The sequence below is a fragment of the Larus michahellis genome, chromosome Z (assembly GCF_964199755.1).
Source record: "Larus michahellis chromosome Z, bLarMic1.1, whole genome shotgun sequence".
Lineage (NCBI taxonomy): Eukaryota > Metazoa > Chordata > Aves > Charadriiformes > Laridae > Larus > Larus michahellis.
The window spans coordinates 49,394,169-49,682,526 of record NC_133930.1 but is presented as its reverse complement, the minus strand read 5'-3'; positions in this window follow the sequence as shown (position 1 = coordinate 49,682,526).

The following is a 288,358-nucleotide window of genomic DNA, read 5'->3' as shown; positions in this document are numbered from 1 at the left end:
TTCTCTTCAGAGCTGCAGTGAAACCAGGAACCATGTGGAGAAGGCACCCACACTGAAAATGACTGGAAGGAACGTTGGGGCTTCTTCTCAGTGTCTCTGACATAGGGTTTCACTGTCCCGGGAAAGTCTCTGCTAACACCCTGCAGAGCGCTGTGCCCAATATACAGAAACGTCTTGCGGTATCTCCTACAGGGAAAGTGCCAGGAGGAATTGTGGAGCTTGGTCTCAGTGTCTCTGAGAATTGCTCTGATTATCCGTGTGACCTCTTTGCTAAGACTCTCCAGAGAGCCGTCCTCAAAACCAACACACATCTTGACATATCTCCCACATTGATCGCAGTGTCTCCTTGGAACGGCATTCAAGGAGCCAGGACCTTTTCTCCCTACACTGTCCATTGAGTTGTCCTCAAAACCAATATACATCCTGCTATATCTCCCACATGGAAAGTGCTTGGCGGGAGAAGTGGGGATTATGTTTAGACTTTCTCGGAACTGCTTCAAATCAACTAGATATCTTTGTGCTGTAAATCTCCCAACAGCCAAACGCAAAAGCAGCAAACCTCTCGCTGTATGTCCCACATCCAAAGTGCCAAGAGAGAGCTTGCTCTCCCTGTCTTTGAGTACTGTTTTCACTGTCCCGGTTACCTCTTTGCTAACATTCTCTTCAGAGCTGCAGTGAAACCAGGAACCATGTGGAGAAGGCACCCACACTGAAAATGACTGGAAGGAACATTGGGGCTTCTTCTCAGTGTCTCTGATATAGGGTTTCACTGTCCCGGGAAAGTCTCTGCTAACACTCTGCAGAGCGCTGTGCCCAATATACAGAAACGTCTTGCTGTATCTCCTACAGGGAAAGTGCCAGGAGGAATTGTGGAGCTTGTTCTCAGTGTCTCTGAGAATTGCTCTGATTATCCCTGTGACCTCTTTGCTAAGACTCTCCAGAGAGACGTCCTCAAAACCAACACACATCTTGACATATCTCCCACATTGATCGCAGTGTCTCCAGAAACGGCATTCAATGAGCCAGGACCTTTTCTCCCTACACTGTCCATTGAGTTGTTCTCAAAACCAATATACATCCTGCTGTATCTCCCACATGGAAAGTGCTTGGCGGGAGAAGTGGGGATTATGCTTAGACGTTCTCAGAACTGCTTCAAATCAACTAGATATCTTTGTGCTGTAAATCTCCCAACAGCCAAACGCAAAAGCAGCAAACATCTCGCTGTATGTCCCACATCCAAAGTGCCAAGAGAGTAATGTAGAGCTTGCTCTCCCTGTCTTTGAGTACTGTTTTCACTGTCCCGGTTACCTCTTTGCTAACATTCTCTTCAGAGCTGCAGTGAAACCAGGAACCACGTGGAGAAGGCACCCACACTGAAAATGACTGGAAGGAACGTTGGGGCTTCTTCTCAGTGTCTCTGACATTGGGTTTCACTGTCCCGGGAAAGTCTCTGCTAACACCCTGCAAAGCGCTTTGCCCAATATACAGAAACATCTTGCGGTATCTCCTACAGGGAAAGTGCCAGGAGGAATTGTGGAGCTTGGTCTCAGTGTCTCTGAGAATTGCTCTGATTATCCGTGTGACCTCTTTGCTAAGACTCTCCAGAGAGCCGTCCTCAAAACCAACACACATCTTGACATATCTCCCACATTGATCGCAGTGTCTCCAGGAACGGCATTCAAGGAGCCAGGACCTTTTCTCCCTACACTGTCCATTGAGTTGTCCTCAAAACCAATATACATCCTGCTATATCTCCCACATGGAAAGTGCTTGGCGGGAGAAGTGGGGATTATGTTTAGACTTTCTCGGAACTGCTTCAAATCAACTAGATATCTTTGTGCTGTAAATCTCCCAACAACCAAACGCAAAAGCAGCAAACATCTCGCTGTATGTCCCACATCCAAAGTGCCAAGAGAGAGCTTGCTCTCCCTGTCTTTGAGTACTGTTTTCACTGTCCCGGTTACCTCTTTGCTAACATTCTCTTCAGAGCTGCAGTGAAACCAGGAACCACGTGGAGAAGGCACCCACACTGAAAATGACTGGAAGGAACGTTGGGGCTTCTTCTCAGTGTCTCTGACATAGGGTTTCACTGTCCCGGGAAAGTCTCTGCTAACACTCTGCAGAGCGCTGTGCCCAATATACAGAAACGTCTTGCTGTATCTCCTACAGGGAAAGTGCCAGGAGGAATTGTGGAGCTTGTTCTCAGTGTCTCTGAGAATTGTTCTGATTATCCCTGTGACCTCTTTGCTAAGACTCTCCAGAGAGACGTCCTCAAAACCAACACACATCTTGACATATCTCCCACATTGATCGCAGTGTCTCCAGAAACGGCATTCAATGAGCCAGGACCTTTTCTCCCTACACTGTCCATTGAGTTGTTCTCAAAACCAATATACATCCTGCTATATCTCCCACATGGAAAGTGCTTGGCGGGAGAAGAGGGGATTATGCTTAGACGTTCTCAGAACTGCTTCAAATCAACTAGATAGCTTTGTGCTGTAAATCTCCCAACAGCCAAACGCAAAAGCAGCAAACATCTCGCTGTATGTCCCACATCCAAAGTGCCAAGAGAGTAATGTAGAGCTTGCTCTCCCTGTCTTTGAGTACTGTTTTCACTGTCCCGGTTACCTCTTTGCTAACATTCTCTTCAGAGCTGCAGTGAAACCAGGAACCACGTGGAGAAGGCACCCACACTGAAAATGACTGGAAGGAACACTGGGGCTTCTTCTCAGTGTCTCTGACATAGGGTTTCACTGTCCCGGGAAAGTCTCTGCTAACACCCTGCAGAGCGCTTTGCCCAATATACAGAAACGTCTTGCGGTATCTCCTACAGGGAAAGTGCCAGGAGGAATTGTGGAGCTTGGTCTCAGTGTCTCTGAGAATTGCTCTGATTATCCGTGTGACCTCTTTGCTAAGACTCTCCAGAGAGCCGTCCTCAAAACCAACACACATCTTGACATATCTCCCACATTGATCGCAGTGTCTCCAGGAACGGCATTCAAGGAGCCAGGACCTTTTCTCCCTACACTGTCCATTGAGTTGTCCTCAAAACCAATATACATCCTGCTATATCTCCCACATGGAAAGTGCCAGGAGGGAGAAGTGGGGATTATGTTTAGACTTTCTCGGAACTGCTTCAAATCAACTAGATATCTTTGTGCTGTAAATCTCCCAACAGCCAAACGCAAAAGCAGCAAACATCTCGCTGTATGTCCCACATCCAAAGTGCCAAGAGAGAGCTTGCTCTCCCTGTCTTTGAGTACTGTTTTCACTGTCCCGGTTACCTCTTTGCTAACATTCTCTTCAGAGCTGCAGTGAAACCAGGAACCACGTGGAGAAGGCACCCACACTGAAAATGACTGGAAGGAACGTTGGGGCTTCTTCTCAGTGTCTCTGACATAGGGTTTCACTGTCCCGGGAAAGTCTCTGCTAACACCCTGCAGAGCACTGTGCCCAATATACAGAAACGTCTTGCGGTATCTCCTACAGGGAAAGTGCCAGGAGGAATTGTGGAGCTTGGTCTCAGTGTCTCTGAGAATTGCTCTGATTATCCGTGTGACCTCTTTGCTAAGACTCTCCAGAGAGACGTCCTCAACACCAACACACATCTTGACATATCTCCCTCATTGATCGCAGTGTCTCCAGGAACGGCATTCAAGGAGCCAGGAACTTTTCTCCCTACACTGTCCATTGAGTTGTCCTCAAAACCAATATACATCCTGCTATATCTCCCACATGGAAAGTGCCAGGAGGGAGAAGTGGGGATTATGTTTAGACTTTCTCGGAACTGCTTCAAATCAACTAGATATCTTTGTGCTGTAAATCTCCCAACAGCCAAACGCAAAAGCAGCAAACATCTCGCTGTATGTCCCACATCCAAAGTGCCAAGAGAGTAATGTAGAGCTTGCTCTCCCTGTCTTTGAGTACTGTTTTCACTGTCCCGGTTACCTCTTTGCTAACATTCTCTTCAGAGCTGCAGTGAAACCAGGAACCACGTGGAGAAGGCACCCACACTGAAAATGACTGGAAGGAACGTTGGGGCTTCTTCTCAGTGTCTCTGACATAGGGTTTCACTGTCCCGGGAAAGTCTCTGCTAACACTCTGCAGAGCGCTGTGCCCAATATACAGAAACGTCTTGCTGTATCTCCTACAGGGAAAGTGCCAGGAGGAATTGTGGAGCTTGTTCTCAGTGTCTCTGAGAATTGTTCTGATTATCCCTGTGACCTCTTTGCTAAGACTCTCCAGAGAGACGTCCTCAAAACCAACACACATCTTGACATATCTCCCACATTGATCGCAGTGTCTCCAGAAACGGCATTCAATGAGCCAGGACCTTTTCTCCCTACACTGTCCATTGAGTTGTTCTCAAAACCAATATACATCCTGCTATATCTCCCACATGGAAAGTGCTTGGCGGGAGAAGTGGGGATTATGCTTAGACGTTCTCAGAACTGCTTCAAATCAACTAGATATCTTTGTGCTGTAAATCTCCCAACAGCCAAACGCAAAAGCAGCAAACATCTCGCTGTATGTCCCACATCCAAAGTGCCAAGAGAGTAATGTAGAGCTTGCTCTCCCTGTCTTTGAGTACTGTTTTCACTGTCCCGGTTACCTCTTTGCTAACATTCTCTTCAGAGCTGCAGTGAAACCAGGAACCACGTGGAGAAGGCACCCACACTGAAAATGACTGGAAGGAACGTTGGGGCTTCTTCTCAGTGTCTCTGATGTCGGGTTTCACTGTCCCGGGAAAGTCTCTGCTAACACCCTGCAGAGCGCTTTGCCCAATATACAGAAACGTCTTGCGGTATCTCCTACAGGGAAAGTGCCAGGAGGAATTGTGGAGCTTGGTCTCAGTGTCTCTGAGAATTGCTCTGATTATCCGTGTGACCTCTTTGCTAAGACTCTCCAGAGAGACGTCCTCAAAACCAACACACATCTTGACATATCTCCCACATTGATCGCAGTGTCTCCAGGAACGGCATTCAAGGAGCCAGGAACTTTTCTCCCTACACTGTCCATTGAGTTGTCCTCAAAACCAATATACATCCTGCTATATCTCCCACATGGAAAGTGCCAGGAGGGAGAAGTGGGGATTATGTTTAGACTTTCTCGGAACTGCTTCAAATCAACTAGATATCTTTGTGCTGTAAATCTCCCAACAGCCAAACGCAAAAGCAGCAAACATCTCGCTGTATGTCCCACATCCAAAGTGCCAAGAGAGAGCTTGCTCTCCCTGTCTTTGAGTACTGTTTTCACTGTCCCGGTTACCTCTTTGCTAACATTCTCTTCAGAGCTGCAGTGAAACCAGGAACCACGTGGAGAAGGCACCCACACTGAAAATGACTGGAAGGAACGTTGGGGCTTCTTCTCAGTGTCTCTGACATAGGGTTTCACTGTCCCGGGAAAGTCTCTGCTAACACCCTGCAGAGCACTGTGCCCAATATACAGAAACGTCTTGCGGTATCTCCTACAGGGAAAGTGCCAGGAGGAATTGTGGAGCTTGGTCTCAGTGTCTCTGAGAATTGCTCTGATTATCCGTGTGACCTCTTTGCTAAGACTCTCCAGAGAGACGTCCTCAACACCAACACACATCTTGACATATCTCCCTCATTGATCGCAGTGTCTCCAGGAACGGCATTCAAGGAGCCAGGAACTTTTCTCCCTACACTGTCCATTGAGTTGTCCTCAAAACCAATATACATCCTGCTATATCTCCCACATGGAAAGTGCCAGGAGGGAGAAGTGGGGATTATGTTTAGACTTTCTCGGAACTGCTTCAAATCAACTAGATATCTTTGTGCTGTAAATCTCCCAACAGCCAAACGCAAAAGCAGCAAACCTCTCGCTGTATGTCCCACATCCAAAGTGCCAAGAGAGCTTGCTCTCCCTCTCTTTGAGTACTGTTTTCACTGTCCCGGTTACCTCTTTGCTAACATTCTCTTCAGAGCTGCAGTGAAACCAGGAACCACGTGGAGAAGGCACCCACACTGAAAATGACTGGAAGGAACGTTGGGGCTTCTTCTCAGTGTCTCTGACATAGGGTTTCACTGTCCCGGGAAAGTCTCTGCTAACACTCTGCAGAGCGCTGTGCCCAATATACAGAAACGTCTTGCGGTATCTCCTACAGGGAAAGTGCCAGGAGGAATTGTGGAGCTTGGTCTCAGTGTCTCTGAGAATTGCTCTGATTATCCCTGTGACCTCTTTGCTAAGACTCTCCAGAGAGACGTCCTCAAAACCAACACACATCTTGACATATCTCCCACATTGATCGCACTGTCTCCAGAAACGGCATTCAATGAGCCAGGACCTTTTCTCCCTACACTGTCCATTGAGTTGTTCTCAAAACCAATATACATCCTGCTATATCTCCCACACGGAAAGTGCTTGGCGGGAGAAGTGGGGGTTATGCTTAGACGTTCTCAGAACTGCTTCAAATCAACTAGATATCTTTGTGCTGTAAATCTCCCAACAGCCAAACGCAAAAGCAGCAAACATCTCGCTGTATGTCCCACATCCAAAGTGCCAAGAGAGCTTGCTCTCCCTCTATTTGAGTACTGTTTTCACTGTCCCGGTTACCTCTTTGCTAACATTCTCTTCAGAGCTGCAGTGAAACCAGGAACCACGTGGAGAAGGCACCCACACTGAAAATGACTGGAAGGAACGTTGGGGCTTCTTCTCAGTGTCTCTGACATAGGGTTTCACTGTCCCGGGAAAGTCTCTGCTAACACCCTGCAGAGCGCTTTGCCCAATATACAGAAACGTCTTGCGGTATCTCCTACAGGGAAAGTGCCAGGAGGAATTGTGGAGCTTGGTCTCAGTGTCTCTGAGAATTGCTCTGATTATCCGTGTGACCTCTTTGCTAAGACTCTCCAGAGAGACGTCCTCAAAACCAACACACATCTTGACATATCTCCCACATTGATCGCAGTGTCTCCAGGAACGGCATTCAAGGAGCCAGGACCTTTTCTCCCTACACTGTCCATTCAGTTGTCCTCAAAACCAATATACATCCTGCTATATCTCCCACATGGAAAGTGCTTGGCGGGAGAAGTGGGGATTATGTTTAGACTTTCTCGGAACTGCTTCAAATCAACTAGATATCTTTGTGCTGTAAATCTCCCAACAGCCAAACGCAAAAGCAGCAAACATCTCGCTGTATGTCCCACATCCAAAGTGCCAAGAGAGAGCTTGCTCTCCCTGTCTTTGAGTACTGTTTTCACTGTCCCGGTTACCTCTTTGCTAACATTCTCTTCAGAGCTGCAGTGAAACCAGGAACCACGTGGAGAAGGCACCCACACTGAAAATGACTGGAAGGAATGTTGGGGCTTCTTCTCAGTGTCTCTGACATAGGGTTTCACTGTCCCGGGAAAGTCTCTGCTAAAACCCTGCAGAGCACTGTGTCCAATATACAGAAACGTCTTGCGGTATCTCCTACAGGGAAAGTGCCAGGAGGAATTGTGGAGCTTGGTCTCAGTGTCTCTGAGAATTGCTCTGATTATCCGTGTGACCTCTTTGCTAAGACTCTCCAGAGAGACGTCCTCAACACCAACACACATCTTGACATATCTCCCTCATTGATCGCAGTGTCTCCAGGAACGGCATTCAAGGAGCCAGGAACTTTTCTCCCTACACTGTCCATTGAGTTGTCCTCAAAACCAATATACATCCTGCTATATCTCCCACATGGAAAGTGCTTGGCGGGAGAAGTGGGGATTATGTTTAGACTTTCTCGGAACTGCTTCAAATCAACTAGATATCTTTGTGCTGTAAATCTCCCAACAGCCAAACGCAAAAGCAGCAAACCTCTCGCTGTATGTCCCACATCCAAAGTGCCAAGAGAGCTTGCTCTCCCTGTCTTTGAGTACTGTTTTCACTGTCCCGGTTACCTCTTTGCTAACATTCTCTTCAGAGCTGCAGTGAAACCAGGAACCACGTGGAGAAGGCACCCACACTGAAAATGACTGGAAGGAACATTGGGGCTTCTTCTCAGTGTCTCTGATGTCGGGTTTCACTGTCCCGGGAAAGTCTCTGCTAACACTCTGCAGAGCGCTGTGCCCAATATACAGAAACGTCTTGCTGTATCTCCTACAGGGAAAGTGCCAGGAGGAATTGTGGAGCTTGTTCTCAGTGTCTCTGAGAATTGCTCTGATTATCCCTGTGACCTCTTTGCTAAGACTCTCCAGAGAGACGTCCTCAAAACCAACACACATCTTGACATATCTCCCTCATTGATCGCAGTGTCTCCAGAAACGGCATTCAATGAGCCAGGACCTTTTCTCCCTACACTGTCCATTGAGTTGTTCTCAAAACCAATATACATCCTGCTATATCTCCCACATGGAAAGTGCTTGGCGGGAGAAGTGGGGATTATGTTTAGACTTTCTCGGAACTGCTTCAAATCAACTAGATATCTTTGTGCTGTAAATCTCCCAACAGCCAAACGCAAAAGCAGCAAACATCTCGCTGTATGTCCCACATCCAAAGTGCCAAGAGAGAGCTTGCTCTCCCTGTCTTTGAGTACTGTTTTCACTGTCCCGGTTACCTCTTTGCTAACATTCTCTTCAGATCCGTAGTGAAACCAGGAACCACGTGGAGAAGGCACCCACACTGAAAATGCCTGGAAGGAACGTTGGGGCTTCTTCTCAGTGTCTCTGACATAGGGTTTCACTGTCCCGGGAAAGTCTCTGCTAACACCCTGCAGAGCACTGTGCCCAATATACAGAAACGTCTTGCGGTATCTCCTACAGGGAAAGTGCCAGGAGGAATTGTGGAGCTTGGTCTCAGTGTCTCTGAGAATTGCTCTGATTATCCCTGTGACCTCTTTGCTAAGACTCTCCAGAGAGACGTCCTCAAAACCAACACACATCTTGACATATCTCCCTCATTGATCGCACTGTCTCCAGGAACGGCATTCAAGGAGCCAGGAACTTTTCTCCCTACACTGTCCATTGAGTTGTCCTCAAAACCAATATACATCCTGCTATATCTCCCACATGGAAAGTGCTTGGCGGGAGAAGTGGGGGTTATGCTTAGACGTTCTCAGAACTGCTTCAAATCAACTAGATATCTTTGTGCTGTAAATCTCCCAACAGCCAAACGCAAAAGCAGCAAACATCTCGCTGTATGTCCCACATCCAAAGTGCCAAGAGAGAGCTTGCTCTCCCTGTCTTTGAGTACTGTTTTCACTGTCCCGGTTACCTCTTTGCTAACATTCTCTTCAGAGCTGCAGTGAAACCAGGAACCACGTGGAGAAGGCACCCACACTGAAAATGACTGGAAGGAACGTTGGGGCTTCTTCTCAGTGTCTCTGACATAGGGTTTCACTGTCCCGGGAAAGTCTCTGCTAACACCCTGCAGAGCGCTTTGCCCAATATACAGAAACGTCTTGCGGTATCTCCTACAGGGAAAGTGCCAGGAGGAATTGTGGAGCTTGGTCTCAGTGTCTCTGAGAATTGCTCTGATTATCCGTGTGACCTCTTTGCTAAGACTCTCCAGAGAGCCGTCCTCAAAACCAACACACATCTTGACATATCTCCCACATTGATCGCAGTGTCTCCAGGAACGGCATTCAAGGAGCCAGGACCTTTTCTCCCTACACTGTCCATTGAGTTGTCCTCAAAACCAATATACATCCTGCTATATCTCCCACATGGAAAGTGCCAGGAGGGAGAAGTGGGGATTATGTTTAGACTTTCTCGGAACTGCTTCAAATCAACTAGATATCTTTGTGCTGTAAATCTCCCAACAGCCAAACGCAAAAGCAGCAAACATCTCGCTGTATGTCCCACATCCAAAGTGCCAAGAGAGAGCTTGCTCTCCCTGTCTTTGAGTACTGTTTTCACTGTCCCGGTTACCTCTTTGCTAACATTCTCTTCAGATCCGTAGTGAAACCAGGAACCACGTGGAGAAGGCACCCACACTGAAAATGCCTGGAAGGAACGTTGGGGCTTCTTCTCAGTGTCTCTGACATAGGGTTTCACTGTCCCGGGAAAGTCTCTGCTAACACCCTGCAGAGCACTGTGCCCAATATACAGAAACGTCTTGCGGTATCTCCTACAGGGAAAGTGCCAGGAGGAATTGTGGAGCTTGGTCTCAGTGTCTCTGAGAATTGCTCTGATTATCCGTGTGACCTCTTTGCTAAGACTCTCCAGAGAGACGTCCTCAAAACCAACACACATCTTGACATATCTCCCTCATTGATCGCACTGTCTCCAGGAACGGCATTCAAGGAGCCAGGAACTTTTCTCCCTACACTGTCCATTGAGTTGTCCTCAAAACCAATATACATCCTGCTATATCTCCCACATGGAAAGTGCTTGGCGGGAGAAGTGGGGATTATGTTTAGACTTTCTCGGAACTGCTTCAAATCAACTAGATATCTTTGTGCTGTAAATCTCCCAACAGCCAAACGCAAAAGCAGCAAACCTCTCGCTGTATGTCCCACATCCAAAGTGCCAAGAGAGCTTGCTCTCCCTGTCTTTGAGTACTGTTTTCACTGTCCCGGTTACCTCTTTGCTAACATTCTCTTCAGAGCTGCAGTGAAACCAGGAACCACGTGGAGAAGGCACCCACACTGAAAATGACTGGAAGGAACGTTGGGGCTTCTTCTCAGTGTCTCTGACATAGGGTTTCACTGTCCCGGGAAAGTCTCTGCTAACACCCTGCAGAGCGCTTTGCCCAATATACGGAAACGTCTTGCGGTATCTCCTACAGGGAAAGTGCCAGGAGGAATTGTGGAGCTTGGTCTCAGTGTCTCTGAGAATTGCTCTGATTATCCGTGTGACCTCTTTGCTAAGAGTCTCCAGAGAGCCGTCCTCAAAACCAACACACATCTTGACATATCTCCCACATTGATCGCAGTGTCTCCAGGAACGGCATTCAAGGAGCCAGGACCTTTTCTCCCTACACTGTCCATTGAGTTGTCCTCAAAACCAATATACATCCTGCTATATCTCCCACATGGAAAGTGCCAGGAGGGAGAAGTGGGGATTATGTTTAGACTTTCTCGGAACTGCTTCAAATCAACTAGATATCTTTGTGCTGTAAATCTCCCAACAGCCAAACGCAAAAGCAGCAAACATCTCGCTGTATGTCCCACATCCAAAGTGCCAAGAGAGAGCTTGCTCTCCCTGTCTTTGAGTACTGTTTTCACTGTCCCGGTTACCTCTTTGCTAACATTCTCTTCAGAGCTGCAGTGAAACCAGGAACCACGTGGAGAAGGCACCCACACTGAAAATGACTGGAAGGAACGTTGGGGCTTCTTCTCAGTGTCTCTGACATAGGGTTTCACTGTCCCGGGAAAGTCTCTGCTAAAACCCTGCAGAGCACTGTGCCCAATATACAGAAACGTCTTGCGGTATCTCCTACAGGGAAAGTGCCAGGAGGAATTGTGGAGCTTGGTCTCAGTGTCTCTGAGAATTGCTCTGATTATCCGTGTGACCTCTTTGCTAAGACTCTCCAGAGAGACGTCCTCAACACCAACACACATCTTGACATATCTCCCTCATTGATCGCAGTGTCTCCAGGAACGGCATTCAAGGAGCCAGGAACTTTTCTCCCTACACTGTCCATTGAGTTGTTCTCAAAACCAATATACATCCTGCTATATCTCCCACATGGAAAGTGCTTGGCGGGAGAAGTGGGGATTATGTTTAGACTTTCTCGGAACTGCTTCAAATCAACTAGATATCTTTGTGCTGTAAATCTCCCAACAGCCAAACGCAAAAGCAGCAAACATCTCGCTGTATGTCCCACATCCAAAGTGCCAAGAGAGCTTGCTCTCCCTGTCTTTGAGTACTGTTTTCACTGTCCCGGTTACCTCTTTGCTAACATTCTCTTCAGAGCTGCAGTGAAACCAGGAACCACGTGGAGAAGGCACCCACACTGAAAATGACTGGAAGGAACATTGGGGCTTCTTCTCAGTGTCTCTGACATAGGGTTTCACTGTCCCGGGAAAGTCTCTGCTAACACCCTGCAGAGCGCTGTGCCCAATATACAGAAACGTCTTGCGGTATCTCCTACAGGGAAAGTGCCAGGAGGAGTTGTGGAGCTTGGTCTCAGTGTCTCTGAGAATTGCTCTGATTATCCGTGTGACCTCTTTGCTAAGACTCTCCAGAGAGCCGTCCTCAAAACCAACACACATCTTGACATATCTCCCACATTGATCGCAGTGTCTCCAGAAACGGCATTCAAGGAGCCAGGACCTTTTCTCCCTACACTGTCCATTGAGTTGTCCTCAAAACCAATATACATCCTGCTATATCTCCCACATGGAAAGTGCCAGGAGGGAGAAGTGGGGATTATGTTTAGACTTTCTCGGAACTGCTTCAAATCAACTAGATATCTTTGTGCTGTAAATCTCCCAACAGCCAAACGCAAAAGCAGCAAACATCTCGCTGTATGTCCCACATCCAAAGTGCCAAGAGAGAGCTTGCTCTCCCTGTCTTTGAGTACTGTTTTCACTGTCCCGGTTACCTCTTTGCTAACATTCTCTTCAGAGCTGCAGTGAAACCAGGAACCACGTGGAGAAGGCACCCACACTGAAAATGACTGGAAGGAACGTTGGGGCTTCTTCTCAGTGTCTCTGACATAGGGTTTCACTGTCCCGGGAAAGTCTCTGCTAAAACCCTGCAGAGCACTGTGCCCAATATACAGAAACGTCTTGCGGTATCTCCTACAGGGAAAGTGCCAGGAGGAATTGTGGAGCTTGGTCTCAGTGTCTCTGAGAATTGCTCTGATTATCCGTGTGACCTCTTTGCTAAGACTCTCCAGAGAGACGTCCTCAACACCAACACACATCTTGACATATCTCCCTCATTGATCGCAGTGTCTCCAGGAACGGCATTCAAGGAGCCAGGAACTTTTCTCCCTACACTGTCCATTGAGTTGTTCTCAAAACCAATATACATCCTGCTATATCTCCCACATGGAAAGTGCTTGGCGGGAGAAGTGGGGATTATGTTTAGACTTTCTCGGAACTGCTTCAAATCAACTAGATATCTTTGTGCTGTAAATCTCCCAACAGCCAAACGCAAAAGCAGCAAACATCTCGCTGTATGTCCCACATCCAAAGTGCCAAGAGAGCTTGCTCTCCCTGTCTTTGAGTACTGTTTTCACTGTCCCGGTTACCTCTTTGCTAACATTCTCTTCAGAGCTGCAGTGAAACCAGGAACCACGTGGAGAAGGCACCCACACTGAAAATGACTGGAAGGAACATTGGGGCTTCTTCTCAGTGTCTCTGACATAGGGTTTCACTGTCCCGGGAAAGTCTCTGCTAACACCCTGCAGAGCGCTGTGCCCAATATACAGAAACGTCTTGCGGTATCTCCTACAGGGAAAGTGCCAGGAGGAGTTGTGGAGCTTGGTCTCAGTGTCTCTGAGAATTGCTCTGATTATCCGTGTGACCTCTTTGCTAAGACTCTCCAGAGAGCCGTCCTCAAAACCAACACACATCTTGACATATCTCCCACATTGATCGCAGTGTCTCCAGAAACGGCATTCAAGGAGCCAGGACCTTTTCTCCCTACACTGTCCATTGAGTTGTCCTCAAAACCAATATACATCCTGCTATATCTCCCACATGGAAAGTGCCAGGAGGGAGAAGTGGGGATTATGTTTAGACTTTCTCGGAACTGCTTCAAATCAACTAGATATCTTTGTGCTGTAAATCTCCCAACAGCCAAACGCAAAAGCAGCAAACATCTCGCTGTATGTCCCACATCCAAAGTGCCAAGAGAGAGCTTGCTCTCCCTGTCTTTGAGTACTGTTTTCACTGTCCCGGTTACCTCTTTGCTAACATTCTCTTCAGAGCTGCAGTGAAACCAGGAACCACGTGGAGAAGGCACCCACACTGAAAATGACTGGAAGGAACATTGGGGCTTCTTCTCAGTGTCTCTGACATAGGGTTTCACTGTCCCGGGAAAGTCTCTGCTAAAACCCTGCAGAGCACTGTGCCCAATATACAGAAACGTCTTGCGGTATCTCCTACAGGGAAAGTGCCAGGAGGAATTGTGGAGCTTGGTCTCAGTGTCTCTGAGAATTGCTCTGATTATCCGTGTGACCTCTTTGCTAAGACTCTCCAGAGAGCCGTCCTCAACACCAACACACATCTTGACATATCTCCCTCATTGATCGCAGTGTCTCCAGGAACGGCATTCAAGGAGCCAGGAACTTTTCTCCCTACACTGTCCATTGAGTTGTTCTCAAAACCAATATACATCCTGCTATATCTCCCACATGGAAAGTGCTTGGCGGGAGAAGTGGGGATTATGTTTAGACTTTCTCGGAACTGCTTCAAATCAACTAGATATCTTTGTGCTGTAAATCTCCCAACAGCCAAACGCAAAAGCAGCAAACATCTCGCTGTATGTCCCACATCCAAAGTGCCAAGAGAGCTTGCTCTCCCTGTCTTTGAGTACTGTTTTCACTGTCCCGGTTACCTCTTTGCTAACATTCTCTTCAGAGCTGCAGTGAAACCAGGAACCACGTGGAGAAGGCACCCACACTGAAAATGACTGGAAGGAACATTGGGGCTTCTTCTCAGTGTCTCTGACATAGGGTTTCACTGTCCCGGGAAAGTCTCTGCTAACACCCTGCAGAGCGCTGTGCCCAATATACAGAAACGTCTTGCGGTATCTCCTACAGGGAAAGTGCCAGGAGGAGTTGTGGAGCTTGGTCTCAGTGTCTCTGAGAATTGCTCTGATTATCCGTGTGACCTCTTTGCTAAGACTCTCCAGAGAGTCGTCCTCAAAACCAACACACATCTTGACATATCTCCCACATTGATCGCAGTGTCTCCAGAAACGGCATTCAATGAGCCAGGACCTTTTCTCCCTACACTGTCCATTGAGTTGTTCTCAAAACCAATATACATCCTGCTATATCTCCCACATGGAAAGTGCTTGGCGGGAGAAGTGGGGATTATGTTTAGACTTTCTCGGAACTGCTTCAAATCAACTAGATATCTTTGTGCTGTAAATCTCCCAACAGCCAAACGCAAAAGCAGCAAACATCTCGCTGTATGTCCCACATCCAAAGTGCCAAGAGAGAGCTTGCTCTCCCTGTCTTTGAGTACTGTTTTCACTGTCCCGGTTACCTCTTTGCTAACATTCTCTTCAGAGCTGCAGTGAAACCAGGAACCACGTGGAGAAGGCACCCACACTGAAAATGACTGGAAGGAACGTTGGGGCTTCTTCTCAGTGTCTCTGACATAGGGTTTCACTGTCCCGGGAAAGTCTCTGCTAACACCCTGCAGAGCGCTTTGCCCAATATACAGAAACGTCTTGCGGTATCTCCTACAGGGAAAGTGCCAGGAGGAATTGTGGAGCTTGGTCTCAGTGTCTCTGAGAATTGCTCTGATTATCCCTGTGACCTCTTTGCTAAGACTCTCCAGAGAGCCGTCCTCAAAACCAACCCACATCTTGACATATCTCCCACATTGATCGCAGTGTCTCCAGGAACGGCATTCAAGGAGCCAGGACCTTTTCTCCCTACACTGTCCATTGAGTTGTCCTCAAAACCAATATACATCCTGCTATATCTCCCACATGGAAAGTGCCAGGAGGGAGAAGTGGGGATTATGTTTAGACGTTCTCGGAACTGCTTCAAATCAACTAGATAGCTTTGTGCTGTAAATCTCCCAACAGCCAAACGCAAAAGCAGCAAACATCTCGCTGTATGTCCCACATCCAAAGTGCCAAGAGAGTAATGTAGAGCTTGCTCTCCCTCTCTTTGAGTACTGTTTTCACTGTCCCAGTTACCTCTTTGCTAACATTCTCTTCAGAGCTGCAGTGAAACCAGGAACCACGTGGAGAAGGCACCCACACTGAAAATGACTGGAAGGAACGTTGGGGCTTCTTCTCAGTGTCTCTGACATAGGGTTTCACTGTCCCGGGAAAGTCTCTGCTAACACCCTGCAGAGCACTGTGCCCAATATACAGAAACGTCTTGCGGTATCTCCTACAGGGAAAGTGCCAGGAGGAATTGTGGAGCTTGGTCTCAGTGTCTCTGAGAATTGCTCTGATTATCCGTGTGACCTCTTTGCTAAGACTCTCCAGAGAGCCGTCCTCAACACCAACACACATCTTGACATATCTCCCTCATTGATCGCAGTGTCTCCAGGAACGGCATTCAAGGAGCCAGGAACTTTTCTCCCTACACTGTCCATTGAGTTGTTCTCAAAACCAATATACATCCTGCTATATCTCCCACATGAAAAGTGCTTGGCGGGAGAAGTGGGGATTATGTTTAGACTTTCTCGGAACTGCTTCAAATCAACTAGATATCTTTGTGCTGTAAATCTCCCAACAGCCAAACGCAAAAGCAGCAAACATCTCGCTGTATGTCCCACATCCAAAGTGCCAAGAGAGCTTGCTCTCCCTGTCTTTGAGTACTGTTTTCACTGTCCCGGTTACCTCTTTGCTAACATTCTCTTCAGAGCTGCAGTGAAACCAGGAACCACGTGGAGAAGGCACCCACACTGAAAATGACTGGAAGGAACATTGGGGCTTCTTCTCAGTGTCTCTGACATAGGGTTTCACTGTCCCGGGAAAGTCTCTGCTAACACCCTGCAGAGCGCTGTGCCCAATATACAGAAACGTCTTGCGGTATCTCCTACAGGGAAAGTGCCAGGAGGAGTTGTGGAGCTTGGTCTCAGTGTCTCTGAGAATTGCTCTGATTATCCGTGTGACCTCTTTGCTAAGACTCTCCAGAGAGCCGTCCTCAAAACCAACACACATCTTGACATATCTCCCACATTGATCGCAGTGTCTCCAGAAACGGCATTCAATGAGCCAGGACCTTTTCTCCCTACACTGTCCATTGAGTTGTTCTCAAAACCAATATACATCCTGCTATATCTCCCACATGGAAAGTGCTTGGCGGGAGAAGTGGGGATTATGTTTAGACTTTCTCGGAACTGCTTCAAATCAACTAGATATCTTTGTGCTGTAAATCTCCCAACAGCCAAACGCAAAAGCAGCAAACATCTCGCTGTATGTCCCACATCCAAAGTGCCAAGAGAGAGCTTGCTCTCCCTCTCTTTGAGTACTGTTTTCACTGTCCCGGTTACCTCTTTGCTAACATTCTCTTCAGAGCTGCAGTGAAACCAGGAACCACGTGGAGAAGGCACCCACACTGAAAATGACTGGAAGGAACGTTGGGGCTTCTTCTCAGTGTCTCTGACATAGGGTTTCACTGTCCCGGGAAAGTCTCTGCTAACACCCTGCAGAGCGCTTTGCCCAATATACAGAAACGTCTTGCGGTATCTCCTACAGGGAAAGTGCCAGGAGGAATTGTGGAGCTTGGTCTCAGTGTCTCTGAGAATTGCTCTGATTATCCGTGTGACCTCTTTGCTAAGACTCTCCAGAGAGCCGTCCTCAACACCAACACACATCTTGACATATCTCCCTCATTGATCGCAGTGTCTCCAGGAACGGCATTCAAGGAGCCAGGAACTTTTCTGCCCACACTCTCCGGGGACAGTTCCTTAAAACCAATATACATCCTGCTATATCTCCCACATGGAAAATGCCAGGAGGGAGAAGTGGGGATTATGCTTAGACTTTCTCAGAACTGCTTCAACTCAACTAGATATCTTTGTGCTGTAAATCTCCCTACAGCCAAATGGAAAAGCAGCAAACATCTCGCTGTATGTCCCACATCCAAAGTGCCAAGAGAGAGCTTGCTCTCCCTGTCTTTCAGTACTGTTTTCACTGTCCCGGTTACCTCTTTGCTAACATTCTCTTCAGAGCTGCAGTGAAACCAGGAACCACGTGGAGAAGGCACCCACACTGAAAATGACTGGAAGGAACGTTGGGGCTTCTTCTCAGTGTCTCTGACATAGGGTTTCACTGTCCCGGGAAAGTCTCTGCTAACACCCTGCAGAGCGCTGTGCCCAATATACAGAAACGTCTTGCGGTATCTCCTACAGGGAAAGTGCCAGGAGGAATTGTGGAGCTTGGTCTCAGTGTCTCTGAGAATTGCTCTGATTATCCGTGTGACCTCTTTGCTAAGACTCTCCAGAGAGCCGTCCTCAAAACCAACCCACATCTTGACATATCTCCCTCATTGATCGCAGTGTCTCCAGAAACGGCATTGAAGGAGCCAGGAACTTTTCTTCTACACTGTCCATTGAGTTGTCCTCAAAACCAATATACATCCTGCTTTATCTCCCACATGGAAAGTGCTTGGCGGGAGAAGTGGGGATTATGTTTAGACTTTCTCGGAACTGCTTCAAATCAACTAGATATCTTTGTGCTGTAAATCTCCCAACAGCCAAACGCAAAAGCAGCAAACCTCTCGCTGTATGTCCCACATCCAAAGTGCCAAAAGAGCTTGCTCTCCCTCTCTTTGAGTACTGTTTTCACTGTCCCGGTTACCTCTTTGCTAACATTCTCTTCAGAGCTGCAGTGAAACCAGGAACCACATGGAGAAGGCACCCACACTGAAAATGACTGGAAGGAACGTTGGGGCTTCTTCTCAGTGTCTCTGACATAGGGTTTCACTGTCCCGGGAAAGTCTCTGCTAAAACCCTGCAGAGCGCTTTGCCCAATATACAGAAACGTCTTGCGGTATCTCCTACAGGGAAAGTGCCAGGAGGAATTGTGGAGCTTGGTCTCAGTGTCTCTGAGAATTGCTCTGATTATCCGTGTGACCTCTTTGCTAAGACTCTCCAGAGAGACGTCCTCAAAACCAACACACATCTTGACATATCTCCCACATTGATCGCAGTGTCTCCAGGAACGGCATTCAAGGAGCCAGGACCTTTTCTCCCTACACTGTCCATTGAGTTGTCCTCAAAACCAATATACATCCTGCTATATCTCCCACATGGAAAGTGCCAGGAGGGAGAAGTGGGGATTATGTTTAGACTTTCTCGGAACTGCTTCAAATCAACTAGATATCTTTGTGCTGTAAATCTCCCAACAGCCAAACGCAAAAGCAGCAAACATCTCGCTGTATGTCCCACATCCAAAGTGCCAAGAGAGTAATGTAGAGCTTGCTCTCCCTGTCTTTGAGTACTGTTTTCAGTGTCCCGGTTACCTCTTTGCTAACATTCTCTTCAGAGCTGCAGTGAAACCAGGAACCACGTGGAGAAGGCACCCACACTGAAAATGACTGGAAGGAACATTGGGGCTTCTTCTCAGTGTCTCTGACATAGGGTTTCACTGTCCCGGGAAAGTCTCTGCTAACACCCTGCAGAGCGCAGTGCCCAATATACAGAAACGTCTTGCTGTATCTCCTACAGGGAAAGTGCCAGGAGGAATTGTGGAGCTTGGTCTCAGTGTCTCTGAGAATTGCTCTGATTATCCGTGTGTCCTCTTTGCTAAGACTCTCCAGAGAGACGTCCTCAAAACCAACACACATCTTGACATATCTCCCACATTGATCGCAGTGTCTCCAGGAACGGCATTCAATGAGCCAGGACCTTTTCTCCCTACACTGTCCATTGAGTTGTTCTCAAAACCAATATACATCCTGCTATATCTCCCACATGGAAAGTGCCAGGAGGGAGAAGTGGGGATTATGTTTAGACTTTCTCGGAACTGCTTCAAATCAACTAGATATCTTTGTGCTGTAAATCTCCCAACAGCCAAACGCAAAAGCAGCAAACATCTCGCTGTATGTCCCACATCCAAAGTGCCAAGAGAGAGCTTGCTCTCCCTGTCTTTGAGTACTGTTTTCACTGTCCCGGTTACCTCTTTGCTAACATTCTCTTCAGAGCTGCAGTGAAACCAGGAACCACGTGGAGAAGGCACCCACACTGAAAATGACTGGAAGGAACGTTGGGGCTTCTTCTCAGTGTCTCTGACATAGGGTTTCACTGTCCCGGGAAAGTCTCTGCTAACACCCTGCAGAGCGCTTTGCCCAATATACAGAAACGTCTTGCGGTATCTCCTACAGGGAAAGTGCCAGGAGGAATTATGGAGCTTGGTCTCAGTGTCTCTGAGAATTGCTCTGATTATCCGTGTGACCTCTTTGCTAAGACTCTCCAGAGAGCCGTCCTCAAAACCAACACACATCTTGACATATCTCCCACAATGATCGCAGTGTCTCCAGGAACGGCATTCAAGGAGCCAGGACCTTTTCTCCCTACACTGTCCATTGAGTTGTCCTCAAAACCAATATACATCCTGCTATATCTCCCACATGGAAAGTGCCAGGAGGGAGAAGTGGGGATTATGTTTAGACTTTCTCGGAACTGCTTCAAATCAACTAGATATCTTTGTGCTGTAAATCTCCCAACAGCCAAACGCAAAAGCAGCAAACATCTCGCTGTATGTCCCACATCCAAAGTGCCAAGAGAGAGCTTACTCTCCCTGTCTTTCAGTACTGTTTTCACTGTCCCGGTTACCTCTTTGCTAACATTCTCTTCAGATCCGTAGTGAAACCAGGAACCACGTGGAGAAGGCACCCACACTGAAAATGCCTGGAAGGAACGTTGGGGCTTCTTCTCAGTGTCTCTGACATAGGGTTTCACTGTCCCGGGAAAGTCTCTGCTAACACCCTGCAGAGCACTGAGCCCAATATACAGAAACGTCTTGCGGTATCTCCTACAGGGAAAGTGCCAGGAGGAATTGTGGAGCTTGGTCTCAGTGTCTCTGAGAATTGCTCTGATTATCCCTGTGACCTCTTTGCTAAGACTCTCCAGAGAGACGTCCTCAAAACCAACACACATCTTGACATATCTCCCACATTGATCGCAGTGTCTCCAGGAACGGCATTCAATGAGCCAGGACCTTTTCTCCCTACACTGTCCATTGAGTTGTCCTCAAAACCAATATACATCCTGCTATATCTCCCACATGGAAAGTGCTTGGCGGGAGAAGTGGGGATTATGTTTAGACTTTCTCGGAACTGCTTCAAATCAACTAGATATCTTTGTGCTGTAAATCTCCCAACAGCCAAACGCAAAAGCAGCAAACATCTCGCTGTATGTCCCACATCCAAAGTGCCAAGAGAGAGCTTACTCTCCCTGTCTTTCAGTACTGTTTTCACTGTCCCGGTTACCTCTTTGCTAACATTCTCTTCAGATCCGTAGTGAAACCAGGAACCACGTGGAGAAGGCACCCACACTGAAAATGCCTGGAAGGAACGTTGGGGCTTCTTCTCAGTGTCTCTGACATAGGGTTTCACTGTCCCGGGAAAGTCTCTGCTAACACCCTGCAGAGCACTGTGCCCAATATACAGAAACGTCTTGCGGTATCTCCTACAGGGAAAGTGCCAGGAGGAATTGTGGAGCTTGGTCTCAGTGTCTCTGAGAATTGCTCTGATTATCCCTGTGACCTCTTTGCTAAGACTCTCCAGAGAGCCGTGCTCAAAACCAACACACATCTTGACATATCTCCCTCATTGATCGCACTGTCTCCAGGAACGGCATTCAAGGAGCCAGGAACTTTTCTCCCTACACTGTCCATTGAGTTGTCCTCAAAACCAATATACATCCTGCTATATCTCCCACATGGAAAGTGCCAGGAGGGAGAAGTGGGGATTATGTTTAGACTTTCTCGGAACTGCTTCAAATCAACTAGATATCTTTGTGCTGTAAATCTCCCAACAGCCAAACGCAAAAGCAGCAAACCTCTCGCTGTATGTCCCACATCCAAAGTGCCAAGAGAGCTTGCTCTCCCTCTCTTTGAGTACTGTTTTCACTGTCCCGGTTACCTCTTTGCTAACATTCTCTTCAGAGCTGCAGTGAAACCAGGAACCACGTGGAGAAGGCACCCACACTGAAAATGACTGGAAGGAACGTTGGGGCTTCTTCTCAGTGTCTCTGACATAGGGTTTCACTGTCCCGGGAAAGTCTCTGCTAACACCCTGCAGAGCGCTTTGCCCAATATACGGAAACGTCTTGCGGTATCTCCTACAGGGAAAGTGCCAGGAGGAATTGTGGAGCTTGGTCTCAGTGTCTCTGAGAATTGCTCTGATTATCCGTGTGACCTCTTTGCTAAGACTCTCCAGAGAGCCGTCCTCAAAACCAACACACATCTTGACATATCTCCCACATTGATCGCAGTGTCTCCAGGAACGGCATTCAAGGAGCCAGGAACTTTTCTCCCTACACTGTCCATTGAGTTGTCCTCAAAACCAATATACATCCTGCTATATCTCCCACATGGAAAGTGCCAGGAGGGAGAAGTGGGTATTATGTTTAGACTTTCTCGGAACTGCTTCAAATCAACTAGATATCTTTGTGCTGTAAATCTCCCAACAGCCAAACGCAAAAGCAGCAAACATCTCGCTGTATGTCCCACATCCAAAGTGCCAAGAGAGAGCTTGCTCTCCCTGTCTTTGAGTACTGTTTTCACTGTCCCGGTTACCTCTTTGCTAACATTCTCTTCAGAGCTGCAGTGAAACCAGGAACCACGTGGAGAAGGCACCCACACTGAAAATGACTGGAAGGAACGTTGGGGCTTCTTCTCAGTGTCTCTGACATAGGGTTTCACTGTCCCGGGAAAGTCTCTGCTAAAACCCTGCAGAGCACTGTGCCCAATATACAGAAACGTCTTGCGGTATCTCCTACAGGGAAAGTGCCAGGAGGAATTGTGGAGCTTGTTCTCAGTGTCTCTGAGAATTGCTCTGATTATCCCTGTGACCTCTTTGCTAAGACTCTCCAGAGAGACGTCCTCAAAACCAACACACATCTTGACATATCTCCCACATTGATCGCAGTGTCTCCAGAAACGGCATTCAATGAGCCAGGACCTTTTCTCCCTACACTGTCCATTGAGTTGTTCTCAAAACCAATATACATCCTGCTATATCTCCCACATGGAAAGTGCTTGGCGGGAGAAGTGGGGATTATGCTTAGACGTTCTCAGAACTGCTTCAAATCAACTAGATATCTTTGTGCTGTAAATCTCCCAGCAGCCAAACGCAAAAGCAGCAAACATCTCGCTGTATGTCCCACATCCAAAGTGCCAAGAGAGTAATGTAGAGCTTGCTCTCCCTGTCTTTGAGTACTGTTTTCACTGTCCCGGTTACCTCTTTGCTAACATTCTCTTCAGAGCTGCAGTGAAACCAGGAAGCACGTGGAGAAGGCACCCACACTGAAAATGACTGGAAGGAACGTTGGGGCTTCTTCTCAGTGTCTCTGACATTGGGTTTCACTGTCCCGGGAAAGTCTCTGCTAACACCCTGCAGAGCGCTTTGCCCAATATACAGAAACGTCTTGCGGTATCTCCTACAGGGAAAGTGCCAGGAGGAATTGTGGAGCTTGGTCTCAGTGTCTCTGAGAATTGCTCTGATTATCCGTGTGACCTCTTTGCTAAGACTCTCCAGAGAGCCGTCCTCAAAACCAACACACATCTTGACATATCTCCCACATTGATCGCAGTGTCTCCAGGAACGGCATTCAAGGAGCCAGGACCTTTTCTCCCTACACTGTCCATTGAGTTGTCCTCAAAACCAATATACATCCTGCTATATCTCCCACATGGAAAGTGCCAGGAGGGAGAAGTGGGGATTATGTTTAGACTTTCTCGGAACTGCTTCAAATCAACTAGATATCTTTGTGCTGTAAATCTCCCAACAGCCAAACGCAAAAGCAGCAAACATCTCGCTGTATGTCCCACATCCAAAGTGCCAAGAGAGAGCTTGCTCTCCCTGTCTTTGAGTACTGTTTTCACTGTCCCGGTTACCTCTTTGCTAACATTCTCTTCAGAGCTGCAGTGAAACCAGGAACCACGTGGAGAAGGCACCCACACTGAAAATGACTGGAAGGAACGTTGGGGCTTCTTCTCAGTGTCTCTGACATAGGGTTTCACTGTCCCGGGAAAGTCTCTGCTAAAACCCTGCAGAGCACTGTGCCCAATATACAGAAACGTCTTGCGGTATCTCCTACAGGGAAAGTGCCAGGAGGAATTGTGGAGCTTGGTCTCAGTGTCTCTGAGAATTGCTCTGATTATCCGTGTGACCTCTTTGCTAAGACTCTCCAGAGAGACGTCCTCAACACCAACACACATCTTGACATATCTCCCTCATTGATCGCACTGTCTCCAGGAACGGCATTCAAGGAGCCAGGAACTTTTCTCCCTACGCTGTCCATTGAGTTGTCCTCAAAACCAATATACATCCTGCTATATCTCCCACATGGAAAGTGCCAGGAGGGAGAAGTGGGGATTATGTTTAGACTTTCTCGGAACTGCTTCAAATCAACTAGATATCTTTGTGCTGTAAATCTCCCAACAGCCAAACGCAAAAGCAGCAAACCTCTCGCTGTATGTCCCACATCCAAAGTGCCAAGAGAGAGCTTGCTCTCCCTGTCTTTGAGTACTGTTTTCACTGTCCCGGTTACCTCTTTGCTAACATTCTCTTCAGAGCTGCAGTGAAACCAGGAACCACGTGGAGAAGGCACCCACACTGAAAATGACTGGAAGGAACGTTGGGGCTTCTTCTCAGTGTCTCTGACATAGGGTTTCACTGTCCCGGGAAAGTCTCTGCTAAAACCCTGCAGAGCACTGTGCCCAATATACAGAAACGTCTTGCGGTATCTCCTACAGGGAAAGTGCCAGGAGGAATTGTGGAGCTTGTTCTCAGTGTCTCTGAGAATTGCTCTGATTATCCCTGTGACCTCTTTGCTAAGACTCTCCAGAGAGACGTCCTCAAAACCAACACACATCTTGACATATCTCCCACATTGATCGCAGTGTCTCCAGAAACGGCATTCAAGGAGCCAGGAACTTTTCTCCCTACACTGTCCATTGAGTTGTTCTCAAAACCAATATACATCCTGCTATATCTCCCACATGGAAAGTGCTTGGCGGGAGAAGTGGGGATTATGCTTAGACGTTCTCAGAACTGCTTCAAATCAACTAGATATCTTTGTGCTGTAAATCTCCCAGCAGCCAAACGCAAAAGCAGCAAACATCTCGCTGTATGTCCCACATCCAAAGTGCCAAGAGAGTAATGTAGAGCTTGCTCTCCCTGTCTTTGAGTACTGTTTTCAGTGTCCCGGTTACCTCTTTGCTAACATTCTCTTCAGAGCTGCAGTGAAACCAGGAACCACGTGGAGAAGGCACCCACACTGAAAATGACTGGAAGGAACGTTGGGGCTTCTTCTCAGTGTCTCTGACATTGGGTTTCACTGTCCCGGGAAAGTCTCTGCTAACACCCTGCAGAGCGCTTTGCCCAATATACAGAAACGTCTTGCGGTATCTCCTACAGGGAAAGTGCCAGGAGGAATTGTGGAGCTTGGTCTCAGTGTCTCTGAGAATTGCTCTGATTATCCGTGTGACCTCTTTGCTAAGACTCTCCAGAGAGCCGTCCTCAAAACCAACACACATCTTGACATATCTCCCACATTGATCGCACTGTCTCCAGGAACGGCATTCAAGGAGCCAGGACCTTTTCTCCCTACACTGTCCATTGAGTTGTCCTCAAAACCAATATACATCCTGCTATATCTCCCACATGGAAAGTGCCAGGAGGGAGAAGTGGGGATTATGTTTAGACTTTCTCGGAACTGCTTCAAATCAACTAGATATCTTTGTGCTGTAAATCTCCCAACAGCCAAACGCAAAAGCAGCAAACATCTCGCTGTATGTCCCACATCCAAAGTGCCAAGAGAGAGCTTGCTCTCCCTGTCTTTGAGTACTGTTTTCACTGTCCCGGTTACCTCTTTGCTAACATTCTCTTCAGAGCTGCAGTGAAACCAGGAACCACGTGGAGAAGGCACCCACACTGAAAATGACTGGAAGGAACGTTGGGGCTTCTTCTCAGTGTCTCTGACATAGGGTTTCACTGTCCCGGGAAAGTCTCTGCTAAAACCCTGCAGAGCACTGTGCCCAATATACAGAAACGTCTTGCGGTATCTCCTACAGGGAAAGTGCCAGGAGGAATTGTGGAGCTTGGTCTCAGTGTCTCTGAGAATTGCTCTGATTATCCGTGTGACCTCTTTGCTAAGACTCTCCAGAGAGACGTCCTCAACACCAACACACATCTTGACATATCTCCCTCATTGATCGCACTGTCTCCAGGAACGGCATTCAAGGAGCCAGGAACTTTTCTCCCTACGCTGTCCATTGAGTTGTCCTCAAAACCAATATACATCCTGCTATATCTCCCACATGGAAAGTGCCAGGAGGGAGAAGTGGGGATTATGTTTAGACTTTCTCGGAACTGCTTCAAATCAACTAGATATCTTTGTGCTGTAAATCTCCCAACAGCCAAACGCAAAAGCAGCAAACCTCTCGCTGTATGTCCCACATCCAAAGTGCCAAGAGAGAGCTTGCTCTCCCTGTCTTTGAGTACTGTTTTCACTGTCCCGGTTACCTCTTTGCTAACATTCTCTTCAGAGCTGCAGTGAAACCAGGAACCACGTGGAGAAGGCACCCACACTGAAAATGACTGGAAGGAACGTTGGGGCTTCTTCTCAGTGTCTCTGACATAGGGTTTCACTGTCCCGGGAAAGTCTCTGCTAAAACCCTGCAGAGCACTGTGCCCAATATACAGAAACGTCTTGCGGTATCTCCTACAGGGAAAGTGCCAGGAGGAATTGTGGAGCTTGTTCTCAGTGTCTCTGAGAATTGCTCTGATTATCCCTGTGACCTCTTTGCTAAGACTCTCCAGAGAGACGTCCTCAAAACCAACACACATCTTGACATATCTCCCACATTGATCGCAGTGTCTCCAGAAACGGCATTCAAGGAGCCAGGAACTTTTCTCCCTACACTGTCCATTGAGTTGTTCTCAAAACCAATATACATCCTGCTATATCTCCCACATGGAAAGTGCTTGGCGGGAGAAGTGGGGATTATGCTTAGACGTTCTCAGAACTGCTTCAAATCAACTAGATATCTTTGTGCTGTAAATCTCCCAGCAGCCAAACGCAAAAGCAGCAAACATCTCGCTGTATGTCCCACATCCAAAGTGCCAAGAGAGTAATGTAGAGCTTGCTCTCCCTGTCTTTGAGTACTGTTTTCACTGTCCCGGTTACCTCTTTGCTAACATTCTCTTCAGAGCTGCAGTGAAACCAGGAACCACGTGGAGAAGGCACCCACACTGAAAATGACTGGAAGGAACGTTGGGGCTTCTTCTCAGTGTCTCTGACATTGGGTTTCACTGTCCCGGGAAAGTCTCTGCTAACACCCTGCAGAGCGCTTTGCCCAATATACAGAAACGTCTTGCGGTATCTCCTACAGGGAAAGTGCCAGGAGGAATTGTGGAGCTTGGTCTCAGTGTCTCTGAGAATTGCTCTGATTATCCGTGTGACCTCTTTGCTAAGAGTCTCCAGAGAGCCGTCCTCAAAACCAACACACATCTTGACATATCTCCCACATTGATCGCAGTGTCTCCAGGAACGGCATTCAAGGAGCCAGGACCTTTTCTCCCTACACTGTCCATTGAGTTGTCCTCAAAACCAATATACATCCTGCTATATCTCCCACATGGAAAGTGCCAGGAGGGAGAAGTGGGGATTATGTTTAGACTTTCTCGGAACTGCTTCAAATCAACTAGATATCTTTGTGCTGTAAATCTCCCAACAGCCAAACGCAAAAGCAGCAAACATCTCGCTGTATGTCCCACATCCAAAGTGCCAAGAGAGAGCTTGCTCTCCCTGTCTTTGAGTACTGTTTTCACTGTCCCGGTTACCTCTTTGCTAACATTCTCTTCAGAGCTGCAGTGAAACCAGGAACCACGTGGAGAAGGCACCCACACTGAAAATGACTGGAAGGAACGTTGGGGCTTCTTCTCAGTGTCTCTGACATAGGGTTTCACTGTCCCGGGAAAGTCTCTGCTAAAACCCTGCAGAGCACTGTGCCCAATATACAGAAACGTCTTGCGGTATCTCCTACAGGGAAAGTGCCAGGAGGAATTGTGGAGCTTGGTCTCAGTGTCTCTGAGAATTGCTCTGATTATCCGTGTGACCTCTTTGCTAAGACTCTCCAGAGAGACGTCCTCAACACCAACACACATCTTGACATATCTCCCTCATTGATCGCACTGTCTCCAGGAACGGCATTCAAGGAGCCAGGAACTTTTCTCCCTACGCTGTCCATTGAGTTGTCCTCAAAACCAATATACATCCTGCTATATCTCCCACATGGAAAGTGCCAGGAGGGAGAAGTGGGGATTATGTTTAGACTTTCTCGGAACTGCTTCAAATCAACTAGATATCTTTGTGCTGTAAATCTCCCAACAGCCAAACGCAAAAGCAGCAAACATCTCGCTGTATGTCCCACATCCAAAGTGCCAAGAGAGAGCTTGCTCTCCCTGTCTTTGAGTACTGTTTTCACTGTCCCGGTTACCTCTTTGCTAACATTCTCTTCAGAGCTGCAGTGAAACCAGGAACCACGTGGAGAAGGCACCCACACTGAAAATGACTGGAAGGAACGTTGGGGCTTCTTCTCAGTGTCTCTGATGTCGGGTTTCACTGTCCCGGGAAAGTCTCTGCTAACACTCTGCAGAGCGCTGTGCCCAATATACAGAAACGTCTTGCTGTATCTCCTACAGGGAAAGTGCCAGGAGGAATTGTGGAGCTTGTTCTCAGTGTCTCTGAGAATTGCTCTGATTATCCCTGTGACCTCTTTGCTAAGACTCTCCAGAGAGACGTCCTCAAAACCAACACACATCTTGACATATCTCCCACATTGATCGCAGTGTCTCCAGAAACGGCATTCAATGAGCCAGGACCTTTTCTCCCTACACTGTCCATTGAGTTGTTCTCAAAACCAATATACATCCTGCTATATCTCCCACATGGAAAGTGCTTGGCGGGAGAAGTGGGGATTATGCTTAGACGTTCTCAGAACTGCTTCAAATCAACTAGATATCTTTGTGCTGTAAATCTCCCAACAGCCAAACGCAAAAGCAGCAAACATCTCGCTGTATGTCCCACATCCAAAGTGCCAAGAGAGTAATGTAGAGCTTGCTCTCCCTGTCTTTGAGTACTGTTTTCACTGTCCCGGTTACCTCTTTGCTAACATTCTCTTCAGAGCTGCAGTGAAACCAGGAACCATGTGGAGAAGGCACCCACACTGAAAATGACTGGAAGGAACGTTGGGGCTTCTTCTCAGTGTCTCTGACATTGGGTTTCACTGTCCCGGGAAAGTCTCTGCTAACACCCTGCAGAGCGATTTGCCCAATATACAGAAACGTCTTGCGGTATCTCCTACAGGGAAAGTGCCAGGAGGAATTGTGGAGCTTGGTCTCAGTGTCTCTGAGAATTGCTCTGATTATCCGTGTGACCTCTTTGCTAAGACTCTCCAGAGAGACGTCCTCAAAACCAACACACATCTTGACATATCTCCCACATTGATCGCAGTGTCTCCAGGAACGGCATTCAAGGAGCCAGGACCTTTTCTCCCTACACTGTCCATTGAGTTGTCCTCAAAACCAATATACATCCTGCTATATCTCCCACATGGAAAGTGCCAGGAGGGAGAAGTGGGGATTATGTTTAGACTTTCTCGGAACTGCTTCAAATCAACTAGATATCTTTGTGCTGTAAATCTCCCAACAGCCAAACGCAAAAGCAGCAAACCTCTCGCTGTATGTCCCACATCCAAAGTGCCAAGAGAGCTTGCTCTCCCTGTCTTTGAGTACTGTTTTCACTGTCCCGGTTACCTCTTTGCTAACATTCTCTTCAGAGCTGCAGTGAAACCAGGAACCACGTGGAGAAGGCACCCACACTGAAAATGACTGGAAGGAACGTTGGGGCTTCTTCTCAGTGTCTCTGATGTCGGGTTTCACTGTCCCGGGAAAGTCTCTGCTAACACTCTGCAGAGCGCTGTGCCCAATATACAGAAACGTCTTGCTGTATCTCCTACAGGGAAAGTGCCAGGAGGAATTGTGGAGCTTGTTCTCAGTGTCTCTGAGAATTGCTCTGATTATCCCTGTGACCTCTTTGCTAAGACTCTCCAGAGAGACGTCCTCAAAACCAACACACATCTTGACATATCTCCCACATTGATCGCAGTGTCTCCAGAAACGGCATTCAATGAGCCAGGACCTTTTCTCCCTACACTGTCCATTGAGTTGTTCTCAAAACCAATATACATCCTGCTATATCTCCCACATGGAAAGTGCTTGGCGGGAGAAGTGGGGATTATGCTTAGACGTTCTCAGAACTGCTTCAAATCAACTAGATATCTTTGTGCTGTAAATCTCCCAACAGCCAAACGCAAAAGCAGCAAACATCTCGCTGTATGTCCCACATCCAAAGTGCCAAGAGAGTAATGTAGAGCTTGCTCTCCCTGTCTTTGAGTACTGTTTTCACTGTCCCGGTTACCTCTTTGCTAACATTCTCTTCAGAGCTGCAGTGAAACCAGGAACCATGTGGAGAAGGCACCCACACTGAAAATGACTGGAAGGAACGTTGGGGCTTCTTCTCAGTGTCTCTGACATTGGGTTTCACTGTCCCGGGAAAGTCTCTGCTAACACCCTGCAGAGCGATTTGCCCAATATACAGAAACGTCTTGCGGTATCTCCTACAGGGAAAGTGCCAGGAGGAATTGTGGAGCTTGTTCTCAGTGTCTCTGAGAATTGCTCTGATTATCCGTGTGACCTCTTTGCTAAGACTCTCCAGAGAGACGTCCTCAAAACCAACACACATCTTGACATATCTCCCACATTGATCGCAGTGTCTCCAGGAACGGCATTCAAGGAGCCAGGACCTTTTCTCCCTACACTGTCCATTGAGTTGTCCTCAAAACCAATATACATCCTGCTATATCTCCCACATGGAAAGTGCCAGGAGGGAGAAGTGGGGATTATGTTTAGACTTTCTCGGAACTGCTTCAAATCAACTAGATATCTTTGTGCTGTAAATCTCCCAACAGCCAAACGCAAAAGCAGCAAACCTCTCGCTGTATGTCCCACATCCAAAGTGCCAAGAGAGCTTGCTCTCCCTGTCTTTGAGTACTGTTTTCACTGTCCCGGTTACCTCTTTGCTAACATTCTCTTCAGAGCTGCAGTGAAACCAGGAACCACGTGGAGAAGGCACCCACACTGAAAATGACTGGAAGGAACGTTGGGGCTTCTTCTCAGTGTCTCTGATGTCGGGTTTCACTGTCCCGGGAAAGTCTCTGCTAACACTCTGCAGAGCGCTGTGCCCAATATACAGAAACGTCTTGCTGTATCTCCTACAGGGAAAGTGCCAGGAGGAATTGTGGAGCTTGTTCTCAGTGTCTCTGAGAATTGCTCTGATTATCCCTGTGACCTCTTTGCTAAGACTCTCCAGAGAGACGTCCTCAAAACCAACACACATCTTGACATATCTCCCACATTGATCGCAGTGTCTCCAGAAACGGCATTCAATGAGCCAGGACCTTTTCTCCCTACACTGTCCATTGAGTTGTTCTCAAAACCAATATACATCCTGCTATATCTCCCACACGGAAAGTGCTTGGCGGGAGAAGTGGGGGTTATGCTTAGACGTTCTCAGAACTGCTTCAAATCAACTAGATATCTTTGTGCTGTAAATCTCCCAACAGCCAAACGCAAAAGCAGCAAACATCTCGCTGTATGTCCCACATCCAAAGTGCCAAGACAGCTTGCTCTCCCTCTATTTGAGTACTGTTTTCACTGTCCCGGTTACCTCTTTGCTAACATTCTCTTCAGAGCTGCAGTGAAACCAGGAACCACGTGGAGAAGGCACCCACACTGAAAATGACTGGAAGGAACGTTGGGGCTTCTTCTCAGTGTCTCTGACATTGGGTTTCACTGTCCCGGGAAAGTCTCTGCTAACACCCTGCAGAGCGCTTTGCCCAATATACGGAAACGTCTTGCGGTATCTCCTACAGGGAAAGTGCCAGGAGGAATTGTGGAGCTTGGTCTCAGTGTCTCTGAGAATTGCTCTGATTATCCGTGTGACCTCTTTGCTAAGAGTCTCCAGAGAGCCGTCCTCAAAACCAACACACATCTTGACATATCTCCCACATTGATCGCAGTGTCTCCAGGAACGGCATTCAAGGAGCCAGGACCTTTTCTCCCTACACTGTCCATTGAGTTGTCCTCAAAACCAATATACATCCTGCTATATCTCCCACATGGAAAGTGCCAGGAGGGAGAAGTGGGGATTATGTTTAGACTTTCTCGGAACTGCTTCAAATCAACTAGATATCTTTGTGCTGTAAATCTCCCAACAGCCAAACGCAAAAGCAGCAAACATCTCGCTGTATGTCCCACATCCAAAGTGCCAAGAGAGAGCTTGCTCTCCCTGTCTTTGAGTACTGTTTTCACTGTCCCGGTTACCTCTTTGCTAACATTCTCTTCAGAGCTGCAGTGAAACCAGGAACCACGTGGAGAAGGCACCCACACTGAAAATGACTGGAAGGAACGTTGGGGCTTCTTCTCAGTGTCTCTGACATAGGGTTTCACTGTCCCGGGAAAGTCTCTGCTAAAACCCTGCAGAGCACTGTGCCCAATATACAGAAACGTCTTGCGGTATCTCCTACAGGGAAAGTGCCAGGAGGAATTGTGGAGCTTGGTCTCAGTGTCTCTGAGAATTGCTCTGATTATCCGTGTGACCTCTTTGCTAAGACTCTCCAGAGAGACGTCCTCAACACCAACACACATCTTGACATATCTCCCTCATTGATCGCACTGTCTCCAGGAACGGCATTCAAGGAGCCAGGAACTTTTCTCCCTACGCTGTCCATTGAGTTGTCCTCAAAACCAATATACATCCTGCTATATCTCCCACATGGAAAGTGCTTGGCGGGAGAAGTGGGGATTATGTTTAGACTTTCTCGGAACTGCTTCAAATCAACTAGATATCTTTGTGCTGTAAATCTCCCAACAGCCAAACGCAAAAGCAGCAAACATCTCGCTGTATGTCCCACATCCAAAGTGCCAAGAGAGAGCTTGCTCTCCCTGTCTTTGAGTACTGTTTTCACTGTCCCGGTTACCTCTTTGCTAACATTCTCTTCAGAGCTGCAGTGAAACCAGGAACCACGTGGAGAAGGCACCCACACTGAAAATGACTGGAAGGAACATTGGGGCTTCTTCTCAGTGTCTCTGATGTCGGGTTTCACTGTCCCGGGAAAGTCTCTGCTAACACTCTGCAGAGCGCTGTGCCCAATATACAGAAACGTCTTGCTGTATCTCCTACAGGGAAAGTGCCAGGAGGAATTGTGGAGCTTGTTCTCAGTGTCTCTGAGAATTGCTCTGATTATCCCTGTGACCTCTTTGCTAAGACTCTCCAGAGAGACGTCCTCAAAACCAACACACATCTTGACATATCTCCCACATTGATCGCAGTGTCTCCAGAAACGGCATTCAATGAGCCAGGACCTTTTCTCCCTACACTGTCCATTGAGTTGTTCTCAAAACCAATATACATCCTGCTATATCTCCCACATGGAAAGTGCTTGGCGGGAGAAGTGGGGATTATGCTTAGACGTTCTCAGAACTGCTTCAAATCAACTAGATATCTTTGTGCTGTAAATCTCCCAACAGCCAAACGCAAAAGCAGCAAACATCTCGCTGTATGTCCCACATCCAAAGTGCCAAGAGAGTAATGTAGAGCTTGCTCTCCCTGTCTTTGAGTACTGTTTTCACTGTCCCGGTTACCTCTTTGCTAACATTCTCTTCAGAGCTGCAGTGAAACCAGGAACCATGTGGAGAAGGCACCCACACTGAAAATGACTGGAAGGAACGTTGGGGCTTCTTCTCAGTGTCTCTGACATTGGGTTTCACTGTCCCGGGAAAGTCTCTGCTAACACTCTGCAGAGCGCTTTGCCCAATATACAGAAACGTCTTGCGGTATCTCCTACAGGGAAAGTGCCAGGAGGAATTGTGGAGCTTGGTCTCAGTGTCTCTGAGAATTGCTCTGATTATCCGTGTGACCTCTTTGCTAAGACTCTCCAGAGAGCCGTCCTCAAAACCAACACACATCTTGACATATCTCCCACATTGATCGCAGTGTCTCCAGGAACGGCATTCAAGGAGCCAGGACCTTTTCTCCCTACACTGTCCATTGAGTTGTCCTCAAAACCAATATACATCCTGCTATATCTCCCACATGGAAAGTGCCAGGAGGGAGAAGTGGGGATTATGTTTAGACTTTCTCGGAACTGCTTCAAATCAACTAGATATCTTTGTGCTGTAAATCTCCCAACAGCCAAACGCAAAAGCAGCAAACCTCTCGCTGTATGTCCCACATCCAAAGTGCCAAGAGAGCTTGCTCTCCCTGTCTTTGAGTACTGTTTTCACTGTCCCGGTTACCTCTTTGCTAACATTCTCTTCAGAGCTGCAGTGAAACCAGGAACCACGTGGAGAAGGCACCCACACTGAAAATGACTGGAAGGAACGTTGGGGCTTCTTCTCAGTGTCTCTGATGTCGGGTTTCACTGTCCCGGGAAAGTCTCTGCTAACACTCTGCAGAGCGCTGTGCCCAATATACAGAAACGTCTTGCTGTATCTCCTACAGGGAAAGTGCCAGGAGGAATTGTGGAGCTTGGTCTCAGTGTCTCTGAGAATTGCTCTGATTATCCGTGTGACCTCTTTGCTAAGACTCTCCAGAGAGCCGTCCTCAACACCAACACACATCTTGACATATCTCCCTCATTGATCGCAGTGTCTCCAGGAACGGCATTCAAGGAGCCAGGAACTTTTCTGCCCACACTCTCCGGGGACAGTTCCTTAAAACCAATATACATCCTGCTATATCTCCCACATGGAAAATGCCAGGAGGGAGAAGTGGGGATTATGCTTAGACTTTCTCAGAACTGCTTCAACTCAACTAGATATCTTTGTGCTGTAAATCTCCCTACAGCCAAATGGAAAAGCAGCAAACATCTCGCTGTATGTCCCACATCGTAAGTGCCAAGAGAGAGCTTGCTCTCCCTGTCTTTCAGTACTGTTTTCACTGTCCCGGTTACCTCTTTGCTAACATTCTCTTCAGAGCTGCAGTGAAACCAGGAACCACGTGGAGAAGGCACCCACACTGAAAATGACTGGAAGGAACGTTGGGGCTTCTTCTCAGTGTCTCTGACATAGGGTTTCACTGTCCCGGGAAAGTCTCTGCTAACACCCTGCAGAGCGCTGTGCCCAATATACAGAAACGTCTTGCGGTATCTCCTACAGGGAAAGTGCCAGGAGGAATTGTGGAGCTTGGTCTCAGTGTCTCTGAGAATTGCTCTGATTATCCGTGTGACCTCTTTGCTAAGACTCTCCAGAGAGCCGTCCTCAAAACCAACCCACATCTTGACATATCTCCCTCATTGATCGCAGTGTCTCCAGAAACGGCATTGAAGGAGCCAGGAACTTTTCTTCTACACTGTCCATTGAGTTGTCCTCAAAACCAATATACATCCTGCTTTATCTCCCACATGGAAAGTGCTTGGCGGGAGAAGTGGGGATTATGTTTAGACTTTCTCGGAACTGCTTCAAATCAACTAGATATCTTTGTGCTGTAAATCTCCCAACAGCCAAACGCAAAAGCAGCAAACCTCTCGCTGTATGTCCCACATCCAAAGTGCCAAAAGAGCTTGCTCTCCCTCTCTTTGAGTACTGTTTTCACTGTCCCGGTTACCTCTTTGCTAACATTCTCTTCAGAGCTGCAGTGAAACCAGGAACCACGTGGAGAAGGCACCCACACTGAAAATGACTGGAAGGAACGTTGGGGCTTCTTCTCAGTGTCTCTGACATAGGGTTTCACTGTCCCGGGAAAGTCTCTGCTAACACCCTGCAGAGCGCTTTGCCCAATATACGGAAACGTCTTGCGGTATCTCCTACAGGGAAAGTGCCAGGAGGAATTGTGGAGCTTGGTCTCAGTGTCTCTGAGAATTGCTCTGATTATCCGTGTGACCTCTTTGCTAAGACTCTCCAGAGAGACGTCCTCAAAACCAACACACATCTTGACATATCTCCCACATTGATCGCAGTGTCTCCAGGAACGGCATTCAAGGAGCCAGGACCTTTTCTCCCTACACTGTCCATTGAGTTGTCCTCAAAACCAATATACATCCTGCTATATCTCCCACATGGAAAGTGCCAGGAGGGAGAAGTGGGGATTATGTTTAGACTTTCTCGGAACTGCTTCAAATCAACTAGATATCTTTGTGCTGTAAATCTCCCAACAGCCAAACGCAAAAGCAGCAAACATCTCGCTGTATGTCCCACATCCAAAGTGCCAAGAGAGTAATGTAGAGCTTGCTCTCCCTGTCTTTGAGTACTGTTTTCAGTGTCCCGGTTACCTCTTTGCTAACATTCTCTTCAGAGCTGCAGTGAAACCAGGAACCACGTGGAGAAGGCACCCACACTGAAAATGACTGGAAGGAACATTGGGGCTTCTTCTCAGTGTCTCTGACATAGGGTTTCACTGTCCCGGGAAAGTCTCTGCTAACACCCTGCAGAGCGCAGTGCCCAATATACAGAAACGTCTTGCTGTATCTCCTACAGGGAAAGTGCCAGGAGGAATTGTGGAGCTTGGTCTCAGTGTCTCTGAGAATTGCTCTGATTATCCGTGTGTCCTCTTTGCTAAGACTCTCCAGAGAGACGTCCTCAAAACCAACACACATCTTGACATATCTCCCACATTGATCGCAGTGTCTCCAGGAACGGCATTCAATGAGCCAGGACCTTTTCTCCCTACACTGTCCATTGAGTTGTTCTCAAAACCAATATACATCCTGCTATATCTCCCACATGGAAAGTGCCAGGAGGGAGAAGTGGGGATTATGTTTAGACTTTCTCGGAACTGCTTCAAATCAACTAGATATCTTTGTGCTGTAAATCTCCCAACAGCCAAACGCAAAAGCAGCAAACATCTCGCTGTATGTCCCACATCCAAAGTGCCAAGAGAGAGCTTGCTCTCCCTGTCTTTGAGTACTGTTTTCACTGTCCCGGTTACCTCTTTGCTAACATTCTCTTCAGAGCTGCAGTGAAACCAGGAACCACGTGGAGAAGGCACCCACACTGAAAATGACTGGAAGGAACGTTGGGGCTTCTTCTCAGTGTCTCTGACATAGGGTTTCACTGTCCCGGGAAAGTCTCTGCTAACACCCTGCAGAGCGCTTTGCCCAATATACAGAAACGTCTTGCGGTATCTCCTACAGGGAAAGTGCCAGGAGGAATTGTGGAGCTTGGTCTCAGTGTCTCTGAGAATTGCTCTGATTATCCGTGTGACCTCTTTGCTAAGACTCTCCAGAGAGCCGTCCTCAAAACCAACACACATCTTGACATATCTCCCACAATGATCGCAGTGTCTCCAGGAACGGCATTCAAGGAGCCAGGACCTTTTCTCCCTACACTGTCCATTGAGTTGTCCTCAAAACCAATATACATCCTGCTATATCTCCCACATGGAAAGTGCCAGGAGGGAGAAGTGGGGATTATGTTTAGACTTTCTCGGAACTGCTTCAAATCAACTAGATATCTTTGTGCTGTAAATCTCCCAACAGCCAAACGCAAAAGCAGCAAACATCTCGCTGTATGTCCCACATCCAAAGTGCCAAGAGAGAGCTTACTCTCCCTGTCTTTCAGTACTGTTTTCACTGTCCCGGTTACCTCTTTGCTAACATTCTCTTCAGATCCGTAGTGAAACCAGGAACCACGTGGAGAAGGCACCCACACTGAAAATGCCTGGAAGGAACGTTGGGGCTTCTTCTCAGTGTCTCTGACATAGGGTTTCACTGTCCCGGGAAAGTCTCTGCTAACACCCTGCAGAGCACTGAGCCCAATATACAGAAACGTCTTGCGGTATCTCCTACAGGGAAAGTGCCAGGAGGAATTGTGGAGCTTGGTCTCAGTGTCTCTGAGAATTGCTCTGATTATCCCTGTGACCTCTTTGCTAAGACTCTCCAGAGAGACGTCCTCAAAACCAACACACATCTTGACATATCTCCCACATTGATCGCAGTGTCTCCAGGAACGGCATTCAATGAGCCAGGACCTTTTCTCCCTACACTGTCCATTGAGTTGTCCTCAAAACCAATATACATCCTGCTATATCTCCCACATGGAAAGTGCTTGGCGGGAGAAGTGGGGATTATGTTTAGACTTTCTCGGAACTGCTTCAAATCAACTAGATATCTTTGTGCTGTAAATCTCCCAACAGCCAAACGCAAAAGCAGCAAACATCTCGCTGTATGTCCCACATCCAAAGTGCCAAGAGAGAGCTTACTCTCCCTGTCTTTCAGTACTGTTTTCACTGTCCCGGTTACCTCTTTGCTAACATTCTCTTCAGATCCGTAGTGAAACCAGGAACCACGTGGAGAAGGCACCCACACTGAAAATGCCTGGAAGGAACGTTGGGGCTTCTTCTCAGTGTCTCTGACATAGGGTTTCACTGTCCCGGGAAAGTCTCTGCTAACACCCTGCAGAGCACTGTGCCCAATATACAGAAACGTCTTGCGGTATCTCCTACAGGGAAAGTGCCAGGAGGAATTGTGGAGCTTGGTCTCAGTGTCTCTGAGAATTGCTCTGATTATCCCTGTGACCTCTTTGCTAAGACTCTCCAGAGAGCCGTGCTCAAAACCAACACACATCTTGACATATCTCCCTCATTGATCGCACTGTCTCCAGGAACGGCATTCAAGGAGCCAGGAACTTTTCTCCCTACACTGTCCATTGAGTTGTCCTCAAAACCAATATACATCCTGCTATATCTCCCACATGGAAAGTGCCAGGAGGGAGAAGTGGGGATTATGTTTAGACTTTCTCGGAACTGCTTCAAATCAACTAGATATCTTTGTGCTGTAAATCTCCCAACAGCCAAACGCAAAAGCAGCAAACCTCTCGCTGTATGTCCCACATCCAAAGTGCCAAGAGAGCTTGCTCTCCCTCTCTTTGAGTACTGTTTTCACTGTCCCGGTTACCTCTTTGCTAACATTCTCTTCAGAGCTGCAGTGAAACCAGGAACCACGTGGAGAAGGCACCCACACTGAAAATGACTGGAAGGAACGTTGGGGCTTCTTCTCAGTGTCTCTGACATAGGGTTTCACTGTCCCGGGAAAGTCTCTGCTAACACCCTGCAGAGCGCTTTGCCCAATATACGGAAACGTCTTGCGGTATCTCCTACAGGGAAAGTGCCAGGAGGAATTGTGGAGCTTGGTCTCAGTGTCTCTGAGAATTGCTCTGATTATCCGTGTGACCTCTTTGCTAAGACTCTCCAGAGAGCCGTCCTCAAAACCAACACACATCTTGACATATCTCCCACATTGATCGCAGTGTCTCCAGGAACGGCATTCAAGGAGCCAGGACCTTTTCTCCCTACACTGTCCATTGAGTTGTCCTCAAAACCAATATACATCCTGCTATATCTCCCACATGGAAAGTGCCAGGAGGGAGAAGTGGGGATTATGTTTAGACTTTCTCGGAACTGCTTCAAATCAACTAGATATCTTTGTGCTGTAAATCTCCCAACAGCCAAACGCAAAAGCAGCAAACATCTCGCTGTATGTCCCACATCCAAAGTGCCAAGAGAGAGCTTGCTCTCCCTGTCTTTGAGTACTGTTTTCACTGTCCCGGTTACCTCTTTGCTAACATTCTCTTCAGAGCTGCAGTGAAACCAGGAACCACGTGGAGAAGGCACCCACACTGAAAATGACTGGAAGGAACGTTGGGGCTTCTTCTCAGTGTCTCTGACATAGGGTTTCACTGTCCCGGGAAAGTCTCTGCTAAAACCCTGCAGAGCACTGTGCCCAATATACAGAAACGTCTTGCGGTATCTCCTACAGGGAAAGTGCCAGGAGGAATTGTGGAGCTTGTTCTCAGTGTCTCTGAGAATTGCTCTGATTATCCCTGTGACCTCTTTGCTAAGACTCTCCAGAGAGACGTCCTCAAAACCAACACACATCTTGACATATCTCCCACATTGATCGCAGTGTCTCCAGAAACGGCATTCAATGAGCCAGGACCTTTTCTCCCTACACTGTCCATTGAGTTGTTCTCAAAACCAATATACATCCTGCTATATCTCCCACATGGAAAGTGCTTGGCGGGAGAAGTGGGGATTATGCTTAGACGTTCTCAGAACTGCTTCAAATCAACTAGATATCTTTGTGCTGTAAATCTCCCAGCAGCCAAACGCAAAAGCAGCAAACATCTCGCTGTATGTCCCACATCCAAAGTGCCAAGAGAGTAATGTAGAGCTTGCTCTCCCTGTCTTTGAGTACTGTTTTCACTGTCCCGGTTACCTCTTTGCTAACATTCTCTTCAGAGCTGCAGTGAAACCAGGAAGCACGTGGAGAAGGCACCCACACTGAAAATGACTGGAAGGAACGTTGGGGCTTCTTCTCAGTGTCTCTGACATTGGGTTTCACTGTCCCGGGAAAGTCTCTGCTAACACCCTGCAGAGCGCTTTGCCCAATATACAGAAACGTCTTGCGGTATCTCCTACAGGGAAAGTGCCAGGAGGAATTGTGGAGCTTGGTCTCAGTGTCTCTGAGAATTGCTCTGATTATCCGTGTGACCTCTTTGCTAAGACTCTCCAGAGAGCCGTCCTCAAAACCAACACACATCTTGACATATCTCCCACATTGATCGCACTGTCTCCAGGAACGGCATTCAAGGAGCCAGGACCTTTTCTCCCTACACTGTCCATTGAGTTGTCCTCAAAACCAATATACATCCTGCTATATCTCCCACATGGAAAGTGCCAGGAGGGAGAAGTGGGGATTATGTTTAGACTTTCTCGGAACTGCTTCAAATCAACTAGATATCTTTGTGCTGTAAATCTCCCAACAGCCAAACGCAAAAGCAGCAAACATCTCGCTGTATGTCCCACATCCAAAGTGCCAAGAGAGAGCTTGCTCTCCCTGTCTTTGAGTACTGTTTTCACTGTCCCGGTTACCTCTTTGCTAACATTCTCTTCAGAGCTGCAGTGAAACCAGGAACCACGTGGAGAAGGCACCCACACTGAAAATGACTGGAAGGAACGTTGGGGCTTCTTCTCAGTGTCTCTGACATAGGGTTTCACTGTCCCGGGAAAGTCTCTGCTAACACCCTGCAGAGCGCTTTGCCCAATATACAGAAACGTCTTGCGGTATCTCCTACAGGGAAAGTGCCAGGAGGAATTGTGGAGCTTGGTCTCAGTGTCTCTGAGAATTGCTCTGATTATCCGTGTGACCTCTTTGCTAAGACTCTCCAGAGAGCCGTCCTCAAAACCAACACACATCTTGACATATCTCCCACAATGATCGCAGTGTCTCCAGGAACGGCATTCAAGGAGCCAGGACCTTTTCTCCCTACACTGTCCATTGAGTTGTCCTCAAAACCAATATACATCCTGCTATATCTCCCACATGGAAAGTGCCAGGAGGGAGAAGTGGGGATTATGTTTAGACTTTCTCGGAACTGCTTCAAATCAACTAGATATCTTTGTGCTGTAAATCTCCCAACAGCCAAACGCAAAAGCAGCAAACATCTCGCTGTATGTCCCACATCCAAAGTGCCAAGAGAGAGCTTACTCTCCCTGTCTTTCAGTACTGTTTTCACTGTCCCGGTTACCTCTTTGCTAACATTCTCTTCAGATCCGTAGTGAAACCAGGAACCACGTGGAGAAGGCACCCACACTGAAAATGCCTGGAAGGAACGTTGGGGCTTCTTCTCAGTGTCTCTGACATAGGGTTTCACTGTCCCGGGAAAGTCTCTGCTAACACCCTGCAGAGCACTGAGCCCAATATACAGAAACGTCTTGCGGTATCTCCTACAGGGAAAGTGCCAGGAGGAATTGTGGAGCTTGGTCTCAGTGTCTCTGAGAATTGCTCTGATTATCCCTGTGACCTCTTTGCTAAGACTCTCCAGAGAGACGTCCTCAAAACCAACACACATCTTGACATATCTCCCACATTGATCGCAGTGTCTCCAGGAACGGCATTCAATGAGCCAGGACCTTTTCTCCCTACACTGTCCATTGAGTTGTCCTCAAAACCAATATACATCCTGCTATATCTCCCACATGGAAAGTGCTTGGCGGGAGAAGTGGGGATTATGTTTAGACTTTCTCGGAACTGCTTCAAATCAACTAGATATCTTTGTGCTGTAAATCTCCCAACAGCCAAACGCAAAAGCAGCAAACATCTCGCTGTATGTCCCACATCCAAAGTGCCAAGAGAGAGCTTACTCTCCCTGTCTTTCAGTACTGTTTTCACTGTCCCGGTTACCTCTTTGCTAACATTCTCTTCAGATCCGTAGTGAAACCAGGAACCACGTGGAGAAGGCACCCACACTGAAAATGCCTGGAAGGAACGTTGGGGCTTCTTCTCAGTGTCTCTGACATAGGGTTTCACTGTCCCGGGAAAGTCTCTGCTAACACCCTGCAGAGCACTGTGCCCAATATACAGAAACGTCTTGCGGTATCTCCTACAGGGAAAGTGCCAGGAGGAATTGTGGAGCTTGGTCTCAGTGTCTCTGAGAATTGCTCTGATTATCCGTGTGACCTCTTTGCTAAGACTCTCCAGAGAGCCGTGCTCAAAACCAACACACATCTTGACATATCTCCCTAATTGATCGCACTGTCTCCAGGAACGGCATTCAAGGAGCCAGGAACTTTTCTCCCTACACTGTCCATTGAGTTGTCCTCAAAACCAATATACATCCTGCTATATCTCCCACATGGAAAGTGCCAGGAGGGAGAAGTGGGGATTATGTTTAGACTTTCTCGGAACTGCTTCAAATCAACTAGATATCTTTGTGCTGTAAATCTCCCAACAGCCAAACGCAAAAGCAGCAAACCTCTCGCTGTATGTCCCACATCCAAAGTGCCAAGAGAGCTTGCTCTCCCTCTCTTTGAGTACTGTTTTCACTGTCCCGGTTACCTCTTTGCTAACATTCTCTTCAGAGCTGCAGTGAAACCAGGAACCACGTGGAGAAGGCACCCACACTGAAAATGACTGGAAGGAACGTTGGGGCTTCTTCTCAGTGTCTCTGACATAGGGTTTCACTGTCCCGGGAAAGTCTCTGCTAACACCCTGCAGAGCGCTTTGCCCAATATACGGAAACGTCTTGCGGTATCTCCTACAGGGAAAGTGCCAGGAGGAATTGTGGAGCTTGGTCTCAGTGTCTCTGAGAATTGCTCTGATTATCCGTGTGACCTCTTTGCTAAGACTCTCCAGAGAGCCGTCCTCAAAACCAACACACATCTTGACATATCTCCCACATTGATCGCAGTGTCTCCAGGAACGGCATTCAAGGAGCCAGGACCTTTTCTCCCTACACTGTCCATTGAGTTGTCCTCAAAACCAATATACATCCTGCTATATCTCCCACATGGAAAGTGCCAGGAGGGAGAAGTGGGGATTATGTTTAGACTTTCTCGGAACTGCTTCAAATCAACTAGATATCTTTGTGCTGTAAATCTCCCAACAGCCAAACGCAAAAGCAGCAAACATCTCGCTGTATGTCCCACATCCAAAGTGCCAAGAGAGAGCTTGCTCTCCCTGTCTTTGAGTACTGTTTTCACTGTCCCGGTTACCTCTTTGCTAACATTCTCTTCAGAGCTGCAGTGAAACCAGGAACCACGTGGAGAAGGCACCCACACTGAAAATGACTGGAAGGAACGTTGGGGCTTCTTCTCAGTGTCTCTGACATAGGGTTTCACTGTCCCGGGAAAGTCTCTGCTAAAACCCTGCAGAGCACTGTGCCCAATATACAGAAACGTCTTGCGGTATCTCCTACAGGGAAAGTGCCAGGAGGAATTGTGGAGCTTGGTCTCAGTGTCTCTGAGAATTGCTCTGATTATCCGTGTGACCTCTTTGCTAAGACTCTCCAGAGAGACGTCCTCAAAACCAACACACATCTTGACATATCTCCCACATTGATCGCAGTGTCTCCAGAAACGGCATTCAATGAGCCAGGACCTTTTCTCCCTACACTGTCCATTGAGTTGTTCTCAAAACCAATATACATCCTGCTATATCTCCCACATGGAAAGTGCTTGGCGGGAGAAGTGGGGATTATGCTTAGACGTTCTCAGAACTGCTTCAAATCAACTAGATATCTTTGTGCTGTAAATCTCCCAGCAGCCAAACGCAAAAGCAGCAAACATCTCGCTGTATGTCCCACATCCAAAGTGCCAAGAGAGTAATGTAGAGCTTGCTCTCCCTGTCTTTGAGTACTGTTTTCACTGTCCCGGTTACCTCTTTGCTAACATTCTCTTCAGAGCTGCAGTGAAACCAGGAAGCACGTGGAGAAGGCACCCACACTGAAAATGACTGGAAGGAACGTTGGGGCTTCTTCTCAGTGTCTCTGACATTGGGTTTCACTGTCCCGGGAAAGTCTCTGCTAACACCCTGCAGAGCGCTTTGCCCAATATACAGAAACGTCTTGCGGTATCTCCTACAGGGAAAGTGCCAGGAGGAATTGTGGAGCTTGGTCTCAGTGTCTCTGAGAATTGCTCTGATTATCCGTGTGACCTCTTTGCTAAGACTCTCCAGAGAGCCGTCCTCAAAACCAACACACATCTTGACATATCTCCCACATTGATCGCACTGTCTCCAGGAACGGCATTCAAGGAGCCAGGACCTTTTCTCCCTACACTGTCCATTGAGTTGTCCTCAAAACCAATATACATCCTGCTATATCTCCCACATGGAAAGTGCCAGGAGGGAGAAGTGGGGATTATGTTTAGACTTTCTCGGAACTGCTTCAAATCAACTAGATATCTTTGTGCTGTAAATGTCCCAACAGCCAAACGCAAAAGCAGCAAACATCTCGCTGTATGTCCCACATCCAAAGTGCCAAGAGAGAGCTTGCTCTCCCTGTCTTTGAGTACTGTTTTCACTGTCCCGGTTACCTCTTTGCTAACATTCTCTTCAGAGCTGCAGTGAAACCAGGAACCACGTGGAGAAGGCACCCACACTGAAAATGACTGGAAGGAACGTTGGGGCTTCTTCTCAGTGTCTCTGACATAGGGTTTCACTGTCCCGGGAAAGTCTCTGCTAAAACCCTGCAGAGCACTGTGCCCAATATACAGAAACGTCTTGCGGTATCTCCTACAGGGAAAGTGCCAGGAGGAATTGTGGAGCTTGGTCTCAGTGTCTCTGAGAATTGCTCTGATTATCCGTGTGACCTCTTTGCTAAGACTCTCCAGAGAGACGTCCTCAACACCAACACACATCTTGACATATCTCCCACATTGATCGCAGTGTCTCCAGAAACGGCATTCAAGGAGCCAGGAACTTTTCTCCCTACACTGTCCATTGAGTTGTTCTCAAAACCAATATACATCCTGCTATATCTCCCACATGGAAAGTGCTTGGCGGGAGAAGTGGGGATTATGCTTAGACGTTCTCAGAACTGCTTCAAATCAACTAGATATCTTTGTGCTGTAAATCTCCCAGCAGCCAAACGCAAAAGCAGCAAACATCTCGCTGTATGTCCCACATCCAAAGTGCCAAGAGAGTAATGTAGAGCTTGCTCTCCCTGTCTTTGAGTACTGTTTTCACTGTCCCGGTTACCTCTTTGCTAACATTCTCTTCAGAGCTGCAGTGAAACCAGGAAGCACGTGGAGAAGGCACCCACACTGAAAATGACTGGAAGGAACGTTGGGGCTTCTTCTCAGTGTCTCTGACATTGGGTTTCACTGTCCCGGGAAAGTCTCTGCTAACACCCTGCAGAGCGCTTTGCCCAATATACAGAAACGTCTTGCGGTATCTCCTACAGGGAAAGTGCCAGGAGGAATTGTGGAGCTTGGTCTCAGTGTCTCTGAGAATTGCTCTGATTATCCGTGTGACCTCTTTGCTAAGACTCTCCAGAGAGCCGTCCTCAAAACCAACACACATCTTGACATATCTCCCACATTGATCGCAGTGTCTCCAGGAACGGCATTCAAGGAGCCAGGACCTTTTCTCCCTACACTGTCCATTGAGTTGTCCTCAAAACCAATATACATCCTGCTATATCTCCCACATGGAAAGTGCCAGGAGGGAGAAGTGGGGATTATGTTTAGACTTTCTCGGAACTGCTTCAAATCAACTAGATATCTTTGTGCTGTAAATCTCCCAACAGCCAAACGCAAAAGCAGCAAACCTCTCGCTGTATGTCCCACATCCAAAGTGCCAAGAGAGCTTGCTCTCCCTCTCTTTGAGTACTGTTTTCACTGTCCCGGTTACCTCTTTGCTAACATTCTCTTCAGAGCTGCAGTGAAACCAGGAACCACGTGGAGAAGGCACCCACACTGAAAATGACTGGAAGGAACGTTGGGGCTTCTTCTCAGTGTCTCTGACATAGGGTTTCACTGTCCCGGGAAAGTCTCTGCTAACACCCTGCAGAGCGCTTTGCCCAATATACGGAAACGTCTTGCGGTATCTCCTACAGGGAAAGTGCCAGGAGGAATTGTGGAGCTTGGTCTCAGTGTCTCTGAGAATTGCTCTGATTATCCGTGTGACCTCTTTGCTAAGACTCTCCAGAGAGCCGTCCTCAAAACCAACACACATCTTGACATATCTCCCACATTGATCGCAGTGTCTCCAGGAACGGCATTCAATGAGCCAGGACCTTTTCTCCCTACACTGTCCATTGAGTTGTCCTCAAAACCAATATACATCCTGCTATATCTCCCACATGGAAAGTGCCAGGAGGGAGAAGTGGGGATTATGTTTAGACTTTCTCGGAACTGCTTCAAATCAACTAGATATCTTTGTGCTGTAAATCTCCCAACAGCCAAACGCAAAAGCAGCAAACATCTCGCTGTATGTCCCACATCCAAAGTGCCAAGAGAGAGCTTGCTCTCCCTGTCTTTGAGTACTGTTTTCACTGTCCCGGTTACCTCTTTGCTAACATTCTCTTCAGAGCTGCAGTGAAACCAGGAAGCACGTGGAGAAGGCACCCACACTGAAAATGACTGGAAGGAACGTTGGGGCTTCTTCTCAGTGTCTCTGACATAGGGTTTCACTGTCCCGGGAAAGTCTCTGCTAAAACCCTGCAGAGCACTGTGCCCAATATACAGAAACGTCTTGCGGTATCTCCTACAGGGAAAGTGCCAGGAGGAATTGTGGAGCTTGTTCTCAGTGTCTCTGAGAATTGCTCTGATTATCCCTGTGACCTCTTTGCTAAGACTCTCCAGAGAGCCGTCCTCAAAACCAACACACATCTTGACATATCTCCCACATTGATCGCAGTGTCTCCAGAAACGGCATTCAATGAGCCAGGACCTTTTCTCCCTACACTGTCCATTGAGTTGTTCTCAAAACCAATATACATCCTGCTATATCTCCCACATGGAAAGTGCTTGGCGGGAGAAGTGGGGATTATGCTTAGACGTTCTCAGAACTGCTTCAAATCAACTAGATATCTTTGTGCTGTAAATCTCCCAGCAGCCAAACGCAAAAGCAGCAAACATCTCGCTGTATGTCCCACATCCAAAGTGCCAAGAGAGTAATGTAGAGCTTGCTCTCCCTGTCTTTGAGTACTGTTTTCACTGTCCCGGTTACCTCTTTGCTAACATTCTCTTCAGAGCTGCAGTGAAACCAGGAAGCACGTGGAGAAGGCACCCACACTGAAAATGACTGGAAGGAACGTTGGGGCTTCTTCTCAGTGTCTCTGACATTGGGTTTCACTGTCCCGGGAAAGTCTCTGCTAACACCCTGCAGAGCGCTTTGCCCAATATACAGAAACGTCTTGCGGTATCTCCTACAGGGAAAGTGCCAGGAGGAATTGTGGAGCTTGGTCTCAGTGTCTCTGAGAATTGCTCTGATTATCCGTGTGACCTCTTTGCTAAGAGTCTCCAGAGAGCCGTCCTCAAAACCAACACACATCTTGACATATCTCCCACATTGATCGCACTGTCTCCAGGAACGGCATTCAAGGAGCCAGGACCTTTTCTCCCTACACTGTCCATTGAGTTGTCCTCAAAACCAATATACATCCTGCTATATCTCCCACATGGAAAGTGCCAGGAGGGAGAAGTGGGGATTATGTTTAGACTTTCTCGGAACTGCTTCAAATCAACTAGATATCTTTGTGCTGTAAATCTCCCAACAGCCAAACGCAAAAGCAGCAAACATCTCGCTGTATGTCCCACATCCAAAGTGCCAAGAGAGAGCTTGCTCTCCCTGTCTTTGAGTACTGTTTTCACTGTCCCGGTTACCTCTTTGCTAACATTCTCTTCAGAGCTGCAGTGAAACCAGGAACCACGTGGAGAAGGCACCCACACTGAAAATGACTGGAAGGAACGTTGGGGCTTCTTCTCAGTGTCTCTGACATAGGGTTTCACTGTCCCGGGAAAGTCTCTGCTAAAACCCTGCAGAGCACTGTGCCCAATATACAGAAACGTCTTGCGGTATCTCCTACAGGGAAAGTGCCAGGAGGAATTGTGGAGCTTGGTCTCAGTGTCTCTGAGAATTGCTCTGATTATCCGTGTGACCTCTTTGCTAAGACTCTCCAGAGAGACGTCCTCAACACCAACACACATCTTGACATATCTCCCTCATTGATCGCACTGTCTCCAGGAACGGCATTCAAGGAGCCAGGAACTTTTCTCCCTACGCTGTCCATTGAGTTGTCCTCAAAACCAATATACATCCTGCTATATCTCCCACATGGAAAGTGCCAGGAGGGAGAAGTGGGGATTATGTTTAGACTTTCTCGGAACTGCTTCAAATCAACTAGATATCTTTGTGCTGTAAATCTCCCAACAGCCAAACGCAAAAGCAGCAAACCTCTCGCTGTATGTCCCACATCCAAAGTGCCAAGAGAGAGCTTGCTCTCCCTGTCTTTGAGTACTGTTTTCACTGTCCCGGTTACCTCTTTGCTAACATTCTCTTCAGAGCTGCAGTGAAACCAGGAACCACGTGGAGAAGGCACCCACACTGAAAATGACTGGAAGGAACGTTGGGGCTTCTTCTCAGTGTCTCTGACATAGGGTTTCACTGTCCCGGGAAAGTCTCTGCTAAAACCCTGCAGAGCACTGTGCCCAATATACAGAAACGTTTTGCGGTATCTCCTACAGGGAAAGTGCCAGGAGGAATTGTGGAGCTTGTTCTCAGTGTCTCTGAGAATTGCTCTGATTATCCCTGTGACCTCTTTGCTAAGACTCTCCAGAGAGACGTCCTCAAAACCAACACACATCTTGACATATCTCCCACATTGATCGCAGTGTCTCCAGAAACGGCATTCAAGGAGCCAGGAACTTTTCTCCCTACACTGTCCATTGAGTTGTTCTCAAAACCAATATACATCCTGCTATATCTCCCACATGGAAAGTGCTTGGCGGGAGAAGTGGGGATTATGCTTAGACGTTCTCAGAACTGCTTCAAATCAACTAGATATCTTTGTGCTGTAAATCTCCCAGCAGCCAAACGCAAAAGCAGCAAACATCTCGCTGTATGTCCCACATCCAAAGTGCCAAGAGAGTAATGTAGAGCTTGCTCTCCCTGTCTTTGAGTACTGTTTTCACTGTCCCGGTTACCTCTTTGCTAACATTCTCTTCAGAGCTGCAGTGAAACCAGGAAGCACGTGGAGAAGGCACCCACACTGAAAATGACTGGAAGGAACGTTGGGGCTTCTTCTCAGTGTCTCTGACATTGGGTTTCACTGTCCCGGGAAAGTCTCTGCTAACACCCTGCAGAGCGCTTTGCCCAATATACAGAAACGTCTTGCGGTATCTCCTACAGGGAAAGTGCCAGGAGGAATTGTGGAGCTTGGTCTCAGTGTCTCTGAGAATTGCTCTGATTATCCGTGTGACCTCTTTGCTAAGAGTCTCCAGAGAGCCGTCCTCAAAACCAACACACATCTTGACATATCTCCCACATTGATCGCAGTGTCTCCAGGAACGGCATTCAAGGAGCCAGGACCTTTTCTCCCTACACTGTCCATTGAGTTGTCCTCAAAACCAATATACATCCTGCTATATCTCCCACATGGAAAGTGCCAGGAGGGAGAAGTGGGGATTATGTTTAGACTTTCTCGGAACTGCTTCAAATCAACTAGATATCTTTGTGCTGTAAATCTCCCAACAGCCAAACGCAAAAGCAGCAAACATCTCGCTGTATGTCCCACATCCAAAGTGCCAAGGGAGAGCTTGCTCTCCCTGTCTTTGAGTACTGTTTTCACTGTCCCGGTTACCTCTTTGCTAACATTCTCTTCAGAGCTGCAGTGAAACCAGGAACCACGTGGAGAAGGCACCCACACTGAAAATGACTGGAAGGAACGTTGGGGCTTCTTCTCAGTGTCTCTGACATAGGGTTTCACTGTCCCGGGAAAGTCTCTGCTAAAACCCTGCAGAGCACTGTGCCCAATATACAGAAACGTCTTGCGGTATCTCCTACAGGGAAAGTGCCAGGAGGAATTGTGGAGCTTGGTCTCAGTGTCTCTGAGAATTGCTCTGATTATCCGTGTGACCTCTTTGCTAAGACTCTCCAGAGAGACGTCCTCAACACCAACACACATCTTGACATATCTCCCTCATTGATCGCACTGTCTCCAGGAACGGCATTCAAGGAGCCAGGAACTTTTCTCCCTACGCTGTCCATTGAGTTGTCCTCAAAACCAATATACATCCTGCTATATCTCCCACATGGAAAGTGCTTGGCGGGAGAAGTGGGGATTATGTTTAGACTTTCTCGGAACTGCTTCAAATCAACTAGATATCTTTGTGCTGTAAATCTCCCAACAGCCAAACGCAAAAGCAGCAAACATCTCGCTGTATGTCCCACATCCAAAGTGCCAAGAGAGAGCTTGCTCTCCCTGTCTTTGAGTACTGTTTTCACTGTCCCGGTTACCTCTTTGCTAACATTCTCTTCAGAGCTGCAGTGAAACCAGGAACCACGTGGAGAAGGCACCCACACTGAAAATGACTGGAAGGAACGTTGGGGCTTCTTCTCAGTGTCTCTGATGTCGGGTTTCACTGTCCCGGGAAAGTCTCTGCTAACACTCTGCAGAGCGCTGTGCCCAATATACAGAAACGTCTTGCTGTATCTCCTACAGGGAAAGTGCCAGGAGGAATTGTGGAGCTTGTTCTCAGTGTCTCTGAGAATTGCTCTGATTATCCCTGTGACCTCTTTGCTAAGACTCTCCAGAGAGACGTCCTCAAAACCAACACACATCTTGACATATCTCCCACATTGATCGCAGTGTCTCCAGAAACGGCATTCAATGAGCCAGGACCTTTTCTCCCTACACTGTCCATTGAGTTGTTCTCAAAACCAATATACATCCTGCTATATCTCCCACATGGAAAGTGCTTGGCGGGAGAAGTGGGGATTATGCTTAGACGTTCTCAGAACTGCTTCAAATCAACTAGATATCTTTGTGCTGTAAATCTCCCAACAGCCAAACGCAAAAGCAGCAAACATCTCGCTGTATGTCCCACATCCAAAGTGCCAAGAGAGTAATGTAGAGCTTGCTCTCCCTGTCTTTGAGTACTGTTTTCACTGTCCCGGTTACCTCTTTGCTAACATTCTCTTCAGAGCTGCAGTGAAACCAGGAACCATGTGGAGAAGGCACCCACACTGAAAATGACTGGAAGGAACGTTGGGGCTTCTTCTCAGTGTCTCTGACATTGGGTTTCACTGTCCCGGGAAAGTCTCTGCTAACACCCTGCAGAGCGATTTGCCCAATATACAGAAACGTCTTGCGGTATCTCCTACAGGGAAAGTGCCAGGAGGAATTGTGGAGCTTGGTCTCAGTGTCTCTGAGAATTGCTCTGATTATCCGTGTGACCTCTTTGCTAAGACTCTCCAGAGAGACGTCCTCAAAACCAACACACATCTTGACATATCTCCCACATTGATCGCAGTGTCTCCAGGAACGGCATTCAAGGAGCCAGGACCTTTTCTCCCTACACTGTCCATTGAGTTGTCCTCAAAACCAATATACATCCTGCTATATCTCCCACATGGAAAGTGCCAGGAGGGAGAAGTGGGGATTATGTTTAGACTTTCTCGGAACTGCTTCAAATCAACTAGATATCTTTGTGCTGTAAATCTCCCAACAGCCAAACGCAAAAGCAGCAAACCTCTCGCTGTATGTCCCACATCCAAAGTGCCAAGAGAGCTTGCTCTCCCTCTCTTTGAGTACTGTTTTCACTGTCCCGGTTACCTCTTTGCTAACATTCTCTTCAGAGCTGCAGTGAAACCAGGAACCACGTGGAGAAGGCACCCACACTGAAAATGACTGGAAGGAACGTTGGGGCTTCTTCTCAGTGTCTCTGACATAGGGTTTCACTGTCCCGGGAAAGTCTCTGCTAACACTCTGCAGAGCGCTGTGCCCAATATACAGAAACGTCTTGCTGTATCTCCTACAGGGAAAGTGCCAGGAGGAATTGTGGAGCTTGTTCTCAGTGTCTCTGAGAATTGCTCTGATTATCCCTGTGACCTCTTTGCTAAGACTCTCCAGAGAGACGTCCTCAAAACCAACACACATCTTGACATATCTCCCACATTGATCGCAGTGTCTCCAGAAACGGCATTCAATGAGCCAGGACCTTTTCTCCCTACACTGTCCATTGAGTTGTTCTCAAAACCAATATACATCCTGCTATATCTCCCACATGGAAAGTGCTTGGCGGGAGAAGTGGGGATTATGCTTAGACGTTCTCAGAACTGCTTCAAATCAACTAGATATCTTTGTGCTGTAAATCTCCCAACAGCCAAACGCAAAAGCAGCAAACATCTCGCTGTATGTCCCACATCCAAAGTGCCAAGAGAGTAATGTAGAGCTTGCTCTCCCTGTCTTTGAGTACTGTTTTCACTGTCCCGGTTACCTCTTTGCTAACATTCTCTTCAGAGCTGCAGTGAAACCAGGAACCATGTGGAGAAGGCACCCACACTGAAAATGACTGGAAGGAACGTTGGGGCTTCTTCTCAGTGTCTCTGACATTGGGTTTCACTGTCCCGGGAAAGTCTCTGCTAACACCCTGCAGAGCGATTTGCCCAATATACAGAAACGTCTTGCGGTATCTCCTACAGGGAAAGTGCCAGGAGGAATTGTGGAGCTTGGTCTCAGTGTCTCTGAGAATTGCTCTGATTATCCGTGTGACCTCTTTGCTAAGACTCTCCAGAGAGACGTCCTCAAAACCAACACACATCTTGACATATCTCCCACATTGATCGCAGTGTCTCCAGGAACGGCATTCAAGGAGCCAGGACCTTTTCTCCCTACACTGTCCATTGAGTTGTCCTCAAAACCAATATACATCCTGCTATATCTCCCACATGGAAAGTGCCAGGAGGGAGAAGTGGGGATTATGTTTAGACTTTCTCGGAACTGCTTCAAATCAACTAGATATCTTTGTGCTGTAAATCTCCCAACAGCCAAACGCAAAAGCAGCAAACCTCTCGCTGTATGTCCCACATCCAAAGTGCCAAGAGAGCTTGCTCTCCCTCTATTTGAGTACTGTTTTCACTGTCCCGGTTACCTCTTTGCTAACATTCTCTTCAGAGCTGCAGTGAAACCAGGAACCACGTGGAGAAGGCACCCACACTGAAAATGACTGGAAGGAACGTTGGGGCTTCTTCTCAGTGTCTCTGACATTGGGTTTCACTGTCCCGGGAAAGTCTCTGCTAACACCCTGCAGAGCGCTTTGCCCAATATACGGAAACGTCTTGCGGTATCTCCTACAGGGAAAGTGCCAGGAGGAATTGTGGAGCTTGGTCTCAGTGTCTCTGAGAATTGCTCTGATTATCCGTGTGACCTCTTTGCTAAGAGTCTCCAGAGAGCCGTCCTCAAAACCAACACACATCTTGACATATCTCCCACATTGATCGCAGTGTCTCCAGGAACGGCATTCAAGGAGCCAGGACCTTTTCTCCCTACACTGTCCATTGAGTTGTCCTCAAAACCAATATACATCCTGCTATATCTCCCACATGGAAAGTGCCAGGAGGGAGAAGTGGGGATTATGTTTAGACTTTCTCGGAACTGCTTCAAATCAACTAGATATCTTTGTGCTGTAAATCTCCCAACAGCCAAACGCAAAAGCAGCAAACATCTCGCTGTATGTCCCACATCCAAAGTGCCAAGAGAGAGCTTGCTCTCCCTGTCTTTGAGTACTGTTTTCACTGTCCCGGTTACCTCTTTGCTAACATTCTCTTCAGAGCTGCAGTGAAACCAGGAACCACGTGGAGAAGGCACCCACACTGAAAATGACTGGAAGGAACGTTGGGGCTTCTTCTCAGTGTCTCTGACATAGGGTTTCACTGTCCCGGGAAAGTCTCTGCTAAAACCCTGCAGAGCACTGTGCCCAATATACAGAAACGTCTTGCGGTATCTCCTACAGGGAAAGTGCCAGGAGGAATTGTGGAGCTTGGTCTCAGTGTCTCTGAGAATTGCTCTGATTATCCGTGTGACCTCTTTGCTAAGACTCTCCAGAGAGACGTCCTCAACACCAACACACATCTTGACATATCTCCCTCATTGATCGCACTGTCTCCAGGAACGGCATTCAAGGAGCCAGGAACTTTTCTCCCTACGCTGTCCATTGAGTTGTCCTCAAAACCAATATACATCCTGCTATATCTCCCACATGGAAAGTGCTTGGCGGGAGAAGTGGGGATTATGTTTAGACTTTCTCGGAACTGCTTCAAATCAACTAGATATCTTTGTGCTGTAAATCTCCCAACAGCCAAACGCAAAAGCAGCAAACATCTCGCTGTATGTCCCACATCCAAAGTGCCAAGAGAGAGCTTGCTCTCCCTGTCTTTGAGTACTGTTTTCACTGTCCCGGTTACCTCTTTGCTAACATTCTCTTCAGAGCTGCAGTGAAACCAGGAACCACGTGGAGAAGGCACCCACACTGAAAATGACTGGAAGGAACATTGGGGCTTCTTCTCAGTGTCTCTGATGTCGGGTTTCACTGTCCCGGGAAAGTCTCTGCTAACACTCTGCAGAGCGCTGTGCCCAATATACAGAAACGTCTTGCTGTATCTCCTACAGGGAAAGTGCCAGGAGGAATTGTGGAGCTTGTTCTCAGTGTCTCTGAGAATTGCTCTGATTATCCGTGTGACCTCTTTGCTAAGACTCTCCAGAGAGACGTCCTCAAAACCAACACACATCTTGACATATCTCCCACATTGATCGCAGTGTCTCCAGAAACGGCATTCAATGAGCCAGGACCTTTTCTCCCTACACTGTCCATTGAGTTGTTCTCAAAACCAATATACATCCTGCTATATCTCCCACATGGAAAGTGCTTGGCGGGAGAAGTGGGGATTATGCTTAGACGTTCTCAGAACTGCTTCAAATCAACTAGATATCTTTGTGCTGTAAATCTCCCAACAGCCAAACGCAAAAGCAGCAAACATCTCGCTGTATGTCCCACATCCAAAGTGCCAAGAGAGTAATGTAGAGCTTGCTCTCCCTGTCTTTGAGTACTGTTTTCACTGTCCCGGTTACCTCTTTGCTAACATTCTCTTCAGAGCTGCAGTGAAACCAGGAACCATGTGGAGAAGGCACCCACACTGAAAATGACTGGAAGGAACGTTGGGGCTTCTTCTCAGTGTCTCTGACATTGGGTTTCACTGTCCCGGGAAAGTCTCTGCTAACACTCTGCAGAGCGATTTGCCCAATATACAGAAACGTCTTGCGGTATCTCCTACAGGGAAAGTGCCAGGAGGAATTGTGGAGCTTGGTCTCAGTGTCTCTGAGAATTGCTCTGATTATCCGTGTGACCTCTTTGCTAAGACTCTCCAGAGAGCCGTCCTCAAAACCAACACACATCTTGACATATCTCCCACATTGATCGCAGTGTCTCCAGGAACGGCATTCAATGAGCCAGGACCTTTTCTCCCTACACTGTCCATTGAGTTGTCCTCAAAACCAATATACATCCTGCTATATCTCCCACATGGAAAGTGCCAGGAGGGAGAAGTGGGGATTATGTTTAGACTTTCTCGGAACTGCTTCAAATCAACTAGATATCTTTGTGCTGTAAATCTCCCAACAGCCAAACGCAAAAGCAGCAAACCTCTCGCTGTATGTCCCACATCCAAAGTGCCAAGAGAGCTTGCTCTCCCTGTCTTTGAGTACTGTTTTCACTGTCCCGGTTACCTCTTTGCTAACATTCTCTTCAGAGCTGCAGTGAAACCAGGAACCACGTGGAGAAGGCACCCACACTGAAAATGACTGGAAGGAACGTTGGGGCTTCTTCTCAGTGTCTCTGATGTCGGGTTTCACTGTCCCGGGAAAGTCTCTGCTAACACTCTGCAGAGCGCTGTGCCCAATATACAGAAACGTCTTGCTGTATCTCCTACAGGGAAAGTGCCAGGAGGAATTGTGGAGCTTGGTCTCAGTGTCTCTGAGAATTGCTCTGATTATCCGTGTGACCTCTTTGCTAAGACTCTCCAGAGAGACGTCCTCAACACCAACACACATCTTGACATATCTCCCACATTGATCGCACTGTCTCCAGGAACGGCATTCAAGGAGCCAGGAACTTTTCTCCCTACGCTGTCCATTGAGTTGTCCTCAAAACCAATATACATCCTGCTATATCTCCCACATGGAAAGTGCTTGGCGGGAGAAGTGGGGATTATGTTTAGACGTTCTCGGAACTGCTTCAAATCAACTAGATATCTTTGTGCTGTAAATCTCCCAACAGCCAAACGCAAAAGCAGCAAACATCTCGCTGTATGTCCCACATCCAAAGTGCCAAGAGAGAGCTTGCTCTCCCTGTCTTTGAGTACTGTTTTCACTGTCCCGGTTACCTCTTTGCTAACATTCTCTTCAGAGCTGCAGTGAAACCAGGAACCACGTGGAGAAGGCACCCACACTGAAAATGACTGGAAGGAACGTTGGGGCTTCTTCTCAGTGTCTCTGACATAGGGTTTCACTGTCCCGGGAAAGTCTCTGCTAACACCCTGCAGAGCACTGTGTCCAATATACAGAAACGTCTTGCGGTATCTCCTACAGGGAAAGTGCCAGGAGGAATTGTGGAGCTTGGTCTCAGTGTCTCTGAGAATTGCTCTGATTATCCGTGTGACCTCTTTGCTAAGACTCTCCAGAGAGACGTCCTCAACACCAACACACATCTTGACATATCTCCCTCATTGATCGCACTGTCTCCAGGAACGGCATTCAAGGAGCCAGGAACTTTTCTCCCTACACTGTCCATTGAGTTGTCCTCAAAACCAATATACATCCTGCTATATCTCCCACATGGAAAGTGCCAGGAGGGAGAAGTGGGGATTATGTTTAGACTTTCTCGGAACTGCTTCAAATCAACTAGATATCTTTGTGCTGTAAATCTCCCAACAGCCAAACGCAAAAGCAGCAAACCTCTCGCTGTATGTCCCACATCCAAAGTGCCAAGAGAGCTTGCTCTCCCTCTCTTTGAGTACTGTTTTCACTGTCCCGGTTACCTCTTTGCTAACATTCTCTTCAGAGCTGCAGTGAAACCAGGAACCACGTGGAGAAGGCACCCACACTGAAAATGACTGGAAGGAACGTTGGGGCTTCTTCTCAGTGTCTCTGACATAGGGTTTCACTGTCCCGGGAAAGTCTCTGCTAACACCCTGCAGAGCGCTTTGCCCAATATACGGAAACGTCTTGCGGTATCTCCTACAGGGAAAGTGCCAGGAGGAATTGTGGAGCTTGGTCTCAGTGTCTCTGAGAATTGCTCTGATTATCCGTGTGACCTCTTTGCTAAGACTCTCCAGAGAGCCGTCCTCAAAACCAACACACATCTTGACATATCTCCCACATTGATCGCAGTGTCTCCTTGGAACGGCATTCAAGGAGCCAGGATCTTTTCTCCCTACACTGTCCATTGAGTTGTCCTCAAAACCAATATACATCCTGCTATATCTCCCACATGGAAAGTGCCAGGAGGGAGAAGTGGGGATTATGTTTAGACTTTCTCGGAACTGCTTCAAATCAACTAGATATCTTTGTGCTGTAAATCTCCCAACAGCCAAACGCAAAAGCAGCAAACCTCTCGCTGTATGTCCCACATCCAAAGTGCCAAGAGAGAGCTTGCTCTCCCTGTCTTTGAGTACTGTTTTCACTGTCCCGGTTACCTCTTTGCTAACATTCTCTTCAGAGCTGCAGTGAAACCAGGAACCACGTGGAGAAGGCACCCACACTGAAAATGACTGGAAGGAACATTGGGGCTTCTTCTCAGTGTCTCTGACATAGGGTTTCACTGTCCCGGGAAAGTCTCTGCTAACACTCTGCAGAGCGCTGTGCCCAATATACAGAAACGTCTTGCTGTATCTCCTACAGGGAAAGTGCCAGGAGGAATTGTGGAGCTTGTTCTCAGTGTCTCTGAGAATTGCTCTGATTATCCCTGTGACCTCTTTGCTAAGACTCTCCAGAGAGACGTCCTCAAAACCAACACACATCTTGACATATCTCCCACATTGATCGCAGTGTCTCCAGAAACGGCATTCAATGAGCCAGGACCTTTTCTCCCTACACTGTCCATTGAGTTGTTCTCAAAACCAATATACATCCTGCTATATCTCCCACATGGAAAGTGCTTGGCGGGAGAAGTGGGGATTATGTTTAGACGTTCTCAGAACTGCTTCAAATCAACTAGATATCTTTGTGCTGTAAATCTCCCAACAGCCAAACGCAAAAGCAGCAAACATCTCGCTGTATGTCCCACATCCAAAGTGCCAAGAGAGTAATGTAGAGCTTGCTCTCCCTGTCTTTGAGTACTGTTTTCACTGTCCCGGTTACCTCTTTGCTAACATTCTCTTCAGAGCTGCAGTGAAACCAGGAACCATGTGGAGAAGGCACCCACACTGAAAATGACTGGAAGGAACGTTGGGGCTTCTTCTCAGTGTCTCTGACATTGGGTTTCACTGTCCCGGGAAAGTCTCTGCTAACACCCTGCAGAGCGATTTGCCCAATATACAGAAACGTCTTGCGGTATCTCCTACAGGGAAAGTGCCAGGAGGAATTGTGGAGCTTGGTCTCAGTGTCTCTGAGAATTGCTCTGATTATCCGTGTGACCTCTTTGCTAAGACTCTCCAGAGAGACGTCCTCAAAACCAACACACATCTTGACATATCTCCCACATTGATCGCAGTGTCTCCAGGAACGGCATTCAAGGAGCCAGGACCTTTTCTCCCTACACTGTCCATTCAGTTGTCCTCAAAACCAATATACATCCTGCTATATCTCCCACATGGAAAGTGCCAGGAGGGAGAAGTGGGGATTATGTTTAGACTTTCTCGGAACTGCTTCAAATCAACTAGATATCTTTGTGCTGTAAATCTCCCAACAGCCAAACGCAAAAGCAGCAAACCTCTCGCTGTATGTCCCACATCCAAAGTGCCAAGAGAGCTTGCTCTCCCTGTCTTTGAGTACTGTTTTCACTGTCCCGGTTACCTCTTTGCTAACATTCTCTTCAGAGCTGCAGTGAAACCAGGAACCACGTGGAGAAGGCACCCACACTGAAAATGACTGGAAGGAACGTTGGGGCTTCTTCTCAGTGTCTCTGATGTCGGGTTTCACTGTCCCGGGAAAGTCTCTGCTAACACTCTGCAGAGCGCTGTGCCCAATATACAGAAACGTCTTGCTGTATCTCCTACAGGGAAAGTGCCAGGAGGAATTGTGGAGCTTGTTCTCAGTGTCTCTGAGAATTGCTCTGATTATCCCTGTGACCTCTTTGCTAAGACTCTCCAGAGAGACGTCCTCAAAACCAACACACATCTTGACATATCTCCCACATTGATCGCAGTGTCTCCAGAAACGGCATTCAATGAGCCAGGACCTTTTCTCCCTACACTGTCCATTGAGTTGTTCTCAAAACCAATATACATCCTGCTATATCTCCCACACGGAAAGTGCTTGGCGGGAGAAGTGGGGGTTATGCTTAGACGTTCTCAGAACTGCTTCAAATCAACTAGATATCTTTGTGCTGTAAATCTCCCAACAGCCAAACGCAAAAGCAGCAAACATCTCGCTGTATGTCCCACATCCAAAGTGCCAAGACAGCTTGCTCTCCCTCTATTTGAGTACTGTTTTCACTGTCCCGGTTACCTCTTTGCTAACATTCTCTTCAGAGCTGCAGTGAAACCAGGAACCACGTGGAGAAGGCACCCACACTGAAAATGACTGGAAGGAACGTTGGGGCTTCTTCTCAGTGTCTCTGACATTGGGTTTCACTGTCCCGGGAAAGTCTCTGCTAACACCCTGCAGAGCGCTTTGCCCAATATACAGAAACGTCTTGCGGTATCTCCTACAGGGAAAGTGCCAGGAGGAATTGTGGAGCTTGGTCTCAGTGTCTCTGAGAATTGCTCTGATTATCCCTGTGACCTCTTTGCTAAGAGTCTCCAGAGAGCCGTCCTCAAAACCAACACACATCTTGACATATCTCCCACATTGATCGCAGTGTCTCCAGGAACGGCATTCAAGGAGCCAGGACCTTTTCTCCCTACACTGTCCATTGAGTTGTCCTCAAAACCAATATACATCCTGCTATATCTCCCACATGGAAAGTGCCAGGAGGGAGAAGTGGGGATTATGTTTAGACTTTCTCGGAACTGCTTCAAATCAACTAGATATCTTTGTGCTGTAAATCTCCCAACAGCCAAACGCAAAAGCAGCAAACATCTCGCTGTATGTCCCACATCCAAAGTGCCAAGAGAGAGCTTGCTCTCCCTGTCTTTGAGTACTGTTTTCACTGTCCCGGTTACCTCTTTGCTAACATTCTCTTCAGAGCTGCAGTGAAACCAGGAACCACGTGGAGAAGGCACCCACACTGAAAATGACTGGAAGGAACGTTGGGGCTTCTTCTCAGTGTCTCTGACATAGGGTTTCACTGTCCCGGGAAAGTCTCTGCTAAAACCCTGCAGAGCACTGTGCCCAATATACAGAAACGTCTTGCGGTATCTCCTACAGGGAAAGTGCCAGGAGGAATTGTGGAGCTTGGTCTCAGTGTCTCTGAGAATTGCTCTGATTATCCGTGTGACCTCTTTGCTAAGACTCTCCAGAGAGACGTCCTCAACACCAACACACATCTTGACATATCTCCCTCATTGATCGCACTGTCTCCAGGAACGGCATTCAAGGAGCCAGGAACTTTTCTCCCTACGCTGTCCATTGAGTTGTCCTCAAAACCAATATACATCCTGCTATATCTCCCACATGGAAAGTGCCAGGAGGGAGAAGTGGGGATTATGTTTAGACTTTCTCGGAACTGCTTCAAATCAACTAGATATCTTTGTGCTGTAAATCTCCCAACAGCCAAACGCAAAAGCAGCAAACATCTCGCTGTATGTCCCACATCCAAAGTGCCAAGAGAGAGCTTGCTCTCCCTGTCTTTGAGTACTGTTTTCACTGTCCCGGTTACCTCTTTGCTAACATTCTCTTCAGAGCTGCAGTGAAACCAGGAACCACGTGGAGAAGGCACCCACACTGAAAATGACTGGAAGGAACATTGGGGCTTCTTCTCAGTGTCTCTGACATAGGGTTTCACTGTCCCGGGAAAGTCTCTGCTAAAACCCTGCAGAGCACTGTGTCCAATATACAGAAACGTCTTGCGGTATCTCCTACAGGGAAAGTGCCAGGAGGAATTGTGGAGCTTGGTCTCAGTGTCTCTGAGAATTGCTCTGATTATCCCTGTGACCTCTTTGCTAAGACTCTCCAGAGAGACGTCCTCAAAACCAACACACATCTTGACATATCTCCCTCATTGATCGCACTGTCTCCAGGAACGGCATTCAAGGAGCCAGGAACTTTTCTCCCTACACTGTCCATTGAGTTGTCCTCAAAACCAATATACATCCTGCTATATCTCCCACATGGAAAGTGCTTGGCGGGAGAAGTGGGGATTATGTTTAGACTTTCTCGGAACTGCTTCAAATCAACTAGATATCTTTGTGCTGTAAATCTCCCAACAGCCAAACGCAAAAGCAGCCAACCTCTCGCTGTATGTCCCACATCCAAAGTGCCAAGAGAGCTTGCTCTCCCTCTCTTTGAGTACTGTTTTCACTGTCCCGGTTACCTCTTTGCTAACATTCTCTTCAGAGCTGCAGTGAAACCAGGAACCACGTGGAGAAGGCACCCACACTGAAAATGACTGGAAGGAACGTTGGGGCTTCTTCTCAGTGTCTCTGACATAGGGTTTCACTGTCCCGGGAAAGTCTCTGCTAACACCCTGCAGAGCGCTTTGCCCAATATACGGAAACGTCTTGCGGTATCTCCTACAGGGAAAGTGCCAGGAGGAATTGTGGAGCTTGGTCTCAGTGTCTCTGAGAATTGCTCTGATTATCCGTGTGACCTCTTTGCTAAGACTCTCCAGAGAGCCGTCCTCAAAACCAACACACATCTTGACATATCTCCCACATTGATCGCAGTGTCTCCTTGGAACGGCATTCAAGGAGCCAGGACCTTTTCTCCCTACACTGTCCATTGAGTTGTCCTCAAAACCAATATACATCCTGCTATATCTCCCACATGGAAAGTGCCAGGAGGGAGAAGTGGGGATTATGTTTAGACTTTCTCGGAACTGCTTCAAATCAACTAGATATCTTTGTGCTGTAAATCTCCCAACAGCCAAACGCAAAAGCAGCAAACCTCTCGCTGTATGTCCCACATCCAAAGTGCCAAGAGAGAGCTTGCTCTCCCTGTCTTTGAGTACTGTTTTCACTGTCCCGGTTACCTCTTTGCTAACATTCTCTTCAGAGCTGCAGTGAAACCAGGAACCACGTGGAGAAGGCACCCACACTGAAAATGACTGGAAGGAACGTTGGGGCTTCTTCTCAGTGTCTCTGACATAGGGTTTCACTGTCCCGGGAAAGTCTCTGCTAACACTCTGCAGAGCGCTGTGCCCAATATACAGAAACGTCTTGCTGTATCTCCTACAGGGAAAGTGCCAGGAGGAATTGTGGAGCTTGTTCTCAGTGTCTCTGAGAATTGCTCTGATTATCCCTGTGACCTCTTTGCTAAGACTCTCCAGAGAGACGTCCTCAAAACCAACACACATCTTGACATATCTCCCACATTGATCGCAGTGTCTCCAGAAACGGCATTCAATGAGCCAGGACCTTTTCTCCCTACACTGTCCATTGAGTTGTTCTCAAAACCAATATACATCCTGCTATATCTCCCACATGGAAAGTGCTTGGCGGGAGAAGTGGGGATTATGCTTAGACGTTCTCAGAACTGCTTCAAATCAACTAGATATCTTTGTGCTGTAAATCTCCCAACAGCCAAACGCAAAAGCAGCAAACATCTCGCTGTATGTCCCACATCCAAAGTGCCAAGAGAGAGCTTGCTCTCCCTGTCTTTGAGTACTGTTTTCACTGTCCCGGTTACCTCTTTGCTAACATTCTCTTCAGAGCTGCAGTGAAACCAGGAACCACGTGGAGAAGGCACCCACACTGAAAATGACTGGAAGGAACACTGGGGCTTCTTCTCAGTGTCTCTGACATTGGGTTTCACTGTCCCGGGAAAGTCTCTGCTAACACCCTGCAGAGCGCTTTGCCCAATATACAGAAACGTCTTGCGGTATCTCCTACAGGGAAAGTGCCAGGAGGAATTGTGGAGCTTGGTCTCAGTGTCTCTGAGAATTGCTCTGATTATCCGTGTGACCTCTTTGCTAAGACTCTCCAGAGAGACGTCCTCAAAACCAACACACATCTTGACATATCTCCCACATTGATCGCAGTGTCTCCAGGAACGGCATTCAAGGAGCCAGGACCTTTTCTCCCTACACTGTCCATTGAGTTGTCCTCAAAACCAATATACATCCTGCTATATCTCCCACATGGAAAGTGCCAGGAGGGAGAAGTGGGGATTATGTTTAGACTTTCTCGGAACTGCTTCAAATCAACTAGATATCTTTGTGCTGTAAATCTCCCAACAGCCAAACGCAAAAGCAGCAAACATCTCGCTGTATGTCCCACATCCAAAGTGCCAAGAGAGAGCTTGCTCTCCCTGTCTTTGAGTACTGTTTTCACTGTCCCGGTTACCTCTTTGCTAACATTCTCTTCAGAGCTGCAGTGAAACCAGGAACCACGTGGAGAAGGCACCCACACTGAAAATGACTGGAAGGAACACTGGGGCTTCTTCTCAGTGTCTCTGACATTGGGTTTCACTGTCCCGGGAAAGTCTCTGCTAAAACCCTGCAGAGCACTGAGCCCAATATACAGAAACGTCTTGCGGTATCTCCTACAGGGAAAGTGCCAGGAGGAATTGTGGAGCTTGTTCTCAGTGTCTCTGAGAATTGCTCTGATTATCCGTGTGACCTCTTTGCTAAGACTCTCCAGAGAGACGTCCTCAAAACCAACACACATCTTGACATATCTCCCACATTGATCGCAGTGTCTCCAGGAACGGCATTCAAGGAGCCAGGACCTTTTCTCCCTACACTGTCCATTGAGTTGTCCTCAAAACCAATATACATCCTGCTATATCTCCCACATGGAAAGTGCCAGGAGGGAGAAGTGGGGATTATGTTTAGACTTTCTCGGAACTGCTTCAAATCAACTAGATATCTTTGTGCTGTAAATCTCCCAACAGCCAAACGCAAAAGCAGCAAACATCTCGCTGTATGTCCCACATCCAAAGTGCCAAGAGAGAGCTTGCTCTCCCTGTCTTTGAGTACTGTTTTCACTGTCCCGGTTACCTCTTTGCTAACATTCTCTTCAGAGCTGCAGTGAAACCAGGAACCACGTGGAGAAGGCACCCACACTGAAAATGACTGGAAGGAACGTTGGGGCTTCTTCTCAGTGTCTCTGACATAGGGTTTCACTGTCCCGGGAAAGTCTCTGCTAACACCCTGCAGAGCACTGAGCCCAATATACAGAAACGTCTTGCGGTATCTCCTACAGGGAAAGTGCCAGGAGGAATTGTGGAGCTTGGTCTCAGTGTCTCTGAGAATTGCTCTGATTATCCGTGTGACCTCTTTGCTAAGACTCTCCAGAGAGACGTCCTCAACACCAACACACATCTTGACATATCTCCCTCATTGATCGCAGTGTCTCCAGGAACGGCATTCAAGGAGCCAGGAACTTTTCTCCCTACACTGTCCATTGAGTTGTCCTCAAAACCAATATACATCCTGCTATATCTCCCACATGGAAAGTGCCAGGAGGGAGAAGTGGGGATTATGTTTAGACTTTCTCGGAACTGCTTCAAATCAACTAGATATCTTTGTGCTGTAAATCTCCCAACAGCCAAACGCAAAAGCAGCAAACATCTCGCTGTATGTCCCACATCCAAAGTGCCAAGAGAGAGCTTGCTCTCCCTGTCTTTGAGTACTGTTTTCACTGTCCCGGTTACCTCTTTGCTAACATTCTCTTCAGAGCTGCAGTGAAACCAGGAACCACGTGGAGAAGGCACCCACACTGAAAATGACTGGAAGGAACGTTGGGGCTTCTTCTCAGTGTCTCTGACATAGGGTTTCACTGTCCCGGGAAAGTCTCTGCTAAAACCCTGCAGAGCACTGAGCCCAATATACAGAAACGTCTTGCGGTATCTCCTACAGGGAAAGTGCCAGGAGGAATTGTGGAGCTTGGTCTCAGTGTCTCTGAGAATTGCTCTGATTATCCGTGTGACCTCTTTGCTAAGACTCTCCAGAGAGACGTCCTCAACACCAACACACATCTTGACATATCTCCCTCATTGATCGCACTGTCTCCAGGAACGGCATTCAAGGAGCCAGGAACTTTTCTCCCTACACTGTCCATTGAGTTGTCCTCAAAACCAATATACATCCTGCTATATCTCCCACATGGAAAGTGCTTGGCGGGAGAAGTGGGGATTATGTTTAGACTTTCTCGGAACTGCTTCAAATCAACTAGATATCTTTGTGCTGTAAATCTCCCAACAGCCAAACGCAAAAGCAGCAAACATCTCGCTGTATGTCCCACATCCAAAGTGCCAAGAGAGAGCTTGCTCTCCCTGTCTTTGAGTACTGTTTTCACTGTCCCGGTTACCTCTTTGCTAACATTCTCTTCAGAGCTGCAGTGAAACCAGGAACCACGTGGAGAAGGCACCCACACTGAAAATGACTGGAAGGAACGTTGGGGCTTCTTCTCAGTGTCTCTGACATAGGGTTTCACTGTCCCGGGAAAGTCTCTGCTAAAACCCTGCAGAGCACTGAGCCCAATATACAGAAACGTCTTGCGGTATCTCCTACAGGGAAAGTGCCAGGAGGAATTGTGGAGCTTGGTCTCAGTGTCTCTGAGAATTGCTCTGATTATCCGTGTGACCTCTTTGCTAAGACTCTCCAGAGAGACGTCCTCAACACCAACACACATCTTGACATATCTCCCTCATTGATCGCAGTGTCTCCAGGAACGGCATTCAAGGAGCCAGGAACTTTTCTCCCTACACTGTCCATTGAGTTGTCCTCAAAACCAATATACATCCTGCTATATCTCCCACATGGAAAGTGCCAGGAGGGAGAAGTGGGGATTATGTTTAGACTTTCTCGGAACTGCTTCAAATCAACTAGATATCTTTGTGCTGTAAATCTCCCAACAGCCAAACGCAAAAGCAGCAAACATCTCGCTGTATGTCCCACATCCAAAGTGCCAAGAGAGAGCTTGCTCTCCCTGTCTTTGAGTACTGTTTTCACTGTCCCGGTTACCTCTTTGCTAACATTCTCTTCAGAGCTGCAGTGAAACCAGGAACCACGTGGAGAAGGCACCCACACTGAAAATGACTGGAAGGAACGTTGGGGCTTCTTCTCAGTGTCTCTGACATAGGGTTTCACTGTCCCGGGAAAGTCTCTGCTAAAACCCTGCAGAGCACTGAGCCCAATATACAGAAACGTCTTGCGGTATCTCCTACAGGGAAAGTGCCAGGAGGAATTGTGGAGCTTGGTCTCAGTGTCTCTGAGAATTGCTCTGATTATCCGTGTGACCTCTTTGCTAAGACTCTCCAGAGAGACGTCCTCAACACCAACACACATCTTGACATATCTCCCTCATTGATCGCACTGTCTCCAGGAACGGCATTCAAGGAGCCAGGAACTTTTCTCCCTACACTGTCCATTGAGTTGTCCTCAAAACCAATATACATCCTGCTATATCTCCCACATGGAAAGTGCTTGGCGGGAGAAGTGGGGATTATGTTTAGACTTTCTCGGAACTGCTTCAAATCAACTAGATATCTTTGTGCTGTAAATCTCCCAACAGCCAAACGCAAAAGCAGCAAACCTCTCGCTGTATGTCCCACATCCAAAGTGCCAAGAGAGAGCTTGCTCTCCCTGTCTTTGAGTACTGTTTTCACTGTCCCGGTTACCTCTTTGCTAACATTCTCTTCAGAGCTGCAGTGAAACCAGGAACCACGTGGAGAAGGCACCCACACTGAAAATGACTGGAAGGAACATTGGGGCTTCTTCTCAGTGTCTCTGATGTCGGGTTTCACTGTCCCGGGAAAGTCTCTGCTAACACTCTGCAGAGCGCTGTGCCCAATATACAGAAACGTCTTGCTGTATCTCCTACAGGGAAAGTGCCAGGAGGAATTGTGGAGCTTGTTCTCAGTGTCTCTGAGAATTGCTCTGATTATCCCTGTGACGTCTTTGCTAAGACTCTCCAGAGAGACGTCCTCAAAACCAACACACATCTTGACATATCTCCCACATTGATCGCAGTGTCTCCAGAAACGGCATTCAATGAGCCAGGACCTTTTCTCCCTACACTGTCCATTGAGTTGTTCTCAAAACCAATATACATCCTGCTATATCTCCCACATGGAAAGTGCTTGGCGGGAGAAGTGGGGATTATGCTTAGACGTTCTCAGAACTGCTTCAAATCAACTAGATATCTTTGTGCTGTAAATCTCCCAACAGCCAAACGCAAAAGCAGCAAACATCTCGCTGTATGTCCCACATCCAAAGTGCCAAGAGAGTAATGTAGAGCTTGCTCTCCCTGTCTTTGAGTACTGTTTTCACTGTCCCGGTTACCTCTTTGCTAACATTCTCTTCAGAGCTGCAGTGAAACCAGGAACCACGTGGAGAAGGCACCCACACTGAAAATGACTGGAAGGAACGTTGGGGCTTCTTCTCAGTGTCTCTGACATTGGGTTTCACTGTCCCGGGAAAGTCTCTGCTAACACCCTGCAGAGCGCTTTGCCCAATATACAGAAACGTCTTGCGGTATCTCCTACAGGGAAAGTGCCAGGAGGAATTGTGGAGCTTGGTCTCAGTGTCTCTGAGAATTGCTCTGATTATCCGTGTGACCTCTTTGCTAAGACTCTCCAGAGAGACGTCCTCAAAACCAACACACATCTTGACATATCTCCCACATTGATCGCAGTGTCTCCAGGAACGGCATTCAAGGAGCCAGGACCTTTTCTCCCTACACTGTCCATTGAGTTGTCCTCAAAACCAATATACATCCTGCTATATCTCCCACATGGAAAGTGCCAGGAGGGAGAAGTGGGGATTATGTTTAGACTTTCTCGGAACTGCTTCAAATCAACTAGATATCTTTGTGCTGTAAATCTCCCAACAGCCAAACGCAAAAGCAGCAAACATCTCGCTGTATGTCCCACATCCAAAGTGCCAAGAGAGAGCTTGCTCTCCCTGTCTTTGAGTACTGTTTTCACTGTCCCGGTTACCTCTTTGCTAACATTCTCTTCAGAGCTGCAGTGAAACCAGGAACCACGTGGAGAAGGCACCCACACTGAAAATGACTGGAAGGAACGTTGGGGCTTCTTCTCAGTGTCTCTGACATAGGGTTTCACTGTCCCGGGAAAGTCTCTGCTAACACCCTGCAGAGCACTGTGCCCAATATACAGAAACGTCTTGCGGTATCTCCTACAGGGAAAGTGCCAGGAGGAATTGTGGAGCTTGGTCTCAGTGTCTCTGAGAATTGCTCTGATTATCCGTGTGACCTCTTTGCTAAGACTCTCCAGAGAGACGTCCTCAACACCAACACACATCTTGACATATCTCCCTCATTGATCGCAGTGTCTCCAGGAACGGCATTCAAGGAGCCAGGAACTTTTCTCCCTACACTGTCCATTGAGTTGTCCTCAAAACCAATATACATCCTGCTATATCTCCCACATGGAAAGTGCTTGGCGGGAGAAGTGGGGATTATGTTTAGACTTTCTCGGAACTGCTTCAAATCAACTAGATATCTTTGTGCTGTAAATCTCCCAACAGCCAAACGCAAAAGCAGCAAACCTCTCGCTGTATGTCCCACATCCAAAGTGCCAAGAGAGCTTGCTCTCCCTGTCTTTGAGTACTGTTTTCACTGTCCCGGTTACCTCTTTGCTAACATTCTCTTCAGAGCTGCAGTGAAACCAGGAACCACGTGGAGAAGGCACCCACACTGAAAATGACTGGAAGGAACGTTGGGGCTTCTTCTCAGTGTCTCTGACATAGGGTTTCACTGTCCCGGGAAAGTCTCTGCTAACACTCTGCAGAGCGCTGTGCCCAATATACAGAAACGTCTTGCGGTATCTCCTACAGGGAAAGTGCCAGGAGGAATTGTGGAGCTTGTTCTCAGTGTCTCTGAGAATTTTTCTGATTATCCCTGTGACCTCTTTGCTAAGACTCTCCAGAGAGACGTCCTCAAAACCAACACACATCTTGACATATCTCCCACATTGATCGCAGTGTCTCCAGAAACGGCATTCAATGAGCCAGGACCTTTTCTCCCTACACTGTCCATTGAGTTGTTCTCAAAACCAATATACATCCTGCTATATCTCCCACACGGAAAGTGCTTGGCGGGAGAAGTGGGGGTTATGCTTAGACGTTCTCGGAACTGCTTCAAATCAACTAGATATCTTTGTGCTGTAAATCTCCCAACAGCCAAACGCAAAAGCAGCAAACATCTCGCTGTATGTCCCACATCCAAAGTGCCAAGAGAGCTTGCTCTCCCTGTCTTTGAGTACTGTTTTCACTGTCCCGGTTACCTCTTTGCTAACATTCTCTTCAGAGCTGCAGTGAAACCAGGAACCACGTGGAGAAGGCACCCACACTGAAAATGACTGGAAGGAACGTTGGGGCTTCTTCTCAGTGTCTCTGACATAGGGTTTCACTGTCCCGGGAAAGTCTCTGCTAACACCCTGCAGAGCACTGAGCCCAATATACAGAAACGTCTTGCGGTATCTCCTACAGGGAAAGTGCCAGGAGGAATTGTGGAGCTTGGTCTCAGTGTCTCTGAGAATTGCTCTGATTATCCGTGTGACCTCTTTGCTAAGACTCTCCAGAGAGACGTCCTCAACACCAACACACATCTTGACATATCTCCCTCATTGATCGCAGTGTCTCCAGGAACGGCATTCAAGGAGCCAGGACCTTTTCTCCCTACACTGTCCATTGAGTTGTCCTCAAAACCAATATACATCCTGCTATATCTCCCACATGGAAAGTGCCAGGAGGGAGAAGTGGGGATTATGTTTAGACTTTCTCGGAACTGCTTCAAATCAACTAGATATCTTTGTGCTGTAAATCTCCCAACAGCCAAACGCAAAAGCAGCAAACATCTCGCTGTATGTCCCACATCCAAAGTGCCAAGAGAGAGCTTGCTCTCCCTGTCTTTGAGTACTGTTTTCACTGTCCCGGTTACCTCTTTGCTAACATTCTCTTCAGAGCTGCAGTGAAACCAGGAACCACGTGGAGAAGGCACCCACACTGAAAATGACTGGAAGGAACGTTGGGGCTTCTTCTCAGTGTCTCTGACATAGGGTTTCACTGTCCCGGGAAAGTCTCTGCTAACACCCTGCAGAGCGCAGTGCCCAATATACAGAAACGTCTTGCGGTATCTCCTACAGGGAAAGTGCCAGGAGGAATTGTGGAGCTTGGTCTCAGTGTCTCTGAGAATTGCTCTGATTATCCGTGTGACCTCTTTGCTAAGACTCTCCAGAGAGACGTCCTCAACACCAACACACATCTTGACATATCTCCCTCATTGATCGCAGTGTCTCCAGGAACGGCATTCAAGGAGCCAGGAACTTTTCTCCCTACACTGTCCATTGAGTTGTCCTCAAAACCAATATACATCCTGCTATATCTCCCACATGGAAAGTGCTTGGCGGGAGAAGTGGGGATTATGTTTAGACTTTCTCGGAACTGCTTCAAATCAACTAGATATCTTTGTGCTGTAAATCTCCCAACAGCCAAACGCAAAAGCAGCAAACCTCTCGCTGTATGTCCCACATCCAAAGTGCCAAGAGAGAGCTTGCTCTCCCTGTCTTTGAGTACTGTTTTCACTGTCCCGGTTACCTCTTTGCTAACATTCTCTTCAGAGCTGCAGTGAAACCAGGAACCACGTGGAGAAGGCACCCACACTGAAAATGACTGGAAGGAACATTGGGGCTTCTTCTCAGTGTCTCTGATGTCGGGTTTCACTGTCCCGGGAAAGTCTCTGCTAACACTCTGCAGAGCGCTGTGCCCAATATACAGAAACGTCTTGCTGTATCTCCTACAGGGAAAGTGCCAGGAGGAATTGTGGAGCTTGTTCTCAGTGTCTCTGAGAATTGCTCTGATTATCCCTGTGACGTCTTTGCTAAGACTCTCCAGAGAGACGTCCTCAAAACCAACACACATCTTGACATATCTCCCACATTGATCGCAGTGTCTCCAGAAACGGCATTCAATGAGCCAGGACCTTTTCTCCCTACACTGTCCATTGAGTTGTTCTCAAAACCAATATACATCCTGCTATATCTCCCACATGGAAAGTGCTTGGCGGGAGAAGTGGGGATTATGCTTAGACGTTCTCAGAACTGCTTCAAATCAACTAGATATCTTTGTGCTGTAAATCTCCCACCAGCCAAACGCAAAAGCAGCAAACATCTCGCTGTATGTCCCACATCCAAAGTGCCAAGAGAGTAATGTAGAGCTTGCTCTCCCTGTCTTTGAGTACTGTTTTCACTGTCCCGGTTACCTCTTTGCTAACATTCTCTTCAGAGCTGCAGTGAAACCAGGAACCACGTGGAGAAGGCACCCACACTGAAAATGACTGGAAGGAACGTTGGGGCTTCTTCTCAGTGTCTCTGACATTGGGTTTCACTGTCCCGGGAAAGTCTCTGCTAACACCCTGCAGAGCGCTTTGCCCAATATACAGAAACGTCTTGCGGTATCTCCTACAGGGAAAGTGCCAGGAGGAATTGTGGAGCTTGGTCTCAGTGTCTCTGAGAATTGCTCTGATTATCCGTGTGACCTCTTTGCTAAGACTCTCCAGAGAGACGTCCTCAAAACCAACACACATCTTGACATATCTCCCACATTGATCGCAGTGTCTCCAGGAACGGCATTCAAGGAGCCAGGACCTTTTCTCCCTACACTGTCCATTGAGTTGTCCTCAAAACCAATATACATCCTGCTATATCTCCCACATGGAAAGTGCCAGGAGGGAGAAGTGGGGATTATGTTTAGACTTTCTCGGAACTGCTTCAAATCAACTAGATATCTTTGTGCTGTAAATCTCCCAACAGCCAAACGCAAAAGCAGCAAACATCTCGCTGTATGTCCCACATCCAAAGTGCCAAGAGAGAGCTTGCTCTCCCTGTCTTTGAGTACTGTTTTCACTGTCCCGGTTACCTCTTTGCTAACATTCTCTTCAGAGCTGCAGTGAAACCAGGAACCACGTGGAGAAGGCACCCACACTGAAAATGACTGGAAGGAACGTTGGGGCTTCTTCTCAGTGTCTCTGACATAGGGTTTCACTGTCCCGGGAAAGTCTCTGCTAACACCCTGCAGAGCACTGTGCCCAATATACAGAAACGTCTTGCGGTATCTCCTACAGGGAAAGTGCCAGGAGGAATTGTGGAGCTTGGTCTCAGTGTCTCTGAGAATTGCTCTGATTATCCATGTGACCTCTTTGCTAAGACTCTCCAGAGAGACGTCCTCAACACCAACACACATCTTGACATATCTCCCTCATTGATCGCAGTGTCTCCAGGAACGGCATTCAAGGAGCCAGGAACTTTTCTCCCTACACTGTCCATTGAGTTGTCCTCAAAACCAATATACATCCTGCTATATCTCCCACATGGAAAGTGCTTGGCGGGAGAAGTGGGGATTATGTTTAGACTTTCTCGGAACTGCTTCAAATCAACTAGATATCTTTGTGCTGTAAATCTCCCAACAGCCAAACGCAAAAGCAGCAAACCTCTCGCTGTATGTCCCACATCCAAAGTGCCAAGAGAGCTTGCTCTCCCTGTCTTTGAGTACTGTTTTCACTGTCCCGGTTACCTCTTTGCTAACATTCTCTTCAGAGCTGCAGTGAAACCAGGAACCACGTGGAGAAGGCACCCACACTGAAAATGACTGGAAGGAACGTTGGGGCTTCTTCTCAGTGTCTCTGACATAGGGTTTCACTGTCCCGGGAAAGTCTCTGCTAACACTCTGCAGAGCGCTGTGCCCAATATACAGAAACGTCTTGCGGTATCTCCTACAGGGAAAGTGCCAGGAGGAATTGTGGAGCTTGTTCTCAGTGTCTCTGAGAATTTTTCTGATTATCCCTGTGACCTCTTTGCTAAGACTCTCCAGAGAGACGTCCTCAAAACCAACACACATCTTGACATATCTCCCACATTGATCGCAGTGTCTCCAGAAACGGCATTCAATGAGCCAGGACCTTTTCTCCCTACACTGTCCATTGAGTTGTTCTCAAAACCAATATACATCCTGCTATATCTCCCACACGGAAAGTGCTTGGCGGGAGAAGTGGGGGTTATGCTTAGACGTTCTCGGAACTGCTTCAAATCAACTAGATATCTTTGTGCTGTAAATCTCCCAACAGCCAAACGCAAAAGCAGCAAACATCTCGCTGTATGTCCCACATCCAAAGTGCCAAGAGAGCTTGCTCTCCCTGTCTTTGAGTACTGTTTTCACTGTCCCGGTTACCTCTTTGCTAACATTCTCTTCAGAGCTGCAGTGAAACCAGGAACCACGTGGAGAAGGCACCCACACTGAAAATGACTGGAAGGAACGTTGGGGCTTCTTCTCAGTGTCTCTGACATAGGGTTTCACTGTCCCGGGAAACTCTCTGCTAACACCCTGCAGAGCGCTTTGCCCAATATACAGAAACGTCTTGCGGTATCTCCTACAGGGAAAGTGCCAGGAGGAATTGTGGAGCTTGGTCTCAGTGTCTCTGAGAATTGCTCTGATTATCCGTGTGACCTCTTTGCTAAGACTCTCCAGAGAGCCGTCCTCAAAACCAACACACATCTTGACATATCTCCCACATTGATCGCAGTGTCTCCAGGAACGGCATTCAAGGAGCCAGGACCTTTTCTCCCTACACTGTCCATTCAGTTGTCCTCAAAACCAATATACATCCTGCTATATCTCCCACATGGAAAGTGCTTGGCGGGAGAAGTGGGGATTATGTTTAGACTTTCTCGGAACTGCTTCAAATCAACTAGATATCTTTGTGCTGTAAATCTCCCAACAGCCAAACGCAAAAGCAGCAAACATCTCGCTGTATGTCCCACATCCAAAGTGCCAAGAGAGAGCTTGCTCTCCCTGTCTTTGAGTACTGTTTTCACTGTCCCGGTTACCTCTTTGCTAACATTCTCTTCAGAGCTGCAGTGAAACCAGGAACCACGTGGAGAAGGCACCCACACTGAAAATGACTGGAAGGAACGTTGGGGCTTCTTCTCAGTGTCTCTGACATAGGGTTTCACTGTCCCGGGAAAGTCTCTGCTAAAACCCTGCAGAGCACTGTGTCCAATATACAGAAACGTCTTGCGGTATCTCCTACAGGGAAAGTGCCAGGAGGAATTGTGGAGCTTGGTCTCAGTGTCTCTGAGAATTGCTCTGATTATCCGTGTGACCTCTTTGCTAAGACTCTCCAGAGAGACGTCCTCAACACCAACACACATCTTGACATATCTCCCTCATTGATCGCAGTGTCTCCAGGAACGGCATTCAAGGAGCCAGGAACTTTTCTCCCTACACTGTCCATTGAGTTGTCCTCAAAACCAATATACATCCTGCTATATCTCCCACATGGAAAGTGCTTGGCGGGAGAAGTGGGGATTATGTTTAGACTTTCTCGGAACTGCTTCAAATCAACTAGATATCTTTGTGCTGTAAATCTCCCAACAGCCAAACGCAAAAGCAGCAAACCTCTCGCTGTATGTCCCACATCCAAAGTGCCAAGAGAGCTTGCTCTCCCTGTCTTTGAGTACTGTTTTCACTGTCCCGGTTACCTCTTTGCTAACATTCTCTTCAGAGCTGCAGTGAAACCAGGAACCACGTGGAGAAGGCACCCACACTGAAAATGACTGGAAGGAACATTGGGGCTTCTTCTCAGTGTCTCTGATGTCGGGTTTCACTGTCCCGGGAAAGTCTCTGCTAACACTCTGCAGAGCGCTGTGCCCAATATACAGAAACGATTTGCTGTATCTCCTACAGGGAAAGTGCCAGGAGGAATTGTGGAGCTTGTTCTCAGTGTCTCTGAGAATTGCTCTGATTATCCGTGTGACCTCTTTGCTAAGACTCTCCAGAGAGACGGCCTCAAAACCAACACACATCTTGACATATCTCCCACATTGATCGCAGTGTCTCCAGAAACGGCATTCAATGAGCCAGGACCTTTTCTCCCTACACTGTCCATTGAGTTGTTCTCAAAACCAATATACATCCTGCTATATCTCCCACATGGAAAGTGCTTGGCGGGAGAAGTGGGGATTATGCTTAGACGTTCTCAGAACTGCTTCAAATCAACTAGATATCTTTGTGCTGTAAATCTCCCAACAGCCAAACGCAAAAGCAGCAAACATCTCGCTGTATGTCCCACATCCAAAGTGCCAAGAGAGAGCTTGCTCTCCCTGTCTTTGAGTACTGTTTTCACTGTCCCGGTTACCTCTTTGCTAACATTCTCTTCAGAGCTGCAGTGAAACCAGGAACCACGTGGAGAAGGCACCCACACTGAAAATGACTGGAAGGAACGTTGGGGCTTCTTCTCAGTGTCTCTGACATAGGGTTTCACTGTCCCGGGAAAGTCTCTGCTAACACCCTGCAGAGCGCTTTGCCCAATATACAGAAACGTCTTGCGGTATCTCCTACAGGGAAAGTGCCAGGAGGAATTGTGGAGCTTGGTCTCAGTGTCTCTGAGAATTGCTCTGATTATCCGTGTGACCTCTTTGCTAAGACTCTCCAGAGAGCCGTCCTCAAAACCAACACACATCTTGACATATCTCCCACATTGATCGCAGTGTCTCCAGGAACGGCATTCAAGGAGCCAGGACCTTTTCTCCCTACACTGTCCATTGAGTTGTCCTCAAAACCAATATACATCCTGCTATATCTCCCACATGGAAAGTGCCAGGAGGGAGAAGTGGGGATTATGTTTAGACTTTCTCGGAACTGCTTCAAATCAACTAGATATCTTTGTGCTGTAAATCTCCCAACAGCCAAACGCAAAAGCAGCAAACATCTCGCTGTATGTCCCACATCCAAAGTGCCAAGAGAGAGCTTGCTCTCCCTGTCTTTCAGTACTGTTTTCACTGTCCCGGTTACCTCTTTGCTAACATTCTCTTCAGATCCGTAGTGAAACCAGGAACCACGTGGAGAAGGCACACACACTGAAAATGCCTGGAAGGAACGTTGGGGCTTCTTCTCAGTGTCTCTGACATAGGGTTTCACTGTCCCGGGAAAGTCTCTGCTAAAACCCTGCAGAGCACTGTGCCCAATATACAGAAACGTCTTGCGGTATCTCCTACAGGGAAAGTGCCAGGAGGAATTGTGGAGCTTGGTCTCAGTGTCTCTGAGAATTGCTCTGATTATCCGTGTGACCTCTTTGCTAAGACTCTCCAGAGAGACGTCCTCAACACCAACACACATCTTGACATATCTCCCTCATTGATCGCAGTGTCTCCAGGAACGGCATTCAAGGAGCCAGGAACTTTTCTCCCTACACTGTCCATTGAGTTGTTCTCAAAACCAATATACATCCTGCTATATCTCCCACATGGAAAGTGCTTGGCGGGAGAAGTGGGGATTATGTTTAGACTTTCTCGGAACTGCTTCAAATCAACTAGATATCTTTGTGCTGTAAATCTCCCAACAGCCAAACGCAAAAGCAGCAAACCTCTCGCTGTATGTCCCACATCCAAAGTGCCAAGAGAGCTTGCTCTCCCTGTCTTTGAGTACTGTTTTCACTGTCCCGGTTACCTCTTTGCTAACATTCTCTTCAGAGCTGCAGTGAAACCAGGAACCACGTGGAGAAGGCACCCACACTGAAAATGACTGGAAGGAACATTGGGGCTTCTTCTCAGTGTCTCTGACATAGGGTTTCACTGTCCCGGGAAAGTCTCTGCTAACACCCTGCAGAGCGCTGTGCCCAATATACAGAAACGTCTTGCGGTATCTCCTACAGGGAAAGTGCCAGGAGGAGTTGTGGAGCTTGGTCTCAGTGTCTCTGAGAATTGCTCTGATTATCCCTGTGACCTCTTTGCTAAGACTCTCCAGAGAGCCGTCCTCAAAACCAACACACATCTTGACATATCTCCCACATTGATCGCAGTGTCTCCAGGAACGGCATTCAAGGAGCCAGGACCTTTTCTCCCTACACTGTCCATTGAGTTGTCCTCAGAACCAATATACATCCTGCTATATCTCCCACATGGAAAGTGCCAGGAGGGAGAAGTGGGGATTATGTTTAGACGTTCTCGGAACTGCTTCAAATCAACTAGATAGCTTTGTGCTGTAAATCTCCCAACAGCCAAACGCAAAAGCAGCAAACATCTCGCTGTATGTCCCACATCCAAAGTGCCAAGAGAGTAATGTAGAGCTTGCTCTCCCTGTCTTTGAGTACTGTTTTCACTGTCCCGGTTACCTCTTTGCTAACATTCTCTTCAGAGCTGCAGTGAAACCAGGAACCACGTGGAGAAGGCACCCACACTGAAAATGACTGGAAGGAACGTTGGGGCTTCTTCTCAGTGTCTCTGACATAGGGTTTCACTGTCCCGGGAAAGTCTCTGCTAACACCCTGCAGAGCGCTTTGCCCAATATACAGAAACGTCTTGCGGTATCTCCTACAGGGAAAGTGTCAGGAGGAATTGTGGAGCTTGGTCTCAGTGTCTCTGAGAATTGCTCTGATTATCCGTGTGACCTCTTTGCTAAGACTCTCCAGAGAGACGTCCTCAAAACCAACACACATCTTGACATATCTCCCACATTGATCGCAGTGTCTCCAGGAACGGCATTCAAGGAGCCAGGACCTTTTCTCCCTACACTGTCCATTGAGTTGTCCTCAAAACCAATATACATCCTGCTATATCTCCCACATGGAAAGTGCTTGGCGGGAGAAGTGGGGATTATGTTTAGACTTTCTTGGAACTGCTTCAAATCAACTAGATATCTTTGTGCTGTAAATGTCCCAACAGCCAAACGCAAAAGCAGCAAACATCTCGCTGTATGTCCCACATCCAAAGTGCCAAGAGAGTAATGTAGAGCTTGCTCTCCCTCTCTTTGAGTACTGTTTTCACTGTCCCAGTTACCTCTTTGCTAACATTCTCTTCAGAGCTGCAGTGAAACCAGGAACCACGTGGAGAAGGCACCCACACTGAAAATGACTGGAAGGAACGTTGGGGCTTCTTCTCAGTGTCTCTGACATAGGGTTTCACTGTCCCGGGAAAGTCTCTGCTAACACCCTGCAGAGCACTGTGCCCAATATACAGAAACGTCTTGCGGTATCTCCTACTGGGAAAGTGCCAGGAGGAATTGTGGAGCTTGGTCTCAGTGTCTCTGAGAATTGCTCTGATTATCCGTGTGACCTCTTTGCTAAGACTCTCCAGAGAGCCGTCCTCAACACCAACACACATCTTGACATATCTCCCTCATTGATCGCAGTGTCTCCAGGAACGGCATTCAAGGAGCCAGGAACTTTTCTGCCCACACTCTCCGGGGACAGTTCCTTAAAACCAATATACATCCTGCTATATCTCCCACATGGAAAATGCCAGGAGGGAGAAGTGGTGATTATGCTTAGACTTTCTCAGAACTGCTTCAAATCAACTAGATATCTTTGTGCTGTAAATCTCCCTACAGCCAAATGGAAAAGCAGCAAACATCTCGCTGTATGTCCCACATCGTAAGTGCCTAGAGAGAGCTTGCTCTCCCTGTCTTTCAGTACTGTTTTCACTGTCCCGGTTACCTCTTTGCTAACATTCTCTTCAGAGCGGCAGTGAAACCAGGAACCACGTGGAGAAGGCACCCACACTGAAAATGACTGGAAGGAACGTTGGGGCTTCTTCTCAGTGTCTCTGACATAGGGTTTCACTGTCCCGGGAAAGTCTCTGCTAACACCCTGCAGAGCGCTGTGCCCAATATACAGAAACGTCTTGCGGTATCTCCTACAGGGAAAGTGCCAGGAGGAATTGTGGAGCTTGGTCTCAGTGTCTCTGAGAATTGCTCTGATTATCCGTGTGACCTCTTTGCTAAGACTCTCCAGAGAGCCGTCCTCAAAACCAACCCACATCTTGACATATCTCCCTCATTGATCGCAGTGTCTCCAGAAACGGCATTGAAGGAGCCAGGAACTTTTCTTCTACACTGTCCATTGAGTTGTCCTCAAAACCAATATACATCCTGCTATATCTCCCACATGGAAAGTGCTTGGCGGGAGAAGTGGGGATTATGTTTAGACTTTCTCGGAACTGCTTCAAATCAACTAGATATCTTTGTGCTGTAAATCTCCCAACAGCCAAACGCAAAAGCAGCAAACCTCTCGCTGTATGTCCCACATCCAAAGTGCCAAGAGAGCTTCCTCTCCCTGTCTTTGAGTACTGTTTTCACTGTCCCGGTTACATCTTTGCTAACATTCTCTTCAGAGCTGCAGTGAAACCAGGAACCATGCGGAGAAGGCACCCACACTGAAAATGACTGGAAGGAACATTGGGGCTTCTTCTCAGTGTCTCTGACATAGGGTTTCACTGTCCCGGGAAAGTCTCTGCTAACACCCTGCAGAGCGCTGTGCCCAATATACAGAAACGTCTTGCAGTATCTCCTACAGGGAAAGTGCCAGGAGGAATTGTGGAGCTTGGTCTCAGTGTCTCTGAGAATTGCTCTGATTATCCCTGTGACCTCTTTGCTAAGACTCTCCAGAGAGCCGTCCTCAAAACCAACCCACATCTTGACATATCTCCCTCATTGATAGCAGTGTCTCCAGAAACGGCATTCAAGGAGCCAGGAACTTTTCTCCCTACACTGTCCATTGAGTTGTCCTCAAAACCAATATACATCCTGCTATATCTCCCACATGGAAAGTGCCAGGAGGGAGAAGTGGGGATTATGTTTAGACTTTCTCGGAACTGCTTCAAATCAACTAGATATCTTTGTGCTGTAAATCTCCCAACAGCCAAACGCAAAAGCAGCAAACATCTCGCTGTATGTCCCACATCCAAAGTGCCAAGACAGCTTGCTCTCCCTCTCTTTGAGTACTGTTTTCACTGTCCCGGTTACCTCTTTGCTAACATTCTCTTCAGAGCTGCAGTGAAACCAGGAACCACGTGGAGAAGGCACCCACACTGAAAATGACTGGAAGGAACGTTGGGGCTTCTTCTCAGTGTCTCTGACATAGGGTTTCACTGTCCCGGGAAAGTCTCTGCTAACACCCTGCAGAGCGCAGTGCCCAATATACAGAAACGTCTTGCTGTATCTCCTACTGGGAAAGTGCCAGGAGGAATTGTGGAGCTTGGTCTCAGTGTCTCTGAGAATTGCTCTGATTATCCGTGTGACCTCTTTGCTAAGACTCTCCAGAGAGACGTCCTCAACACCAACCCACATCTTGACATATCTCCCTCATTGATCGCAGTGTCTCCAGGAACGGCATTCAAGGAGCCAGGAACTTTTCTGCCCACACTCTCCGGGGACAGTTCCTTAAAACCAATATACATCCTGCTATATTTCCCACATGGAAAATGCCAGGAGGGAGAAGTGGTGATTATGCTTAGACTTTCTCAGAACTGCTTCAAATCAACTAGATATCTTTGTGCTGTAAATCTCCCTACAGCCAAATGGAAAAGCAGCAAACATCTCGCTGTATGTCCCACATCGTAAGTGCCAAGAGAGAGCTTGCTCTCCCTGTCTTTCAGTACTGTTTTCACTGTCCCGGTTACCTCTTTGCTAACATTCTCTTCAGAGCTGCAGTGAAACCAGGAACCACGTGGAGAAGGCACCCACACTGAAAATGACTGGAAGGAACGTTGTGGCTTCTTCTCAGTGTCTCTGACATAGGGTTTCACTGTCCCGGGAAAGTCTCTGCTAACACCCTGCAGAGCGCAGTGCCCAATATACAGAAACGTCTTGCGGTATCTCCTACAGGGAAAGTGCCAGGAGGAATTGTGGAGCTTGGTCTCAGTGTCTCTGAGAATTGCTCTGATTATCCGTGTGACCTCTTTGCTAAGACTCTCCAGAGAGCCGTCCTCAAAACCAACCCACATCTTGACATATCTCCCTCATTGATCGCAGTGTCTCCAGAAACGGCATTGAAGGAGCCAGGAACTTTTCTTCTACACTGTCCATTGAGTTGTCCTCAAAACCAATATACATCCTGCTATATCTCCCACATGGAAAGTGCTTGGCGGGAGAAGTGGGGATTATGTTTAGACTTTCTCGGAACTGCTTCAAATCAACTAGATATCTTTGTGCTGTAAATCTCCCAACAGCCAAACGCAAAAGCAGCAAACCTCTCGCTGTATGTCCCACATCCAAAGTGCCAAGAGAGCTTCCTCTCCCTGTCTTTGAGTACTGTTTTCACTGTCCCGGTTACATCTTTGCTAACATTCTCTTCAGAGCTGCAGTGAAACCAGGAACCATGCGGAGAAGGCACCCACACTGAAAATGACTGGAAGGAACGTTGGGGCTTCTTCTCAGTGTCTCTGACATAGGGTTTCACTGTCCCGGGAAAGTCTCTGCTAACACCCTGCAGAGCGCTGTGCCCAATATACAGAAACGTCTTGCAGTATCTCCTACAGGGAAAGTGCCAGGAGGAATTGTGGAGCTTGGTCTCAGTGTCTCTGAGAATTGCTCTGATTATCCGTGTGACCTCTTTGCTAAGACTCTCCAGAGAGCCGTCCTCAAAACCAACCCACATCTTGACATATCTCCCTCATTGATAGCAGTGTCTCCAGAAACGGCATTGAAGGAGCCAGGAACTTTTCTTCTACACTGTCCATTGAGTTGTCCTCAAAACCAATATACATCCTGCTATATCTCCCACATGGAAAGTGCTTGGCGGGAGAAGTGGGGATTATGTTTAGACTTTCTCGGAACTGCTTCAAATCAACTAGATATCTTTGTGCTGTAAATCTCCCAACAGCCAAACGCAAAAGCAGCAAACCTCTCGCTGTATGTCCCACATCCAAAGTGCCAAGAGAGCTTCCTCTCCCTGTCTTTGAGTACTGTTTTCACTGTCCCGGTTACATCTTTGCTAACATTCTCTTCAGAGCTGCAGTGAAACCAGGAACCATGCGGAGAAGGCACCCACACTGAAAATGACTGGAAGGAACATTGGGGCTTCTTCTCAGTGTCTCTGACATAGGGTTTCACTGTCCCGGGAAAGTCTCTGCTAACACCCTGCAGAGCACTGTGCCCAATATACAGAAACGTCTTGCAGTATCTCCTACAGGGAAAGTGCCAGGAGGAATTGTGGAGCTTGGTCTCAGTGTCTCTGAGAATTGCTCTGATTATCCCTGTGACCTCTTTGCTAAGACTCTCCAGAGAGCCGTCCTCAAAACCAACCCACATCTTGACATATCTCCCTCATTGATAGAAGTGTCTCCAGAAACGGCATTCAAGGAGCCAGGAACTTTTCTCCCTACACTGTCCATTGAGTTGTCCTCAAAACCAATATACATCCTGCTATATCTCCCACATGGAAAGTGCTTGGCGGGAGAAGTGGGGATTATGTTTAGACTTTCTCGGAACTGCTTCAAATCAACTAGATATCTTTGTGCTGTAAATCTCCCAACAGCCAAACGCAAAAGCAGCAAACCTCTCGCTGTATGTCCCACATCCAAAGTGCCAAGAGAGAGCTTGCTCTCCCTGTCTTTGAGTACTGTTTTCACTGTCCCGGTTACCTCTTTGCTAACATTCTCTTCAGAGCTGCAGTGAAACCAGGAACCACGTGGAGAAGGCACCCACACTGAAAATGACTGGAAGGAACGTTGGGGCTTCTTCTCAGTGTCTCTGACATAGGGTTTCACTGTCCCGGGAAAGTCTCTGCTAACACCCTGCAGAGCGCTTTGCCCAATATACAGAAACGTCTTGCGGTATCTCCTACAGGGAAAGTGCCAGGAGGAATTGTGGAGCTTGGTCTCAGTGTCTCTGAGAATTGCTCTGATTATCCGTGTGACCTCTTTGCTAAGACTCTCCAGAGAGCCGTCCTCAAAACCAACCCACATCTTGACATATCTCCCACATTGATCGCAGTGTCTCCAGGAACGGCATTCAAGGAGCCAGGACCTTTTCTCCCTACACTGTCCATTCAGTTGTCCTCAAAACCAATATACATCCTGCTATATCTCCCACATGGAAAGTGCCAGGAGGGAGAAGTGGGGATTATGTTTAGACTTTCTTGGAACTGCTTCAAATCAACTAGATATCTTTGTGCTGTAAATCTCCCAACAGCCAAACGCAAAAGCAGCAAACATCTCGCTGTATGTCCCACATCCAAAGTGCCAAGAGAGTAATGTAGAGCTTGCTCTCCCTCTCTTTGAGTACTGTTTTCACTGTCCCAGTTACCTCTTTGCTAACATTCTCTTCAGAGCTGCAGTGAAACCAGGAACCACGTGGAGAAGGCACCCACACTGAAAATGACTGGAAGGAACGTTGGGGCTTCTTCTCAGTGTCTCTGACATAGGGTTTCACTGTCCCGGGAAAGTCTCTGCTAACACCCTGCAGAGCACTGTGCCCAATATACAGAAACGTCTTGCGGTATCTCCTACTGGGAAAGTGCCAGGAGGAATTGTGGACCTTGGTCTCAGTGTCTCTGAGAATTGCTCTGATTATCCGTGTGACCTCTTTGCTAAGACTCTCCAGAGAGCCGTCCTCAACACCAACACACATCTTGACATATCTCCCTCATTGATCGCAGTGTCTCCAGAAACGGCATTCAAGGAGCCAGGAACTTTTCTGCCCACACTCTCCGGGGACAGTTCCTTAAAACCAATATACATCCTGCTATATCTCCCACATGGAAAATGCCAGGAGGGAGAAGTGGGGATTATGCTTAGACTTTCTCAGAACTGCTTCAACTCAACTAGATATCTTTGTGCTGTAAATCTCCCTACAGCCAAATGGAAAAGCAGCAAACATCTCGCTGTATGTCCCACATCGTAAGTGCCAAGAGAGAGCTTGCTCTCCCTGTCTTTCAGTACTGTTTTCACTGTCCCGGTTACCTCTTTGCTAACATTCTCTTCAGAGCTGCAGTGAAACCAGGAACCACGTGGAGAAGGCACCCACACTGAAAATGACTGGAAGGAACGTTGGGGCTTCTTCTCAGTGTCTCTGACATAGGGTTTCACTGTCCCGGGAAAGTCTCTGCTAACACCCTGCAGAGCGCTGTGCCCAATATACAGAAACGTCTTGCGGTATCTCCTACAGGGAAAGTGCCAGGAGGAATTGTGGAGCTTGGTCTCAGTGTCTCTGAGAATTGCTCTGATTATCCGTGTGACCTCTTTGCTAAGACTCTCCAGAGAGCCGTCCTCAAAACCAACCCACATCTTGACATATCTCCCTCATTGATCGCAGTGTCTCCAGAAACGGCATTGAAGGAGCCAGGAACTTTTCTTCTACACTGTCCATTGAGTTGTCCTCAAAACCAATATACATCCTGCTATATCTCCCACATGGAAAGTGCTTGGCGGGAGAAGTGGGGATTATGTTTAGACTTTCTCGGAACTGCTTCAAATCAACTAGATATCTTTGTGCTGTAAATCTCCCAACAGCCAAACGCAAAAGCAGCAAACCTCTCGCTGTATGTCCCACATCCAAAGTGCCAAGAGAGCTTCCTCTCCCTGTCTTTGAGTACTGTTTTCACTGTCCCGGTTACATCTTTGCTAACATTCTCTTCAGAGCTGCAGTGAAACCAGGAACCATGCGGAGAAGGCACCCACACTGAAAATGACTGGAAGGAACATTGGGGCTTCTTCTCAGTGTCTCTGACATAGGGTTTCACTGTCCCGGGAAAGTCTCTGCTAACACCCTGCAGAGCGCTGTGCCCAATATACAGAAACGTCTTGCAGTATCTCCTACAGGGAAAGTGCCAGGAGGAATTGTGGAGCTTGGTCTCAGTGTCTCTGAGAATTGCTCTGATTATCCGTGTGACCTTTTTTTTAAGACTCTCCAGAGAGCCGTCCTCAAAACCAACCCACATCTTGACATATCTCCCTCATTGATAGCAGTGTCTCCAGAAACGGCATTCAAGGAGCCAGGAACTTTTCTCCCTACACTGTCCATTGAGTTGTCCTCAAAACCAATATACATCCTGCTATATCTCCCACATGGAAAGTGCCAGGAGGGAGAAGTGGGGATTATGTTTAGACTTTCTCGGAACTGCTTCAAATCAACTAGATATCTTTGTGCTGTAAATCTCCCAACAGCCAAACGCAAAAGCAGCAAACATCTCGCTGTATGTCCCACATCCAAAGTGCCAAGACAGCTTGCTCTCCCTGTCTTTGAGTACTGTTTTCACTGTCCCGGTTACCTCTTTGCTAACATTCTCTTCAGAGCTGCAGTGAAACCAGGAACCACGTGGAGAAGGCACCCACACTGAAAATGACTGGAAGGAACGTTGGGGCTTCTTCTCAGTGTCTCTGACATAGGGTTTCACTGTCCCGGGAAAGTCTCTGCTAACACCCTGCAGAGTGCAGTGCCCAATATACAGAAACGTCTTGCTGTATCTCCTACAGGGAAAGTGCCAGGAGGAATTGTGGAGCTTGGTCTCAGTGTCTCTGAGAATTGCTCTGATTATCCGTGTGACCTCTTTGCTAAGACTCTCCAGAGAGACGTCCTCAAAACCAACACACATCTTGACATATCTCCCTCATTGATCGCAGTGTCTCCAGGAACGGCATTCAAGGAGCCAGGACCTTTTCTCCCTACACTGTCCATTGAGTTGTTCTCAAAACCAATATACATCCTGCTATATCTCCCACATGGAAAATGCCAGGAGGGAGAAGTGGGGATTATGCTTAGACTTTCTCAGAACTGCTTCAACTCAACTAGATATCTTTGTGCTGTAAATCTCCCAACAGCCAAATGGAAAAGCAGCAAACCTCTCGCTGTATGTCCCACATCGTAAGTGCCAAGAGAGAGCTTGCTCTCCCTGTCTTTCAGTACTGTTTTCACTGTCCCGGTTACCTCTTTGCTAACATTCTCTTCAGAGCGGCAGTGAAACCAGGAACCACGTGGAGAAGGCACCCACACTGAAAATGACTGGAAGGAACGTTGGGGCTTCTTCTCAGTGTCTCTGACATAGGGTTTCACTGTCCCGGGAAAGTCTCTGCTAACACCCTGCACAGCGCTGTGCCCAATATACAGAAACGTCTTGCGGTATCTCCTACAGGGAAAGTGCCAGGAGGAATTGTGGAGCTTGTTCTCAGTGTCTCTGAGAATTGCTCTGATTATCCGTGTGACCTCTTTGCTAAGACTCTCCAGAGAGCCGTCCTCAAAACCAACCCACATCTTGACATATCTCCCTCATTGATAGCAGTGTCTCCAGAAACGGCATTCAAGGAGCCAGGACCTTTTCTCCCTACACTGTCCATTGAGTTGTCCTCAAAACCAATATACATCCTGCTATATCTCCCACATGGAAAGTGGGGATTATGTTTAGACTTTCTCGGAACTGCTTCAAATCAACTAGATAGCTTTGTGCTGTAAATCTCCCAACAGCCAAACGCAAAAGCAGCAAACATCTCGCTGTATGTCCCACATCCAAAGTGCCAAGAGAGTAATGTAGAGCTTGCTCTCCCTCTCTTTGAGTACTGTTTTCACTGTCCCAGTTACCTCTTTGCTAACATTCTCTTCAGAGCTGCAGTGAAACCAGGAACCACGTGGAGAAGGCACCCACACTGAAAATGACTGGAAGGAACGTTGGGGCTTCTTCTCAGTGTCTCTGACATAGGGTTTCACTGTCCCGGGAAAGTCTCTGCTAACACCCTGCAGAGCACTGTGCCCAATATACAGAAACGTCTTGCGGTATCTCCTACTGGGAAAGTGCCAGGAGGAATTGTGGAGCTTGGTCTCAGTGTCTCTGAGAATTGCTCTGATTATCCGTGTGACCTCTTTGCTAAGACTCTCCAGAGAGCCGTCCTCAACACCAACACACATCTTGACATATCTCCCTCATTGATCGCAGTGTCTCCAGGAACGGCATTCAAGGAGCCAGGAACTTTTCTCCCTACACTGTCCATTGAGTTGTCCTCAAAACCAATATACATCCTGCTATATCTCCCACATGGAAAGTGCTTGGCGGGAGAAGTGGGGATTATGTTTAGACTTTCTCGGAACTGCTTCAAATCAACTAGATATCTTTGTGCTGTAAATCTCCCAACAGCCAAACGCAAAAGCAGCAAACCTCTCGCTGTATGTCCCACATCCAAAGTGCCAAGAGAGCTTGCTCTCCCTCTCTTTGAGTACTGTTTTCACTGTCCCTGTTACCTCTTTGCTAACATTCTCTTCAGAGCTGCAGTGAAACCAGGAACCACGTGGAGAAGGCACCCACACTGAAAATGACTGGAAGGAACATTGGGGCTTCTTCTCAGTGTCTCTGACATAGGGTTTCACTGTCCCGGGAAAGTCTCTGCTAACATCCTGCAGAGTGCTGTGCACAATATACAGAAACGTCTTGCTGTATCTCCTACAGGGAAAGGGCCAGGAGGAATTGTGGAGCTTGGTCTCAGTGTCTCTGCGAATTGCTCTGATTATCCGTGTGACCTCTTTGCTAAGACTCTCCAGAGAGACGTCCTCAAAACCAACACACATCTTGACATATCTCCCTCATTGATCACAGTGTCTCCAGGAACGGCATTCAAGGAGCCAGGAACTTTTCTGCCCACACTCTCCGGGGACAGTTCCTTAAAACCAATATACATCCTGCTATATCTCCCACATGGAAAGTGCTTTGCGGGAGAAGTGGGGATTATGCTTAGACTTTCTCAGAACTGCTTCAACTCAACTAGATATCTTTGTGCTGTAAATCTCCCAACAGCCAAACGCAAAAGCAGCAAACCTCTCGCTGTATGTCCCACATCGTAAGTGCCAAGAGAGAGCTTGCTCTCCCTGTCTTTCAGTACTGTTTTCACTGTCCCGGTTACCTCTTTGCTAACATTCTCTTCAGAGCTGCAGTGAAACCAGGAACCACGTGGAGAAGGCACCCACACTGAAAATGACTGGAAGGAACGTTGGGGCTTCTTCTCAGTGTCTCTGACATAGGGTTTCACTGTCCCGGGAAAGTCTCTGCTAACACCCTGCAGAGCGCTGTGCCCAATATACAGAAACGTCTTGCGGTATCTCCTACAGGGAAAGTGCCAGGAGGAATTGTGGAGCTTGGTCTCAGTGTCTCTGAGAATTGCTCTGATTATCCGTGTGACCTCTTTGCTAAGACTCTCCAGAGAGCCGTCCTCAAAACCAACCCACATCTTGACATATCTCCCACATTGATCGCAGTGTCTCCAGAAACGGCATTGAAGGAGCCAGGACCTTTTCTCCCTACACTGTCCATTGAGTTGTCCTCAAAACCAATATACATCCTGCTATATCTCCCACATGGAAAGTGCTTGGCGGGAGAAGTGGGGATTATGTTTAGACTTTCTCGGAACTGCTTCAAATCAACTAGATATCTTTGTGCTGTAAATCTCCCAAGAGCCAAACGCAAAAGCTGCAAACCTCTCGCTGTATGTCCCACATCCAAAGTGCCAAGAGAGCTTCCTCTCCCTGTCTTTGAGTACTGTTTTCACTGTCCCGGTTACATCTTTGCTAACATTCTCTTCAGAGCTGCAGTGAAACCAGGAACCATGCGGAGAAGGCACCCACACTGAAAATGACTGGAAGGAACATTGGGGCTTCTTCTCAGTGTCTCTGACATTGGGTTTCACTGTCCCGGGAAAGTCTCTGCTAACACCCTGCAGAGCGCTTTGCCCAATATACAGAAACGTCTTGCGGTATCTCCTACAGGGAAAGTGCCAGGAGGAATTGTGGAGCTTGGTCTCAGTGTCTCTGAGAATTGCTCTGATTATCCGTGTGACCTCTTTGCTAAGACTCTCCAGAGAGACGTCCTCAAAACCAACCCACATCTTGACATATCTCCCTCATTGATAGCAGTGTCTCCAGAAACGGCATTCACGGAGCCAGGAACTTTTCTCCCTACACTGTCCATTGAGTTGTCCTCAAAACCAATATACATCCTGCTATATCTCCCACATGGAAAGTGCTTGGCGGGAGAAGTGGGGATTATGTTTAGACTTTCTCGGAACTGCTTCAAATCAACTAGATATCTTTGTGCTGTAAATCTCCCAACAGCCAAACGCAAAAGCAGCAAACATCTCGCTGTATGTCCCACATCCAAAGTGCCAAGACAGCTTGCTCTCCCTCTCTTTGAGTACTGTTTTCACTGTCCCGGTTACCTCTTTGCTAACATTCTCTTCAGAGCTGCAGTGAAACCAGGAACCACGTGGAGAAGGCACCCACACTGAAAATGACTGGAAGGAACGTTGGGGCTTCTTCTCAGTGTCTCTGACATAGGGTTTCACTGTCCCGGGAAAGTCTCTGCTAACACCCTGCAGAGCGCTGTGCCCAATATACAGAAACGTCTTGCGGTATCTCCTACAGGGAAAGTGCCAGGAGGAATTGTGGAGCTTGGTCTCAGTGTCTCTGAGAATTGCTCTGATTATCCGTGTGACCTCTTTGCTAAGACTCTCCAGAGAGCCGTCCTCAAAACCAACCCACATCTTGACATATCTCCCACATTGATCGCAGTGTCTCCAGAAACGGCATTCAAGGAGCCAGGAACTTTTCTCCCTACACTGTCCATTGAGTTGTCCTCAAAACCAATATACATCCTGCTATATCTCCCACATGGAAAGTGCTTGGCAGGAGAAGTGGGGATTATGCTTAGACTTTCTCGGAACTGCTTCAAATCAACTAGATATCTTTGTGCTGTAAATCTCCCAAGAGCCAAACGCAAAAGCTGCAAACCTCTCGCTGTATGTCCCACATCCAAAGTGCCAAGAGAGCTTCCTCTCCCTGTCTTTGAGTACTGTTTTCACTGTCCCGGTTACATCTTTGCTAACATTCTCTTCAGAGCTGCAGTGAAACCAGGAACCATGCGGAGAAGGCACCCACACTGAAAATGACTGGAAGGAACGTTGGGGCTTCTTCTCAGTGTCTCTGACATAGGGTTTCACTGTCCCGGGAAAGTCTCTGCTAACACCCTGCAGAGCGCAGTGCCCAATATACAGAAACGTCTTGCTGTATCTCCTACAGGGAAAGTGACAGGAGGAATTGTGGAGCTTGGTCTCAGTGTCTCTGCGAATTGCTCTGATTATCCGTGTGACCTCTTTGCTAAGACTCTCCAGAGAGACGTCCTCAAAACCAACACACATCTTGACATATCTCCCTCATTGATCGCAGTGTCTCCAGGAACGGCATTCAAGGAGCCAGGACCTTTTCTCCCTACAGTGTCCATTGAGTTGTTCTCAAAACCAATATACATCCTGCTATATCTCCCACATGGAAAATGCCAGGAGGGAGAAGTGGGGATTATGCTTAGACTTTCTCAGAACTGCTTCAACTCAACTAGATATCTTTGTGCTGTAAATCTCCCAACAGCCAAATGGAAAAGCAGCAAACCTCTCGCTGTATGTCCCACATCGTAAGTGCCAAGAGAGAGCTTGCTCTCCCTGTCTTTCAGTACTGTTTTCACTGTCCCAGTTACCTCTTTGCTAACATTCTCTTCAGAGCTGCAGTGAAACCAGGAACCACGTGGAGAAGGCACCCACACTGAAAATGACTGGAAGGAACGTTGGGGCTTCTTCTCAGTGTCTCTGACATAGGGTTTCACTGTCCCGGGAAAGTCTCTGCTAACACCCTGCACAGCGCTGTGCCCAATATACAGAAACGTCTTGCGGTATCTCCTACAGGGAAAGTGCCAGGAGGAATTGTGGAGCTTGTTCTCAGTGTCTCTGAGAATTGCTCTGATTATCCGTGTGACCTCTTTGCTAAGACTCTCCAGAGAGCCGTCCTCAACACCAACCCACATCTTGACATATCTCCCTCATTGATAGCAGTGTCTCCAGAAACGGCATTCAAGGAGCCAGGACCTTTTCTCCCTACACTGTCCATTGAGTTGTCCTCAAAACCAATATACATCCTGCTATATCTCCCACATGGAAAGTGCTTGGCGGGAGAAGTGGGGATTATGTTTAGACTTTCTCGGAACTGCTTCAAATCAACTTGATAGCTTTGTGCTGTAAATCTCCCAACAGCCAAACGCAAAAGCAGCAAACATCTCGCTGTATGTCCCACATCCAAAGTGCCAAGAGAGTAATGTAGAGCTTGCTCTCCCTCTCTTTGAGTACTGTTTTCACTGTCCCAGTTACCTCTTTGCTAACATTCTCTTCAGAGCTGCAGTGAAACCAGGAACCACGTGGAGAAGGCACCCACACTGAAAATGACTGGAAGGAACGTTGGGGCTTCTTCTCAGTGTCTCTGACATAGGGTTTCACTGTCCCGGGAAAGTCTCTGCTAACACCCTGCAGAGCACTGTGCCCAATATACAGAAACGTCTTGCGGTATCTCCTACTGGGAAAGTGCCAGGAGGAATTGTGGAGCTTGGTCTCAGTGTCTCTGAGAATTGCTCTGATTATCCGTGTGACCTCTTTGCTAAGACTCTCCAGAGAGCCGTCCTCAACACCAACACACATCTTGACATATCTCCCTCATTGATCGCAGTGTCTCCAGGAACGGCATTCAAGGAGCCAGGAACTTTTCTCCCTACACTGTCCATTGAGTTGTCCTCAAAACCAATATACATCCTGCTATATCTCCCACATGGAAAGTGCTTGGCGGGAGAAGTGGGGATTATGTTTAGACTTTCTCGGAACTGCTTCAAATCAACTTGATAGCTTTGTGCTGTAAATCTCCCAACAGCCAAACGCAAAAGCAGCAAACCTCTCGCTGTATGTCCCACATCCAAAGTGCCAAGACAGCTTGCTCTCCCTGTCTTTGAGTACTGTTTTCAGTGTCCCGGTTACCTCTTTGCTAACATTCTCTTCAGAGCTGCAGTGAAACCAGGAACCACGTGGAGAAGGCACCCACACTGAAAATGACTGGAAGGAACATTGGGGCTTCTTCTCAGTGTCTCTGACATAGGGTTTCACTGTCCCGGGAAAGTCTCTGCTAACACCCTGCAGAGTGCTGTGCCCAATATACAGAAACGTCTTGCGGTATCTCCTACAGAGAAAGGGCCAGGAGGAATTGTGGAGCTTGGTCTCAGTGTCTCTGAGAATTGCTCTGATTATCCGTGTGACCTCTTTGCTAAGACTCTCCAGAGAGACGTCCTCAAAACCAACACACATCTTGACATATCTCCCTCATTGATCGCAGTGTCTCCAGGAACGGCATTCAAGGAGCCAGGAACTTTTCTGCCCACACTCTCCGGGGACAGTTCCTTAAAACCAATATACATCCTGCTATATCTCCCACATGGAAAATGCCAGGAGGGAGAAGTGGGGATTATGCTTAGACTTGCTCAGAACTGCTTCAACTCAACTAGATATCTTTGTGCTGTAAATCTCCCAACAGCCAAATGGAAAAGCAGCAAACCTCTCGCTGTATGTCCCACATCCAAAGTGCCAAGAGAGAGCTTGCTCTCCCTGTCTTTCAGTACTGTTTTCACTGTCCCGGTTACCTCTTTGCTAACATTCTCTTCAGAGCTGCAGTGAAACCAGGAACCACGTGGAGAAGGCACCCACACTGAAAATGACTGGAAGGAACGTTGGGGCTTCTTCTCAGTGTCTCTGACATAGGGTTTCACTGTCCCGGGAAAGTCTCTGCTAACACCCTGCAGAGCGCTGTGCCCAATATACAGAAACGTCTTGCGGTATCTCCTACAGGGAAAGTGCCAGGAGGAATTGTGGAGCTTGGTCTCAGTGTCTCTGAGAATTGCTCTGATTATCCGTGTGACCTCTTTGCTAAGACTCTCCAGAGAGCCGTCCTCAAAACCAACCCACATCTTGACATATCTCCCACATTGATCGCAGTGTCTCCAGAAACGGCATTGAAGGAGCCAGGAACTTTTCTCCCTACACTGTCCATTGAGTTGTCCTCAAAACCAATATACATCCTGCTATATCTCCCACATGGAAAGTGCTTGGCGGGAGAAGTGGGGATTATGTTTAGACTTTCTCAGAACTGCTTCAAATCAACTAGATATCTTTGTGCTGTAAATCTCCCAAGAGACAAACGCAAAAGCTGCAAACCTCTCGCTGTATGTCCCACATCCAAAGTGCCAAGAGAGCTTCCTCTCCCTGTCTTTGAGTACTGTTTTCACTGTCCCGGTTACATCTTTGCTAACATTCTCTTCAGAGCTGCAGTGAAACCAGGAACCATGCGGAGAAGGCACCCACACTGAAAATGACTGGAAGGAACATTGGGGCTTCTTCTCAGTGTCTCTGACATAGGGTTTCACTGTCCCGGGAAAGTCTCTGCTAACACCCTGCAGAGCGCTGTGCCCAATATACAGAAACGTCTTGCAGTATCTCCTACAGGGAAAGTGCCAGGAGGAATTGTGGAGCTTGGTCTCAGTGTCTCTGAGAATTGCTCTGATTATCCGTGTGACCTCTTTGCTAAGACTCTCCAGAGAGCCGTCCTCAAAACCAACCCACATCTTGACATATCTCCCTCATTGATAGCAGTGTCTCCAGAAACGGCATTCAAGGAGCCAGGAACGTTTCTCCCTACACTGTCCATTCAGTTGTCCTCAAAACCAATATACATCCTGCTATATCTCCCACATGGAAAATGCCAGGAGGGAGAAGTGGGGATTATGCTTAGACTTTCTCAGAACTGCTTCAACTCAACTAGATATCTTTGTGCTGTAAATCTCCCAACAGCCAAATGGAAAAGCAGCAAACATCTCGCTGTATGTCCCACATCGTAAGTGCCAAGAGAGAGCTTGCTCTCCCTGTCTTTCAGTACTGTTTTCACTGTCCCGGTTACCTCTTTGCTAACATTCTCTTCAGAGCGGCAGTGAAACCAGGAACCACGTGGAGAAGGCACCCACACTGAAAATGACTGGAAGGAACGTTGGGGCTTCTTCTCAGTGTCTCTGACATAGGGTTTCACTGTCCCGGGAAAGTCTCTGCTAACACCCTGCAGAGCACTGTGCCCAATATACAGAAACGTCTTGCGGTATCTCCTACTGGGAAAGTGCCAGGAGGAATTGTGGAGCTTGGTCTCAGTGTCTCTGAGAATTGCTCTGATTATCCGTGTGACCTCTTTGCTAAGACTCTCCAGAGAGCCGTCCTCAACACCAACACACATCTTGACATATCTCCCTCATTGATCGCAGTGTCTCCAGGAACGGCATTCAAGGAGCCAGGAACTTTTCTCCCTACACTGTCCATTGAGTTGTCCTCAAAACCAATATACATCCTGCTATATCTCCCACATGGAAAGTGCTTGGCGGGAGAAGTGGGGATTATGTTTAGACTTTCTCGGAACTGCTTCAAATCAACTTGATATCTTTGTGCTGTAAATCTCCCAACAGCCAAACGCAAAAGCAGCAAACCTCTCGCTGTATGTCCCACATCCAAAGTGCCAAGAGAGCTTCCTCTCCCTGTCTTTGAGTACTGTTTTCACTGTCCCAGTTACCTCTTTGCTAACATTCTCTTCAGAGCTGCAGTGAAACCAGGAACCACGTGGAGAAGGCACCCACACTGAAAATGACTGGAAGGAACATTGGGGCTTCTTCTCAGTGTCTCTGACATAGGGTTTCACTGTCCCGGGAAAGTCTCTGCTAACACCCTGCAGAGTGCTGTGCCCAATATACAGAAACGTCTTGCAGTATCTCCTACAGGGAAAGGGCCAGGAGGAATTGTGGAGCTTGGTCTCAGTGTCTCTGCGAATTGCTCTGATTATCCGTGTGACCTCTTTGCTAAGACTCTCCAGAGAGACGTCCTCAAAACCAACACACATCTTGACATATCTCCCTCATTGATCGCAGTGTCTCCAGGAACGGCATTCAAGGAGCCAGGAACTTTTCTGCCCACACTCTCCGGGGACAGTTCCTTAAAACCAATATACATCCTGCTATATCTCCCACATGGAAAATGCCAGGAGGGAGAAGTGGGGATTATGCTTAGACTTTCTCAGAACTGCTTCAACTCAACTAGATATCTTTGTGCTGTAAATCTCCCTACAGCCAAATGGAAAAGCAGCAAACCTCTCGCTGTATGTCCCACATCGTAAGTGCCAAGAGAGAGCTTGCTCTCCCTGTCTTTCAGTACTGTTTTCACTGTCCCGGTTACCTCTTTGCTAACATTCTCTTCAGAGCTGCAGTGAAACCAGGAACCACGTGGAGAAGGCACCCACACTGAAAATGACTGGAAGGAACGTTGGGGCTTCTTCTCAGTGTCTCTGACATAGGGTTTCACTGTCCCGGGAAAGTCTCTGCTAACACCCTGCAGAGCGCTGTGCCCAATATACAGAAACGTCTTGCGGTATCTCCTACAGGGAAAGTGCCAGGAGGAATTGTGGAGCTTGTTCTCAGTGTCTCTGAGAATTGCTCTGATTATCCGTGTGACCTCTTTGCTAAGACTCTCCAGAGAGCCGTCCTCAAAACCAACCCACATCTTGACATATCTCCCTCATTGATAGCAGTGTCTCCAGAAACGGCATTCAAGGAGCCAGGAACTTTTCTCCCTACACTGTCCATTGAGTTGTCCTCAAAACCAATATACATCCTGCTATATCTCCCACATGGAAAGTGCCAGGAGGGAGAAGTGGGGATTATGCTTAGACTTTCTCAAAACTGCTTCAAATCAACTAGATATCTTTGTGCTGTAAATCTCCCAACAGCCAAACGCAAAAGCAGCAAACATCTCGCTGTATGTCCCACATCCAAAGTGCCAAGACAGCTTGCTCTCCCTCTCTTTGAGTACTGTTTTCACTGTCCCGGTTACCTCTTTGCTAACATTCTCTTCAGAGCTGCAGTGAAACCCGGAACCACGTGGAGAAGGCACCCACACTGAAAATGACTGGAAGGAACGTTGGGGCTTCTTCTCAGTGTCTCTGATGTCGGGTTTTACTGTCCCGGGAAAGTCTCTGCTAACACCCTGCAGAGCGCAGTGCCCAATATACAGAAACGTCTTGCGGTATCTCCTACAGGGAAAGTGCCAGGAGGAATTGTGGAGCTTGTTCTCAGTGTCTCTGAGAATTGCTCTGATTATCCGTGTGACCTCTTTGCTAAGACTCTCCAGAGAGACGTCCTCAAAACCAACACACATCTTGACATATCTCCCACATTGATCGCAGTGTCTCCAGAAACGGCATTCAATGAGCCAGGACCTTTTCTCCCTACACTGTCCATTGAGTTGTCCTCAAAACCAATATACATCCTGCTATATCTCCTACATGGAAAGTGCTTGGCGGGAGAAGTGGGGATTATGCTTAGACTTTCTCAGAACTGCTTCAAATCAACTAGATATCTTTGTGCTGTAAATCTCCCAACAGCCAAACGCAAAAGCAGCAAACCTCTCGCTGTATGTCCCACATCCAAAGTGCCAAGAGAGTAATGTAGAGCTTGCTCTCCCTGTCTTTGAGTACTGTTTTCACTGTCCCAGTTACCTCTTTGCTAACATTCTCTTCAGAGCTGCAGTGAAACCAGGAACCACGTGGAGAAGGCACCCACACTGAAAATGACTGGAAGGAACGTTGGGGCTTCTTCTCAGTGTCTCTGACATAGGGTTTCACTGTCCCGGGAAAGTCTCTGCTAACACCCTGCAGAGTGCTGTGGCCAATATACAGAAACGTCTTGCTGTATCTCCTACAGGGAAAGTGCCAGGAGGAATTGTGGAGCTTGTTCTCAGTGTCTCTGAGAATTGCTCTGATTATCCGTGTGACCTCTTTGCTAAGACTCTCCAGAGAGACGTCCTCAAAACCAACACACATCTTGACATATCTCCCTCATTGATCGCAGTGTCTCCAGGAACGGCTTTCAAGGAGCCAGGAACTTTTCTGCCCACACTCTCCGGGGACAGTTCCTTAAAACCAATATACATCCTGCTATATCTCCCACATGGAAAATGCCAGGAGGGAGAAGTGGGGATTATGCTTAGACTTTCTCAGAACTGCTTCAACTCAACTAGATATCTTTGTGCTGTAAATCTCCCAACAGCCAAATGGAAAAGCAGCAAACCTCTCGCTGTATGTCCCACATCGTAAGTGCCAAGAGAGAGCTTGCTCTCCCTGTCTTTCAGTACTGTTTTCACTGTCCCGGTTACCTCTTTGCTAACATTCTCTTCAGAGCTGCAGTGAAACCAGGAACCACGTGGAGAAGGCACCCATACTGAAAATGACTGGAAGGAACGCTGGGGCTTCTTCTCAGTGTCTCTGACATAGGGTTTCACTGTCCCGGGAAAGTCTCTGCTAACACCCTGCAGAGTGCTGTGCCCAATATACAGAAACGTCTTGCTGTATCTCCTACAGGGAAAGTGCCAGGAGGAATTGTGGAGCTTGTTCTCAGTGTCTCTGAGAATTGCTCTGATTATCCGTGTGACCTCTTTGCTAAGACTCTCCAGAGAGACGTCCTCAAAACCAACACACATCTTGACATATCTCCCTCATTGATCGCAGTGTCTCCAGGAACGGCATTCAAGGAGCCAGGAACTTTTCTGCCCACACTCTCCGGGGACAGTTCCTTAAAACCAATATACATCCTGCTATATCTCCCACATGGAAAATGCCAGGAGGGAGAAGTGGGGATTATGCTTAGACTTTCTCAGAACTGCTTCAACTCAACTAGATATCTTTGTGCTGTAAATCTCCCAACAGCCAAATGGAAAAGCAGCAAACCTCTCGCTGTATGTCCCACATCGTAAGTGCCAAGAGAGAGCTTGCTCTCCCTGTCTTTCAGTACTGTTTTCACTGTCCCGGTTACCTCTTTGCTAACATTCTCTTCAGAGCTGCAGTGAAACCAGGAACCACGTGGAGAAGGCACCCATACTGAAAATGACTGGAAGGAACGTTGGGGCTTCTTCTCAGTGTCTCTGACATAGGGTTTCACTGTCCCGGGAAAGTCTCTGCTAACACCCTGCAGAGCGATTTGCCCAATATACAGAAACGTCTTCCGGTATCTCCTACAGGGAAAGTGCCAGGAGGAATTGTGGAGCTTGTTCTCAGTGTCTCTGAGAATTGCTCTGATTATCCGTGTGACCTCTTTGCTAAGACTCTCCAGAGAGACGTCCTCAAAACCAACCCACATCTTGACATATCTCCCTCATTGATAGCAGTGTCTCCAGGAACGGCATTCAAGGAGCCAGGAACTTTTCTCCCTACACTGTCCATTGAGTTGTCCTCAAAACCAATATACATCCTGCTATATCTCCCACATGGAAAGTGCCAGGAGGGAGAAGTGGGGATTATGTTTAGACTTTCTCGGAACTGCTTCAAATCAACTAGATATCTTTGTGCTGTAAATCTCCCAACAGCCAAACGCAAAAGCAGCAAACCTCTCGCTGTATGTCCCACATCCAAAGTGCCAAGAGAGCTTGCTCTCCCTCTCTTTGAGTACTGTTTTCACTGTCCCGGTTACCTCTTTGCTAACGTTCTCTTCAGAGCTGCAGTGAAACCAGGAACCACGTGGAGAAGGCATCCACACTGAAAATGACTGGAAGGAACATTGGGGCTTCTTCTCAGTGTCTCTGACATAGGGTTTCACTGTCCCGGGAAAGCCTCTGCTAACACCCTGCAGAGCGCAGTGGCCAATATACAGAAACGTCTTGCGGTATCTCCTACAGGGAAAGTGCCAGGAGGAATTGTGGAGCTTGGTCTCAGTGTCTCTGAGAATTGCTCTGATTATCCGTGTGACCTCTTTGCTAAGACTCTCCAGAGAGACGTCCTCAAAACCAACACACATCTTGACATATCTCCCTCATTGATCGCAGTGTCTCCAGGAAGGGCATTCAAGGAGCCAGGAACTTTTCTGCCCACACTCTCTGGGGACAGTTCCTTAAAACCAATATACATCCTGCTATATCTCCCACATGGAAAGTGCCAGGAGGGAGAAGTGAGGATTATGTTTAGTCTTTCTCGGAACTGCTTCAACTCATCTAGATATCTTTGTGCTGTAAATGTCCCAACAGCCAAACGCAAAAGCAGCAAACATCTCGCTGTATGTCCCACATCCAAAGTGCCAAGAGAGTAATGTAGAGCTTGCTCTCCCTGTCTTTGAGTACTGTTTTCAGTGTCCCGGTTACCTCTTTGCTAACATTCTCTTCAGAGCTGCAGTGAAACCAGGAACCATGCGGAGAAGGCACCCACACTGAAAATGACTGGAAGGAACATTGGGGCTTCTTCTCAGTGTCTCTGACATAGGGTTTCACTGTCCCGGGAAAGTCTCTGCTAACACCCTGCAGAGCACTGTGCCCAATATACAGAAACGTCTTGCGGTATCTCCTACAGGGAAAGTGCCAGGAGGAATTGTGGAGCTTGGTCTCAGTGTCTCTGAGAATTGCTCTGATTATCCGTGTGACCTCTTTGCTAAGACTCTCCAGAGAGACGTCCTCAAAACCAACACACATCTTGACATATCTCCCTCATTGATCGCAGTGTCTCCAGGAAGGGCATTCAAGGAGCCAGGAACTTTTCTGCCCACACTCTCTGGGGACAGTTCCTTAAAACCAATATACATCCTGCTATATCTCCCACATGGAAAATGCCAGGAGGGAGAAGTGGGGATTATGCTTAGACTTTCTCAGAACTGCTTCAACTCAACTAGATATCTTTGTGCTGTAAATCTCCCAACAGCCAAATGGAAAAGCAGCAAACATCTCGCTGTATGTCCCACATCCAAAGTGCCAAGAGAGAGCTTGCTCTCCCTGTCTTTGAGTACTGTTTTCAGTGTCCCGGTTACCTCTTTGCTAACATTCTCTTCAGAGCTGCAGTGAAACCAGGAACCACGTGGAGAAGGCACCCACACTGAAAATGACTGGAAGGAACGTTGGGGCTTCTTCTCAGTGTCTCTGACATAGGGTTTCACTGTCCCGGGAAAGTCTCTGCTAACACCCTGCACAGCGCTGTGCCCAATATACAGAAACGTCTTCCGGTATCTCCTACAGGGAAAGTGCCAGGAGGAATTGTGGAGCTTGTTCTCAGTGTCTCTGAGAATTGCTCTGATTATCCCTGTGACCTCTTTGCTAAGACTCTCCAGAGAGCCGTCCTCAAAACCAACCCACATCTTGACATATCTCCCTCATTGATAGCAGTGTCTCCAGAAACGGCATTCAAGGAGCCAGGAACTTTTCTCCCTACACTGTCCATTGAGTTGTCCTCAAAACCAATATACATCCTGCTATATCTCCCACATGGAAAGTGCTTGGCGGGAGAAGTGGGGATTATGCTTAGACTTTCTCAGAACTGCTTCAAATCAACTAGATATCTTTGTGCTGTAAATCTCCCAACAGCCAAATGGAAAAGCAGCAAACCTCTCGCTGTATGTCCCACATCGTAAGTGCCAAGAGAGAGCTTGCTCTCCCTGTCTTTGAGTACTGTTTTCACTGTCCCGGTTACCTCTTTGCTAACATTCTCTTCAGAGCTGCAGTGAAACCAGGAACCATGCGGAGAAGGCACCCACTCTGAAAATGACTGGAAGGAACATTGGGGCTTCTTCTCAGTGTCTCTGACATAGGGTTTCACTGTCCCGGGAAAGTCTCTGCTAACACCCTGCAGAGTGCTGTGCCCAATATACAGAAACGTCTTGCGGTATCTCCTACAGGGAAAGTGCCAGGCGGGAATTGTCGATCTTGTTCTCAGTGTCTCTGAAAATTGCTCTGATTATCCCTGTGACCTCTTTGCTAAGACTCTCCAGAGAGCCGTCCTCAAAACCAACCCACATCTTGACATATCTCCCACATTGATCGCAGTGTCTCCAGAAACGGCATTCAATGAGCCAGGACCTTTTCTCCCTACACTGTCCATTGAGTTGTCCTCAAAACCAATATACATCCTGCTATATCTCCCACATGGAAAGTGCCAGGAGGGAGAAGTGGGGATTATGTTTAGACTTTCTCGGAACTGCTTCAAATCAACTAGATATCTTTGTGCTGTAAATCTCCCAACAGCCAAACGCAAAAGCAGCAAACATCTCGCTGTATGTCCCACATCCAAAGTGCCAAGAGAGAGCTTGCTCTCCCTGTCTTTGAGTACTGTTTTCACTGTCCCGGTTACCTCTTTGCTAACATTCTCTTCAGAGCTGCAGTGAAACCAGGAACCACGTGGAGAAGGCACCCACACTGAAAATGACTGGAAGGAACGTTGGGGCTTCTTCTCAGTGTCTCTGACATAGGGTTTCACTGTCCCGGGAAAGTCTCTGCTAACACCCTGCAGAGCACTGTGGCCAATATACAGAAACGTCTTGCGGTATCTCCTACAGGGAAAGTGCCAGGAGGAATTGTGGAGCTTGGTCTCAGTGTCTCTGCAAATTGCTCTGATTATCCGTGTGACCTCTTTGCTAAGACTCTCCAGAGAGCCGTCCTCAAAACCAACACACATCTTGACATATCTCCCTCATTGATTGCAGTGTCTCCAGGAACGGCATTCAAGGAGCCAGGAACTTTTCTGCCCACACTCTCCGGGGACAGTTCCTTAAAACCAATATACATCCTGCTATATCTCCCACATGGAAAGTGCTTGGCGGGAGAAGTGGGGATTATGCTTAGACTTTCTCAGAACTGCTTCAAATCAACTAGATATCTTTGTGCTGTAAATCTCCCAACAGCCAAACGCAAAAGCAGCAAACATCTCACTGTATGTCCCACATCCAAAGTGCCAAGAGAGTAATGTAGAGCTTGCTCTCCCTGTCTTTGAGTACTGTTTTCACTGTCCCGGTTACCTCTTTGCTAACATTCTCTTCAGAGCTGCAGTGAAACCAGGAACCACGTGGAGAAGGCACCCACACTGAAAATGACTGGAAGGAACATTGGGGCTTCTTCTCAGTGTCTCTGACATAGGGTTTCACTGTCCCGGGAAAGTCTCTGCTAACACCCTGCAGAGTGCTGTGCCCAATATACAGAAACGTCTTGCGGTATCTCCTACAGGGAAAGTGCCAGGAGGAATTGTGGAGCTTGTTCTCAGTGTCTCTGAGAATTGCTCTGATTATCCGTGTGACCTCTTTGCTAAGACTCTCCAGAGAGACATCCTCAACACCAACCCACATCTTGACATATCTCCCTCATTAATCGCAGTGTCTCCAGGAACGGCATTCAAGGAGCCAGGAACTTTTCTCCCTACACTGTCCATTGAGTTGTCCTCAAAACCAATATACATCCTGCTATATCTCCCACATGGAAAGTGCTTGGCGGGAGAAGTGGGGATTATGTTTAGACTTTCTCGGAACTGCTTCAAATCAACTAGATATCTTTGTGCTGTAAATCTCCCAACAGCCAAACGCAAAAGCAGCAAACCTCTCGCTGTATGTCCCACATCCAAAGTGCCAAGAGAGCTTCCTCTCCCTGTCTTTGAGTACTGTTTTCACTGTCCCGGTTACCTCTTTGCTAACATTCTCTTCAGAGCTGCAGTGAAACCAGGAACCACGTGGAGAAGGCACCCACTCTGAAAATGACTGGAAGGAACATTGGGGCTTCTTCTCAGTGTCTCTGACATAGGGTTTCACTGTCCCGGGAAAGTCTCTGCTAACACCCTGCAGAGCGCTGTGCCCAATATACAGAAAAGTCTTGCAGTATCTCCTACAGGGAAAGTGCCAGGAGGAATTGTGGAGCTTGGTCTCAGTGTCTCTGAGAATTGCTCTGATTATCCGTGTGACCTCTTTGCTAAGACTCTCCAGAGAGCCGTCCTCAAAACCAACACACATCTTGACATATCTCCCTCATTGATCGCAGTGTCTCCAGGAACGGCATTCAAGGAGCCAGGAACTTTTCTGCCCACACTCTCCGGGGACAGTTCCTTAAAACCAATATACATCCTGCTATATCTCCCACATGGAAAATGCCAGGAGGGAGAAGTGGGGATTATGTTTAGACTTTCTCGGAACTGCTTCAAATCAACTAGATATCTTTGTGCTGTAAATCTCCCAACAGCCAAACGCAAAAGCAGCAAACCTCTCGCTGTATGTCCCACATCCAAAGTGCCAAGACAGCTTGCTCTCCCTCTCTTTGAGTACTGTTTTCACTGTCCCGGTTACCTCTTTGCTAACATTCTCTTCAGAGCTGCAGTGAAACCAGGAACCACGTGGAGAAGGCACCCACACTGAAAATGACTGGAAGGAACATTGGGGCTTCTTCTCAGTGTCTCTGACATAGGGTTTCACTGTCCCGGGAAAGTCTCTGCTAACACCCTGCAGAGCGCTGTGCCCAATATACAGAAACGTCTTGCGGTATCTCCTACAGGGAAAGTGCCAGGAGGAATTGTGGAGCTTGGTCTCAGTGTCTCTGAGAATTGCTCTGATTATCCGTGTGACCTCTTTGCTAAGACTCTCCAGAGAGCCGTCCTCAAAACCAACACACATCTTGACATATCTCCCTCATTGATCGCAGTGTCTCCAGGAACGGCATTCAAGGAGCCAGGAACTTTTCTGCCCACACTCTCCGGGGACATTTCCTTAAAACCAATATACATCCTGCTATATCTCCCACATGGAAAGTGCCAGGAGGGAGAAGTGAGGATTATGCTTAGTCTTTCTCAGAACTGCTTCAACTCATCTAGATATCTTTGTGCTGTAAATGTCCCAACAGCCAAACGCAAACGCAGCAAACCTCTCGCTGTATGTCCCACATCCAAAGTGCCAAGAGAGTAATGTAGAGCTTGCTCTCCCTGTCTTTGAGTACTGTTTTCACTGTCCCGGTTACCTCTTTGCTAACATTCTCTTCAGAGCTGCAGTGAAACCAGGAACCATGCGGAGAAGGCACCCACACTGAAAATGACTGGAAGGAACGTTGGGGCTTCTTCTCAGTGTCTCTGATATAGGGTTTCACTGTCCCGGGAAAGTCTCTGCTAACACCCTGCAGAGCACTGTGCCCAATATACAGAAACGTCTTGCGGTATCTCCTACAGGGAAAGTGCCAGGAGGAATTGTGGAGCTTGGTCTCAGTGTCTCTGAGAATTGCTCTGATTATCCCTGTGACCTCTTTGCTAAGACTCTCCAGAGAGCCGTCCTCAAAACCAACACACATCTTGACATATCTCCCACATTGATCGCAGTGTCTCCAGAAACGGCATTCAATGAGCCAGGACCTTTTCTCCCTACACTGTCCATTGAGTTGTCCTCAAAACCAATATACATCCTGCTATATCTCCCACATGGAAAGTGCCAGGAGGGAGAAGTGGGGATTATGTTTAGACTTTCTCGGAACTGCTTCAAATCAACTAGATATCTTTGTGCTGTAAATCTCCCAACAGCCAAACGCAAAAGCAGCAAACATCTCGCTGTATGTCCCACATCCAAAGTGCCAAGAGAGAGCTTGCTCTCCCTGTCTTTGAGTACTGTTTTCACTGTCCCGGTTACCTCTTTGCTAACATTCTCTTCAGAGCTGCAGTGAAACCAGGAACCACGTGGAGAAGGCACCCATACAGAAACTGCCTGGAAGGAACATTGGGGCTTCTTCTCAGTGTCTCTGACATAGGGTTTCACTGTCCCGGGAAAGTCTCTGCTAACACCCTGCAGAGCGCAGTGCCCAATATACAGAAACGTCTTGCGGTGTCTCCTACAGGGAAAGTGCCAGGAGGAATTGTGGAGCTTGTTCTCAGTGTCTCTGAGAATTGCTCTGATTATCCGTGTGACCTCTTTGCTAAGACTCTCCAGAGAGCCGTCCTCAAAACCAACCCACATCTTGACATATCTCCCTCATTGATAGCAGTGTCTCCAGAAACGGCATTCAGGGAGCCAGGAACTTTTCTCCCTACACTGTCCATTGAGTTGTCCTCAAAACCAATATACATCCTGCTATATCTCCCACATGGAAAGTGCCAGGAGAGAGAAGTGAGGATTATGCTTAGAGTTTCTCAGAACTGCTTCAACTCAACTAGATATCTTTGTGCTGTAAATCTCCCAACAGCCAAATGCAAAAGCAGCAAACATCTCGCTGTATGTCCCACATCCAAAGTGCCAAGAGAGAGCTTGCTCTCCCTGTCTTTCAGTACTGTTTTCACTGTCCCGGTTACCTCTTTGCTAACATTCTCTTCAGAGCTGCAGTGAAACCAGGAACCACGTGGAGAAGGCACCCACTCTGAAAATGACTGGAAGGAACATTGGGGCTTCTTCTCAGTGTCTCTGACATAGGGTTTCACTGTCCCGGGAAAGTCTCTGCTAACACCCTGCAGAGCGCTGTGCCCAATATACAGAAACGTCTTGCAGTATCTCCTACAGGGAAAGTGCCAGGAGGAATTGTGGAGCTTGGTCTCAGTGTCTCTGAGAATTGCTCTGATTATCCGTGTGACCTCTTTGCTAAGACTCTCCAGAGAGACGTCCTCAACACCAACACACATCTTGACATATCTCCCTCATTGATCGCAGTGTCTCCAGGAACGGCATTCAAGGAGCCAGGAACTTTTGTGCCCACACTCTCCGGGGACAGTTCCTTAAAACCAATATACATCCTGCTATATCTCCCACATGGAAAATGCCAGGAGGGAGAAGTGGGGATTATGTTTAGACTTTCTCGGAACTGCTTCAAATCAACTAGATATCTTTGTGCTGTAAATCTCCCAACAGCCAAACGCAAAAGCAGCAAACCTCTCGCTGTATGTCCCACATCCAAAGTGCCAAGACAGCTTGCTCTCCCTCTCTTTGAGTACTGTTTTCACTGTCCCGGTTACCTCTTTGCTAACATTCTCTTCAGAGCTGCAGTGAAACCAGGAACCACGTGGAGAAGGCACCCACACTGAAAATGACTGGAAGGAACGTTGGGGCTTCTTCTCAGTGTCTCTGACATAGGGTTTCACTGTCCCGGGAAAGTCTCTGCTAACACCCTGCAGAGCGCTGTGCCCAATATACAGAAACGTCTTGCGGTATCTCCTACAGGGAAAGTGCCAGGAGGAATTGTGGAGCTTGGTCTCAGTGTCTCTGAGAATTGCTCTGATTATCCGTGTGACCTCTTTGCTAAGACTCTCCAGAGAGACGTCCTCAAAACCAACACACATCTTGACATATCTCCCACATTGATCGCAGTGTCTCCAGAAACGACATTCAATGAGCCAGGAACTTTTCTCCCTACACTGTCCATTGAGTTGTTCTCAAAACCAATATACATCCTGCTATATCTCCCACATGGAAAGTGCCAGGAGGGAGAAGTGAGGAATATGCTTAGAGTTTCTCAGAACTGCTTCAACTCAACTAGATATCTTTGTGCTGTAAATCTCCCAACAGCCAAACGCAAAAGCAGCAAACATCTCGCTGTATGTCCCACATCCAAAGTGCCAAGAGAGAGCTTGCTCTCCCTGTCTTTCAGTACTGTTTTCACTGTCCCGGTTACCTCTTTGCTAACATTCTCTTCAGAGCTGCAGTGAAACCAGGAACCACGTGGAGAAGGCACCCATACAGAAACTGCCTGGAAGGAACATTGGGGCTTCTTCTCAGTGTCTCTGACATAGGGTTTCACTGTCCCGGGAAAGTCTCTGCTAACACCCTGCAGAGCGCAGTGCCCAATATACAGAAACGTCTTGCGGTATCTCCTACAGGGAAAGTGCCAGGAGGAATTGTGGAGCTTGTTCTCAGTGTCTCTGAGAATTGCTCTGATTATCCGTGTGACCTCTTTGCTAAGACTCTCCAGAGAGCCGTCCTCAAAACCAACCCACATCTTGACATATCTCCCTCATTGATAGCAGTGTCTCCAGAAACGGCATTCAGGGAGCCAGGAACTTTTCTCCCTACACTGTCCATTGAGTTGTCCTCAAAACCAATATACATCCTGCTATATCTCCCACATGGAAAGTGCCAGGAGAGAGAAGTGAGGATTATGCTTAGAGTTTCTCAGAACTGCTTCAACTCAACTAGATATCTTTGTGCTGTAAATCTCCCAACAGCCAAATGCAAAAGCAGCAAACATCTCGCTGTATGTCCCACATCCAAAGTGCCAAGAGAGAGCTTGCTCTCCCTGTCTTTCAGTACTGTTTTCACTGTCCCGGTTACCTCTTTGCTAACTTTCTCTTCAGAGCTGCAGTGAAACCAGGAACCACGTGGAGAAGGCACCCACACTGAAAATGACTGGAAGGAACATAGGGGCTTCTTCTCAATGTCTCTGACATAGGGTTTCACTGTCCCGGGAAAGTCTCTGCTAACACCCTGCAGAGCGCTGTGCCCAATATACAGAAACGTCTTGCGGTATCTCCTACAGGGAAAGTGCCAGGAGGAATTGTGGAGCTTGGTCTCAGTGTCTCTGAGAATTGCTCTGATTATCCGTGTGACCTCTTTGCTAAGACTCTCCAGAGAGCCGTCCTCAAAACCAACACACATTTTGACATAACTCCCTCATTGATCGCAGTGTCTCCAGGAACGGCATTCAAGGGGCCAGGAACTTTTCTGCCCACACTCTCCGGGGACAGTTCCTTAAAACCAATATACATCCTGCTATATCTCGCACATGGAAAGTGCCAGGAGGGAGAAGTGGGGATTATGTTTAGACTTTCTCAGAACTGCTTCAAATCAACTAGATAGCTTTGTGCTGTAAATCTCCCAACAGCCAAATGCAAAAGCAGCAAACATCTCGCTGTATGTCCCACATCCAAAGTGCCAAAAGAGAGCTTGCTCTCCCTGTCTTTGAGTACTGTTTTCACTGTCCCGGTTACCTCTTTGCTAACATTCTCTTCAGAGCTGCAGTGAAACCAGGAACCACGTGGAGAAGGCACCCACACTGAAAATGACTGGAAGGAACGTTGGGGCTTCTTCTCAGTGTCTCTGACATAGGGTTTTACTGTCCCGGGAAAGTCTCTGCTAACACCCTGCAGAGCGCTGTGCCCAATATACAGAAACGTCTTGCGGTATCTCCTACAGGGAAAGTGCCAGGCGGGAATTGTCGATCTTTTTCTCAGTGTCTCTGAGAATTGCTCTGATTATCCTGTGACCTCTTTGCTAAGACTCTCCAGAGAGACGTCCTCAAAACCAACACACATCTTGACATATCTCCCTCATTGATCGCAGTGTCTCCAGAAACGGCATTCAATGAGCCAGGACCTTTTCTTCCTACACTGTCCATTGAGTTGTTCTCAAAACCAATATACATCCTGCTATATCTCCCACATGGAAAGTGCTTGGCGGGAGAAGTGGGGATTATGCTTAGAGTTTCTCAGAACTGCTTCAACTCAACTAGATATCTTTGTGCTGTAAATCTCCCAACAGCCAAACGCAAAAGCAGCAAACATCTCGCTGTATGTCCCACATCCAAAGTGCCAAGAGAGAGCTTGCTCTCCCTCTCTTTGAGTACTGTTTTCACTGTCCCGGTTACCTCTTTGCTAACATTCTCTTCAGAGCTGCAGTGAAACCAGGAACCACGTGGAGAAGGCACCCACACTGAAAGTGCCTGGAAGGAACGAACATTGGGGCTTCTCTCAGTGTCTCTGACATAGGGTTTCACTGTCCCGGGAAAGTCTCTGCTAACACCCTGCAGAGCACTGTGCCCAATATACAGAAACGTCTTGCGGTATCTCCTACAGGGAAAGTGCCAGGAGGAATTGTGGAGCTTGTTCTCAGTGTCTCTGAGAATTGCTCTGATTATCCCTGTGACCTCTTTGCTAAGACTCTCCAGAGAGCCGTCCTCGAATCCAACACACATCGTGACATATCTCCCTCATTGATCGCAGTGTCTCCAGGAATGGCATTCAAGGAGCCAGGAACTTTTCTGCCCACACTCTCCGGGGACAGTTCCTTAAAACCAATATACATCCTGCTACATCTCCCACATGGAAAATGCCAGGAGGGAGAAGTGGGGATTATGTTTAGACTTTCTCGGAACTGCTTCAAATCAACTTGATGTCTTTGTGCTGTAAATCTCCCAACAGCCAAACGCAAAAGCAGCAAACATCTCGCTGTATGTCCCACATCCAAAGTGCCAAGAGAGTAATGTAGAGCTTGCTCTCCCTGTCTTTGAGTACTGTTTTCAGTGTCCCGGTTACCTCTTTGCTAACATTCTCTTCAGAGCTGCAGTGAAACCAGGAACCACGTGGAGAAGGCACCCACACTGAAAATGACTGGAAGGAACGTTGGGGCTTCTTCTCAGTGTCTCTGACATAGGGTTTCACTGTCCCGGGAAAGTCTCTGCTAACACCCTGCAGAGCGCTGTGCCCAATATACAGAAACGTCTTGCGGTATCTCCTACAGGGAAAGTGCCAGGAGGAATTGTGGAGCTTGGTCTCAGTGTCTCTGAGAATTGCTCTGATTATCCGTGTGACCTCTTTGCTAAGACTCTCCAGAGAGACGTCCTCAAAACCAACACACATCTTGACATATCTCCCACATTGATCGCAGTGTCTCCAGAAACGGCATTCAATGAGCCAGGAACTTTTCTCCCTACACTGTCCATTGAGTTGTTCTCAAAACCAATATACACCCTGCTATATCTCCCACATGGAAAGTGCCAGGAGGGAGAAGTGAGGAATATGCTTAGAGTTTCTCAGAACTGCTTCAACTCAACTAGATATCTTTGTGCTGTAAATCTCCCAACAGCCAAACGCAAAAGCAGCAAACATCTCGCTGTATGTCCCACATCCAAAGTGCCAAGAGAGAGCTTGCTCTCCCTGTCTTTCAGTACTGTTTTCACTGTCCCGGTTACCTCTTTGCTAACATTCTCTTCAGAGCTGCAGTGAAACCAGGAACCACGTGGAGAAGGCACCCATACAGAAACTGCCTGGAAGGAACATTGGGGCTTCTTCTCAGTGTCTCTGACATAGGGTTTCACTGTCCCGGGAAAGTCTCTGCTAACACCCTGCAGAGCGCAGTGCCCAATATACAGAAACGTCTTGCGGTATCTCCTACAGGGAAAGTGCCAGGAGGAATTGTGGAGCTTGTTCTCAGTGTCTCTGAGAATTGCTCTGATTATCCGTGTGACCTCTTTGCTAAGACTCTCCAGAGAGACGTCCTCAAAACCAACCCACATCTTGACATATCTCCCTCATTGATAGCAGTGTCTCCAGAAACGGCATTCAAGGAGCCAGGAACTTTTCTCCCTACACTGTCCATTGAGTTGTCCTCAAAACCAATATACATCCTGCTATATCTCCCACATGGAAAGTGCCAGGAGAGAGAAGTGAGGATTATGCTTAGAGTTTCTCAGAACTGCTTCAACTCAACTAGATATCTTTGTGCTGTAAATCTCCCAACAGCCAAATGCAAAAGCAGCAAACATCTAGCTGTATGTCCCACATCCAAAGTGCCAAGAGAGAGCTTGCTCTCCCTGTCTTTCAGTACTGTTTTCACTGTCCCGGTTACCTCTTTGCTAACTTTCTCTTCAGAGCTGCAGTGAAACCAGGAACCACGTGGAGAAGGCACCCACACTGAAAATGACTGGAAGGAACATAGGGGCTTCTTCTCAATGTCTCTGACATAGGGTTTCACTGTCCCGGGAAAGTCTCTGCTAACACCCTGCAGAGCGCTGTGCCCAATATACAGAAACGTCTTGCGGTATCTCCTACAGGGAAAGTGCCAGGAGGAATTGTGGAGCTTGTTCTCAGTGTCTCTGAGAATTGCTCTGATTATCCGTGTGACCTCTTTGCTAAGACTCTCCAGAGAGCCGTCCTCAAAACCAACACACATCTTGACATAACTCCCTCATTGATCGCAGTGTCTCCAGGAACGGCATTCAAGGGGCCAGGAACTTTTCTGCCCACACTCTCCGGGGACAGTTCCTTAAAAGCAATATACATCCTGCTATATCTCCCACATGGAAAGTGCCAGGAGGGAGAAGTGGGGATTATGTTTACACTTTCTCGGAACTGCTTCAAATCAACTAGATAGCTTTGTGCTGTAAATCTCCCAACAGCCAAATGCAAAAGCAGCAAACATCTCGCTGTATGTCCCACATCCAAAGTGCCAAAAGAGAGCTTGCTCTCCCTGTCTTTGAGTACTGTTTTCACTGTCCCGGTTACCTCTTTGCTAACATTCTCTTCAGAGCTGCAGTGAAACCAGGAACCACGTGGAGAAGGCACCCACACTGAAAATGACTGGAAGGAACGTTGGGGCTTCTTCTCAGTGTCTCTGACATAGGGTTTTACTGTCCCGGGAAAGTCTCTGCTAACACCCTGCAGAGCGCTGTGCCCAATATACAGAAACGTCTTGCGGTATCTCCTACAGGGAAAGTGCCAGGCGGGAATTGTCGATCTTTTTCTCAGTATCTCTGAGAATTGCTCTGATTATCCTGTGACCTCTTTGCTAAGACTCTCCAGAGAGACGTCCTCAAAACCAACACACATCTTGACATATCTCCCTCATTGATCGCAGTGTCTCCAGAAACGGCATTCAATGAGCCAGGACCTTTTCTTCCTACACTGTCCATTGAGTTGTTCTCAAAACCAATATACATCCTGCTATATCTCCCACATGGAAAGTGCTTGGCGGGAGAAGTGGGGATTATGCTTAGACTTTCTCAGAACTGCTTCAACTCAACTAGATATCTTTGTGCTGTAAATCTCCCAACAGCCAAACGCAAAAGCAGCAAACATCTTGCTGTATGTCCCACATCCAAAGTGCCAAGAGAGTAATGTAGAGCTTGCTCTCCCTGTCTTTGAGTACTGTTTTCACTGTCCCGGTTACCTCTTTGCTAACATTCTCTTCAGAGCTGCAGTGAAACCAGGAGCCAGGTGGAGAAGGCACCCACACTGAAAATGACTGGAAGGAACGTTGGGGCTTCTTCTCAGTGTCTCTGACATAGGGTTTCACTGTCCCGGGAAAGTCTCTTCTAACACCCTGCAGAGCGCTGTGCCCAATATACAGAAACGTCTTGCGGTATCTCCTACAGGGAAAGTGCCAGGAGGAATTGTGGAGCTTGTTCTCAGTGTCTCTGAGAATTGCTCTGATTATCCGTGTGACCTCTTTGCTAAGACTCTCCAGAGAGACGTCCTCAAAACCAACACACATCTTGACATATCTCCCTCATTGATAGCAGTGTCTCCAGAAACGGCATTCAAGGAGCCAGGAACTTTTCTCCCTACACTGTCCATTGAGTTGTCCTCAAAACCAATATACATCCTGCTATATCTCCCACATGGAAAGTGCCAGGAGAGAGAAGTGAGGATTATGCTTAGAGTTTCTCAGAACTTCTTCAACTCAACTAGATATCTTTGTGCTGTAAATCTCCCAACAGCCAAACGCAAATGCAGCAAACATCTCGCTGTATGTCCCACATCCAAAGTGCCAAGAGAGAGCTTGCTCTCGCTGTCTTTGAGTACTGTTTTCACTGTCCCGGTTACCTCTTTGCTAACTTTCTCTTCAGAGCTGCAGTGAAACCAGGAACCACGTGGAGAAGGCACCCACACTGAAAATGACTGGAAGGAACATAGGGGCTTCTTCTCAATGTCTCTGACATAGGGTTTCACTGTCCCGGGAAAGTCTCTGCTAACACCCTGCAGAGCGCTGTGCCCAATATACAGAAACGTCTTGCGGTATCTCCTACAGGGAAAGTGCCAGGAGGAATTGTGGAGCTTGTTCTCAGTGTCTCTGAGAATTGCTCTGATTATCCGTGTGACCTCTTTGCTAAGACTCTCCAGAGAGCCGTCCTCAAAACCAACACACATCTTGACATAACTCCCTCATTGATCGCAGTGTCTCCAGGAACGGCATTCAAGGGGCCAGGAAATTTTCTGCCCACACTCTCCGGGGACAGTTCCTTAAAAGCAATATACATCTTGCTATATCTCCCACATGGAAAGTGCCAGAAGGGAGAAGTGGGGATTATGCTTAGACTTTCTCAAAACTGCTTCAAATCAACTAGATATCTTTGTGCTGTAAATCTCCCAACAGCCAAACGCAAAAGCAGCAAACATCTTGCTGTATGTCCCACATCGTAAGTGCCAAGAGAGAGCTTGCTCTCCCTGTCTTTGAGTACTGTTTTCACTGTCCCGGTTACCTCTTTGCTAACATTCTCTTCAGAGCTGCAGTGAAACCAGGAACCACGTGGAGAAGGCACCCACACTGAAAGTGCTTGGAAGGAACATTGGGGCTTCTTCTCAGTGTCTCTGACATAGGGTTTCACTGTCCCGGGAAAGCCTCTGCTAACACCCTGCAGAGCGCAGTGCCCAATATACAGAAACGTCTTGCGGTATCTCCTACAGGGAAAGTGCCAGGAGGAATTGTGGAGCTTGTTCTCAGTGTCTCTGAGAATTGCTCTGATTATCCGTGTGACCTCTTTGCTAAGACTCTCCAGAGAGACGTCCTCAAAACCAACACACATCTTGACATATGTCCCTCATTGATCACAGTGTCTCCAGGAATGGCATTCAAGGAGCCAGGAACTTTTCTGCCCACACTCTCCGGGGACAGTTCCTTAAAACCAATATACATCCTGCTACATCTCCCACATGGAAAGTGCTTTGCGGGAGAAGTGGGGATTATGTTTAGACTTTCTTGGAACTGCTTCAAATCAACTTGATGTCTTTGTGCTGTAAATCTCCCAACAGCCAAACGCAAAAGCAGCAAACATCTCGCTGTATGTCCCACATCGTAAGTGCCAAGCGAGAGCTTGCTGTCCCTCTCTTTGAGTACTGTTTTCACTGTCCCGGTTACCTCTTTGCTAACATTCTCTTCAGAGCTGCAGTGAAACCAGGAACCACGTGGAGAAGGCACCCACACTGAAAATGACTGGAAGGAACATTGGGGCTTCTTCTCAGTGTCTCTGATGTCGCGTTTTACGGTCCCGGGAAAGTCTCTGCTAACACCCTGCAGAGGTCTGTGCCCAATATACAGAAACGTCTTGCGGTATCTCCTACAGGGAAAGTGCCAGGAGGAATTGTGGAGCTTGGTCTCAGTGTCTCTGAGAATTGCTCTGATTATCCATGTGACCTCTTTGCTAAGACTCTCCAGAGAGACGTCCTCAAAACCAACACACATCTTGACATATCTCCCACATTGATCGCAGTGTCTCCAGAAACGGCATTCAATGAGCCAGGAACTTTTCTCCCTACACTGTCCATTGAGTTGTTCTCAAAACCAATATACATCTTGCTATATCTCCCACATGGAAAGTGCCAGAAGGGAGAAGTGGGGATTATGTTTAGACTTTCTCAAAACTGCTTCAAATCAACTAGATATCTTTGTGCTGTAAATCTCCCAACAGCCAAACGCAAAAGCAGCAAACATCTTGCTGTATGTCCCACATCCAAAGTGCCAAGAGAGTAATGTAGAGCTTGCTCTCCCTGTCTTTGAGTACTGTTTTCACTGTCCCGGTTACCTCTTTGCTAACATTCTCTTCAGAGCTGCAGTGAAACCAGGAACCACGTGGAGAAGGCACCCACACTGAAAGTGCTTGGAAGGAACATTGGGGCTTCTTCTCAGTGTCTCTGACATAGGGTTTCACTGTCCCGGGAAAGCCTCTGCTAACACCCTGCAGAGCGCAGTGCCCAATATACAGAAACGTCTTGCGGTATCTCCTACAGGGAAAGTGCCAGGAGGAATTGTGGAGCTTGTTCTCAGTGTCTCTGAGAATTGCTCTGATTATCCGTGTGACCTCTTTGCTAAGACTCTCCAGAGAGACGTCCTCAAAACCAACACACATCTTGACATATCTCCCTCTTTGATCACAGTGTCTCCAGGAATGGCATTCAAGGAGCCAGGAACTTTTCTGCCCACACTCTCCGGGGACAGTTCCTTAAAACCAATATACATCCTGCTACATCTCCCACATGGAAAGTGCTTTGCGGGAGAAGTGGGGATTATGTTTAGACTTTCTTGGAACTGCTTCAAATCAACTTGATGTCTTTGTGCTGTAAATCTCCCAACAGCCAAACGCAAAAGCAGCAAACATCTCGCTGTATGTCCCACATCCAAAGTGCCAAGAGAGATCTTGCTCTCCCTCTCTTTGAGTACTGTTTTCACTGTCCCGGTTACCTCTTTGCTAACATTCTCTTCAGAGCTGCAGTGAAACCAGGAACCACGTGGAGAAGGCACCCACACTGAAAATGACTGGAAGGAACATTGGGGCTTCTTCTCAGTGTCTCTGATGTCGGGTTTTACGGTCCCGGGAAAGTCTCTGCTAACACCCTGCAGAGGTCTGTGCCCAATATACAGAAACGTCTTGCGGTATCTCCTACAGGGAAAGTGCCAGGAGGAATTGTGGAGCTTGTTCTCAGTGTCTCTGAGAATTGCTCTGATTATCCCTGTGACCTCTTTGCTAAGACTCTCCAGAGAGACGTCCTCAAAACCAACACACATCTTGACATATCTCCCTCATTGATCGCAGTGTCTCCAGAAACGGCATTCAATGAGCCAGGAACTTTTCTCCCTACACTGTCCATTGAGTTGTTCTCAAAACCAATATACATCTTGCTATATCTCCCACATGGAAAGTGCCAGAAGGGAGAAGTGGGGATTATGCTTAGACTTTCTCAAAACTGCTTCAAATCAACTAGATATCTTTGTGCTGTAAATCTCCCAACAGCCAAACGCAAAAGCAGCAAACATCTTGCTGTATGTCCCACATCCAAAGTGCCAAGAGAGTAATGTAGAGCTTGCTCTCCCTGTCTTTGAGTACTGTTTTCACTGTCCCGGTTACCTCTTTGCTAACATTCTCTTCAGAGCTGCAGTGAAACCAGGAACCACGTGGAGAAGGCACCCTCACTGAAAGTGCTTGGAAGGAACATTGGGGCTTCTTCTCAGTGTCTCTGACATAGGGTTTCACTGTCCCGGGAAAGCCTCTGCTAACACCCTGCAGAGCGCAGTGCCCAATATACAGAAACGTCTTGCGGTATCTCCTACAGGGAAAGTGCCAGGAGGAATTGTGGAGCTTGGTCTCAGTGTCTCTGAGAATTGCTCTGATTATCCCTGTGACCTCTTTGCTAAGACTCTCCAGAGAGACGTCCTCAAAACCAACACACATCTTGACATATGTCCCTCATTGATCACAGTGTCTCCAGGAATGGCATTCAAGGAGCCAGGAACTTTTCTGCCCACACTCTCCGGGGACAGTTCCTTAAAACCAATATACATCCTGCTACATCTCCCACATGGAAAGTGCTTTGCGGGAGAAGTGGGGATTATGTTTAGACTTTCTTGGAACTGCTTCAAATCAACTTGATGTCTTTGTGCTGTAAATCTCCCAACAGCCAAACGCAAAAGCAGCAAACATCTCGCTGTATGTCCCACATCGTAAGTGCCAAGAGAGATCTTGCTCTCCCTGTCTTTGAGTACTGTTTTCACTGTCCCGGTTACCTCTTTGCTAACATTCTCTTCAGAGCTGCAGTGAAACCAGGAACCACGTGGAGAAGGCACCCACACTGAAAATGACTGGAAGGAACATTGGGGCTTCTTCTCAGTGTCTCTGATGTCGGGTTTTACGGTCCCGGGAAAGTCTCTGCTAACACCCTGCAGAGGTCTGTGCCCAATATACAGAAACGTCTTGCGGTATCTCCTACAGGGAAAGTGCCAGGAGGAATTGTGGAGCTTGTTCTCAGTGTCTCTGAGAATTGCTCTGATTATCCCTGTGACCTCTTTGCTAAGACTCTCCAGAGAGACGTCCTCAAAACCAACACACATCTTGACATATCTCCCTCATTGATCGCAGTGTCTCCAGAAACGGCATTCAATGAGCCAGGAACTTTTCTCCCTACACTGTCCATTGAGTTGTTCTCAAAACCAATATACATCTTGCTATATCTCCCACATGGAAAGTGCCAGAAGGGAGAAGTGGGGATTATGCTTAGACTTTCTCAAAACTGCTTCAACTCAACTAGATATCTTTGTGCTGTAAATCTCCCAACAGCCAAACGCAAAAGCAGCAAACATCTTGCTGTATGTCCCACATCCAAAGTGCCAAGAGAGTAATGTAGAGCTTGCTCTCCCTGTCTTTGAGTACTGTTTTCAGTGTCCCGGTTACCTCTTTGCTAACATTCTCTTCAGAGCTGCAGTGAAACCAGGAACCACGTGGAGAAGGCACCCACACTGAAAGTGCTTGGAAGGAACATTGGGGCTTCTTCTCAGTGTCTCTGACATAGGGTTTCACTGTCCCGGGAAAGCCTCTGCTAACACCCTGCAGAGCGCAGTGCCCAATATACAGAAACGTCTTGCGGTATCTCCTACAGGGAAAGTGCCAGGAGGAATTGTGGAGCTTGTTCTCAGTGTCTCTGAGAATTGCTCTGATTATCCGTGTGACCTCTTTGCTAAGAGTCTCCAGAGAGACGTCCTCAAAACCAACACACATCTTGACATATGTCCCTCATTGATCACAGTGTCTCCAGGAATGGCATTCAAGGAGCCAGGAACTTTTCTGCCCACACTCTCCGGGGACAGTTCCTTAAAACCAATATACATCCTGCTACATGTCCCACATGGAAAGTGCTTTGCGGGAGAAGTGGGGATTATGTTTAGACTTTCTTGGAACTGCTTCAAATCAACTTGATGTCTTTGTGCTGCAAATCTCCCAACAGCCAAACGCAAAAGCAGCAAACATCTCGCTGTATGTCCCACATCGTAAGTGCCAAGAGAGAGCTTGCTCTCCCTGTCTTTGAGTACTGTTTTCACTGTCCCGGTTACCTCTTTGCTAACATTCTCTTCAGAGCTGCAGTGAAACCAGGAACCACGTGGAGAAGGCACCCACACTGAAAATGACTGGAAGGAACATTGGGGCTTCTTCTCAGTGTCTCTGATGTCGCGTTTTACGGTCCCGGGAAAGTCTCTGCTAACACCCTGCAGAGGTCTGTGCCCAATATACAGAAACGTCTTGCGGTATCTCCTACAGGGAAAGTGCCAGGAGGAATTGTGGAGCTTGTTCTCAGTGTCTCTGAGAATTGCTCTGATTATCCGTGTGACCTCTTTGCTAAGACTCTCCAGAGAGACGTCCTCAAAACCAACGCACATCTTGACATATCTCCCACATTGATCGCAGTGTCTCCAGAAACGGCATTCAAGGAGCCAGGAACTTTTCTCCCTACACTGTCCATTGAGTTGTTCTCAAAACCAATATACATCTTGCTATATCTCCCACATGGAAAGTGCCAGAAGGGAGAAGTGGGGATTATGCTTAGACTTTCTCAAAACTGCTTCAACTCAACTAGATATCTTTGTGCTGTAAATCTCCCAACAGCCAAACGCAAAAGCAGCAAACATCTTGCTGTATGTCCCACATCCAAAGTGCCAAGAGAGTAATGTAGAGCTTGCTCTCCCTGTCTTTGAGTACTGTTTTCACTGTCCCGGTTACCTCTTTGCTAACATTCTCTTCAGAGCTGCAGTGAAACCAGGAACCACGTGGAGAAGGCACCCACACTGAAAGTGCTTGGAAGGAACATTGGGGCTTCTTCTCAGTGTCTCTGACATAGGGTTTCACTGTCCCGGGAAAGCCTCTGCTAACACCCTGCAGAGCGCAGTGCCCAATATACAGAAACGTCTTGCGGTATCTCCTACAGGGAAAGTGCCAGGAGGAATTGTGGAGCTTGGTCTCAGTGTCTCTGAGAATTGCTCTGATTATCCGTGTGACCTCTTTGCTAAGACTCTCCAGAGAGACGTCCTCAAAACCAACACACATCTTGACATATGTCCCTCATTGATCACAGTGTCTCCAGGAATGGCATTCAAGGAGCCAGGAACTTTTCTGCCCACACTCTCCGGGGACAGTTCCTTAAAACCAATATACATCCTGCTACATCTCCCACATGGAAAGTGCTTTGCGGGAGAAGTGGGGATTATGTTTAGACTTTCTTGGAACTGCTTCAAATCAACTTGATGTCTTTGTGCTGCAAATCTCCCAACAGCCAAACGCAAAAGCAGCAAACATCTCGCTGTATGTCCCACATCCAAAGTGCCAAGAGAGAGCTTGCTCTCCCTGTCTTTGAGTACTGTTTTCACTGTCCCGGTTACCTCTTTGCTAACATTCTCTTCAGAGCTGCAGTGAAACCAGGAACCACGTGGAGAAGGCACCCACACTGAAAATGACTGGAAGGAACATTGGGGCTTCTTCTCAGTGTCTCTGATGTCGCGTTTTACGGTCCCGGGAAAGTCTCTGCTAACACCCTGCAGAGGTCTGTGCCCAATATACAGAAACGTCTTGCGGTATCTCCTACAGGGAAAGTGCCAGGAGGAATTGTGGAGCTTGTTCTCAGTGTCTCTGAGAATTGCTCTGATTATCCGTGTGACCTCTTTGCTAAGACTCTCCAGAGAGACGTCCTCAAAACCAACGCACATCTTGACATATCTCCCACATTGATCGCAGTGGCTCCAGAAACGGCATTCAATGAGCCAGGAACTTTTCTCCCTACACTGTCCATTGAGTTGTTCTCAAAACCAATATACATCTTGCTATATCTCCCACATGGAAAGTGCCAGAAGGGAGAAGTGGGGATTATGCTTAGACTTTCTCAAAACTGCTTCAAATCAACTAGATATCTTTGTGCTGTAAATCTCCCAGCAGCCAAACGCAAAAGCAGCAAACATCTCGCTGTATGTCCCACATCCAAAGTGCCAAGAGAGAGCTTGCTCTCCCTGTCTTTGAGTACTGTTTTCACTGTCCCGGTTACCTCTTTGCTAACATTCTCTTCAGAGCTGCAGTGAAACCAGGAACCACGTGGAGAAGGCACCCACCCTGAAAATGACTGGAAGGAACATTGGGGCTTCTTCTCAGTGTCTCTGATGTCGCGTTTTACGGTCCCGGGAAAGTCTCTGCTAACACCCTGCAGAGGTCTGTGCCCAATATACAGAAACGTCTTGCGGTATCTCCTACAGGGAAAGTGCCAGGAGGAATTGTGGAGCTTGTTCTCAGTGTCTCTGAGAATTGCTCTGATTATCCGTGTGACCTCTTTGCTAAGACTCTCCAGAGAGACGTCCTCAAAACCAACACACATCTTGACATATCTCCCACATTGATCGCAGTGTCTCCAGAAACGGCATTCAATGAGCCAGGAACTTTTCTCCCTACACTGTCCATTGAGTTGTTCTCAAAACCAATATACATCTTGCTATATCTCCCACATGGAAAGTGCCAGAAGGGAGAAGTGGGGATTATGCTTAGACTTTCTCAAAACTGCTTCAAATCAACTAGATATCTTTGTGCTGTAAATCTCCCAACAGCCAAACGCAAAAGCAGCAAACATCTTGCTGTATGTCCCACATCCAAAGTGCCAAGAGAGTAATGTAGAGCTTGCTCTCCCTGTCTTTGAGTACTGTTTTCACTGTCCCGGTTACCTCTTTGCTAACATTCTCTTCAGAGCTGCAGTGAAACCAGGAACCACGTGGAGAAGGCACCCACACTGAAAGTGCTTGGAAGGAACATTGGGGCTTCTTCTCAGTGTCTCTGACATAGGGTTTCACTGTCCCGGGAAAGCCTCTGCTAACACCCTGCAGAGCGCAGTGCCCAATATACAGAAACGTCTTGCGGTATCTCCTACAGGGAAAGTGCCAGGAGGAATTGTGGAGCTTGTTCTCAGTGTCTCTGAGAATTGCTCTGATTATCCGTGTGACCTCTTTGCTAAGACTCTCCAGAGAGACGTCCTCAAAACCAACACACATCTTGACATATCTCCCTCATTGATCACAGTGTCTCCAGGAATGGCATTCAAGGAGCCAGGAACTTTTCTGCCCACACTCTCCGGGGACAGTTCCTTAAAACCAATATACATCCTGCTACATCTCCCACATGGAAAGTGCTTTGCGGGAGAAGTGGGGATTATGTTTAGACTTTCTCGGAACTGCTTCAAATCAACTTGATGTCTTTGTGCTGTAAATCTCCCAACAGCCAAACGCCAAAGCAGCAAACATCTCGCTGTATGTCCCACATCCAAAGTGCCAAGAGAGAGCTTGCTCTCCCTGTCTTTGAGTACTGTTTTCACTGTCCCGGTTACCTCTTTGCTAACATTCTCTTCAGAGCTGCAGTGAAACCAGGAACCACGTGGAGAATGCACCCACCCTGAAAATGACTGGAAGGAACATTGGGGCTTCTTCTCAGTGTCTCTGATGTCGCGTTTTACGGTCCCGGGAAAGTCTCTGCTAACACCCTGCAGAGGTCTGTGCCCAATATACAGAAACGTCTTGCGGTATCTCCTACAGGGAAAGTGCCAGGAGGAATTGTGGAGCTTGGTCTCAGTGTCTCTGAGAATTGCTCTGATTATCCGTGTGACCTCTTTGCTAAGACTCTCCAGAGAGACGTCCTCAAAACCAACACACATCTTGACATATGTCCCTCATTGATCACAGTGTCTCCAGGAATGACATTCAAGGAGCCAGGAACTTTTCTGCCCACACTCTCCGGGGACAGTTCCTTAAAACCAATATACATCCTGCTACATCTCCCACATGGAAAGTGCTTTGCGGGAGAAGTGGGGATTATGTTTAGACTTTCTTGGAACTGCTTCAAATCAACTTGATGTCTTTGTGCTGTAAATCTCCCAACAGCCAAACGCAAAAGCAGCAAACATCTCGCTGTATGTCCCACATCGTAAGTGCCAAGAGAGATCTTGCTCTCCCTCTCTTTGAGTACTGTTTTCACTGTCCCGGTTACCTCTTTGCTAACATTCTCTTCAGAGCTGCAGTGAAACCAGGAACCACGTGGAGAAGGCACCCACACTGAAAGTGCTTGGAAGGAACATTGGGGCTTCTTCTCAGTGTCTCTGATGTCGCGTTTTACGGTCCCGGGAAAGTCTCTGCTAACACCCTGCAGAGGTCTGTGCCCAATATACAGAAACGTCTTGCGGTATCTCCTACAGGGAAAGTGCCAGGAGGAATTGTGGAGCTTGTTCTCAGTGTCTCTGAGAATTGCTCTGATTATCCGTGTGACCTCTTTGCTAAGACTCTCCAGAGAGACGTCCTCAAAACCAACGCACATCTTGACATATCTCCCACATTGATCGCAGTGTCTCCAGAAACGGCATTCAATGAGCCAGGAACTTTTCTCCCTACACTGTCCATTGAGTTGTTCTCAAAACCAACATACATCTTGCTATATCTCCCACATGGAAAGTGCCAGAAGGGAGAAGTGGGGATTATGCTTAGACTTTCTCAAAACTGCTTCAAATCAACTAGATATCTTTGTGCTGTAAATCTCCCAACAGCCAAACGCAAAAGCAGCAAACATCTTGCTGTATGTCCCACATCCAAAGTGCCAAGAGAGTAATGTAGAGCTTGCTCTCCCTGTCTTTGAGTACTGTTTTCACTGTCCTGGTTACCTCTTTGCTAACATTCTCTTCAGAGCTGCAGTGAAACCAGGAACCACGTGGAGAAGGCACCCACACTGAAAGTGCTTGGAAGGAACATTGGGGCTTCTTCTCAGTGTCTCTGACATAGGGTTTCACTGTCCCGGGAAAGCCTCTGCTAACACCCTGCAGAGCGCAGTGCCCAATATACAGAAACGTCTTGCGGTATCTCCTACAGGGAAAGTGCCAGGAGGAATTGTGGAGCTTGTTCTCAGTGTCTCTGAGAATTGCTCTGATTATCCGTGTGACCTCTTTGCTAAGAGTCTCCAGAGAGACGTCCTCAAAACCAACACACATCTTGACATATGTCCCTCATTGATCACAGTGTCTCCAGGAATGGCATTCAAGGAGCCAGGAACTTTTCTGCCCACACTCTCCGGGGACAGTTCCTTAAAACCAATATACATCCTGCTACATCTCCCACATGGAAAGTGCTTTGCGGGAGAAGTGGGGATTATGTTTAGACTTTCTTGGAACTGCTTCAAATCAACTTGATGTCTTTGTGCTGTAAATCTCCCAACAGCCAAACGCAAAAGCAGCAAACATCTCGCTGTATGTCCCACATCCAAAGTGCCAAGAGAGAGCTTGCTCTCCCTGTCTTTGAGTACTGTTTTCACTGTCCCGGTTACCTCTTTGCTAACATTCTCTTCAGAGCTGCAGTGAAACCAGGAACCACGTGGAGAAGGCACCCACCCTGAAAATGACTGGAAGGAATGTTGGGGCTTCTTCTCAGTGTCTCTGATGTCGCGTTTTACGGTCCCGGGAAAGTCTCTGCTAACACCCTGCAGAGGTCTGTGCCCAATATACAGAAACGTCTTGCGGTATCTCCTACAGGGAAAGTGCCAGGAGGAATTGTGGAGCTTGTTCTCAGTGTCTCTGAGAATTGCTCTGATTATCCCTGTGACCTCTTTGCTAAGACTCTCCAGAGAGACGTCCTCAAAACCAACACACATCTTGACATATCTCCCACATTGATCGCAGTGTCTCCAGAAACGGCATTCAATGAGCCAGGAACTTTTCTCCCTACACTGTCCATTGAGTTGTTCTCAAAACCAATATACATCTTGCTATATCTCCCACATGGAAAGTGCCAGAAGGGAGAAGTGGGGATTATGCTTAGACTTTCTCAAAACTGCTTCAAATCAACTAGATATCTTTGTGCTGTAAATCTCCCAACAGCCAAACGCAAAAGCAGCAAACATCTTGCTGTATGTCCCACATCCAAAGTGCCAAGAGAGTAATGTAGAGCTTGCTCTCCCTGTCTTTGAGTACTGTTTTCACTGTCCCGGTTACCTCTTTGCTAACATTCTCTTCAGAGCTGCAGTGAAACCAGGAACCACGTGGAGAAGGCACCCACACTGAAAGTGCCTGGAAGGAACATTGGGGCTTCTTCTCAGTGTCTCTGACATAGGGTTTCACTGTCCCGGGAAAGCCTCTGCTAACACCCTGCAGAGCGCAGTGCCCAATATACAGAAACGTCTTGCGGTATCTCCTACAGGGAAAGTGCCAGGAGGAATTGTGGAGCTTGTTCTCAGTGTCTCTGAGAATTGCTCTGATTATCCGTGTGACCTCTTTGCTAAGAGTCTCCAGAGAGACGTCCTCAAAACCAACACACATCTTGACATATGTCCCTCATTGATCACAGTGTCTCCAGGAATGGCATTCAAGGAGCCAGGAACTTTTCTGCCCACACTCTCCGGGGACAGTTCCTTAAAACCAATATACATCCTGCTACATCTCCCACATGGAAAGTGCTTTGCGGGAGAAGTGGGGATTATGTTTAGACTTTCTTGGAACTGCTTCAAATCAACTTGATGTCTTTGTGCTGCAAATCTCCCAACAGCCAAACGCAAAAGCAGCAAACATCTCGCTGTATGTCCCACATCCAAAGTGCCAAGAGAGAGCTTGCTCTCCCTGTCTTTGAGTACTGTTTTCACTGTCCCGGTTACCTCTTTGCTAACATTCTCTTCAGAGCTGCAGTGAAACCAGGAACCACGTGGAGAAGGCACCCACACTGAAAATGACTGGAAGGAACATTGGGGCTTCTTCTCAGTGTCTCTGATGTCGCGTTTTACGGTCCCGGGAAAGCCTCTGCTAACACCCTGCAGAGGTCTGTGCCCAATATACAGAAACGTCTTGCGGTATCTCCTACAGGGAAAGTGCCAGGAGGAATTGTGGAGCTTGTTCTCAGTGTCTCTGAGAATTGCTCTGATTATCCGTGTGACCTCTTTGCTAAGACTCTCCAGAGAGACGTCCTCAAAACCAACGCACATCTTGACATATCTCCCACATTGATCGCAGTGTCTCCAGAAACGGCATTCAATGAGCCAGGAACTTTTCTCCCTACACTGTCCATTGAGTTGTTCTCAAAACCAATATACATCTTGCTATATCTCCCACATGGAAAGTGCCAGAAGGGAGAAGTGGGGATTATGCTTAGACTTTCTCAAAACTGCTTCAACTCAACTAGATATCTTTGTGCTGTAAATCTCCCAACAGCCAAACGCAAAAGCAGCAAACATCTTGCTGTATGTCCCACATCCAAAGTGCCAAGAGAGTAATGTAGAGCTTGCTCTCCCTGTCTTTGAGTACTGTTTTCAGTGTCCCGGTTACCTCTTTGCTAACATTCTCTTCAGAGCTGCAGTGAAACCAGGAACCACGTGGAGAAGGCACCCACACTGAAAATGACTGGAAGGAACATTGGGGCTTCTTCTCAGTGTCTCTGACATAGGGTTTCACTGTCCCGGGAAAGCCTCTGCTAACACCCTGCAGAGCGCAGTGCCCAATATACAGAAACGTCTTGCGGTATCTCCTACAGGGAAAGTGCCAGGAGGAATTGTGGAGCTTGTTCTCAGTGTCTCTGAGAATTGCTCTGATTATCCGTGTGACCTCTTTGCTAAGAGTCTCCAGAGAGACGTCCTCAAAACCAACACACATCTTGACATATGTCCCTCATTGATCACAGTGTCTCCAGGAATGGCATTCAAGGAGCCAGGAACTTTTCTGCCCACACTCTCCGGGGACAGTTCCTTAAAACCAATATACATCCTGCTACATCTCCCACATGGAAAGTGCTTTGCGGGAGAAGTGGGGATTATGTTTAGACTTTCTTGGAACTGCTTCAAATCAACTTGATGTCTTTGTGCTGCAAATCTCCCAACAGCCAAACGCAAAAGCAGCAAACATCTCGCTGTATGTCCCACATCGTAAGTGCCAAGAGAGAGCTTGCTCTCCCTGTCTTTGAGTACTGTTTTCACTGTCCCGGTTACCTCTTTGCTAACATTCTCTTCAGAGCTGCAGTGAAACCAGGAACCACGTGGAGAAGGCACCCACACTGAAAATGACTGGAAGGAACGTTGGGGCTTCTTCTCAGTGTCTCTGACATAGGGTTTCACTGTCCCGGGAAAGTCTCTGCTAACACCCTGCACAGCGCTGTGCCCAATATACAGAAACGTCTTGCGGTATCTCCTACAGGGAAAGTGCCAGGAGGAATTGTGGAGCTTGTTCTCAGTGTCTCTGAGAATTGCTCTGATTATCCGTGTGACCTCTTTGCTAAGACTCTCCAGAGAGACGTCCTCAAAACCAACGCACATCTTGACATATCTCCCACATTGATCGCAGTGTCTCCAGAAACGGCATTCAATGAGCCAGGAACTTTTCTCCCTACACTGTCCATTGAGTTGTTCTCAAAACCAATATACATCTTGCTATATCTCCCACATGGAAAGTGCCAGAAGGGAGAAGTGGGGATTATGCTTAGACTTTCTCAGAACTGCTTCAACTCAACTAGATATCTTTGTGCTGTAAATCTCCCAACAGCCAAACGCAAAAGCAGCAAACATCTTGCTGTATGTCCCACATCCAAAGTGCCAAGAGAGTAATGTAGAGCTTGCTCTCCCTGTCTTTGAGTACTGTTTTCACTGTCCCGGTTACCTCTTTGCTAACATTCTCTTCAGAGCTGCAGTGAAACCAGGAACCACGTGGAGAAGGCACCCACACTGAAAGTGCTTGGAAGGAACATTGGGGCTTCTTCTCAGTGTCTCTGACATAGGGTTTCACTGTCCCGGGAAAGCCTCTGCTAACACCCTGCAGAGCGCAGTGCCCAATATACAGAAACGTCTTGCGGTATCTCCTACAGGGAAAGTGCCAGGAGGAATTGTGGAGCTTGTTCTCAGTGTCTCTGAGAATTGCTCTGATTATCCGTGTGACCTCTTTGCTAAGACTCTCCAGAGAGACGTCCTCAAAACCAACACACATCTTGACATATGTCCCTCATTGATCACAGTGTCTCCAGGAATGGCATTCAAGGAGCCAGGAACTTTTCTGCCCACACTCTCCGGGGACAGTTCCTTAAAACCAATATACATCCTGCTACATCTCCCACATGGAAAGTGCTTTGCGGGAGAAGTGGGGATTATGTTTAGACTTTCTTGGAACTGCTTCAAATCAACTTGATGTCTTTGTGCTGCAAATCTCCCAACAGCCAAACGCAAAAGCAGCAAACATCTCGCTGTATGTCCCACATCGTAAGTGCCAAGAGAGAGCTTGCTCTCCCTGTCTTTGAGTACTGTTTTCACTGTCCCGGTTACCTCTTTGCTAACATTCTCTTCAGAGCTGCAGTGAAACCAGGAACCACGTGGAGAAGGCACCCACACTGAAAATGACTGGAAGGAACATTGGGGCTTCTTCTCAGTGTCTCTGATGTCGCGTTTTACGGTCCCGGGAAAGTCTCTGCTAACACCCTGCAGAGGTCTGTGCCCAATATACAGAAACGTCTTGCGGTATCTCCTACAGGGAAAGTGCCAGGAGGAATTGTGGAGCTTGTTCTCAGTGTCTCTGAGAATTGCTCTGATTATCCGTGTGACCTCTTTGCTAAGACTCTCCAGAGAGACGTCCTCAAAACCAACGCACATCTTGACATATCTCCCACATTGATCGCAGTGTCTCCAGAAACGGCATTCAAGGAGCCAGGAACTTTTCTCCCTACACTGTCCATTGAGTTGTTCTCAAAACCAATATACATCTTGCTATATCTCCCACATGGAAAGTGCCAGAAGGGAGAAGTGGGGATTATGCTTAGACTTTCTCAAAACTGCTTCAACTCAACTAGATATCTTTGTGCTGTAAATCTCCCAACAGCCAAACGCAAAAGCAGCAAACATCTTGCTGTATGTCCCACATCCAAAGTGCCAAGAGAGTAATGTAGAGCTTGCTCTCCCTGTCTTTGAGTACTGTTTTCACTGTCCCGGTTACCTCTTTGCTAACATTCTCTTCAGAGCTGCAGTGAAACCAGGAACCACGTGGAGAAGGCACCCACACTGAAAATGACTGGAAGGAACATTGGGGCTTCTTCTCAGTGTCTCTGACATAGGGTTTCACTGTCCCGGGAAAGCCTCTGCTAACACCCTGCAGAGCGCAGTGCCCAATATACAGAAACGTCTTGCGGTATCTCCTACAGGGAAAGTGCCAGGAGGAATTGTGGAGCTTGTTCTCAGTGTCTCTGAGAATTGCTCTGATTATCCGTGTGACCTCTTTGCTAAGAGTCTCCAGAGAGACGTCCTCAAAACCAACACACATCTTGACATATGTCCCTCATTGATCACAGTGTCTCCAGGAATGGCATTCAAGGAGCCAGGAACTTTTCTGCCCACACTCTCCGGGGACAGTTCCTTAAAACCAATATACATCCTGCTACATCTCCCACATGGAAAGTGCTTTGCGGGAGAAGTGGGGATTATGTTTAGACTTTCTTGGAACTGCTTCAAATCAACTTGATGTCTTTGTGCTGCAAATCTCCCAACAGCCAAACGCAAAAGCAGCAAACATCTCGCTGTATGTCCCACATCGTAAGTGCCAAGAGAGAGCTTGCTCTCCCTGTCTTTGAGTACTGTTTTCACTGTCCCGGTTACCTCTTTGCTAACATTCTCTTCAGAGCTGCAGTGAAACCAGGAACCACGTGGAGAAGGCACCCACACTGAAAATGACTGGAAGGAACGTTGGGGCTTCTTCTCAGTGTCTCTGACATAGGGTTTCACTGTCCCGGGAAAGTCTCTGCTAACACCCTGCACAGCGCTGTGCCCAATATACAGAAACGTCTTGCGGTATCTCCTACAGGGAAAGTGCCAGGAGGAATTGTGGAGCTTGTTCTCAGTGTCTCTGAGAATTGCTCTGATTATCCGTGTGACCTCTTTGCTAAGACTCTCCAGAGAGACGTCCTCAAAACCAACGCACATCTTGACATATCTCCCACATTGATCGCAGTGTCTCCAGAAACGGCATTCAATGAGCCAGGAACTTTTCTCCCTACACTGTCCATTGAGTTGTTCTCAAAACCAATATACATCTTGCTATATCTCCCACATGGAAAGTGCCAGAAGGGAGAAGTGGGGATTATGCTTAGACTTTCTCAGAACTGCTTCAACTCAACTAGATATCTTTGTGCTGTAAATCTCCCAACAGCCAAACGCAAAAGCAGCAAACATCTTGCTGTATGTCCCACATCCAAAGTGCCAAGAGAGTAATGTAGAGCTTGCTCTCCCTGTCTTTGAGTACTGTTTTCACTGTCCCGGTTACCTCTTTGCTAACATTCTCTTCAGAGCTGCAGTGAAACCAGGAACCACGTGGAGAAGGCACCCACACTGAAAGTGCTTGGAAGGAACATTGGGGCTTCTTCTCAGTGTCTCTGACATAGGGTTTCACTGTCCCGGGAAAGCCTCTGCTAACACCCTGCAGAGCGCAGTGCCCAATATACAGAAACGTCTTGCGGTATCTCCTACAGGGAAAGTGCCAGGAGGAATTGTGGAGCTTGTTCTCAGTGTCTCTGAGAATTGCTCTGATTATCCGTGTGACCTCTTTGCTAAGACTCTCCAGAGAGACGTCCTCAAAACCAACACACATCTTGACATATGTCCCTCATTGATCACAGTGTCTCCAGGAATGGCATTCAAGGAGCCAGGAACTTTTCTGCCCACACTCTCCGGGGACAGTTCCTTAAAACCAATATACATCCTGCTACATCTCCCACATGGAAAGTGCTTTGCGGGAGAAGTGGGGATTATGTTTAGACTTTCTTGGAACTGCTTCAAATCAACTTGATGTCTTTGTGCTGCAAATCTCCCAACAGCCAAACGCAAAAGCAGCAAACATCTCGCTGTATGTCCCACATCGTAAGTGCCAAGAGAGAGCTTGCTCTCCCTGTCTTTGAGTACTGTTTTCACTGTCCCGGTTACCTCTTTGCTAACATTCTCTTCAGAGCTGCAGTGAAACCAGGAACCACGTGGAGAAGGCACCCACACTGAAAATGACTGGAAGGAACATTGGGGCTTCTTCTCAGTGTCTCTGATGTCGCGTTTTACGGTCCCGGGAAAGTCTCTGCTAACACCCTGCAGAGGTCTGTGCCCAATATACAGAAACGTCTTGCGGTATCTCCTACAGGGAAAGTGCCAGGAGGAATTGTGGAGCTTGTTCTCAGTGTCTCTGAGAATTGCTCTGATTATCCGTGTGACCTCTTTGCTAAGACTCTCCAGAGAGACGTCCTCAAAACCAACGCACATCTTGACATATCTCCCACATTGATCGCAGTGTCTCCAGAAACGGCATTCAAGGAGCCAGGAACTTTTCTCCCTACACTGTCCATTGAGTTGTTCTCAAAACCAATATACATCTTGCTATATCTCCCACATGGAAAGTGCCAGAAGGGAGAAGTGGGGATTATGCTTAGACTTTCTCAAAACTGCTTCAACTCAACTAGATATCTTTGTGCTGTAAATCTCCCAACAGCCAAACGCAAAAGCAGCAAACATCTTGCTGTATGTCCCACATCCAAAGTGCCAAGAGAGTAATGTAGAGCTTGCTCTCCCTGTCTTTGAGTACTGTTTTCACTGTCCCGGTTACCTCTTTGCTAACATTCTCTTCAGAGCTGCAGTGAAACCAGGAACCACGTGGAGAAGGCACCCACACTGAAAGTGCTTGGAAGGAACATTGGGGCTTCTTCTCAGTGTCTCTGACATAGGGTTTCACTGTCCCGGGAAAGCCTCTGCTAACACCCTGCAGAGCGCAGTGCCCAATATACAGAAACGTCTTGCGGTATCTCCTACAGGGAAAGTGCCAGGAGGAATTGTGGAGCTTGTTCTCAGTGTCTCTGAGAATTGCTCTGATTATCCGTGTGACCTCTTTGCTAAGAGTCTCCAGAGAGACGTCCTCAAAACCAACACACATCTTGACATATGTCCCTCATTGATCACAGTGTCTCCAGGAATGGCATTCAAGGAGCCAGGAACTTTTCTGCCCACACTCTCCGGGGACAGTTCCTTAAAACCAATATACATCCTGCTACATCTCCCACATGGAAAGTGCTTTGCGGGAGAAGTGGGGATTATGTTTAGACTTTCTTGGAACTGCTTCAAATCAACTTGATGTCTTTGTGCTGTAAATCTCCCAACAGCCAAACGCAAAAGCAGCAAACATCTCGCTGTATGTCCCACATCGTAAGTGCCAAGAGAGAGCTTGCTCTCCCTGTCTTTGAGTACTGTTTTCACTGTCCCGGTTACCTCTTTGCTAACATTCTCTTCAGAGCTGCAGTGAAACCAGGAACCACGTGGAGAAGGCACCCACACTGAAAATGACTGGAAGGAACATTGGGGCTTCTTCTCAGTGTCTCTGATGTCGGGTTTTACGGTCCCGGGAAAGTCTCTGCTAACACCCTGCAGAGGTCTGTGCCCAATATACAGAAACGTCTTGCGGTATCTCCTACAGGGAAAGTGCCAGGAGGAATTGTGGAGCTTGTTCTCAGTGTCTCTGAGAATTGCTCTGATTATCCCTGTGACCTCTTTGCTAAGACTCTCCAGAGAGACGTCCTCAAAACCAACACACATCTTGACATATGTCCCTCATTGATCGCAGTGTCTCCAGAAACGGCATTCAATGAGCCAGGAACTTTTCTCCCTACACTGTCCATTGAGTTGTTCTCAAAACCAATATACATCTTGCTATATCTCCCACATGGAAAGTGCCAGAAGGGAGAAGTGGGGATTATGCTTAGACTTTCTCAGAACTGCTTCAACTCAACTAGATATCTTTGTGCTGTAAATCTCCCAACAGCCAAACGCAAAAGCAGCAAACATCTTGCTGTATGTCCCACATCCAAAGTGCCAAGAGAGTAATGTAGAGCTTGCTCTCCCTGTCTTTGAGTACTGTTTTCACTGTCCCGGTTACCTCTTTGCTAACATTCTCTTCAGAGCTGCAGTGAAACCAGGAACCACGTGGAGAAGGCACCCACACTGAAAGTGCTTGGAAGGAACATTGGGGCTTCTTCTCAGTGTCTCTGACATAGGGTTTCACTGTCCCGGGAAAGCCTCTGCTAACACCCTGCAGAGCGCAGTGCCCAATATACAGAAACGTCTTGCGGTATCTCCTACAGGGAAAGTGCCAGGAGGAATTGTGGAGCTTGGTCTCAGTGTCTCTGAGAATTGCTCTGATTATCCGTGTGACCTCTTTGCTAAGAGTCTCCAGAGAGACGTCCTCAAAACCAACACACATCTTGACATATCTCCCTCATTGATCACAGTGTCTCCAGGAATGGCATTCAAGGAGCCAGGAACTTTTCTGCCCACACTCTCCGGGGACAGTTCCTTAAAACCAATATACATCCTGCTACATCTCCCACATGGAAAGTGCTTTGCGGGAGAAGTGGGGATTATGTTTAGACTTTCTTGGAACTGCTTCAAATCAACTTGATGTCTTTGTGCTGCAAATCTCCCAACAGCCAAACGCAAAAGCAGCAAACATCTCGCTGTATGTCCCACATCGTAAGTGCCAAGAGAGAGCTTGCTCTCCCTGTCTTTGAGTACTGTTTTCACTGTCCCGGTTACCTCTTTGCTAACATTCTCTTCAGAGCTGCAGTGAAACCAGGAACCACGTGGAGAAGGCACCCACACTGAAAATGACTGGAAGGAACATTGGGGCTTCTTCTCAGTGTCTCTGATGTCGCGTTTTACGGTCCCGGGAAAGTCTCTGCTAACACCCTGCAGAGGTCTGTGCCCAATATACAGAAACGTCTTGCGGTATCTCCTACAGGGAAAGTGCCAGGAGGAATTGTGGAGCTTGTTCTCAGTGTCTCTGAGAATTGCTCTGATTATCCGTGTGACCTCTTTGCTAAGACTCTCCAGAGAGACGTCCTCAAAACCAACGCACATCTTGACATATCTCCCACATTGATCGCAGTGTCTCCAGAAACGGCATTCAATGAGCCAGGAACTTTTCTCCCTACACTGTCCATTGAGTTGTTCTCAAAACCAATATACATCTTGCTATATCTCCCACATGGAAAGTGCCAGAAGGGAGAAGTGGGGATTATGCTTAGACTTTCTCAAAACTGCTTCAAATCAACTAGATATCTTTGTGCTGTAAATCTCCCAACAGCCAAACGCAAAAGCAGCAAACATCTTGCTGTATGTCCCACATCCAAAGTGCCAAGAGAGTAATGTAGAGCTTGCTCTCCCTGTCTTTGAGTACTGTTTTCACTGTCCTGGTTACCTCTTTGCTAACATTCTCTTCAGAGCTGCAGTGAAACCAGGAACCACGTGGAGAAGGCACCCACACTGAAAGTGCTTGGAAGGAACATTGGGGCTTCTTCTCAGTGTCTCTGACATAGGGTTTCACTGTCCCGGGAAAGCCTCTGCTAACACCCTGCAGAGCGCAGTGCCCAATATACAGAAACGTCTTGCGGTATCTCCTACAGGGAAAGTGCCAGGAGGAATTGTGGAGCTTGTTCTCAGTGTCTCTGAGAATTGCTCTGATTATCCGTGTGACCTCTTTGCTAAGAGTCTCCAGAGAGACGTCCTCAAAACCAACACACATCTTGACATATGTCCCTCATTGATCACAGTGTCTCCAGGAATGGCATTCAAGGAGCCAGGAACTTTTCTGCCCACACTCTCCGGGGACAGTTCCTTAAAACCAATATACATCCTGCTACATCTCCCACATGGAAAGTGCTTTGCGGGAGAAGTGGGGATTATGTTTAGACTTTCTTGGAACTGCTTCAAATCAACTTGATGTCTTTGTGCTGTAAATCTCCCAACAGCCAAACGCAAAAGCAGCAAACATCTCGCTGTATGTCCCACATCCAAAGTGCCAAGAGAGAGCTTGCTCTCCCTGTCTTTGAGTACTGTTTTCACTGTCCCGGTTACCTCTTTGCTAACATTCTCTTCAGAGCTGCAGTGAAACCAGGAACCACGTGGAGAAGGCACCCACACTGAAAATGACTGGAAGGAACATTGGGGCTTCTTCTCAGTGTCTCTGATGTCGCGTTTTACGGTCCCGGGAAAGTCTCTGCTAACACCCTGCAGAGGTCTGTGCCCAATATACAGAAACGTCTTGCGGTATCTCCTACAGGGAAAGTGCCAGGAGGAATTGTGGAGCTTGTTCTCAGTGTCTCTGAGAATTGCTCTGATTATCCGTGTGACCTCTTTGCTAAGACTCTCCAGAGAGACGTCCTCAAAACCAACACACATCTTGACATATCTCCCACATTGATCGCAGTGTCTCCAGAAACGGCATTCAATGAGCCAGGAACTTTTCTGCCCACACTCTCCGGGGACAGTTCCTTAAAACCAATATACATCCTGCTACATCTCCCACATGGAAAGTGCTTTGCGGGAGAAGTGGGGATTATGTTTAGACTTTCTCGGAACTGCTTCAAATCAACTAGATATCTTTGTGCTGTAAATCTCCCAACAGCCAAACGCAAAAGCAGCAAACATCTCGCTGTATGTCCCACATCGTAAGTGCCAAGAGAGAGCTTGCTCTCCCTGTCTTTGAGTACTGTTTTCACTGTCCCGGTTACCTCTTTGCTAACATTCTCTTCAGAGCTGCAGTGAAACCAGGAACCACGTGGAGAAGGCACCCACACTGAAAATGACTGGAAGGAACATTGGGGCTTCTTCTCAGTGTCTCTGATGTCGCGTTTTACGGTCCCGGGAAAGTCTCTGCTAACACCCTGCAGAGGTCTGTGCCCAATATACAGAAACGTCTTGCGGTATCTCCTACAGGGAAAGTGCCAGGAGGAATTGTGGAGCTTGGTCTCAGTGTCTCTGAGAATTGCTCTGATTATCCGTGTGACCTCTTTGCTAAGACTCTCCAGAGAGACGTCCTCAAAACCAACGCACATCTTGACATATCTCCCACATTGATCGCAGTGTCTCCAGAAACGGCATTCAATGAGCCAGGAACTTTTCTCCCTACACTGTCCATTGAGTTGTTCTCAAAACCAATATACATCCTGCTACATCTCCCACATGGAAAGTGCTTTGCGGGAGAAGTGGGGATTATGTTTAGACTTTCTTGGAACTGCTTCAAATCAACTTGATGTCTTTGTGCTGTAAATCTCCCAACAGCCAAACGCAAAAGCAGCAAACATCTCGCTGTATGTCCCACATCGTAAGTGCCAAGAGAGAGCTTGCTCTCCCTGTCTTTGAGTACTGTTTTCACTGTCCCGGTTACCTCTTTGCTAACATTCTCTTCAGAGCTGCAGTGAAACCAGGAACCACGTGGAGAAGGCACCCACACTGAAAATGACTGGAAGGAACATTGGGGCTTCTTCTCAGTGTCTCTGATGTCGGGTTTTACGGTCCCGGGAAAGTCTCTGCTAACACCCTGCAGAGGTCTGTGCCCAATATACAGAAACGTCTTGCGGTATCTCCTACAGGGAAAGTGCCAGGAGGAATTGTGGAGCTTGGTCTCAGTGTCTCTGAGAATTGCTCTGATTATCCGTGTGACCTCTTTGCTAAGACTCTCCAGAGAGACGTCCTCAAAACCAACGCACATCTTGACATATCTCCCACATTGATCGCAGTGTCTCCAGAAACGGCATTCAATGAGCCAGGAACTTTTCTCCCTACACTGTCCATTGAGTTGTTCTCAAAACCAATATACATCTTGCTATATCTCCCACATGGAAAGTGCCAGAAGGGAGAAGTGGGGATTATGCTTAGACTTTCTCGGAACTGCTTCAAATCAACTAGATATCTTTGTGCTGTAAATCTCCCAACAGCCAAACGCAAAAGCAGCAAACATCTCGCTGTATGTCCCACATCGTAAGTGCCAAGAGAGAGCTTGCTCTCCCTGTCTTTGAGTACTGTTTTCAGTGTCCCGGTTACCTCTTTGCTAACATTCTCTTCAGAGCTGCAGTGAAACCAGGAACCACGTGGAGAAGGCACCCACACTGAAAGTGCCTGGAAGGAACATTGGGGCTTCTTCTCAGTGTCTCTGACATAGGGTTTCACTGTCCCGGGAAAGCCTCTGCTAACACCCTGCAGAGCGCTGTGCCCAATATACAGAAACGTCTTGCGGTATCTCCTACAGGGAAAGTGCCAGGAGGGAATTGTGGAGCTTGGTCTCAGTGTCTCTGAGAATTGCTCTGATTATCCGTGTGACCTCTTTGCTAAGACTCTCCAGAGAGACGTCCTCAAAACCAACACACATCTTGACATATCTCCCTCATTGATCGCAGTGTCTCCAGGAACGGCATTCAAGGAGCCAGGAACTTTTCTGCCCACACTCTCCGGGGACAGTTCCTTAAAACCAATATACATCCTGCTACATCTCCCACATGGAAAGTGCTTTGCGGGAGAAGTGGGGATTATGTTTAGACTTTCTTGGAACTGCTTCAAATCAACTTGATGTCTTTGTGCTGTAAATCTCCCAACAGCCAAACGCAAAAGCAGCAAACATCTCGCTGTATGTCCCACATCGTAAGTGCCAAGAGAGAGCTTGCTCTCCCTGTCTTTGAGTACTGTTTTCACTGTCCCGGTTACCTCTTTGCTAACATTCTCTTCAGAGCTGCAGTGAAACCAGGAACCACGTGGAGAAGGCACCCACACTGAAAATGACTGGAAGGAACATTGGGGCTTCTTCTCAGTGTCTCTGATGTCGCGTTTTACGGTCCCGGGAAAGTCTCTGCTAACACCCTGCAGAGGTCTGTGCCCAATATACAGAAACGTCTTGCGGTATCTCCTACAGGGAAAGTGCCAGGAGGAATTGTGGAGCTTGTTCTCAGTGTCTCTGAGAATTGCTCTGATTATCCGTGTGACCTCTTTGCTAAGACTCTCCAGAGAGACGTCCTCAAAACCAACGCACATCTTGACATATCTCCCACATTGATCGCAGTGTCTCCAGAAACGGCATTCAAGGAGCCAGGAACTTTTCTCCCTACACTGTCCATTGAGTTGTTCTCAAAACCAATATACATCTTGCTATATCTCCCACATGGAAAGTGCCAGAAGGGAGAAGTGGGGATTATGCTTAGACTTTCTCAAAACTGCTTCAACTCAACTAGATATCTTTGTGCTGTAAATCTCCCAACAGCCAAACGCAAAAGCAGCAAACATCTTGCTGTATGTCCCACATCCAAAGTGCCAAGAGAGTAATGTAGAGCTTGCTCTCCCTGTCTTTGAGTACTGTTTTCACTGTCCCGGTTACCTCTTTGCTAACATTCTCTTCAGAGCTGCAGTGAAACCAGGAACCACGTGGAGAAGGCACCCACACTGAAAGTGCTTGGAAGGAACATTGGGGCTTCTTCTCAGTGTCTCTGACATAGGGTTTCACTGTCCCGGGAAAGCCTCTGCTAACACCCTGCAGAGCGCAGTGCCCAATATACAGAAACGTCTTGCGGTATCTCCTACAGGGAAAGTGCCAGGAGGAATTGTGGAGCTTGTTCTCAGTGTCTCTGAGAATTGCTCTGATTATCCGTGTGACCTCTTTGCTAAGAGTCTCCAGAGAGACGTCCTCAAAACCAACACACATCTTGACATATGTCCCTCATTGATCACAGTGTCTCCAGGAATGGCATTCAAGGAGCCAGGAACTTTTCTGCCCACACTCTCCGGGGACAGTTCCTTAAAACCAATATACATCCTGCTACATCTCCCACATGGAAAGTGCTTTGCGGGAGAAGTGGGGATTATGTTTAGACTTTCTTGGAACTGCTTCAAATCAACTTGATGTCTTTGTGCTGTAAATCTCCCAACAGCCAAACGCAAAAGCAGCAAACATCTCGCTGTATGTCCCACATCGTAAGTGCCAAGAGAGAGCTTGCTCTCCCTGTCTTTGAGTACTGTTTTCACTGTCCCGGTTACCTCTTTGCTAACATTCTCTTCAGAGCTGCAGTGAAACCAGGAACCACGTGGAGAAGGCACCCACACTGAAAATGACTGGAAGGAACATTGGGGCTTCTTCTCAGTGTCTCTGATGTCGGGTTTTACGGTCCCGGGAAAGTCTCTGCTAACACCCTGCAGAGGTCTGTGCCCAATATACAGAAACGTCTTGCGGTATCTCCTACAGGGAAAGTGCCAGGAGGAATTGTGGAGCTTGTTCTCAGTGTCTCTGAGAATTGCTCTGATTATCCCTGTGACCTCTTTGCTAAGACTCTCCAGAGAGACGTCCTCAAAACCAACACACATCTTGACATATGTCCCTCATTGATCGCAGTGTCTCCAGAAACGGCATTCAATGAGCCAGGAACTTTTCTCCCTACACTGTCCATTGAGTTGTTCTCAAAACCAATATACATCTTGCTATATCTCCCACATGGAAAGTGCCAGAAGGGAGAAGTGGGGATTATGCTTAGACTTTCTCAGAACTGCTTCAACTCAACTAGATATCTTTGTGCTGTAAATCTCCCAACAGCCAAACGCAAAAGCAGCAAACATCTTGCTGTATGTCCCACATCCAAAGTGCCAAGAGAGTAATGTAGAGCTTGCTCTCCCTGTCTTTGAGTACTGTTTTCACTGTCCCGGTTACCTCTTTGCTAACATTCTCTTCAGAGCTGCAGTGAAACCAGGAACCACGTGGAGAAGGCACCCACACTGAAAGTGCTTGGAAGGAACATTGGGGCTTCTTCTCAGTGTCTCTGACATAGGGTTTCACTGTCCCGGGAAAGCCTCTGCTAACACCCTGCAGAGCGCAGTGCCCAATATACAGAAACGTCTTGCGGTATCTCCTACAGGGAAAGTGCCAGGAGGAATTGTGGAGCTTGGTCTCAGTGTCTCTGAGAATTGCTCTGATTATCCGTGTGACCTCTTTGCTAAGAGTCTCCAGAGAGACGTCCTCAAAACCAACACACATCTTGACATATGTCCCTCATTGATCACAGTGTCTCCAGGAATGGCATTCAAGGAGCCAGGAACTTTTCTGCCCACACTCTCCGGGGACAGTTCCTTAAAACCAATATACATCCTGCTACATCTCCCACATGGAAAGTGCTTTGCGGGAGAAGTGGGGATTATGTTTAGACTTTCTTGGAACTGCTTCAAATCAACTTGATGTCTTTGTGCTGCAAATCTCCCAACAGCCAAACGCAAAAGCAGCAAACATCTCGCTGTATGTCCCACATCGTAAGTGCCAAGAGAGAGCTTGCTCTCCCTGTCTTTGAGTACTGTTTTCACTGTCCCGGTTACCTCTTTGCTAACATTCTCTTCAGAGCTGCAGTGAAACCAGGAACCACGTGGAGAAGGCACCCACACTGAAAATGACTGGAAGGAACATTGGGGCTTCTTCTCAGTGTCTCTGATGTCGGGTTTTACGGTCCCGGGAAAGTCTCTGCTAACACCCTGCAGAGGTCTGTGCCCAATATACAGAAACGTCTTGCGGTATCTCCTACAGGGAAAGTGCCAGGAGGAATTGTGGAGCTTGTTCTCAGTGTCTCTGAGAATTGCTCTGATTATCCGTGTGACCTCTTTGCTAAGACTCTCCAGAGAGACGTCCTCAAAACCAACGCACATCTTGACATATGTCCCTCATTGATCACAGTGTCTCCAGGAATGGCATTCAAGGAGCCAGGAACTTTTCTGCCCACACTCTCCGGGGACAGTTCCTTAAAACCAATATACATCCTGCTACATCTCCCACATGGAAAGTGCTTTGCGGGAGAAGTGGGGATTATGTTTAGACTTTCTTGGAACTGCTTCAAATCAACTTGATGTCTTTGTGCTGTAAATCTCCCAACAGCCAAACGCAAAAGCAGCAAACATCTCGCTGTATGTCCCACATCGTAAGTGCCAAGAGAGAGCTTGCTCTCCCTGTCTTTGAGTACTGTTTTCACTGTCCCGGTTACCTCTTTGCTAACATTCTCTTCAGAGCTGCAGTGAAACCAGGAACCACGTGGAGAAGGCACCCACACTGAAAATGACTGGAAGGAACATTGGGGCTTCTTCTCAGTGTCTCTGATGTCGCGTTTTACGGTCCCGGGAAAGTCTCTGCTAACACCCTGCAGAGGTCTGTGCCCAATATACAGAAACGTCTTGCGGTATCTCCTACAGGGAAAGTGCCAGGAGGAATTGTGGAGCTTGTTCTCAGTGTCTCTGAGAATTGCTCTGATTATCCGTGTGACCTCTTTGCTAAGACTCTCCAGAGAGACGTCCTCAAAACCAACACACATCTTGACATATCTCCCACATTGATCGCAGTGTCTCCAGAAACGGCATTCAATGAGCCAGGAACTTTTCTGCCCACACTCTCCGGGGACAGTTCCTTAAAACCAATATACATCCTGCTACATCTCCCACATGGAAAGTGCTTTGCGGGAGAAGTGGGGATTATGTTTAGACTTTCTCGGAACTGCTTCAAATCAACTAGATATCTTTGTGCTGTAAATCTCCCAACAGCCAAACGCAAAAGCAGCAAACATCTCGCTGTATGTTCCACATCCAAAGTGCCAAGAGAGAGCTTGCTCTCCCTCTCTTTGAGTACTGTTTTCACTGTCCCGGTTACCTCTTTGCTAACATTCTCTTCAGAGCTGCAGTGAAACCAGGAACCACGTGGAGAAGGCACCCACACTGAAAATGACTGGAAGGAACATTGGGGCTTCTTCTCAGTGTCTCTGATGTCGCGTTTTACGGTCCCGGGAAAGTCTCTGCTAACACCCTGCAGAGGTCTGTGCCCAATATACAGAAACGTCTTGCGGTATCTCCTACAGGGAAAGTGCCAGGAGGAATTGTGGAGCTTGGTCTCAGTGTCTCTGAGAATTGCTCTGATTATCCGTGTGACCTCTTTGCTAAGACTCTCCAGAGAGACGTCCTCAAAACCAACGCACATCTTGACATATCTCCCACATTGATCGCAGTGTCTCCAGAAACGGCATTCAATGAGCCAGGAACTTTTCTCCCTACACTGTCCATTGAGTTGTTCTCAAAACCAATATACATCTTGCTATATCTCCCACATGGAAAGTGCCAGAAGGGAGAAGTGGGGATTATGCTTAGACTTTCTCAAAACTGCTTCAAATCAACTAGATATCTTTGTGCTGTAAATCTCCCAACAGCCAAACGCAAAAGCAGCAAACATCTTGCTGTATGTCCCACATCCAAAGTGCCAAGAGAGTAATGTAGAGCTTGCTCTCCCTGTCTTTGAGTACTGTTTTCACTGTCCCGGTTACCTCTTTGCTAACATTCTCTTCAGAGCTGCAGTGAAACCAGGAACCACGTGGAGAAGGCACCCACACTGAAAGTGCTTGGAAGGAACATTGGGGCTTCTTCTCAGTGTCTCTGACATAGGGTTTCACTGTCCCGGGAAAGCCTCTGCTAACACCCTGCAGAGCGCAGTGCCCAATATACAGAAACGTCTTGCGGTATCTCCTACAGGGAAAGTGCCAGGAGGAATTGTGGAGCTTGTTCTCAGTGTCTCTGAGAATTGCTCTGATTATCCGTGTGACCTCTTTGCTAAGAGTCTCCAGAGAGACGTCCTCAAAACCAACACACATCTTGACATATGTCCCTCATTGATCACAGTGTCTCCAGGAATGGCATTCAAGGAGCCAGGAACTTTTCTGCCCACACTCTCCGGGGACAGTTCCTTAAAACCAATATACATCCTGCTACATCTCCCACATGGAAAGTGCTTTGCGGGAGAAGTGGGGATTATGTTTAGACTTTCTTGGAACTGCTTCAAATCAACTTGATGTCTTTGTGCTGTAAATCTCCCAACAGCCAAACGCAAAAGCAGCAAACATCTCGCTGTATGTCCCACATCGTAAGTGCCAAGAGAGAGCTTGCTCTCCCTGTCTTTGAGTACTGTTTTCACTGTCCCGGTTACCTCTTTGCTAACATTCTCTTCAGAGCTGCAGTGAAACCAGGAACCACGTGGAGAAGGCACCCACACTGAAAATGACTGGAAGGAACATTGGGGCTTCTTCTCAGTGTCTCTGATGTCGGGTTTTACGGTCCCGGGAAAGTCTCTGCTAACACCCTGCAGAGGTCTGTGCCCAATATACAGAAACGTCTTGCGGTATCTCCTACAGGGAAAGTGCCAGGAGGAATTGTGGAGCTTGGTCTCAGTGTCTCTGAGAATTGCTCTGATTATCCGTGTGACCTCTTTGCTAAGACTCTCCAGAGAGACGTCCTCAAAACCAACGCACATCTTGACATATCTCCCACATTGATCGCAGTGTCTCCAGAAACGGCATTCAATGAGCCAGGAACTTTTCTCCCTACACTGTCCATTGAGTTGTTCTCAAAACCAATATACATCTTGCTATATCTCCCACATGGAAAGTGCCAGAAGGGAGAAGTGGGGATTATGCTTAGACTTTCTCGGAACTGCTTCAAATCAACTAGATATCTTTGTGCTGTAAATCTCCCAACAGCCAAACGCAAAAGCAGCAAACATCTCGCTGTATGTCCCACATCGTAAGTGCCAAGAGAGAGCTTGCTCTCCCTGTCTTTGAGTACTGTTTTCAGTGTCCCGGTTACCTCTTTGCTAACATTCTCTTCAGAGCTGCAGTGAAACCAGGAACCACGCGGAGAAGGCACCCACACTGAAAGTGCCTGGAAGGAACATTGGGGCTTCTTCTCAGTGTCTCTGACATAGGGTTTCACTGTCCCGGGAAAGCCTCTGCTAACACCCTGCAGAGCGCTGTGCCCAATATACAGAAACGTCTTGCGGTATCTCCTACAGGGAAAGTGCCAGGAGGGAATTGTGGAGCTTGGTCTCAGTGTCTCTGAGAATTGCTCTGATTATCCGTGTGACCTCTTTGCTAAGACTCTCCAGAGAGACGTCCTCAAAAGCAACACACATCTTGACATATCTCCCTCATTGATCGCAGTGTCTCCAGGAACGGCATTCAAGGAGCCAGGAACTTTTCTGCCCACACTCTCCGGGGACAGTTCCTTAAAACCAATATACATCCTGCTACATCTCCCACATGGAAAGTGCTTTGCGGGAGAAGTGGGGATTATGTTTAGACTTTCTTGGAACTGCTTCAAATCAACTTGATGTCTTTGTGCTGTAAATCTCCCAACAGCCAAACGCAAAAGCAGCAAACATCTCGCTGTATGTCCCACATCGTAAGTGCCAAGAGAGAGCTTGCTCTCCCTGTCTTTGAGTACTGTTTTCACTGTCCCGGTTACCTCTTTGCTAACATTCTCTTCAGAGCTGCAGTGAAACCAGGAACCACGTGGAGAAGGCACCCACACTGAAAATGACTGGAAGGAACATTGGGGCTTCTTCTCAGTGTCTCTGACATAGGGTTTCACTGTCCCGGGAAAGCCTCTGCTAACACCCTGCAGAGCGCTGTGCCCAATATACAGAAACGTCTTGCGGTATCTCCTACAGGGAAAGTGCCAGGAGGGAATTGTGGAGCTTGGTCTCAGTGTCTCTGAGAATTGCTCTGATTATCCGTGTGACCTCTTTGCTAAGACTCTCCAGAGAGACGTCCTCAAAAGCAACACACATCTTGACATATCTCCCTCATTGATCGCAGTGTCTCCAGGAACGGCATTCAAGGAGCCAGGAACTTTTCTCCCTACACTGTCCATTGAGTTGTTCTCAAAACCAATATACATCTTGCTATATCTCCCACATGGAAAGTGCCAGAAGGGAGAAGTGGGGATTATGCTTAGACTTTCTCAAAACTGCTTCAAATCAACTTGATATCTTTGTGCTGTAAATCTCCCAACAGCCAAACGCAAAAGCAGCAAACATCTTGCTGTATGTCCCACATCGTAAGTGCCAAGAGAGAGCTTGCTCTCCCTGTCTTTCAGTACTGTTTTCACTGTCCCGGTTACCTCTTTGCTAACATTCTCTTCAGAGCTGCAGTGAAACCAGGAACCACGTGGAGAAGGCACCCACACTGAAAGTGCATGGAAGGAACATTGGGGCTTCTTCTCAGTGTCTCTGACATAGGGTTTCACTGTCCCGGGAAAGCCTCTGCTAACACCCTGCAGAGCGCTGTGCCCAATATACAGAAACGTCTTGCGGTATCTCCTACAGGGAAAGTGCCAGGAGGAATTGTGGAGCTTGGTCTCAGTGTCTCTGAGAATTGCTCTGATTATCCGTGTGACCTCTTTGCTAAGACTCTCCAGAGAGACGTCCTCAAAACCAACACACATCTTGACATATCTCCCACATTGATCGCAGTGTCTCCAGGAACGGCATTCAAGGAGCCAGGAACTTTTCTGCCCACACTCTCCGGGGACAGTTCCTTAAAACCAATAAACATCCTGCTATATCTCCCACATGGAAAGTGCCAGGAGGGAGAAGTGGGGATTATGTTTAGACTTTCTCGGAACTGCTTCAAATCAACTAGATATCTTTGTGCTGTAAATCTCCCAACAGCCAAACGCAAAAGCAGCAAACATCTCGCTGTATGTCCCACATCCAAAGTGCCAAGAGAGTAATGTAGAGCTTGCTCTCCCTGTCTTTGAGTACTGTTTTCACTGTCCCGGTTACCTCTTTGCTAACATTCTCTTCAGAGCTGCAGTGAAACCAGGAACCACGTGGAGAAGGCACCCACACTGAAAGTGCCTGGAAGGAACATTGGGGCTTCTTCTCAGTGTCTCTGACATAGGGTTTCACTGTCCCGGGAAAGCCTCTGCTAACACCCTGCAGAGCGCTGTGCCCAATATACAGAAACGTCTTGCGGTATCTCCTACAGGGAAAGTGCCAGGAGGGAATTGTGGAGCTTGGTCTCAGTGTCTCTGAGAATTGCTCTGATTATCCGTGTGACCTCTTTGCTAAGACTCTCCAGAGAGACGTCCTCAAAAGCAACACACATCTTGACATATCTCCCTCATTGATCGCAGTGTCTCCAGGAACGGCATTCAAGGAGCCAGGAACTTTTCTGCCCACACTCTCCGGGGACAGTTCCTTAAAACCAATATACATCCTGCTATATCTCCCACATGGAAAGTGCCAGGAGGGAGAAGTGGGGATTATGTTTAGACTTTCTCGGAACTGCTTCAAATCAACTTGATGTCTTTGTGCTGTAAATCTCCCAACAGCCAAACGCAAAAGCAGCAAACATCTCGCTGTATGTCCCACATCGTAAGTGCCAAGAGAGAGCTTGCTCTCCCTGTCTTTGAGTACTGTTTTCAGTGTCCCGGTTACCTCTTTGCTAACATTCTCTTCAGAGCTGCAGTGAAACCAGGAACCACGTGGAGAAGGCACCCACACTGAAAGTGCCTGGAAGGAACATTGGGGCTTCTTCTCAGTGTCTCTGACATAGGGTTTCACTGTCCCGGGAAAGCCTCTGCTAACACCCTGCAGAGCGCTGTGCCCAATATACAGAAACGTCTTGCAGTATCTCCTACAGGGAAAGTGCCAGGAGGGAATTGTGGAGCTTGGTCTCAGTGTCTCTGAGAATTGCTCTGATTATCCCTGTGACCTCTTTGCTAAGACTCTCCAGAGAGACGTCCTCAAAACCAACACACATCTTGACATATCTCCCTCATTGATCGCACTGTCTCCAGGAACGGCATTCAAGGAGCCAGGAACTTTTCTCCCTACACTGTCCATTGAGTTGTTCTCAAAACCAATATACATCTTGCTATATCTCCCACATGGAAAGTGCCAGAAGGGAGAAGTGGGGATTATGCTTAGACTTTCTCAAAACTGCTTCAAATCAACTAGATATCTTTGTGCTGTAAATCTCCCAACAGCCAAACGCAAAAGCAGCAAACATCTTGCTGTATGTCCCACATCGTAAGTGCCAAGAGAGAGCTTGCTCTCCCTGTCTTTGAGTACTGTTTTCACTGTCCCGGTTACCTCTTTGCTAACATTCTCTTCAGAGCTGCAGTGAAACCAGGAACCACGTGGAGAAGGCACCCACACTGAAAATGACTGGAAGGAACATTGGGGCTTCTTCTCAGTGTCTCTGACATAGGGTTTCACTGTCCCGGGAAAGTCTCTGCTAACACCCTGCAGAGCACTGTGCCCAATATACAGAAACGTCTTGCGGTATCTCCTACAGGGAAAGTGCCAGGAGGAATTGTGGAGCTTGGTCTCAGTGTCTCTGAGAATTGCTCTGATTATCCGTGTGACCTCTTTGCTAAGACTCTCCAGAGAGCCGTCCTCAAAACCAACACACATCTTGACATATCTCCCTCATTGATCGCAGTGTCTCCAGGAACGGCATTCAAGGAGCCAGGAACTTTTCTGCCCACACTCTCCGGGGACAGTTCCTTAAAAGCAATAAACATCCTGCTATATCTCCCACATGGAAAGTGCCAGGAGGGAGAAGTGGGGATTATGTTTAGACTTTTTCGGAACTGCTTCTAATCAACTAGATACCTTTGTGCTGTAAATCTCCCAACAGCCAAACGCAAAAGCAGCAAACATCTCGCTGTATGTCCCACATCGTAAGTGCCAAGAGAGAGCTTGCTCTCCCTCTCTTTGAGTACTGTTTTCACTGTCCCGGTTACCTCTTTGCTAACATTCTCTTCAGAGCTGCAGTGAAACCAGGAACCACGTGGAGAAGGCACCCACACTGAAAATGACTGGAAGGAACATTGGGGCTTCTTCTCAGTGTCTCTGATGTCGGGTTTCACTGTCCCGGGAAAGTCTCTGCTAACACCCTGCAGAGCGCTGTGCCCAATATACAGAAACGTCTTGCGGTATCTCCTACAGGGAAAGTGCCAGGAGGAATTGTGGAGCTTGTTCTCAGTGTCTCTGAGAATTGCTCTGATTATCCGTGTGACCTCTTTGCTAAGACTCTCCAGAGAGACGTCCTCAAAACCAACACACATCTTGACATATCTCCCACATTGATCGCAGTGTCTCCAGAAACGGCATTCAATGAGCCAGGAACTTTTCTCCCTACACTGTCCATTGAGTTGTTCTCAAAACCAATATACATCTTGCTATATCTCCCACATGGAAAGTGCCAGAAGGGAGAAGTGGGGATTATGCTTAGACTTTCTCAAAACTGCTTCAAATCAACTAGATATCTTTGTGCTGTAAATCTCCCAACAGCCAAACGCAAAAGCAGCAAACCTCTCGCTGTATGTCCCACATCCAAAGTGCCAAGAGAGTAATGTAGAGCTTGCTCTCCCTGTCTTTGAGTACTGTTTTCACTGTCCCGGTTACCTCTTTGCTAACATTCTCTTCAGAGCTGCAGTGAAACCAGGAACCACGTGGAGAAGGCACCCACACTGAAAGTGCTTGGAAGGAACATTGGGGCTTCTTCTCAGTGTCTCTGACATAGGGTTTCACTGTCCCGGGAAAGCCTCTGCTAACACCCTGCAGAGCGCAGTGCCCAATATACAGAAACGTCTTGCGGTATCTCCTACAGGGAAAGTGCCAGGAGGAATTGTGGAGCTTGTTCTCAGTGTCTCTGAGAATTGCTCTGATTATCCGTGTGACCTCTTTGCTAAGACTCTCCAGAGAGACGTCCTCAAAACCAACACACATCTTGACATATGTCCCTCATTGATCACAGTGTCTCCAGGAATGGCATTCAAGGAGCCAGGAACTTTTCTGCCCACACTCTCCGGGGACAGTTCCTTAAAACCAATATACATCCTGCTACATCTCCCACATGGAAAGTGCTTTGCGGGAGAAGTGGGGATTATGTTTAGACTTTCTTGGAACTGCTTCAAATCAACTTGATGTCTTTGTGCTGTAAATCTCCCAACAGCCAAACGCAAAAGCAGCAAACATCTCGCTGTATGTCCCACATCGTAAGTGCCAAGAGAGAGCTTGCTCTCCCTGTCTTTGAGTACTGTTTTCACTGTCCCGGTTACCTCTTTGCTAACATTCTCTTCAGAGCTGCAGTGAAACCAGGAACCACGTGGAGAAGGCACCCACACTGAAAATGACTGGAAGGAACATTGGGGCTTCTTCTCAGTGTCTCTGATGTCGGGTTTTACGGTCCCGGGAAAGTCTCTGCTAACACCCTGCAGAGGTCTGTGCCCAATATACAGAAACGTCTTGCGGTATCTCCTACAGGGAAAGTGCCAGGAGGAATTGTGGAGCTTGGTCTCAGTGTCTCTGAGAATTGCTCTGATTATCCGTGTGACCTCTTTGCTAAGACTCTCCAGAGAGACGTCCTCAAAACCAACGCACATCTTGACATATCTCCCACATTGATCGCAGTGTCTCCAGAAACGGCATTCAATGAGCCAGGAACTTTTCTCCCTACACTGTCCATTGAGTTGTTCTCAAAACCAATATACATCTTGCTATATCTCCCACATGGAAAGTGCCAGAAGGGAGAAGTGGGGATTATGCTTAGACTTTCTCGGAACTGCTTCAAATCAACTAGATATCTTTGTGCTGTAAATCTCCCAACAGCCAAACGCAAAAGCAGCAAACATCTCGCTGTATGTCCCACATCGTAAGTGCCAAGAGAGAGCTTGCTCTCCCTGTCTTTGAGTACTGTTTTCAGTGTCCCGGTTACCTCTTTGCTAACATTCTCTTCAGAGCTGCAGTGAAACCAGGAACCACGTGGAGAAGGCACCCACACTGAAAGTGCCTGGAAGGAACATTGGGGCTTCTTCTCAGTGTCTCTGACATAGGGTTTCACTGTCCCGGGAAAGCCTCTGCTAACACCCTGCAGAGCGCTGTGCCCAATATACAGAAACGTCTTGCGGTATCTCCTACAGGGAAAGTGCCAGGAGGGAATTGTGGAGCTTGGTCTCAGTGTCTCTGAGAATTGCTCTGATTATCCGTGTGACCTCTTTGCTAAGACTCTCCAGAGAGACGTCCTCAAAAGCAACACACATCTTGACATATCTCCCTCATTGATCGCAGTGTCTCCAGGAACGGCATTCAAGGAGCCAGGAACTTTTCTGCCCACACTCTCCGGGGACAGTTCCTTAAAACCAATATACATCCTGCTACATCTCCCACATGGAAAGTGCTTTGCGGGAGAAGTGGGGATTATGTTTAGACTTTCTTGGAACTGCTTCAAATCAACTTGATGTCTTTGTGCTGTAAATCTCCCAACAGCCAAACGCAAAAGCAGCAAACATCTCGCTGTATGTCCCACATCGTAAGTGCCAAGAGAGAGCTTGCTCTCCCTGTCTTTGAGTACTGTTTTCACTGTCCCGGTTACCTCTTTGCTAACATTCTCTTCAGAGCTGCAGTGAAACCAGGAACCACGTGGAGAAGGCACCCACACTGAAAATGACTGGAAGGAACATTGGGGCTTCTTCTCAGTGTCTCTGATGTCGGGTTTTACGGTCCCGGGAAAGTCTCTGCTAACACCCTGCAGAGGTCTGTGCCCAATATACAGAAACGTCTTGCGGTATCTCCTACAGGGAAAGTGCCAGGAGGAATTGTGGAGCTTGGTCTCAGTGTCTCTGAGAATTGCTCTGATTATCCGTGTGACCTCTTTGCTAAGACTCTCCAGAGAGACGTCCTCAAAACCAACGCACATCTTGACATATCTCCCACATTGATCGCAGTGTCTCCAGAAACGGCATTCATGAGCCAGGAACTTTTCTCCCTACACTGTCCATTGAGTTGTTCTCAAAACCAATATACATCTTGCTATATCTCCCACATGGAAAGTGCCAGAAGGGAGAAGTGGGGATTATGCTTAGACTTTCTCGGAACTGCTTCAAATCAACTAGATATCTTTGTGCTGTAAATCTCCCAACAGCCAAACGCAAAAGCAGCAAACATCTCGCTGTATGTCCCACATCGTAAGTGCCAAGAGAGAGCTTGCTCTCCCTGTCTTTCAGTACTGTTTTCACTGTCCCGGTTACCTCTTTGCTAACATTCTCTTCAGAGCTGCAGTGAAACCAGGAACCACGTGGAGAAGGCACCCACACTGAAAGTGCATGGAAGGAACATTGGGGCTTCTTCTCAGTGTCTCTGACATAGGGTTTCACTGTCCCGGGAAAGCCTCTGCTAACACCCTGCAGAGCGCTGTGCCCAATATACAGAAACGTCTTGCGGTATCTCCTACAGGGAAAGTGCCAGGAGGAATTGTGGAGCTTGGTCTCAGTGTCTCTGAGAATTGCTCTGATTATCCGTGTGACCTCTTTGCTAAGACTCTCCAGAGAGACGTCCTCAAAACCAACACACATCTTGACATATCTCCCACATTGATCGCAGTGTCTCCAGGAACGGCATTCAAGGAGCCAGGAACTTTTCTGCCCACACTCTCCGGGGACAGTTCCTTAAAACCAATAAACATCCTGCTATATCTCCCACATGGAAAGTGCCAGGAGGGAGAAGTGGGGATTATGTTTAGACTTTCTCGGAACTGCTTCAAATCAACTAGATATCTTTGTGCTGTAAATCTCCCAACAGCCAAACGCAAAAGCAGCAAACATCTCGCTGTATGTCCCACATCCAAAGTGCCAAGAGAGTAATGTAGAGCTTGCTCTCCCTGTCTTTGAGTACTGTTTTCACTGTCCCGGTTACCTCTTTGCTAACATTCTCTTCAGAGCTGCAGTGAAACCAGGAACCACGTGGAGAAGGCACCCACACTGAAAGTGCCTGGAAGGAACATTGGGGCTTCTTCTCAGTGTCTCTGACATAGGGTTTCACTGTCCCGGGAAAGCCTCTGCTAACACCCTGCAGAGCGCTGTGCCCAATATACAGAAACGTCTTGCAGTATCTCCTACAGGGAAAGTGCCAGGAGGGAATTGTGGAGCTTGGTCTCAGTGTCTCTGAGAATTGCTCTGATTATCCCTGTGACCTCTTTGCTAAGACTCTCCAGAGAGACGTCCTCAAAACCAACACACATCTTGACATATCTCCCTCATTGATCGCACTGTCTCCAGGAACGGCATTCAAGGAGCCAGGAACTTTTCTCCCTACACTGTCCATTGAGTTGTTCTCAAAACCAATATACATCTTGCTATATCTCCCACATGGAAAGTGCCAGAAGGGAGAAGTGGGGATTATGCTTAGACTTTCTCAAAACTGCTTCAAATCAACTAGATATCTTTGTGCTGTAAATCTCCCAACAGCCAAACGCAAAAGCAGCAAACATCTTGCTGTATGTCCCACATCGTAAGTGCCAAGAGAGAGCTTGCTCTCCCTGTCTTTCAGTACTGTTTTCACTGTCCCGGTTACCTCTTTGCTAACATTCTCTTCAGAGCTGCAGTGAAACCAGGAACCACGTGGAGAAGGCACCCACACTGAAAATGACTGGAAGGAACATTGGGGCTTCTTCTCAGTGTCTCTGACATAGGGTTTCACTGTCCCAGGAAAGTCTCTGCTAACACCCTGCAGAGCACTGTGCCCAATATACAGAAACGTCTTGCGGTATCTCCTACAGGGAAAGTGCCAGGAGGGAATTGTGGAGCTTGGTCTCAGTGTCTCTGAGAATTGCTCTGATTATCCGTGTGACCTCTTTGCTAAGACTCTCCAGAGAGCCGTCCTCAAAACCAACACACATCTTGACATATCTCCCTCATTGATCGCAGTGTCTCCAGGAACGGCATTCAAGGAGCCAGGAACTTTTCTGCCCACACTCTCCGGGGACAGTTCCTTAAAAGCAATAAACATCCTGCTATATCTCCCACATGGAAAGTGCCAGGAGGGAGAAGTGGGGATTATGTTTAGACTTTTTCGGAACTGCTTCTAATCAACTAGATATCTTTGTGCTGTAAATCTCCCAACAGCCAAACGCAAAAGCAGCAAACATCTCGCTGTATGTCCCACATCGTAAGTGCCAAGAGAGAGCTTGCTCTCCCTCTCTTTGAGTACTGTTTTCACTGTCCCGGTTACCTCTTTGCTAACATTCTCTTCAGAGCTGCAGTGAAACCAGGAACCACGTGGAGAAGGCACCCACACTGAAAATGACTGGAAGGAACATTGGGGCTTCTTCTCAGTGTCTCTGATGTCGGGTTTCACTGTCCCGGGAAAGTCTCTGCTAACACCCTGCAGAGCGCTGTGCCCAATATACAGAAACGTCTTGCGGTATCTCCTACAGGGAAAGTGCCAGGAGGAATTGTGGAGCTTGTTCTCAGTGTCTCTGAGAATTGCTCTGATTATCCGTGTGACCTCTTTGCTAAGACTCTCCAGAGAGACGTCCTCAAAACCAACACACATCTTGACATATCTCCCACATTGATCGCAGTGTCTCCAGGAACGGCATTCAAGGAGCCAGGAACTTTTCTGCCCACACTCTCCGGGGACAGTTCCTTAAAACCAATAAACATCCTGCTATATCTCCCACATGGAAAGTGCCAGGAGGGAGAAGTGGGGATTATGTTTAGACGTTCTCGGAACTGCTTCAAATCAACTAGATATCTTTGTGCTGTAAATCTCCCAACAGCCAAACGCAAAAGCAGCAAACATCTCGCTGTATGTCCCACATCCAAAGTGCCAAGAGAGTAATGTAGAGCTTGCTCTCCCTGTCTTTGAGTACTGTTTTCACTGTCCCGGTTACCTCTTTGCTAACATTCTCTTCAGAGCTGCAGTGAAACCAGGAACCACGTGGAGAAGGCACCCACACTGAAAGTGCCTGGAAGGAACATTGGGGCTTCTTCTCAGTGTCTCTGACATAGGGTTTCACTGTCCCGGGAAAGCCTCTGCTAACACCCTGCAGAGCGCTGTGCCCAATATACAGAAACGTCTTGCGGTATCTCCTACAGGGAAAGTGCCAGGAGGGAATTGTGGAGCTTGGTCTCAGTGTCTCTGAGAATTGCTCTGATTATCCGTGTGACCTCTTTGCTAAGACTCTCCAGAGAGACGTCCTCAAAAGCAACACACATCTTGACATATCTCCCTCATTGATCGCAGTGTCTCCAGGAACGGCATTCAAGGAGCCAGGAACTTTTCTCCCTACACTGTCCATTGAGTTGTTCTCAAAACCAATATACATCTTGCTATATCTCCCACATGGAAAGTGCCAGGAGGGAGAAGTGGGGATTATGTTTAGACTTTTTCGGAACTGCTTCTAATCAACTAGATACCTTTGTGCTGTAAATCTCCCAACAGCCAAACGCAAAAGCAGCAAACATCTCGCTGTATGTCCCACATCCAAAGTGCCAAGAGAGAGCTTGCTCTCCCTCTCTTTGAGTACTGTTTTCACTGTCCCGGTTACCTCTTTGCTAACATTCTCTTCAGAGCTGCAGTGAAACCAGGAACCACGTGGAGAAGGCACCCACACTGAAAATGACTGGAAGGAACATTGGGGCTTCTTCTCAGTGTCTCTGATGTCGGGTTTCACTGTCCCGGGAAAGTCTCTGCTAACACCCTGCAGAGCGCTGTGCCCAATATACAGAAACGTCTTGCGGTATCTCCTACAGGGAAAGTGCCAGGAGGAATTGTGGAGCTTGTTCTCAGTGTCTCTGAGAATTGCTCTGATTATCCGTGTGACCTCTTTGCTAAGACTCTCCAGAGAGACGTCCTCAAAACCAACACACATCTTGACATATCTCCCTCATTGATCGCAGTGTCTCCAGGAACGGCATTCAATGAGCCAGGAACTTTTCTCCCTACACTGTCCATTGAGTTGTTCTCAAAACCAATATACATCCTGCTATATCTCCCACATGGAAAGTGCCAGAAGGGAGAAGTGGGGATTATGTTTAGACGTTCTCGGAACTGCTTCAAATCAACTAGATGTCTTTGTGCTGTAAATCTCCCAACAGCCAAACGCAAAAGCAGCAAACATCTTGCTGTATGTCCCACATCCAAAGTGCCAAGAGAGTACTGTAGAGCTTGCTCTCCCTGTCTTTGAGTACTGTTTTCACTGTCCCGGTTACCTCTTTGCTAACATTCTCTTCAGAGCTGCAGTGAAACCAGGAACCACGTGGAGAAGGCACCCACACTGAAAGTGCCTGGAAGGAACATTGGGGCTTCTTCTCAGTGTCTCTGATGTCGGGTTTCACTGTCCCAGGAAAGTCTCTGCTAACACCCTGCAGAGCGCTGTGCCCAATATACAGAAACGTCTTGCGGTATCTCCTACAGGGAAAGTGCCAGGAGGAATTGTGGAGCTTGTTCGCAGTGTCTCTGAGAATTGCTCTGATTGTCCGTGTGACCTCTTTGCTAAGACTCTCCGGAGAGACGTCCTCAAAACCAACACACATCTTGACATATCTCCCACACTGACCGCAGAGTATCCAGGAACGGCATTCAAGGAGCCAGGAAATTTTCTGCCCACACTCTCCGGGGACAGTTCCTTAAAACCAATATACATCCTGCTACATCTCCCACATGGAAAGTGCCAGCAGGGAAAAGTGGGGATTATGCTTAGACTTTCTCAGAACTGCTTCAACTCAACTAGATATCTTTGTGCTTTAAATCTCCCAACAGCCAAACGCAAAAGCAGCAAACATGTCGCTGTATGTCCCACATCGTAAGTGCCAAGAGAGAGCTTGCTCTCCCTGTCTTTGAGTACTGTTTTCACTGTCCCGGTTACCTCTTTGCTAACATTCTCTTCAGAGCTGCAGTGAAACCAGGAACCACGTGGAGAAGGCACCCACACTGAAAGTGCCTGGAAGGAACATTGGGGCTTCTTCTCAGTGTCTCTGACATAGGGTTTCACTTTCCCGGGAAAGCCTCTGCTAACACCCTGCAGAGGTCTGTGCCCAATATACAGAAACGTCTTGCGGTATCTCCTACAGGGAAAGTGCCAGGAGGAATTGTGGAGCTTGTTCTCAGTGTCTCTGAGAATTGCTCTGATTATCCGTGTGACCTCTTTGCTAAGACTCTCCAGAGAGACGTCCTCAAAACCAACACACATCTTGACATATCTCCCTCATTGATCGCACTGTCTCCAGGAACGGCATTCAAGGAGCCAGGAACTTTTCTCCCTACACTGTCCATTGAGTTGTCCTCAAAACCAATATACATCCTGCTATATCTCCCACATGGAAAGTGCCAGGAGGGAGAAGTGGGGATTATGTTTAGACTTTCTCGGAACTGCTTCAAATCAACTAGATAGCTTTGTGCTGTAAATCTCCCAACAGCCAAACGCAAAAGCAGCAAACATCTCGCTGTATGTTCCACATCCAAAGTGCCAAGAGAGAGCTTGCTCTCCCTGTCTTTGAGTACTGTTTTCACTGTCCCAGTTACCTCTTTGCTAACATTCTCTTCAGAGCTGCAGTGAAACCAGGAACCATGTGGAGAAGGCACCCACACTGAAAGTGCCTGGAAGGAACATTGGGGCTTCTTCTCAGTGTCTCTGACATAGGGTTTCACTGTCCCGGGAAAGCCTCTGCTAACACCCTGCAGAGCGCTGTGCCCAATATACAGAAACGTCTTGCAGTATCTCCTACAGGGAAAGTGCCAGGAGGGAATTGTGGAGCTTGGTCTCAGTGTCTCTGAGAATTGCTCTGATTATCCGTGTGACCTCTTTGCTAAGACTCTCCAGAGAGCCGTCCTCAAAACCAACACACATCTTGACATATCTCCCACATTGATCGCAGTGTCTCCAGGAACGGCATTCAAGGAGCCAGGAACTTTTCTCCCTACACTGTCCATTGAGTTGTCCTCAAAACCAATATACATCCTGCTATATCTCCCACATGGAAAGTGCCAGGAGGGAGAAGTGGGGATTATGTTTAGACTTTCTCGGAACTGCTTCAAATCAACTAGATAGCTTTGTGCTGTAAATCTCCCAACAGCCAAACGCAAAAGCAGCAAACATCTCGCTGTATATTCCACATCCAAAGTGCCAAGAGAGTACTGTAGAGCTTGCTCTCCCTCTCTTTGAGTACTGTTTTCAGTGTCCCGGTTACCTCTTTGCTAACATTCTCTTCAGAGCTGCAGTGAAACCAGGAACCACGTGGAGAAGGCACCCACACTGAAAGTGCCTGGAAGGAAGGTTGGGGCTTCTTCTCAGTGTCTCTGATGTCGGGTTTCACTGTCCCGGGAAAGCCTCTGCTAACACCCTGCAGAGCGCAGTGCCCAATATACAGAAACGTCTTGCGGTATCTCCTACAGGGAAAGTGCCAGGAAGAATTGTGGAGCTTGGTCTCAGTGTCTCTGAGAATTGCTCTGATTATCCGTGTGACCTCTTTGCTAAGACTCTCCAGAGAGCCGTCCTCAAAAGCAACACACATCTTGACATATCTCCCACATTGATCGCAGTGTCTCCAGAAACGGCATTCAAGGAGCCAGGAACTTTTCTCCCTACACTGTCCATTGAGTTGTCCTCAAAACCAATATACATCCTGCTATATCTCCCACATGGAAAGTGCTTGGCAGTAGAAGTGGGGATTATGCTTAGACTTTCTCAGAACTGCTTCAAATCAACTAGATATCTTTGTGCTGTAAATCTCCCAACAGCCAAATAGAAAAGCAGCAAACCTCTCGCTGTATGTCCCACATCGTAAGTGCCAAGAGAGAGCTTGCTCTCCCTGTCTTTGAGTACTGTTTTCACTGTCCCGGTTACCTCTTTGCTAACATTCTCTTCAGAGCTGCAGTGAAACCAGGAACCATGCGGAGAAGGCACCCACACTGAAAATGACTGGAAGGAACATTGGGGCTTCTTCTCAGTGTCTCTGACATAGGGTTTCACTGTCCCGGGAAAGTCTCTGCTAACACCCTGCAGAGTGCTGTGCCCAATATACAGAAACGTCTTGCGGTATCTCCTACAGGGAAAGTGCCAGGCGGGAATTGTCGATCTTGTTCTCAGTGTCTCTGCGAATTGCTCTGATTATCCGTGTGACCTCTTTGCTAAGACTCTCCAGAGAGACGTCCTCAAAACCAACACACATCTTGACATATCTCCCACATTGATCGCAGTGTCTCCAGAAACGGCATTCAAGGAGCCAGGACCTTTTCTCCCTACACTGTCCATTGAGTTGTCCTCAAAACCAATATACATCCTGCTATATCTCCCACATGGAAAGTGCCAGGAGGGAGAAGTGGGGATTATGTTTAGACTTTCTCGGAACTGCTTCAAATCAACTAGATATCTTTGTGCTGTAAATCTCCCAACAGCCAAACGCAAAAGCAGCAAACATCTCGCTGTATGTCCCACATCCAAAGTGCCAAGAGAGAGCTTGCTCTCCCTGTCTTTGAGTACTGTTTTCACTGTCCCGGTTACCTCTTTGCTAACATTCTCTTCAGAGCTGCAGTGAAACCAGGAACCACGTGGAGAAGGCACCCACACTGAAAATGACTGGAAGGAACATGGGGGCTTCTTCTCAGTGTCTCTGACATAGGGTTTCACTGTCCCGGGAAAGCCTCTGCTAACACCCTGCAGAGCGCTGTGCCCAATATACAGAAACGTCTTGCGGTATCTCCTACAGGGAAAGTGCCAGGAGGAATTGTGGAGCTTGGTCTCAGTGTCTCTGCGAATTGCTCTGATTATCCCTGTGACCTCTTTGCTAAGACTCTCCAGAGAGCCGTCCTCAAAACCAACACACATCTTGACATATCTCCCTCATTGATCGCAGTGTCTCCAGGAACGGCATTCAAGGAGCCAGGAACTTTTCTGCCCACACTCTCCGGGGACAGTTCCTTAAAACCAATAAACATCCTGCTATATCTCCCACATGGAAAGTGCCAGGAGGGAGAAGTGGGGATTATGTTTAGACTTTTTCGGAACTGCTTCAAATCAACTAGATATCTTTGTGCTGTAAATCTCCCAACAGCCAAACGCAAAAGCAGCAAACATCTCGCTGTATGTCCCACATCGTAAGTGCCAAGAGAGATCTTGCTCTCCCTGTCTTTGAGTACTGTTTTCACTGTCCCGGTTACCTCTTTGCTAACATTCTCTTCAGAGCTGCAGTGAAACCAGGAACCACGTGGAGAAGGCACCCACACTGAAAATGACTGGAAGGAACATTGGGGCTTCTTCTCAGTGTCTCTGATGTCGGGTTTTACGGTCCCGGGAAAGCCTCTGCTAACACCCTGCAGATGTCTGTGCCCAATATACAGAAACGTCTTGCGGTATCTCCTACAGGGAAAGTGCCAGGAGGAATTGTGGAGCTTGTTCGCAGTGTCTCTGAGAATTGCTCTGATTATCCGTGTGACCTCTTTGCTAAGATTCTCCAGAGAGACGTCCTCAAAACCAACACACATCTTGACATATCTCCCTCATTGATCGCAGTGTCTCCAGGAACGGCATTCAAGGAGACAGGAACTTTTCTCCCTACACTGTCCATTGAGTTGTCCTCAAACCAATATACATCCTGCTATATCTCCCACATGGAAAGTGCCAGGAGGGAGAAGTGGGGATTATGTTTAGACTTTCTCGGAACTGCTTCAAATCAACTAGATATCTTTGTGCTGTAAATCTCCCAACAGCCAAACGCAAAAGCAGCAAACCTCTCGCTGTATGTCCCACATCCAAAGTGCCAAGAGAGTAATGTAGAGCTTGCTCTCCCTGTCTTTGAGTACTGTTTTCACTGTCCCGGTTACCTCTTTGCTAACATTCTCTTCAGAGCTGCAGTGAAACCAGGAACCACGTGGAGAAGGCACCCACACTGAAAGTGCCTGGAAGGAACATTGGGGCTTCTTCTCAGTGTCTCTGACATGGGGTTTCACTGTCCCGGGAAAGTCTCTGCTAACACCCTGCAGAGCGCAGTGCCCAATATACAGAAACGTCTTGCGGTATCTCCTACAGGGAAAGTGCCAGGAGGAATTGTGGAGCTTGGTCTCAGTGTCTCTGAGAATTGCTCTGATTATCCGTGTGACCTCTTTGCTAAGATTCTCCAGAGAGCCGTCCTCAAAACCAACACACATCTTGACATATCTCCCTCATTGATCGCAGTGTCTCCAGGAACGGCATTCAAGGAGCCAGGAACTTTTCTCCCTACACTGTCCATTGAGTTGTCCTCAAAACCAATATACATCCTGCTATATCTCCCACATGGAAAGTGCCAGGAGGGAGAAGTGGGGATTATGCTTAGACTTTCTCAGAACTGCTTCAAATCAACTAGATATCTTTGTGCTGTAAATCTCCCAACAGCCAAATGCAAAAGCAGCAAACATCTCGCTGTATGTCCCACATCCAAAGTGCCAAAAGAGAGCTTATCTCCCTGTCTTTGAGTACTGTTTTCACTGTCCCGGTTACCTCTTTGCTAACATTCTCTTCAGAGCTGCAGTGAAACCAGGAACCACGTGGAGAAGGCACCCACACTGAAAATGCCTGGAAGGAACATTGGGGCTTCTTCTCAGTGTCTCTGACATAGGGTTTCACTGTCCCGGGAAAGTCTCTGCTAACACCCTGCAGAGTGCTGTGCCCAATATACAGAAACGTCTTGCGGTATCTCCTACAGGGAAAGTGCCAGGAGGAATTGTGGAGCTTGGTCTCAGTGTCTCTGAGAATTGCTCTGCTTATCCGTGTGACCTCTTTGCTAAGACTCTCCAGAGAGACGTCCTCAAAACCAACGCACATCTTGACATATCTCCCACATTGATCGCAGTGTCTCCAGAAACGGCATTCAAGGAGCCAGGGCCTTTTCTCCCTACACTGTCCATTGAGTTGTCCTCAAAACCAATATACATCCTGCTGTATCTCCCACATGGAAAGTGCCAGGAGGGAGAAGTGGGGATTATGTTTAGACTTTCTCAGAACTGCTTCAAATCAACTAGATATCTTTGTGCTGTAAATCTCCCAACAGCCAAATGCAAAAGCAGCAAACATCTCGCTGTATGTCCCACATCCAAAGTGCCAAAAGAGAGCTTATCTCCCTGTCTTTGAGTACTGTTTTCAGTGTCCCGGTTACCTCTTTGCTAACATTCTCTTCAGAGCTGCAGTGAAACCAGGAACCACGTGGAGAAGGCACCCACACTGAAAATGACTGGAAGGAACATTGGGGCTTCTTCTCAGTGTCTCTGACATAGGGTTTCACTGTCCCGGGAAAGTCTCTGCTAACACCCTGCAGAGTGCTGTGCCCAATATACAGAAACGTCTTGCGGTATCTCCTACAGGGAAAGTGCCAGGAGGAATTGTGGAGCTTGGTCTCAGTGTCTCTGAGAATTGCTCTGCTTATCCGTGTGACCTCTTTGCTAAGACTCTCCAGAGAGACGTCCTCAAAACCAACGCACATCTTGACATATCTCCCACATTGATCGCAGTGTCTCCAGAAACGGCATTCAAGGAGCCAGGGCCTTTTCTCCCTACACTGTCCATTGAGTTGTTCTCAAAACCAATATACATCCTGCTATATTTCCCACATGGAAAGTGCCAGGAGGGAGAAGTGGGGATTATGTTTAGACTTTCTCGGAACTGCTTCAAATCAACTAGATATCTTTGTGCTGTAAATCTCCCAACAGCCAAACGCAAAAGCAGCAAACATCTCGCTGTATGTCCCACATCCAAAGTGCCAAGAGAGTAATGTAGAGCTTGCTCTCGCTGTCTTTGAGTACTGTTTTCACTGTCCCGGTTACCTCTTTGCTAACATTCTCTTCAGAGCTGCAGTGAAACCAGGAACCACGTGGAGAAGGCACCCACACTGAAAGTGCCTGGAAGGAACATTGGGGCTTCTTCTCAGTGTCTCTGACATGGGGTTTCACTGTCCCGGGAAAGTCTCTGCTAACACCCTGCAGAGCGCAGTGCCCAATATACAGAAACGTCTTGCGGTATCTCCTACAGGGAAAGTGCCAGGAGGAATTGTGGAGCTTGGTCTCAGTGTCTCTGAGAATTGCTCTGATTATCCGTGTGACCTCTTTGCTAAGATTCTCCAGAGAGCCGTCCTCAAAACCAACACACATCTTGACATATCTCCCTCATTGATCGCAGTGTCTCCAGGAACGGCATTCAAGGAGCCAGGAACTTTTCTCCCTACACTGTCCATTGAGTTGTCCTCAAAACCAATATACATCCTGCTGTATCTCCCACATGGAAAGTGCCAGGAGGGAGAAGTGGGGATTATGTTTAGACTTTCTCAGAACTGCTTCAAATCAACTAGATATCTTTGTGCTGTAAATCTCCCAACAGCCAAATGCAAAAGCAGCAAACATCTCGCTGTATGTCCCACATCCAAAGTGCCAAAAGAGAGCTTATCTCCCTGTCTTTGAGTACTGTTTTCACTGTCCCGGTTACCTCTTTGCTAACATTCTCTTCAGAGCTGCAGTGAAACCAGGAACCACGTGGAGAAGGCACCCACACTGAAAGTGCCTGGAAGGAACATTGGGGCTTCTTCTCAGTGTCTCTGACATAGGGTTTCACTGTCCCGGGAAAGTCTCTGCTAACACCCTGCAGAGTGCTGTGCCCAATATACAGAAACGTCTTGCGGTATCTCCTACAGGGAAAGTGCCAGGAGGAATTGTGGAGCTTGGTCTCAGTGTCTCTGAGAATTGCTCTGATTATCCCTGTGACCTCTTTGCTAAGACTCTCCAGAGAGACGTCCTCAAAACCAACGCACATCTTGACATATCTCCCACATTGATCGCAGTGTCTCCAGAAACGGCATTCAAGGAGCCAGGGCCTTTTCTCCCTACACTGTCCATTGAGTTGTTCTCAAAACCAATATACATCCTGCTATATTTCCCACATGGAAAGTGCCAGGAGGGAGAAGTGGGGATTATGTTTAGACTTTCTCGGAACTGCTTCAAATCAACTAGATATCTTTGTGCTGTAAATCTCCCAACAGCCAAACGCAAAAGCAGCAAACATCTCGCTGTATGTCCCACATCCAAAGTGCCAAGAGAGTAATGTAGAGCTTGCTCTCGCTGTCTTTGAGTACTGTTTTCACTGTCCCGGTTACCTCTTTGCTAACATTCTCTTCAGAGCTGCAGTGAAACCAGGAACCACGTGGAGAAGGCACCCACACTGAAAGTGCCTGGAAGGAACATTGGGGCTTCTTCTCAGTGTCTCTGACATAGGGTTTCACTGTCCCGGGAAAGTCTCTGCTAACACCCTGCAGAGGTCTGTGCCCAATATACAGAAACGTTTTGCGGTATCTCCTACAGGGAAAGTGCCAGGAGGAATTGTGGAGCTTGTTCGCAGTGTCTCTGAGAATTGCTCTGATTATCCGTGTGACCTCTTTGCTAAGATTCTCCAGAGAGCCGTCCTCAAAACCAACACACATCTTGACATATCTCCCTCATTGATCGCAGTGTCTCCAGGAACGGCATTCAAGGAGACAGGAACTTTTCTCCCTACACTGTCCATTGAGTTGTCCTCAAAACCAATATACATCCTGCTATATCTCCCACATGGAAAGTGCCAGGAGGGAGAAGTGGGGATTATGTTTAGACTTTCTCGGAACTGCTTCAAATCAACTAGATATCTTTGTGCTGTAAATCTCCCAACAGCCAAATGCAAAAGCAGCAAACATCTCGCTGTATGTCCCACATCCAAAGTGCGAAAAGAGAGCTTGCTCTCCCTGTCTTTGAGTACTGTTTTCACTGTCGCGGTTACCTCTTTGCTAACATTCTCTTCAGAGCTGCAGTGAAACCAGGAACCACGTGGAGAAGGCACCCACACTGAAAATGACTGGAAGGAACATTGGGGCTTCTTCTCAGTGTCTCTGACATAGGGTTTCACTGTCCCGGGAAAGTCTCTGCTAACACCCTGCAGAGTGCTGTGCCCAATATACAGAAACGTCTTGCGGTATCTCCTACAGGGAAAGTGCCAGGAGGAATTGTGGAGCTTGGTCTCAGTGTCTCTGAGAATTGCTCTGATTATCCGTGTGACCTCTTTGCTAAGACTCTCCAGAGGGACGTCCTCAAAACCAACGCACATCTTAACATATCTCCCACATTGATCGCAGTGTCTCCAGGAACGGCATTCAAGGAGCCAGGAACTTTTCTCCCTACACTGTCCATTGAGTTGTTCTCAAAACCAATATACATCCTGCTATATCTCCAACATGGAAAGTGCTTGGCGGGAGAAGTGGGGATTATGCTTAGACTTTCTCAGAACTGCTTCAAATCAACTAGATATCTTTGTGCTGTAAATCTCCCAACAGCCAAACGCAAAAGCAGCAAACCTCTCGCTGTATGTCCCACATCCAACGTGCCAAGAGAGTAATGTAGAGCTTGCTCTCCCTGTCTTTGAGTACTGTTTTCACTGTCCCGGTTACCTCTTTGCTAACATTCTCTTCAGAGCTGCAGTGAAACCAGGAACCACGTGGAGAAGGCACCCATACTGAAAGTGCCTGGAAGGAACATTGGGGCTTCTTCTCAGTGTCTCTGACATAGGGTTTCACTGTCCCGGGAAAGTCTCTGCTAACACCCTGCAGAGCGCTGTGCCCAATATACAGAAACGTCTTGCGGTATCTCCTACAGGGAAAGTGCCAGGAGGAATTGTGGAGCTTGTTCTCAGTGTCTCTGAGAATTGCTCTGATTATCCGTGTGACCTCTTTGCTAAGACTCTCCAGAGAGACGTCCTCAAAACCAACACACATCTTGACATATCTCCCTCATTGATCGCAGTGTCTCCAGGAACGGCATTCAAGGAGCCAGGAACTTTTCTCCCTACACTGTCCATTGAGTTGTCCTCAAACCAATATACATCCTGCTATATCTCCCACATGGAAAGTGCCAGGAGGGAGAAGTGGGGATTATGTTTAGACTTTCTCAGAACTGCTTCAAATCAACTAGATATCTTTGTGCTGTAAATCTCCCAACAGCCAAACGCAAAAGCAGCAAACCTCTCGCTGTATGTCCCACATCCAACGTGCCAAGAGAGTAATGTAGAGCTTGCTCTCCCTGTCTTTGAGTACTGTTTTCACTGTCCCGGTTACCTCTTTGCTAACATTCTCTTCAGAGCTGCAGTGAAACCAGGAACCACGTGGAGAAGGCACCCACACTGAAAGTGCCTGGAAGGAACGAATATTGGGGCTTCTCTCAGTGTCTCTGATGTCGGGTTTCACTGTCCCGGGAAAGTCTCTGCTAACACCCTGCAGAGCGCTGTGCCCAATATACAGAAATGTCTTGCGGTATCTCCTACAGGGAAAGTGCCAGGAGGGAATTGTGGAGCTTGGTCTCAGTGTCTCTGAGAATTGCTCTGATTATCCGTGTGACCTCTTTGCTAAGACTCTCCAGAGAGACGTCCTCAAAACCAACACACATCTTGACATATCTCCCACATTGATCGCAGTGTCTCCAGGACCGTCATCAAGGAGCCAGGAACTTTTCTGCCCACACTCTTCGGGGACAGTTCCTTAAAAGCAATAAACATCCTGCTATATCTCCCACATGGAAAGTGCCAGGAGGGAGAAGTGAGGATTATGTTTAGACTTTTTCGGAACTCCTTCAAATCAACTAGATATCTTTGTGCTGTAAATCTCCCAACAGCCAAATGTAAAAGCAGCAAACATCTCGCTGTATGTCCCACATCGTAAGAGCCAAGAGAGAGCTTGCTCTCCCTGTCTTTGAGTACTGTTTTCACTGTCCCGGTTACCTCTTTGTTAACATTCTCTTCAGAGCTGCAGTGAAACCAGGAACCACGTGGAGAAGGCACCCACACTGAAAGTGCCTGGAAGGAACATTGGGGCTTCTTCTCAGTGTCTCTGACATAGGGTTTCACTGTCCCGGGAAAGTCTCTGCTAACACCCTGCAGAGTGCTGTGCCCAATATACAGAAACGTCTTGCGGTATCTCCTACAGGGAAAGTGCCAGGAGGAATTGTGGAGCTTGGTCTCAGTGTCTCCGAGAATTGCTCTGATTATCCGTGTGACCTCTTTGCTAAGACTCTCCAGAGAGCCGTCCTCAAAACCAACACACATCTTGACATATCTCCCACATTGATCGCAGTGTCTCCAGGAACGGCATTCAAGGAGCCAGGAACTTTTCTGCCCACACTCTCCGGGGACAGTTCCTTAAAAGCAATAAACATCCTGCTATATCTCCCACATGGAAAGTGCCAGGAGGGAGAAGTGAGGATTATGTTTAGACTTTTTCGGAACTGCTTCAAATCAACTAGATATCTTTGTGCTGTAAATCTCCCAACAGCCAAACGCAAAAGCAGCAAACATCTCGCTGTATGTCCCACATCCAAAGTGCCAAGAGAGTAATGTAGAGCTTGCTAACCCTCTCTTTGAGTACTGTTTTCAGTGTCCCGGTTACCTCTTTGCTAACATTCTCTTCAGAGCTGCAGTGAAACCAGGAACCACGTGGAGAAGGCACCCACACTGAAAATGACTGGAAGGAACGTTGGGGCTTCTTCTCAGTGTCTCTGATGTCGGGTTTTACTGTCCCGGGAAAGTCTCTGCTAACACCCTGCAGAGCGCAGTGCCCAATATACAGAAACGTCTTGCAGTATCTCCTACAGGGAAAGTGCCAGGAGGAATTGTGGAGCTTGTTCGCAGTGTCTCTGCGAATTGCTCTGATTATCCCTGTGACCTCTTTGCTAAGACTCTCCAGAGAGCCGTCCTCAAAACCAACACACATCTTGACATATCTCCCACATTGATCGCAGTGTCTCCAGGAACGGCATTCAAGGAGCCAGGAACTTTTCTCCCTACACTGTCCATTGAGTTGTCCTCAAAACCAATATACATCCTGCTATATCTCCCACATGGAAAGTGCCAGGAGGGAGAAGTGGGGATTATGTTTAGACTTTCTCGGAACTGCTTCAAATCAACTAGATATCTTTGTGCTGTAAATCTCCCAACAGCCAAACGCAAAAGCAGCAAACATCTCGCTGTATGTCCCACATCCAAAGTGCCAAGAGAGAGCTTGCTCTCCCTCTCTTTGAGTACTGTTTTCACTGTCCCGGTTACCTCTTTGCTAACATTCCCTTCAGAGCTGCAGTGAAACCAGGAACCACGTGGAGAAGGCACCCACACTGAAAATGACTGGAAGGAACATTGGGGCTTCTTCTCAGTGTCTCTGACATAGGGTTTCACTGTCCCGGGAAAGTCTCTGCTAACACCCTGCAGAGCGCTGTGCCCAATATACAGAAATATCTTCCTGTATCTCCTAAAGGCAAAGTGCCAGGAGGAATTGTGGAGCTTGGTCTCAGTGTCTCTGAGAATTGCTCTGATTATCCGTGTGAACTCTTTGCTAAGATTCTCCAGAGAGCCGTCCTCAAAACCAACACACATCTTGACATATCTCCCACATTGATCGCAGTGTCTCCAGAAACGGCATTCAAGGAGCCAGGAACTTTTCTCCCTACACTGTCCATTGAGTTGTCCTCAAAACCAATATACATCCTGCTATATCTCCCACATGGAAAGTGCCAGGAGGGAGAAGTGGGGATTATGTTTAGACTTTCTCGGAACTGCTTCAAATCAACTAGATATCTTTGTGCTGTAAATCTCCCAACAGCCAAACGCAAAAGCAGCAAACATCTCGCTGTATGTCCCACATCCAAAGTGCCAAGAGAGTACTGTAGAGCTTGCTCTCCCTCTCTTTGAGTACTGTTTTCAGTGTCCCGGTTACCTCTTTGCTAACATTCTCTTCAGAGCTGCAGTGAAACCAGGAACCACGTGGAGAAGGCACCCACACTGAAAATGACTGGAAGGAACGTTGGGGCTTCTTCTCAGTGTCTCTGATGTCGGGTTTTACGGTCCCGGGAAAGTCTCTGCTAACACCCTGCAGAGCGCAGTGCCCAATATACAGAAACGTCTTGCAGTACCTCCTACAGGGAAAGTGCCAGGAGGAATTGTGGAGCTTGTTCTCAGTGTCTCTGCGAATTGCTCTGATTATCCCTGTGACCTCTTTGCTAAGACTCTCCAGAGAGACGTCCTCAAAACCAACACACATCTTGACATATCTCCCACATTGATCGCAGTGTCTCCAGGAACGGCATTCAAGGAGCCAGGACCTTTTCTCCCTACACTGTCCATTGAGTTGTCCTCAAAACCAATATACATACTGCTATATCTCCCACATGGAAAGTGCTTGGCGGGAGAAGTGGGGATTATGTTTAGACTTTCTCGGAACTGCTTCAAATCAACTAGATATCTTTGTGCTGTAAATCTCCCAACAGCCAAATCAAAAGCAGCAAACATCTCGCTGTATGTCCCACATCCAAAATGCCAAGAGAGAGCTTGCTCTCCCTCTCTTTGAGTACTGTTTTCACTGTCCCGGTTACCTCTTTGCTAACATTCTCTTCAGAGCTGCAGTGAAACCAGGAACCACGTGGAGAAGGCACCCACACTGAAAATGACTGGAAGGAACACTGGGGCTTCTTCTCAGTGTCTCTGACATAGGGTTTCACTGTCCCGGGAAAGTCTCTGCTAACACCCTGCAGAGGTCTGTGCCCAATATACAGAAAAATCTTGCTGTATCTCCTAAAGGGAAAGTGCCAGGAGGAATTGTGGAGCTTGGTCTCAGTGTCTCCGAGAATTGCTCTGATTATCCGTGTGACCTCTTTGCTAAGACTCTCCAGAGAGACGTCCTCAAAACCAACACACATCTTGACATATCTCCCTCATTGATCTTAGTGTCTCCAGGAACGGCATTCAAGGAGCCAGGAACTTTTCTGCCCACACTCTCCGGGGACATTTCCTTAAAAGCAATAAACATCCTGCTATATCTCCCACATGGAAAGTGCCAGGAGGGAGAAGTGGGGATTATGGTTAGAGTTTCTCAGACTGCTTCAAATCAACTAGATATCTTTGTGCTGTAAATCTCCCAACAGCCAAACGCAAAAGCAGCAAACATCTCGCTGTATGTCCCACATCCAAAGTGCCAAGAGAGAGCTTGCTCTCCCTCTCTTTGAGTACTGTTTTCACTGTCCCGGTTACCTCTTTGCTAACATTCTCTTCAGAGCTGCAGTGAAACCAGGAACCACGTGGAGAAGGCACCCACACTGAAAATGACTGGAAGGAACATTGGGGCTTCTTCTCAGTGTCTCTGACATAGGGTTTCACTGTCCCGGGAAAGTCTCTGCTAACACCCTGCAGAGTGCTGTGCCCAATATACAGAAACGTCTTGCGGTATCTCCTACAGGGAAAGTGCCAGGAGGAATTGTGGAGCTTGGTCTCAGTGTCTCTGAGAATTGCTCTGATTATCCGTGTGACCTCTTTGCTAAGACTCTCCAGAGGGACGTCCTCAAAACCAACGCACATCATAACATATCTCCCACATTGATCGCAGTGTCTCCAGGAACGGCATTCAAGGAGCCAGGAACTTTTCTCCCTACACTGTCCATTGAGTTGTTCTCAAAACCAATATACATCCTGCTATATCTCCAACATGGAAAGTGCTTGGCGGGAGAAGTGGGGATTATGCTTAGACTTTCTCAGAACTGCTTCAAATCAACTAGATATCTTTGTGCTGTAAATCTCCCAACAGCCAAACGCAAAAGCAGCAAACCTCTCGCTGTATGTCCCACATCCAACGTGCCAAGAGAGTAATGTAGAGCTTGCTCTCCCTGTCTTTGAGTACTGTATTCACTGTCCCGGTTACCTCTTTGCTAACATTCTCTTCAGAGCTGCAGTGAAACCAGGAACCACGTGGAGAAGGCACCCATACTGAAAGTGCCTGGAAGGAACATTGGGGCTTCTTCTCAGTGTCTCTGACATAGGGTTTCACTGTCCCGGGAAAGTCTCTGCTAACACCCTGCAGAGCGCTGTGCCCAATATACAGAAACGTCTTGCGGTATCTCCTACAGGGAAAGTGCCAGGAGGAATTGTGGAGCTTGTTCTCAGTGTCTCTGAGAATTGCTCTGATTATCCGTGTGACCTCTTTGCTAAGACTCTCCAGAGAGACGTCCTCAAAACCAACACACATCTTGACATATCTCCCTCATTGATCGCAGTGTCTCCAGGAACGGCATTCAAGGAGCCAGGAACTTTTCTCCCTACACTGTCCATTGAGTTGTCCTCAAACCAATATACATCCTGCTATATCTCCCACATGGAAAGTGCCAGGAGGGAGAAGTGGGGATTATGTTTAGACTTTCTCAGAACTGCTTCAAATCAACTAGATATCTTTGTGCTGTAAATCTCCCAACAGCCAAACGCAAAAGCAGCAAACCTCTCGCTGTATGTCCCTCATCCAACGTGCCAAGAGAGTAATGTAGAGCTTGCTCTCCCTGTCTTTGAGTACTGTTTTCACTGTCCCGGTTACCTCTTTGCTAACATTCTCTTCAGAGCTGCAGTGAAACCAGGAACCACGTGGAGAAGGCACCCACACTGAAAGTGCCTGGAAGGAACGAATATTGGGGCTTCTCTCAGTGTCTCTGATGTCGGGTTTCACTGTCCCGGGAAAGTCTCTGCTAACACCCTGCAGAGCGCTGTGCCCAATATACAGAAATGTCTTGCGGTATCTCCTACAGGGAAAGTGCCAGGAGGGAATTGTGGAGCTTGGTCTCAGTGTCTCTGAGAATTGCTCTGATTATCCGTGTGACCTCTTTGCTAAGACTCTCCAGAGAGACGTCCTCAAAACCAACACACATCTTGACATATCTCCCACATTGATCGCAGTGTCTCCAGGACCGTCATCAAGGAGCCAGGAACTTTTCTGCCCACACTCTTCGGGGACAGTTCCTTAAAAGCAATAAACATCCTGCTATATCTCCCACATGGAAAGTGCCAGGAGGGAGAAGTGAGGATTATGTTTAGACTTTTTCGGAACTCCTTCAAATCAACTAGATATCTTTGTGCTGTAAATCTCCCAACAGCCAAATGTAAAAGCAGCAAACATCTCGCTGTATGTCCCACATCGTAAGAGCCAAGAGAGAGCTTGCTCTCCCTGTCTTTGAGTACTGTTTTCACTGTCCCGGTTACCTCTTTGTTAACATTCTCTTCAGAGCTGCAGTGAAACCAGGAACCACGTGGAGAAGGCACCCACACTGAAAGTGCCTGGAAGGAACATTGGGGCTTCTTCTCAGTGTCTCTGACATAGGGTTTCACTGTCCCGGGAAAGTCTCTGCTAACACCCTGCAGAGCACTGTGCCCAATATACAGAAAGGTCTTGCGGTATCTCCTACAGGGAAAGTGCCAGGAGGAATTGTGGAGCTTGGTCTCAGTGTCTCCGAGAATTGCTCTGATTATCCGTGTGACCTCTTTGCTAAGACTCTCCAGAGAGACGTCCTCAAAACCAACACACATCTTGACATATCTCCCACATTGATCGCAGTGTCTCCAGGAACGGCATTCAAGGAGCCAGGAACTTTTCTGCCCACACTCTCCGGGGACAGTTCCTTAAAAGCAATAAACATCCTGCTATATCTCCCACATGGAAAGTGCCAGGAGGGAGAAGTGAGGATTATGTTTAGACTTTCTCAGAACTGCTTCAAATCAACTAGATATCTTTGTGCTGTAAATCTCCCAACAGCCAAACGCAAAAGCAGCAAACATCTCGCTGTATGTCCCACATCCAAAGTGCCAAGAGAGTAATGTAGAGCTTGCTAACCCTCTCTTTGAGTACTGTTTTCAGTGTCCCGGTTACCTCTTTGCTAACATTCTCTTCAGAGCTGCAGTGAAACCAGGAACCACGTGGAGAAGGCACCCACACTGAAAATGACTGGAAGGAACGTTGGGGCTTCTTCTCAGTGTCTCTGATGTCGGGTTTTACTGTCCCGGGAAAGTCTCTGCTAACACCCTGCAGAGCGCAGTGCCCAATATACAGAAACGTCTTGCAGTATCTCCTACAGGGAAAGTGCCAGGAGGAATTGTGGAGCTTGTTCGCAGTGTCTCTGCGAATTGCTCTGATTATCCCTGTGACCTCTTTGCTAAGACTCTCCAGAGAGACGTCCTCAAAACCAACACACATCTTGACATATCTCCCACATTGATCGCAGTGTCTCCAGGAACGGCATTCAAGGAGCCAGGAACTTTTCTCCCTACACTGTCCATTGAGTTGTCCTCAAAACCAATATACATCCTGCTATATCTCCCACATGGAAAGTGCCAGGAGGGAGAAGTGGGGATTATGTTTAGACTTTCTCGGAACTGCTTCAAATCAACTAGATATCTTTGTGCTGTAAATCTCCCAACAGCCAAACGCAAAAGCAGCAAACATCTCGCTGTATGTCCCACATCCAAAGTGCCAAGAGAGAGCTTGCTCTCCCTCTCTTTGAGTACTGTTTTCACTGTCCCGGTTACCTCTTTGCTAACATTCCCTTCAGAGCTGCAGTGAAACCAGGAACCACGTGGAGAAGGCACCCACACTGAAAATGACTGGAAGGAACATTGGGGCTTCTTCTCAGTGTCTCTGACATAGGGTTTCACTGTCCCGGGAAAGTCTCTGCTAACACCCTGCAGAGCGCTGTGCCCAATATACAGAAATATCTTCCTGTATCTCCTAAAGGCAAAGTGCCAGGAGGAATTGTGGAGCTTGGTCTCAGTGTCTCTGAGAATTGCTCTGATTATCCGTGTGAACTCTTTGCTAAGATTCTCCAGAGAGCCGTCCTCAAAACCAACACACATCTTGACATATCTCCCACATTGATCGCAGTGTCTCCAGAAACGGCATTCAAGGAGCCAGGAACTTTTCTCCCTACACTGTCCATTGAGTTGTCCTCAAAACCAATATACATCCTGCTATATCTCCCACATGGAAAGTGCCAGGAGGGAGAAGTGGGGATTATGTTTAGACTTTCTCGGAACTGCTTCAAATCAACTAGATATCTTTGTGCTGTAAATCTCCCAACAGCCAAACGCAAAAGCAGCAAACATCTCGCTGTATGTCCCACATCCAAAGTGCCAAGAGAGTACTGTAGAGCTTGCTCTCCCTCTCTTTGAGTACTGTTTTCAGTGTCCCGGTTACCTCTTTGCTAACATTCTCTTCAGAGCTGCAGTGAAACCAGGAACCACGTGGAGAAGGCACCCACACTGAAAATGACTGGAAGGAACGTTGGGGCTTCTTCTCAGTGTCTCTGATGTCGGGTTTTACGGTCCCGGGAAAGTCTCTGCTAACACCCTGCAGAGCGCAGTGCCCAATATACAGAAACGTCTTGCAGTACCTCCTACAGGGAAAGTGCCAGGAGGAATTGTGGAGCTTGTTCTCAGTGTCTCTGCGAATTGCTCTGATTATCCCTGTGACCTCTTTGCTAAGACTCTCCAGAGAGACGTCCTCAAAACCAACACACATCTTGACATATCTCCCTCATTGATCTTAGTGTCTCCAGGAACGGCATTCAAGGAGCCAGGAACTTTTCTGCCCACACTCTCCGGGGACATTTCCTTAAAAGCAATAAACATCCTGCTATATCTCCCACATGGAAAGTGCCAGGAGGGAGAAGTGGGGATTATGGTTAGAGTTTCTCAGACTGCTTCAAATCAACTAGATATCTTTGTGCTGTAAATCTCCCAACAGCCAAACGCAAAAGCAGCAAACATCTCGCTGTATGTCCCACATCCAAAGTGCCAAGAGAGAGCTTGCTCTCCCTCTCTTTGAGTACTGTTTTCACTGTCCCGGTTACCTCTTTGCTAACATTCTCTTCAGAGCTGCAGTGAAACCAGGAACCACGTGGAGAAGGCACCCACCCTGAAAATGACTGGAAGGAACATTGGGGCTTCTTCTCAGTGTCTCTGACATAGGGTTTCACTGTCCCGGGAAAGTCTCTGCTAACACCCTGCAGAGCGCTGTGCCCAATATACAGAAATATCTTGCTGTATCTCCTAAAGGGAAAGTGCCAGGAGGAATTGTGGAGCTTGGTCTCAGTGTCTCTGAGAATTGCTCTGATTATCCCTGTGACCTCTTTGCTAAGATTCTCCAGAGAGCCGTCCTCAAAACCAACACACATCTTGACATATCTCCCACATTGATCGCAGTGTCTCCAGGAACGGCATTCAAGGAGCCAGGAACTTTTCTCCCTACACTGTCCATTGAGTTGTCCTCAAAACCAATATACATCCTGCTATATCTCCCACATGGAAAGTGCCAGGAGGGAGAAGTGGGGATTATGTTTAGACTTTCTCGGAACTGCTTCAAATCAACTAGATATCTTTGTGCTGTAAATCTCCCAACAGCCAAACGCAAAAGCAGCAAACATCTCGCTGTATGTCCCACATCCAAAGTGCCAAGAGAGTAATGTAGAGCTTGCTCTCCCTGTCTTTGAGTACTGTTTTCAGTGTCCCGGTTACCTCTTTGCTAACATTCTCTTCAGAGCTGCAGTGAAACCAGGAACCACGTGGAGAAGGCACCCACACTGAAAATGACTGGAAGGAACATTGGGGCTTCTTCTCAGTGTCTCTGATGTCGGGTTTTACGGTCCCGGGAAAGTCTCTGCTAACACCCTGCAGAGCGCAGTGCCCAATATACAGAAACGTCTTGCGGTATCTCCTACAGGGAAAGTGCCAGGAGGAATTGTGGAGCTTGTTCGCAGTGTCTCTGCGAATTGCTCTGATTATCCCTGTGACCTCTTTGCTAAGACTCTCCAGAGAGACGTCCTCAAAACCAACACACATCTTGACATATCTCCCACATTGATCGCAGTGTCTCCAGGAACGGCATTCAAGGAGCCAGGAACTTTTCTCCCTACACTGTCCATTGAGTTGTCCTCAAAACCAATATACATCCTGCTATATCTCCCACATGGAAAGTGCCAGGAGGGAGAAGTGGGGATTATGTTTAGACTTTCTCGGAACTGCTTCAAATCAACTAGATATCTTTGTGCTGTAAATCTCCCAACAGCCAAACGCAAAAGCAGCAAACATCTCGCTGTATGTCCCACATCCAAAGTGCCAAGAGAGTAATGTAGAGCTTGCTCTCCCTGTCTTTGAGTACTGTTTTCAGTGTCCCGGTTACCTCTTTGCTAACATTCTCTTCAGAGCTGCAGTGAAACCAGGAACCACGTGGAGAAGGCACCCACACTGAAAATGACTGGAAGGAACGTTGGGGCTTCTTCTCAGTGTCTCTGATGTCGGGTTTTACGGTCCCGGGAAAGTCTCTGCTAACACCCTGCAGAGCGCAGTGCCCAATATACAGAAACGTCTTGCAGTATCTCCTACAGGGAAAGTGCCAGGAGGAATTGTGGAGCTTGTTCGCAGTGTCTCTGCGAATTGCTCTGATTATCCGTGTGACCTCTTTGCTAAGACTCTCCAGAGAGCCGTCCTCAAAACCAACACACATCTTGACATATCTCCCTCATTGATCTTCGTGTCTCCAGGAACGGCATTCAAGGAGCCAGGAACTTTTCTGCCCACACTCTCCGGGGACATTTCCTTAAAAGCAATAAACATCCTGCTATATCTCCCACATGGAAAGTGCCAGGAGGGAGAAGTGGGGATTGTGTTTAGACTTTTTCGGAACTGCTTCAAATCAACTAGATATCTTTGTGCTGTAAATCTCCCAACAGCCAAACGCAAAAGCAGCAAACATCTCGCTGTATGTCCCACATCCAAAGTGCCAAGAGAGAGCTTGCTCTCCCTCTCTTTGAGTACTGCTTTCACTGTCCCGGTTACCTCTTTGCTAACATTCTCTTCAGAGCTGCAGTGAAACCAGGAACCACGTGGAGAAGGCACCCACCCTGAAAATGACTGGAAGGAACATTGGGGCTTCTTCTCAGTGTCTCTGACATAGGGTTTCACTGTCCCGGGAAAGTCTCTGCTAACACCCTGCAGAGCGCTGTGCCCAATATACAGAAATATCTTGCTGTATCTCCTAAAGGGAAAGTGCCAGGAGGAATTGTGGAGCTTGGTCTCAGTGTCTCTGAGAATTGCTCTGATTATCCCTGTGACCTCTTTGCTAAGATTCTCCAGAGAGCCGTCCTCAAAACCAACACACATCTTGACATATCTCCCACATTGATCGCAGTGTCTCCAGGAACGGCATTCAAGGAGCCAGGACCTTTTCTCCCTACACTGTCCATTGAGTTGTCCTCAAAACCAATATACATCCTGCTATATCTCCCACATGGAAAGTGCCAGGAGGGAGAAGTGGGGATTATGTTTAGACTTTCTCGGAACTGCTTCAAATCAACTAGATATCTTTGTGCTGTAAATCTCCCAACAGCCAAACGCAAAAGCAGCAAACATCTCGCTGTATGTCCCACATCCAAAGTGCCAAGAGAGAGCTTGCTCTCCCTCTCTTTGAGTACTGTTTTCACTGTCCCGGTTACCTCTTTGCTAACATTCTCTTCAGAGCTGCAGTGAAACCAGGAACCACGTGGAGAAGGCACCCACACTGAAAATGACTGGAAGGAACATTGGGGCTTCTTCTCAGTGTCTCTGACATAGGGTTTCACTGTCCCGGGAAAGTCTCTGCTAACACCCTGCAGAGCGCTGTGCCCAATATACAGAAATATCTTGCTGTATCTCCTAAAGGGAAAGTGCCAGGAGGAATTGTGGAGCTTGGTCTCAGTGTCTCCGAGAATTGCTCTGATTATCCGTGTGACCTCTTTGCTAAGACTCTCCAGAGAGACGTCCTCAAAACCAACACACATCTTGACATATCTCCCACATTGATCGCAGTGTCTCCAGGAACGGCATTCAAGGAGCCAGGAACTTTTCTCCCTACACTGTCCATTGAGTTGTCCTCAAAACCAATATACATCCTGCTATATCTCCCACATGGAAAGTGCTTGGTGGGAGAAGTGGGGATTATGTTTAGACTTTCTCGGAACTGCTTCAAATCAACTAGATATCTTTGTGCTGTAAATCTCCCAACAGCCAAATCAAAAGCAGCAAACATCTCGCTGTATGTCCCACATCCAAAGTGCCAAGAGAGAGCTTGCTCTCCCTCTCTTTGAGTACTGTTTTCACTGTCCCGGTTACCTCTTTGCTAACATTCTCTTCAGAGCTGCAGTGAAACCAGGAACCACGTGGAGAAGGCACCCACACTGAAAATGACTGGAAGGAACATTGGGGCTTCTTCTCAGTGTCTCTGACATAGGGTTTCACTGTCCCGGGAAAGTCTCTGCTAACACCCTGCAGAGCGCTGTGCCCAATATACAGAAACATCTTGCTGTATCTCCTAAAGGGAAAGTGCCAGGAGGAATTGTGGAGCTTGGTCTCAGTGTCTCTGAGAATTGCTCTGATTATCCCTGTGACCTCTTTGCTAAGACTCTCCAGAGAGACGTCCTCAAAACCAACCCACATCTTGAAATATCTCCCACACTGACCGCAGAGTATCCAGGAACGGCATTCAAGGAGCAGGGAACTTTTCTGCCCACACTCTCCGGGGACAGTTCCTTAAAAGCAATATACATCCTGCTATATCTCCCACATGGAAAGTGCCAGGAGGGAGAAGTGGGGATTATGTTTAGACTTTCTCAGAACTGCTTCAAATCAACTAGATATCTTTGTGCTGTAAATCTCCCAACAGCCAAACGCAAAAGCAGCAAACATCTCGCTGTATGTCCCACATCCAAAGTGCCAAGAGAGTAATGTAGAGCTTGCTCTCCCTCTCTTTGAGTACTGTTTTCAGTGTCCCGGTTACCTCTTTCCTAACATTCTCTTCAGAGCTGCAGTGAAACCAGGAACCACGTGGAGAAGGCACCCACACTGAAAATGACTGGAAGGAACATTGGGGCTTCTTCTCAGTGTCTCTGACATAGGGTTTCACTGTCCCGGGAAAGTCTCTGCTAACACCCTGCAGAGCGCTGTGCCCAATATACAGAAACGTCTTGCGGTATCTCCTACAGGGAAAGTGCCAGGAGGAATTGTGGAGCTTGGTCTCAGTGTCTCTGAGAATTGCTCTGATTATCCGTGTGACCTCTTTGCTAAGATTCTCCAGAGAGACGTCCTCAAAACCAACACAAATCTTGACATATCTCCCACATTGATCGCAGTGTCTCCAGGAACGGCATTCAAGGAGCCAGGAACTTTTCTCCCTACACTGTCCATTGAGTTGTCCTCAAAACCAATATACATCCTGCTATATCTCCCACATGGAAAGTGCCAGGAGGGAGAAGTGGGGATTATGTTTAGACTTTCTCGGAACTGCTTCAAATCAACTAGATATCTTTGTGCTGTAAATCTCCCAACAGCCAAACGCAAAAGCAGCAAACATCTCGCTGTATGTCCCACATCCAAAGTGCCAAGAGAGAGCTTGCTCTCCCTCTCTTTGAGTACTGTTTTCACTGTCCCGGTTACCTCTTTGCTAACATTCTCTTCAGAGCTGCAGTGAAACCAGGAACCACGTGGAGAAGGCACCCACACTGAAAATGACTGGAAGGAACATTGGGGCTTCTTCTCAGTGTCTCTGACATAGGGTTTCACTGTCCCGGGAAAGTCTCTGCTAACACCCTGCAGAGCGCTGTGCCCAATATACAGAAACATCTTGCTGTATCTCCTAAAGGGAAAGTGCCAGGAGGAATTGTGGAGCTTGGTCTCAGTGTCTCCGAGAATTGCTCTGATTATCCGTGTGACCTCTTTGCTAAGACTCTCCAGAGAGACGTCCTCAAAACCAACACACATCTTGACATATCTCCCTCATTGATCGCAGTGTCTCCAGGAACGGCATTCAAGGAGCCAGGAACTTTTCTGCCCACACTCTCCGGGGACATTTCCTTAAAAGCAATAAACATCCTGCTATATCTCCCACATGGAAAGTGCCAGGAGGGAGAAGTGGGGATTGTGTTTAGACTTTTTCGGAACTGCTTCAAATCAACTAGATAGCTTTGTGCTGTAAATCTCCCAACAGCCAAACGCAAAAGCAGCAAACATCTCGCTGTATGTCCCACATCCAAAGTGCCAAGAGAGAGCTTGCTCTCCCTCTCTTTGAGTACTGCTTTCACTGTCCCGGTTACCTCTTTGCTAACATTCTCTTCAGAGCTGCAGTGAAACCAGGAACCACGTGGAGAAGGCACCCACACTGAAAATGACTGGAAGGAACATTGGGGCTTCTTCTCAGTGTCTCTGACATAGGGTTTCACTGTCCCGGGAAAGTCTCTGCTAACACCCTGCAGAGCGCTGTGCCCAATATACAGAAATATCTTGCTGTATCTACTAAAGGGAAAGTGCCAGGAGGAATTGTGGAGCTTGGTCTCAGTGTCTCTGAGAATTGCTCTGATTATCCCTGTGACCTCTTTGCTAAGATTCTCCAGAGAGCCGTCCTCAAAACCAACACACATCTTGACATATCTCCCACATTGATCGCAGTGTCTCCAGGAACGGCATTCAAGGAGCCAGGAACTTTTCTCCCTACACTGTCCATTGAGTTGTCCTCAAAACCAATATACATCCTGCTATATCTCCCACATGGAAAGTGCCAGGAGGGAGAAGTGGGGATTATGTTTAGACTTTCTCGGAACTGCTTCAAATCAACTAGATAGCTTTGTGCTGTAAATCTCCCAACAGCCAAACGCAAAAGCAGCAAACATCTCGCTGTATGTCCCACATCCAAAGTGCCAAGAGAGAGCTTGCTCTCCCTCTCTTTGAGTACTGTTTTCACTGTCCCGGTTACCTCTTTGCTAACATTCTCTTCAGAGCTGCAGTGAAACCAGGAACCACGTGGAGAAGGCACCCACACTGAAAATGACTGGAAGGAACATTGGGGCTTCTTCTCAGTGTCTCTGACATAGGGTTTCACTGTCCCGGGAAAGTCTCTGCTAACACCCTGCAGAGCGCTGTGCCCAATATACAGAAACATCTTGCTGTATCTCCTAAAGGGAAAGTGCCAGGAGGAATTGTGGAGCTTGTTCTCAGTGTCTCCGAGAATTGCTCTGATTATCCGTGTGACCTCTTTGCTAAGACTCTCCAGAGAGACGTCCTCAAAACCAACACACATCTTGACATATCTCCCTCATTGATCTTCGTGTCTCCAGGAACGGCATTCAAGGAGCCAGGAACTTTTCTGCCCACACTCTCCGGGGACAGTTCCTTAAAAGCAATAAACATCCTGCTATATCTCCCACATGGAAAGTGCCAGGAGGGAGAAGTGGGGATTGTGTTTAGACTTTTTCGGAACTGCTTCAAATCAACTAGATATCTTTGTGCTGTAAATCTCCCAACAGCCAAACGCAAAAGCAGCAAACATCTCGCTGTATGTCCCACATCCAAAGTGCCAAGAGAGAGCTTGCTCTCCCTCTCTTTGAGTACTGCTTTCACTGTCCCGGTTACCTCTTTGCTAACATTCTCTTCAGAGCTGCAGTGAAACCAGGAACCACGTGGAGAAGGCACCCACACTGAAAATGACTGGAAGGAACATTGGGGCTTCTTCTCAGTGTCTCTGATATAGGGTTTCACTGTCCCGGGAAAGTCTCTGCTAACACCCTGCAGAGCGCTGTGCCCAATATACAGAAATATCTTGCTGTATCTCCTAAAGGGAAAGTGCCAGGAGGAATTGTGGAGCTTGGTCTCAGTGTCTCTGAGAATTGCTCTGATTATCCCTGTGACCTCTTTGCTAAGATTCTCCAGAGAGCCGTCCTCAAAACCAACACACATCTTGACATATCTCCCACATTGATCGCAGTGTCTCCAGGAACGGCATTCAAGGAGCCAGGACCTTTTCTCCCTACACTGTCCATTGAGTTGTCCTCAAAACCAATATACATCCTGCTATATCTCCCACATGGAAAGTGCCAGGAGGGAGAAGTGGGGATTATGTTTAGACTTTCTCGGAACTGCTTCAAATCAACTAGATAGCTTTGTGCTGTAAATCTCCCAACAGCCAAACGCAAAAGCAGCAAACATCTCGCTGTATGTCCCACATCCAAAGTGCCAAGAGAGAGCTTGCTCTCCCTCTCTTTGAGTACTGTTTTCACTGTCCCGGTTACCTCTTTGCTAACATTCTCTTCAGAGCTGCAGTGAAACCAGGAACCACGTGGAGAAGGCACCCACACTGAAAATGACTGGAAGGAACATTGGGGCTTCTTCTCAGTGTCTCTGACATAGGGTTTCACTGTCCCGGGAAAGCCTCTGCTAACACCCTGCAGAGCGCTGTGCCCAATATACAGAAACATCTTGCTGTATCTCCTAAAGGGAAAGTGCCAGGAGGAATTGTGGAGCTTGGTCTCAGTGTCTCCGAGAATTGCTCTGATTATCCGTGTGACCTCTTTGCTAAGACTCTCCAGAGAGACGTCCTCAAAACCAACACACATCTTGACATATCTCCCACATTGATCGCAGTGTCTCCAGGAACGGCATTCAAGGAGCCAGGAACTTTTCTCCCTACACTGTCCATTGAGTTGTCCTCAAAACCAATATACATCCTGCTATATCTCCCACATGGAAAGTGCTTGGTGGGAGAAGTGGGGATTATGTTTAGACTTTCTCGGAACTGCTTCAAATCAACTAGATATCTTTGTGCTGTAAATCTCCCAACAGCCAAATCAAAAGCAGCAAACATCTCGCTGTATGTCCCACATCCAAAGTGCCAAGAGAGAGCTTGCTCTCCCTCTCTTTGAGTACTGTTTTCACTGTCCCGGTTACCTCTTTGCTAACATTCTCTTCAGAGCTGCAGTGAAACCAGGAACCACGTGGAGAAGGCACCCACACTGAAAATGACTGGAAGGAACATTGGGGCTTCTTCTCAGTGTCTCTGACATAGGGTTTCACTGTCCCGGGAAAGTCTCTGCTAACACCCTGCAGAGCGCTGTGCCCAATATACAGAAACGTCTTGCGGTATCTCCTACAGGGAAAGTGCCAGGAGGAATTGTGGAGCTTGGTCTCAGTGTCTCTGAGAATTGCTCTGATTATCCGTGTGACCTCTTTGCTAAGATTCTCCAGAGAGACGTCCTCAAAACCAACACACATCTTGACATATCTCCCACATTGATCGCAGTGTCTCCAGGAACGGCATTCAAGGAGCCAGGAACTTTTCTCCCTACACTGTCCATTGAGTTGTCCTCAAAACCAATATACATCCTGCTATATCTCCCACATGGAAAGTGCTTGGCAGGAGAAGTGGGGATTATGTTTAGACTTTCTCGGAACTGCTTCAAATCAACTAGATATCTTTGTGCTGTAAATCTCCCAACAGCCAAACGCAAAAGCAGCAAACATCTCGCTTTATGTCCCACATCCAAAGTGCCAAGAGAGTAATGTAGAGCTTGCTAACCCTCTCTTTGAGTACTGTTTTCAGTGTCCCGGTTACCTCTTTGCTAACATTCTCTTCAGAGCTGCAGTGAAACCAGGAACCACGTGGAGAAGGCACCCACACTGAAAATGACTGGAAGGAACGTTGGGGCTTCTTCTCAGTGTCTCTGACATAGGGTTTCACTGTCCCGGGAAAGTCTCTGCTAACACCCTGCAGAGCGCAGTGCCCAATATACAGAAACGTCTTGCAGTATCTCCTACAGGGAAAGTGCCAGGAGGAATTGTGGAGCTTGGTCTCAGTGTCTCTGAGAATTGCTCTGATTATCCCTGTGACCTCTTTGCTAAGACTCTCCAGAGAGACGTCCTCAAAACCAACACACATCTTGAAATATCTCCCACACTGACCGCAGAGTATCCAGGAACGGCATTCAAGGAGCCAGGAACTTTTCTGCCCACACTCTCCGGGTACAGTTCCTTAAAAGCAATATACATCCTGCTATATCTCCCACATGGAAAGTGCCAGGAGGGAGAATTGGGGATTATGTTTAGACTTTCTCAAAACTGCTTCAAGTCAACTAGATATCTTTGTGCTGTAAATCTCCCAACAGCCAAACGCAAAAGCAGCAAACATCTCGCTGTATGTCCCACATCCAAAGTGCCAAGAGAGTAATGTAGAGCTTGCTCTCCCTGTCTTTGAGTACTGTTTTCACTGTCCCAGTTACCTCTTTGCTAACATTCTCTTCAGAGCTGCAGTGAAACCAGGAACCACGTGGAGAAGGCACCCACACTGAAAGTGCCTGGAAGGAACATTGGGGCTTCTTCTCAGTGTCTCTGACATAGGGTTTCACTGTCCCGGGAAAGTCTCTGCTAACACCCTGCAGAGCGCTGTGCCCAATATACAGAAACGTCTTGCGGTATCTCCTACAGGGAAAGTGCCAGGAGGAATTGTGGAGCTTGGTCTCAGTGTCTCTGAGAATTGCTCTGATTATCCGTGTGACCTCTTTGCTAAGACTCTCCAGAGAGCCGTCCTCAAAACCAACACACATCTTGACATATCTCCCTCATTGATCGCAGTGTCTCCAGGAACGGCATTCAAGGAGCCAGGAACTTTTCTCCCTACACTGTCCATTGAGTTGTCCTCAAAACCAATATACATCCTGCTATATCTCCCACATGGAAAGTGCTTGGCGGGAGAAGTGGGATTATGTTTAGACTTTCTCGGAACTGCTTCAAATCAACTAGATATCTTTGTGCTGTAAATCTCCCAACAGCCAAACACAAAAGCAGCAAACCTCTCGCTGTATGTCCCACATCCAAAGTGCCAAGAGAGAGCTTGCTCTCCCTGTCTTTGAGTACTGTTTTCACTGTCCCGGTTACCTCTTTGCTAACATTCTCTTCAGAGCTGCAGTGAAACCAGGAACCACGTGGAGAAGGCACCCACACTGAAAGTGCCTGGAAGGAACATTGGGGCTTCTTCTCAGTGTCTCTGACATAGGGTTTCACTGTCCCGGGAAAGCCTCTGCTAACACCCTGCAGAGGGCTGTGCCCAATATACAGAAACGTCTTGCGGTATCTCCTACAGGGAAAGTGCCAGGAAGAATTGTGGAGCTTGGTCTCAGTGTCTCTGAGAATTGCTCTGATTATCCGTGTGACCTCTTTGCTAAGACTCTCCGGAGAGACGTCCTCAAAACCAACACACATCTTGAAATATCTCCCACACTGACCGCAGAGTATCCAGAAACGGCATTCAAGGAGCCAGGAACTTTTCTGCCCACACTCTCCGGGGACAGTTCCTTAAAAGCAATATACATCCTGCTATATCTCCCACATGGAAAGTGCCAGGAGGGAGAAGTGGGGATTATGTTTAGACTTTCTCGGAACTGATTCAAATCAACTAGATATCTTTGTGCTGTAAATCTCCCAACAGCCAAACACAAAAGCAGCAAACATCTCGCTGTATGTCCCACATCCAAAGTGCCAAGAGAGAGCTTGCTCTCCCTGTCTTTGAGTACTGTTTTCACTGTCCCGGTTACCTCTTTGCTAACATTCTCTTCAGAGCTGCAGTGAAACCAGGAACCACGTGGAGAAGGCACCCACACTGAAAATGACTGGAAGGAACGTTGGGGCTTCTTCTCAGTGTCTCTGACATAGGGTTTCACTGTCCCGGGAAAGTCTCTGCTAACACCCTGCAGAGTGCTGTGCCCAATATACAGAAACGTCTTGCAGTATCTCCTACAGGGAAAGTGCCAGGAGGAATTGTGGAGCTTGGTCTCAGTGTCTCTGAGAATTGCTCTGATTATCCGTGTGACCTCTTTGCTAAGACTCTCCGGAGAGACGTCCTCAAAACCAACACACATCTTGAAATATCTCCCACACTGACCGCAGAGTATCCAGAAACGGCATTCAAGGAGCCAGGAACTTTTCTGCCCACACTCTCCGGGGACAGTTCCTTAAAAGCAATATACATCCTGCTATATCTCCCACATGGAAAGTGCCAGGAGGGAGAAGTGGAGATTATGTTTAGACTTTCTCAGAACTGCTTCAAATCAACTAGATATCTTTGTGCTGTAAATCTCCCAACAGCCAAACGCAAAAGCAGCAAACATCTCGCTGTATGTCCCACATCCAAAGTGCCAAGAGAGTAATGTAGAGCTTGCTCTCCCTGTCTTTGAGTACTGTTTTCAGTGTCCCGGTTACCTCTTTGCTAACATTCTCTTCAGAGCTGCAGTGAAACCAGGAACCACGTGGAGAAGGCACCCACACTGAAAGTGCCTGGAAGGAACATTGGGGCTTCTTCTCAGTGTCTCTGATGTCGGGTTTCACTGTCCCGGGAAAGTCTCTGCTAACACCCTGCAGAGCGCTGTGCCCAATATACAGAAACGTCTTGCGGTATCTCCTACAGGGAAAGTGCCAGGAGGAATTGTCGAGCTTGGTCTCAGTGTCTCTGAGAATTGCTCTGATTATCCGTGTGACCTCTTTGCTAAGACTCTCCAGAGAGCCGTCCTCAAAACCAACACACATCTTGACATATCTCCCACATTGATCGCAGTGTCTCCAGGAACGGCATTCAAGGAGCCAGGACCTTTTCTCCCTACACTGTCCATTGAGTTGTCCTCAAAACCAATATACATCCTGCTATATCTCCCACATGGAAAGTGCCAGGAGGGAGAAGTGGGGATTATGTTTAGACTTTCTCGGAACTGCTTCAAATCAACTAGATATCTTTGTGCTGTAAATCTCCCAACAGCCAAACGCAAAAGCAGCAAACATCTCGCTGTATGTTCCACATCCAAAGTGCCAAGAGAGACCTTGCTCTCCCTGTCTTTGAGTACTGTTTTCACTGTCCCGGTTACCTCTTTGCTAACATTCTCTTCAGAGCTGCAGTGAAACCAGGAACCACGTGGAGAAGGCACCCACACTGAAAATGACTGGAAGGAACGTTGGGGCTTCTTCTCAGTGTCTCTGACATAGGGTTTCACTGTCCCGGGAAAGTCTCTGCTAACACCCTGCAGAGTGCTGTGCCCAATATACAGAAACGTCTTGCAGTATCTCCTACAGGGAAAGTGCCAGGAGGAATTGTGGAGCTTGGTCTCAGTGTCTCTGAGAATTGCTCTGATTATCCCTGTGACCTCTTTGCTAAGACTCTCCGGAGAGACGTCCTCAAAACCAACACACATCTTGAAATATCTCCCACACTGACCGCAGAGTATCCAGAAACGGCATTCAAGGAGCCAGGAACTTTTCTGCCCACACTCTCCGGGGACAGTTCCTTAAAAGCAATATACATCCTGCTATATCTCCCACATGGAAAGTGCCAGGAGGGAGAAGTGGAGATTATGTTTAGACTTTCTCAGAACTGCTTCAAATCAACTAGATATCTTTGTGCTGTAAATCTCCCAACAGCCAAACGCAAAAGCAGCAAACATCTCGCTGTATGTCCCACATCCAAAGTGCCAAGAGAGTAATGTAGAGCTTGCTCTCCCTGTCTTTGAGTACTGTTTTCAGTGTCCCGGTTACCTCTTTGCTAACATTCTCTTCAGAGCTGCAGTGAAACCAGGAACCACGTGGAGAAGGCACCCACACTGAAAGTGCCTGGAAGGAACATTGGGGCTTCTTCTCAGTGTCTCTGATGTCGGGTTTCACTGTCCCGGGAAAGTCTCTGCTAACACCCTGCAGAGCGCTGTGCCCAATATACAGAAACGTCTTGCGGTATCTCCTACAGGGAAAGTGCCAGGAGGAATTGTCGAGCTTGGTCTCAGTGTCTCTGAGAATTGCTCTGATTATCCGTGTGACCTCTTTGCTAAGACTCTCCAGAGAGCCGTCCTCAAAACCAACACACATCTTGACATATCTCCCACATTGATCGCAGTGTCTCCAGGAACGGCATTCAAGGAGCCAGGACCTTTTCTCCCTACACTGTCCATTGAGTTGTCCTCAAAACCAATATACATCCTGCTATATCTCCCACATGGAAAGTGCCAGGAGGGAGAAGTGGGGATTATGTTTAGACTTTCTCGGAACTGCTTCAAATCAACTAGATATCTTTGTGCTGTAAATCTCCCAACAGCCAAACGCAAAAGCAGCAAACATCTCGCTGTATGTTCCACATCCAAAGTGCCAAGAGAGACCTTGCTCTCCCTGTCTTTGAGTACTGTTTTCACTGTCCCGGTTACCTCTTTGCTAACATTCTCTTCAGAGCTGCAGTGAAACCAGGAACCACGTGGAGAAGGCAGCCACACTGAAAGTGCCTGGAAGGAACATTGGGGCTTCTTCTCAGTGTCTCTGACATAGGGTTTCACTGTCCCGGGAAAGCCTCTGCTAACACCCTGCAGAGGGCTGTGCCCAATATACAGAAACGTCTTGCGGTATCTCCTACAGGGAAAGTGCCAGGAAGAATTGTGGAGCTTGGTCTCAGTGTCTCTGAGAATTGCTCTGATTATCCATGTGACCTCTTTGCTAAGACTCTCCGGAGAGACGTCCTCAAAACCAACACACATCTTGAAATATCTCCCACACTGACCACAGAGTATCCAGAAACGGCATTCAAGGAGCCAGGAACTTTTCTGCCCACACTCTCCGGGGACAGTTCCTTAAAAGCAATATACATCCTGCTATATCTCCCACATGGAAAGTGCCAGGAGGGAGAAGTGGGGATTATGTTTAGACTTTCTCAGAACTGCTTCAAATCAACTAGATATCTTTGTGCTGTAAATCTCCCAACAGCCAAACGCAAAAGCAGCAAACATCTCGCTGTATGTCCCACATCCAAAGTGCCAAGAGAGTAATGTAGAGCTTGCTCTCCCTGTCTTTGAGTACTGTTTTCACTGTCCCAGTTACCTCTTTGCTAACATTCTGTTCAGAGCTGCAGTGAAACCAGGAACCACGTGGAGAAGGCACCCACACTGAAAGTGCCTGGAAGGAACATTGGGGCTTCTTCTCAGTGTCTCTGACATAGGGTTTCACTGTCCCAGGAAAGTCTCTGCTAACACCCTGCAGAGCGCTGTGCCCAATATACAGAAACGTCTTGCGGTATCTCCTACAGGGAAAGTGCCAGGAGGAATTGTGGAGCTTGTTCTCAGTGTCTCTGAGAATTGCTCTGATTATCCGTGTGACCTCTTTGCTAAGACTCTCCAGAGAGCCGTCCTCAAAACCAACACACATCTTGACATATCTCCCTCATTGATCGCAGTGTCTCCAGGAACGGCATTCAAGGAGCCAGGAACTTTTCTCCCTACACTGTCCATTGAGTTGTCCTCAAAACCAATATACATCCTGCTATATCTCCAACATGGAAAGTGCTTGGCGGGAGAAGTGGGGATTATGTTTAGACTTTCTCGGAACTGCTTCAAATCAACTAGATATCTTTGTGCTGTAAATCTCCCAACAGCCAAACGCAAAAGCAGCAAACATCTCGCTGTATGTCCCACATCCAAAGTGCCAAGAGAGTAATGTAGAGCTTGCTAACCCTCTCTTTGAGTACTGTTTTCAGTGTCCCGGTTACCTCTTTGCTAACATTCTCTTCAGAGCTGCAGTGAAACCAGGAACCACGTGGAGAAGGCACCCACACTGAAAATGACTGGAAGGAACGTTGGGGCTTCTTCTCAGTGTCTCTGACATAGGGTTTCACTGTCCCGGGAAAGTCTCTGCTAACACCCTGCAGAGCGCTGTGCCCAATATACAGAAACGTCTTGCGGTATCTCCTACAGGGAAAGTGCCAGGAGGAATTGTCGAGCTTGGTCTCAGTGTCTCTGAGAATTGCTCTGATTATCCGTGTGACCTCTTTGCTAAGACTCTCCAGAGAGCCGTCCTCAAAACCAACACACATCTTGACATATCTCCCACATTGATCGCAGTGTCTCCAGGAACGGCATTCAAGGAGCCAGGACCTTTTCTCCCTACACTGTCCATTGAGTTGTCCTCAAAACCAATATACATCCTGCTATATCTCCCACATGGAAAGTGCCAGGAGGGAGAAGTGGGGATTATGTTTAGACTTTCTCGGAACTGCTTCAAATCAACTAGATAGCTTTGTGCTGTAAATCTCCCAACAGCCAAACGCAAAAGCAGCAAACATCTCGCTGTATGTCCCACATCCAAAGTGCCAAGAGAGAGCTTGCTCTCCCTCTCTTTGAGTACTGTTTTCACTGTCCCGGTTACCTCTTTGCTAACATTCTCTTCAGAGCTGCAGTGAAACCAGGAACCACGTGGAGAAGGCACCCACACTGAAAATGACTGGAAGGAACATTGGGGCTTCTTCTCAGTGTCTCTGACATAGGGTTTCACTGTCCCGGGAAAGTCTCTGCTAACACCCTGCAGAGCGCTGTGCCCAATATACAGAAACATCTTGCTGTATCTCCTAAAGGGAAAGTGCCAGGAGGAATTGTGGAGCTTGGTCTCAGTGTCTCCGAGAATTGCTCTGATTATCCGTGTGACCTCTTTGCTAAGACTCTCCAGAGAGACGTCCTCAAAACCAACACACATCTTGACATATCTCCCTCATTGATCTTCGTGTCTCCAGGAACGGCATTCAAGGAGCCAGGAACTTTTCTGCCCACACTCTCCGGGGACAGTTCCTTAAAAGCAATAAACATCCTGCTATATCTCCCACATGGAAAGTGCCAGGAGGGAGAAGTGGGGATTGTGTTTAGACTTTTTCGGAACTGCTTCAAATCAACTAGATATCTTTGTGCTGTAAATCTCCCAACAGCCAAACGCAAAAGCAGCAAACATCTCGCTGTATGTCCCACATCCAAAGTGCCAAGAGAGAGCTTGCTCTCCCTCTCTTTGAGTACTGCTTTCACTGTCCCGGTTACCTCTTTGCTAACATTCTCTTCAGAGCTGCAGTGAAACCAGGAACCACGTGGAGAAGGCACCCACACTGAAAATGACTGGAAGGAACATTGGGGCTTCTTCTCAGTGTCTCTGACATAGGGTTTCACTGTCCCGGGAAAGTCTCTGCTAACACCCTGCAGAGCGCTGTGCCCAATATACAGAAATATCTTGCTGTATCTCCTAAAGGGAAAGTGCCAGGAGGAATTGTGGAGCTTGGTCTCAGTGTCTCTGAGAATTGCTCTGATTATCCCTGTGACCTCTTTGCTAAGATTCTCCAGAGAGCCGTCCTCAAAACCAACACACATCTTGACATATCTCCCACATTGATCGCAGTGTCTCCAGGAACGGCATTCAAGGAGCCAGGACCTTTTCTCCCTACACTGTCCATTGAGTTGTCCTCAAAACCAATATACATCCTGCTATATCTCCCACATGGAAAGTGCCAGGAGGGAGAAGTGGGGATTATGTTTAGACTTTCTCGGAACTGCTTCAAATCAACTAGATAGCTTTGTGCTGTAAATCTCCCAACAGCCAAACGCAAAAGCAGCAAACATCTCGCTGTATGTCCCACATCCAAAGTGCCAAGAGAGAGCTTGCTCTCCCTCTCTTTGAGTACTGTTTTCACTGTCCCGGTTACCTCTTTGCTAACATTCTCTTCAGAGCTGCAGTGAAACCAGGAACCACGTGGAGAAGGCACCCACACTGAAAATGACTGGAAGGAACATTGGGGCTTCTTCTCAGTGTCTCTGACATAGGGTTTCACTGTCCCGGGAAAGCCTCTGCTAACACCCTGCAGAGCGCTGTGCCCAATATACAGAAACATCTTGCTGTATCTCCTAAAGGGAAAGTGCCAGGAGGAATTGTGGAGCTTGGTCTCAGTGTCTCCGAGAATTGCTCTGATTATCCGTGTGACCTCTTTGCTAAGACTCTCCAGAGAGACGTCCTCAAAACCAACACACATCTTGACATATCTCCCACATTGATCGCAGTGTCTCCAGGAACGGCATTCAAGGAGCCAGGAACTTTTCTCCCTACACTGTCCATTGAGTTGTCCTCAAAACCAATATACATCCTGCTATATCTCCCACATGGAAAGTGCTTGGTGGGAGAAGTGGGGATTATGTTTAGACTTTCTCGGAACTGCTTCAAATCAACTAGATATCTTTGTGCTGTAAATCTCCCAACAGCCAAATCAAAAGCAGCAAACATCTCGCTGTATGTCCCACATCCAAAGTGCCAAGAGAGAGCTTGCTCTCCCTCTCTTTGAGTACTGTTTTCACTGTCCCGGTTACCTCTTTGCTAACATTCTCTTCAGAGCTGCAGTGAAACCAGGAACCACGTGGAGAAGGCACCCACACTGAAAATGACTGGAAGGAACATTGGGGCTTCTTCTCAGTGTCTCTGACATAGGGTTTCACTGTCCCGGGAAAGTCTCTGCTAACACCCTGCAGAGCGCTGTGCCCAATATACAGAAACGTCTTGCGGTATCTCCTACAGGGAAAGTGCCAGGAGGAATTGTGGAGCTTGGTCTCAGTGTCTCTGAGAATTGCTCTGATTATCCGTGTGACCTCTTTGCTAAGATTCTCCAGAGAGACGTCCTCAAAACCAACACACATCTTGACATATCTCCCACATTGATCGCAGTGTCTCCAGGAACGGCATTCAAGGAGCCAGGAACTTTTCTCCCTACACTGTCCATTGAGTTGTCCTCAAAACCAATATACATCCTGCTATATCTCCCACATGGAAAGTGCTTGGCAGGAGAAGTGGGGATTATGTTTAGACTTTCTCGGAACTGCTTCAAATCAACTAGATATCTTTGTGCTGTAAATCTCCCAACAGCCAAACGCAAAAGCAGCAAACATCTCGCTTTATGTCCCACATCCAAAGTGCCAAGAGAGTAATGTAGAGCTTGCTAACCCTCTCTTTGAGTACTGTTTTCACTGTCCCGGTTACCTCTTTGCTAACATTCTCTTCAGAGCTGCAGTGAAACCAGGAACCACGTGGAGAAGGCACCCACACTGAAAATGACTGGAAGGAACGTTGGGGCTTCTTCTCAGTGTCTCTGACATAGGGTTTCACTGTCCCGGGAAAGTCTCTGCTAACACCCTGCAGAGCGCAGTGCCCAATATACAGAAACGTCTTGCAGTATCTCCTACAGGGAAAGTGCCAGGAGGAATTGTGGAGCTTGGTCTCAGTGTCTCTGAGAATTGCTCTGATTATCCCTGTGACCTCTTTGCTAAGACTCTCCAGAGAGACGTCCTCAAAACCAACACACATCTTGAAATATCTCCCACACTGACCGCAGAGTATCCAGGAACGGCATTCAAGGAGCCAGGAACTTTTCTGCCCACACTCTCCGGGTACAGTTCCTTAAAAGCAATATACATCCTGCTATATCTCCCACATGGAAAGTGCCAGGAGGGAGAATTGGGGATTATGTTTAGACTTTCTCAAAACTGCTTCAAGTCAACTAGATATCTTTGTGCTGTAAATCTCCCAACAGCCAAACGCAAAAGCAGCAAACATCTCGCTGTATGTCCCACATCCAAAGTGCCAAGAGAGTAATGTAGAGCTTGCTCTCCCTGTCTTTGAGTACTGTTTTCACTGTCCCAGTTACCTCTTTGCTAACATTCTCTTCAGAGCTGCAGTGAAACCAGGAACCACGTGGAGAAGGCACCCACACTGAAAGTGCCTGGAAGGAACATTGGGGCTTCTTCTCAGTGTCTCTGACATAGGGTTTCACTGTCCCGGGAAAGTCTCTGCTAACACCCTGCAGAGCGCTGTGCCCAATATACAGAAACGTCTTGCGGTATCTCCTACAGGGAAAGTGCCAGGAGGAATTGTGGAGCTTGGTCTCAGTGTCTCTGAGAATTGCTCTGATTATCCGTGTGACCTCTTTGCTAAGACTCTCCAGAGAGCCGTCCTCAAAACCAACACACATCTTGACATATCTCCCTCATTGATCGCAGTGTCTCCAGGAACGGCATTCAAGGAGCCAGGAACTTTTCTCCCTACACTGTCCATTGAGTTGTCCTCAAAACCAATATACATCCTGCTATATCTCCCACATGGAAAGTGCTTGGCGGGAGAAGTGGGATTATGTTTAGACTTTCTCGGAACTGCTTCAAATCAACTAGATATCTTTGTGCTGTAAATCTCCCAACAGCCAAACACAAAAGCAGCAAACCTCTCGCTGTATGTCCCACATCCAAAGTGCCAAGAGAGAGCTTGCTCTCCCTGTCTTTGAGTACTGTTTTCACTGTCCCGGTTACCTCTTTGCTAACATTCTCTTCAGAGCTGCAGTGAAACCAGGAACCACGTGGAGAAGGCACCCACACTGAAAGTGCCTGGAAGGAACATTGGGGCTTCTTCTCAGTGTCTCTGACATAGGGTTTCACTGTCCCGGGAAAGCCTCTGCTAACACCCTGCAGAGGGCTGTGCCCAATATACAGAAACGTCTTGCGGTATCTCCTACAGGGAAAGTGCCAGGAAGAATTGTGGAGCTTGGTCTCAGTGTCTCTGAGAATTGCTCTGATTATCCGTGTGACCTCTTTGCTAAGACTCTCCGGAGAGACGTCCTCAAAACCAACACACATCTTGAAATATCTCCCACACTGACCGCAGAGTATCCAGAAACGGCATTCAAGGAGCCAGGAACTTTTCTGCCCACACTCTCCGGGGACAGTTCCTTAAAAGCAATATACATCCTGCTATATCTCCCACATGGAAAGTGCCAGGAGGGAGAAGTGGGGATTATGTTTAGACTTTCTCGGAACTGATTCAAATCAACTAGATATCTTTGTGCTGTAAATCTCCCAACAGCCAAACACAAAAGCAGCAAACATCTCGCTGTATGTCCCACATCCAAAGTGCCAAGAGAGAGCTTGCTCTCCCTGTCTTTGAGTACTGTTTTCACTGTCCCGGTTACCTCTTTGCTAACATTCTCTTCAGAGCTGCAGTGAAACCAGGAACCACGTGGAGAAGGCACCCACACTGAAAATGACTGGAAGGAACGTTGGGGCTTCTTCTCAGTGTCTCTGACATAGGGTTTCACTGTCCCGGGAAAGTCTCTGCTAACACCCTGCAGAGTGCTGTGCCCAATATACAGAAACGTCTTGCAGTATCTCCTACAGGGAAAGTGCCAGGAGGAATTGTGGAGCTTGGTCTCAGTGTCTCTGAGAATTGCTCTGATTATCCCTGTGACCTCTTTGCTAAGACTCTCCGGAGAGACGTCCTCAAAACCAACACACATCTTGAAATATCTCCCACACTGACCGCAGAGTATCCAGAAACGGCATTCAAGGAGCCAGGAACTTTTCTGCCCACACTCTCCGGGGACAGTTCCTTAAAAGCAATATACATCCTGCTATATCTCCCACATGGAAAGTGCCAGGAGGGAGAAGTGGAGATTATGTTTAGACTTTCTCAGAACTGCTTCAAATCAACTAGATATCTTTGTGCTGTAAATCTCCCAACAGCCAAACGCAAAAGCAGCAAACATCTCGCTGTATGTCCCACATCCAAAGTGCCAAGAGAGTAATGTAGAGCTTGCTCTCCCTGTCTTTGAGTACTGTTTTCAGTGTCCCGGTTACCTCTTTGCTAACATTCTCTTCAGAGCTGCAGTGAAACCAGGAACCACGTGGAGAAGGCACCCACACTGAAAGTGCCTGGAAGGAACATTGGGGCTTCTTCTCAGTGTCTCTGATGTCGGGTTTCACTGTCCCGGGAAAGTCTCTGCTAACACCCTGCAGAGCGCTGTGCCCAATATACAGAAACGTCTTGCGGTATCTCCTACAGGGAAAGTGCCAGGAGGAATTGTCGAGCTTGGTCTCAGTGTCTCTGAGAATTGCTCTGATTATCCGTGTGACCTCTTTGCTAAGACTCTCCAGAGAGCCGTCCTCAAAACCAACACACATCTTGACATATCTCCCACATTGATCGCAGTGTCTCCAGGAACGGCATTCAAGGAGCCAGGACCTTTTCTCCCTACACTGTCCATTGAGTTGTCCTCAAAACCAATATACATCCTGCTATATCTCCCACATGGAAAGTGCCAGGAGGGAGAAGTGGGGATTATGTTTAGACTTTCTCGGAACTGCTTCAAATCAACTAGATATCTTTGTGCTGTAAATCTCCCAACAGCCAAACGCAAAAGCAGCAAACATCTCGCTGTATGTTCCACATCCAAAGTGCCAAGAGAGACCTTGCTCTCCCTGTCTTTGAGTACTGTTTTCACTGTCCCGGTTACCTCTTTGCTAACATTCTCTTCAGAGCTGCAGTGAAACCAGGAACCACGTGGAGAAGGCAGCCACACTGAAAGTGCCTGGAAGGAACATTGGGGCTTCTTCTCAGTGTCTCTGACATAGGGTTTCACTGTCCCGGGAAAGCCTCTGCTAACACCCTGCAGAGGGCTGTGCCCAATATACAGAAACGTCTTGCGGTATCTCCTACAGGGAAAGTGCCAGGAAGAATTGTGGAGCTTGGTCTCAGTGTCTCTGAGAATTGCTCTGATTATCCATGTGACCTCTTTGCTAAGACTCTCCGGAGAGACGTCCTCAAAACCAACACACATCTTGAAATATCTCCCACACTGACCACAGAGTATCCAGAAACGGCATTCAAGGAGCCAGGAACTTTTCTGCCCACACTCTCCGGGGACAGTTCCTTAAAAGCAATATACATCCTGCTATATCTCCCACATGGAAAGTGCCAGGAGGGAGAAGTGGGGATTATGTTTAGACTTTCTCAGAACTGCTTCAAATCAACTAGATATCTTTGTGCTGTAAATCTCCCAACAGCCAAACGCAAAAGCAGCAAACATCTCGCTGTATGTCCCACATCCAAAGTGCCAAGAGAGTAATGTAGAGCTTGCTCTCCCTGTCTTTGAGTACTGTTTTCACTGTCCCAGTTACCTCTTTGCTAACATTCTGTTCAGAGCTGCAGTGAAACCAGGAACCACGTGGAGAAGGCACCCACACTGAAAGTGCCTGGAAGGAACATTGGGGCTTCTTCTCAGTGTCTCTGACATAGGGTTTCACTGTCCCAGGAAAGTCTCTGCTAACACCCTGCAGAGCGCTGTGCCCAATATACAGAAACGTCTTGCGGTATCTCCTACAGGGAAAGTGCCAGGAGGAATTGTGGAGCTTGTTCTCAGTGTCTCTGAGAATTGCTCTGATTATCCGTGTGACCTCTTTGCTAAGACTCTCCAGAGAGCCGTCCTCAAAACCAACACACATCTTGACATATCTCCCTCATTGATCGCAGTGTCTCCAGGAACGGCATTCAAGGAGCCAGGAACTTTTCTCCCTACACTGTCCATTGAGTTGTCCTCAAAACCAATATACATCCTGCTATATCTCCAACATGGAAAGTGCTTGGCGGGAGAAGTGGGGATTATGTTTAGACTTTCTCGGAACTGCTTCAAATCAACTAGATATCTTTGTGCTGTAAATCTCCCAACAGCCAAACGCAAAAGCAGCAAACATCTCGCTTTATGTCCCACATCCAAAGTGCCAAGAGAGTAATGTAGAGCTTGCTAACCCTCTCTTTGAGTACTGTTTTCAGTGTCCCGGTTACCTCTTTGCTAACATTCTCTTCAGAGCTGCAGTGAAACCAGGAACCACGTGGAGAAGGCACCCACACTGAAAATGACTGGAAGGAACGTTGGGGCTTCTTCTCAGTGTCTCTGACATAGGGTTTCACTGTCCCGGGAAAGTCTCTGCTAACACCCTGCAGAGCGCTGTGCCCAATATACAGAAACGTCTTGCGGTATCTCCTACAGGGAAAGTGCCAGGAGGAATTGTCGAGCTTGGTCTCAGTGTCTCTGAGAATTGCTCTGATTATCCGTGTGACCTCTTTGCTAAGACTCTCCAGAGAGCCGTCCTCAAAACCAACACACATCTTGACATATCTCCCACATTGATCGCAGTGTCTCCAGGAACGGCATTCAAGGAGCCAGGACCTTTTCTCCCTACACTGTCCATTGAGTTGTCCTCAAAACCAATATACATCCTGCTATATCTCCCACATGGAAAGTGCCAGGAGGGAGAAGTGGGGATTATGTTTAGACTTTCTCGGAACTGCTTCAAATCAACTAGATATCTTTGTGCTGTAAATCTCCCAACAGCCAAACGCAAAAGCAGCAAACATCTCGCTGTATGTTCCACATCCAAAGTGCCAAGAGAGACCTTGCTCTCCCTGTCTTTGAGTACTGTTTTCACTGTCCCGGTTACCTCTTTGCTAACATTCTCTTCAGAGCTGCAGTGAAACCAGGAACCACGTGGAGAAGGCACCCACCCTGAAAATGACTGGAAGGAACGTTGGGGCTTCTTCTCAGTGTCTCTGACATAGGGTTTCACTGTCCCGGGAAAGCCTCTGCTAACACCCTGCAGAGCGCTGTGCCCAATATACAGAAACGTCTTTCAGTATCTCCTACAGGGAAAGTGCCAGGAGGAATTGTGGAGCTTGTTCTCAGTGTCTCTGGGAATTGCTCTGATTATCCGTGTGACCTCTTTGCTAAGACTCTCCAGAGAGACGTCCTCAAAACCAACACACATCTTGACATATCTCCCTCATTGATCGCAGTGTCTCCAGGAACGGCATTCAAGGAGCCAGGAACTTTTCTCCCTACACTGTCCATTGAGTTGTCCTCAAAACCAATATACATCCTGCTATATCTCCCACATGGAAAGTGCCAGGAGGGAGAAGTGGGGATTATGTTTAGACTTTCTCGGAACTGCTTCAAATCAACTAGATATCTTTGTGCTGTAAATCTCCCAACAGCCAAACACAAAAGCAGCAAACATCTCGCTGTATGTCCCACATCCAAAGTGCCAAGAGAGAGCTTGCTCTCCCTGTCTTTGAGTACTGTTTTCACTGTCCCGGTTACCTCTTTGCTAACATTCTCTTCAGAGCTGCAGTGAAACCAGGAACCACGTGGAGAAGGCACCCACACTGAAAATGACTGGAAGGAACGTTGGGGCTTCTTCTCAGTGTCTCTGACATAGGGTTTCACTGTCCCGGGAAAGTCTCTGCTAACACCCTGCAGAGCGCTGTGCCCAATATACAGAAACGTCTTGCAGTATCTCCTACAGGGAAAGTGCCAGGAGGAATTGTGGAGCTTGGTCTCAGTGTCTCTGAGAATTGCTCTGATTATCCCTGTGACCTCTTTGCTAAGACTCTCCAGAGAGACGTCCTCAAAACCAACACACATCTTGATATATCTCCCACACTGACCGCAGAGTATGTAGAAACGGCATTCAAGGAGCCAGGAACTTTTCTGCCCACACTCTCCGGGGACAGTTCCTTAAAAGCAATATACATCCTGCTATATCTCCCACATGGAAAGTGCCAGGAGGGAGAAGTGGGGATTATGTTTAGACTTTCTCAGAACTGCTTCAAATCAACTAGATATCTTTGTGCTGTAAATCTCCCAACAGCCAAACGCAAAAGCAGCAAACATCTCGCTGTATGTCCCACATCCAAAGTGCCAAGAGAGTAATGTAGAGCTTGCTCTCCCTGTCTTTGAGTACTGTTTTCACTGTCCCAGTTACCTCTTTGCTAACATTCTCTTCAGAGCTGCAGTGAAACCAGGAACCACGTGGAGAAGGCACCCACACTGAAAGTGCCTGGAAGGAACATTGGGGCTTCTTCTCAGTGTCTCTGACATAGGGTTTCACTGTCCCAGGAAAGTCTCTGCTAACACCCTGCAGAGCGCTGTGCCCAATATACAGAAACGTCTTGCGGTATCTCCTACAGGGAAAGTGCCAGGAGGAATTGTGGAGCTTGTTCTCAGTGTCTCTGAGAATTGCTCTGATTATCCGTGTGACCTCTTTGCTAAGACTCTCCAGAGAGCCGTCCTCAAAACCAACACACATCTTGACATATCTCCCTCATTGATCGCAGTGTCTCCAGGAACGGCATTCAAGGAGCCAGGAACTTTTCTCCCTACACTGTCCATTGAGTTGTCCTCAAAACCAATATACATCCTGCTATATCTCCAACATGGAAAGTGCTTGGCGGGAGAAGTGGGGATTATGTTTAGACTTTCTCGGAACTGCTTCAAATCAACTAGATATCTTTGTGCTGTATATCTCCCAACAGCCAAACGCAAAAGCAGCAAACATCTCGCTTTATGTCCCACATCCAAAGTGCCAAGAGAGTAATGTAGAGCTTGCTAACCCTCTCTTTGAGTACTGTTTTCAGTGTCCCGGTTACCTCTTTGCTAACATTCTCTTCAGAGCTGCAGTGAAACCAGGAACCACGTGGAGAAGGCACCCACACTGAAAATGACTGGAAGGAACGTTGGGGCTTCTTCTCAGTGTCTCTGACATAGGGTTTCACTGTCCCGGGAAAGTCTCTGCTAACACCCTGCAGAGCGCTGTGCCCAATATACAGAAACGTCTTGCGGTATCTCCTACAGGGAAAGTGCCAGGAGGAATTGTGGAGCTTGGTCTCAGTGTCTCTGAGAATTGCTCTGATTATCCGTGTGACCTCTTTGCTAAGACTCTCCAGAGAGCCGTCCTCAAAACCAACACACATCTTGACATATCTCCCACATTGATCGCAGTGTCTCCAGGAACGGCATTCAAGGAGCCAGGACCTTTTCTCCCTACACTGTCCATTGAGTTGTCCTCAAAACCAATATACATCCTGCTATATCTCCCACATGGAAAGTGCCAGGAGGGAGAAGTGGGGATTATGTTTAGACTTTCTCGGAACTGCTTCAAATCAACTAGATATCTTTGTGCTGTAAATCTCCCAACAGCCAAACGCAAAAGCAGCAAACATCTCGCTGTATGTTCCACATCCAAAGTGCCAAGAGAGACCTTGCTCTCCCTGTCTTTGAGTACTGTTTTCAGTGTCCCGGTTACCTCTTTGCTAACATTCTCTTCAGAGCTGCAGTGAAACCAGGAACCACGTGGAGAAGGCACCCACCCTGAAAATGACTGGAAGGAACGTTGGGGCTTCTTCTCAGTGTCTCTGACATAGGGTTTCACTGTCCCGGGAAAGTCTCTGCTAACACCCTGCAGAGCGCTGTGCCCAATATACAGAAACGTCTTGCAGTATCTCCTACAGGGAAAGTGCCAGGAGGAATTGTGGAGCTTGGTCTCAGTGTCTCTGAGAATTGCTCTGATTATCCCTGTGACCTCTTTGCTAAGACTCTCCAGAGAGACGTCCTCAAAACCAACACACATCTTGATATATCTCCCACACTGACCGCAGAGTATGCAGAAACGGCATTCAAGGAGCCAGGAACTTTTCTGCCCACACTCTCCGGGGACAGTTCCTTAAAAGCAATATACATCCTGCTATATCTCCCACATGGAAAGTGCCAGGAGGGAGAAGTGGGGATTATGTTTAGACTTTCTCAGAACTGCTTCAAATCAACTAGATATCTTTGTGCTGTAAATCTCCCAACAGCCAAACGCAAAAGCAGCAAACATCTCGCTGTATGTCCCACATCCAAAGTGCCAAGAGAGTAATGTAGAGCTTGCTCTCCCTGTCTTTGAGTACTGTTTTCACTGTCCCAGTTACCTCTTTGCTAACATTCTCTTCAGAGCTGCAGTGAAACCAGGAACCACGTGGAGAAGGCACCCACACTGAAAGTGCCTGGAAGGAACATTGGGGCTTCTTCTCAGTGTCTCTGACATAGGGTTTCACTGTCCCAGGAAAGTCTCTGCTAACACCCTGCAGAGCGCTGTGCCCAATATACAGAAACGTCTTGCGGTATCTCCTACAGGGAAAGTGCCAGGAGGAATTGTGGAGCTTGTTCTCAGTGTCTCTGAGAATTGCTCTGATTATCCGTGTGACCTCTTTGCTAAGACTCTCCAGAGAGCCGTCCTCAAAACCAACACACATCTTGACATATCTCCCTCATTGATCGCAGTGTCTCCAGGAACGGCATTCAAGGAGCCAGGAACTTTTCTCCCTACACTGTCCATTGAGTTGTCCTCAAAACCAATATACATCCTGCTATATCTCCAACATGGAAAGTGCTTGGCGGGAGAAGTGGGGATTATGTTTAGACTTTCTCGGAACTGCTTCAAATCAACTAGATATCTTTGTGCTGTATATCTCCCAACAGCCAAACGCAAAAGCAGCAAACATCTCGCTTTATGTCCCACATCCAAAGTGCCAAGAGAGTAATGTAGAGCTTGCTAACCCTCTCTTTGAGTACTGTTTTCAGTGTCCCGGTTACCTCTTTGCTAACATTCTCTTCAGAGCTGCAGTGAAACCAGGAACCACGTGGAGAAGGCACCCACACTGAAAATGCCTGGAAGGAACATTGGGGCTTCTTCTCAGTGTCTCTGACATAGGGTTTCACTGTCCCGGGAAAGCCTCTGCTAACACCCTGCAGAGCGCTGTGCCCAATATACAGAAACGTCTTGCAGTATCTCCTACAGGGAAAGTGCCAGGAGGAATTGTGGAGCTTGTTCTCAGTGTCTCTGGGAATTGCTCTGATTATCCGTGTGACCTCTTTGCTAAGACTCTCCAGAGAGACGTCCTCAAAACCAACACACATCTTGACATATCTCCCTCATTGATCGCAGTGTCTCCAGGAACGGCATTCAAGGAGCCAGGAACTTTTCTCCCTACACTGTCCATTGAGTTGTCCTCAAAACCAATATACATCCTGCTATATCTCCCACATGGAAAGTGCCAGGAGGGAGAAGTGGGGATTATGTTTAGACTTTCTCAGAACTGCTTCAAATCAACTAGATATCTTTGTGCTGTAAATCTCCCAACAGCCAAACGCAAAAGCAGCAAACCTCTCGCTGTATGTCCCACATCCAAAGTGCCAAGAGAGAGCTTGCTCTCCCTGTCTTTGAGTACTGTTTTCACTGTCCCGGTTACCTCTTTGCTAACATTCTCTTCAGAGCTGCAGTGAAACCAGGAACCACGTGGAGAAGGCACCCACACTGAAAGTGCCTGGAAGGAACATTGGGGCTTCTTCTCAGTGTCTCTGACATAGGGTTTCACTGTCCCGGGAAAGTCTCTGCTAACACCCTGCAGAGCGCTGTGCCCAATATACAGAAACGTCTTGCGGTATCTCCTACAGGGAAAGTGCCAGGAGGAATTGTGGAGCTTGGTCTCAGTGTCTCTGAGAATTGCTCTGATTATCCCTGTGACCTCTTTGCTAAGACTCTCCAGAGAGACGTCCTCAAAACCAACACACATCTTGACATATCTCCCTCATTGATCGCAGTGTCTCCAGGAACGGCATTCAAGGAGCCAGGAACTTTTCTCCCTACACTGTCCATTGAGTTGTCCTCAAAACCAATATACATCCTGCTATATCTCCCACATGGAAAGTGCTTGGCGGGAGAAGTGGGATTATGTTTAGACTTTCTCGGAACTGCTTCAAATCAACTAGATATCTTTGTGCTGTAAATCTCCCAACAGCCAAACACAAAAGCAGCAAACATCTCGCTGTATGTCCCACATCGTAAGTGCCAAGAGAGAGCTTGCTCTCCCTGTCTTTGAGTACTGTTTTCACTGTCCCGGTTACCTCTTTGCTAACATTCTCTTCAGAGCTGCAGTGAAACCAGGAACCACGTGGAGAAGGCACCCACACTGAAAGTGCCTGGAAGGAACATTGGGGCTTCTTCTCAGTGTCTCTGACATAGGGTTTCACTGTCCCGGGAAAGCCTCTGCTAACACCCTGCAGAGGGCTGTGCCCAATATACAGAAACGTCTTGCGGTATCTCCTACAGGGAAAGTGCCAGGAAGAATTGTGGAGCTTGGTCTCAGTGTCTCTGAGAATTGCTCTGATTATCCGTGTGACCTCTTTGCTAAGACTCTCCGGAGAGACGTCCTCAAAACCAACACACATCTTGAAATATCTCCCACACTGACCGCAGAGTATCCAGAAACGGCATTCAAGGAGCCAGGAACTTTTCTGCCCACACTCTCCGGGGACAGTTCCTTAAAAGCAATATACATCCTGCTATATCTCCCACATGGAAAGTGCCAGGAGGGAGAAGTGGGGATTATGTTTAGACTTTCTCGGAACTGCTTCAAATCAACTAGATATCTTTGTGCTGTAAATCTCCCAACAGCCAAACACAAAAGCAGCAAACATCTCGCTGTATGTCCCACATCCAAAGTGCCAAGAGAGAGCTTGCTCTCCCTGTCTTTGAGTACTGTTTTCACTGTCCCGGTTACCTCTTTGCTAACATTCTCTTCAGAGCTGCAGTGAAACCAGGAACCACGTGGAGAAGGCACCCACACTGAAAATGACTGGAAGGAACGTTGGGGCTTCTTCTCAGTGTCTCTGACATAGGGTTTCACTGTCCCGGGAAAGTCTCTGCTAACACCCTGCAGAGCGCTGTGCCCAATATACAGAAACGTCTTGCAGTATCTCCTACAGGGAAAGTGCCAGGAGGAATTGTGGAGCTTGGTCTCAGTGTCTCTGAGAATTGCTCTGATTATCCCTGTGACCTCTTTGCTAAGACTCTCCGGAGAGACGTCCTCAAAACCAACACACATCTTGAAATATCTCCCACACTGACCGCAGAGTATCCAGAAACGGCATTCAAGGAGCCAGGAACTTTTCTGCCCACACTCTCCGGGGACAGTTCCTTAAAAGCAATATACATCCTGCTATATCTCCCACATGGAAAGTGCCAGGAGGGAGAAGTGGGGATTATGTTTAGACTTTCTCAGAACTGCTTCAAATCAACTAGATATCTTTGTGCTGTAAATCTCCCAACAGCCAAACGCAAAAGCAGCAAACATCTCGCTGTATGTCCCACATCCAAAGTGCCAAGAGAGTAATGTAGAGCTTGCTCTCCCTGTCTTTGAGTACTGTTTTCAGTGTCCCGGTTACCTCTTTGCTAACATTCTCTTCAGAGCTGCAGTGAAACCAGGAACCACGTGGAGAAGGCACCCACACTGAAAGTGCCTGGAAGGAACATTGGGGCTTCTTCTCAGTGTCTCTGATGTCGGGTTTCACTGTCCCGGGAAAGTCTCTGCTAACACCCTGCAGAGCGCTGTGCCCAATATACAGAAACGTCTTGCGGTATCTCCTACAGGGAAAGTGCCAGGAGGAATTGTCGAGCTTGGTCTCAGTGTCTCTGAGAATTGCTCTGATTATCCGTGTGACCTCTTTGCTAAGACTCTCCAGAGAGCCGTCCTCAAAACCAACACACATCTTGACATATCTCCCACATTGATCGCAGTGTCTCCAGGAACGGCATTCAAGGAGCCAGGACCTTTTCTCCCTACACTGTCCATTGAGTTGTCCTCAAAACCAATATACATCCTGCTATATCTCCCACATGGAAAGTGCCAGGAGGGAGAAGTGGGGATTATGTTTAGACTTTCTCGGAACTGCTTCAAATCAACTAGATATCTTTGTGCTGTAAATCTCCCAACAGCCAAACGCAAAAGCAGCAAACATCTCGCTGTATGTTCCACATCCAAAGTGCCAAGAGAGACCTTGCTCTCCCTGTCTTTGAGTACTGTTTTCACTGTCCCGGTTACCTCTTTGCTAACATTCTCTTCAGAGCTGCAGTGAAACCAGGAACCACGTGGAGAAGGCACCCACACTGAAAGTGCCTGGAAGGAACATTGGGGCTTCTTCTCAGTGTCTCTGACATAGGGTTTCACTGTCCCGGGAAAGCCTCTGCTAACACCCTGCAGAGGGCTGTGCCCAATATACAGAAACGTCTTGCGGTATCTCCTACAGGGAAAGTGCCAGGAAGAATTGTGGAGCTTGGTCTCAGTGTCTCTGAGAATTGCTCTGATTATCCATGTGACCTCTTTGCTAAGACTCTCCGGAGAGACGTCCTCAAAACCAACACACATCTTGAAATATCTCCCACACTGACCGCAGAGTATCCAGAAACGGCATTCAAGGAGCCAGGAACTTTTCTGCCCACACTCTCCGGGGACAGTTCCTTAAAAGCAATATACATCCTGCTATATCTCCCACATGGAAAGTGCCAGGAGGGAGAAGTGGGGATTATGTTTAGACTTTCTCAGAACTGCTTCAAATCAACTAGATATCTTTGTGCTGTAAATCTCCCAACAGCCAAACGCAAAAGCAGCAAACATCTCGCTGTATGTCCCACATCCAAAGTGCCAAGAGAGTAATGTAGAGCTTGCTCTCCCTGTCTTTGAGTACTGTTTTCACTGTCCCAGTTACCTCTTTGCTAACATTCTGTTCAGAGCTGCAGTGAAACCAGGAACCACGTGGAGAAGGCACCCACACTGAAAGTGCCTGGAAGGAACATTGGGGCTTCTTCTCAGTGTCTCTGACATAGGGTTTCACTGTCCCAGGAAAGTCTCTGCTAACACCCTGCAGAGCGCTGTGCCCAATATACAGAAACGTCTTGCGGTATCTCCTACAGGGAAAGTGCCAGGAGGAATTGTGGAGCTTGTTCTCAGTGTCTCTGAGAATTGCTCTGATTATCCGTGTGACCTCTTTGCTAAGACTCTCCAGAGAGCCGTCCTCAAAACCAACACACATCTTGACATATCTCCCTCATTGATCGCAGTGTCTCCAGGAACGGCATTCAAGGAGCCAGGAACTTTTCTCCCTACACTGTCCATTGAGTTGTCCTCAAAACCAATATACATCCTGCTATATCTCCAACATGGAAAGTGCTTGGCGGGAGAAGTGGGGATTATGTTTAGACTTTCTCGGAACTGCTTCAAATCAACTAGATATCTTTGTGCTGTAAATCTCCCAACAGCCAAACGCAAAAGCAGCAAACATCTCGCTTTATGTCCCACATCCAAAGTGCCAAGAGAGTAATGTAGAGCTTGCTAACCCTCTCTTTGAGTACTGTTTTCAGTGTCCCGGTTACCTCTTTGCTAACATTCTCTTCAGAGCTGCAGTGAAACCAGGAACCACGTGGAGAAGGCACCCACACTGAAAATGACTGGAAGGAACGTTGGGGCTTCTTCTCAGTGTCTCTGACATAGGGTTTCACTGTCCCGGGAAAGTCTCTGCTAACACCCTGCAGAGCGCTGTGCCCAATATACAGAAACGTCTTGCGGTATCTCCTACAGGGAAAGTGCCAGGAGGAATTGTCGAGCTTGGTCTCAGTGTCTCTGAGAATTGCTCTGATTATCCGTGTGACCTCTTTGCTAAGACTCTCCAGAGAGCCGTCCTCAAAACCAACACACATCTTGACATATCTCCCACATTGATCGCAGTGTCTCCAGGAACGGCATTCAAGGAGCCAGGACCTTTTCTCCCTACACTGTCCATTGAGTTGTCCTCAAAACCAATATACATCCTGCTATATCTCCCACATGGAAAGTGCCAGGAGGGAGAAGTGGGGATTATGTTTAGACTTTCTCGGAACTGCTTCAAATCAACTAGATATCTTTGTGCTGTAAATCTCCCAACAGCCAAACGCAAAAGCAGCAAACATCTCGCTGTATGTTCCACATCCAAAGTGCCAAGAGAGAGCTTGCTCTCCCTGTCTTTGAGTACTGTTTTCACTGTCGCGGTTACCTCTTTGCTAACATTCTCTTCAGAGCTGCAGTGAAACCAGGAACCACGTGGAGAAGGCACCCACCCTGAAAATGACTGGAAGGAACGTTGGGGCTTCTTCTCAGTGTCTCTGACATAGGGTTTCACTGTCCCGGGAAAGCCTCTGCTAACACCCTGCAGAGCGCTGTGCCCAATATACAGAAACGTCTTTCAGTATCTCCTACAGGGAAAGTGCCAGGAGGAATTGTGGAGCTTGTTCTCAGTGTCTCTGGGAATTGCTCTGATTATCCGTGTGACCTCTTTGCTAAGACACTCCAGAGAGACGTCCTCAAAACCAACACACATCTTGACATATCTCCCTCATTGATTGCAGTGTCTCCAGGAACGGCATTCAAGGAGCCAGGAACTTTTCTCCCTACACTGTCCATTGAGTTGTCCTCAAAACCAATATACATCCTGCTATATCTCCCACATGGAAAATGCCAGGAGGGAGAAGTGGGGATTATGTTTAGACTTTCTCGGAACTGCTTCAAATCAACTAGATATCTTTGTGCTGTAAATCTCCCAACAGCCAAACACAAAAGCAGCAAACATCTCGCTGTATGTTCCACATCCAAAGTGCCAAGAGAGACCTTGCTCTCCCTGTCTTTGAGTACTGTTTTCAGTGTCCCGGTTACCTCTTTGCTAACATTCTCTTCAGAGCTGCAGTGAAACCAGGAACCACGTGGAGAAGGCACCCACCCTGAAAATGACTGGAAGGAACGTTGGGGCTTCTTCTCAGTGTCTCTGACATAGGGTTTCACTGTCCCGGGAAAGTCTCTGCTAACACCCTGCAGAGCGCTGTGCCCAATATACAGAAACGTCTTGCAGTATCTCCTACAGGGAAAGTGCCAGGAGGAATTGTGGAGCTTGGTCTCAGTGTCTCTGAGAATTGCTCTGATTATCCCTGTGACCTCTTTGCTAAGACTCTCCAGAGAGACGTCCTCAAAACCAACACACATCTTGATATATCTCCCACACTGACCGCAGAGTATGCAGAAACGGCATTCAAGGAGCCAGGAACTTTTCTGCCCACACTCTCCGGGGACAGTTCCTTAAAAGCAATATACATCCTGCTATATCTCCCACATGGAAATTGCCAGGAGGGAGAAGTGGGGATTATGTTTAGACTTTCTCAGAACTGCTTCAAATCAACTAGATATCTTTGTGCTGTAAATCTCCCAACAGCCAAACGCAAAAGCAGCAAACATCTCGCTGTATGTCCCACATCCAAAGTGCCAAGAGAGTAATGTAGAGCTTGCTCTCCCTGTCTTTGAGTACTGTTTTCACTGTCCCAGTTACCTCTTTGCTAACATTCTCTTCAGAGCTGCAGTGAAACCAGGAACCACGTGGAGAAGGCACCCACACTGAAAGTGCCTGGAAGGAACATTGGGGCTTCTTCTCAGTGTCTCTGACATAGGGTTTCACTGTCCCAGGAAAGTCTCTGCTAACACCCTGCAGAGCGCTGTGCCCAATATACAGAAACGTCTTGCGGTATCTCCTACAGGGAAAGTGCCAGGAGGAATTGTGGAGCTTGTTCTCAGTGTCTCTGAGAATTGCTCTGATTATCCGTGTGACCTCTTTGCTAAGACTCTCCAGAGAGCCGTCCTCAAAACCAACACACATCTTGACATATCTCCCTCATTGATCGCAGTGTCTCCAGGAACGGCATTCAAGGAGCCAGGAACTTTTCTCCCTACACTGTCCATTGAGTTGTCCTCAAAACCAATATACATCCTGCTATATCTCCAACATGGAAAGTGCTTGGCGGGAGAAGTGGGGATTATGTTTAGACTTTCTCGGAACTGCTTCAAATCAACTAGATATCTTTGTGCTGTATATCTCCCAACAGCCAAACGCAAAAGCAGCAAACATCTCGCTTTATGTCCCACATCCAAAGTGCCAAGAGAGTAATGTAGAGCTTGCTAACCCTCTCTTTGAGTACTGTTTTCAGTGTCCCGGTTACCTCTTTGCTAACATTCTCTTCAGAGCTGCAGTGAAACCAGGAACCACGTGGAGAAGGCACCCACACTGAAAATGACTGGAAGGAACGTTGGGGCTTCTTCTCAGTGTCTCTGACATAGGGTTTCACTGTCCCGGGAAAGTCTCTGCTAACACCCTGCAGAGCGCTGTGCCCAATATACAGAAACGTCTTGCGGTATCTCCTACAGGGAAAGTGCCAGGAGGAATTGTCGAGCTTGGTCTCAGTGTCTCTGAGAATTGCTCTGATTATCCGTGTGACCTCTTTGCTAAGACTCTCCAGAGAGCCGTCCTCAAAACCAACACACATCTTGACATATCTCCCACATTGATCGCAGTGTCTCCAGGAACGGCATTCAAGGAGCCAGGACCTTTTCTCCCTACACTGTCCATTGAGTTGTCCTCAAAACCAATATACATCCTGCTATATCTCCCACATGGAAAGTGCCAGGAGGGAGAAGTGGGGATTATGTTTAGACTTTCTCGGAACTGCTTCAAATCAACTAGATATCTTTGTGCTGTAAATCTCCCAACAGCCAAACGCAAAAGCAGCAAATATCTCGCTGTATGTTCCACATCCAAAGTGCCAAGAGAGACCTTGCTCTCCCTGTCTTTGAGTACTGTTTTCAGTGTCCCGGTTACCTCTTTGCTAACATTCTCTTCAGAGCTGCAGTGAAACCAGGAACCACGTGGAGAAGGCACCCACCCTGAAAATGACTGGAAGGAACGTTGGGGCTTCTTCTCAGTGTCTCTGACATAGGGTTTCACTGTCCCGGGAAAGCCTCTGCTAACACCCTGCAGAGCGCTGTGCCCAATATACAGAAACGTCTTGCAGTATCTCCTACAGGGAAAGTGCCAGGAGGAATTGTGGAGCTTGTTCTCAGTGTCTCTGGGAATTGCTCTGATTATCCGTGTGACCTCTTTGCTAAGACTCTCCAGAGAGACGTCCTCAAAACCAACACACATCTTGACATATCTCCCTCATTGATCGCAGTGTCTCCAGGAACGGCATTCAAGGAGCCAGGAACTTTTCTCCCTACACTGTCCATTGAGTTGTCCTCAAAACCAATATACATCCTGCTATATCTCCCACATGGAAAGTGCCAGGAGGGAGAAGTGGGGATTATGTTTAGACTTTCTCGGAACTGATTCAAATCAACTAGATATCTTTGTGCTGTAAATCTCCCAACAGCCAAACACAAAAGCAGCAAACATCTCGCTGTATGTTCCACATCCAAAGTGCCAAGAGAGAGCTTGCTCTCCCTGTCTTTGAGTACTGTTTTCACTGTCCCGGTTACCTCTTTGCTAACATTCTCTTCAGAGCTGCAGTGAAACCAGGAACCACGTGGAGAAGGCACCCACACTGAAAGTGCCTGGAAGGAACGTTGGGGCTTCTTCTCAGTGTCTCTGACATAGGGTTTCACTGTCCCGGGAAAGCCTCTGCTAACACCCTGCAGAGCGCTGTGCCCAATATACAGAAACGTCTTGCGGTATCTCCTACAGGGAAAGTGCCAGGAGGAATTGTGGAGCTTGGTCTCAGTGTCTCTGAGAATTGTTCTGATTATCCCTGTGACCTCTTTGCTAAGACTCTCCGGAGAGACGTCCTCAAAACCAACACACATCTTGATATATCTCCCACACTGACCGCAGAGTATCCAGAAACGGCATTCAAGGAGCCAGGAACTTTTCTGCCCACACTCTCCGGGGACAGTTCCTTAAAAGCAATATACATCCTGCTATATCTCCCACATGGAAAGTGCCAGGAGGGAGAAGTGGGGATTATGTTTAGACTTTCTCAGAACTGCTTCAAATCAACTAGATATCTTTGTGCTGTAAATCTCCCAACAGCCAAACGCAAAAGCAGCAAACATCTCGCTGTATGTCCCACATCCAAAGTGCCAAGAGAGTAATGTAGAGCTTGCTCTCCCTGTCTTTGAGTACTGTTTTCACTGTCCCAGTTACCTCTTTGCTAACATTCTCTTCAGAGCTGCAGTGAAACCAGGAACCACGTGGAGAAGGCACCCACACTGAAAGTGCCTGGAAGGAACATTGGGGCTTCTTCTCAGTGTCTCTGACATAGGGTTTCACTGTCCCAGGAAAGTCTCTGCTAACACCCTGCAGAGCGCTGTGCCCAATATACAGAAACGTCTTGCGGTATCTCCTACAGGGAAAGTGCCAGGAGGAATTGTGGAGCTTGGTCTCAGTGTCTCTGAGAATTGCTCTGATTATCCGTGTGACCTCTTTGCTAAGACTCTCCAGAGAGCCGTCCTCAAAACCAACACACATCTTGACATATCTCCCACATTGATCGCAGTGTCTCCAGGAACGGCATTCAAGGAGCCAGGACCTTTTCTCCCTACACTGTCCATTGAGTTGTCCTCAAAACCAATATACATCCTGCTATATCTCCCACATGGAAAGTGCCAGGAGGGAGAAGTGGGGATTATGTTTAGACTTTCTCGGAACTGCTTCAAATCAACTAGATATCTTTGTGCTGTAAATCTCCCAACAGCCAAACGCAAAAGCAGCAAACATCTCGCTGTATGTTCCACATCCAAAGTGCCAAGAGAGACCTTGCTCTCCCTGTCTTTGAGTACTGTTTTCACTGTCCCGGTTACCTCTTTGCTAACATTCTCTTCAGAGCTGCAGTGAAACCAGGAACCACGTGGAGAAGGCACCCACCCTGAAAATGACTGGAAGGAACGTTGGGGCTTCTTCTCAGTGTCTCTGACATAGGGTTTCACTGTCCCGGGAAAGCCTCTGCTAACACCCTGCAGAGCGCTGTGCCCAATATACAGAAACGTCTTGCAGTATCTCCTACAGGGAAAGTGCCAGGAGGAATTGTGGAGCTTGTTCTCAGTGTCTCTGGGAATTGCTCTGATTATCCGTGTGACCTCTTTGCTAAGACTCTCCAGAGAGACGTCCTCAAAACCAACACACATCTTGACATATCTCCCTCATTGATCGCAGTGTCTCCAGGAACGGCATTCAAGGAGCCAGGAACTTTTCTCCCTACACTGTCCATTGAGTTGTCCTCAAAACCAATATACATCCTGCTATATCTCCCACATGGAAAGTGCCAGGAGGGAGAAGTGGGGATTATGTTTAGACTTTCTCAGAACTGCTTCAAATCAACTAGATATCTTTGTGCTGTAAATCTCCCAACAGCCAAACGCAAAAGCAGCAAACATCTCGCTGTATGTCCCACATCCAAAGTGCCAAGAGAGTAATGTAGAGCTTGCTCTCCCTGTTTTTGAGTACTGTTTTCACTGTCCCAGTTACCTCTTTGCTAACATTCTCTTCAGAGCTGCAGTGAAAACAGGAACCACGTGGAGAAGGCACCCACACTGAAAGTGCCTGGAAGGAACATTGGGGCTTCTTCTCAGTGTCTCTGATGTCGGGTTTCACTGTCCCAGGAAAGTCTCTGCTAACACCCTGCAGAGTGCTGTGCCCAATATACAGAAACGTCTTGCGGTATCTCCTACAGGGAAAGTGCCAGGAGGAATTGTGGAGCTTGTTCTCAGTGTCTCTGAGAATTGCTCTGATTATCCGTGTGACCTCTTTGCTAAGACTCTCCAGAGAGACGTCCTCAAAACCAACACACATCTTGACATATCTCCCTCATTGATCGCAGTGTCTCCAGGAACGGCATTCAAGGAGCCAGGAACTTTTCTCCCTACACTGTCCATTGAGTTGTCCTCAAAACCAATATACATCCTGCTATATCTCCCACATGGAAAGTGCTTGGCGGGAGAAGTGGGGATTATGTTTAGACTTTCTCGGAACTGCTTCAAATCAACTAGATATCTTTGTGCTGTAAATCTCCCAACAGCCAAACACAAAAGCAGCAAACATCTCGCTGTATGTCCCACATCGTAAGTGCCAAGAGAGAGCTTGCTCTCCCTGTCTTTGAGTACTGTTTTCACTGTCCCGGTTACCTCTTGGCTAACATTCTCTTCAGAGCTGCAGTGAAACCAGGAACCACGTGGAGAAGGCACCCACACTGAAAGTGCCTGGAAGGAACATTGGGGCTTCTTCTCAGTGTCTCTGATGTCGGGTTTCACTGTCCCGGGAAAGCCTCTGCTAACACCCTGCAGAGCGCTGTGCCCAATATACAGAAACGTCTTGCGGTATCTCCTACAGGGAAAGTGCCAGGAGGAATTGTGGAGCTTGGTCTCAGTGTCTCTGAGAATTGCTCTGATTATCCCTGTGACCTCTTTGCTAAGACTCTCCAGAGAGCCGTCCTCAAAACCAACACACATCTTGACATATCTCCCACATTGATCGCAGTGTCTCCAGGAACGGCATTCAAGGAGCCAGGAACTTTTCTCCCTACACTGTCCATTGAGTTGTCCTCAAAACCAATATACATCCTGCTATATCTCCCACATGGAAAGTGCTTGGCGGGAGAAGTGGGATTATGTTTAGACTTTCTCGGAACTGCTTCAAATCAACTAGATATCTTTGTGCTGTAAATCTCCCAACAGCCAAACGCAAAAGCAGCAAACATCTCGCTGTATGTCCCACATCCAAAGTGCCAAGAGAGTAATGTAGAGCTTGCTAACCCTCTCTTTGAGTACTGTTTTCAGTGTCCCGGTTACCTCTTTGCTAACATTCTCTTCAGAGCTGCAGTGAAACCAGGAACCACGTGGAGAAGGCACCCACACTGAAAGTGCCTGGAAGGAACATTGGGGCTTCTTCTCAGTGTCTCTGACATAGGGTTTCACTGTCCCGGTTAAGTCTCTGCTAACACCCTGCAGAGCGCTGTGCCCAATATACAGAAACATCTTGCAGTATCTCCTACAGGGAAAGTGCCAGGAGGAATTGTGGAGCTTGGTCTCAGTGTCTCTGAGAATTGCTCTGATTATCCCTGTGACCTCTTTGCTAAGACTCTCCAGAGAGACGTCCTCAAAACCAACACACATCTTCACATATCTCCCACATTGATCGCAGTGTCTCCAGGAACGGCATTCAAGGAGCCAGGAACTTTTCTGCCCACACTCTCCGGGGACAGGTCCTTAAAACCAATATACATCCTGCTATATCTCCCACATGGAAAGTGCTTGGCGGGAGAAGTGAGGATTATGTTTAGACTTTCTCGGAACTACTTCAAATCAACTAGATATCTTTGTGCTGTAAATCTCCCAACAGCCAAACGCAAAAGCAGCAAACATCTCGCTGTATGTCCCACATCCAAAGTGCCAAGAGAGTAATGTAGAGCTTGCTCTCCCTCTCTTTGAGTACTGTTTTCACAGTCCCGGTTACCTCTTTGCTAACATTCTCTTCAGAGCTGCAGTGAAACCAGGAACCACGTGGAGAAGGCACCCACACTGAAAATGACTGGAAGGAACGTTGGGGCTTCTTCTCAGTGTCTCTGATGTCGGGTTTTACTGTCCCGGGAAAGTCTCTGCTAACACCCTGCAGAGCGCAGTGCCCAATATACAGAAACGTCTTGCAGTATCTCCTACAGGGAAAGTGCCAGGAGGAATTGTGGAGCTTGGTCTCAGTGTCTCTGAGAATTGCTCTGATTATCCGTGTGACCTCTTTGCTAAGACTCTCCAGAGAGACGTCCTCAAAACCAACACACATCTTGACATATCTCCCTCATTGATCGCAGTGTCTCCAGAAACGGCATTCAAGGAGCCAGGAACTTTTCTCCCTACACTGTCCATTGAGTTGTCCTCAAAACCAATATACATCCTGCTATATCTCCCACATGGAAAGTGCCAGGAGGGAGAAGTGGGGATTATGTTTAGACTTTCTCGGAACTGCTTCAAATCAACTAGATAGCTTTGTGCTGTAAATCTCCCAACAGCCAAACGCAAAAGCAGCAAACATCTCGCTGTATGTCCCACATCCAAAGTGCCAAGAGAGAGCTTGCTCTCCCTCTCTTTGAGTACTGTTTTCAGTGTCCCGGTTACCTCTTTGCTAACATTCTCTTCAGAGCTGCAGTGAAACCAGGAACCACGTGGAGAAGGCACCCACACTGAAAATGACTGGAAGGAACGTTGGGGCTTCTTCTCAGTGTCTCTGATGTCGGGTTTTACTGTCCCGGGAAAGTCTCTGCTAACACCCTGCAGAGCGCAGTGCCCAATATACAGAAACGTCTTGCAGTATCTCCTACAGGGAAAGTGCCAGGAGGAATTGTGGAGCTTGTTCTCAGTGTCTCTGAGAATTGCTCTGATTATCCGTGTGACCTCTTTGCTAAGACTCTCCAGAGAGCCGTCCTCAAAACCAACACACATCTTGACATATCTCCCACATTGATCGCAGTGTCTCCAGGAACGGCATTCAAGGAGCCAGGAACTTTTCTGCCCACACTCTCCGGGGACAGTTCCTTAAAAGCAATATACATCCTGCTATATCTCCCACATGGAAAGTGATTGGCGGGAGAAGTGGGGATTATGTTTAGACTTTCTCGGAACTGCTTCAAATCAACTAGATATCTTTGTGCTGTAAATCTCCCAACAGCCAAACGCAAAAGCAGCAAACATCTCGCTGTATGTCCCACATCCAAAGTGCCAAGAGAGTAATGTAGAGCTTGCTCTCCCTCTCTTTGAGTACTGTTTTCACTGTCCCGGTTACCTCTTTGCTAACATTCTCTTCAGAGCTGCAGTGAAACCAGGAACCACGTGGAGAAGGCACCCACACTGAAAGTGCCTGGAAGGAACACTGGGGCTTCTTCTCAGTGTCTCTGATGTCGGGTTTCACTGTCCCGGTTAAGTCTCTGCTAACACCCTGCAGAGCGCTGTGCCCAATATACAGAAACGTCTTGCAGTATCTCCTACAGGGAAAGTGCCAGGAGGAATTGTGGAGCTTGGTCTCAGTGTCTCTGAGAATTGCTCTGATTATCCGTGTGACCTCTTTGCTAAGACTCTCCAGAGAGACGTCCTCAAAACCAACACACATCTTGACATATCTCCCACATTGATCGCAGTGTCTCCAGGAACGGCATTCAAGGAGCCAGGAACTTTTCTGCCCACACTCTCCGGGGACAGTTCCTTAAAACCAATATACATCCTGCTATATCTCCCACATGGAAAGTGCTTGGCGGGAGAAGTGAGGATTATGTTTAGACTTTCTCGGAACTGCTTCAAATCAACTAGATATCTTTGTGCTGTAAATCTCCCAACAGCCAAACGCAAAAGCAGCAAACATCTCGCTGTATGTCCCACATCCAAAGTGCCAAGAGAGTAATGTAGAGCTTGCTCTCCCTGTCTTTGAGTACTGTTTTCACTGTCCCGATTACCTCTTTGCTAACATTCTCTTCAGAGCTGCAGTGAAACCAGGAACCACGTGGAGAAGGCACCCACACTGAAAATGACTGGAAGGAACGTTGGGGCTTCTTCTCAGTGTCTCTGATGTCGGGTTTTACTGTCCCGGGAAAGTCTCTGCTAACACCCTGCAGAGCGCAGTGCCCAATATACAGAAACGTGTTGCGGTATCTCCTACAGGGAAAGTGCCAGGAGGAATTGTGGAGCTTGGTCTCAGTGTCTCTGAGAATTGCTCTGATTATCCGTGTGACCTCTTTGCTAAGACTCTCCAGAGAGCCGTCCTCAAAACCAACACACATCTTGACATAATCTCCCACATTGATCGCAGTGTCTCCAGGAACGGCATTCAAGGAGCCAGGAACTTTTCTCCCTACACTGTCCATTGAGTTGTCCTCAAAACCAATATACATCCTGCTATATCTCCCACATGGAAAGTGCCAGGAGGGAGAAGTGGGGATTATGTTTAGACTTTCTCGGAACTGCTTCAAATCAACTAGATAGCTTTGTGCTGTAAATCTCCCAACAGCCAAACGCAAAAGCAGCAAACATCTCGCTGTATGTTCCACATCCAAAGTGCCAAGAGAGAGCTTGCTCTCCCTGTCTTTGAGTACTGTTTTCACTGTCGCGGTTACCTCTTTGCTAACATTCTCTTCAGAGCTGCAGTGAAACCAGGAACCACGTGGAGAAGGCACCCACACTGAAAATGACTGGAAGGAACGTTGGGGCTTCTTCTCAGTGTCTCTGATGTCGGGTTTCACTGTCCCGGGAAAGTCTCTGCTAACACCCTGCAGAGCGCTGTGCCCAATATACAGAAACGTCTTGCGGTATCTCCTACAGGGAAAGTGCCAGGAGGAATTGTGGAGCTTGTTCTCAGTGTCTCTGAGAATTGCTCTGATTATCCCTGTGACCTCTTTGCTAAGACTCTCCAGAGAGCCGTCCTCAAAACCAACACACATCTTGACATATCTCCCTCATTGATCGCACTGTCTCCAGGAACGGCATTCAAGGAGCCAGGAACTTTTCTCCCTACACTGTCCATTGAGTTGTCCTCAAAACCAATATACATCCTGCTATATCTCCCACATGGAAAGTGCCAGGAGGGAGAAGTGGGGATTATGTTTAGACTTTCTCGGAACTGCTTCAAATCAACTAGATAGCTTTGTGCTGTAAATCTCCCAACAGCCAAACGCAAAAGCAGCAAACATCTCGCTGTATGTCCCACATCCAAAGTGCCAAGAGAGAGCTTGCTCTCCCTGTCTTTGAGTACTGTTTTCACTGTCGCGGTTACCTCTTTGCTAACATTCTCTTCAGAGCTGCAGTGAAACCAGGAACCACGTGGAGAAGGCACCCACACTGAAAATGACTGGAAGGAACGTTGGGGCTTCTTCTCAGTGTCTCTGATGTCGGGTTTCACTGTCCCGGGAAAGTCTCTGCTAACACCCTGCAGAGCGCTGTGCCCAATATACAGAAACGTCTTGCGGTATCTCCTACAGGGAAAGTGCCAGGAGGAATTGTGGAGCTTGGTCTCAGTGTCTCTGAGAATTGCTCGGATTATCCCTGTGACCTCTTTGCTAAGACTCTCCAGAGAGACGTCCTCAACACCAACCCACATCTTGACATATCTCCCTCATTGATCGCTGTGTCTCCAGGAACGGCATTCAAGGAGCCAGGAACTTTTCTCCCGACACTGTCCATTGAGTTGTCCTCAAAACCAATATACATCCTGCTATATCTCCCACATGGAAAGTGCTTGGCGGGAGAAGTGGGGATTATGTTTAGACTTTCTCGGAACTGCTTCAAATCAACTAGATATCTTTGTGCTGTAAATCTCCCAACAGCCAAACGCAAAAGCAGCAAACCTCTCGCTGTATGTCCCACATCCAAGGTGCCAAAAGAGAGCTTGCTCTCCCTCTCTTTGAGTACTGTTTTCACTGTCCCAGTTACCTCTATGCTAACATTCTCTTCAGAGCTGCAGTGAAACCAGGAACCACGTGGAGAAGGCACCCACACTGAAAATGACTGGAAGGAACATTGGGGCTTCTTCTCAGTGTCTCTGACATAGCGTTTCACTGTCCCGGGAAAGTCTCTGCTAACACCCTGCAGAGTGCTGTGCCCAATATACAGAAACGTCTTGCGGTATCTCCTACAGGGAAAGTGCCAGGCGGGAATTGTCAATCTTGTTCTCAGTGTCTCTGAGAATTGCTCTGATTATCCGTGTGACCTCTTTGCTAAGACTCTCCAGAGAGCCGTCCTCAAAACCAACACACATCTTGACATATCTCCCTCATTGATCGCAGTGTGTCCAGAAACGGCATTCAGGGAGCCAGGAACTTTTCTGCCCACACTCTCCGGGGACAGTTCCTTAAAACCAATATACATCCTGCTATATCTCCCACATGGAAAGTGCCAGGAGGGAGAAGTGAGGATTATGCTTAGACTTTCTCAGAACTGCTTCAACTCAACTAGATAGCTTTGTGCTGTAAATCTCCCAACAGCCAAACGCAAAAGCAGCAAACATCTCGCTGTATGTCCCACATCGTAAGTGCCAAGAGAGAGCTTGCTCTCCCTGTCTTTCAGTACTGTTTTCACTGTCCCGGTTACCTCTTTGCTAACATTCTCTTCAGAGCTGCAGTGAAACCAGGAACCACGTGGAGAAGGCACCCACACTGAAAATGACTGGAAGGAACGTTGGGGCTTCTTCTCAGTGTCTCTGATGTCGGGTTTCACTGTCCCGGGAAAGTCTCTGCTAACACCCTGCAGAGCGCTGTGCCCAATATACAGAAACATCTTGCTGTATCTCCTACAGGGAAAGTGCCAGGAGGAATTGTGGAGCTTGGTCTCAGTGTCTCTGAGAATTGCTCTGATTATCCCTGTGACCTCTTTGCTAAGACTCTCCAGAGACACGTCCTCAAAACCAACACACATCTTGACATATCTCCCACATTGATCGCAGTGTCTCCAGGAACGGCATTCAAGGAGCCAGGAACTTTTCTGCCCACACTCTCCGGGGACAGTTACTTAAAAGCAATATACATCCTGCTATATCTCCCACATGGAAAGTGATTGGCGGGAGAAGTGGGGATTATGTTTAGACTTTCTCGGAACTGCTTCAAATCAACTAGATATCTTTGTGCTGTAAATCTCCCAACAGCCAAACGCAAAAGCAGCAAACATCTCGCTGTATGTCCCACATCCAAAGTGCCAAGAGAGTAATGTAGAGCTTGCTCTCCCTGTCTTTGAGTACTGTTTTCACTGTCCCGGTTACCTCTTTGCTAACATTCTCTTCAGAGCTGCAGTGAAACCAGGAACCACGTGGAGAAGGCACCCACACTGAAAGTGCCTGGAAGGAACACTGGGGCTTCTTCTCAGTGTCTCTGATGTCGGGTTTCACTGTCCCGGTTAAGTCTCTGCTAACACCCTGCAGAGCGCTGTGCCCAATATACAGAAACGTCTTCCAGTATCTCCTACAGGGAAAGTGCCAGGAGGAATTGTGGAGCTTGGTCTCAGTGTCTCTGAGAATTGCTCTGATTATCCGTGTGACCTCTTTGCTAAGACTCTCCAGAGAGCCGTCCTCAAAACCAACACACATCTTGACATATCTCCCTCATTGATCGCACTGTCTCCAGGAACGGCATTCAAGGAGCCAGGAACTTTTCTCCCTACACTGTCCATTGAGTTGTCCTCAAAACCAATATACATCCTGCTATATCTCCCACATGGAAAGTGCCAGGAGGGAGAAGTGGGGATTATGTTTAGACTTTCTCGGAACTGCTTCAAATCAACTAGATAGCTTTGTGCTGTAAATCTCCCAACAGCCAAACGCAAAAGCAGCAAACATCTCGCTGTATGTCCCACATCCAAAGTGCCAAGAGAGAGCTTGCTCTCCCTGTCTTTGAGTACTGTTTTCACTGTCGCGGTTACCTCTTTGCTAACATTCTCTTCAGAGCTGCAGTGAAACCAGGAACCACGTGGAGAAGGCACCCACACTGAAAATGACTGGAAGGAACGTTGGGGCTTCTTCTCAGTGTCTCTGACATAGCGTTTCACTGTCCCGGGAAAGTCTCTGCTAACACCCTGCAGAGTGCTGTGCCCAATATACAGAAACGTCTTGCCGTATCTCCTACAGGGAAAGTGCCAGGCGGGAATTGTCAATCTTGTTCTCAGTGTCTCTGAGAATTGCTCTGATTATCCGTGTGACCTCTTTGCTAAGACTCTCCAGAGAGACGTCCTCAAAACCAACACACATCTTGACATATCTCCCTCATTGATCGCAGTGTGTCCAGAAACGGCATTCAGGGAGCCAGGAACTTTTCTGCCCACACTCTCCGGGGACAGTTCCTTAAAACCAATATACATCCTGCTATATCTCCCACATGGAAAGTGCTTGGCGGGAGAAGTGAGGATTATGTTTAGACTTTCTCGGAACTGCTTCAACTCAACTAGATATCTTTGTGCTGTAAATCTCCCAACAGCCAAACGCAAAAGCAGCAAACATCTCGCTGTATGTCCCACATCGTAAGTGCCAAGAGAGAGCTTGCTCTCCCTGTCTTTCAGTACTGTTTTCACTGTCCCGGTTACCTCTTTGCTAACATTCTCTTCAGAGCTGCAGTGAAACCAGGAACCACGTGGAGAAGGCACCCACACTGAAAATGACTGGAAGGAACGTTGGGGCTTCTTCTCAGTGTCTCTGATGTCGGGTTTTACTGTCCCGGGAAAGTCTCTGCTAACACCCTGCAGAGCGCAGTGCCCAATATACAGAAACGTCTTGCAGTATCTCCTACAGGGAAAGTGCCAGGAGGAATTGAGGAGCTTGGTCTCAGTGTCTCTGAGAATTGCTCTGATTATCCGTGTGACCTCTTTGCTAAGACTCTCCAGAGAGACGTCCTCAAAACCAACACACATCTTGACATATCTCCCTCATTGATCGCACTGTCTCCAGAAAAGGCATTCAAGGAGCCAGGAACTTTTCTCCCTACACTGTCCATTGAGTTGTCCTCAAAACCAATATACATCCTGCTATATCTCCCACATGGAAAGTGCTTGGCGGGAGAAGTGGGGATTATGTTTAGACTTTCTCAGAACTGCTTCAAATCAACTAGATATCTTTGTGCTGTAAATCTCCCAACAGCCAAACGCAAAAGCAGCAAACCTCTCGCTGTATGTCCCACATCCAAAGTGCCAAGAGAGCTTGCTGTCCCTGTCTTTGAGTACTGTTTTCAGTGTCCCGGTTACCTCTTTGCTAACATTCTCTTCAGAGCTGCAGTGAAACCAGGAACCACGTGGAGAAGGCACCCACACTGAAAATGACTGGAAGGAACGTTGGGGCTTCTTCTCAGTGTCTCTGACATAGGGTTTCACTGTCCCGGGAAAGTCTCTGCTAACACCCTGCAGAGCGCTGTGCCCAATATACAGAAACGTCTTGCGGTATCTCCTACAGGGAAAGTGCCAGGAGGAATTGTGGAGCTTGGTCTCAGTGTCTCTGAGAATTGCTCTGATTATCCGTGTGACCTCTTTGCTAAGACTCTCCAGAGAGCCGTCCTCAAAACCAACACACATCTTGACATATCTCCCACATTGATCGCAGTGTCTCCAGGAACGGCATTCAAGGAGCCAGGAACTTTTCTGCCCACACTCTCCGGCAACAGTTCCTTCAAACCAATATACATCCTGCTATATCTCCCACATGGAAAGTGCCAGGAGGGAGAAGTGGGGATTATGTTTAGACTTTCTCAGAACTGCTTCAACTCAACTAGATATCTTTGTGCTGTAAATCTCCCAACAGCCAAACACAAAAGCAGCAAACATCTCGCTGTATGTCCCACATCCAAAGTGCCAAGAGAGTAATGTAGAGCTTGCTCTCCCTGTCTTTGAGTACTGTTTTCACTGTCCCAGTTACCTCTTTGCTAACATTCTCTTCAGAGCTGCAGTGAAACCAGGAACCACGTGGAGAAGGCACCCACACTGAAAATGACTGGAAGGAACGTTGGGGCTTCTTCTCAGTGTCTCTGATGTCGGGTTTTACTGTCCCGGGAAAGTCTCTGCTAACACCCTGCAGAGCGCTGTGCCCAATATACAGAAACGTCTTGCGGTATCTCCTACAGGGAAAGTGCCAGGAGGAATTGTGGAGCTTGTTCTCAGTGTCTCTGAGAATTGCTCTGATTATCCCTGTGACCTCTTTGCTAAGACTCTCCAGAGAGCCGTCCTCAAAACCAACACACATCTTGACATATCTCCCTCATTGATCGCACTGTCTCCAGGAACGGCATTCAAGGAGCCAGGAACTTTTCTCCCTACACTGTCCATTGAGTTGTCCTCAAAACCAATATACATCCTGCTATATCTCCCACATGGAAAGTGCTTGGCGGGAGAAGTGAGGATTATGTTTAGACTTTCTCGGAACTGCTTCAAATCAACTAGATATCTTTGTGCTGTAAATCTCCCAACAGCCAAACGCAAAAGCAGCAAACATCTCGCTGTATGTCCCACATCCAAAGTGCCAAGAGAGTAATGTAGAGCTTGCTCTCCCTGTCTTTGAGTACTGTTTTCACTGTCCCAGTTACCTCTATGCTAACATTCTCTTCAGAGCTGCAGTGAAACCAGGAACCACGTGGAGAAGGCACCCACACTGAAAATGACTGGAAGGAACATTGGGGCTTCTTCTCAGTGTCTCTGACATAGCGTTTCACTGTCCCGGGAAAGTCTCTGCTAACACCCTGCAGAGTGCTGTGCCCAATATACAGAAACGTCTTGCGGTATCTCCTACAGGGAAAGTGCCAGGCGGGAATTGTCAATCTTGTTCTCAGTGTCTCTGAGAATTGCTCTGATTATCCGTGTGACCTCTTTGCTAAGACTCTCCAGAGAGACGTCCTCAAAACCAACACACATCTTGACATATCTCCCACATTGATCGCAGTGTGTCCAGAAACGGCATTCAGGGAGCCAGGAACTTTTCTGCCCACACTCTCCGGGGACAGTTCCTTAAAACCAATATACATCCTGCTATATCTCCCACATGGAAAGTGCCAGGAGGGAGAAGTGAGGATTATGCTTAGACTTTCTCAGAACTGCTTCAACTCAACTAGATATCTTTGTGCTGTAAATCTCCCAACAGCCAAACACAAAAGCAGCAAACATCTCGCTGTATGTCCCACATCCAAAGTGCCAAGAGAGTAATGTAGAGCTTGCTCTCCCTGTCTTTGAGTACTGTTTTCACTGTCCCAGTTACCTCTTTGCTAACATTCTCTTCAGAGCTGCAGTGAAACCAGGAACCACGTGGAGAAGGCACCCACACTGAAAATGCCTGGAAGGAACGCTGGGGCTTCTTCTCAGTGTCTCTGACATAGGGTTTCACTGTCCCGGGAAAGTCTCTGCTAACACCCTGCAGAGCACTGTGCCCAATATACAGAAACGCCTTGCGGTATCTCCTACAGGGAAAGTGCCAGGAGGAATTGTGGAGCTTGGTCTCAGTGTCTCTGAGAATTGCTCGGATTATCCGTGTGACCTCTTTGCTAAGACTCTCCAGAGAGACGTCCTCAAAACCAACACACATCTTGACATATCTCCCTCATTGATCGCAGTGTCTCCAGGAACGGCATTCAAGGAGCCAGGAACTTTTCTCCCTACACTGTCCATTGAGTTGTCCTCAAAACCAATATACATCCTGCTATATCTCCCACATGGAAAGTGCCAGGAGGGAGAAGTGGGGATTATGTTTAGACTTTCTCGGAACTGCTTCAAATCAACTAGATAGCTTTGTGCTGTAAATCTCCCAACAGCCAAACGCAAAAGCAGCAAACATCTCGCTGTATGTCCCACATCCAAAGTGCCAAGAGAGAGCTTGCTCTCCCTGTCTTTGAGTACTGTTTTCAGTGTCCCGGTTACCTCTTTGCTAACATTCTCTTCAGAGCTGCAGTGAAACCAGGAACCACGTGGAGAAGGCACCCACACTGAAAATGACTGGAAGGAACGTTGGGGCTTCTTCTCAGTGTCTCTGATGTCGGGTTTTACTGTCCCGGGAAAGTCTCTGCTAACACCCTGCAGAGCACTGTGGCCAATATACAGAAACGTCTTGCGGTATCTCCTACAGGGAAAGTGCCAGGAGGAATTGTGGAGCTTGGTCTCAGTGTCTCTGAGAATTGCTCGGATTATCCGTGTGACCTCTTTGCTAAGACTCTCCAGAGAGACGTCCTCAAAACCAACACACATCTTGACATATCTCCCTCATTGATCGCAGTGTCTCCAGGAACGGCATTCAAGGAGCCAGGAACTTTTCTCCCTACACTGTCCATTGAGTTGTCCTCAAAACCAATATACATCCTGCTATATCTCCCACATGGAAAGTGCCAGGAGGGAGAAGTGGGGATTATGTTTAGACTTTCTCGGAACTGCTTCAAATCAACTAGATAGCTTTGTGCTGTAAATCTCCCAACAGCCAAACACAAAAGCAGCAAACCTCTCGCTGTATGTCCCACATCCAAAGTGCCATGAGAGCTTGCTCTCCCTGTCTTTGAGTACTGTTTTCACTGTCGCGGTTACCTCTTTGCTAACATTCTCTTCAGAGCTGCAGTGAAACCAGGAACCACGTGGAGAAGGCACCCACACTGAAAATGACTGGAAGGAACATTGGGGCTTCTTCTCAGTGTCTCTGATGTCGGGTTTCACTGTCCCGGGAAAGTCTCTGCTAACACTCTGCAGAGCGCTGTGCCCAATATACAGAAACGTCTTGCTGTATCTCCTACAGGGAAAGTGCCAGGAGGAATTGTGGAGCTTGTTCTCAGTGTCTCTGAGAATTGCTCTGATTATCCGTGTGACCTCTTTGCTAAGACTCTCCAGAGAGACGTCCTCAAAACCAACACACATCTTGACATATCTCCCACATTGATCGCAGTGTCTCCAGAAACGGCATTCAATGAGCCAGGACCATTTCTCCCTACACTGTCCATTGAGTTGTTCTCAAAACCAATATACATCTTGCTATATCTCCCACATGGAAAGTGCTTGGCGGGAGAAGTGGGGATTATGCTTAGACGTTCTCAGAACTGCTTCAAATCAACTAGATATCTTTGTGCTGTAAATCTCCCAACAGCCAAACGCAAAAGCAGCAAACATCTCGCTGTATGTCCCACATCCAAAGTGCCAAGAGAGTAATGTAGAGCTTGCTCTCCCTGTCTTTGAGTACTGTTTTCACTGTCCCAGTTACCTCTATGCTAACATTCTCTTCAGAGCTGCAGTGAAACCAGGAACCACGTGGAGAAGGCACCCACACTGAAAATGACTGGAAGGAACATTGGGGCTTCTTCTCAGTGTCTCTGACATAGCGTTTCACTGTCCCGGGAAAGTCTCTGCTAACACCCTGCAGAGTGCTGTGCCCAATATACAGAAACGTCTTGCGGTATCTCCTACAGGGAAAGTGCCAGGCGGGAATTGTCAATCTTGTTCTCAGTGTCTCTGAGAATTGCTCTGATTATCCGTGTGACCTCTTTGCTAAGACTCTCCAGAGAGACGTCCTCAAAACCAACACACATCTTGACATATCTCCCACATTGATCGCAGTGTGTCCAGAAACGGCATTCAGGGAGCCAGGAACTTTTCTGCCCACACTCTCCGGGGACAGTTCCTTAAAACCAATATACATCCTGCTATATCTCCCACATGGAAAGTGCCAGGAGGGAGAAGTGAGGATTATGCTTAGACTTTCTCAGAACTGCTTCAACTCAACTAGATATCTTTGTGCTGTAAATCTCCCAACAGCCAAACACAAAAGCAGCAAACATCTCGCTGTATGTCCCACATCCAAAGTGCCAAGAGAGTAATGTAGAGCTTGCTCTCCCTGTCTTTGAGTACTGTTTTCACTGTCCCAGTTACCTCTTTGCTAACATTCTCTTCAGAGCTGCAGTGAAACCAGGAACCACGTGGAGAAGGCACCCACACTGAAAATGCCTGGAAGGAACGCTGGGGCTTCTTCTCAGTGTCTCTGACATAGGGTTTCACTGTCCCGGGAAAGTCTCTGCTAACACCCTGCAGAGCACTGTGGCCAATATACAGAAACGCCTTGCGGTATCTCCTACAGGGAAAGTGCCAGGAGGAATTGTGGAGCTTGGTCTCAGTGTCTCTGAGAATTGCTCGGATTATCCGTGTGACCTCTTTGCTAAGACTCTCCAGAGAGACGTCCTCAAAACCAACACACATCTTGACATATCTCCCTCATTGATCGCAGTGTCTCCAGGAACGGCATTCAAGGAGCCAGGAACTTTTCTCCCTACACTGTCCATTGAGTTGTCCTCAAAACCAATATACATCCTGCTATATCTCCCACATGGAAAGTGCCAGGAGGGAGAAGTGGGGATTATGTTTAGACTTTCTCGGAACTGCTTCAAATCAACTAGATAGCTTTGTGCTGTAAATCTCCCAACAGCCAAACGCAAAAGCAGCAAACATCTCGCTGTATGTCCCACATCCAAAGTGCCAAGAGAGAGCTTGCTCTCCCTGTCTTTGAGTACTGTTTTCAGTGTCCCGGTTACCTCTTTGCTAACATTCTCTTCAGAGCTGCAGTGAAACCAGGAACCACGTGGAGAAGGCACCCACACTGAAAATGACTGGAAGGAACGTTGGGGCTTCTTCTCAGTGTCTCTGATGTCGGGTTTTACTGTCCCGGGAAAGTCTCTGCTAACACCCTGCAGAGCACTGTGGCCAATATACAGAAACGTCTTGCGGTATCTCCTACAGGGAAAGTGCCAGGAGGAATTGTGGAGCTTGGTCTCAGTGTCTCTGAGAATTGCTCGGATTATCCGTGTGACCTCTTTGCTAAGACTCTCCAGAGAGACGTCCTCAAAACCAACACACATCTTGACATATCTCCCTCATTGATCGCAGTGTCTCCAGGAACGGCATTCAAGGAGCCAGGAACTTTTCTCCCTACACTGTCCATTGAGTTGTCCTCAAAACCAATATACATCCTGCTATATCTCCCACATGGAAAGTGCCAGGAGGGAGAAGTGGGGATTATGTTTAGACTTTCTCGGAACTGCTTCAAATCAACTAGATAGCTTTGTGCTGTAAATCTCCCAACAGCCAAACACAAAAGCAGCAAACCTCTCGCTGTATGTCCCACATCCAAAGTGCCATGAGAGCTTGCTCTCCCTGTCTTTGAGTACTGTTTTCACTGTCGCGGTTACCTCTTTGCTAACATTCTCTTCAGAGCTGCAGTGAAACCAGGAACCACGTGGAGAAGGCACCCACACTGAAAATGACTGGAAGGAACATTGGGGCTTCTTCTCAGTGTCTCTGATGTCGGGTTTCACTGTCCCGGGAAAGTCTCTGCTAACACTCTGCAGAGCGCTGTGCCCAATATACAGAAACGTCTTGCTGTATCTCCTACAGGGAAAGTGCCAGGAGGAATTGTGGAGCTTGTTCTCAGTGTCTCTGAGAATTGCTCTGATTATCCGTGTGACCTCTTTGCTAAGACTCTCCAGAGAGACGTCCTCAAAACCAACACACATCTTGACATATCTCCCACATTGATCGCAGTGTCTCCAGAAACGGCATTCAATGAGCCAGGACCATTTCTCCCTACACTGTCCATTGAGTTGTTCTCAAAACCAATATACATCTTGCTATATCTCCCACATGGAAAGTGCTTGGCGGGAGAAGTGGGGATTATGCTTAGACGTTCTCAGAACTGCTTCAAATCAACTAGATATCTTTGTGCTGTAAATCTCCCAACAGCCAAACGCAAAAGCAGCAAACATCTCGCTGTATGTCCCACATCCAAAGTGCCAAGAGAGTAATGTAGAGCTTGCTCTCCCTGTCTTTGAGTACTGTTTTCAGTGTCCCGGTTACCTCTTTGCTAACATTCTCTTCAGAGCTGCAGTGAAACCAGGAACCACGTGGAGAAGGCACCCACACTGAAAATGACTGGAAGGAACGTTGGGGCTTCTTCTCAGTGTCTCTGATGTCGGGTTTCACTGTCCCGGGAAAGTCTCTGCTAACACCGTGCAGAGCGCTGTGCCCAATATACAGAAACGTCTTGCGGTATCTCCTACAGGGAAAGTGCCAGGAGGAATTGTGGAGCTTGGTCTCAGTGTCTCTGAGAATTGCTCTGATTATCCGTGTGACCTCTTTGCTAAGACTCTCCAGAGAGCCGTCCTCAAAACCAACACACATCTTGACGTATCTCCCACATTGATCGCAGTGTCTCCAGGAACGGCATTCAAGGAGCCAGGAACTTTCCTGCCCACACTCTCCGGCAACAGTTCCTTCAAACCAATATACATCCTGCTATATCTCCCACATGGAAAGTGCCAGGAGGGAGAAGTGAGGATTATGCTTAGACTTTCTCAGAACTGCTTCAACTCAACTAGATATCTTTGTGCTGTAAATCTCCCAACAGCCAAACACAAAAGCAGCAAACATCTCGCTGTATGTCCCACATCCAAAGTGCCAAGAGAGTAATGTAGAGCTTGCTCTCCCTGTCTTTGAGTACTGTTTTCAGTGTCCCGGTTACCTCTTTGCTAACATTCTCTTCAGAGCTGCAGTGAAACCAGGAACCACGTGGAGAAGGCACCCACACTGAAAATGCCTGGAAGGAACGCTGGGGCTTCTTCTCAGTGTCTCTGACATAGGGTTTCACTGTCCCGGTTAAGTCTCTGCTAACACCCTGCAGAGCGCTGTGCCCAATATACAGAAACGTCTTCCAGTATCTCCTACAGGGAAAGTGCCAGGAGGAATTGTGGAGCTTGGTCTCAGTGTCTCTGAGAATTGCTCTGATTATCCGTGTGACCTCTTTGCTAAGACTCTCCAGAGAGCCGTCCTCAAAACCAACACACATCTTGACATATCTCCCTCATTGATCGCACTGTCTCCAGGAACGGCATTCAAGGAGCCAGGAACTTTTCTCCCTACACTGTCCATTGAGTTGTCCTCAAAACCAATATACATCCTGCTATATCTCCCACATGGAAAGTGCCAGGAGGGAGAAGTGGGGATTATGTTTAGACTTTCTCGGAACTGCTTCAAATCAACTAGATAGCTTTGTGCTGTAAATCTCCCAACAGCCAAACGCAAAAGCAGCAAACATCTCGCTGTATGTCCCACATCCAAAGTGCCAAGAGAGAGCTTGCTCTCCCTGTCTTTGAGTACTGTTTTCACTGTCGCGGTTACCTCTTTGCTAACATTCTCTTCAGAGCTGCAGTGAAACCAGGAACCACGTGGAGAAGGCACCCACACTGAAAATGACTGGAAGGAACGTTGGGGCTTCTTCTCAGTGTCTCTGACATAGCGTTTCACTGTCCCGGGAAAGTCTCTGCTAACACCCTGCAGAGTGCTGTGCCCAATATACAGAAACGTCTTGCGGTATCTCCTACAGGGAAAGTGCCAGGCGGGAATTGTCAATCTTGTTCTCAGTGTCTCTGAGAATTGCTCTGATTATCCGTGTGACCTCTTTGCTAAGACTCTCCAGAGAGACGTCCTCAAAACCAACACACATCTTGACATATCTCCCTCATTGATCGCAGTGTGTCCAGAAACGGCATTCAGGGAGCCAGGAACTTTTCTGCCCACACTCTCCGGGGACAGTTCCTTAAAACCAATATACATCCTGCTATATCTCCCACATGGAAAGTGCTTGGCGGGAGAAGTGAGGATTATGTTTAGACTTTCTCGGAACTGCTTCAACTCAACTAGATATCTTTGTGCTGTAAATCTCCCAACAGCCAAACGCAAAAGCAGCAAACATCTCGCTGTATGTCCCACATCGTAAGTGCCAAGAGAGAGCTTGCTCTCCCTGTCTTTCAGTACTGTTTTCACTGTCCCGGTTACCTCTTTGCTAACATTCTCTTCAGAGCTGCAGTGAAACCAGGAACCACGTGGAGAAGGCACCCACACTGAAAATGACTGGAAGGAACGTTGGGGCTTCTTCTCAGTGTCTCTGATGTCGGGTTTTACTGTCCCGGGAAAGTCTCTGCTAACACCCTGCAGAGCGCAGTGCCCAATATACAGAAACGTCTTGCAGTATCTCCTACAGGGAAAGTGCCAGGAGGAATTGAGGAGCTTGGTCTCAGTGTCTCTGAGAATTGCTCTGATTATCCGTGTGACCTCTTTGCTAAGACTCTCCAGAGAGACGTCCTCAAAACCAACACACATCTTGACATATCTCCCTCATTGATCGCAGTGTCTCCAGAAAAGGCATTCAAGGAGCCAGGAACTTTTCTCCCTACACTGTCCATTGAGTTGTCCTCAAAACCAATATACATCCTGCTATATCTCCCACATGGAAAGTGCTTGGCGGGAGAAGTGGGGATTATGTTTAGACTTTCTCGGAACTGCTTCAAATCAACTAGATATCTTTGTGCTGTAAATCTCCCAACAGCCAAACGCAAAAGCAGCAAACCTCTCGCTGTATGTCCCACATCCAAAGTGCCAAGAGAGCTTGCTCTCCCTGTCTTTGAGTACTGTTTTCAGTGTCCCGGTTACCTCTTTGCTAACATTCTCTTCAGAGCTGCAGTGAAACCAGGAACCACGTGGAGAAGGCACCCACACTGAAAATGACTGGAAGGAACGTTGGGGCTTCTTCTCAGTGTCTCTGACATAGGGTTTCACTGTCCCGGGAAAGTCTCTGCTAACACCCTGCAGAGCGCTGTGCCCAATATACAGAAACGTCTTGCGGTATCTCCTACAGGGAAAGTGCCAGGAGGAATTGTGGAGCTTGGTCTCAGTGTCTCTGAGAATTGCTCTGATTATCCGTGTGACCTCTTTGCTAAGACTCTCCAGAGAGCCGTCCTCAAAACCAACACACATCTTGACATATCTCCCACATTGATCGCAGTGTCTCCAGGAACGGCATTCAAGGAGCCAGGAACTTTTCTGCCCACACTCTCCGGCAACAGTTCCTTCAAACCAATATACATCCTGCTATATCTCCCACATGGAAAGTGCCAGGAGGGAGAAGTGGGGATTATGTTTAGACTTTCTCAGAACTGCTTCAACTCAACTAGATATCTTTGTGCTGTAAATCTCCCAACAGCCAAACACAAAAGCAGCAAACATCTCGCTGTATGTCCCACATCCAAAGTGCCAAGAGAGTAATGTAGAGCTTGCTCTCCCTGTCTTTGAGTACTGTTTTCACTGTCCCAGTTACCTCTTTGCTAACATTCTCTTCAGAGCTGCAGTGAAACCAGGAACCACGTGGAGAAGGCACCCACACTGAAAGTGCCTGGAAGGAACATTGGGGCTTCTTCTCAGTGTCTCTGACATAGGGTTTCACTGTCCCGGGAAAGCCTCTGCTAACACCCTGCAGAGCGCTGTGCCCAATATACAGAAACGTCTTGCGGTATCTCCTACAGGGAAAGTGCCAGGAGGAATTGTGGAGCTTGGTCTCAGTGTCTCTGAGAATTGCTCTGATTATCCCTGTGACCTCTTTGCTAAGACTCTCCGGAGAGACGTCCTCAAAACCAACACACATCTTGATATATCTCCCACACTGACCGCAGAGTATCCAGGAACGGCATTCAAGGAGCCAGGAACTTTTCTGCCCACACTCTCCGGGGACAGTTCCTTAAAAGCAATATACATCCTGCTATATCTCCCACATGGAAAGTGCCAGGAGGGAGAAGTGGGGATTATGTTTAGACTTTCTCAGAACTGCTTCAAATCAACTAGATATCTTTGTGCTGTAAATCTCCCAACAGCCAAACGCAAAAGCAGCAAACATCTCGCTGTATGTCCCACATCCAAAGTGCCAAGAGAGTAATGTAGAGCTTGCTCTCCCTGTCTTTGAGTACTGTTTTCACTGTCCCAGTTACCTCTTTGCTAACATTCTCTTCAGAGCTGCAGTGAAACCAGGAACCACGTGGAGAAGGCACCCACACTGAAAGTGCCTGGAAGGAACATTGGGGCTTCTTCTCAGTGTCTCTGACATAGGGTTTCACTGTCCCAGGAAAGTCTCTGCTAACACCCTGCAGAGCGCTGTGCCCAATATACAGAAACGTCTTGCGGTATCTCCTACAGGGAAAGTGCCAGGAGGAATTGTGGAGCTTGGTCTCAGTGTCTCTGAGAATTGCTCTGATTATCCGTGTGACCTCTTTGCTAAGACTCTCCAGAGAGCCGTCCTCAAAACCAACACACATCTTGACATATCTCCCACATTGATCGCAGTGTCTCCAGGAACGGCATTCAAGGAGCCAGGACCTTTTCTCCCTACACTGTCCATTGAGTTGTCCTCAAAACCAATATACATCCTGCTATATCTCCCACATGGAAAGTGCCAGGAGGGAGAAGTGGGGATTATGTTTAGACTTTCTCGGAACTGCTTCAAATCAACTAGATATCTTTGTGCTGTAAATCTCCCAACAGCCAAACGCAAAAGCAGCAAACATCTCGCTGTATGTTCCACATCCAAAGTGCCAAGAGAGACCTTGCTCTCCCTGTCTTTGAGTACTGTTTTCACTGTCCCGGTTACCTCTTTGCTAACATTCTCTTCAGAGCTGCAGTGAAACCAGGAACCACGTGGAGAAGGCACCCACCCTGAAAATGACTGGAAGGAACGTTGGGGCTTCTTCTCAGTGTCTCTGACATAGGGTTTCACTGTCCCGGGAAAGCCTCTGCTAACACCCTGCAGAGCGCTGTGCCCAATATACAGAAACGTCTTGCAGTATCTCCTACAGGGAAAGTGCCAGGAGGAATTGTGGAGCTTGTTCTCAGTGTCTCTGGGAATTGCTCTGATTATCCGTGTGACCTCTTTGCTAAGACTCTCCAGAGAGACGTCCTCAAAACCAACACACATCTTGACATATCTCCCTCATTGATCGCAGTGTCTCCAGGAACGGCATTCAAGGAGCCAGGAACTTTTCTCCCTACACTGTCCATTGAGTTGTCCTCAAAACCAATATACATCCTGCTATATCTCCCACATGGAAAGTGCCAGGAGGGAGAAGTGGGGATTATGTTTAGACTTTCTCGGAACTGCTTCAAATCAACTAGATAGCTTTGTGCTGTAAATCTCCCAACAGCCAAACGCAAAAGCAGCAAACATCTCGCTGTATGTCCCACATCCAAAGTGCCAAGAGAGAGCTTGCTCTCCCTGTCTTTGAGTACTGTTTTCAGTGTCCCGGTTACCTCTTTGCTAACATTCTCTTCAGAGCTGCAGTGAAACCAGGAACCACGTGGAGAAGGCACCCACACTGAAAATGACTGGAAGGAACGTTGGGGCTTCTTCTCAGTGTCTCTGACATAGGGTTTCACTGTCCCGGGAAAGTCTCTGCTAACACCCTGCAGAGCGCTGTGCCCAATATACAGAAACGTCTTGCGGTATCTCCTACAGGGAAAGTGCCAGGAGGAATTGTGGAGCTTGGTCTCAGTGTCTCTGAGAATTGCTCTGATTATCCCTGTGACCTCTTTGCTAAGACTCTCCGGAGAGACGTCCTCAAAACCAACACACATCTTGATATATCTCCCACACTGACCGCAGAGTATCCAGGAACGGCATTCAAGGAGCCAGGAACTTTTCTGCCCACACTCTCCGGGGACAGTTCCTTAAAAGCAATATACATCCTGCTATATCTCCCACATGGAAAGTGCCAGGAGGGAGAAGTGGGGATTATGTTTAGACTTTCTCAGAACTGCTTCAAATCAACTAGATATCTTTGTGCTGTAAATCTCCCAACAGCCAAACGCAAAAGCAGCAAACATCTCGCTGTATGTCCCACATCCAAAGTGCCAAGAGAGTAATGTAGAGCTTGCTCTCCCTGTCTTTGAGTACTGTTTTCACTGTCCCAGTTACCTCTTTGCTAACATTCTCTTCAGAGCTGCAGTGAAACCAGGAACCACGTGGAGAAGGCACCCACACTGAAAGTGCCTGGAAGGAACATTGGGGCTTCTTCTCAGTGTCTCTGACATAGGGTTTCACTGTCCCAGGAAAGTCTCTGCTAACACCCTGCAGAGCGCTGTGCCCAATATACAGAAACGTCTTGCGGTATCTCCTACAGGGAAAGTGCCAGGAGGAATTGTGGAGCTTGGTCTCAGTGTCTCTGAGAATTGCTCTGATTATCCGTGTGACCTCTTTGCTAAGACTCTCCAGAGAGCCGTCCTCAAAACCAACACACATCTTGACATATCTCCCACATTGATCGCAGTGTCTCCAGGAACGGCATTCAAGGAGCCAGGACCTTTTCTCCCTACACTGTCCATTGAGTTGTCCTCAAAACCAATATACATCCTGCTATATCTCCCACATGGAAAGTGCCAGGAGGGAGAAGTGGGGATTATGTTTAGACTTTCTCGGAACTGCTTCAAATCAACTAGATATCTTTGTGCTGTAAATCTCCCAACAGCCAAACGCAAAAGCAGCAAACATCTCGCTGTATGTTCCACATCCAAAGTGCCAAGAGAGACCTTGCTCTCCCTGTCTTTGAGTACTGTTTTCACTGTCCCGGTTACCTCTTTGCTAACATTCTCTTCAGAGCTGCAGTGAAACCAGGAACCACGTGGAGAAGGCACCCACCCTGAAAATGACTGGAAGGAACGTTGGGGCTTCTTCTCAGTGTCTCTGACATAGGGTTTCACTGTCCCGGGAAAGCCTCTGCTAACACCCTGCAGAGCGCTGTGCCCAATATACAGAAACGTCTTGCAGTATCTCCTACAGGGAAAGTGCCAGGAGGAATTGTGGAGCTTGTTCTCAGTGTCTCTGGGAATTGCTCTGATTATCCGTGTGACCTCTTTGCTAAGACTCTCCAGAGAGACGTCCTCAAAACCAACACACATCTTGACATATCTCCCTCATTGATCGCAGTGTCTCCAGGAACGGCATTCAAGGAGCCAGGAACTTTTCTCCCTACACTGTCCATTGAGTTGTCCTCAAAACCAATATACATCCTGCTATATCTCCCACATGGAAAGTGCCAGGAGGGAGAAGTGGGGATTATGTTTAGACTTTCTCGGAACTGCTTCAAATCAACTAGATAGCTTTGTGCTGTAAATCTCCCAACAGCCAAACGCAAAAGCAGCAAACATCTCGCTGTATGTCCCACATCCAAAGTGCCAAGAGAGAGCTTGCTCTCCCTGTCTTTGAGTACTGTTTTCAGTGTCCCGGTTACCTCTTTGCTAACATTCTCTTCAGAGCTGCAGTGAAACCAGGAACCACGTGGAGAAGGCACCCACACTGAAAATGACTGGAAGGAACGTTGGGGCTTCTTCTCAGTGTCTCTGACATAGGGTTTCACTGTCCCGGGAAAGTCTCTGCTAACACCCTGCAGAGCGCTGTGCCCAATATACAGAAACGTCTTGCGGTATCTCCTACAGGGAAAGTGCCAGGAGGAATTGTGGAGCTTGGTCTCAGTGTCTCTGAGAATTGCTCTGATTATCCCTGTGACCTCTTTGCTAAGACTCTCCGGAGAGACGTCCTCAAAACCAACACACATCTTGATATATCTCCCACACTGACCGCAGAGTATCCAGGAACGGCATTCAAGGAGCCAGGAACTTTTCTGCCCACACTCTCCGGGGACAGTTCCTTAAAAGCAATATACATCCTGCTATATCTCCCACATGGAAAGTGCCAGGAGGGAGAAGTGGGGATTATGTTTAGACTTTCTCAGAACTGCTTCAAATCAACTAGATATCTTTGTGCTGTAAATCTCCCAACAGCCAAACGCAAAAGCAGCAAACATCTCGCTGTATGTCCCACATCCAAAGTGCCAAGAGAGTAATGTAGAGCTTGCTCTCCCTGTCTTTGAGTACTGTTTTCACTGTCCCAGTTACCTCTTTGCTAACATTCTCTTCAGAGCTGCAGTGAAACCAGGAACCACGTGGAGAAGGCACCCACACTGAAAGTGCCTGGAAGGAACATTGGGGCTTCTTCTCAGTGTCTCTGACATAGGGTTTCACTGTCCCAGGAAAGTCTCTGCTAACACCCTGCAGAGCGCTGTGCCCAATATACAGAAACGTCTTGCGGTATCTCCTACAGGGAAAGTGCCAGGAGGAATTGTGGAGCTTGGTCTCAGTGTCTCTGAGAATTGCTCTGATTATCCGTGTGACCTCTTTGCTAAGACTCTCCAGAGAGCCGTCCTCAAAACCAACACACATCTTGACATATCTCCCACATTGATCGCAGTGTCTCCAGGAACGGCATTCAAGGAGCCAGGACCTTTTCTCCCTACACTGTCCATTGAGTTGTCCTCAAAACCAATATACATCCTGCTATATCTCCCACATGGAAAGTGCCAGGAGGGAGAAGTGGGGATTATGTTTAGACTTTCTCGGAACTGCTTCAAATCAACTAGATATCTTTGTGCTGTAAATCTCCCAACAGCCAAACGCAAAAGCAGCAAACATCTCGCTGTATGTTCCACATCCAAAGTGCCAAGAGAGACCTTGCTCTCCCTGTCTTTGAGTACTGTTTTCACTGTCCCGGTTACCTCTTTGCTAACATTCTCTTCAGAGCTGCAGTGAAACCAGGAACCACGTGGAGAAGGCACCCACCCTGAAAATGACTGGAAGGAACGTTGGGGCTTCTTCTCAGTGTCTCTGACATAGGGTTTCACTGTCCCGGGAAAGCCTCTGCTAACACCCTGCAGAGCGCTGTGCCCAATATACAGAAACGTCTTGCAGTATCTCCTACAGGGAAAGTGCCAGGAGGAATTGTGGAGCTTGTTCTCAGTGTCTCTGGGAATTGCTCTGATTATCCGTGTGACCTCTTTGCTAAGACTCTCCAGAGAGACGTCCTCAAAACCAACACACATCTTGACATATCTCCCTCATTGATCGCAGTGTCTCCAGGAACGGCATTCAAGGAGCCAGGAACTTTTCTCCCTACACTGTCCATTGAGTTGTCCTCAAAACCAATATACATCCTGCTATATCTCCCACATGGAAAGTGCCAGGAGGGAGAAGTGGGGATTATGTTTAGACTTTCTCGGAACTGCTTCAAATCAACTAGATAGCTTTGTGCTGTAAATCTCCCAACAGCCAAACGCAAAAGCAGCAAACATCTCGCTGTATGTCCCACATCCAAAGTGCCAAGAGAGAGCTTGCTCTCCCTGTCTTTGAGTACTGTTTTCAGTGTCCCGGTTACCTCTTTGCTAACATTCTCTTCAGAGCTGCAGTGAAACCAGGAACCACGTGGAGAAGGCACCCACACTGAAAATGACTGGAAGGAACGTTGGGGCTTCTTCTCAGTGTCTCTGACATAGGGTTTCACTGTCCCGGGAAAGTCTCTGCTAACACCCTGCAGAGCGCTGTGCCCAATATACAGAAACGTCTTGCGGTATCTCCTACAGGGAAAGTGCCAGGAGGAATTGTGGAGCTTGGTCTCAGTGTCTCTGAGAATTGCTCTGATTATCCCTGTGACCTCTTTGCTAAGACTCTCCGGAGAGACGTCCTCAAAACCAACACACATCTTGATATATCTCCCACACTGACCGCAGAGTATCCAGGAACGGCATTCAAGGAGCCAGGAACTTTTCTGCCCACACTCTCCGGGGACAGTTCCTTAAAAGCAATATACATCCTGCTATATCTCCCACATGGAAAGTGCCAGGAGGGAGAAGTGGGGATTATGTTTAGACTTTCTCAGAACTGCTTCAAATCAACTAGATATCTTTGTGCTGTAAATCTCCCAACAGCCAAACGCAAAAGCAGCAAACATCTCGCTGTATGTCCCACATCCAAAGTGCCAAGAGAGTAATGTAGAGCTTGCTCTCCCTGTCTTTGAGTACTGTTTTCACTGTCCCAGTTACCTCTTTGCTAACATTCTCTTCAGAGCTGCAGTGAAACCAGGAACCACGTGGAGAAGGCACCCACACTGAAAATGACTGGAAGGAACATTGGGGCTTCTTCTCAGTGTCTCTGACATAGCGTTTCACTGTCCCGGGAAAGTCTCTGCTAACACCCTGCAGAGTGCTGTGCCCAATATACAGAAACGTCTTGCGGTATCTCCTACAGGGAAAGTGCCAGGCGGGAATTGTCAATCTTGGTCTCAGTGTCTCTGAGAATTGCTCTGATTATCCCTGTGACCTCTTTGCTAAGACTCTCCAGAGAGACGTCCTCAACACCAACCCACATCTTGACATATCTCCCACATTGATCGCAGTGTCTCCAGGAACGGCATTCAAGGAGCCAGGAACTTTTCTGCCCACACTCTCCGGGGACAGTTCCTTAAAACCAATATACATCCTGCTATATCTCCCACATGGAAAGTGCTTGGCGGGAGAAGTGAGGATTATGTTTAGACTTTCTCGGAACTGCTTCAAATCAACTAGATATCTTTGTGCTGTAAATCTCCCAACAGCCAAACGCAAAAGCAGCAAACATCTCGCTGTATGTCCCACATCCAAAGTGCCAAGAGAGTAATGTAGAGCTTGCTCTCCCTGTCTTTGAGTACTGTTTTCACTGTCCCAGTTACCTCTATGCTAACATTCTCTTCAGAGCTGCAGTGAAACCAGGAACCACGTGGAGAAGGCACCCACACTGAAAATGACTGGAAGGAACATTGGGGCTTCTTCTCAGTGTCTCTGACATAGCGTTTCACTGTCCCGGGAAAGTCTCTGCTAACACCCTGCAGAGTGCTGTGCCCAATATACAGAAACGTCTTGCGGTATCTCCTACAGGGAAAGTGCCAGGCGGGAATTGTCAATCTTGGTCTCAGTGTCTCTGAGAATTGCTCTGATTATCCGTGTGACCTCTTTGCTAAGACTCTCCAGAGAGACGTCCTCAAAACCAACACACATCTTGACATATCTCCCACATTGATCGCAGTGTGTCCAGAAACGGCATTCAGGGAGCCAGGAACTTTTCTGCCCACACTCTCCGGCGACAGTTCCTTAAAACCAATATACATCCTGCTATATCTCCCACATGGAAAGTGCCAGGAGGGAGAAGTGGGGATTATGTTTAGACTTTCTCAGAACTGCTTCAACTCAACTAGATATCTTTGTGCTGTAAATCTCCCAACAGCCAAACGCAAAAGCAGCAAACATCTCGCTGTATGTCCCACATCGTAAGTGCCAAGAGAGAGCTTGCTCTCCCTGTCTTTCAGTACTGTTTTCACTGTCCCGGTTACCTCTTTGCTAACATTCTCTTCAGAGCTGCAGTGAAACCAGGAACCACGTGGAGAAGGCACCCACACTGAAAATGACTGGAAGGAACGTTGGGGCTTCTTCTCAGTGTCTCTGATGTCGGGTTTTACTGTCCCGGGAAAGTCTCTGCTAACACCCTGCAGAGCGCAGTGCCCAATATACAGAAACGTCTTGCAGTATCTCCTACAGGGAAAGTGCCAGGAGGAATTGAGGAGCTTGGTCTCAGTGTCTCTGAGAATTGCTCTGATTATCCCTGTGACCTCTTTGCTAAGACTCTCCAGAGAGACGTCCTCAAAACCAACACACATCTTGACATATCTCCCTCATTGATCGCACTGTCTCCAGAAAAGGCATTCAAGGAGCCAGGAACTTTTCTCCCTACACTGTCCATTGAGTTGTCCTCAAAACCAATATACATCCTGCTATATCTCCCACATGGAAAGTGCTTGGCGGGAGAAGTGGGGATTATGTTTAGACTTTCTCGGAACTGCTTCAAATCAACTAGATATCTTTGTGCTGTAAATCTCCCAACAGCCAAACGCAAAAGCAGCAAACCTCTCGCTGTATGTCCCACATCCAAAGTGCCAAGAGAGCTTGCTCTCCCTCTCTTTGAGTACTGTTTTCACTGTCCCAGTTACCTCTTTGCTAACATTCTCTTCAGAGCTGCAGTGAAACCAGGAACCACGTGGAGAAGGCACCCACACTGAAAATGACTGGAAGGAACGTTGGGGCTTCTTCTCAGTGTCTCTGACATAGGGTTTCACTGTCCCGGGAAAGTCTCTGCTAACACCCTGCAGAGCGCTGTGCCCAATATACAGAAACGTCTTGCGGTATCTCCTACAGGGAAAGTGCCAGGAGGAATTGTGGAGCTTGGTCTCAGTGTCTCTGAGAATTGCTCTGATTATCCGTGTGACCTCTTTGCTAAGACTCTCCAGAGAGCCGTCCTCAAAACCAACACACATCTTGACATATCTCCCTCATTGATCGCAGTGTCTCCAGGAACGGCATTCAAGGAGCCAGGAACATTTCTGCCCACACTCTCCGGCAACAGTTCCTTCAAACCAATATACATCCTGCTATATCTCCCACATGGAAAGTGCCAGGAGGGAGAAGTGAGGATTATGCTTAGACTTTCTCAGAACTGCTTCAACTCAACTAGATATCTTTGTGCTGTAAATCTCCCAACAGCCAAACGCAAAAGCAGCAAACCTCTCGCTGTATGTCCCACATCGTAAGTGCCAAGAGAGAGCTTGCTCTCCCTGTCTTTCAGTACTGTTTTCACTGTCCCCGTTACCTCTATGCTAACATTCTCTTCAGAGCTGCAGTGAAACCAGGAACCACGTGGAGAAGGCACCCACACTGAAAATGACTGGAAGGAACATTGGGGCTTCTTCTCAGTGTCTCTGATGTCGGGTTTCACTGTCCCGGGAAAGTCTCTGCTAACACTCTGCAGAGCGCTGTGCCCAATATACAGAAACGTCTTGCTGTATCTCCTACAGGGAAAGTGCCAGGAGGAATTGTGGAGCTTGTTCTCAGTGTCTCTGAGAATTGCTCTGATTATCCGTGTGACCTCTTTGCTAAGACTCTCCAGAGAGACGTCCTCAAAACCAACACACATCTTGACATATCTCCCACATTGATCGCAGTGTCTCCAGAAACGGCATTCAATGAGCCAGGACCATTTCTCCCTACACTGTCCATTGAGTTGTTCTCAAAACCAATATACATCTTGCTATATCTCCCACATGGAAAGTGCTTGGCGGGAGAAGTGGGGATTATGCTTAGACGTTCTCAGAACTGCTTCAAATCAACTAGATATCTTTGTGCTGTAAATCTCCCAACAGCCAAACGCAAAAGCAGCAAACATCTCGCTGTATGTCCCACATCCAAAGTGCCAAGAGAGTAATGTAGAGCTTGCTCTCCCTGTCTTTGAGTACTGTTTTCAGTGTCCCGGTTACCTCTTTGCTAACATTCTCTTCAGAGCTGCAGTGAAACCAGGAACCACGTGGAGAAGGCACCCACACTGAAAATGACTGGAAGGAACGTTGGGGCTTCTTCTCAGTGTCTCTGATGTCGGGTTTCACTGTCCCGGGAAAGTCTCTGCTAACACCGTGCAGAGCGCTGTGCCCAATATACAGAAACGTCTTGCGGTATCTCCTACAGGGAAAGTGCCAGGAGGAATTGTGGAGCTTGGTCTCAGTGTCTCTGAGAATTGCTCTGATTATCCGTGTGACCTCTTTGCTAAGACTCTCCAGAGAGCCGTCCTCAAAACCAACACACATCTTGACGTATCTCCCACATTGATCGCAGTGTCTCCAGGAACGGCATTCAAGGAGCCAGGAACTTTCCTGCCCACACTCTCCGGCAACAGTTCCTTCAAAACAATATACATCCTGCTATATCTCCCACATGGAAAGTGCCAGGAGGGAGAAGTGAGGATTATGCTTAGACTTTCTCAGAACTGCTTCAACTCAACTAGATATCTTTGTGCTGTAAATCTCCCAACAGCCAAACACAAAAGCAGCAAACATCTCGCTGTATGTCCCACATCCAAAGTGCCAAGAGAGTAATGTAGAGCTTGCTCTCCCTGTCTTTGAGTACTGTTTTCACTGTCCCGGTTACCTCTTTGCTAACATTCTCTTCAGAGCTGCAGTGAAACCAGGAACCACGTGGAGAAGGCACCCACACTGAAAATGCCTGGAAGGAACGCTGGGGCTTCTTCTCAGTGTCTCTGACATAGGGTTTCACTGTCCCGGGAAAGTCTCTGCTAACACCCTGCAGAGCACTGTGCCCAATATACAGAAACGCCTTGCGGTATCTCCTACAGGGAAAGTGCCAGGAGGAATTGTGGAGCTTGGTCTCAGTGTCTCTGAGAATTGCTCGGATTATCCGTGTGACCTCTTTGCTAAGACTCTCCAGAGAGACGTCCTCAAAACCAACACACATCTTGACATATCTCCCTCATTGATCGCAGTGTCTCCAGAAACGGCATTCAAGGAGCCAGGAACTTTTCTCCCTACACTGTCCATTGAGTTGTCCTCAAAACCAATATACATCCTGCTATATCTCCCACATGGAAAGTGCTTGGCGGGAGAAGTGGGGATTATGCTTAGACTTTCTCGGAACTGCTTCAAATCAACTAGATATCTTTGTGCTGTAAATCTCCCAACAGCCAAACGCAAAAGCAGCAAACATCTCGCTGTATGTCCCACATCCAAAGTGCCAAGAGAGCTTCCTCTCCCTCTGTTTGAGTACTGTTTTCACTGTCCCGGTTACCTCTTTGCTAACATTCTCTTCAGAGCTGCAGTGAAACCAGGAACCACGTGGAGAAGGCACCCACACTGAAAATGACTGGAAGGAAAGTTGGGGCTTCTTCTCAGTGTCTCTGACATAGGGTTTCACTGTCCCGGGAAAGTCTCTGCTAACACCGTGCAGAGCGCTGTGCCCAATATACAGAAACGTCTTGCGGTATCTCCTACAGGGAAAGTGCCAGGAGGAATTGTGGAGCTTGGTCTCAGTGTCTCTGAGAATTCCTCTGATTATCCGTGTGACCTCTTTGCTAAGACTCTCCAGAGAGACGTCCTCAAAACCAACACACATCTTGACATATCTCCCACATTGATCGCAGTGTCTCCAGGAACGGCATTCAAGGAGCCAGGAACTTTTCTCCCTACACTGTCCATTGAGTTGTCCTCAAAACCAATATACATCCTGCTATATCTCCCACATGGAAAGTGCCAGGAGGGAGAAGTGGGGATTATGTTTAGACTTTCTCGGAACTGCTTCAAATCAACTAGATAGCTTTGTGCTGTAAATCTCCCAACAGCCAAACGCAAAAGCAGCAAACATCTCGCTGTATGTCCCACATCGTAAGTGCCAAGAGAGAGCTTGCTCTCCCTGTCTTTGAGTACTGTTTTCACTGTCCCGGTTACCTCTTTGCTAACATTCTCTTCAGAGCTGCAGTGAAACCAGGAACCACGTGGAGAAGGCACCCACACTGAAAATGACTGGAAGGAACGTTGGGGCTTCTTCTCAGTGTCTCTGATGTCGGGTTTTACTGTCCCGGGAAAGTCTCTGCTAACACCCTGCAGAGCACTGTGGCCAATATACAGAAACGTCTTGCGGTATCTCCTACAGGGAAAGTGCCAGGAGGAATTGTGGAGCTTGGTCTCAGTGTCTCTGAGAATTGCTCTGATTATCCCTGTGACCTCTTTGCTAAGACTCTCCAGAGAGACGTCCTCAACACCAACCCACATCTTGACATATCTCCCTCATTGATCGCACTGTCTCCAGGAACGGCATTCAAGGAGCCAGGAACTTTTCTCCCGACACTGTCCATTGAGTTGTCCTCAAAACCAATATACATCCTGCTATATCTCCCACATGGAAAGTGCTTGGCGGGAGAAGTGGGGATTATGTTTAGACTTTCTCGGAACTGCTTCAAATCAACTAGATATCTTTGTGCTGTAAATCTCCCAACAGCCAAACGCAAAAGCAGCAAACCTCTCGCTGTATGTCCCACATCCAAAGTGCCAAGAGAGCTTGCTCTCCCTCTCTTTGAGTACTGTTTTCACTGTCCCAGTTACCTCTTTGCTAACATTCTCTTCAGAGCTGCAGTGAAACCAGGAACCACGTGGAGAAGGCACCCACACTGAAAATGACTGGAAGGAACATTGGGGCTTCTTCTCAGTGTCTCTGACATAGCGTTTCACTGTCCCGGGAAAGTCTCTGCTAACACCCTGCAGAGTGCTGTGCCCAATATACAGAAACGTCTTGCGGTATCTCCTACAGGGAAAGTGCCAGGCGGGAATTGTCAATCTTGTTCTCAGTGTCTCTGAGAATTGCTCTGATTATCCGTGTGACCTCTTTGCTAAGACTCTCCAGAGAGCCGTCCTCAAAACCAACACACATCTTGACATATCTCCCTCATTGATCGCAGTGTGTCCAGAAACGGCATTCAGGGAGCCAGGAACTTTTCTGCCCACACTCTCCGGCGACAGTTCCTTCAAACCAATATACATCCTGCTATATCTCCCACATGGAAAGTGCCAGGAGGGAGAAGTGGGGATTATGCTTAGACTTTCTCAGAACTGCTTCAAATCAACTAGATATCTTTGTGCTGTAAATCTCCCAACAGCCAAACGCAAAAGCAGCAAACCTCTCGCTGTATGTCCCACATCGTAAGTGCCAAGAGAGAGCTTGCTCTCCCTCTCTTTCAGTACTGTTTTCACTGTCCCGGTTACCTCTATGCTAACATTCTCTTCAGAGCTGCAGTGAAACCAGGAACCACGTGGAGAAGGCACCCACACTGAAAATGACTGGAAGGAACATTGGGGCTTCTTCTCAGTGTCTCTGATGTCGGGTTTCACTGTCCCGGGAAAGTCTCTGCTAACACTCTGCAGAGCGCTGTGCCCAATATACAGAAACGTCTTGCGGTATCTCCTACAGGGAAAGTGCCAGGAGGAATTGTGGAGCTTGGTCTCAGTGTCTCTGAGAATTGCTCTGATTATCCCTGTGACCTCTTTGCTAAGACTCTCCAGAGAGACGTCCTCAAAACCAACACACATCTTGACATATCTCCCACATTGATCGCAGTGTCTCCAGAAACGGCATTCAAGGAGCCAGGAACTTTTCTCCCTACACTGTCCATTGAGTTGTCCTCAAAACCAATATACATCCTGCTATATCTCCCACATGGAAAGTGCTTGGCGGGAGAAGTGGGGATTATGCTTAGACTTTCTCGGAACTGCTTCAAATCAACTAGATATCTTTGTGCTGTAAATCTCCCAACAGCCAAACGCAAAAGCAGCAAACATCTCGCTGTATGTCCCACATCCAAAGTGCCAAGAGAGCTTCCTCTCCCTCTCTTTGAGTACTGTTTTCACTGTCCCGGTTACCTCTTTGCTAACATTCTCTTCAGAGCTGCAGTGAAACCAGGAACCACGTGGAGAAGGCACCCACACTGAAAATGACTGGAAGGAAAGTTGGGGCTTCTTCTCAGTGTCTCTGACATAGGGTTTCACTGTCCCGGGAAAGTCTCTGCTAACACCGTGCAGAGCGCTGTGCCCAATATACAGAAACGTCTTGCGGTATCTCCTACAGGGAAAGTGCCAGGAGGAATTGTCGAGCTTGGTCTCAGTGTCTCTGAGAATTGCTCTGATTATCCGTGTGACCTCTTTGCTAAGACTCTCCAGAGAGACGTCCTCAAAACCAACACACATCTTGACATATCTCCCACATTGATCGCAGTGTCTCCAGGAACGGCATTCAAGGAGCCAGGAACTTTTCTCCCTACACTGTCCATTGAGTTGTCCTCAAAACCAATATACATCCTGCTATATCTCCCACATGGAAAGTGCCAGGAGGGAGAAGTGGGGATTATGTTTAGACTTTCTCGGAACTGCTTCAAATCAACTAGATAGCTTTGTGCTGTAAATCTCCCAACAGCCAAACGCAAAAGCAGCAAACATCTCGCTGTATGTCCCACATCGTAAGTGCCAAGAGAGAGCTTGCTCTCCCTGTCTTTGAGTACTGTTTTCACTGTCCCGGTTACCTCTTTGCTAACATTCTCTTCAGAGCTGCAGTGAAACCAGGAACCACGTGGAGAAGGCACCCACACTGAAAATGACTGGAAGGAACGTTGGGGCTTCTTCTCAGTGTCTCTGATGTCGGGTTTTACTGTCCCGGGAAAGTCTCTGCTAACACCCTGCAGAGCACTGTGCCCAATATACAGAAACGTCTTGCGGTATCTCCTACAGGGAAAGTGCCAGGAGGAATTGTGGAGCTTGGTCTCAGTGTCTCTGAGAATTGCTCTGATTATCCCTGTGACCTCTTTGCTAAGACTCTCCAGAGAGACGTCCTCAACACCAACCCACATCTTGACATATCTCCCTCATTGATCGCTGTGTCTCCAGGAACGGCATTCAAGGAGCCAGGAACTTTTCTCCCGACACTGTCCATTGAGTTGTCCTCAAAACCAATATACATCCTGCTATATCTCCCACATGGAAAGTGCTTGGCGGGAGAAGTGGGGATTATGTTTAGACTTTCTCGGAACTGCTTCAAATCAACTAGATAGCTTTGTGCTGTAAATCTCCCAACAGCCAAACGCAAAAGCAGCAAACCTCTCGCTGTATGTCCCACATCCAAAGTGCCAAGAGAGCTTGCTCTCCCTCTCTTTGAGTACTGTTTTCACTGTCCCAGTTACCTCTTTGCTAACATTCTCTTCAGAGCTGCAGTGAAACCAGGAACCACGTGGAGAAGGCACCCACACTGAAAATGACTGGAAGGAACATTGGGGCTTCTTCTCAGTGTCTCTGACATAGCGTTTCACTGTCCCGGGAAAGTCTCTGCTAACACCCTGCAGAGTGCTGTGCCCAATATACAGAAACGTCTTGCGGTATCTCCTACAGGGAAAGTGCCAGGCGGGAATTGTCAATCTTGTTCTCAGTGTCTCTGAGAATTGCTCTGATTATCCGTGTGACCTCTTTGCTAAGACTCTCCAGAGAGCCGTCCTCAAAACCAACACACATCTTGACATATCTCCCACATTGATCGCAGTGTGTCCAGAAACGGCATTCAGGGAGCCAGGAACTTTTCTGCCCACACTCTCCGGCGACAGTTCCTTCAAACCAATATACATCCTGCTATATCTCCCACATGGAAAGTGCCAGGAGGGAGAAGTGGGGATTATGTTTAGACTTTCTCAGAACTGCTTCAACTCAACTAGATATCTTTGTGCTGTAAATCTCCCAACAGCCAAACGCAAAAGCAGCAAACCTCTCGCTGTATGTCCCACACCGTAAGTGCCAAGAGATAGCTTGCTCTCCCTCTCTTTCAGTACTGTTTTCACTGTCCCGGTTACCTCTATGCTAACATTCTCTTCAGAGCTGCAGTGAAACCAGGAACCACGTGGAGAAGGCACCCACACTGAAAATGACTGGAAGGAACATTGGGGCTTCTTCTCAGTGTCTCTGATGTCGGGTTTCACTGTCCCGGGAAAGTCTCTGCTAACACTCTGCAGAGCGCTGTGCCCAATATACAGAAACGTCTTGCTGTATCTCCTACAGGGAAAGTGCCAGGAGGAATTGTGGAGCTTGGTCTCAGTGTCTCTGAGAATTGCTCTGATTATCCCTGTGACCTCTTTGCTAAGACTCTCCAGAGAGACGTCCTCAAAACCAACACACATCTTGACATATCTCCCACATTGATCGCAGTGTCTCCAGAAACGGCATTCAATGAGCCAGGACCATTTCTCCCTACACTGTCCATTGAGTTGTTCTCAAAACCAATATACATCCTGCTATATCTCCCACATGGAAAGTGCTTGGCGGGAGAAGTGGGGATTATGCTTAGACGTTCTCAGAACTGCTTCAAATCAACTAGATAGCTTTGTGCTGTAAATCTCCCAACAGCCAAACGCAAAAGCAGCAAACATCTCGCTGTATGTCCCACATCCAAAGTGCCAAGAGAGCTTCCTCTCCCTCTCTTTGAGTACTGTTTTCACTGTCCCGGTTACCTCTTTGCTAACATTCTCTTCAGAGCTGCAGTGAAACCAGGAACCACGTGGAGAAGGCACCCACACTGAAAATGACTGGAAGGAAAGTTGGGGCTTCTTCTCAGTGTCTCTGACATAGGGTTTCACTGTCCCGGGAAAGTCTCTGCTAACACCGTGCAGAGCGCTGTGCCCAATATACAGAAACGTCTTGCGGTATCTCCTACAGGGAAAGTGCCAGGAGGAATTGTGGAGCTTGGTCTCAGTGTCTCTGAGAATTGCTCTGATTATCCCTGTGACCTCTTTGCTAAGACTCTCCAGAGAGACGTCCTCAAAACCAACACACATCTTGACATATCTCCCACATTGATCGCAGTGTCTCCAGGAACGGCATTCAAGGAGCCAGGAACTTTTCTCCCTACACTGTCCATTGAGTTGTCCTCAAAACCAATATACATCCTGCTATATCTCCCACATGGAAAGTGCCAGGAGGGAGAAGTGGGGATTATGTTTAGACTTTCTCGGAACTGCTTCAACTCAACTAGATAGCTTTGTGCTGTAAATCTCCCAACAGCCAAACGCAAAAGCAGCAAACATCTCGCTGTATGTCCCACATCCAAAGTGCCAAGAGAGAGCTTGCTCTCCCTGTCTTTGAGTACTGTTTTCACTGTCCCGGTTACCTCTTTGCTAACATTCTCTTCAGAGCTGCAGTGAAACCAGGAACCACGTGGAGAAGGCACCCACACTGAAAATGACTGGAAGGAACGTTGGGGCTTCTTCTCAGTGTCTCTGATGTCGGGTTTTACTGTCCCGGGAAAGTCTCTGCTAACACCCTGCAGAGCACTGTGGCCAATATACAGAAACGTCTTGCGGTATCTCCTACAGGGAAAGTGCCAGGAGGAATTGTGGAGCTTGGTCTCAGTGTCTCTGAGAATTGCTCTGATTATCCCTGTGACCTCTTTGCTAAGACTCTCCAGAGAGACGTCCTCAAAACCAACACACATCTTGACATATCTCCCACATTGATCGCAGTGTCTCCAGAAACGGCATTCAATGAGCCAGGACCATTTCTCCCTACACTGTCCATTGAGTTGTTCTCAAAACCAATATACATCCTGCTATATCTCCCACATGGAAAGTGCTTGGCGGGAGAAGTGGGGATTATGCTTAGACGTTCTCAGAACTGCTTCAAATCAACTAGATAGCTTTGTGCTGTAAATCTCCCAACAGCCAAACGCAAAAGCAGCAAACATCTCGCTGTATGTCCCACATCCAAAGTGCCAAGAGAGCTTCCTCTCCCTCTCTTTGAGTACTGTTTTCACTGTCCCGGTTACCTCTTTGCTAACATTCTCTTCAGAGCTGCAGTGAAACCAGGAACCACGTGGAGAAGGCACCCACACTGAAAATGACTGGAAGGAAAGTTGGGGCTTCTTCTCAGTGTCTCTGACATAGGGTTTCACTGTCCCGGGAAAGTCTCTGCTAACACCGTGCAGAGCGCTGTGCCCAATATACAGAAACGTCTTGCGGTATCTCCTACAGGGAAAGTGCCAGGAGGAATTGTGGAGCTTGGTCTCAGTGTCTCTGAGAATTGCTCTGATTATCCGTGTGACCTCTTTGCTAAGACTCTCCAGAGAGACGTCCTCAAAACCAACACACATCTTGACATATCTCCCACATTGATCGCAGTGTCTCCAGGAACGGCATTCAAGGAGCCAGGAACTTTTCTCCCTACACTGTCCATTGAGTTGTCCTCAAAACCAATATACATCCTGCTATATCTCCCACATGGAAAGTGCCAGGAGGGAGAAGTGGGGATTATGTTTAGACTTTCTCGGAACTGCTTCAAATCAACTAGATAGCTTTGTGCTGTAAATCTCCCAACAGCCAAACGCAAAAGCAGCAAACATCTCGCTGTATGTCCCACATCCAAAGTGCCAAGAGAGAGCTTGCTCTCCCTGTCTTTGAGTACTGTTTTCACTGTCCCGGTTACCTCTTTGCTAACATTCTCTTCAGAGCTGCAGTGAAACCAGGAACCACGTGGAGAAGGCACCCACACTGAAAATGACTGGAAGGAACGTTGGGGCTTCTTCTCAGTGTCTCTGATGTCGGGTTTTACTGTCCCGGGAAAGTCTCTGCTAACACCCTGCAGAGCACTGTGGCCAATATACAGAAACGTCTTGCGGTATCTCCTACAGGGAAAGTGCCAGGAGGAATTGTGGAGCTTGGTCTCAGTGTCTCTGAGAATTGCTCTGATTATCCCTGTGACCTCTTTGCTAAGACTCTCCAGAGAGACGTCCTCAAAACCAACACACATCTTGACATATCTCCCACATTGATCGCAGTGTCTCCAGAAACGGCATTCAATGAGCCAGGACCATTTCTCCCTACACTGTCCATTGAGTTGTTCTCAAAACCAATATACATCCTGCTATATCTCCCACATGGAAAGTGCTTGGCGGGAGAAGTGGGGATTATGCTTAGACGTTCTCAGAACTGCTTCAAATCAACTAGATAGCTTTGTGCTGTAAATCTCCCAACAGCCAAACGCAAAAGCAGCAAACATCTCGCTGTATGTCCCACATCCAAAGTGCCAAGAGAGCTTCCTCTCCCTCTCTTTGAGTACTGTTTTCACTGTCCCGGTTACCTCTTTGCTAACATTCTCTTCAGAGCTGCAGTGAAACCAGGAACCACGTGGAGAAGGCACCCACACTGAAAATGACTGGAAGGAAAGTTGGGGCTTCTTCTCAGTGTCTCTGACATAGGGTTTCACTGTCCCGGGAAAGTCTCTGCTAACACCGTGCAGAGCGCTGTGCCCAATATACAGAAACGTCTTGCGGTATCTCCTACAGGGAAAGTGCCAGGAGGAATTGTGGAGCTTGGTCTCAGTGTCTCTGAGAATTGCTCTGATTATCCGTGTGACCTCTTTGCTAAGACTCTCCAGAGAGACGTCCTCAAAACCAACACACATCTTGACATATCTCCCACATTGATCGCAGTGTCTCCAGGAACGGCATTCAAGGAGCCAGGAACTTTTCTCCCTACACTGTCCATTGAGTTGTCCTCAAAACCAATATACATCCTGCTATATCTCCCACATGGAAAGTGCCAGGAGGGAGAAGTGGGGATTATGTTTAGACTTTCTCGGAACTGCTTCAACTCAACTAGATAGCTTTGTGCTGTAAATCTCCCAACAGCCAAACGCAAAAGCAGCAAACATCTCGCTGTATGTCCCACATCCAAAGTGCCAAGAGAGAGCTTGCTCTCCCTCTCTTTGAGTACTGTTTTCACTGTCCCGGTTACCTCTTTGCTAACATTCTCTTCAGAGCTGCAGTGAAACCAGGAACCACGTGGAGAAGGCACCCACACTGAAAATGACTGGAAGGAACGTTGGGGCTTCTTCTCAGTGTCTCTGATGTCGGGTTTTACTGTCCCGGGAAAGTCTCTGCTAACACCCTGCAGAGCACTGTGGCCAATATACAGAAACGTCTTGCGGTATCTCCTACAGGGAAAGTGCCAGGAGGAATTGTGGAGCTTGGTCTCAGTGTCTCTGAGAATTGCTCTGATTATCCCTGTGACCTCTTTGCTAAGACTCTCCAGAGAGACGTCCTCAACACCAACCCACATCTTGACATATCTCCCTCATTGATCGCACTGTCTCCAGGAACGGCATTCAAGGAGCCAGGAACTTTTCTCCCTACACTGTCCATTGAGTTGTCCTCAAAACCAATATACATCCTGCTATATCTCCCACATGGAAAGTGCTTGGCGGGAGAAGTGGGGATTATGTTTAGACTTTCTCGGAACTGCTTCAAATCAACTAGATATCTTTGTGCTGTAAATCTCCCAACAGCCAAACGCAAAAGCAGCAAACCTCTCGCTGTATGTCCCACATCCAAAGTGCCAAGAGAGCTTGCTCTCCCTCTCTTTGAGTACTGTTTTCACTGTCCCAGTTACCTCTTTGCTAACATTCTCTTCAGAGCTGCAGTGAAACCAGGAACCACGTGGAGAAGGCACCCACACTGAAAATGACTGGAAGGAACATTGGGGCTTCTTCTCAGTGTCTCTGACATAGCGTTTCACTGTCCCGGGAAAGTCTCTGCTAACACCCTGCAGAGTGCTGTGCCCAATATACAGAAACGTCTTGCGGTATCTCCTACAGGGAAAGTGCCAGGCGGGAATTGTCAATCTTGTTCTCAGTGTCTCTGAGAATTGCTCTGATTATCCGTGTGACCTCTTTGCTAAGACTCTCCAGAGAGCCGTCCTCAAAACCAACACACATCTTGACATATCTCCCTCATTGATCGCAGTGTGTCCAGAAACGGCATTCAGGGAGCCAGGAACTTTTCTGCCCACACTCTCCGGCGACAGTTCCTTCAAACCAATATACATCCTGCTATATCTCCCACATGGAAAGTGCCAGGAGGGAGAAGTGAGGATTATGCTTAGACTTTCTCAGAACTCCTTCAACTCAACTAGATATCTTTGTGCTGTAAATCTCCCAACAGCCAAACGCAAAAGCAGCAAACCTCTCGCTGTATGTCCCACATCGTAAGTGCCAAGAGAGAGCTTGCTCTCCCTGTCTTTCAGTACTGTTTTCACTGTCCCGGTTACCTCTATGCTAACATTCTCTTCAGAGCTGCAGTGAAACCAGGAACCACGTGGAGAAGGCACCCACACTGAAAATGACTGGAAGGAACGTTGGGGCTTCTTCTCAGTGTCTCTGATGTCGGGTTTCACTGTCCCGGGAAAGTCTCTGCTAACACTCTGCAGAGAGCTGTGCCCAATATACAGAAACGTCTTGCGGTATCTCCTACAGGGAAAGTGCCAGGAGGAATTGTGGAGCTTGGTCTCAGTGTCTCTGAGAATTGCTCTGATTATCCCTGTGACCTCTTTGCTAAGACTCTCCAGAGAGACGTCCTCAAAACCAACACACATCTTGACATATCTCCCACATTGATCGCAGTGTCTCCAGAAACGGCATTCAATGAGCCAGGACCATTTCTCCCTACACTGTCCATTGAGTTGTTCTCAAAACCAATATACATCCTGCTATATCTCCCACATGGAAAGTGCTTGGCGGGAGAAGTGGGGATTATGCTTAGACGTTCTCAGAACTGCTTCAAATCAACTAGATATCTTTGTGCTGTAAATCTCCCAACAGCCAAACGCAAAAGCAGCAAACATCTCGCTGTATGTCCCACATCCAAAGTGCCAAGAGAGTAATGTAGAGCTTGCTCTCCCTGTCTTTGAGTACTGTTTTCAGTGTCCCGGTTACCTCTTTGCTAACATTCTCTTCAGAGCTGCAGTGAAACCAGGAACCACGTGGAGAAGGCACCCACACTGAAAATGACTGGAAGGAACGTTGGGGCTTCTTCTCAGTGTCTCTGACATAGGGTTTCACTGTCCCGGGAAAGTCTCTGCTAACACCCTGCAGAGCGCTGTGCCCAATATACAGAAACGTCTTGCGGTATCTCCTACAGGGAAAGTGCCAGGAGGAATTGTGGAGCTTGGTCTCAGTGTCTCTGAGAATTGCTCTGATTATCCGTGTGACCTCTTTGCTAAGACTCTCCAGAGAGACGTCCTCAAAACCAACACACATCTTGACATATCTCCCACATTGATCGCAGTGTCTCCAGGAACGGCATTCAAGGAGCCAGGAACTTTTCTGCCCACACTCTCCGGCGACAGTTCCTTCAAACCAATATACATCCTGCTATATCTCCCACATGGAAAGTGCCAGGAGGGAGAAGTGAGGATTATGCTTAGACTTTCTCAGAACTGCTTCAACTCAACTAGATATCTTTGTGCTGTAAATCTCCCAACAGCCAAACACAAAAGCAGCAAACATCTCGCTGTATGTCCCACATCCAAAGTGCCAAGAGAGTAATGTAGAGCTTGCTCTCCCTGTCTTTGAGTACTGTTTTCACTGTCCCGGTTACCTCTTTGCTAACATTCTCTTCAGAGCTGCAGTGAAACCAGGAACCACGTGGAGAAGGCACCCACACTGAAAATGCCTGGAAGGAACGCTGGGGCTTCTTCTCAGTGTCTCTGACATAGGGTTTCACTGTCCCGGGAAAGTCTCTGCTAACACCCTGCAGAGCACTGTGCCCAATATACAGAAACGCCTTGCGGTATCTCCTACAGGGAAAGTGCCAGGAGGAATTGTGGAGCTTGGTCTCAGTGTCTCTGAGAATTGCTCGGATTATCCGTGTGACCTCTTTGCTAAGACTCTCCAGAGAGACGTCCTCAAAACCAACACACATCTTGACATATCTCCCTCATTGATCGCAGTGTCTCCAGGAACGGCATTCAAGGAGCCAGGAACTTTTCTCCCTACACTGTCCATTGAGTTGTCCTCAAAACCAATATACATCCTGCTATATCTCCCACATGGAAAGTGCCAGGAGGGAGAAGTGGGGATTATGTTTAGACTTTCTCGGAACTGCTTCAATCAACTAGATAGCTTTGTGCTGTAAATCTCCCAACAGCCAAACGCAAAAGCAGCAAACATCTCGCTGTATGTCCCACATCCAAAGTGCCAAGAGAGAGCTTGCTCTCCCTGTCTTTGAGTACTGTTTTCACTGTCCCGGTTACCTCTTTGCTAACATTCTCTTCAGAGCTGCAGTGAAACCAGGAACCACGTGGAGAAGGCACCCACACTGAAAATGCCTGGAAGGAACGTTGGGGCTTCTTCTCAGTGTCTCTGATGTCGGGTTTTACTGTCCCGGGAAAGTCTCTGCTAACACCCTGCAGAGCACTGTGGCCAATATACAGAAACGTCTTGCGGTATCTCCTACAGGGAAAGTGCCAGGAGGAATTGTGGAGCTTGTTCTCAGTGTCTCTGAGAATTGCTCTGATTATCCCTGTGACCTCTTTGCTAAGACTCTCCAGAGAGACGTCCTCAAAACCAACACACATCTTGACATATCTCCCTCATTGATCGCAGTGTGTCCAGGAACGGCATTCAGGGAGCCAGGAACTTTTCTGCCCACACTCTCCGGCGACAGTTCCTTCAAACCAATATACATCCTGCTATATCTCCCACATGGAAAGTGCCAGGAGGGAGAAGTGAGGATTATGCTTAGACTTTCTCAGAACTGCTTCAACTCAACTAGATATCTTTGTGCTGTAAATCTCCCAACAGCCAAACGCAAAAGCAGCAAACCTCTCGCTGTATGTCCCACATCGTAAGTGCCAAGAGAGAGCTTGCTCTCCCTGTCTTTCAGTACTGTTTTCACTGTCCCGGTTACCTCTTTGCTAACATTCTCTTCAGAGCTGCAGTGAAACCAGGAACCACGTGGAGAAGGCACCCACACTGAAAATGACTGGAAGGAACATTGGGGCTTCTTCTCAGTGTCTCTGATGTCGGGTTTCACTGTCCCGGGAAAGTCTCTGCTAACACTCTGCAGAGCGCTGTGCCCAATATACAGAAACGTCTTGCTGTATCTCCTACAGGGAAAGTGCCAGGAGGAATTGTGGAGCTTGGTCTCAGTGTCTCTGAGAATTGCTCTGATTATCCCTGTGACCTCTTTGCTAAGACTCTCCAGAGAGACGTCCTCAAAACCAACACACATCTTGACATATCTCCCACATTGATCGCAGTGTCTCCAGAAACGGCATTCAAGGAGCCAGGAACTTTTCTCCCTACACTGTCCATTGAGTTGTCCTCAAAACCAATATACATCCTGCTATATCTCCCACATGGAAAGTGCCAGGAGGGAGAAGTGGGGATTATGTTTAGACTTTCTCGGAACTGCTTCAAATCAACTAGATAGCTTTGTGCTGTAAATCTCCCAACAGCCAAACGCAAAAGCAGCAAACATCTCGCTGTATGTCCCACATCGTAAGTGCCAAGAGAGAGCTTGCTCTCGCTGTCTTTGAGTACTGTTTTCACTGTCCCGGTTACCTCTTTGCTAACATTCTCTTCAGAGCTGCAGTGAAACCAGGAACCACGTGGAGAAGGCACCCACACTGAAAATGACTGGAAGGAACGTTGGGGCTTCTTCTCAGTGTCTCTGATGTCGGGTTTCACTGTCCCGGGAAAGTCTCTGCTAACACTCTGCAGAGCGCTGTGCCCAATATACAGAAACGTCTTGCGGTATCTCCTACAGGGAAAGTGCCAGGAGGAATTGTGGAGCTTGGTCTCAGTGTCTCTGAGAATTGCTCTGATTATCCGTGTGACCTCTTTGCTAAGACTCTCCAGAGAGCCGTCCTCAAAACCAACACACATCTTGACATATCTCCCACATTGATCGCAGTGTCTCCAGGAACGGCATTCAAGGAGCCAGGAACTTTTCTCCCTACACTGTCCATTGAGTTGTCCTCAAAACCAATATACATCCTGCTATATCTCCCACATGGAAAGTGCTTGGCGGGAGAAGTGGGGATTATGTTTAGACTTTCTCGGAACTGCTTCAAATCAACTAGATAGCTTTGTGCTGTAAATCTCCCAACAGCCAAACGCAAAAGCAGCAAACCTCTCGCTGTATGTCCCACATCCAAAGTGCCAAGAGAGCTTGCTCTCCCTGTCTTTGAGTACTGTTTTCACTGTCCCGGTTACCTCTTTGCTAACATTCTCTTCAGAGCTGCAGTGAAACCAGGAACCACGTGGAGAAGGCACCCACACTGAAAATGACTGGAAGGAACATTGGGGCTTCTTCTCAGTGTCTCTGACATAGCGTTTCACTGTCCCGGGAAAGTCTCTGCTAACACCCTGCAGAGCACTGTGCCCAATATACAGAAACGTCTTGCGGTATCTCCTACAGGGAAAGTGCCAGGCGGGAATTGTCAATCTTGTTCTCAGTGTCTCTGAGAATTGCTCTGATTATCCCTGTGACCTCTTTGCTAAGACTCTCCAGAGAGCCGTCCTCAAAACCAACACACATCTTGACATATCTCCCTCATTGATCGCAGTGTGTCCAGAAACGGCATTCAGGGAGCCAGGAACTTTTCTGCCCACACTCTCCGGCGACAGTTCCTTCAAACCAATATACATCCTGCTATATCTCCCACATGGAAAGTGCCAGGAGGGAGAAGTGAGGATTATGCTTAGACTTTCTCAGAACTGCTTCAACTCAACTAGATATCTTTGTGCTGTAAATCTCCCAACAGCCAAACGCAAAAGCAGCAAACCTCTCGCTGTATGTCCCACATCGTAAGTGCCAAGAGAGAGCTTGCTCTCCCTGTCTTTCAGTACTGTTTTCACTGTCCCGGTTACCTCTATGCTAACATTCTCTTCAGAGCTGCAGTGAAACCAGGAACCACGTGGAGAAGGCACCCACACTGAAAATGACTGGAAGGAACATTGGGGCTTCTTCTCAGTGTCTCTGATGTCGGGTTTCACTGTCCCGGGAAAGTCTCTGCTAACACTCTGCAGAGCGCTGTGCCCAATATACAGAAACGTCTTGCTGTATCTCCTACAGGGAAAGTGCCAGGAGGAATTGTGGAGCTTGGTCTCAGTGTCTCTGAGAATTGCTCTGATTATCCCTGTGACCTCTTTGCTAAGACTCTCCAGAGAGACGTCCTCAAAACCAACACACATCTTGACATATCTCCCACATTGATCGCAGTGTCTCCAGAAACGGCATTCAATGAGCCAGGACCATTTCTCCCTACACTGTCCATTGAGTTGTTCTCAAAACCAATATACATCCTGCTATATCTCCCACATGGAAAGTGCTTGGCGGGAGAAGTGGGGATTATGCTTAGACGTTCTCAGAACTGCTTCAAATCAACTAGATATCTTTGTGCTGTAAATCTCCCAACAGCCAAACGCAAAAGCAGCAAACATCTCGCTGTATGTCCCACATCCAAAGTGCCAAGAGAGTAATGTAGAGCTTGCTCTCCCTGTCTTTGAGTACTGTTTTCAGTGTCCCGGTTACCTCTTTGCTAACATTCTCTTCAGAGCTGCAGTGAAACCAGACACCACGTGGAGAAGGCACCCACACTGAAAATGACTGGAAGGAACGTTGGGGCTTCTTCTCAGTGTCTCTGATGTCGGGTTTCACTGTCCCGGGAAAGTCTCTGCTAACACTCTGCAGTGCGCTGTGCCCAATATACAGAAACGTCTTGCTGTATCTCCTACAGGGAAAGTGCCAGGAGGAATTGTGGAGCTTGGTCTCAGTGTCTCTGAGAATTGCTCTGATTATCCCTGTGACCTCTTTGCTAAGACTCTCCAGAGAGACGTCCTCAAAACCAACACACATCTTGACATATCTCCCACATTGATCGCAGTGTCTCCAGAAACGGCATTCAATGAGCCAGGAACTTTTCTCCCTACACTGTCCATTGAGTTGTCCTCAAAACCAATATACATCCTGCTATATCTCCCACATGGAAAGTGCCAGGAGGGAGAAGTGGGGATTATGTTTAGACTTTCTCGGAACTGCTTCAAATCAACTAGATAGCTTTGTGCTGTAAATCTCCCAACAGCCAAACGCAAAAGCAGCAAACATCTCGCTGTATGTCCCACATCCAAAGTGCCAAGAGAGAGCTTGCTCTCCCTCTCTTTGAGTACTGTTTTCACTGTCCCGGTTACCTCTTTGCTAACATTCTCTTCAGAGCTGCAGTGAAACCAGGAACCACGTGGAGAAGGCACCCACACTGAAAATGACTGGAAGGAACGTTGGGGCTTCTTCTCAGTGTCTCTGATGTCGGGTTTTACTGTCCCGGGAAAGTCTCTGCTAACACCCTGCAGAGCACTGTGGCCAATATACAGAAACGTCTTGCGGTATCTCCTACAGGGAAAGTGCCAGGCGGGAATTGTCAATCTTGTTCTCAGTGTCTCTGAGAATTGCTCTGATTATCCGTGTGACCTCTTTGCTAAGACGCTCCAGAGAGCCGTCCTCAAAACCAACACACATCTTGACATATCTCCCTCATTGATCGCAGTGTGTCCAGAAACGGCATTCAGGGAGCCAGGAACTTTTCTGCCCACACTCTCCGGCGACAGTTCCTTCAAACCAATATACATCCTGCTATATCTCCCACATGGAAAGTGCCAGGAGGGAGAAGTGAGGATTATGCTTAGACTTTCTCAGAACTGCTTCAACTCAACTAGATATCTTTGTGCTGTAAATCTCCCAACAGCCAAACGCAAAAGCAGCAAACCTCTCGCTGTATGTCCCACATCGTAAGTGCCAAGAGAGAGCTTGCTCTCCCTGTCTTTCAGTACTGTTTTCACTGTCCCGGTTACCTCTATGCTAACATTCTCTTCAGAGCTGCAGTGAAACCAGGAACCACGTGGAGAAGGCACCCACACTGAAAATGACTGGAAGGAACATTGGGGCTTCTTCTCAGTGTCTCTGACATAGGGTTTCACTGTCCCGGGAAAGTCTCTGCTAACACTCTGCAGAGCGCTGTGCCCAATATACAGAAACGTCTTGCTGTATCTCCTACACGGAAAGTGCCAGGAGGAATTGTGGAGCTTGGTCTCAGTGTCTCTGAGAATTGCTCTGATTATCCGTGTGACCTCTTTGCTAAGACTCTCCAGAGAGACGTCCTCAAAACCAACACACATCTTGACATATCTCCCACATTGATCGCAGTGTCTCCAGAAACGGCATTCAATGAGCCAGGACCATTTCTCCCTACACTGTCCATTGAGTTGTTCTCAAAACCAATATACATCCTGCTATATCTCCCACATGGAAAGTGCTTGGCGGGAGAAGTGGGGATTATGCTTAGACGTTCTCAGAACTGCTTCAAATCAACTAGATATCTTTGTGCTGTAAATCTCCCAACAGCCAAACGCAAAAGCAGCAAACATCTCGCTGTATGTCCCACATCCAAAGTGCCAAGAGAGTAATGTAGAGCTTGCTCTCCCTGTCTTTGAGTACTGTTTTCAGTGTCCCGGTTACCTCTTTGCTAACATTCTCTTCAGAGCTGCAGTGAAACCAGGAACCACGTGGAGAAGGCACCCACACTGAAAATGACTGGAAGGAACGTTGGGGCTTCTTCTCAGTGTCTCTGATGTCGGGTTTCACTGTCCCGGGAAAGTCTCTGCTAACACCCTGCAGAGCGCTGTGCCCAATATACAGAAACGTCTTGCGGTATCTCCTACAGGGAAAGTGCCAGGAGGAATTGTGGAGCTTGGTCTCAGTGTCTCTGAGAATTGCTCTGATTATCCGTGTGACCTCTTTGCTAAGACTCTCCAGAGAGCCGTCCTCAAAACCAACACACATCTTGACATATCTCCCACATTGATTGCAGTGTCTCCAGGAACGGCATTCAAGGAGCCAGGAACTTTTCTCCCTACACTGTCCATTGAGTTGTCCTCAAAACCAATATACATCCTGCTATATCTCCCACATGGAAAGTGCTTGGCGGGAGAAGTGGGGATTATGTTTAGACTTTCTCGGAACTGCTTCAAATCAACTAGATAGCTTTGTGCTGTAAATCTCCCAACAGCCAAACGCAAAAGCAGCAAACCTCTCGCTGTATGTCCCACATCCAAAGTGCCAAGAGAGCTTGCTCTCCCTCTCTTTGAGTACTGTTTTCACTGTCCCGGTTACCTCTTTGCTAACATTCTCTTCAGAGCTGCAGTGAAACCAGGAACCACGTGGAGAAGGCACCCACACTGAAAATGACTGGAAGGAACATTGGGGCTTCTTCTCAGTGTCTCTGACATAGCGTTTCACTGTCCCGGGAAAGTCTCTGCTAACACCCTGCAGAGCACTGTGCCCAATATACAGAAACGTCTTGCGGTATCTCCTACAGGGAAAGTGCCAGGCGGGAATTGTCAATCTTGTTCTCAGTGTCTCTGAGAATTGCTCTGATTATCCGTGTGACCTCTTTGCTAAGACTCTCCAGAGAGCCGTCCTCAAAACCAACACACATCTTGACATATCTCCCTCATTGATCGCAGTGTGTCCAGAAACGGCATTCAGGGAGCCAGGAACTTTTCTGCCCACACTCTCCGGCGACAGTTCCTTCAAACCAATATACATCCTGCTATATCTCCCACATGGAAAGTGCCAGGAGGGAGAAGTGAGGATTATGCTTAGACTTTCTCAGAACTGCTTCAACTCAACTAGATATCTTTGTGCTGTAAATCTCCCAACAGCCAAACGCAAAAGCAGCAAACCTCTCGCTGTATGTCCCACATCCAAAGTGCCAAGAGAGAGCTTGCTCTCCCTCTCTTTGAGTACTGTTTTCACTGTCCCGGTTACCTCTTTGCTAACATTCTCTTCAGAGCTGCAGTGAAACCAGGAACCACGTGGAGAAGGCACCCACACTGAAAATGACTGGAAGGAACGTTGGGGCTTCTTCTCAGTGTCTCTGATGTCGGGTTTTACTGTCCCGGGAAAGTCTCTGCTAACACCCTGCAGAGCACTGTGGCCAATATACAGAAACGTCTTGCGATATCTCCTACAGGGAAAGTGCCAGGAGGAATTGTGGAGCTTGGTCTCAGTGTCTCTGAGAATTGCTCTGATTATCCCTGTGACCTCTTTGCTAAGACTCTCCAGAGAGACGTCCTCAAAACCAACACACATCTTGACATATCTCCCACATTGATCGCAGTGTCTCCAGAAACGGCATTCAATGAGCCAGGACCATTTCTCCCTACACTGTCCATTGAGTTGTTCTCAAAACCAATATACATCCTGCTATATCTCCCACATGGAAAGTGCCAGGAGGGAGAAGTGAGGATTATGCTTAGACTTTCTCAGAACTGCTTCAACTCAACTAGATATCTTTGTGCTGTAAATCTCCCAACAGCCAAACACAAAAGCAGCAAACATCTCGCTGTATGTCCCACATCCAGAGTGCCAAGAGAGTAATGTAGAGCTTGCTCTCCCTGTCTTTGAGTACTGTTTTCAGTGTCCCGGTTACCTCTTTGCTAACATTCTCTTCAGAGCTGCAGTGAAACCAGGAACCACGTGGAGAAGGCACCCACACTGAAAATGCCTGGAAGGAACGCTGGGGCTTCTTCTCAGTGTCTCTGACATAGGGTTTCACTGTCCCGGGAAAGTCTCTGCTAACACCCTGCAGAGCACTGTGCCCAATATACAGAAACGCCTTGCGGTATCTCCTACAGGGAAAGTGCCAGGAGGAATTGTGGAGCTTGGTCTCAGTGTCTCTGAGAATTGCTCGGATTATCCGTGTGACCTCTTTGCTAAGACTCTCCAGAGAGACGTCCTCAAAACCAACACACATCTTGACATATCTCCCTCATTGATCGCAGTGTCTCCAGGAACGGCATTCAAGGAGCCAGGAACTTTTCTCCCTACACTGTCCATTGAGTTGTCCTCAAAACCAATATACATCCTGCTATATCTCCCACATGGAAAGTGCTTGGCGGGAGAAGTGGGGATTATGCTTAGACTTTCTCGGAACTGCTTCAAATCAACTAGATATCTTTGTGCTGTAAATCTCCCAACAGCCAAACGCAAAAGCAGCAATCCTCTCGCTGTATGTCCCACATCCAAAGTGCCAAGAGAGCTTCCTCTCCCTCTCTTTGAGTACTGTTTTCACTGTCCCGGTTACCTCTTTGCTAACATTCTCTTCAGAGCTGCAGTGAAACCAGGAACCACGTGGAGAAGGCACCCACACTGAAAATGACTGGAAGGAAAGTTGGGGCTTCTTCTCAGTGTCTCTGACATAGGGTTTCACTGTCCCGGGAAAGTCTCTGCTAACACCCTGCAGAGCGCTGTGCCCAATATACAGAAACGTCTTGCGGTATCTCCTACAGGGAAAGTGCCAGGAGGAATTGTGGAGCTTGGTCTCAGTGTCTCTGAGAATTGCTCTGATTATCCGTGTGACCTCTTTGCTAAGACTCTCCAGAGAGACGTCCTCAAAACCAACCCACATCTTGACATATCTCCCACATTGATCGCACTGTCTCCAGGAACGGCATTCAAGGAGCCAGGAACTTTTCTCCCTACACTGTCCATTGAGTTGTCCTCAAAACCAATATACATCCTGCTATATCTCCCACATGGAAAGTGCCAGGAGGGAGAAGTGGGGATTATGTTTAGACTTTCTCGGAACTGCTTCAATCAACTAGATAGCTTTGTGCTGTAAATCTCCCAACAGCCAAACGCAAAAGCAGCAAACATCTCGCTGTATGTCCCACATCCAAAGTGCCAAGAGAGAGCTTGATCTCCCTGTCTTTGAGTACTGTTTTCACTGTCCCGGTTACCTCTTTGCTAACATTCTCTTCAGAGCTGCAGTGAAACCAGGAACCACGTGGAGAAGGCACCCACACTGAAAATGACTGGAAGGAACGTTGGGGCTTCTTCTCAGTGTCTCTGATGTCGGGTTTTACTGTCCCGGGAAAGTCTCTGCTAACACCCTGCAGAGCACTGTGCCCAATATACAGAAACGTCTTGCGGTATCTCCTACAGGGAAAGTGCCAGGAGGAATTGTGGAGCTTGTTCTCAGTGTCTCTGAGAATTGCTCTGATTATCCCTGTGACCTCTTTGCTAAGACTCTCCAGAGAGACGTCCTCAAAACCAACACACATCTTGACATATCTCCCTCATTGATCGCAGTGTGTCCAGAAACGGCATTCAGGGAGCCAGGAACTTTTCTGCCCACACTCTCCGGCGACAGTTCCTTCAAACCAATATACATCCTGCTATATCTCCCACATGGAAAGTGCCAGGAGGGAGAAGTGAGGATTATGCTTAGACTTTCTCAGAACTGCTTCAACTCAACTAGATATCTTTGTGCTGTAAATCTCCCAACAGCCAAACGCAAAAGCAGCAAACCTCTCGCTGTATGTCCCACATCGTAAGTGCCAAGAGAGAGCTTGCTCTCCCTGTCTTTCAGTACTGTTTTCACTGTCCCGGTTACCTCTATGCTAACATTCTCTTCAGAGCTGCAGTGAAACCAGGAACCACGTGGAGAAGGCACCCACACTGAAAATGACTGGAAGGAACATTGGGGCTTCTTCTCAGTGTCTCTGATGTCGGGTTTCACTGTCCCGGGAAAGTCTCTGCTAACACTCTGCAGAGCGCTGTGCCCAATATACAGAAACGTCTTGCTGTATCTCCTACAGGGAAAGTGCCAGGAGGAATTGTGGAGCTTGGTCTCAGTGTCTCTGAGAATTGCTCTGATTATCCCTGTGACCTCTTTGCTAAGACTCTCCAGAGAGACGTCCTCAAAACCAACACACATCTTGACATATCTCCCACATTGATCGCAGTGTCTCCAGAAACGGCATTCAAGGAGCCAGGAACTTTTCTCCCTACACTGTCCATTGAGTTGTCCTCAAAACCAATATACATCCTGCTATATCTCCCACATGGAAAGTGCCAGGAGGGAGAAGTGGGGATTATGTTTAGACTTTCTCGGAACTGCTTCAAATCAACTAGATAGCTTTGTGCTGTAAATCTCCCAACAGCCAAACGCAAAAGCAGCAAACATCTCGCTGTATGTCCCACATCCAAAGTGCCAAGAGAGAGCTTGCTCTCCCTGTCTTTGAGTACTGTTTTCACTGTCCCGGTTACCTCTTTGCTAACATTCTCTTCAGAGCTGCAGTGAAACCAGGAACCACGTGGAGAAGGCACCCACACTGAAAATGACTGGAAGGAACGTTGGGGCTTCTTCTCAGTGTCTCTGATGTCGGGTTTCACTGTCCCGGGAAAGTCTCTGCTAACACTCTGCAGAGCGCTGTGCCCAATATACAGAAACGTCTTGCGGTATCTCCTACAGGGAAAGTGCCAGGAGGAATTGTGGAGCTTGGTCTCAGTGTCTCTGAGAATTGCTCTGATTATCCGTGTGACCTCTTTGCTAAGACTCTCCAGAGAGCCGTCCTCAAAACCAACACACATCTTGACATATCTCCCACATTGATCGCAGTGTCTCCAGGAACGGCATTCAAGGAGCCAGGAACTTTTCTCCCTACACTGTCCATTGAGTTGTCCTCAAAACCAATATACATCCTGCTATATCTCCCACATGGAAAGTGCTTGGCGGGAGAAGTGGGGATTATGTTTAGACTTTCTCGGAACTGCTTCAAATCAACTAGATAGCTTTGTGCTGTAAATCTCCCAACAGCCAAACGCAAAAGCAGCAAACCTCTCGCTGTATGTCCCACATCCAAAGTGCCAAGAGAGCTTGCTCTCCCTGTCTTTGAGTACTGTTTTCACTGTCCCGGTTACCTCTTTGCTAACATTCTCTTCAGAGCTGCAGTGAAACCAGGAACCACGTGGAGAAGGCACCCACACTGAAAATGACTGGAAGGAACATTGGGGCTTCTTCTCAGTGTCTCTGATGTCGGGTTTCACTGTCCCGGGAAAGTCTCTGCTAACACTCTGCAGAGCGCTGTGCCCAATATACAGAAACGTCTTGCTGTATCTCCTACAGGGAAAGTGCCAGGAGGAATTGTGGAGCTTGGTCTCAGTGTCTCTGAGAATTGCTCTGATTATCCCTGTGACCTCTTTGCTAAGACTCTCCAGAGAGACGTCCTCAAAACCAACACACATCTTGACATATCTCCCACATTGATCGCAGTGTCTCCAGAAACGGCATTCAATGAGCCAGGACCATTTCTCCCTACACTGTCCATTGAGTTGTTCTCAAAACCAATATACATCCTGCTATATCTCCCACATGGAAAGTGCTTGGCGGGAGAAGTGGGGATTATGCTTAGACGTTCTCAGAACTGCTTCAAATCAACTAGATATCTTTGTGCTGTAAATCTCCCAACAGCCAAACGCAAAAGCAGCAAACATCTCGCTGTATGTCCCACATCCAAAGTGCCAAGAGAGTAATGTAGAGCTTGCTCTCCCTGTCTTTGAGTACTGTTTTCAGTGTCCCGGTTACCTCTTTGCTAACATTCTCTTCAGAGCTGCAGTGAAACCAGACACCACGTGGAGAAGGCACCCACACTGAAAATGACTGGAAGGAACGTTGGGGCTTCTTCTCAGTGTCTCTGATGTCGGGTTTCACTGTCCCGGGAAAGTCTCTGCTAACACTCTGCAGTGCGCTGTGCCCAATATACAGAAACGTCTTGCTGTATCTCCTACAGGGAAAGTGCCAGGAGGAATTGTGGAGCTTGGTCTCAGTGTCTCTGAGAATTGCTCTGATTATCCCTGTGACCTCTTTGCTAAGACTCTCCAGAGAGACGTCCTCAAAACCAACACACATCTTGACATATCTCCCACATTGATCGCAGTGTCTCCAGAAACGGCATTCAATGAGCCAGGAACTTTTCTCCCTACACTGTCCATTGAGTTGTCCTCAAAACCAATATACATCCTGCTATATCTCCCACATGGAAAGTGCCAGGAGGGAGAAGTGGGGATTATGTTTAGACTTTCTCGGAACTGCTTCAAATCAACTAGATAGCTTTGTGCTGTAAATCTCCCAACAGCCAAACGCAAAAGCAGCAAACATCTCGCTGTATGTCCCACATCCAAAGTGCCAAGAGAGAGCTTGCTCTCCCTCTCTTTGAGTACTGTTTTCACTGTCCCGGTTACCTCTTTGCTAACATTCTCTTCAGAGCTGCAGTGAAACCAGGAACCACGTGGAGAAGGCACCCACACTGAAAATGACTGGAAGGAACGTTGGGGCTTCTTCTCAGTGTCTCTGATGTCGGGTTTTACTGTCCCGGGAAAGTCTCTGCTAACACCCTGCAGAGCACTGTGGCCAATATACAGAAACGTCTTGCGGTATCTCCTACAGGGAAAGTGCCAGGCGGGAATTGTCAATCTTGTTCTCAGTGTCTCTGAGAATTGCTCTGATTATCCGTGTGACCTCTTTGCTAAGACGCTCCAGAGAGACGTCCTCAAAACCAACACACATCTTGACATATCTCCCTCATTGATCGCAGTGTGTCCAGAAACGGCATTCAGGGAGCCAGGAACTTTTCTGCCCACACTCTCCGGCGACAGTTCCTTCAAACCAATATACATCCTGCTATATCTCCCACATGGAAAGTGCCAGGAGGGAGAAGTGAGGATTATGCTTAGACTTTCTCAGAACTGCTTCAACTCAACTAGATATCTTTGTGCTGTAAATCTCCCAACAGCCAAACGCAAAAGCAGCAAACCTCTCGCTGTATGTCCCACATCGTAAGTGCCAAGAGAGAGCTTGCTCTCCCTGTCTTTCAGTACTGTTTTCACTGTCCCGGTTACCTCTATGCTAACATTCTCTTCAGAGCTGCAGTGAAACCAGGAACCACGTGGAGAAGGCACCCACACTGAAAATGACTGGAAGGAACATTGGGGCTTCTTCTCAGTGTCTCTGACATAGGGTTTCACTGTCCCGGGAAAGTCTCTGCTAACACTCTGCAGAGCGCTGTGCCCAATATACAGAAACGTCTTGCTGTATCTCCTACAGGGAAAGTGCCAGGAGGAATTGTGGAGCTTGGTCTCAGTGTCTCTGAGAATTGCTCTGATTATCCGTGTGACCTCTTTGCTAAGACTCTCCAGAGAGCCGTCCTCAAAACCAACACACATCTTGACATATCTCCCACATTGATTGCAGTGTCTCCAGGAACGGCATTCAAGGAGCCAGGAACTTTTCTCCCTACACTGTCCATTGAGTTGTCCTCAAAACCAATATACATCCTGCTATATCTCCCACATGGAAAGTGCTTGGCGGGAGAAGTGGGGATTATGTTTAGACTTTCTCGGAACTGCTTCAAATCAACTAGATAGCTTTGTGCTGTAAATCTCCCAACAGCCAAACGCAAAAGCAGCAAACCTCTCGCTGTATGTCCCACATCCAAAGTGCCAAGAGAGCTTGCTCTCCCTCTCTTTGAGTACTGTTTTCACTGTCCCGGTTACCTCTTTGCTAACATTCTCTTCAGAGCTGCAGTGAAACCAGGAACCACGTGGAGAAGGCACCCACACTGAAAATGACTGGAAGGAACATTGGGGCTTCTTCTCAGTGTCTCTGACATAGCGTTTCACTGTCCCGGGAAAGTCTCTGCTAACACCCTGCAGAGCACTGTGCCCAATATACAGAAACGTCTTGCGGTATCTCCTACAGGGAAAGTGCCAGGCGGGAATTGTCAATCTTGTTCTCAGTGTCTCTGAGAATTGCTCTGATTATCCGTGTGACCTCTTTGCTAAGACTCTCCAGAGAGCCGTCCTCAAAACCAACACACATCTTGACATATCTCCCTCATTGATCGCAGTGTGTCCAGAAACGGCATTCAGGGAGCCAGGAACTTTTCTGCCCACACTCTCCGGCGACAGTTCCTTCAAACCAATATACATCCTGCTATATCTCCCACATGGAAAGTGCCAGGAGGGAGAAGTGAGGATTATGCTTAGACTTTCTCAGAACTGCTTCAACTCAACTAGATATCTTTGTGCTGTAAATCTCCCAACAGCCAAACGCAAAAGCAGCAAACCTCTCGCTGTATGTCCCACATCCAAAGTGCCAAGAGAGAGCTTGCTCTCCCTCTCTTTGAGTACTGTTTTCACTGTCCCGGTTACCTCTTTGCTAACATTCTCTTCAGAGCTGCAGTGAAACCAGGAACCACGTGGAGAAGGCACCCACACTGAAAATGACTGGAAGGAACGTTGGGGCTTCTTCTCAGTGTCTCTGATGTCGGGTTTTACTGTCCCGGGAAAGTCTCTGCTAACACCCTGCAGAGCACTGTGGCCAATATACAGAAACGTCTTGCGGTATCTCCTACAGGGAAAGTGCCAGGAGGAATTGTGGAGCTTGGTCTCAGTGTCTCTGAGAATTGCTCTGATTATCCGTGTGACCTCTTTGCTAAGACTCTCCAGAGAGACGTCCTCAACACCAACCCACATCTTGACATATCTCCCTCATTGATCGCAGTGTCTCCAGCAACGGCATTCAAGGAGCCAGGAACTTTTCTCCCTACACTGTCCATTGAGTTGTCCTCAAAACCAATATGCATCCTGCTATATCTCCCACATGGAAAGTGCTTGGCGGGAGAAGTGGGGATTATGTTTAGACTTTCTCGGAACTGCTTCAAATCAACTAGATATCTTTGTGCTGTAAATCTCCCAACAGCCAAACGCAAAAGCAGCAAACCTCTCGCTGTATGTCCCACATCCAAAGTGCCAAGAGAGCTTGCTCTCCCTCTCTTTGAGTACTGTTTTCACTGTCCCAGTTACCTCTTTGCTAACATTCTCTTCAGAGCTGCAGTGAAACCAGGAACCACGTGGAGAAGGCACCCACACTGAAAATGACTGGAAGGAACATTGGGGCTTCTTCTCAGTGTCTCTGACATAGCGTTTCACTGTCCCGGGAAAGTCTCTGCTAACACCCTGCAGAGCACTGTGCCCAATATACAGAAACGTCTTGCGGTATCTCCTACAGGGAAAGTGCCAGGCGGGAATTGTCAATCTTGTTCTCAGTGTCTCTGAGAATTGCTCTGATTATCCGTGTGACCTCTTTGCTAAGACTCTCCAGAGAGCCGTCCTCAAAACCAACACACATCTTGACATATCTCCCTCATTGATCGCAGTGTGTCCAGAAACGGCATTCAGGGAGCCAGGAACTTTTCTGCCCACACTCTCCGGCGACAGTTCCTTCAAACCAATATACATCCTGCTATATCTCCCACATGGAAAGTGCCAGGAGGGAGAAGTGAGGATTATGCTTAGACTTTCTCAGAACTGCTTCAACTCAACTAGATATCTTTGTGCTGTAAATCTCCCAACAGCCAAACGCAAAAGCAGCAAACCTCTCGCTGTATGTCCCACATCCAAAGTGCCAAGAGAGAGCTTGCTCTCCCTCTCTTTGAGTACTGTTTTCACTGTCCCGGTTACCTCTTTGCTAACATTCTCTTCAGAGCTGCAGTGAAACCAGGAACCACGTGGAGAAGGCACCCACACTGAAAATGACTGGAAGGAACGTTGGGGCTTCTTCTCAGTGTCTCTGATGTCGGGTTTTACTGTCCCGGGAAAGTCTCTGCTAACACCCTGCAGAGCACTGTGGCCAATATACAGAAACGTCTTGCGGTATCTCCTACAGGGAAAGTGCCAGGAGGAATTGTGGAGCTTGGTCTCAGTGTCTCTGAGAATTGCTCTGATTATCCCTGTGACCTCTTTGCTAAGACTCTCCAGAGAGACGTCCTCAACACCAACCCACATCTTGACATATCTCCCTCATTGATCGCAGTGTCTCCAGCAACGGCATTCAAGGAGCCAGGAACTTTTCTCCCTACACTGTCCATTGAGTTGTCCTCAAAACCAATATGCATCCTGCTATATCTCCCACATGGAAAGTGCTTGGCGGGAGAAGTGGGGATTATGTTTAGACTTTCTCGGAACTGCTTCAAATCAACTAGATATCTTTGTGCTGTAAATCTCCCAACAGCCAAACGCAAAAGCAGCAAACCTCTCGCTGTATGTCCCACATCCAAAGTGCCAAGAGAGCTTGCTCTCCCTCTCTTTGAGTACTGTTTTCACTGTCCCAGTTACCTCTTTGCTAACATTCTCTTCAGAGCTGCAGTGAAACCAGGAACCACGTGGAGAAGGCACCCACACTGAAAATGACTGGAAGGAACATTGGGGCTTCTTCTCAGTGTCTCTGACATAGCGTTTCACTGTCCCGGGAAAGTCTCTGCTAACACCCTGCAGAGTGCTGTGCCCAATATACAGAAACGTCTTGCGGTATCTCCTACAGGGAAAGTGCCAGGCGGGAATTGTCAATCTTGTTCTCAGTGTCTCTGAGAATTGCTCTGATTATCCGTGTGACCTCTTTGCTAAGACTCTCCAGAGAGCCGTCCTCAAAACCAACACACATCTTGACATATCTCCCTCATTGATCGCAGTGTGTCCAGAAACGGCATTCAGGGAGCCAGGAACTTTTCTGCCCACACTCTCCGGCGACAGTTCCTTCAAACCAATATACATCCTGCTATATCTCCCACATGGAAAGTGCCAGGAGGGAGAAGTGAGGATTATGCTTAGACTTTCTCAGAACTGCTTCAACTCAACTAGATATCTTTGTGCTGTAAATCTCCCAACAGCCAAACGCAAAAGCAGCAAACCTCTCGCTGTATGTCCCACATCCAAAGTGCCAAGAGAGAGCTTGCTCTCCCTCTCTTTGAGTACTGTTTTCACTGTCCCGGTTACCTCTTTGCTAACATTCTCTTCAGAGCTGCAGTGAAACCAGGAACCACGTGGAGAAGGCACCCACACTGAAAATGACTGGAAGGAACGTTGGGGCTTCTTCTCAGTGTCTCTGATGTCGGGTTTTACTGTCCCGGGAAAGTCTCTGCTAACACCCTGCAGAGCACTGTGGCCAATATACAGAAACGTCTTGCGGTATCTCCTACAGGGAAAGTGCCAGGAGGAATTGTGGAGCTTGGTCTCAGTGTCTCTGAGAATTGCTCTGATTATCCCTGTGACCTCTTTGCTAAGACTCTCCAGAGAGACGTCCTCAACACCAACCCACATCTTGACATATCTCCCTCATTGATCGCAGTGTCTCCAGCAACGGCATTCAAGGAGCCAGGAACTTTTCTCCCTACACTGTCCATTGAGTTGTCCTCAAAACCAATATGCATCCTGCTATATCTCCCACATGGAAAGTGCTTGGCGGGAGAAGTGGGGATTATGTTTAGACTTTCTCGGAACTGCTTCAAATCAACTAGATATCTTTGTGCTGTAAATCTCCCAACAGCCAAACGCAAAAGCAGCAAACCTCTCGCTGTATGTCCCACATCCAAAGTGCCAAGAGAGCTTGCTCTCCCTCTCTTTGAGTACTGTTTTCACTGTCCCAGTTACCTCTTTGCTAACATTCTCTTCAGAGCTGCAGTGAAACCAGGAACCACGTGGAGAAGGCACCCACACTGAAAATGACTGGAAGGAACATTGGGGCTTCTTCTCAGTGTCTCTGACATAGCGTTTCACTGTCCCGGGAAAGTCTCTGCTAACACCCTGCAGAGCACTGTGCCCAATATACAGAAACGTCTTGCGGTATCTCCTACAGGGAAAGTGCCAGGCGGGAATTGTCAATCTTGTTCTCAGTGTCTCTGAGAATTGCTCTGATTATCCGTGTGACCTCTTTGCTAAGACTCTCCAGAGAGCCGTCCTCAAAACCAACACACATCTTGACATATCTCCCTCATTGATCGCAGTGTGTCCAGAAACGGCATTCAGGGAGCCAGGAACTTTTCTGCCCACACTCTCCGGCGACAGTTCCTTCAAACCAATATACATCCTGCTATATCTCCCACATGGAAAGTGCCAGGAGGGAGAAGTGAGGATTATGCTTAGACTTTCTCAGAACTGCTTCAACTCAACTAGATATCTTTGTGCTGTAAATCTCCCAACAGCCAAACGCAAAAGCAGCAAACCTCTCGCTGTATGTCCCACATCCAAAGTGCCAAGAGAGAGCTTGCTCTCCCTCTCTTTGAGTACTGTTTTCACTGTCCCGGTTACCTCTTTGCTAACATTCTCTTCAGAGCTGCAGTGAAACCAGGAACCACGTGGAGAAGGCACCCACACTGAAAATGACTGGAAGGAACGTTGGGGCTTCTTCTCAGTGTCTCTGATGTCGGGTTTTACTGTCCCGGGAAAGTCTCTGCTAACACCCTGCAGAGCACTGTGGCCAATATACAGAAACGTCTTGCGGTATCTCCTACAGGGAAAGTGCCAGGAGGAATTGTGGAGCTTGTTCTCAGTGTCTCTGAGAATTGCTCTGATTATCCCTGTGACCTCTTTGCTAAGACTCTCCAGAGAGACGTCCTCAACACCAACCCACATCTTGACATATCTCCCTCATTGATCGCAGTGTCTCCAGCAACGGCATTCAAGGAGCCAGGAACTTTTCTCCCTACACTGTCCATTGAGTTGTCCTCAAAACCAATATACATCCTGCTATATCTCCCACATGGAAAGTGCTTGGCGGGAGAAGTGGGGATTATGTTTAGACTTTCTCGGAACTGCTTCAAATCAACTAGATAGCTTTGTGCTGTAAATCTCCCAACAGCCAAACGCAAAAGCAGCAAACCTCTCGCTGTATGTCCCACATCCAAAGTGCCAAGAGAGCTTGCTCTCCCTCTCTTTGAGTACTGTTTTCACTGTCCCGGTTACCTCTTTGCTAACATTCTCTTCAGAGCTGCAGTGAAACCAGGAACCACGTGGAGAAGGCACCCACACTGAAAATGACTGGAAGGAACATTGGGGCTTCTTCTCAGTGTCTCTGACATAGCGTTTCACTGTCCCGGGAAAGTCTCTGCTAACACCCTGCAGAGCGCTGTGCCCAATATACAGAAACGTCTTGCGGTATCTCCTACAGGGAAAGTGCCAGGCGGGAATTGTCAATCTTGTTCTCAGTGTCTCTGAGAATTGCTCTGATTATCCCTGTGACCTCTTTGCTAAGACTCTCCAGAGAGCCGTCCTCAAAACCAACACACATCTTGACATATCTCCCTCATTGATCGCAGTGTGTCCAGAAACGGCATTCAGGGAGCCAGGAACTTTTCTGCCCACACTCTCCGGCGACAGTTCCTTCAAACCAATATACATCCTGCTATATCTCCCACATGGAAAGTGCCAGGAGGGAGAAGTGAGGATTATGCTTAGACTTTCTCAGAACTGCTTCAACTCAACTAGATATCTTTGTGCTGTAAATCTCCCAACAGCCAAACGCAAAAGCAGCAAACCTCTCGCTGTATGTCCCACATCGTAAGTGCCAAGAGAGAGCTTGCTCTCCCTGTCTTTGAGTACTGTTTTCACTGTCCCGGTTACCTCTTTGCTAACATTCTCTTCAGAGCTGCAGTGAAACCAGGAACCACGTGGAGAAGGCACCCACACTGAAAATGACTGGAAGGAACATTGGGGCTTCTTCTCAGTGTCTCTGATGTCGGGTTTCACTGTCCCGGGAAAGTCTCTGCTAACACTCTGCAGAGCGCTGTGCCCAATATACAGAAACGTCTTGCTGTATCTCCTACAGGGAAAGTGCCAGGAGGAATTGTGGAGCTTGTTCTCAGTGTCTCTGAGAATTGCTCTGATTATCCCTGTGACCTCTTTGCTAAGACTCTCCAGAGAGACGTCCTCAAAACCAACACACATCTTGACATATCTCCCACATTGATCGCAGTGTCTCCAGAAACGGCATTCAATGAGCCAGGACCATTTCTCCCTACACTGTCCATTGAGTTGTTCTCAAAACCAATATACATCCTGCTATATCTCCCACATGGAAAGTGCTTGGCGGGAGAAGTGGGGATTATGCTTAGACGTTCTCGGAACTGCTTCAAATCAACTAGATATCTTTGTGCTGTAAATCTCCCAACAGCCAAACGCAAAAGCAGCAAACATCTCGCTGTATGTCCCACATCCAAAGTGCCAAGAGAGTAATGTAGAGCTTGCTCTCCCTGTCTTTGAGTACTGTTTTCAGTGTCCCGGTTACCTCTTTGCTAACATTCTCTTCAGAGCTGCAGTGAAACCAGGAACCACGTGGAGAAGGCACCCACACTGAAAATGACTGGAAGGAACGTTGGGGCTTCTTCTCAGTGTCTCTGATGTCGGGTTTCACTGTCCCGGGAAAGTCTCTGCTAACACCCTGCAGAGCGCTGTGCCCAATATACAGAAACGTCTTGCGGTATCTCCTACAGGGAAAGTGCCAGGAGGAATTGTGGAGCTTGGTCTCAGTGTCTCTGAGAATTGCTCTGATTATCCGTGTGACCTCTTTGCTAAGACTCTCCAGAGAGCCGTCCTCAAAACCAACACACATCTTGACATATCTCCCACATTGATTGCAGTGTCTCCAGGAACGGCATTCAAGGAGCCAGGAACTTTTCTCCCTACACTGTCCATTGAGTTGTCCTCAAAACCAATATACATCCTGCTATATCTCCCACATGGAAAGTGCTTGGCGGGAGAAGTGGGGATTATGTTTAGACTTTCTCGGAACTGCTTCAAATCAACTAGATATCTTTGTGCTGTAAATCTCCCAACAGCCAAACGCAAAAGCAGCAAACCTCTCGCTGTATGTCCCACATCCAAAGTGCCAAGAGAGCTTGCTCTCCCTCTCTTTGAGTACTGTTTTCACTGTCCCAGTTACCTCTTTGCTAACATTCTCTTCAGAGCTGCAGTGAAACCAGGAACCACGTGGAGAAGGCACCCACACTGAAAATGACTGGAAGGAACATTGGGGCTTCTTCTCAGTGTCTCTGACATAGCGTTTCACTGTCCCGGGAAAGTCTCTGCTAACACCCTGCAGAGTGCTGTGCCCAATATACAGAAACGTCTTGCGGTATCTCCTACAGGGAAAGTGCCAGGCGGGAATTGTCAATCTTGTTCTCAGTGTCTCTGAGAATTGCTCTGATTATCCGTGTGACCTCTTTGCTAAGACTCTCCAGAGAGCCGTCCTCAAAACCAACACACATCTTGACATATCTCCCTCATTGATCGCAGTGTGTCCAGAAACGGCATTCAGGGAGCCAGGAACTTTTCTGCCCACACTCTCCGGCGACAGTTCCTTCAAACCAATATACATCCTGCTATATCTCCCACATGGAAAGTGCCAGGAGGGAGAAGTGAGGATTATGCTTAGACTTTCTCAGAACTGCTTCAACTCAACTAGATATCTTTGTGCTGTAAATCTCCCAACAGCCAAATGCAAAAGCAGCAAACCTCTCGCTGTATGTCCCACATCGTAAGTGCCAAGAGAGAGCTTGCTCTCCCTGTCTTTGAGTACTGTTTTCACTGTCCCGGTTACCTCTTTGCTAACATTCTCTTCAGAGCTGCAGTGAAACCAGGAACCACGTGGAGAAGGCACCCACACTGAAAATGACTGGAAGGAACATTGGGGCTTCTTCTCAGTGTCTCTGATGTCGGGTTTTACTGTCCCGGGAAAGTCTCTGCTAACACTCTGCAGAGCGCTGTGCCCAATATACAGAAACGTCTTGCTGTATCTCCTACAGGGAAAGTGCCAGGAGGAATTGTGGAGCTTGTTCTCAGTGTCTCTGAGAATTGCTCTGATTATCCCTGTGACCTCTTTGCTAAGACTCTCCAGAGAGACGTCCTCAAAACCAACACACATCTTGACATATCTCCCACATTGATCGCAGTGTCTCCAGAAACGGCATTCAATGAGCCAGGACCATTTCTCCCTACACTGTCCATTGAGTTGTTCTCAAAACCAATATACATCCTGCTATATCTCCCACATGGAAAGTGCTTGGCGGGAGAAGTGGGGATTATGCTTAGACGTTCTCAGAACTGCTTCAAATCAACTAGATATCTTTGTGCTGTAAATCTCCCAACAGCCAAACGCAAAAGCAGCAAACATCTCGCTGTATGTCCCACATCCAAAGTGCCAAGAGAGTAATGTAGAGCTTGCTCTCCCTGTCTTTGAGTACTGTTTTCAGTGTCCCGGTTACCTCTTTGCTAACATTCTCTTCAGAGCTGCAGTGAAACCAGGAACCACGTGGAGAAGGCACCCACACTGAAAATGACTGGAAGGAACGTTGGGGCTTCTTCTCAGTGTCTCTGATGTCGGGTTTCACTGTCCCGGGAAAGTCTCTGCTAACACCCTGCAGAGCGCTGTGCCCAATATACAGAAACGTCTTGCGGTATCTCCTACAGGGAAAGTGCCAGGAGGAATTGTGGAGCTTGGTCTCAGTGTCTCTGAGAATTGCTCTGATTATCCGTGTGACCTCTTTGCTAAGACTCTCCAGAGAGCCGTCCTCAAAACCAACACACATCTTGACATATCTCCCACATTGATTGCAGTGTCTCCAGGAACGGCATTCAAGGAGCCAGGAACTTTTCTCCCTACACTGTCCATTGAGTTGTCCTCAAAACCAATATACATCCTGCTATATCTCCCACATGGAAAGTGCTTGGCGGGAGAAGTGGGGATTATGTTTAGACTTTCTCGGAACTGCTTCAAATCAACTAGATAGCTTTGTGCTGTAAATCTCCCAACAGCCAAACGCAAAAGCAGCAAACCTCTCGCTGTATGTCCCACATCCAAAGTGCCAAGAGAGCTTGCTCTCCCTCTCTTTGAGTACTGTTTTCACTGTCCCGGTTACCTCTTTGCTAACATTCTCTTCAGAGCTGCAGTGAAACCAGGAACCACGTGGAGAAGGCACCCACACTGAAAATGACTGGAAGGAACATTGGGGCTTCTTCTCAGTGTCTCTGACATAGCGTTTCACTGTCCCGGGAAAGTCTCTGCTAACACCCTGCAGAGCACTGTGCCCAATATACAGAAACGTCTTGCGGTATCTCCTACAGGGAAAGTGCCAGGCGGGAATTGTCAATCTTGTTCTCAGTGTCTCTGAGAATTGCTCTGATTATCCGTGTGACCTCTTTGCTAAGACTCTCCAGAGAGCCGTCCTCAAAACCAACACACATCTTGACATATCTCCCTCATTGATCGCAGTGTGTCCAGAAACGGCATTCAGGGAGCCAGGAACTTTTCTGCCCACACTCTCCGGCGACAGTTCCTTCAAACCAATATACATCCTGCTATATCTCCCACATGGAAAGTGCCAGGAGGGAGAAGTGAGGATTATGCTTAGACTTTCTCAGAACTGCTTCAACTCAACTAGATATCTTTGTGCTGTAAATCTCCCAACAGCCAAACGCAAAAGCAGCAAACCTCTCGCTGTATGTCCCACATCGTAAGTGCCAAGAGAGAGCTTGCTCTCCCTGTCTTTGAGTACTGTTTTCACTGTCCCGGTTACCTCTTTGCTAACATTCTCTTCAGAGCTGCAGTGAAACCAGGAACCACGTGGAGAAGGCACCCACACTGAAAATGACTGGAAGGAACATTGGGGCTTCTTCTCAGTGTCTCTGATGTCGGGTTTCACTGTCCCGGGAAAGTCTCTGCTAACACTCTGCAGAGCGCTGTGCCCAATATACAGAAACGTCTTGCTGTATCTCCTACAGGGAAAGTGCCAGGAGGAATTGTGGAGCTTGGTCTCAGTGTCTCTGAGAATTGCTCTGATTATCCCTGTGACCTCTTTGCTAAGACTCTCCAGAGAGACGTCCTCAAAACCAACACACATCTTGACATATCTCCCACATTGATCGCAGTGTCTCCAGAAACGGCATTCAATGAGCCAGGACCATTTCTCCCTACACTGTCCATTGAGTTGTTCTCAAAACCAATATACATCCTGCTATATCTCCCACATGGAAAGTGCTTGGCGGGAGAAGTGGGGATTATGCTTAGACGTTCTCAGAACTGCTTCAAATCAACTAGATATCTTTGTGCTGTAAATCTCCCAACAGCCAAACGCAAAAGCAGCAAACATCTCGCTGTATGTCCCACATCCAAAGTGCCAAGAGAGTAATGTAGAGCTTGCTCTCGCTGTCTTTGAGTACTGTTTTCAGTGTCCCGGTTACCTCTTTGCTAACATTCTCTTCAGAGCTGCAGTGAAACCAGGAACCACGTGGAGAAGGCACCCACACTGAAAATGACTGGAAGGAACGCTGGGGCTTCTTCTCAGTGTCTCTGACATAGGGTTTCACTGTCCCGGGAAAGTCTCTGCTAACACCCTGCAGAGCACTGTGCCCAATATACAGAAACGTCTTGCGGTATCTCCTACAGGGAAAGTGCCAGGAGGAATTGTGGAGCTTGGTCTCAGTGTCTCTGAGAATTGCTCTGATTATCCCTGTGACCTCTTTGCTAAGACTCTCCAGAGAGACGTCCTCAACACCAACCCACATCTTGACATATCTCCCTCATTGATCGCTGTGTCTCCAGGAACGGCATTCAAGGAGCCAGGAACTTTTCTCCCTACACTGTCCATTGAGTTGTCCTCAAAACCAATATACATCCTGCTATATCTCCCACATGGAAAGTGCTTGGCGGGAGAAGTGGGGATTATGTTTAGACTTTCTCGGAACTGCTTCAAATCAACTAGATATCTTTGTGCTGTAAATCTCCCAACAGCCAAACGCAAAAGCAGCAAACATCTCGCTGTATGTCCCACATCCAAAGTGCCAAGAGAGAGCTTGCTCTCCCTCTCTTTGAGTACTGTTTTCACTGTCCCGGTTACCTCTTTGCTAACATTCTCTTCAGAGCTGCAGTGAAACCAGGAACCACGTGGAGAAGGCACCCACACTGAAAATGCCTGGAAGGAACGTTGGGGCTTCTTCTCAGTGTCTCTGATGTCGGGTTTTACTGTCCCGGGAAAGTCTCTGCTAACACCCTGCAGAGCACTGTGCCCAATATACAGAAACGTCTTGCTGTATCTCCTACAGGGAAAGTGCCAGGAGGAATTGTGGAGCTTGGTCTCAGTGTCTCTGAGAATTGCTCTGATTATCCCTGTGACCTCTTTGCTAAGACTCTCCAGAGAGACGTCCTCAACACCAACCCACATCTTGACATATCTCCCTCATTGATCGCTGTGTCTCCAGGAACGGCATTCAAGGAGCCAGGAACTTTTCTCCCTACACTGTCCATTGAGTTGTCCTCAAAACCAATATACATCCTGCTATATCTCCCACATGGAAAGTGCTTGGCGGGAGAAGTGGGGATTATGTTTAGACTTTCTCGGAACTGCTTCAAATCAACTAGATATCTTTGTGCTGTAAATCTCCCAACAGCCAAACGCAAAAGCAGCAAACCTCTCGCTGTATGTCCCACATCCAAAGTGCCAAGAGAGCTTGCTCTCCCTCTCTTTGAGTACTGTTTTCACTGTCCCGGTTACCTCTTTGCTAACATTCTCTTCAGAGCTGCAGTGAAACCAGGAACCACGTGGAGAAGGCACCCACACTGAAAATGACTGGAAGGAACATTGGGGCTTCTTCTCAGTGTCTCTGACATAGCGTTTCACTGTCCCGGGAAAGTCTCTGCTAACACCCTGCAGAGTGCTGTGCCCAATATACAGAAACGTCTTGCGGTATCTCCTACAGGGAAAGTGCCAGGCGGGAATTGTCAATCTTGTTCTCAGTGTCTCTGAGAATTGCTCTGATTATCCGTGTGACCTCTTTGCTAAGACTCTCCAGAGAGCCGTCCTCAAAACCAACACACATCTTGACATATCTCCCTCATTGATCGCAGTGTGTCCAGAAACGGCATTCAGGGAGCCAGGAACTTTTCTGCCCTCACTCTCCGGCGACAGTTCCTTCAAACCAATATACATCCTGCTATATCTCCCACATGGAAAGTGCCAGGAGGGAGAAGTGAGGATTATGCTTAGACTTTCTCAGAACTGCTTCAACTCAACTAGATATCTTTGTGCTGTAAATCTCCCAACAGCCAAACGCAAAAGCAGCAAACCTCTCGCTGTATGTCCCACATCGTAAGTGCCAAGAGAGAGCTTGCTCTCCCTGTCTTTGAGTACTGTTTTCACTGTCCCGGTTACCTCTTTGCTAACATTCTCTTCAGAGCTGCAGTGAAACCAGGAACCACGTGGAGAAGGCACCCACACTGAAAATGACTGGAAGGAACATTGGGGCTTCTTCTCAGTGTCTCTGACATAGGGTTTCACTGTCCCGGGAAAGTCTCTGCTAACACCCTGCAGAGCACTGTGCCCAATATACAGAAACGTCTTGCGGTATCTCCTACAGGGAAAGTGCCAGGAGGAATTGTGGAGCTTGGTCTCAGTGTCTCTGAGAATTGCTCTGATTATCCCTGTGACCTCTTTGCTAAGACTCTCCAGAGAGACGTCCTCAACACCAACCCACATCTTGACATATCTCCCTCATTGATCGCACTGTCTCCAGGAACGGCATTCAAGGAGCCAGGAACTTTTCTCCCTACACTGTCCATTGAGTTGTCCTCAAAACCAATATACATCCTGCTATATCTCCCACATGGAAAGTGCCAGGAGGGAGAAGTGGGGATTATGTTTAGACTTTCTCGGAACTGCTTCAACTCAACTAGATATCTTTGTGCTGTAAATCTCCCAACAGCCAAACGCAAAAGCAGCAAACCTCTCGCTGTATGTCCCACATCCAAAGTGCCAAGAGAGAGCTTGCTCTCCCTGTCTTTGAGTACTGTTTTCACTGTCCCGGTTACCTCTTTGCTAACATTCTCTTCAGAGCTGCAGTGAAACCAGGAACCACGTGGAGAAGGCACCCACACTGAAAATGACTGGAAGGAACATTGGGGCTTCTTCTCAGTGTCTCTGACATAGCGTTTCACTGTCCCGGGAAAGTCTCTGCTAACACCCTGCAGAGTGCTGTGCCCAATATACAGAAACGTCTTGCGGTATCTCCTACAGGGAAAGTGCCAGGCGGGAATTGTCAATCTTGTTCTCAGTGTCTCTGAGAATTGCTCTGATTATCCGTGTGACCTCTTTGCTAAGACTCTCCAGAGAGCCGTCCTCAAAACCAACACACATCTTGACATATCTCCCTCATTGATCGCAGTGTGTCCAGAAACGGCATTCAGGGAACCAGGAACTTTTCTGCCCTCACTCTCCGGCGACAGTTCCTTCAAACCAATATACATCCTGCTATATCTCCCACATGGAAAGTGCCAGGAGGGAGAAGTGAGGATTATGCTTAGACTTTCTCAGAACTGCTTCAACTCAACTAGATATCTTTGTGCTGTAAATCTCCCAACAGCCAAACGCAAAAGCAGCAAACATCTCGCTGTATGTCCCACATCGTAAGTGCCAAGAGAGAGCTTGCTCTCCCTGTCTTTGAGTACTGTTTTCACTGTCCCGGTTACCTCTTTGCTAACATTCTCTTCAGAGCTGCAGTGAAACCAGGAACCACGTGGAGAAGGCACCCACACTGAAAATGACTGGAAGGAACATTGGGGCTTCTTCTCAGTGTCTCTGACATAGGGTTTCACTGTCCCGGGAAAGTCTCTGCTAACACCCTGCAGAGCACTGTGCCCAATATACAGAAACGTCTTGCGGTATCTCCTACAGGGAAAGTGCCAGGAGGAATTGTGGAGCTTGGTCTCAGTGTCTCTGAGAATTGCTCTGATTATCCCTGTGACCTCTTTGCTAAGACTCTCCAGAGAGACGTCCTCAACACCAACCCACATCTTGACATATCTCCCTCATTGATCGCACTGTCTCCAGGAACGGCATTCAAGGAGCCAGGAACTTTTCTCCCTACACTGTCCATTGAGTTGTCCTCAAAACCAATATACATCCTGCTATATCTCCCACATGGAAAGTGCTTGGCGGGAGAAGTGGGGATTATGTTTAGACTTTCTCGGAACTGCTTCAAATCAACTAGATAGCTTTGTGCTGTAAATCTCCCAACAGCCAAACGCAAAAGCAGCAAACCTCTCGCTGTATGTCCCACATCCAAAGTGCCAAGAGAGCTTGCTCTCCCTCTCTTTGAGTACTGTTTTCACTGTCCCAGTTACCTCTTTGCTAACATTCTCTTCAGAGCTGCAGTGAAACCAGGAACCACGTGGAGAAGGCACCCACACTGAAAATGACTGGAAGGAACATTGGGGCTTCTTCTCAGTGTCTCTGACATAGCGTTTCACTGTCCCGGGAAAGTCTCTGCTAACACCCTGCAGAGTGCTCTGCCCAATATACAGAAACGTCTTGCGGTATCTCCTACAGGGAAAGTGCCAGGCGGGAATTGTCAATCTTGTTCTCAGTGTCTCTGAGAATTGCTCTGATTATCCGTGTGACCTCTTTGCTAAGACTCTCCAGAGAGCCGTCCTCAAAACCAACACACATCTTGACATATCTCCCTCATTGATCGCAGTGTGTCCAGAAACGGCATTCAGGGAGCCAGGAACTTTTCTGCCCACACTCTCCGGCGACAGTTCCTTCAAACCAATATACATCCTGCTATATCTCCCACATGGAAAGTGCCAGGAGGGAGAAGTGAGGATTATGCTTAGACTTTCTCAGAACTGCTTCAACTCAACTAGATATCTTTGTGCTGTAAATCTCCCAACAGCCAAACGCAAAAGCAGCAAACCTCTCGCTGTATGTCCCACATCGTAAGTGCCAAGAGAGAGCTTGCTCTCCCTGTCTTTGAGTACTGTTTTCACTGTCCCGGTTACCTCTTTGCTAACATTCTCTTCAGAGCTGCAGTGAAACCAGGAACCACGTGGAGAAGGCACCCACACTGAAAATGACTGGAAGGAACATTGGGGCTTCTTCTCAGTGCCTCCGATGTCGGGTTTCACTGTCCCGGGAAAGTCTCTGCTAACACTCTGCAGAGAGCTGTGCCCAATATACAGAAACGTCTTGCTGTATCTCCTACAGGGAAAGTGCCAGGAGGAATTGTGGAGCTTGGTCTCAGTGTCTCTGAGAATTGCTCTGATTATCCCTGTGACCTCTTTGCTAAGACTCTCCAGAGAGACGTCCTCAAAACCAACACACATCTTGACATATCTCCCACATTGATCGCAGTGTCTCCAGAAACGGCATTCAATGAGCCAGGACCATTTCTCCCTACACTGTCCATTGAGTTGTTCTCAAAACCAATATACATCCTGCTATATCTCCCACATGGAAAGTGCTTGGCGGGAGAAGTGGGGATTATGCTTAGACGTTCTCAGAACTGCTTCAAATCAACTAGATATCTTTGTGCTGTAAATCTCCCAACAGCCAAACGCAAAAGCAGCAAACATCTCGCTGTATGTCCCACATCCAAAGTGCCAAGAGAGTAATGTAGAGCTTGCTCTCCCTGTCTTTGAGTACTGTTTTCAGTGTCCCGGTTACCTCTTTGCTAACATTCTCTTCAGAGCTGCAGTGAAACCAGGAACCACGTGGAGAAGGCACCCACACTGAAAATGACTGGAAGGAACGTTGGGGCTTCTTCTCAGTGTCTCTGATGTCGGGTTTCACTGTCCCGGGAAAGTCTCTGCTAACACCGTGCAGAGCGCTGTGCCCAATATACAGAAACGTCTTGCGGTATCTCCTACAGGGAAAGTGCCAGGAGGAATTGTGGAGCTTGGTCTCAGTGTCTCTGAGAATTGCTCTGATTATCCGTGTGACCTCTTTGCTAAGACTCTCCAGAGAGACGTCCTCAAAACCAACACACATCTTGACATATCTCCCACATTGATCGCAGTGTCTCCAGGAACGGCATTCAAGGAGCCAGGAACTTTTCTGCCCACACTCTCCGGCGACAGTTCCTTCAAACCAATATACATCCTGCTATATCTCCCACATGGAAAGTGCCAGGAGGGAGAAGTGAGGATTATGCTTAGACTTTCTCAGAACTGCTTCAACTCAACTAGATATCTTTGTGCTGTAAATCTCCCAACAGCCAAACACAAAAGCAGCAAACATCTCGCTGTATGTCCCACATCCAAAGTGCCAAGAGAGTAATGTAGAGCTTGCTCTCCCTGTCTTTGAGTACTGTTTTCACTGTCCCAGTTACCTCTTTGCTAACATTCTCTTCAGAGCTGCAGTGAAACCAGGAACCACGTGGAGAAGGCACCCACACTGAAAATGCCTGGAAGGAACGCTGGGGCTTCTTCTCAGTGTCTCTGACATAGGGTTTCACTGTCCCGGGAAAGTCTCTGCTAACACCCTGCAGAGCACTGTGCCCAATATACAGAAACGCCTTGCGGTACCTCCTACAGGGAAAGTGCCAGGAGGAATTGTGGAGCTTGGTCTCAGTGTCTCTGAGAATTGCTCGGATTATCCGTGTGACCTCTTTGCTAAGACTCTCCAGAGAGACGTCCTCAAAACCAACACACATCTTGACATATCTCCCTCATTGATCGCACTGTCTCCAGGAACGGCATTCAAGGAGCCAGGAACTTTTCTCCCTACACTGTCCATTGAGTTGTCCTCAAAACCAATATACATCCTGCTATATCTCCCACATGGAAAGTGCTTGGCGGGAGAAGTGGGGATTATGCTTAGACTTTCTCGGAACTGCTTCAAATCAACTAGATATCTTTGTGCTGTAAATCTCCCAACAGCCAAACGCAAAAGCAGCAATCCTCTCGCTGTATGTCCCACATCCAAAGTGCCAAGAGAGCTTCCTCTCCCTCTCTTTGAGTACTGTTTTCACTGTCCCGGTTACCTCTTTGCTAACATTCTCTTCAGAGCTGCAGTGAAACCAGGAACCACGTGGAGAAGGCACCCACACTGAAAATGACTGGAAGGAAAGTTGGGGCTTCTTCTCAGTGTCTCTGACATAGGGTTTCACTGTCCCGGGAAAGTCTCTGCTAACACCGTGCAGAGCGCTGTGCCCAATATACAGAAACGTCTTGCGGTGTCTCCTACAGGGAAAGTGCCAGGAGGAATTGTGGAGCTTGGTCTCAGTGTCTCTGAGAATTGCTCTGATTATCCGTGTGACCTCTTTGCTAAGACTCTCCAGAGAGACGTCGTCAAAACCAACACACATCTTGACATATCTCCCACATTGATCGCACTGTCTCCAGGAACGGCATTCAAGGAGCCAGGAACTTTTCTCCCTACACTGTCCATTGAGTTGTCCTCAAAACCAATATACATCCTGCTATATCTCCCACATGGAAAGTGCCAGGAGGGAGAAGTGGGGATTATGTTTAGACTTTCTCGGAACTGCTTCAAATCAACTAGATAGCTTTGTGCTGTAAATCTCCCAACAGCCAAACGCAAAAGCAGCAAACATCTCGCTGTATGTCCCACATCCAAAGTGCCAAGAGAGAGCTTGCTCTCCCTGTCTTTGAGTACTGTTTTCACTGTCCCGGTTACCTCTTTGCTAACATTCTCTTCAGAGCTGCAGTGAAACCAGGAACCACGTGGAGAAGGCACCCACACTGAAAATGACTGGAAGGAAAGTTGGGGCTTCTTCTCAGTGTCTCTGACATAGGGTTTTACTGTCCCGGGAAAGTCTCTGCTAACACCCTGCAGAGCACTGTGGCCAATATACAGAAACGTCTTGCGGTATCTCCTACAGGGAAAGTGCCAGGAGGAATTGTGGAGCTTGTTCTCAGTGTCTCTGAGAATTGCTCTGATTATCCCTGTGACCTCTTTGCTAAGACTCTCCAGAGAGACGTCCTCAACACCAACCCACATCTTGACATATCTCCCTCATTGATCGCTGTGTCTCCAGGAACGGCATTCAAGGAGCCAGGAACTTTTCTCCCGACACTGTCCATTGAGTTGTCCTCAAAACCAATATACATCCTGCTATATCTCCCACATGGAAAGTGCCAGGAGGGAGAAGTGAGGATTATGCTTAGACTTTCTCAGAACTGCTTCAACTCAACTAGATATCTTTGTGCTGTAAATCTCCCAACAGCCAAACGCAAAAGCAGCAAACCTCTCGCTGTATGTCCCACATCGTAAGTGCCAAGAGAGAGCTTGCTCTCCCTGTCTTTCAGTACTGTTTTCACTGTCCCGGTTACCTCTATGCTAACATTCTCTTCAGAGCTGCAGTGAAACCAGGAACCACGTGGAGAAGGCACCCACACTGAAAATGACTGGAAGGAACATTGGGGCTTCTTCTCAGTGTCTCTGATGTCGGGTTTCACTGTCCCGGGAAAGTCTCTGCTAACACTCTGCAGAGCGCTGTGCCCAATATACAGAAACGTCTTGCTGTATCTCCTACAGGGAAAGTGCCAGGAGGAATTGTGGAGCTTGGTCTCAGTGTCTCTGAGAATTGCTCTGATTATCCCTGTGACCTCTTTGCTAAGACTCTCCAGAGAGACGTCCTCAAAACCAACACACATCTTGACATATCTCCCACATTGATCGCAGTGTCTCCAGAAACGGCATTCAATGAGCCAGGACCATTTCTCCCTACACTGTCCATTGAGTTGTTCTCAAAACCAATATACATCCTGCTATATCTCCCACATGGAAAGTGCTTGGCGGGAGAAGTGGGGATTATGCTTAGACGTTCTCAGAACTGCTTCAAATCAACTAGATAGCTTTGTGCTGTAAATCTCCCAACAGCCAAACGCAAAAGCAGCAAACATCTCGCTGTATGTCCCACATCCAAAGTGCCAAGAGAGAGCTTGCTCTCCGGGTCTTTGAGTACTGTTTTCAGTGTCCCGGTTACCTCTTTGCTAACATTCTCTTCAGAGCTGCAGTGAAACCAGGAACCACGTGGAGAAGGCACCCACACTGAAAATGACTGGAAGGAACGTTGGGGCTTCTTCTCAGTGTCTCTGATGTCGGGTTTTACTGTCCCTGGAAAGTCTCTGCTAACACCCTGCAGAGCACTGTGGCCAATATACAGAAACGTCTTGCGGTATCTCCTACAGGGAAAGTGCCAGGAGGAATTGTGGAGCTTGGTCTCAGTGTCTCTGAGAATTGCTCTGATTATCCCTGTGACCTCTTTGCTAAGACTCTCCAGAGAGACGTCCTCAACACCAACACACATCTTGACATATCTCCCTCATTGATCGCTCTGTCTCCAGGAACGGCATTCAAGGAGCCAGGAACTTTTCTCCCGACACTGTCCATTGAGTTGTCCTCAAAACCAATATACATCCTGCTATATCTCCCACATGGAAAGTGCTTGGCGGGAGAAGTGGGGATTATGTTTAGACTTTCTCGGAACTGCTTCAAATCAACTAGATATCTTTGTGCTGTAAATCTCCCAACAGCCAAACGCAAAAGCAGCAAACCTCTCGCTGTATGTCCCACATCCAAAGTGCCAAGAGAGCTTGCTCTCCCTCTCTTTGAGTACTGTTTTCACTGTCCCAGTTACCTCTTTGCTAACATTCTCTTCAGAGCTGCAGTGAAACCAGGAACCACGTGGAGAAGGCACCCACACTGAAAATGACTGGAAGGAACATTGGGGCTTCTTCTCAGTGTCTCTGACATAGCGTTTCACTGTCCCGGGAAAGTCTCTGCTAACACCCTGCAGAGTGCTGTGCCCAATATACAGAAACGTCTTGCGGTATCTCCTACAGGGAAAGTGCCAGGCGGGAATTGTCAATCTTGTTCTCAGTGTCTCTGAGAATTGCTCTGATTATCCGTGTGACCTCTTTGCTAAGACTCTCCAGAGAGACGTCCTCAAAACCAACACACATCTTGACACATCTCCCTCATTGATCGCAGTGTGTCCAGAAACGGCATTCAGGGAGCCAGGAACTTTTCTGCCCACACTCTCCGGCGACAGTTCCTTCAAACCAATATACATCCTGCTATATCTCCCACATGGAAAGTGCCAGGAGGGAGAAGTGAGGATTATGCTTAGACTTTCTCAGAACTGCTTCAACTCAACTAGATATCTTTGTGCTGTAAATCTCCCAACAGCCAAACGCAAAAGCAGCAAACCTCTCGCTGTATGTCTCACATCGTAAGTGCCAAGAGAGAGCTTGCTCTCCCTGTCTTTCAGTACTGTTTTCACTGTCCCGGCTACCTCTATGCTAACATTCTCTTCAGAGCTGCAGTGAAACCAGGAACCACGTGGAGAAGGCACCCACACTGAAAATGACTGGAAGGAACATTGGGGCTTCTTCTCAGTGTCTCTGATGTCGGGTTTCACTGTCCCGGGAAAGTCTCTGCTAACACTCTGCAGAGCGCTGTGCCCAATATACAGAAACGTCTTGCTGTATCTCCTACAGGGAAAGTGCCAGGAGGAATTGTGGAGCTTGTTCTCAGTGTCTCTGAGAATTGCTCTGATTATCCCTGTGACCTCTTTGCTAAGACTCTCCAGAGAGACGTCCTCAAAACCAACACACATCTTGACATATCTCCCACATTGATCGCAGTGTCTCCAGAAACGGCATTCAATGAGCCAGGACCATTTCTCCCTACACTGTCCATTGAGTTGTTCTCAAAACCAATATACATCCTGCTATATCTCCCACATGGAAAGTGCTTGGCGGGAGAAGTGGGGATTATGTTTAGACGTTCTCGGAACTGCTTCAAATTAACTAGATATCTTTGTGCTGTAAATCTCCCAACAGCCAAACGCAAAAGCAGCAAACCTCTCGCTGTATGTCCCACATCCAAAGTGCCAAGAGAGCTTGCTCTCCCTCTCTTTGAGTACTGTTTTCACTGTCCCGGTTACCTCTTTGCTAACATTCTCTTCAGAGCTGCAGTGAAACCAGGAACCACGTGGAGAAGGCACCCACACTGAAAATGACTGGAAGGAACATTGGGGCTTCTTCTCAGTGTCTCTGACATAGCGTTTCACTGTCCCGGGAAAGTCTCTGCTAACACCCTGCAGAGTGCTCTGCCCAATATACAGAAACGTCTTGCGGTATCTCCTACAGGGAAAGTGCCAGGCGGGAATTGTCAATCTTGTTCTCAGTGTCTCTGAGAATTGCTCTGATTATCCGTGTGACCTCTTTGCTAAGACTCTCCAGAGAGCCGTCCTCAAAACCAACACACATCTTGACATATCTCCCTCATTGATCGCAGTGTGTCCAGAAACGGCATTCAGGGAGCCAGGAACTTTTCTGCCCACACTCTCCGGCGACAGTTCCTTCAAACCAATATACATCCTGCTATATCTCCCACATGGAAAGTGCCAGGAGGGAGAAGTGAGGATTATGCTTAGACTTTCTCAGAACTGCTTCAACTCAACTAGATATCTTTGTGCTGTAAATCTCCCAACAGCCAAACGCAAAAGCAGCAAACCTCTCGCTGTATGTCCCACATCGTAAGTGCCAAGAGAGAGCTTGCTCTCCCTGTCTTTGAGTACTGTTTTCACTGTCCCGGTTACCTCTTTGCTAACATTCTCTTCAGAGCTGCAGTGAAACCAGGAACCACGTGGAGAAGGCACCCACACTGAAAATGACTGGAAGGAACATTGGGGCTTCTTCTCAGTGCCTCCGATGTCGGGTTTCACTGTCCCGGGAAAGTCTCTGCTAACACTCTGCAGAGAGCTGTGCCCAATATACAGAAACGTCTTGCTGTATCTCCTACAGGGAAAGTGCCAGGAGGAATTGTGGAGCTTGGTCTCAGTGTCTCTGAGAATTGCTCTGATTATCCCTGTGACCTCTTTGCTAAGACTCTCCAGAGAGACGTCCTCAAAACCAACACACATCTTGACATATCTCCCACATTGATCGCAGTGTCTCCAGAAACGGCATTCAATGAGCCAGGACCATTTCTCCCTACACTGTCCATTGAGTTGTTCTCAAAACCAATATACATCCTGCTATATCTCCCACATGGAAAGTGCTTGGCGGGAGAAGTGGGGATTATGCTTAGACGTTCTCAGAACTGCTTCAAATCAACTAGATATCTTTGTGCTGTAAATCTCCCAACAGCCAAACGCAAAAGCAGCAAACATCTCGCTGTATGTCCCACATCCAAAGTGCCAAGAGAGTAATGTAGAGCTTGCTCTCCCTGTCTTTGAGTACTGTTTTCAGTGTCCCGGTTACCTCTTTGCTAACATTCTCTTCAGAGCTGCAGTGAAACCAGGAACCACGTGGAGAAGGCACCCACACTGAAAATGACTGGAAGGAACGTTGGGGCTTCTTCTCAGTGTCTCTGATGTCGGGTTTCACTGTCCCGGGAAAGTCTCTGCTAACACCGTGCAGAGCGCTGTGCCCAATATACAGAAACGTCTTGCGGTATCTCCTACAGGGAAAGTGCCAGGAGGAATTGTGGAGCTTGGTCTCAGTGTCTCTGAGAATTGCTCTGATTATCCGTGTGACCTCTTTGCTAAGACTCTCCAGAGAGACGTCCTCAAAACCAACACACATCTTGACATATCTCCCACATTGATCGCAGTGTCTCCAGGAACGGCATTCAAGGAGCCAGGAACTTTTCTGCCCACACTCTCCGGCGACAGTTCCTTCAAACCAATATACATCCTGCTATATCTCCCACATGGAAAGTGCCAGGAGGGAGAAGTGAGGATTATGCTTAGACTTTCTCAGAACTGCTTCAACTCAACTAGATATCTTTGTGCTGTAAATCTCCCAACAGCCAAACACAAAAGCAGCAAACATCTCGCTGTATGTCCCACATCCAAAGTGCCAAGAGAGTAATGTAGAGCTTGCTCTCCCTGTCTTTGAGTACTGTTTTCACTGTCCCAGTTACCTCTTTGCTAACATTCTCTTCAGAGCTGCAGTGAAACCAGGAACCACGTGGAGAAGGCACCCACACTGAAAATGCCTGGAAGGAACGCTGGGGCTTCTTCTCAGTGTCTCTGACATAGGGTTTCACTGTCCCGGGAAAGTCTCTGCTAACACCCTGCAGAGCACTGTGCCCAATATACAGAAACGCCTTGCGGTACCTCCTACAGGGAAAGTGCCAGGAGGAATTGTGGAGCTTGGTCTCAGTGTCTCTGAGAATTGCTCGGATTATCCGTGTGACCTCTTTGCTAAGACTCTCCAGAGAGACGTCCTCAAAACCAACACACATCTTGACATATCTCCCTCATTGATCGCACTGTCTCCAGGAACGGCATTCAAGGAGCCAGGAACTTTTCTCCCTACACTGTCCATTGAGTTGTCCTCAAAACCAATATACATCCTGCTATATCTCCCACATGGAAAGTGCTTGGCGGGAGAAGTGGGGATTATGCTTAGACTTTCTCGGAACTGCTTCAAATCAACTAGATATCTTTGTGCTGTAAATCTCCCAACAGCCAAACGCAAAAGCAGCAATCCTCTCGCTGTATGTCCCACATCCAAAGTGCCAAGAGAGCTTCCTCTCCCTCTCTTTGAGTACTGTTTTCACTGTCCCGGTTACCTCTTTGCTAACATTCTCTTCAGAGCTGCAGTGAAACCAGGAACCACGTGGAGAAGGCACCCACACTGAAAATGACTGGAAGGAAAGTTGGGGCTTCTTCTCAGTGTCTCTGACATAGGGTTTCACTGTCCCGGGAAAGTCTCTGCTAACACCGTGCAGAGCGCTGTGCCCAATA